This window comes from Sphaerodactylus townsendi, linkage group LG06 (assembly GCF_021028975.2).
Source record: "Sphaerodactylus townsendi isolate TG3544 linkage group LG06, MPM_Stown_v2.3, whole genome shotgun sequence".
In the NCBI taxonomy this organism is placed as follows: domain Eukaryota; kingdom Metazoa; phylum Chordata; class Lepidosauria; order Squamata; family Sphaerodactylidae; genus Sphaerodactylus; species Sphaerodactylus townsendi.
In genome coordinates this window covers 96,546,338-96,775,871 of record NC_059430.1, presented here as the reverse complement: position 1 = coordinate 96,775,871, position 229,534 = coordinate 96,546,338, and the positions used below count along the sequence as shown (strand labels likewise).

The window sequence follows — 229,534 nt, the reverse complement described above, 5'->3', positions numbered from 1 at the left end:
TAGATAGATAGATAGATAGATAGATAGATAGATAGATAGATAGATAGATAGATAGATAGATAGATAGATAGATAGATAGATAGATAGGATGCAATAAGAGCAAGAGCCTATTTACACACACCTGTGAAACAGACTGCAATCCACTTCCCTTTATAAAAACACTTCTCTTTCCCTATATATTTGCTATACCTGAATACAAGGGCATTATCTCTTAGGAGTCTTCTAGAGCACATCCTGCTCCAGTGAGCTGGAGGAAAACCATGGTGTGCTAAGGTAAAATAACATCTGGATGCCACTGAGGAGAGTAAGGCTGCATCCATATGTTGTGTTCTCTTTGCATTGTAGCACTCATTCGCAGGGGGACTGACACATCCATATAGGACAACCGTATTACCAATCCATCCAATATTCAGGCATGGACGGATGCGCTGGGGAGCGTCAGTCGGCTGTGGTCCAGCTGGTCACCTGCTACTGTGGAGGACCCAGGGAAACCTTGGGTTCATTCATTGTCTTCTCATTTGTCCTTTGTGCGAGTGTGCCTGTGCCTGTGGCTTGGGTTCCAGTAAGGCCTTTCATTTGACGCAAGAGCCAGGAAACAGTGCAAAGTTTTGAAAGGGGTGGGTGGGTGGGATGGGGACAATTCCGCCTCCACCCCTCCAACAGAAGCCGGGTCGCTTTCCCTTAGTCCTAAACAACGCACCCTAAAAGACCCGGGAGGGGGGGGGGGGGCTTTTATTATTATTGTAATTTTTGGAAACCTTCAATAACACGCTCCCTCCTGCGTCTCTGTGCAAAGGAAAAACAATTCAGGAGCTGGAAGGCGCTCAAGAGAAAAGGAGGGGGGGAGCAAGAAAAGAGGGGAAAAAAATCTCAAGCAGCCAACCCTGGCCTCCTGAGCTCCGTTCGCCCGTCCAAGAGAGAGAGAGAGAGAGAGAGAAGGAATCGCTTGTGAAAATCTGCTGGCTCCTTGCTTGGCGCGCTCATTCGCAGCCTCGCCTGGCTCTGCCCTGTCCTCGCTCGTTTTCCCCTCTTCCTTCCCTCCCTCTCGCTCTTCCTCGCTCTCTTTTTTGCTGCAAAGGTGCCTCTCGCAGCCGCGAGGCGCTGCCATTCCCAGGGACTAGGGAGGCTATTCTAAGGCGCGACAAGTGCCCCGCCGGCTCGCCTGCAAACCCCGGCAGGGAGAGGGACAGAGACCCTCTCCGAGCCCTCCTCAAAGGTAAAGTGCTTCTCTTCCGCCAGGTGCCAAAGGCGAGGCTTGAAATGTGGGACTTCTTCTTCTTCTTTTTTTTTTGGAGGGGGGAGAGGGAGACCTTGTTGTCCAGGTACCCATCTTTGCCTTTTGTGACCCCCCCCCCTCCCAATCTTCTGTGGATATCCCATGCCTCCTTGCTTCTTTGGAAATATGATCTGGTGAAATCAATAATAATAGGACATCCCCCCCCCCCCAAAAAAAAAAGTATTTTTCAAAACTCTTGCCTTGTTGCGGTCTCTTGTTTGCTATGTTGGTTGCCGCAGTTTTGGCCCTCTGAGCTGAATCCCAATGTTTGGGGCACGTTTATCTCTCAGCTAAAGGAGGAAAAGGGGGACAGCTTAGAGTGGGGGGGGGGAGTGGAAAAATGAAAGGTCCGGGGGGAGTCTCAAGCTTCAGCATATGAATATTGAGTTCTGAGGGAAAAGAGCTGCCCTGTTTCAAGAGGAGAGCGTTTCACCTGCATCCCTACAACCGTTTTTAGGTTGATGTTTTGTTGGAAAGGAACAGAGCAAAGGGGAGGTTGGCTGTCCCACTCCAATGGGGTTCTGTCCAGCCGAACTCTCTCATCCTCAGGCTGAATAAACACTTCAGTGCTAATAATTAATAAGCAGATTGGAGAGCTTTTGCTTGGGACAAGCAGCTTTGCTATAAGCAACTTTCAAAACAAAGCCGGCAGATTCCTGAGATTTTGCTTTTAATTGCTTCACTTTTCAAAGAAACCAGGGCTTTTTGAAGAAATCTACCAAGTGGTACTGAGAGGAAACAGTTCAGTGGGAAACTCCCTCGCGCAGACCCTGTGAATGATGCATGTGCAATGCGTGGATCATCGGCGCGAGAACTCGAGACTGAATTGTGCCCCAAAGTCTTCTCTGTGCCTGCTGCATCTTGTACCCATTTGGATGCTGGCTTGCAAATGATGCCTGTTTCTGGGAGGGGGATAGAATTGGATACTTAGCTGTTGTTTAGCCAGAAGGAGAACAAGTGTCGTTTTGTCTGTCTGGGGTTGTATGACAACAGGCGTGTGAGTTTCTAAAACTGTGAGGGGGTGTTTGCTGTGTAGGGTGGGGCCCGATTGGGTTTGCACACAGGAGAGCCGTTCCACTTGTATTAACCCATTCTCTGTTTTATGTGGCTCCAGAGTTCTCAGGTGTGTGTGTGTGAGTGTGTGAAGGGGGATTATAGATTTAGGGGCCTGTCAGATTGCTAAAAATTGGTGGTTTTGTGCAGTAAATATCCTTTCAAATAAATCCACAATCTGGACTCCTGCCATCTGTGTTGTTACAGCACAACAGGGAAAGATGTTTTTTAAGGAACAGATTGCATGTCTGTAATGCCACACCTTTTCATCTTGATGGAGTGAATCTATCACCCTACCTGTGCCATTTGCATAGGAGTCACCACTGGAAATGGGCGTTGAGTTTGGAAAATGTACAGTGTGTGCCTCTTTTCTAAAAGGAGTTCAGCTCTTCTTGGAAGTTGCATCCTCTGCTCTGGTGGATCTTACTTTCAAAACTCCACATACAGGAGTGGATTATTATTGAGGAGGGAAAGGCATTCTGCTCATGGCCAGAGGCTTTCTCTTCATGTTGAAAATTTCATGTATTGCAGACTTGAATCGCGGCACTGAAAAACATGCATAGTGATAAAGCTGTGCTTTAATGCCATCCTGATTTGAAAAGGAGAATCATACTACCATTGTAACCATCAGCTATAACTAAGTGCACAGTTAACCTTCAACTGGGGGGGATGTGGCAACTAGCCTTCGACTGGGGGGATGTGGCACCCATCTTGTGCTGCTAGATCTTTGAATGCCAATATCCTCAGCCTATTCTATCTGGTCTGCGTGGCTCAGTTACAGAGTTCTGGTATCAAGCAAGTCTGCTTTAGCACAGCCCTTGGGAGAAAGGCAAAGAATCTTTGTGAATTTCTCTGTTTTTTTAACTATGATTGCCAGTTTTTTTTTGCCACAGGGAAGCTCACGTGATATTAACTTCTTAACAATGGTTCTCACAAAAACCCCCCTTCACCTTCTGGTCATGAGTAGTGACGTCTTGATCCAAACTCGATTGCTAAGGTTATTACAGAGCGAGGCTTTTCCGGTCATTTTTTTACTGTCCTGTTGCAGCACAGTTGTGAAGATGCTGTAGGTTTTTCGAGGCAAGAGATATTCAGAGGTGGTTTGCCATTGCCTGCCACTGCATAGTGACTTTGGACTTCTTTGGTGGTCTTTCATTCAAATACTTATGAAGGCTGACCCTGCTTAGCTTCTGAAATCTGAGGAGACCCTTCTAGCGTAGGCAGTCCTGGTCAGGGCAAAATCATAAATACCTGTGATAAAATAATACTTGGCATTTATATAGTCCTTCCAGTATTCAGAGAGCGTCTCATAAGTTTATTTTAGTAAACTTATGTAAACTTCTCCACATAGCTGAGGGGAAAGGGGAATGGGTGCAGCCAGAGTAGATTAACCGAAGGCCTTGAGTTTGAGGTAAGGTTTAGAACTTCCTGAATCATAGGTCATTTCCTTAGATACTCTTTTTTCTTTAATTTATTTGGTACTTTAAAAAAATCCCTGCCTTCCTCCTTGAAGCTCAGGTTGGTATACATCACTCTCCTCTCCTCTTGTACCTCCTATCTTGAGAAGTAGGCTAGTCAAGAGAGTGTGGTGGGCCCAAGATCGCCAAGGAAGATGGAAGTGTAAAGGGATTTCAGCCTGATCCTAAGATCTCTCAGATCCCTTTTACTCCCAGGTGACTGTCAGAATCCATCTTGCCAGTAAGTGGATGTCCATCTTACAGCAAAAGGCACTGGGTGGCCACTAGAAGATGGGCTTGTGCTGCATGAACTAGGTTCTCTGTCATTTGGCTGCCCCCCCTTTTGTCTTTGAATGGCAGCCAGGAGGTTCATGAATGGACCTTTTCTCCAAAGTTGCATTTGCTCTTGAAAATAGCGTAAAAGAATATAAGCATGTATTAATGAATGAATATTCTCCTGACTTTAGAACACGAATTTGAGTTAGTGTTAGGGATGCCAGCTTTGCAAAGGGGCATTCCAAGAGATATGGGGATCAAGCCAGGGGAGGGTGGGGCTTGGAGAAGGTAGGGACTTCAGTGGGACACATTGACCTAGAGGCAATTCTCCAAAGCAACCATTTTCTCCAGGGGAACAAATCTCTATTGTCAGGGGATCAATTGTAATTACAGGTATCTTTAGGTCCCATCTGGCAATTGGCAACTCGAGACTTTGTATCCAGAAGCAACATTCAGTTGTTTATAGTGCCTCCTATTCATCAACAAGACTTTTATTAAAAGCATGTTTCAAAACAGTTTCCAAATAAAAATCTTGGGTTTGGTTTTTTTAAAAAAGTGGTCACTTTTTAAAAAAATAATTCTGTTTTGATCCCTATCATCATCGTCGTCGTCGTCTGTCTGTCTGTCTGTCTGTCTGTCTGTCTGTCTGTCTGTCTGTCTGTCTGTCATCTACTTTATTTGTATCCCGCCATTTCCTCACAGAGCTCAGTTAAGTCAACATTGTCTTTGGCAGGAAGCCTGCCCTCTGACCAAAGATGCATGGTGTTTCTGTGAAAAGGGTGATATAACTTTGCACATGCCCAGATGCACTCCCTGCAGTTTATTTTTTGCTACTTGTTGCTGAACATTTTGTGTTGTTGAAGAAGAGGTTCTAGAGAGGAGCACTAGAAGTCAAATAGACATGATTAAAAGGTTTGTATGGGGAGTGGTGGATTTGGTAACCCTTAAAAGAATATTTCCCCAAATTATCACTCCATGACTTTTTTATATTACTCGGTGTATTTTTACCTTTTACTTTTCAACTTGCAGAGTCAACACTGGGAAAGTTTGGAATCTACTAAATATTTCTGGTATGACCTTTTCTTTAGTACATGGCAGATAGCCCCTTGTTTCTGGCTTTGCTGCCGCTTCAATGGCAAAACTATGTCAAGAACAGTGCCACATAGAATGTTACTGCAAGTAATTCCCATTAGTTTGTGGGATAGGAATGGATATTAACAGCCTGCTGTTATTGGTGAGCAGGAAAGAAAGAATACATAATCTTTACTTGAAAATACCTTTTACAAATGAACCTCCCCCAAATGAAAACCTCCAAAACTTTAGTTTTTTAAATATCCCCTTCTCATCCTTTTAAATATCCCCTTCTCATAACTTCTCAAACTAATTTTGAGAGAAATTATAAAAGGCTATTACCATCCACAAAGAGAATACGTTTAAGAACCAGCATGATTTAGTGGTTAAAATACTGAACTAAGGCCTAGGAGATCCAGGTTCAAATGTGGACTTCGCTGTGGAAGTTCACTGGGTGACTTTGTATTGGTCACTGTTTCTCAGCCTAACCCTCATATTCTGTAGTCAAACCATAAGAGTTTAGGGTTAATGCTACAGTCGAACCCCTGTGCAATGATGTCATTTCTGGATTGCACCAGATGTGATGTCACCACATTGCCAGGTCACCAGTGAGGATCCCCCAAGAAAAATCTCCTATTAGTTTCCAGCCCTGCACAGGCAGAGATGCCTGCTTTGTTGCATCTATTTGGATCCTTGACCCGGTGAGTTATCCACAGCAGTGCATACTTCAGGTTTTGTAGTTTAGGCACAGGAGGAAGTTGGGATATACAACTTTGACCTCTGTCATTGGCTAGTGGTCCCATGACTCTCAATAGGTTGGTCTTGGTATAAATGCCCTACTTTTTTTGGAAGGGGGAAAGTACAAAAAAAATGCCTCCCAGTTATTATATTTTAATCACTATAACAAGACAATAAAAAAAACAGTTTAAAAAGCCATTATACATATATAATCAACAATCCTTTTGAATGATAAATTATCTTGATCTCTATGAACTATCAATGAATACATTTTTGCATTATTTTATCTATGATAATGTTTCAATATTCCCTCAACTCCTCTGCACACATAAAAACCCAACTCAAAGAGAATATTTTTCAGCCTAGCCTTTTCCTGGACATTTTTTAAAAATACAGCATACATAATTTTGACATAGGAAACACCAACTACACTTCACACTTCTTTGCAGCCTGATAAAATACAGCCCAAATAATCATGCTCCTAGAAGCTGGTAATGATGCTGCTGGACGCTAAAATGAATAAACTGAAGCTACTGTACTTTAGTATTTGGAAAATACTCACTGGAAAAGACAATAATGCTAAGAAACATTGAAGACTGTAGGAAAAGAGGAAGGCCCACCACGAGATAGTGGGACTCCATAAAGGAAGCCAGGGCCCTCAGCTTGTATGACCTGAGCAAGACTGTTAACAAGAGGACATTTTGGAGATCATTGATTTTTAAATCAGAAGTGACTAGATGGCACGTAACACATGCGAACAGGGCTACTGTTCTTGTCTTCCCACCCCTTTCCCCTAGGTGTAAAGTCAGGCTGTTTGGGGAAGGCCAAGCCTATCAGATGAGAGGGCAGATTGACTTGTAGCCTTTGGTAAAACTAAGCATTACACAGCTGCCAGTTTTAAAGTTGGGAGTGGAGAAGAGCTCGTCTTCTTCCCCTCTGCCCCATTCAACTCCAGGTTGAAGTTCAGGGTGGGGTAATCCCCGCTGGTCAGTGTTCAACTGCATCCCTGCTCTGAACTCTACAGAAGGTTTTAGGGCAGGGGGCAGTTGTGAGAGGGTGGGGTGCAGCTGTAGGGAGGGCGGAGAACAGGGTGAGTTTGGGCACTGTTTTACACAGCTACACCCCTGCTTGCAGTTCTTCAGCAGAGCACAAGGCAGGCGGTGAAAAAAAAGAGGGGTGCATCAAGCATTCTACTGCTAATAGTCACAAGCTTCAAAACTCTTCTCCCCCTGTGAGTGTTTAGATTGCATCCTATGTGCCGCCCCCCCCCCCCAGGAGTCTCATGTACCCACAGCCCACCATGGCCACTGCCAATGTGTGGTCCTTAAAAGGAAGATAAGAGGAAAAATGTGGATTTGTAGCCCACTTTTCTCAACCATAAGGAGTCTCAAACGGCTTACAAACTCCTTCTCTTCCTCTTCCCCAAACAGACTCCTTGTGAGGTAGGTGGGGCTGACAGAGTTCCAAAGAACTATGAGTAGCTTGAGATCACCCAGCAGGCATGTAGGAGTGGAGAAACAAATCTGGTTCACCAGAGTCTACTGCTCATGTGGAGGAGTGGGGAATCCAACCCTGTTCACCAGATTAGAGTTTACTGCTCTTAACCACTACACTACGTTGAAAGATCCTGCAGGTGGAAAGGCAGAGGTTGTTCCAGTGGGGGGAAAGGGAGGGAAATTAGCAAGGCCCAGGAAGATTATTGGAGTGGGGGGGTGTTCCTGTGTCTCTCACTGCATAGAACTTGACACCTTTGAACACCTGCTCAGGAACTTTTAGCTCCCCCTCTTCTTTGCTCACCATAGTCTTGCTTGAGTAACAGCTGCAGCTTCTGCCTTACCAAGGGCTGTGACTAGGTTTGGAGATTCGGATGCAACAAATACCAGATTCGGCCGAAAATTGTCTGAATATGTCCTGCCCGAATATGAACAAATCCGAATGCAAGGCATTTGGGCTTTGGGGAGGTATTTTTGGTGGGTTTTTTGTGTTTCTGCCTGCAGGGGATTCTGTGCTCTGAAGTGCCTTGACTCCATTGTAGTCAATGGGGAATTTCTTGGGGAAGGGCTGTGCAGTGCACATTTTTCAAGGTAGAGGCACAAAACTTTCAGAGCATCTTTAGAAGACTCTCTTGATGACATCACCCAGGTCTGGTGAACTTTGCTTTAGGGGGGTGGAAGGAGATGGGCCCTACCATTTTGGGGGCCCATAACACTGAACCCCCCTGAAGCAAAGATCACCAAACCTGGATGGTGTCATCAAGATACTCTCTTGAAGATACCCTGAAAGTTTTGTGGCTTTATCTTGAAAAATGTGCACCCCACAGCCATTCCCCAAGAAATTCCCCATTAACTACAATGGAGTCAAAGCACTTCAGAGCACAGAATCTGGGGAAATTTCTTTGGGTGACTGTCAAGGGCGCATTTTTAAATCTACTAGCACCAAAATGTGGGGGTCTTACCTGAAGACTGTCCACATGATACCCCCCAAGTTTGGTGAATTTTGGTTCAGGGGGACCAAAGTTATGGACCCTCCAAGGTGTAGCCCCCATCTTCTGTTAGCTCCCATTGGAAACAATGGGGGACGGGGCACCCACTTTGGATGTCCATAACTTTGGATGCCCCCCCCGAACCAAACTTTACCAAACTCGGGGGGCATCATCAGGACAGTCCCTGGATCATACTCTGAAATTGTGGTGCCACTAGCTTTTAAAATGCACCCCTGCAGGCCAAAACGTAAAAAAATCCCCAAAATAAAAAAAATTCAAATGGACCCAAATTTTTTGGATATACCTGAATATTCGGGTATATCTGAATATGTTATTTGTCTTATTTGGGCATGCAGATAATTTTATGCCCAAATAAATCCGAATCCAAATTTTACCGAATTTTTAGGATATTTACTAAGCCTAGCTGTGACTCCCCTCTAAGGCTCAGGGTCTCCCTCTACCTTCCCCCACCTCCTAGCAGCAGCCTATTCTGAGGAAGGGGGCACATTCAGTGCAGAACAAACCATTTCTTCTGTGCAATCGAGCATCCCCCACCTACGAGCAGCAGCCTAATCACGGAAACGGGCACACTGCAGAACGAGCCATGTCCTCTGGGCAATTCAGCCTTCCCCATCTCTTGCCGCTGTCCCCTGTCTGCCTGCCACTTGGGGTATCTGCCGCTCTAGACATGGCCCTGTTCCCTACCAAAGTGGAACTGTCACACTATTCCTCCATTTGGTTAGACAGGTGGCAGCAGCATCAGATAGGTTTTTTTACTGCCTGCCTGTCTTGACACAAGACACTGTCTTGAAATAACAGTGATTTTGAGGGATTTCTATAATTATTCACAGAGCGTAGAGACTAATTGATCACACATTTCAAAAACAAACCAGGGCAAATCCCTATTCCTATAAAAATTGCTTTCCTCTCTACCTCCTTTCCAAACTATCTTTGTCCATCAATTAGAGAAGAGGTACTTGAGAAAGCCTTCATATGATCCTTGTTAAGGGAAACATCTTCCTAGATGTGTGTTTACATACAGCATAGAAGTAAGACACTTGCTGCTGAGTTACCTTTATACACATAGGTAACTCCATTTGCCTTTGTTCATCTGAGTACAGTCATGCCTTAGTTTTCGTCACCTTTGGAAATTGTTGGTTTCGGTTTTCGCTTATGGGATCCAGTCGTTTGTTGCCTTCAGTTTTCGTCAGTCGCCTCGGATTTCATCAGCACACTGACGAAATCCGAGGTGACTTTTGCATAAGTTGCTACACCATTTGCATTGTGCCTGCGCAAACAGCATAGCCTCGGGTTTCGTCAGTTTCGGTTTTCACCAAGATAATCCAGATGGATTACTGACAAAAACCAAGGTATGACTGTATGGCAAAGAAACATTTTGTTTCTCTAAAGCTGGGGTCTACAACCTGCGGCTCTCCAGATGTTCATGGACTACAAATCACATCAGCCAATTAGCCATGCTGGCAGGGACTGATGGGGATTGTAGTCCATGAACATCTGGAGAGCCACAGGCTGCAGACCCCTGTTCTAAAGGATGTAAGGCCAGTCTGACTCTTTCCCTGTCAGAATGGCTCTTTCCCTGTTCTCCTTTTAGGCCAAGGGCAGGCAGATAAAAGGATACAGCTTGGAGAGAATAAGAGGGGGGAAACCTATTTGAAATATAAGAAGTTGTCACATTGATCTTCTCCCCCAGTAGAATAGAATAGAATAGAATAGAATAGAATCTTTATTGGCCAAGTGTGATTGGACACACAAGGAATTTGTCTCCGGTGCATATGCTCTCAGTGTATATAAAAGAAAAATACATTTGTCAAGAATCATAAGGTACAGCACTTAATGATTGTCATATAGGTCTAGTAAGCAATCAGGAAACAATCAGTAGTAATGAAAACATAAAATGTAAAATCATAAAATAAAATAAAATGTCAGCACAGGCTATAGTCATACAGTCATAAGTGGGAGGAGATGGGTAATAGGAATGATGAAAAAAAGTAGTGCAGTAATTATACAATAAGTATATAATAAATAGTTTAACATTATCGAGGGAATTATTTGTTTAACAGAGTGATGGCATTAGGGAAAAAACTGTTCTTATGTCTAGTTGTCTTGGTGTTACGCAGTGCTCTGTAGCTTATCGTTTAGAGGGTAAGAGTTAAGGAAACAGTTTATGCGTCCAGGATCGCGAGGGGTCAGTAAATATTTTCACAGCCCTTTTTTTGACCCGTGCAGTATACAGGTCCTCAATGGAAGGCAGGTTAGCAGCAATTGTTTTTCTGCAGTTCTGATTATTCTCATCTGAAGTCTGTGTCGATCTTGTTGGGTTGCAGAACCAAACCACACAGTTATAGAGGTGCAGATGACAGTGACTCAATGATTCCTTCTGTAGAGACTGTATCAGCAGCTCCTTGGGCAGTTTGAGCTTCCTGAGTTGGCCATGCAGAAAGAACATTCTTTGTTGTGCTTTTTTGATGACATTTTTGATATTAGGTGACCATTTTAGGTCATGTGAGATATGATGGAGCCTAGAAATTTAAAGGTCTCTACTATTGATACTGTGTTGTCTAAGTATTGTGAGAGGAGGTAGGATGGGAGGTTTCTGCTCCTGAAATCTACCACCATTTCTCACGGGTTTTAAAAGTGTGTTCAGTTCTAGATTGTTCCAGTGGCACCACGAGGCTGAAGTTGTTCAACCTCCCGTCTGTATGCGGTTTCATCGTTGTCTCGAATGAGACCAATCACTGTTGTATCATCTGCAAATTTCTTAGTATTTTAACAGATGGATCGTTTGAGATGCAGTCATTGGTATTACAGAGAGAAGAGAAGTGGTGAAGAGTTACACACAGCCTTGGGGCCCCTGTGCTCATTTTACAGGTTCTGATGTAATTTTTCCTAGCTTCACCTGCTGTTTCCTATCTGTTAGGAAGCTTGTGATCCACTTACAAATATGCTCAGGTACTGCTAGCTGATTTAGTTTGGTTAGAAGAATGTCCGGTCTGATAGTATTGAATGCTGAACTAAAAGTCAACAAAGAGGACCCTTGCATAGGTCTTTGGCGTATTCAAGATGCTGTAGGATATAGTGCAAAGCCATATTAACAGCATGTCGTCTCGTGCGACTCTGTTTGCTCGGTATGCAAATTGCAAGGGTCCAACAGTGGATCCGTGATGAGTTTTCAAATGGTACATCACTAGCCTTCTTCAAAAGTTTTCACTAACTACAGATGTTAGAGCAACTGGTCATGGCGGTAGTCGCTCTTCAGTTCCTTTGATGGAAGGCTTCTTCCGGCACTGGGACGCATAGTGGAGCAAGGTGTTTGAAGCAGGAAGGAACATAGCACATTGCCTCTAGTGATTTGTTGAAGATTTGGGTGAAAATTGGGGGCCAATTGGACAGCACAGACTTTTAAGCAAGAAGGTGTTATCTTGTCTGGGCCTGGTGCTTTTCCAGGCTTCTGTCTGTGAAATAGATCTTGCACTTCCTTTTCTGAGATCACCAGGGGTTGTAAAACCCAATGAAATGGAGTTCTAGTTGTAGGAAGTTTGGCTATTGTTGGTGCTAGTCAGAGATAGAGGTTGTGGAGAAAGGTGACTGTAGATTGTTTTCAAACCTACAGTAGAACACATTCAGGTTGTCATGCCACATTTCTGGATTTCCTTCGAAGCTTTAAGGAAGGTGGTTTGCTGTCCTTAACCCGGTGATATTTTTTGAGAGAGTTTTCCACATGTTTGCTGTTTCGTTTGGTGAAAACTGATTTTTTAGCTTTTCAGAGTAGTTTCTTTTTGCTGCTCTGATCTCCTTTGTTAATACATTTCTGGCCTGATTATACAGCATTCTATCACCCTTTCTGTAGGCCTCTTCTTTGGAACGACGTAACTGCTTAAGTTTAGCTGTGAACCAAGGTTTGTTGTTACTATATATACGCAAGTACCATCCATTTGCATGTTCCAGGGGAGGGGGCACACAGCTGCTCAAGTGGTACAGGAAGGATTGGCTTTGGATCCAGATAGTACCCATAAAATCTGAGGCGCAAAGGACCAGGATGTGCTTTCCATCACCAACATGGCCAGCAACTAATTTTGCTTGAAGCGCCATGTTGAGGAGGAGTGTGGCCTAGGGGATAGGCAAGGGGGAGCAGCTGGCATGACTCAAAGGGACTGATTTAATTAATGGTCCACTAATTGATGACCCCTTGGCATTAGGATTGCCAATTGCTGAGTGAGACCAGGAAAACTCCTGGATTTACAACTGATCCTCGCACTACAGAGACTAGTTTCCCTGAAGCAAATGGTTGCTTTAGAGGGTGGACTCTGCGGCATTATACCTTGCCGAGGTCCCTCTTCTTCCCCAAATCCCACCTTCCCTAGTCTTCATCCCCAAAACTCCAGAAATTTCCCAGCTCAGAGCTGGCAACCCCAGTAGCACTAACCACCTGGACTTCCAAAGAGAAGACAGATTGTTGACAAATGCAGCCTTTTGGCTTTTGCCTCGCCTATTCCTCTTTTATATTTTCTGTCCCCAGGAAAAACAAGTTTGTGGAATAAACTGCATTGCTTTTTTTAAAGTACCCTCCAGCCTGCATTCCGAGAGCTATGAGGAGTTTTGTCCAGTTTTTCGGAAAAGAAGCGTGATGCTTTGAGTATGGAATTTGTCACATTATTTAAGTAGACTGAAGGAGAAACCCCGTTTCCGTGTCGCATAGGTTCCTGGCTGAGCATAATGTCCCAGTCTGTTTTTTCTTTCAGTGAAATATATAGCTACTGTTATTCTCTCTTGCTCCCTGTCTCTCTCCCTGCCCCTTTCTCCTCCTCATCCTAATCCCTGTAAAACAAAGCAAAACTTAAAATATTCTGACTTGTTTCCTGCCCTGCCTTTGTTATAAGCAGGGTTATGCACAGCTAGATTTCAGTTTTTCTCTTTGTACTCAAGTGCCTGCAATTCTTTACAATGATTCATATCTTCCATTCATGCACCGTTCAGTGTGGTCGGATACTGATGGAGTGGTAGGTAGGGGCGGTGTATATGTGCTTAAAAGCATTAAAATCCTAAATGGGTTGGAAATTTATTCACACCTTGGTGAACTTGAAGTGTTTTCTATCCCTCTTTTTGGCATTCCTTCAGCCTGGCAAGTTTCATCATGAAGTTTCCTTACTTACCCCCCACCCTCGTGATAAACACACATGCAGACACAAAGACACAGCCTTTTGGTAGATTTCCAAATGGTTGTGGGAAGAGGACCTCAGCCATTGTTTGATTTCTTAGCACAGTCTTTTTGTCAATCCTTTGGCCTCCTCTCCTGACAGATGCCTTGTGTGTCACTGTGTTCAGAGACCTCCACAGCTAGGCAACATGTACCCTTTGCGCACCCCATGTTTTGGATCATAGCACCAGCCTTTAAAAGACAAAAAAAATTGAGGTACATCTGTCTACTCCCTTTTTTGTGTTAAGTTCTTGGTTGGTTGTCTTGTTGCCATTTGCAAGCCATTGGCTTTTGAGTTTAAGAGTATATCCAGATTGAGGTAGATACAATTTTTTCTTCCATTGACAAGGAAAAAAAGGACAGATGTCAGCCTTAATTTAGGCTTGACATGATCATTTTTGGCAATGGTGAAACTCCACAGACATATCAGGTGTTTGGCTTTTTCAGGTACCCAACTGAACTGACCCACAGATAGAAGTACCCTTCCTATTTAATCCCCATGAGTGAATGAGTCCAAATTGTTATATTTATAGTTTCATGAATTGTCAGGGCGTTTTGGTAGGAGGAAACCACTAGATATTGGATGTCAATTCTGCAAAGGGTGTTGACTTTCCCAGTACTAAGTTTTAATAATAAACAAACTGAGTTGTTTGAGGGGGACAGAAAACCTGAAGCATGAGAATGGGTTTGGGCATTTCTAATGCTTTTATGAAAACCGAACTTTTTGGTATATAAAGCAGCTGCATCAAGTAGTAATATATTGTTGTATATAAATATTTTATTACAGGGAAGACATTTTGGTCCTACAGAAGTTGGCCAGATTGTACTGTGAGAATGGCATGAACCCGTCTGTTTCCTGTCTTAACTGGGGACTGTTTGTCTTGTGTCCTAACACTCTGCTGAGCAAAATGTGAAACCCTTTCCTGTAGCCTAAGGGGCTTTCCTGCAACGTATGTGATGCTTTCCCTAGTGGAAGAGCCTATTAGAGTTTTGGAGGAAGTTTCTGGCCAGAGGAAAGCTTCAAACTTAGCTCTGCAGAGTGATAGGAGAAAGGCCATTTATTGATCGCAAGAACCCTCTACCCAGGGCTGATAAGAGCCACCAGCTGCATTTGCCCAATGACCCTGATCCAAATCAAATATTATAACAAAACAAATCATTTGGCTGGCTGTTACCACACATCTGTAATAATAATCCACATGTCCACTGCCTGTTGTCCATTTGTTCCAGGCGTAACTCATCAAAAAATAAAACTAGGAATCTCAAAATTGGCCGCCAGCTTCAGGATGATTGTGGGAGTTCAGGGCCAAAAATGAAAGGAATGGGAATATCCTGGCCCAGGTTATCTGTACCTCCCTGCCCCATGCTATTTGCAATGGAAGCTAAGTTCAAACTTCTGTTCTCCATTTACAACCTCTTGAGCAGATTTATATTCCATTGTGACACATGTAAAGGGTGAAGAGGGAGAGTATCTTTTTATTATTTTGATAAATCACAGAGAAATATTAATTCCCTCTTTCTGTTCATAATATTAACAAAGGTTTGCTACTATACTACCATAAGAACCATTCTAAGTTGCTAGCCAGGATGGATGAGAAGGAGTTGAGATGGGCAGCTGCATCCACGAGTGGGGCGCTTGGCCGCAGCACCATGGCTACATCTGGCCACCATCCCCAAACAGGCTTCTCAGTGGTGTGGGAAAGTCAGAAGTCATCCCCACCTCTGAGAAGACCCAATGTACCTTACCACCAAAAGGCTGGCGTAAGTGTGGGCTGCAGCCCTCTGGTGTAAAACCCGGCAAAGGCCAGGAGGGACCCCATCCCTCCAGCCCATCCACACTACACGGGCAGGGGCAGTGTGGGACGCTGTCGCAGCATCCTGAGCTGTATTCCTAATGGGGGGAGGGTAGTTGTGGCAGCTGCGGCTGCATGTCATCAAAACCACCCCTCTACCAGGGAGGGCAAATCCACCAGTGCAGCCAGTGTGCCACTTTCTGAGGCAAATTCCCCCTCCCCCCCATGGGGCTCCAAGACTAACAGTTAAAAGGGGGATGGATTAGAAGTGGGGGCAGAGGAATGAAGGCAGATCATGAAAGGAAGAGAGCAAAATGAGGGAGCAGAAAAGTGTGAAAGAGGAAAATAAACAGATTTTTGTTTTCTTTTGTGGCTGTAACACAGGGCTGCCTTTTTGCAAGATCTGGCTGCACAGACAAAACTATGGAGCTGGGTGGAACTAAGGGAAGAGGGAAACCATAGATGGCTGGAGATAATGACCTTGTTAGGAGGCTGCATCCTGGCAGTGACTGTGGTTCGTCCTGGCTGGTCTTGCCTTGCTCCAGGTCTGGCTCAGTTGATGAGTTTAGCAGGATCTGATAAGCGAGGCTTTCCCTCAGCCTCATAGAAAATGTTGCAGAAAGGCCAGCCAGCAGCGTCTGAATGACTCCTGTTTACTATTCTCTGCCTTCCTTGTGCTCCTATAGGGGTTGCGGTTCAGAACTGCATTAGAAGAAGAAAACATATTTTTCTGTGAATACAGCATGGCACTGGCTTCAAGGCCTGTCCAGCTGGCTTCGGCCCTGGGAATTTTGTCTCCTCAGCCCATTTCTCCTGCCCCTATCTGAAAGATCCAGGGCAAAACTTAGGATGGACCAGGAAATAACAAATGGCCTTGTAGCCTTGCCATCTCTGGGATAAGATTTGGGGATGGTGTCTGGGAAGGGAGCTCAGCAGGGAAGTGATGCCATAGAGCCCATTTTTTTAAAGCAGTTATTTTCCCCAGGGGAACTGATCTCCGTAGATTGGAGTTCGGTGGTTATTTCATTTTTAAAAAACCAGGCCTCTCCTGGAGATTGCCAACCATCAGAAATTGCTGAGTCCTTCATTAGTTACAGTCTGAAAGTTGTGCGTATTATATTCAATAACAATACTTCAAACTAGTTGTAAGGCTGGTGGAACTCAATTAGAGCTAGGCCATTTATACAAAGGTGGTCTCCTTTGCTTTCATTGTATATTCTTTGGGGGCTTGATTTCATTTTACTCACATTTTTCTTCAGCACTGACCCCCGCTGTCAAACCTGAGAATCCCTGCATTTTCTAAATTCTCTGTAAACATGATTTCCCCCCTCCTTCATAGGGAAAGCAAAGGAGAGCGCATAAACATTTCCTTGGGGGTTCTCACTCTACCCTCCATCCTTCCACCTTCCCACACCCACACCACACCAGTTCTTTCCGCTCCACCACCCACCTCCCCCATCTCCTCCATTTTGGATGATTGGAAGCTTTTAAAGGCTCCTTCAGTAGATTCCTTTTTTTAAAAAAAATTGATGCTATCTATCAATGGTGTGAACCATATGAAATTGACAAGAAAGGGTGAGGATGTTTTACATAGAATCGCTCCTGCTGCCAGCTGCCCCCCCAACCCCCCCCCCCCCCCAGCAGCTTCTGAGACCTGACAATCTGGGCCTCTCTCTAGCCTCCCGGCAGACTTGATTTTTTAAATTCCTAATCAGCAAACTATCGATAGGCCAGATGCTCTCCCCCCTGCCCCCGCCAAAAAAAAAAAGAGCTGGCAGGCAACCTTCCAAAAGGTTATCGGGCAAAATAGCACATTGGCCCAGATAGGAGAAAAGTTAAAAAATGTACATGTACATGTACATGGTATACCACATTTTATGGCGTATGCCACCAGATGGCACCATTATCTTCCAGATTCTTGTGCCTGCTCTGTGTGAATCAGGTTCTAATCTTGCTTGCTTTGATTTAGGGCTGCAGTCTCTCATGTGCGGGGAATTAGAGGTTACAGAGGCCAACCCTGCTGTGAATTTGCCTAAGATAACAGAAAGAAAGAGGGATTAGTTTTCAGACTCTGTCCAAGGACTATGTGTTATAATCTTTGAAGAATACATTCACTTTTGTTTTTTACAATCTTGTTTTCTGTTTTCCCATTTGCACATTTCACAATTGTGTGGCAAGGCCCAATATGCAAACCATTGTATAACAATGTGTATATGAAAGGAAGACATCCCTAAGGCACTCCTAAAAAAATTATACAAAAGTTTTAAAAATTGCTATACATTTATGTGCATTTTATAGGTAGGTCCCTCTTTTTCTTGATGGCACATGGAAGAAACTCTAGCTTTCCTTTCAGGCAAATAGGGGACTTGTTGGATAGTGAAATCATTTGTTTGATATACAGTTGCCAACCCTGCAATGGGGGTGGATCCTGGGGAGGGCAAGGTTTGCTGAAGGGAGGAACCTCAGCAGGTATAATGCTTAGAGTTCCCCCTCCAAAGCAGCTTTTCTTCCAGGGGAATGGATCTGTGCTGTCTGGAGATCAACTGTATTTCCAGAAGTTTTCCAGGCCCCGCTGCAGGTTGGCCACCTTAGTTTAATAGCTGGCAGGTTGTAAGCCCCTTTGAGTTTCCTTACAGGAGAGAAAGGACGGGGTATAAATCCAAACTCCTCCTCCTCCTCCTGGGCTTTTTCAGTAGCCTTTCTGCTGTTGTGGAATAGTGTCTCAGAGAATATTGGAAGATCTTCATCTTACACCTTGGGCCTGAGTTTTCTGGGGAAACGATTTGTTAAAGGAATGAATTGACAACTCCTCCTTGCCAAATTAGCTGCAAGAAGATGACAGTCCCTCTGAGATATGCTTGGAACATGGAGGTTCTATTTGGTCATCATGGCTATGGAGGATGTGCATCCAGGCAATCTACCTTTAAGTCCATCTAAGATGGGAGCCATTCTTACATCCCAATAGCAGTGAGTTTAACAAGTTAACTATGCATTATACTGTTGATGTTGTGCATATTCTACAAGGAAGGGTGCAACGATGTGATTCCAGAATGACTGGACCTGGATCATGCAAAAGTGCTATGAAGCCTGGTTGCCACCCTTCAGGCGGGGCTTGAAGATCTCCCAGAATTGCATCTGATCTCCAAACAGCGATCAATTTCCCTGGAGGGAATGGGGCCTTCAGAGAATGGGCTTTCTGGCACTATACCCAACTGAGGTCTCTTCCTTCCTCAGACCTCACCCTCCATAGGCTTTATCTCCCATATCTCCAGGAATTTCCCAAGCCAAAGATGGTAAACTTACTATTCCCTGATGTGAGTTTTTAAAAAACAGTGTGTGAGAGAATGGAGAGTTCCACGCTTCCTCTACCTGGACTTTCCCCATTCTTGAAATGGCTTTTGCAATATTAATTGTTCTGACGTGGGAGGGCTCAATGGCCAAAAGTAACCCCCATAGTGCTTTTGAGGGGAAATGTGGGTGGGAGAATGGCTCAGCTCCACTCTTTCCCTACTTTGTAGGGATTTGACAGTGACCCAGTCCAGACATAGTGTGCTGGTATTATCACACCCAATTGGATTCTTAACCAGAAAGCCTTGGTGGGCAATGCTCCAGGACCCTCCCACCGTAGAGGGCCAAGCTGGGATTGCTGAGGCTTCACTGTTCTTATCAACCATTATTTACAACATAGTTAAAATCACTAACAGGGGCCATCTGCTGACAGGGTAACACTCTGGTACAGCACATTTCTTTACTTTATTCAGGCTTATATCCACTCTCCCCTAAGCCAAGGCTTGTGCACTGTTTGGAATTTAGAGACTTCCGGCGATGTGCTGCAAAAGAAATAAATAGCAGCTTCAACAGGCCTTGATGGCTGAGCAAACCCAGTGCTGCTGAGCAAACCCAGTGCTGCAGAGAAATTATCAATGTGTTTTCTTTAGCTTGAACAAGCTTGTCAACTCCAGGCTGGGAAACTCCTGGAAATTTTGGGGGTGGAGCCTGGGGAGGGAAAAGTTCGGGGAGGAGGGACTTCACTGGGAATGTGATGCCGAGTAGAGTGCACGCTACAAAGCACCTGTTTTCTCTAGGGATCTCTGCTGCCTGGAGATCAGTTGTAATTCTGGAAGATGTCCAGGTTCCACCAGGAGGTTGGCAACCTAGGGCTTGAATGGGAATTTTCCTTAGATGCAGAGATGAGAAAGGGTTTAGGGATTTGTCTATAAGGCTAGGGGGATGATTAGCGTTGTCTCTGCCTTTCAGGGGTGTTTTGTAAAGAGGAGGGGATAAACAGAGAGGGCAGAACAAGAGAAAGAGAAGTAGTAAAGCAATAGCGATTGGGCAGAAGAAGCAGGAAGTTGGGAGAAGGAGGGACATCTTTGCCAGCTGAATCATATATTTGCTGAGGAGTGGGGTTTCCCCCCCTGTTTCAAGTACCGTGTTTCCCCGAATATAAGACAATGTCTTATATTAATTTTTGCTCCCAAAGATGTGCCATGTCTTATTTTCAGGGGATGTCTTATTTTTCCTGTGTTCTGTTCGTCAGGCATGCTTCCAAACAAAAACTTTGCTATGTCTTACTTTCGGGGAATGTCTTATATTTCGCACTTCAGCAAAACCTCTACTATGTCTTATTTTTCGGGGATGTCTTATATTAGGGGAAAGAGGGTATCTGTTAAAGCTTGGGTGTGGTTGAAGCTGCAAGGCGAAGGACTGGGGTTGTCAACCCTGTTTTCAAAATTCCTGAAGATAAAGGGTGGTGCCTAAGGAAGAGCCGGTTTGGGAAGCAAGGGACCTCATTGGGGTATAATAGCATACAGTCCACCCTCAAAGGCAGCCATTTTCTCCAGGAGAATTGATCTCTAGCCTGGAGATCAGTCGTAATTTGGGAGATCTCCAGGCCCCATCTGAAGGTTGGCAGCCTCATAAAGAACAAGATTTTGTCTTGGTCCTTTGGCTCTTTCCCCATAGCTTGTAGTCTGTGTCTTTGAACCAGCCAGCCAATGGGTTGAGGGCTGGCTCAGTGAAGGGTTTTTTTTCTGGGGGGAAGGAGTTGTTTCCTTGCTGTTTTCTGGTTCATTTACATACACCCCCCCCCCAATTGTTTTAAGTTGCTTCTGATCCTTTTAAAAAGAAAAGCAGGATACAAATACTTAAAGAAGCAGATCATGATGCATTAGTGGACCACTGGCCAACTTCTGATGGCCCTCCTGCTGGGATGGGAAAGTTGCAAAGAATATGTGAGCTTCAGTCTGGGCCATCAAGACGCTTCTTATGTTCTTATGCAAAAGTACACTGCCTTCTTCACACAGATTAGTTATGCTTTAATGTCTAACAGGTCCTGGGTATGCATTCTTGCTCTGTAAATTTAAAACACACCATAGATCAGGGGTACGCAAGTTTTTTTTCATTTGTTTTTAAGTAGACCAGGCAAGATTGAATTCAGCCTGCTCTGGCGGCAAGAAAACAAAACAGCGTCCATAATGCTGCTTGGATAAAGCCATGTCCCAGCTCTGTACTATCTGAAGACTATTTGGCCTGTTAGGAAAGCTGTGACCCCTCTGGAGTTCTCTCTGATCTTCATCTGGCCTGTTCCATCATTTTAGATCAGAGGTCTGCAACATATGGCTTTGGGCAAAGGTAGCTCAGTATAGATGCAAATGTGACTCTAAAACAAAATCTTTATGTTAAGGTTTGTTGGGGGTGTTGGGAGAAACAGCACCTGGTGTGTGTGTTTTCCCTTTGCACATAGAGCAGGGTGCACGGAGGCTGAAACACAGCGAAGCTTACCCAGTAGAGGCTGCACACAGCGGAGCTTACCTGGACAACATGTGGATGAGCTTGGGAGAGAGAGAGAGCTTAGGCACAAAAGAAAGTCAGAGTCGTTTGTAGTTTCTAATCTATTAAAAAGAGTATTTATTAGTGAACTCCATTCTGGATAGAAAGGTAGAGAGACAGGTTCACTAACTATCCTATTCTAGCTGGATGGAGACGGATGCGCAGGAGACACATCCTCTCCCTAGGCATGGTGAAAGTAAGATGGAGAGTTCTGAGAAGGAGGCGGAAGCAAGGGAGGAAGTCCCTAAGAGTATCAGTCTACATCAAAGGATAGGACCAGCATGATAGAGTAAAGGTGTCAATTCCTAGGTCCCTATCTAGCCTCGAACTCGCTAGTAAAACCCCCTCTGTAGGATGAGGCAGGAAACAGCGTTAACGTCCCTTTCTTCCAACGGGGGTGGGGGGCGGGGGGGCGATAGGTGGCTGGCAGGAATAAACAGGTTGAGAAGGAAACAGCAAGAAAAGACTTTTATTGGACTAACACTAAAACAATAGCTTGGGACAAATATTTGAGCAGGACCTGCAAAAAAAATATGCACCTTCTCATTCATATGGTGTACAAAGGTGCTTTGGCTTTCCCAAAAGATTGTACCAAACCAACTTTGGGAAAGATGGCAGCAAAGTGGAGGAAATACATGGAAGATAGACAATTAGGAGACAATGTTGTATGGATGCTCCCAAAAATTTGCTCCAGTTCAGATGCAAAATCAGAACAAAACTTCCATATGGAAGCAACCTTTGAGAAACAAGACATTATTCATAGTTAACTGTGAAATAGAGGTTTAAGTGACTCTTTAAAGCTTGGATTTACACCCCACCTTTCTCTCCTGTAAGAAAAGTTTGGATTTATACCCCACCTTTCTCTCCTGTAAGGAGTCTCAAAGCAGCTTACAAACTCTTTCCCTTCCTCTCCCAACCACAGACACCCTGTGAGATAGTAGGGGCTGAGAGAGTTCTGAGAGAACTGCGACTACCCCAAAGTCACCCAGCAGAGTTCATGTGTAGGACCGGGAAAACAAATCCAGTTCACCAGATAAGAGCCCACTTCTCATGTGGAGGAGTGAAAATTCAAACCCGGTTCTCCAAAGTTGTGTTCTTAAAGTACATCATTTTCACATTCATGGACAATGCTTACATTCCATGAAGCATCTCACAATTGAGATGAGATGTGGCCCTGAGAAATTGTGATTGTTTAGGGTTTTCCATGTCAAAACAGGGGCTGGGGGTGCCTTCTATTTCCCCCTCCTTCTGATCTTAAAAGGTCCTGAACACATATTTGGCTCTCCTAGCAGCTGTCTTCCTAGCACCACCAATACTGTTGTTCCTGGGGGGGCATCGAGCCCCAGGTGCCACTTCCTGGGGATGCACTTTGCTTCCCCACCTTGCCGGCTCAGCCACCCACCTGCCACAGCCCTTCCTGCTTTGCTGAACTCCTCTCCTCTCTGGAAATGACATTAGTCAACTCCCTTCCAGCTTTTGCTGGCATTACACCAGTGGGCCACAGTTTGGACTTAAGCCAGCCTTTTGGCTGGTGTACGTCCATTGCGGCCATAGAGGCTTCTTAGCAACATGGAGGCTTTGTCGTATTTTGAACCTTCCCAAGCTGCCAGGAAGCCTCTTTGGGAGCAGTGGGGTGGTGCTGCATCAACACTACAACCCGCCGCCTCATGTTTAGATGTGGCTGATAGTCTTTTTTGTTCGCTGGGGAGCAACACAAGGACTTTCTCATCTCACATGCGATGGGAGTTTGGGAGGTGGCATTCAGACCCATGACCAGTCTTTTCTATTTGCGACCACAGCACGCTGGGAAAAAGCAGTTGTGGTCCCCCCCCAGCTGTCTTCACATCTGCACACTACCCCATGGAGGCACTATTGGTTTTGTTGTAAAAATCAAACTTCTTATGGAGCTACATATAAATTTCACAATGGAGCCCGGAGCAACTTTATAGGGCAGTTTGGTGGTGAGGGAAAGCACCATCAAGTTGCGCCTCTGATCAGTTTGATAGCAGATTCTTTGAATGGAATGAATGTGCTCATTGTGCACGTGTATTTCTAATGTTTATTGTTCTTTAAGAAATGAAATTGCAAGAGCCAACATCTTTGTAGAATGGTGATTCCTCTCTCTGGCTTTATGTTACACTTTAATTTTGTCTTGAACTGAGGCAGTGGTGAAAAGGTCCCTGAAAGTGGAATTTGTTGGATGGATGGCAGCAGCAGCAGCAGCAGCAGCAGCAGCAGCAGCAGCAGCAGCTCCAATAATCTTTGCCTGCTCCTGTAATCTTCCTTGTTATTTTCCTTCCTGAGACCCCCAAGGTCAGCATTGCATGTCATTGCAGCTCAGCTGCAGAATGAAACTGCTAAATTGCCAGGCAGGATTATCATAAACTAGACAGAAAATTACCGCAGTCTTCCTGGAGGAAAAAGAATGAATAGACTCCATATTCCTTAGCCATAATTCCACTGTGTTTTGTCTTGTTTTTGCCATTTTGCCTCTCAGTAATTTCATAGAAATGTTTAACTCGCACAACATTTTTTTAAAAATGTAATGTATTTGTGGCATTGCCATGGAAATGTATTTGAAATGAAACTTGGAGGTAAAATTGGAGCAGAGGCATCGCAAGGGGGGAAAGCGCCCGGTGCACTGGTGCGTCCTCCGCCCCTGCCCCAGAATGCCCCTCGGAACACCCTCACCACACCCCTGCAGGGCACGGGGGCCCCACCCCCTTGGAGCTACACCTCTGAATTGGAGGGTCCTTTTACACATACTATGCAAGGACTCCACTTAGGGAGGGAAGGGAACTTAGTGGGGATGTGATCCTATAGAGTCCATTTTCTGAAACTGCAGTTTTGTTCAGGAGAACTGCGTTCTGAAGTCTGGAGATCAGTTGGAATTCCATAGACCAGTGGTGGCAAACCTATGGCACTCCAGATGTTCATGGACTACAATTCCCACCAGCCCCTGCCAGCATGGCCAATTGGCCATGCTGGCAGGGGCTGATGGGAATTGTAGTCCATGAACATCTGGAGTGCCATAGGTTCGCCACCACAGCCATAGACCTTCAGAGCCCATTGAAGTTGAACACCGTAGATGGAGTTGGTGAAGAAACTTTGCATGCAGTCACCTGTGTTACTAGGACCCAGAACTATAGTCAACATTGGTCATTTCCCCACTTACAATCGACCACCCTTGCTGCGCGCTACTCTCAGCGCACGTCATTTCTGGCGCCCTCCTGGGCTTCCCCACGACAGCAGAGCGCGGGGTCATCAAAAGGCGCCGTTTTGAGGAGCGCCAGGAATGATGCGCGCTGAGGAGGCGCGAGAGCGGCAGCATCGGGGTGGCTGCATTGTCGCCACCCCTGTAGTGGGGAGTGCCGTGGGACCCCGCACTACTTGGCGAGAGTAGTGCTCAGCAGATGGTAAGTGGGGAATTGACCATTGAATTTCACTAGGACTGACATTTGGCCATTCTTATTTGATCAAAGCAGGCAAAGAAGTTCAAGAAAAGCCAAAAGTTTGAGAACACCTCTTAGACAGGAGTGGATCCATACATCTAAGCAGTGGTGGAATTTAAATAGTTTAACAACTGGTTCCAGTGGTGAGATTCAAATAATTTAACAACTGGTTGTTTACAAGCACCATTTTAACAATCGGTTCTGCCGAAGTGGTGTGAACCTGCTGAATCCCATCACTGCATCTGAGCATGAGAACAAAGCTCTGAATGGTGAAATCTGGTTCTCAGAAGTGCTGAATCTTTTATTGCAAGCCAGTCATGGATAAAGAGACTCTCACAGTGAACAAAATTATAGAGATCTGACCAAAGATATACCACTGAATTTCACCCAGAGTAAAACTTCAAGGTGTATTTGGAGGTTCTTAATTAGCAGAAGCATTCCAAAAGATTTGAAAAGAGACAGAGAAAAAGTTGATGAGGATTTTTAGCTTAAAGACAACTTGCAAACTGGAGCTGGGGGAGAAAATCCATGCAGTTCATTGCAAAACATTGGATAAAATAACTACTTGTCAGTTTGCACATCTGTGCTGTCATATACATATTCACTCTGTGCAGAAAACAAAACAAAATAGGTGGAATAAAAGTGGAGACACCCTCCCCCAAGTGACCCATCTTAGTGACCGAAATTCTGTCATTCCTCAGAAGACATTCTCCCTATTTAGACTTTAAATCATACGGTCTGTCTGTCTGTTTACACCAAGTTGTCCTCCTCCACACTTCCAGTTTTCTGTGGCAGAACAGAAAAATCTTCCCCTGGTTGATCTTGATGAAAACTTGGGCTCCTAAGAATTTCATTTAAAACATTCTTTTCATTTTTTCATAAAGTGCAGCAAATCCACAGTGCTTACAACAGGAATGTACTAAGAATGTGGCTGGGTAGACAGTGTATTAACTTCGATATATGGAATATTGGCTGGGGAGGGTAGGAAGGGGTGGGGGTAGGAAGCGGTTTTGTTAATCTGGCAGTAGGATATAGTTAACTGATATAAGGTCTAACCACCTCATCAGATTGCCCAGACTGAGTCAAAAAATGTATACCATCTAATAGCTGGAGTTATCTTCTCGATTTTATTTACACTGTGAGCAGAACTGTTCCATAGTGGGAGGCAGGGTTCCTTCTTTTCTGTCCCCTGCTAATGTATAGTAAAACAGAACAAATGAGGTGACAGTATTGTGTGTTAAGTATCCCATTAGTGGTATTTGTACCCAGTTTTTCTCTCTGAAAGGGCTAAAAGCAGCTTAAACGGGAGGGGGGGGGGGCTCACTGTATAAACAAACCAGTAAATGTCAAATGAACAAACATCATCTCCCAATCCTGGTCTCTTTGGCTGGTATGTAGAGAAACACAGTTTTCACTGCCTGGATTCCAGAAAACATGGCTTTCTGGATCTTACAGAATGCCATTCAGAAAGTTTCCAGAACATTGAAAGAGGAAATGTTATTAAATTAATGTAGTGCAACTGCACCGAAGAGAAAGCCTCCATGAGAAAACATCACTCTCAGCTGCATATGGCATGCTCATCTTGTGTTTATCTGATCTGGATCCTTTAGCAAGCTTACCCCTTTCTTTATTAATGCCACTCCTCATCCTGCAGAACTAAAAATGGTTCAGAAATTTTGACAAGCCTAGCCTCTGACCCACTATATCCCTTTTGGAGCGTAGTCTGTTTAGGACAGAGGAAACCAGCTGATGACCTGTGGAGTGGGTATGGTCTGTGAAGCAGTTTTATTTGTTATACCGCCAGTTATTTTTATCCCGTGCTTGCCTGTTGATGTCAGAATCAGTATATTTTGGAATATCAAATGCATGAGGAAGAACTTCCGCCCCAAGAATTTATTATATTTGGAAAAAATATATACGCTGCCTCTCCAGTGACCCATTTGAGGCAAGTCATAAAGCAAATGCATGAAAAAGAACAACAATAATAAAAGCAGACTATGAAAGCAAATTGCAGGCATTTAAAAAGTCCATAAAGCAATATTCAACAGTCTAAAACGATGTTCATTAAACAGTCTTCAGGCTACGAACTGGCCATAAAAGGATCTTTAAAAGATGTAACCCCTCATTTAAAAGTCTGGATAAAAATTGTTTTAACCTGGCACGTAAAGGACAGTTACATAGGGGGTCTGGTAAGTTTCTGAAGGTCACCACTGGAAAAGGCCCACCTCTGGTCACCAGACCTCCTATTTGCAGATGTGGTCAGAACACTACTTGAGAAGAGAATCTTAACTAGTGGACTGGACAGTATGGGAAGAGATGGGAAGAGACTGGGCAGTATGGGAATTTCTGCACAGCACTAATAAAAGGTCTTTCCGATATTTTAAAAAGATCTGTTCTGGCTTTTTTTTGTCCACATAGTGCAGACAAATATAGTTCAGGGAAAGCATTTTATTCCATCCTCACCCCCTGTTCTCATGCCCGCCATTTTCTTCCCTCTTCAGGAGGCGCCATGCTGCTGGTAATTGTTGAATGTTCCCATGGAGTTTCATCTAATTTCAGCTCATTTGCATATCGTTTCAATGTACAAAGTGCATTAATAAAGTTAGTTTTTGCAGGCGATCCCTTGCACGGGTCATTTTTTTCTTGGTTTGTTGTTTTAAATGATATATCCTCAAAGCTTCAGCATCACAATGGCCGATTCCCCACAGTCAATTAAGCGCGTGATACTCATGCGAAATATCAAGGATTCAGGAAGAACTCCCCACTGCCTGATAGACGAACAAGGATTCATCCTGGTTCTGGCGCTTATTCTCCCCCTTATCCCATGTCTTTGCCGAACCTACTTATAAGTATTACTTTTTTAAAAAACATGTTTTTGATCCAGTTTGGAGGAGAGGATCAGGGGTCTAATCCTGGTTCAAGTTTCCCGCTGTGGAGTGTGACGCAAATGCCTTACAATCAATCAGTGCATGTGGTGCTGTTCTCACGAGAGCATGAGAGAACGATAATTAACCAGAAACTTGAGTGGGGGAGACGTGCTGACGTGATGACATGCTGATGTCATTACGTGAGCATGTTTTTGTGGGAGAAAAAAAAAGTTCCCGTCCCAACATGGCACGACCGCCAATCAGGAGAGACCCGCCAAGTCGACCGCGTGGTAGGGGGGATTGTTACATTTCTTGAATCCGAGATAGGCCTAGATGTCTTCACTGGAAACATGCTGCAGTGGGGAGTTTGAAACCTCGATGAAAAGGTACAGTTTATTTTCAAACTTGGTTTGATCTAGATTGAATTTCCCAGAAGTTGGCCAATATGAGAATCAGCTGCAACCCTCATACCGGAGTTATGATATCAAAGCTTCAAAGATATCTAATTTAAAATAAAAGAAGAAGAAAAGACAACACCTGCGTGGAATCGCCAGACAAACTAACTATTAGTGCATTTTGTACATTGAAAGGACACACAGATGAGCTGCAAGCAGAGAAGACTCCATGGAAACATTCAGCAAATGGCGACAACACGGAGCCTCCTGAAGAGGGAAGAAAATGGTGGGTGCAGTCTGTGGAGAAACTGAAAATGAGAGCTATTTAAACTCTGGCAGGAAAAGTAAAATGTTTCTTGTTCTGCTAAGAGAAAACAACTTGACCCCATCTTGGGGAAAAAGAATTGCTAGTCTAGCGTTTTCTGAAAAACTGAGGTTGAGCAGAAATAAAACAACCTGAATCTGTCTTGAGGAAAAAGCTGTGTAGTTCCTCCCCCAAACACTTTTTTTCTGTCCTCAAGATGTTTTATTTGTGCTGTGCAGAAAGGGCTCCTGTGTTTCCTGAGGAAACAGAATATTGGACTTGGTAGGGTCTTGGTTTAGTCCAGCAAGGCAGCTCTTTATTCTTAACCTGAAATTAGGGATTGAGGCTTAGTGGTGGAACATCCACTTGGTACACAGAAGGTCCTAGGTTCAATCCCCAGTGTCTCTAGTTAAAGAGTTCAGGTAGCAGGTAATGTGAAAGACTTATGTCTGAGAATTGCTGCAAGTCTGAGTAGACAGTACAGATCTTAATGGACCAAAAGCCAATTGGCCATGCTGGCAGGGGCTGATGGGAATTGCAGTCCATGAACATCTGGAGAGCCACAGGTTGCAGACCCCTGTTCTAGGTTTTGCTCCTACTTCCATGCTGTGAACCTATCTGGCAACATTGCCCGTATAGTTTCCTTATCTCGGTTGTACCCATCGACTTGCTCCGTTAGGTCATCACAGATGCTGTGTGACTTGCAGATGTCCCATTACCATTTGAACAGCACCTGACCCTCTTTCCCAGCCACCCTACCAGTCTAATTTGAGAATAGAAAGCAAATCTGGTTGCTTAAATGCTTTGGAAAAATCTTCATATGAACTGTCATATGTACCACAATTCAACAAAGCTCTTTAAAGCTGGAGATTTCTTGTTTCTGTCGAGTTCAGTTAGTTTATAAGCATGTGCTTAAAGTTAATCGCGTACTCAAAAGCTCTCCTGATCAGGGGTCTTAATGTCTTCACTTCTGGAGGCCTCTCTTGAAATCTTAGCTTAAACCCAGAGCCAAAATTAGTTTGGTGGTCTCGCCCCTTAGTGTTTCCAAATTCTTGTGGCTTTCTTGCAAATCGTGCAAATATCTGAGCCTTTCCCCCCACTTCTCTCTTTAAACTCCCAGCTGCTGAAGTCAAGTGACTTTTTATTCTTTAAAAAATCAAGAATCCTTGCATTTATTCTCAACAAAGGATTTTAGTTCCCTAACCGTTGATCCTTTTCACAGTCTCAGTCTTCTAGAACCACAGGCACCGCCAAAATCTTTCCTTGAGAGTTAATAACTGCGAGGGTCTTGAAGTGACGTCCAATGAGGGGAAATGGTTGTTCTGTAAACAGTGCAAAGATGTGAAAGGTTGGGAAGGATTATAGCAGCCTGTTAGTATTGGGGCCTTTCTGGGTAATGTGGCTTCATGCTAGTGCTTACACATCTGATGATACCAACAACCCCATCTTGAGGAAAGTAATGGGGGAGGTTAGCACAGCTATAGAGGGGGAGAGAATGGCTATACTGTGATCCCCTTACCATAAATGACTGCGATGGAGAAGGATGCCTAAATGTCACATATTCATTGAAAGTAACTAGCTTGTCCTTTGGCTGCAAAGTCCTATTTCCAAAGCCTGCTTGTTACAGAGTTTTACAGGAACACAAATCAAGTGCAGGTGCCAGCCATTAGAAAGCAGCGTCCAGCCAAACCTCTAAGTGTAGCAAACGTAAGAACTTCCAGCTATGCTGCTCTTGAGCTCGTATGTACACACCACACACTCACACCCTAAATCTGGTTTATAGTAGGGTTGTCAACTGTGGGTTGGGAAATTCCTGAAGACTTTGGAGAGCAGCCTGGGGAGGGCAGAGTTTGAGGAGGGGCGGAGCTCAGCAGGGATGCGATGCCCTTGACACTGCCTTCTGAAGCGGCCACTTTCTCCATGGGAACTTATTACCGGAGTCTGGAAATCTGCTGTAATACTGGAAGATCTCCAGGTGGCACCCTAATTTGTAGTCTGACTCTTCTCACACTCCGAAAAGCAGGACAATGTGGGAGTGACTGTAAGACTGGCATTCTAGAGCTGTCTGATTAACTTGGAGAAGTTCATCTTGACCCATCAGGAAGGAGACCCATAGTAGCTATTAAGCTTGTTTCCTTCTTGGTTTAGAATGATCATGTGTTTTTAGAGAGTTCAGACAACAGATTGTCAACCTGCTGCATTCCAGTTTTTATCTTACACCCGTTCCATGCCAATAATTTACCCTCCTTGTTTGACTCAAAACCATTTCCTTTCAATTTTGTTTCTTCCTTGTATGAGACACATCTGTCGAGTCTTGGGTCGATTCCCCACTTCAAAAATGAAACCAGATACAAACCGGGTAGGTTTGAGCACATGTCTTTTGAGCACGGTTTCAAGGTCCCCACTGCAGCTTCTGCCCCATAAGCGGCAGCAACGCAGCAGCCAGGCAGGAGTACCCACTGTCAGCGGATCAAACGCGCATTCCGCTCAGGGGCTATCCTGATTGGCTGCTGCGTTGTTCTGGGGCGGGAATTTTTTTTCCAAACTTGACGGATCCATGTCTCTGCAACCATGCACAGAACAACCCTATGCAGTTGTGGATAAGTGGGTACAATGTTTAGCGCTACTTTGTACTTCCTTTTACTCAGTGAAGCATTCAAACTGCCCCCACGTTGTTTCGTTTAGACATGGATCTTTGCTCCATGAAATTTTTTTAAAAAAATTCTGATTGGATGAAAGGCTCCACGTCACTACCAGTGGCGGAGAAAACGAAACAGATTCATCCCCGAAATTCCCCACTGCTCCACATTTCAAAAGGTCTACTTTCTTCCAGGTTCTGAAATAACGCGCGCTGGAGGGTGGGGGGGGGGGGGAGAGCAGCAGACAGGGTCAATCCGTTTTCAGCGCTGGTGTACTGGGGAGTTCTGCTGGAAACCTGGATATTTTCTGTGATGAGCACACATCTAATCGTGAGTGGGGGATCGACCTTGGTTGTACATATTCTGCATCTTTACATTGACATGATGTAAGACAGGGAAAGCATGCAGAAAGCAGGAAAAATAATATTGGTTTTGCTTCCTGGTGTTCCCACGGAAGCGGATTCAATGCAGGATTTTGGAAAAAGATCACGATGTTAGCGGTTTTTGAAAAACCCGGGATGAGAGAAATATCACTCGACAAACATGCTTTAGGACTGGAACCGTGCGAACTTCTTGGCCAAACCAGGATATTTCCCTTGCTCAATCTGGGATATTTGGAATGACCTTGGTAAGCAAGATAGTATTTTCAGCTCCATGTCTGCATTCTGAAAAATAAGAGACAACATTTACTACTTTATATATATATACAATTTATTGCCTAGGGAGGAGTTGTTGTTCAGTGGTAGAGCCTCTCCTTTGGCCCCTTCCGGACACACGAGTCGACTCAGGTTTGACTCGTGTCGGCGGAGTCTTACCTTGACTCGAGTCCTCCCGTTCCTCCGCACAGCAGCCGACTCGTGTCTCCGGAGCCGAGCTCAGAGGGCGGGACCACCTCCCTGCGTTGCTTTCCGATTGGTTGCTGAGCTCGACTCAGCTTACGAGCTGAGCCGAGCTCAGAGGGCGGGACCACCTCCGCACGTTTTCCGCTCCTCATTCCGATTGGCTGCCGTGAGTACGCTTTTTTTTTCCGTTTGCCAAGTAGGAGCTACGTTGCTACGGGCGACGGCGCAGGCACGCCGTAGGAGCTTCTGCGCATGCGCGAACATACTAATAAGTTGATTGGCTGGATGGCCGCGTCGAGTCGGCGGAGATTCCGCATTCCGCCGGCCTCGGCTCGAGCACAACCCAAGTCCGCCGGTCGACTCGACCTCCCAGCAGGGTCGAGAAAATCAACGACGAGAGGGAGGTGAGTCGAGTCAGACACGAGTCCGACGCTACGTCTGTGTGGAGGACTCGGGTCGGACTCTAGTCGATCTCAGGTCGAGCACGACAATGCGGAAGCACCCATTGGCTGCAAAAGGTCCTGAATTCAGCATCTCCAGTAAAAACCAAATCAGGAGATGATTTAAAAGGCCTAAATTTGAGACCTTGGTGTCAGTAGCTCTTGTGAACCTGTTTTCAATTAAAAAAAAACTTTTAAAAGTATGTATTTTAACATTACTTCTGTGTTATTTTGGTTTTAAATTTGGTGCAAACGAATCAAAGCTGGAACATCAGCAATGAAAAATGGTCACTACAACAAAGTATGAAAGGAAACTTGAAAGGGGCATCTTCATATATCCCCATTTAAAATCCCTGCTTAATGTAAATAATCTCTAAAACCCAACTCCTGTGCCAGCGATCCACATGTGGACTGATAGAACTACTATTGAAACAAAACCTCCTCTTCATTTCAAAGTACCAGTTTCTGGTACTTTCTTTCACTTAGATGTCATGCCACTCAGTTTCTTAATCAGGTCTTACTCTGGAGCCAGGTTTGAATTACTACTTTGACTATTGTGCAATTATAAAATTATTGTCTGGGAGAAAAACATTTAATGAGCAGTGAGTTGGGCCGAAAAGCCAAAAGCAGTATTTAAAACCTCCCCCTGCCTCCAAGGAAAAGGAATTGAACTGGGAAGTTTGCAAACTCAATTCTGTGTAGTTTTGGTCCTGAGGAAAGCTACTACGCTGATTGAGTTTGTGGTTTTGGGTTTTGCTCTTGGACCAATAAGGCTGTAAACAGCCTTTTGCCATTCAGAAAATGCAGGAGTGAGACAAGAAGTAATTAATTAAGCACCAAGTGGCTGTGCCAGGGATAACTGCAGGGAGAAGCCAAGCTTTTGATAAATGGGACTTTAAGTAACCATAGTTGTACCTGTGGAAAAAAGCATCGCTAGATTATGAGGAGAAATGTGGAACTGGTGCTGTGCGAACCACCATTTTGATTTTGCTGCAGCTGAATGAGGAAGAGGGATCTTCGGTATCACAAAAAAACATAGTGGAAAGCCAACAAACAGTTATGGAAGTGGTTTGAAAGGGATGTTGCTCCTCCTAAAGTGCTTTCCGGTTTCCTCTGCCACACTGTTGTCTTTGATGAAACAGGATGTGCAGGTTTTGAAAACTACTTAAAAACCTGAAAACTTTATTCATCAGAGTAGAAATACATGTTTCACATCAACTCTTTGAAAAGAGGTTTATCTGTTGTTGATAATTAGTCTGTCCCAGAAGAGGTGGGAAGAGAGAAAGAATGAACAAATTATTCTGCCGATTGAGAGCAGACTTTTGCAGCTTCTCCTGGCAAGCTTCTGTTTTGCTGCAGAGATGTTGCAAAAGGGTTATATTTGGTAGGGAGTCCATTATAGGAAGATCTTAATAACAGACCCTTTAACTTATCACAACAACTTGAAAAGAGAGTTTTGAAACTGTACTCTCAATGCCTTAACAAAGACAAGTTCTATTGTGTAAGGTCTGTGGATAAGAAATCTTTACTGTTCTCTAGCCTGGCCTTTTGCATTAAGCCATTTCTTATTGTAGCTCATCGGAATTCTGCCCTGTTCTTATGGACAACTGGAAATGTTGCAGTTGTGTCTTCTTTCCAGACTTTTTACATGCATGCAAATTTTAATAGCAAAAGAACTGGGTCAGGGTGAGGAGGAACTTCTGCCTTTCCTGACCCATCCAGATGCTAGTGATTAAGTTGTTCGGTGAATGATCTGTTAAAGAAATCTGTTGATTTGGCTAAATGTTGTCAAGAATATGAAAGGAAAGTATTTTCTGAGTTTTAAAAATTGGCTTTTATTTATGAATACGTTCCCTTTAGGATGCCCTCTTGTGGAGTAATTATGTGATTACCTGTTCTCATATTGCTTGTGTTGAATTGGCAACATGGCTACTTTCTGGGAGTTTGAAAGGAGATGGATTTTCCCTTCATTAGTAGAACTGGGGTTTGGGTGGGCAGCCAAATTCAAGGCCTGGACATCAGGTTGCCGCAAGTGCAGTCAATGCTTAAATTTAAAAGAGCTGCTGTGGAGATTTATTCTGTTGCAGTTTATCTTGCCTTGTCTTTACAAAGTTTAGAGTGACATATTATATAGACCCTTCTTCCTTTTATCCTCGCAAAAGCTTTATGTAGCCAGTTAGGCTAAACATCAGAGACTCAGTGAACTTCCTATTTGTAGCCAGAAGTGACATTGTAATGTTCCAGGAATTTGCAGATTTCTATAGCTTTTTTCCTATAGAGATGTGTGATCCCTGGAGCATTGGGAGGGCATTTCCAGGTGCAAACTGATGGTCATGGCACTGCATGATGCGGCTCCCTTTCCCTTGCTCCTGTCAGGGTGAAGAGGATTAGACCACAGGGCCGGAAGCTTGCCCACAACCACTGGGAGGACAGCAACCCTATCCCCAAGTATCTGAGCATAACACTGCACTTGTTTAAATACACTCCTTGTTACTTACCCAGAGCTCCTCCAGAGAGCTGGCTTGAATTAAGCCCTGTCTTGAAATACAGATTAATAATTTCGGAGGGTTGGGAGAGTGGGAGGGGGGACAAGAATCTTTTAGCAGTTCATTTTCGTTAGCTGTTGGGCTTGGTTCCCATTCTGGAACATTTTTATGGCCCTTGTAGTCTGTTTGTAGCTGTTCTGGCATCTGCACGCTAAAAACAGATCGAGCTAAGCTGACCTTGATCAGCTTCCCATGTAGGCATTAGAAATGCTGTGGAGAACTGCTTCTCCTTCAGTCTGGTTGATGAATGGAATGGAGACATGCAGGCTTGTTTTGTTAGGCTGCTGTTTAAGTTGGATTTTGGAATTCATTGCCTAGCTGTTTTCTTTCAAGTTATATAACTAATGGGGGAAATAAAGGTGATTTTACTGAACTGGATAAGCCAGTATAATGCTAGAAAAGGTTTTTGGGCCTGCAAGGCAGGATTTTCTAATGGTGATTTGTTCACTCTTACTTTTTTAAGGATGTACCATATACACTGCACAGTGAAATTGCTTTAATAACCATTCTTCCTTCCTTTGGATCCCCGGGAACCAAGGCCGGAGCGAGGAGGAACTGCGCCCGGGGCACACGTGTGCCCTGCGCCCCCGCCACACCCTGCCTGCCCTGGAATGTCCCCAGAATGCCTCTGCACCGGAGCACGCCCGGTGCATCACACACACACCCAGTCCCCTTGGCGCTACGCCACTGCCAGGAACTGTATTTCTGTGAAGGGGCTGACAGATCTCTCAAGAATCTCAACATCCCTATCAGACTATAATTCCCAGAGGGTTTTTTTTTAGGCACTTGAAATATTGATATTGGTATGTGATACAAAATCTAAGTGAGTTCATGTGCTGTTCACACAGCTACAGCATCTAGGGAGTTAGATGTACACAACACAGAGAAAGAACAAGAACACATAGAACAAGACAAAGAACAAGAACACACAGTGACCAGAACTGACATTTATGCACTTGTGGTTTGCCCTGGGTCAGTTTCTCAGATGCGCACACATTTTCCCCCCTCCCAAATTCACCTTGTCTCAGATTGGATAATTTCTCATATTTTTGAAACCTCTGAAACTGAGACTTTTCTTCTCTCCTCTCCCTGAAGGGAATCGGCTTGCATTTTGCTTTCTTCGGGTTTTCTTGCTCCTTCCTGCCTTTTCTACCCACACAGAAATAGATTCTTCCTCCCACACAGCAATAGTTTCTCACATTCTTCCAGGATCCTAAAGCCTGGTGGGTTTTTAAAAAATTAATGCTGAGGGTCTATTGCTCCAACGTATTAAAACTGAGATAAAACTTGAATGGCCTAGAGAATTAATGCTAGACTACTGGCGCCCCCCCCCCCGCCCCTCCAATAAAGTGGCAGGCAGTTCAAGATATTTTGAAGATATTTTGAAGTAGGGTAATCTGGTGAGGAGAGAAAACCACAGGGGAATCCCACTGCAAAGAAGAGAGCTGTGGTGTAAACACCGTATGTATAATAAGCCAGTGTCTAAAGCCAGCATGGTATAGTGATTAAAGTATTGGACTAGGACTTGGGAAATCCAGGTTCAAATCCCCATGGAAGCTCATTGGGCGAACTTAGGCCAATCACACACACTTCTGATGTTATTATATCCCAAGCTGGTTATCTAAAAATTTGGATGACTCTTCTAATGTAGGTTGAAGGTATAGAAAGGAACTTTTCTATATATTTGGTGCAATGTCCATGTGCAAGAAATATATAAGATAACAGAATATGATTTAGCTTTTAGACATATAGGGGACTCACTGGGTTACGGTGTATATAATGTGCACATATCTTGTTTTGAAAAAACCTTTAATAATTGCAACAACATTATTGGCTCAGTGGTAGATTCAGTGTACTTCCAGACATAGAAGCCTGCTTCAGGTGTGATTTGTTATGTTAGTAGATAAAATCTCGGCAGTTGACCAAATTTTAGGAGAAATGTCAACTCTACCAACAACAATGGGTGCTACTTATTATATTGTGGAATAAAATTAGCCCTTTAGAATTTTTAATCTCAGTTTTAGTTTAGATTTTGGAATTATGTTGTTATTGATAGTAAATTACTTATAAGTAAGTAATGTTATAGCTGTTAATAATGATTTTTCTTTTTTATATCTCCTTTAAATTGTTTTTTATAAGGTTTCTAATATATTTTTTAAAAAACGGATGCCTGATCGATGGCCAAGTGTAGAACACATAGAATTCTGCCCCTGAATGTGCATGCCAAATTTCATTTTCAGACATTCTTCTTGCTGGCATGGTTAAAATTGCTGGAACTATGGGAACAGTCACTGATAGAGGCTCCTGGCTTAAGTAAGGACTTTCAGGTCTTGAGGGACTGAGAAGGATTGTTTGCGAGAGGAGGGATAGAGGCAAACTATGTCTCAAAACATGACCTTGGAAATTATTATAGAAGGCATGGCTTCTTCAGCCTTTGCAGTGTTTGTTGGTGTAGCTCCAGACTTTTCTGTCACTCTTTCTGGCCAGCACTCAATGGTGGGTGTACAGTTCGAAGTTCTCGGCTCAAGGCCTGTTTTAGGCTCATATATTGAGAATGTGACAGTAAAAATAAAAAATTGGTTTCTCAGAGTGTATATTTCCTCAAACATGAGGATTGTGGTATGTTCTTAAGTTAGGTTGCCAATTCTAGGTTGGGAAATTCCTGGAGATTTGGGAGCGGAGCTTGGGGAGTGTGCCGCTTGGGGAAGGCAGGGAGCTCAGTAGAAGTTCACCCTCCAAAGCAGCCGGTTTCTTCAAGGGATCTGATCTTTGTAGTGTGAAGATCAGTTGTAATTCCTGGAAATCTCCAAGCCTCACCTGGTGATTAGCAGTTCTACTGTTAACATAGCCAACTTCAAGGTGGGCCCTAGAGTTTTTCCAGAATTACAAGTGATCTCCAGACTACCAACTTCAGGGTTGTTTTCATTTTTTAAAAAAAATGGCTGCTTCAGAAGTTAGCATCATAACTGATAGGTGTCAGAGCATCCCTAATCCTCCCTCAGCTGAACTTCTTTCCTCCCAGACTAAACACCCTGTCCCTAAATCTCTAGGAATTTTCCAAGCTGGAGTTAGCAATCATGTATGCTCTATTCTGTCCGGACCTGGGTTTTGCAGTTCCATAATCAATTGTGATTTGATGCTAACCCTTTCCTTTCTTCATCTACTCCTATATTGGATCCCTACCCTTGAGTAATGTTTCCAAAGACAAAAATACAGTTGAGATCTCTTGATGCAAGTCCTACTAATGAATATTTTTATTAGAAGTAATTTTTATGGTGTTGTTCATTTTTATGGAAGATATGAAATGATTGTTGCGATAGTGATTTTTATACTAGAGCTGGCAATGTTTGTTTCTGCTTGTGCTGTGATTTTATGATTCTGAGTTTGTTGTTCATTATGAATCTTTGACCCACACTGCTGCTCTGCCCTGCAATGAGGGTAGGTTTGCTGAGGGGCAGAGATTTCTGTACAGACATTCTCTGTGATAGCAAAGTAGGGAAACCCTGATGTTTTCCCTCACTTCAGGGTTTCTGCTTCTTCCTTCCTTCCTTCCTTCCTTTCACTCCTCACAGACATTTCTGGTGGACCAAAGGCTGGCTTCTGCTGAAAAGACAAAAATATCACTATAACACAGAAATATCACTACAACATTGTAATATCAATATAAAAAATTAAATGGGTTCAAAAACAAAGCCAGCAATTTTGCAAGGACCAGGAACGACGTGGAAGTGTGGGCAGACAAGCTGCGGATAAGGTAGTGGAGCACTTCCTCACATGTAAACATAGAAACACTAGGAGACCCCCACTATGACCCCACTGTGTGGCAAAGAGCCCCAAGAAAAGTGCTCCATGCATGATGGACCTTTGAATCAATGCAATCAAAGTATGTTATTAGTTCCCAATGCACTAAGTTTTCTTCGGTTGCTGGTAATGGGGCTTGCTTCTGAGTAAACCCTTCTAGAGTCATGATTCACCAGTAGGAAGAGTTGCATGGTTGCTTCAAAGCAAAGCCACTGACTACCACCAAGCTTACTCCCAAGTACACCTCGGGACCAACCGCTTTTTCTAAACTAAAACCTCAGTATTTAGGTTAAATTGCCGTGTTGGCACTTTGCGATAAATAAGTGGGTTTTGGGTTGCAATTTGGGCACTCGGTCTCGAAAAGGTTCGCCATCACTGACCTAGGTTTACCACGCTAGGTGACCACACTAGGTCAGACCTGTACTACCCATCAAGTCCAGTATCTATTTATTATAGTTAAGGCTGCTAACCTTGAGATGGGCCTGGAGATCCTCCAGAATTATAGCTGATCTCCAGACAGCAGAGATTGGCTATACTCTGTCCCAGTGGTGGGATCCAAAAATTTTAATAACAGGTTCCGATGGTGGTGGGATTCAAACAGTGGTGCCGCCACACATACTCACCTCCAGTTCCTATTGGGCAGGGAGGTTGCTTTAGTAACCCCTTCTCGGCACTCAGAAAAAATTAGTAACCACTTCTAGAGAAGTGGTGAGAACTGGTTGGATCCCACCTCTGCTCTTTCCCAACAAAAGATAAAAATGCTGTTCTGTGTTGTTTGGCGGAAGTGAAAGCAGTGTGCTTCTGCTGTAGAAAAAAAGTCCTGACATTAAAATGGCTGCTGTGGATAAAACTGCCTGTTCTGCTCAGTGGCCCTGAGGGTTCTCCCCCACTAATAATTTTTTTGAAATCAGAACCCCTAATTTTTCCAAAATGGCCATCGCGGGTAAAAATGCCTGTATCTCTGGAAAGCTTTGGTCTAGCACAGCCGTTTTAGCTACATTCTGCTTAGGGTCACCTAGGGATTCTTCTCCACCCGTCAGTTTTTCAAAAACCAATCCCTCCAATTTTGTCATTTTTTTCCAAGGTCTTTAAGAAATGCTATCACCTCTTTTCAGTACAAAGAAGGTCCAGGAAGTGGCTGCAGATTAATTCAGCATTGAGGTACTATCTTTCTGTGAGACAAGGTATAGCCTGGATAAAACAGCTGCTTTGGAGCATTGACTGTATGGCATTGTGCCCTGCTGAGGACACTCTCCTCCCCAGTGGAGCAGAGGGAGGGGTGTTGCTTGATACACCAGCATAATCTCCAAGCAATGACTGCTTCAGAAGGTGGCATTGGTGAAAACCCAGAAATGACACTGCTGTCTCCTCCAACATTTTCCCCCCATGACTCTCTCCTCCCTAGTCTCCAGTGGTTCAATTCATATATGTACCTGGCAAGTTAAGAACCACTTGCTTTTGTTGGCTGAACTGGGGATTTTCTGAGCACCTGGGAGGACACAGTATATGGCTGATGGGTGCTTTCAAGCAATATAGGTCAATGTTTTGGATGCTTGTTCTTAGCAGAGACTCATCTGACCCCCTTGTTAGCCACCTACCCACTCCACCTCCAAATTAATCTCTTCTTGCTTTTATTCTCTGTTCTTTGTTCTGCATTCACTAACCAGAGGGGCAGGGCCCCAGAATCCAGTCCTCATAAAATATTTCCTTGATGGTTCATGGGTTACGTTGTGGGTGGTAGCAGTTGGCATCTGGGCAACTAAAACGTGCCTCTGTGTGGGTGGGTGTTCCTGAAAATAAAATGTTTAAATTAAACCAGTTGATCTAATGAGCAAACAAGAGTGAAGTAATGATGTCCTTTTTGGTTGTATTCAGGGGGTGACTGTTCACTTGGAAAGAGGAAAAGTAGTTTGATTGACTCCAGACGTGAATCAAATTATAGATTATAAAGCTTTATTTTTGTAGTGGGTGTTTGGAGTGTTTTCCTTTTCCCCTCCTCTTTCGTGTTACTGCTTGATACAGAGCCTGCTTTTGGGCTCCTGAATGGGAGAATTTGCGTCCCCTTAAAAAGCAGAAAAAGAACTTATTTAATGTGTTGATTTTTAAAGGGTAACTAATGCTGCTCTTGGCTGCTACCCAGACAGATCCTTTATGAGTTTCATAAAAAACAATTTTCCCCCTTGGATTTTGCTTTGGCTGCCAAAAGTAGGAGGGCTGATGAAGTGTTGATTGACATCTTGTAAGGCCCCTGAATGAGGGACACAATTTCAAATTTGGCTGGTAGTCTCTCTACAGTAGTATCAGTCCAGAAGAACTAGAATGGTGCTTTTGTTAAAGATCCTTCTTCCTTCTCTTTGCTCACGTGGCCATATAAAGGGAGAAAAAAATTGCATGGATGTTAATATGCAGAGTTCGCAATGGAAATATTTTACTGAATGTTATCACTTTTTCCAAAACATTATTCCCAGAACCCGAACATTTTTGCACATCATAATGTTTAGGATATATTGGACACCATGGTGGTTTATTAGAAAAGGACTGAATAGTGTCTAATTGTTAGCGTTGTAACTTACAGAACATTCCTCTTAAACTTATGCTTCCAGCATTTCCAGTCATTTGGTCTTTTGAGGAGGAAGTCGTTACTCATATCAATTTTGCATCAGAATATCATTGACTTTTAAGGATGCTTATATACTTTTAAACTGTTTCCAAGTCTCCTGGAGAATAACTGATGGTCCATGGAAATGACCCTCCACATCCTTACTGTAGCTAAGAGACTCCTATTACAATATTGGAGTGATAAATCCCACTTTCTGTAATTCAATGGATTGAGGACCTTAGAACAATATTTGAACGTATGACATAGAGATGACAATTACATATGGACTTATTTTTAAATATTTGGACATTGTTATAGAAGCTTATGTGTAAACCTGCCATCATTGTTGTCCCATTTCTGTTTCTATGTTTGTGTGTTGAATAATTTTTTTAAAATTAAAATGTTTGCACATCATTTTGATAGAACAACATATTTTCAAATTTTCATTATTCATTGTACATTTTGCAAAATTTGGCAGAATTCGGGGTCATAAAAGTTGATTATTTAAAATACTTTTTGCCTTTCCATCTTTACAACCCACAGGGCAATGTAAACAAAACAATAAATAAAATTAACAACATAGTGAAAGCTGTGGAAAGCACAATAAAAGAAATAATCATGACAGCAATATTTGGAAAGAAACACAATACAATCAAAGAGTACTGTATTAAGTGACAGGTGCATTCTGAAATGATCATATCTTAATTTGCCATTTGAGCTCCACTAATAATGTTTCTAGACTGTTCTTTCCTGGGAGAGACTTCTGCACACTTAGCATGACCATCATGGAAAATGCTCTGTCTTGTCAAAATGGGAGCACCAGGTTCAGTTTTTCCTCTCTGTGAAATTTACTAAGTGCAGCCTGATTTCATCTTGTGTGTTTTCTTACCATCCCCCTCCTCATCAGAGGTGAGAAAATGCACAATACAATTATATAAGGATGTAAGTTTCCAACATGTGTTAACAAAATGTTGCTTAGGAGCTCCTGTTTTTGGCAGCAACCGCAAATTTTATATAACCTCTTGCTTTATCCAGATTGCAGACTTTCTGATTGATCATTGATGGAATAAAACTGATTGCTGTCTGAAAGAGAAGAAGAGACTGGACACAGCTGGAGTCTTACTACTCCTTCCAACTCCTTGTTTTTCATCTGTCAACCCTGAATTATGGAATGAACAAACTCTCTGCCTCTGCTGCCTACACTGTAGCAGGGATGAATGGATTTCCCCATTTCGTTATTTTATCATCCCAGAATTTTGCTCTGTCCTCCTGCATTCCACTCCAACTTAATTCCATTTTAGCTTGGAGAATTTCTAAAATTAATTCTAGAATTGGGGTATGTGCTGTTTACCACAGGCAACAAGTTACTTATATCTGTTTTTTCCCTACATAGTGGTTAAGAGCAGGTGCATTCTAATCTGGAGGAACCAGGTTTGATTCCCCGCTCTGCTGCTTGAGCTGTGGAGGCTTATCTGGGGAATTCACACGCCAGCTGGGTGATCTTGGGCTAGTCACAGTTCTTCTGAGCTATCTGAGCCCCACCTACCTCACAGGGTGTTTGTTGTGAGGGGGGAAGGGCAAGGAGATCGTAAGCCCCTTTGAGTCACCTACAGGAGAGAAAGGGGGGATATAAATCCAAACTCTTCTTCTACTCTGCATTGCCAGTGCACAAGTGGACTGATAAAACAGTGCAAAATGACCATTTTGAAGTAATGATTCTTTACAGTATTTTAGTGATGCACACATCTACTTTTACGGTTGGTGGATCACCAGAGAAAAAGAACTTTCATGGAGAATCATATCAAGACTGCTTTTTTGGATGACTGTTTTCTCAATAGTGCTCAGTGGCATGGCAAAGAAGGGGGAGGGACATACCAGTGAGTCAAAGGAACTGAATATTGTTGTTGTACAGCACACTATAAAATGTCAGAATATTACACAGAACAGTGGAGATTCTTAATATATCAGCTCCACTTCAGAAACAAGAGCATTCTGGGAAATGTTTTCATTTGGGCTTTAGCACATGGGAATAAGGCTTTAGAATCTGGCCCTCAATGGAAACGTTTCTCAGTTGCGCTCCCTGTTTTATTCATTTATTTAGAACTCTTATAGACTGCTTCTACGGGCAGCTGCTTGAGATGACTTTGCAGAACAAGTATTACCATAAAATTGTAACAACAATAAAATTCATTATCAATATTAAAAACAAAACAGAGCATTAAAAAAGCATAAAATATTTATTTATCAAAATATTTGTATCCCAACTTTTCTCATGGTTCAAGCTGGTTCAAGGAGGTTTACAATAATAGCAAAAAACATCCCTTGCTAAAACCAAAAATAAAATAGCAAATACCAAAACTGAACAGTCCAAAATGATATCCATGAGAGAGTTCTCTGCTAGACTCAGGCCATAAAACAACTTCAAAAAATAAAGTCTTTACTAAAAATAAATGTTTTGGCCTAGCACTTAAAATTAAGTAAAAGTCAGCCATGTGAGCCTAGAACTTGAACCCAGTGCCACAGTTCCAGATCCATCTATCTGAACTCCTAGCTCCAATCTTCTCTGTGAGTTTGACTGAGCTTAGTTTCTGACTCCTGCTTTCATGGACAGCCTCGGTGATACCAACTCCTTTGATCATGCTTCTGAATATCTCTAAGCTGCCTTTCATGGATCCTGAGTTCTGGCCTGACTGACACTTGTCATCTGTTTCTGACCCCTTGGTTCCCCTGACCTCTGACCCTATTTGGACTCCTGTGCTCTGTCTGATCTGCCTTTCCTCTTCAAAACTGGCAGGCAGGGTACTTAAGCAATTGGGATGTTAACTGATGTAATATAAGCATCCAGCCCCTTTGCGTATGCATGCATGTTCATCCTCATTGATAAAAGGGGAAGTTGAATACAATGGACATAGAAAGAATCTGGACGCTTGCATAGATTACCAGTTACTTGCAACCTCCCACTATTTTGTTGGAGCAGCAGGGAAAAATAATGAGGGGAACAATGATGCAGAGATGAACTCCTGGATATGATGGCATCCACAAATCTCTAGGAAATCCCCCAAATCAATGTAGTATTTACCATAGAGATTGGGGGAATTCTTAAAGTGTTGTGTGTGACATGATGTTACTTCCCAGTGCTCACTCGGAAATAGGTTTCCCAGCCTCCAATTGGTGGCTGGAGATCTCATGTTATTACATCTGACTCCAGGCAACAGATATCAGTTCACTTGTAGAAAATGACTGCTATGGAAGGTAGACTCTATGGCATTATGCCCCATTGAAGACTCCCTTCTCCCAATCCCTGCCCTCCTCAGGTTACATCCCCCAAATTTCCAGGTATTTCCCAACCCAGATCTGGCAATCCTACCCAGAAGTGACAGCACAGCATCAGTGACATTCTTCTCTAGGCTCCATCCCCCTCCAAACAAGCAGGATTGGCAACCCTATAGATAATCTTGAAGTTACTGGGTTATGTAGTTCATATCACCTTTTTATAAGTCTTTCTTTTATCATACTTTCTGAAGTGTTTGCTGATTCTGTGAAAGAATCAGCACAACTGGAAAGTCATTCAGCAAAACAAACTGAGGCCCCTTCCGCACAAGCAAAATAATGCGTTTTCAAACCACTTTCACAACTGTTTGCAAGTGGATTTTGCCATTCCGCACAGCTTCAAAGAGCACTGAAAGCAGTTTGAAAATGCATTATTCTGCATGTGCGGAATGAGCCTGACTTTTTATAATGTGAAATATCCCTGTGTCATGTTTGTTTAATGGTCCTTAGCACAATGTCTGTATACTAGTGGGAAGGACCATGGTCATAATATTTACTTTTTAAAATTATGCTGCCTTCCCAGAGAACCTGCTTGAGCCACTTTACAAAATAAAATATAATAAAAATATAAATAATAAAAGGTATAAACTGTTCTGTGCCAGAAAGCATCATACCAGAATTGCCACAGGAATGCAGTTTTCCAGCCAAGGGCTTGCTCCAGGTTGTGGCAGTCCCTGCACAAGATTCCCTACAGTGCCTCCCTTCTCACTAAGCATTCTGCCTCTTTGTGTGTTTATGTGTTCTGGATGAGGGAATAAAACAAAACTACTGTTGGAAGAGAAGGACCTTATGCTGTTACGTTGTTTCCTGCCTCATCCTACAGAGTGGGTTTTACTAGAGAGCCAGTGGCTAGATAGGGACCTAGGAATTGACACCTTTACTCTATCATGCTGGTTCTATCCCTTTGATGTTAGACTGATACTCTCAGGGACTTCCTTCCCCCTCTCCATCTTATTCCTACCGTGCTTAGAGGAAGGATGGACACTCCGTGCATCCATCCCCATCCAGCTAGATTAGGATAGCATAGTGAACCTATCTACCTACCTTTCTATCCAGAATGGAGTTCACTAATAAATACTCTTTTTATTAGATTAGAAACTATAAATGACTCCGACTTTCTTTTGTGTAAGCTTGCCACACATTGGGATCACTGGTGTAATGCCCATTGGGCAAGGTGGGCAGCTGCCCAGGGCATCACCTTGTGGGGGGCATCAAAATGCTGGGTTCGTTTTTAGGTATTTTTAGTGGGTTTCATTTTTGGCCTGCAGGGGGTGCAGTTTTTAGACTAGCAGCACCACAATTTCAGCATATCATCAGGAGACTGTCCTTATGCTACTCCCCAAGTTTGGTGAGGTTTGGTTCAGGGAGTCCAAAGTTATGGATTCCCAAAGGGGGTGCCCCTATCCCCCATTGTTTCCAATGGGATCTAATAGGAGATGGGGGCTACAGTTTTGAGGGTCCATAACTTTGCCCCCCCTGAACCAAACTGCACCAAACTTGGGGGGTATCATTAGGGCAGTCTCCTGATGAGACCATGAAAGTTTTGAGACTGTGCCTTCAGAAATGTGCCCCCCACAGCCTGCAACCCTCATTGACAGCAATGCAGAAAACTCAATGCAGAACAAAGATTCTTGGGCAAATTTCTAGGATGTTCCTGCAGGGGGCGCATTTTTTGATGTATCGGCGCCAAAATTTCAGGGTATCATCTGGAGATGATGGCACCCCCCCAAGTTTGGTGCAGTTTGGTTCAGGGGGTCCAAAGTTATGGACCCTCGAAGGGTAGCCCCCATCTCCTTAGCAAAGAATGGGGGATGGGGCACCCCCTTTGAGGGTCCATAACTTTGGACCCCCTAAACCAAACTGCACCAAAATTTGGGGGTACCATAAGGACAGTTTCCAGATGATACCCTGAAATTTTGAATGCCATACCCATCAAACTCGCCTGCAGCATCTATTTGCCCAAGAATCTTGTTCTATATTTTCTGATATTGCCATCGGGGATTGCTGGCTGAGGGCATTTCTGAAGGCACAGTCTCAAAACTTTCAGGGTCTCATCACGAGACTGCCCTGATGATACCCCCCATGATTGGTGCAGTTTGGTTCAGGGGGGCCAAAGTTATGGACCCTCAAAACTGTAGCCCCCATCTCCTATTAGCTCCCATTGGAAACAATGGGGGATGGGGCACCCCCTTTGGGAGTCCATAACTTTGGACTCCTTGAACCAAACCTCACCAAACTTGGGGAGTAGCATAAGGACAGTCTCATGATGATATGCTGAAATTATTGTGCTGATATGTCTAAAAAGGCACCCCCTGCAGGCATCAATGTCCTGGTGCAAAAAAAATTGGTCATGGTGGAGTGGCCGCCCATGGGGGTGGGAATCCAACTCAGGTTTTGCCCAGGGCTACAGTTTGCCCAGGGCTGCCTCTTTACGCCCCTGATTGGGATCCATCGTGCGCATGCACACGAGGAAAGGCTTCTGCTGTGTTTAAGCCACCCGTGCACTCTGCTAACTAATAAAGGAATAATCTCCAACTACCAGGAGCTCTTATTCCCAATAACTACTTCATACTCCTTAAGCCCTTTGAAAACCAGCATGAGTAAAAGTGTGAAAGAGAGACTCTTTGCTCCCTCCAGTGTTTGTGCCATCAGAACATGGGATACAACCATGCACAAATCTCCCATTGTCTGAATAAGGGGTCTCTCTCTCTCTCTCTCTCTCTTGCACCCTTGTTGGTACTCTTAGGGCTGTAGCGTGAGACATTTCACAGTCTTTTAGGATGATCTCCCATTCCTGGTGGCAGTAGATCTCCAGTTGACTTTGGGCTCTCTACCAGGCTCTGGGCCTTGACAAATGCCTGGCTGTGCCAGCCCTGAACACCAGTTCTGCTTCAGTCTATCATCTCTGTGGTACAAGATGATCACTTTAGTTGAGAAAGTTATTTGAGGCCATGCTGGAAGCTTTCTCAGCCATGTCTCGGTGTGCAGATTGATAGTCATCATGCTCTGAAGTGGCTGTGTTGTGTGAATCAGCCCTTAATTATGGATTGTACCATGTATACACTCAGGCGGAATTCTTCCATGTTAGCTGGGGATGTGGAATTGTGGTTTGGCTTCTGTTGTTTTCCTAGATCCTCTGTCTCCCATTTACTGTTAACTGCTGTATTTTGGAAGGCTAACCATACAGCATTTGAAATCTTAGTGATGACTTTTGGAGACCTGATTTCAAGTATGGGAGAATCAAGAATTCCATATTAAAGCAATGTTATATTGTGAATTATGTAGTATGGTTCTTTTGTAATTTCATCCTCATCTTTTCTCGAATAGTGGTTCCCAAACTTTTTAGTATGGTGAACCATAAATTTAAATTGGCCCTTTCCGCACGGGCCAATAAACCCAGGTGAAAGACAGGTTACATAAACCAATCCTCGCCCCGGGCTATATGCATGGCTGGCTGTCCCATGGCAGCCAGTATGCAAATGGGGCGTGCGCCTTCACATGGAGGTGCGTGCCGTTTTGGGTCCCTGCCTCCCTGCGAAGCTGAAAACGCGATTCTCAAAAAATCCATTCTGTGACCAATAGTTCAGATGAGGGGTGGATTAGACCCGTGTTAGGGGCGGGAAGTTCCCATCCAACATGGGTTTTATCCTGCCCTTCACCCATGTTTATTGGCCCTTGTGGAAAAGGCCTGCCATTGAAAAAGAGAGAGCATGCACAAATCAATAAAACTGCAAAAGCTCAGGACACACTTTCTCAGGCTTAGTGACCCGCTTTTTGGGTCAAAACCCCCAGGTTGGTCTGCAGCAGAAGAGCTAGATTTTAGTCCAGTCGCACCTTGAAGACTATTTGTAATAGACAACTGCCTAAAAAGCTGTAACCTTAGTAGGGTAACAATCTTTGGCATAAGCAGCACTTCCCGATACAACCCTTGCTTTGTAGCCAGTCTCCCAAGGAAGTAACTGCACAAATCCACAGATTCACTGTGAAATTTGGAATGCAAAGACTAAACAGCTGGTTGTTGTGGGTTTTCCGGGCTATGTGGCCGTGGTCTGGTAGATTGTGTTCCTAACGTTTCGCTTGCATCTATGTTTAGCATCTTCTGAAGATGCCAGCCACAGATGCAGGCGAAACATTAGGAATACAATCTACCAGACCATGGCCACACAGCCCAGAAAACCCATAACAACCAGTTGAATCCATCTGCAATGCCTGGGGTTCTAAAGAAGGGCTTTCCATCTGGAAGCATTTTGCACTTGCATAAATAATTATATTAATTGCTCTCTTTTCTGGGGTTTGTGTGAAGAAAATCAACTGACAAGGCATATAATTCTTCCACATGAAATGCACTGGGCAATTTGCATGTGTTCCACTTGGTGCCAGTGCTGGGTTGGCAACCCTTTCCCAATCTGGCACTACCTTCTATACCAGTTGGTTCTCCATGGCTTGATTTTTGTATGAAGGATTTAGCCCTTTCATACGATGATACTTGGGCAAGTGACCTAATGTGGTTGTGGTGGTGTGGAAGGAAGGAAGGAAGGAAGGAAGGAAGGAAGGAAGGAAGGAAGGAAGGAAGGAAGGAAGGAAGGAAGGAAGGAAGGAAGGAAGGAAGGAAGGAAGGAAGGAAGGAAGGAAGGAAGGAAGGAAGGAAGGAAGGAAGGAAGGAAGGAAGGAAGGGAGGGAGGGAGGGAGGGAGGGAGGGAGGGAGGGAGGGAGGGTTGCCAGCACTGCCTCAGAAAATGCTGGGAGATTTTGAGTGTAGTTCCTTCAGGGTGGTTCCTGGTACTGAGGAGTTTGGGAAGGATGTGATACTGCTTCCAGGTGACAGTCCCACAAATTTCCCTTAATCTCCATGGTAAAGGCCACAGATACACGGAGAGATTCCTGGAGGATTGCTCACCATTTTTTTTTCAATCTCTCAATTTCATAGAGGGTGTACTTCTTGCAGATGGAGAAATGGAAATCCTATTTACCGGCCCTTGGATTGGCAGTAGCTACCACTGTTTTTGGTGGAGAGGCCTCCATCCACTGCTGCTGCTCAGAGGAAGGGGACAAATAAAAAGGGGCAAATAAAAGCCAGGCAGATCCCTTGTGTTTTGGGGCAGATGAGAAAGAGCCATGCAAGGGTCCAATGTTTTCCATGTTCCCAATCCAGTGTGTTTATTAATTATTAATTAAAATATTTATATCCTGCCTTTTCTTGTGGCTCAGGGCAGTTTACAGTCTTCTTCTAGCCAGAGAACGTCCTTGTGAGATTCATTTTTTATTCTGTGGCTGCTTTTTTTTAATAATAGATCTTCATATGCTGAGTTTTTAACATATTAATTGTTAACAGCTTTAATGCCCTTTTGTGGTTTTTCATGTTTTACTTTGTAAGCTCAGCTGCCTTGCAGAAGTGTTGTAAGCCAGTTTGAAGACTGTCGAAAGATGGAGTATAGGTTAACTAATCATTGATGCCACCCAGGGAGGGAGGGAGGGAGGAAAGGAAGCAGAAATGCTTCATGATGGTTGGACTGGAGTACTGTGGCTCGGGCAATTGCCCAGGGATGCCAACTCTTGATGCCTGTTCTGCACCCTGGTTAGGATGGAGGCTGCTGATGAGATACCTAAGCAAACATAAGCAGACATTCACTCACCCATGACCTCACTGTGTGAAAAGGGCTTTGATGATTGTGAGCTTGACTCTATATACCTCCAAAGCTTTTTCTCTAGGGCAGCGAACCTTTTCGAGACCGGGTGCCCAAATTGCAACCCGAAACCCACTTATTTATCGCAAAGTGCCAACACGGTAATTTCACCTGAATACTGAGGTTTTTGTTTAGAAAAAACGGTTGGCTCCGAGGCGTGTGTTACTCAGGAGTAAGCTTGGTGGTAGTCGATGGTTTTGCAACTGTGCAACTCTTCCAATGGGCGAATCACAACCCTAGGAGGGTTTGCTCAGAAGCAAGCCCCATTGCCAGCAACCGAGCTTACTCCCAGGTAAAGGATCGCACTTTAGTTCTTCGCATGAAAATCAGTGGGGTTTAACAGCACTTAACAGGGTTACTTACACAACTTCCCCAAAACTAGGTCTTGGGTTTAATGCTAATAATTGAGCCCAGCGGCCCTGGCCAGCCTAGATGTGTGTGGGGGTGGGGCACTATGTTTGCGCGTGCCCACAGAGAGGACTCTGAGTGCCACCTCTGGTACCCGTGCCAAAGGTTCGCCATCACTGCTCTAGGGGAACAGATCGCTGTCGTCTGGAGATTGGTTGTAATTCTGGAGATTGCCAGACCCCACCTGCAAGGCTACATGTAAAACAGGAAAACAGTTGCATCTCTTATTCTTTTCTTCTAGACCCAGGGGCAACTTCTTCCACTCACAGCAAGTTTGCAGGATTTCTGTGTTGAATGCTTTTCTATGATGTTGCATAGTAATATATCTAGTCTGCTTAATTTCCCTTCCTCAGTGGGCTTGGCTCCCTCTCTGACACTAGCCAGGGTTTCACCAAGAGGCTTACTTCCTCATAAATCTTTCCACAGCACCCGGTGTTATGTGCCTTCTGGGACTGCTTTACAGCACTGTGCCGATGATGGATAAGAAGTGGATTACAGGGTTTAAGAGGTGTCAAGGGAACATCTTTCATTCTGACAAGGGTGAGGCCTACATGTGGCTTCTGTCCAGCCACCTGCACTGCCATTATCTGGGGAACAGCTGAGTCCAGGGAAGCCCAGCTCTTCTGTACTCACTGAAAAACTCTGGCAAATGTATAGACAGAATAGCATGGCTCTGTGAATGTAAGAATAGGGGGTTATTATCTCTCTTAGTTTTTAGAACTGGCAGCCTAATTTCATATGCTCACCCTACCATCTTTTAGGGAGCTACAGTCACCACACCATCTTTGGAAATCCTGTATAGGAAGAAGAAATTATTTGTTGCTGTCTTAAACTAATGCCAGCTCTTCCTTCCCTTGTATTTCATAAGATGAGTAGTCCATTTGATGAGCCAGAGCTGACCAGGATACTTGCATTTGTTTTTAGCACCAATTTCTTCCTACCATCAACTATGGGTTGGATTCTATGGATTTGTTCCCCTAATGGTAGCATTTACCTCTATGCCTTCCCCCGATGCTGTCCCAACCACCCTCTTGGGGCCCTGCTGCCCTTTCCCAAGGTTTGACAACAGCTTTGGAGGTCTGGACGCTTAAAACCCTTTTCCTTCCCATCCATCTCACTTGCTTGGAGTTGTTACTCCTGTAGTATCTGCCTCTAAAAAGAGAATTCCCCTTCCTCACCCTTTATGTTCCAAACCAGAAATTTAGAGATTCGTGTGTTTTCATGGGGGTGAGCTGCAGATTTTGGGACTTGTTCCATCCCCTCTTCATTCTCCTTCCTGCTTTATCAGCTATACTATTCAGTACAGATAGTGCTGGTCAGTTTAACTCATCGATTTTAACTGTCATGAGTAGGATCTTCTAAGCAGTCAATTCACATCCCAGAATTATGAAAAAAATTCTTACTATGCATAAATCCTAGAAAGCAGACATTTTTTTCACATTTTTTCAGTATTCTGATAAAAGATAATCCTATGCCAACAAATAGATACAAGATTTCCCTCATGGAAATGGGTTCAAGTCCAAGCATCCCGGCACTGCCTGACAGGGTCTGTCTGTGATATTAGAGTCTTGATATGTCTGGACTCCAGTGTTGATGAGCAACTCTAATCCAAACCAACAGTTTTGTAGATTTTGCTATTCCTTTTTTTAAAAAAAACACACACAACAACAACTCAGTAGCTTAGGGCTACAGGCTCAAAATTCGCCTCCAATCATATCAAACCTCTGGATAATGGAGATTAAGGGGTCAAGGGTTGGGAAATTAGGACTGATCCAGCATGGTGCTTGACAACTTGGTCAAATGGCACACTGAAGCTGAGATTTAGTTCCAGTTTGAAAGCCATGCGTGGCTCTTTGACATGCCACCTGTAGCTTCTCTGAACACTTGTTCTCCAATGTGGCACCTGCCCCATGTTCCTCACAGGGATTTTCTGGCTCCCCACCAGCATTTCCCTAGCCCCCCCCCCCCAAAAAAAAAACAGTAATAGCAGCCTGCACAATATTGATATAAGGAAAATCCAGCAATCTTTATTCTTGTGCTGGGTGGGGGAGTGACCCAGAAGTGAAACACCGATGTGCGGGGGAAATATTACTGTTTCCCTGTTCTTGTGAACTGCCGGGCTTCTGAGATCTTTGGTGCCACATGGCATCAGTACAGAAATCTCTGCCCCAGAGAAAACTTACCCTCGTTGTAGGGCACAGCACCAGTGAATAATCAGCCTTTGTTGCTTTAAATCACCATATATCTATCTCTAGCTGAAAAGCAGATCCTAATAACGCCAATATTTTTCCAGTCACTTTGGCTCTGCCACCCTTTAAAAAAACCTTTCTTCCTCCCCCTCACTCAGCTTGGCTTTGTCTCTGAGGAGGCAGTTGTCACTTGATCAAAGAAAGAAAAGAGTCTGGCAGGACGTGTTGGGGGCAAATTCCCTGGATCATCAAACTGTCCTTGGTGCACTGTATTGATATATTGCTATACCACTAGAGAAGGGCTATTCCCCACAGAAAACATAAAAGTGATAGCATGTTTAGTTTTGTGAAGTAACCCATGGTTTAAGTAAACATTTGCCTCTGTATGTCAGACGTTAGTGGAAACTTAGTTTTTTCCCCCCTGTCCCTCTCGATTCAAATCATTTCCCGTTCCCTCCGCCCTCCCAATTCAATTAAATGGTACCAGTTCTCCTAATAATTGATGTACTCTAATTAAAAATCCAAGAGGGATGAGAAAATTCTTTCGAAGGCTAACACATGATGCGGGGGAGATCCTATAAATTCTCCCTCTCCCAGCAAGATTGTGACGTTGTCTGCTGGCGACTCCCTGCTTCTTATCAGCAAGGCAAGCAAAGGGGGGTCTCAGAGACACTGAAGGAGTGAAGAGAGGCAGCATGACAGGAGAAAAGTCAGTCTGGCTGAGCAGGGTCTGCACTCAAAGATGGGGTGGAAGGAGCGAAAGAACCTTGGCAGCTCTCTCAAAAACTGTAAGATTGAGGTCTGCCTTGTTGACAGCGACTCAGATGTTGTGTTTAATTGTGGTGGAGAAGGAGGACGAGGAGGAAACAGCTTAAAAAGTTGTGCAACCCAGAAGTAACCAGAGAGGAGGAATGTTTGCTGGTTGGTTGGTGCACACACAAGTAATAGTAGCCACCAGTGGACCACAGGGAGTTGGCTTTTCTCAGTTCACTTCCCACACAGCGAGGAGGGTACAGTTTCCTCTGTAAAGCCAGGGCATTAAGAACTCGGGGGGGGGGGGGCTGTCTGTGTTTCAGTGAAACAGCACTGTTCTGAATCCAACAGTGTATTTGCCCTTCACTGCTCACGAAACACCACCATCCTTTTAGTTCAGATCCTGATGGTATTTCTTGAAAACCATGAGAGTTATGCAGGACAGTTATTTTCAGACAGTTATCTGGGCGACACTGGGTTTCCTTGGACTTATCAAAGGATCTTTTTTAACTAAAATGACCAGTTTCCTTGAAAGACAGGTGACTCGTCGCTACCAAGTATCTTCCATGCAGCATGTTGATGGTACAGCAGACCGTTTGAGTGGGTGTTCCCAGGTCTTGTAGGATGTTGGTAAAATGCAGGAACTCTATCCTGGGCTTTGTGTGCAATTTCACTTTAAAATGTGCTCAAGAATACCTGGCCCTGTAGATGTGTTTCATGAACTAGGACCAGCATATGTGAAGGAGATTTCAGGTAGGAGGAGCGGAAGTGGTATGCCGGTGATGACAGTCCAGTCATTGAAAAGTGGGCCGAAGGTGAATGAGAATGAACTCTTGAAATGGAAACTAACGACTCAAGTGAAAAAAAGTAGGGAAATGAAAAAGAAGGAATTGAATTGGGATTCCTCTGATTACACTAAGGTGTAAGGATTTTAGGCTCCTTCTTGCATTCAGGCATTAGTGACAGGATTAAGAAAACCATATTTCAATTTTGGCAAATTATATCAGACTTACCTGCACCTCAGCAATTGCCTCTGTTGAGACTTAGAAAGTCCAGGTCTTTGGGCTATAGCTTTTTGTTTGTTAGAACTGATACTAGGAAACCTATTAGGAAAATGCCACCATATCTGGACACTACAGATGATGATGATGATGATGATGATGATGATGATGATGATGATGATGATGATGATGATGATGAAGAGTTTGGATTTATACCCTCCTTTCTCTCTTCAAAGGAGCTTCCCCCCCCCCCACAACAAACACCCTGTGAGGTGGGTGGGGCTGAGAGAGCTCCGTAGAGCTGTGACCTAGCTGGCGTGTGTTGGAGTGCACGTGCTAATCTAGTGCCCCAGATAAGCCTCCACAGCTCAAGTGGCAGAGTGGGGAATCAAACCCGGTTCTACAGATTAGAGTACACCTGCTCTTAACCACTACGCCACTACTGCAGTATGTAGATGTGCTCAATATGTAGACTAACAACTGAATGTAAAGAAGTGAAAACGGATTCTTTGAACTTTACTCACTGACTTGATTTTTCAGTTGTAATTCTACTCACCTTGTATATCTAATAACCTGTGAATGTGGGAAAAATCACATTGGCGAAACATCTCACAGACTCAAGGTCAGAGTTTTGGAACACAACTCAAGGTTCAGGAATGCTCTGATGGAAGTGCCTATGGTAGAACATTTTGTTAATCATTTTGCTAATCAGGCTATAGCCCAAAGACCTGATGCTTTCAACGTGACTGCTCTTGCAGGTCTTGATCCGGATGACACCACTGCCAATTTAAATAGGAAGCCTCTCCAACTCCAGGCCCTGTTCATCTACAGGCTGTGTTCCAGTTCCTCTTCCTGCGGACTCAACCAGAGTTTGGACCACTCTGGCTTTTTGTAAATTGGACATTCTTCTCCTGAACTGGGTATTCTCTTTTTTGTTTGACATGGCACTGTAACTAGTGAGAGGGTTTGCTAATTAGCGATTATGCTCATTCAATTAACTGGATAGCCTTAGGCAACAGGTGCTTTCAATAGAAGGTATTGAGACCAGAGTGGAGCATCAGGCCAGAGTCTCTACCCTGGTAATTCTTCTTTTCTTTATCTTTTAGGAGTGTTTCCACAACAGCAAACTTCTATAGTGATACAATCTTTATGTATTTTTGGTTTATAGGAGAGCCAGTTCTTATACAGCAGTGCATAAAAGAACCTTAAGGATTTTTTGTAGCATTTTTGGGAAAGGTTTTTTTGGGGGGGGGAATTATAAGTAGGTTTCATTCCATTCACTTTGTAATGTTATCATACTGTTTCTGAAATGTGTTTGGACAGTAATTATTTCTTAATATTACGCAGGATAACAGGCCACTGTGAAGGTTTCAGGAAGTCATTCAACAACCAGGGAATGACAGCCTATGTGCATATTGTTTATGTTAATTTGTTGCTATGACCCCTTTGCAGAGGGACTACTTGGTTTAGCAATCTTTGTGTAAATTATCACACAATAAATAAGCCTGTATACATTTTGTTTAGGTTTATTTATTTATTTATTTATTTATTTAGAGGCTTTTATACCGCCCCATCCCCGAAGGGTTGTTAAGTATAAAAGCTTATTTCTAATTGTTTAAGTGTTTATTGAATATTAGAGATACTGGTATGATATTACCATTAGTTTATACATGTGCCTGCTTAGACTGATAACTTTTGAGCAACTCACCCCACTTTCATTATGGTTGACTTACCTGGAGGCTGGCAACCTTAGCGTGGGCCTTGCATTATTCTGCTTCACAGGAAGGAATGGTTGTGGTGGCGGCTGAGGAACTGAAGGCAAAACTGCACTTCAATGGCAGCTTCAGGAAGGGAAAGGAGGGTGAAGGAGAGAGGCCGAGACTTCTAGACAAGAGGCTCTTTGTAAGTGGGTCTTATGAAGCGATGCTGTTCCGCGGTTTCCTTCTCTTGGATGATACAATTTGTTATTCCACGAAAACGGACTTTGTTAAAATGCTCCCCAAAGGTGGCCATGCCTGACGCTTATGGGGCCCTTTGTCTGAGCTTCATATTAGTCATCCAGCTTGGAATTTTGCTACCCACTCCCATCTCCGGACAAACATGTTAATTATGCTCTTGGGTGGTGGTGGGGAGGAAAGTAGCTAGCTCTCTCCTTCCTTTTCTCTGGTGGTGGGGGGAGCAGATGATGCCAGCACTAGGAAGACAACTTAAGTGCCTCTTTTTGTGAAAAGGTGAGGTTTACAAGAGCAACAGCACAATGTTTACTTTACTGTCCGATTTCTGTTTTCAAGGTAGAGTCAGCCTAAGAACATACTGCATTGTCAGGAGTATTTCTAATTAGAACCTATTTTTCAGTTGTTATGTTTTTGGATGCTTGTAAGGAGAAAGTGCCTGGGATGTGGAATGGTGCAGTATAGGGTCCCAGACTTATCAGATCTGGGAAGCTAAGCAGGGTTGGCAATTGGAAGAGAATCCACCAAGGGAGACTCTGCAGAGGAAGGCAATGGCAAACCACCTCTGCTTCTCCCTTGCCTCAAAACACCCCTGCTGGGGTCACCATAAGTCAGTTCTGACTTTTTGGCACATACATTAGGACACAGTGTGCTTCGTATGATCCTTTCAATATGTGACACACATTTTGTGTGTATAGGGCAACACTTGTTTGTTTGTTTTGGCTTTTGTGCATGATTGGAAATGCCAGATTGTTAAGGTCATGTAGTTATGTATAGCAAATGTATCAAAAAATTAAATACATTTGTTTATTTAAAACAATTTGATGCTGCCTGTCAACCCAAGTAGGGTCCCCAAGGTGGCAAGTATGAAAATATTAAAATACCTAAACAGTTAAAAACAACAATGATTGAATAAAACACATAAACACACAGCATCAGTACCAGGAAGGAGGCCAGAAACCATTATTGAGGTATGCCAAATGAAACTAAAAAGTCTTCACCTGATGGCGAAAAACACCAAGAGAGTGGGGAGGAAGTTCCCAAATTTTGGTGCCACAATTGAGAAAACCCTTTTTTGGGTCACCACCCAACCAGCATTGTATGATGGAGACAACCAAAGCAGGGTGTCTGAAAATCACTGGAATAAACAGATAGGTTCATATGGGAGAAACTGGTCCTTAAGGCATGCTGGTCCGAGGCTGTATGGGGCTTTAAAGGTGAATATCATCATCTTGAGTTGAGCCCAGAAGCAAACTGAAAGCCAGTGGATCAAGATTGGAGTGATATGGTTCCTAGGACCCTTTCCAGTCAGCACATTTGCCACAGCATTCTGTACCAACTGTAGTTTCCACAGAGTATTCAAGAACAGCCCATGTAGAGTGCATCTAAATATTATCAGGGCATGCACCTAAGCACCTATGGTCACTGTTGCCACCTGTTTATTCAACAGGAGTCCTTGGTGCAGGAGGACCCCCATGATACAAGCCAGCACCTTTGGATGGAGGCCCCACACATCCAAACGTTCTCTCCTACCAGTAGAACCTCCATTTCAGCTTTCTTGTTGTCTCAAAATGGAGACTGCGTATACCAGGAGGACCCACAGTTAGCGCATTCTCCTGTTATGTAAGGTTGAAGCACCAAAATATATAATGATGGAAAATAACTTCTGTGTCTCTGACTTTTCATCAAATGAAGAAATATCATCAAAATCTTGATTATTACCATAATAACTTCACTTACGCAGAGTTTTAGAGTGGTCAGAGTGCTTTATATACATTATCTGAGCAATTCCCGTAATACAGAGATAAGTCTAAGGTTTAGGGAGCAGTTGTTTTATATATATGTACATTCATGTTGTCCACATATTTGATGTGCTTGAGCAACCACAGGCTCAGCTCGTGGCATTTATTGTGTGATGCAATCACATGAGCTGAATTTTCACCAGTTGTTCAACTCGTATACAAACAACTTCAACTTCTCCGTATTCAACTTCAACTATATTAAGGAGGAAATTGTGGATTGAAGCAACAGAGATAAAGTGCATAGAAATGACGAATTAGTCTATATGTTTCTCAGGTTACACAGTTAGAATTTACTTTGTAACTCTCTTTCTGTATTAAACAACAACAAGTATGTACATCAAATAGATAGATCAAAGCTATATTAAATGTAATAGATTATATGTATCCTAGCTGGAAGTATATAATTTTAAATTGTGAACTGTATAGACTGAAATAGGTTATTTTTAAATGTATAGATCTTATTTCTATTTTTCATGTACCAACTAATTATAAATTGTTAAGCTTTTTCTTTATTTCAATAAAATAAAAAAAACCTTCAGCTTCTCCAGTGGCATTTCATGTTCTACTACTTCAGTCATAGTATTACTATAGACCCTCTTTGTCTCATCAGTTGAAGTACAAGGCATTACATTTATGAAGTCCCTAGTAGGCCAGTATCAGGTCTGTAGCTATAGGGGGTATGTGGGGGCACTGTCTCCCAGAAATGTGGCATGACCCTCCAATTCCTGGGCATTGTTTTTTTTTTAAAGTAAGGTGCTAGCACTTTTTCATGTGGGGATAAGTGAAAATCTGCAGGTGGTTTGGGTTGGATGGAGGAAGAGGAGCTGCAAATTGGCCAGCAAATCGGCTCCTCTTTCTAATCAAATTGATCTGCTGTGTCCCATTATCTCCGCCCCACCCCCACCCCCAGGGACCGTTTACTTCTTTCTTTTTAATTATTTTAATTAGTTAAAAGAAAAAGTTAGAAAATATAAAATAAAAACATTGGTCCTTTCCATAAAAGAAGAAAAAGAGTATTTTAAATAAAGTACATTGCATAATAATAAATAAACACAACCATCATGTTAAACAATATTACAGCGTAAATTTTGATAATATAAAATAAAAATCTTGCAGAGGTGATTACTGTTACAAATCTAAACCTAAATCCCTAAAAGAATGTCCCAAACATTGAAAATTAATTTCATATATTATTATCATATATTCAAAATATATTTAGATATTCCACCCTTTTAACACCCTTTTCAATACAATATAACAAAAATGTTAATAACCCACATATATCATTTCAACAACCTCCTTCTCTGCTCTCCATTTTTTAAGAATAATATGAATAGTATGGTTTCAATTTGTCTTGGAATTCTTTGGTTATGTGTCTTATTCACATAGTTTGTTAATTTTTGCCATTACTGCATATTCAGGTAGTTTGCTTTCCCAGTCCTCTCAAGGTGGACGCTCGTCTGCTTTCCATTTATTGCAAATGTAACTCCAGCTGCTGTTATCATAAAGCTAAACAATTCTTCTCTCCCCTCCCCAAACCCTTTCCCGGTTGAACCCTGAAATCTACAGGATTTTGCCAGCCTGGAGCTGCCTTGCCTGTTTGCAGTAGGGAACTGGTCTCTAGAATAACTTAGGGCAGTGGTGGTGAACTATGGCACTCCAGATGATCATGAACTACATGGGCTGATGGGAATTGTAGTCCATGAACATCTGGAGTGCCATAGGTTCAGCACCACAGACTTAGGGCATCAGCCAAACTTTCCCACCACTCACTGTGCTTATACAATTTCTGACGATGGACTTGCCCAGCATGCTTTCTGAGCTAAGGCAGAGCCAACACCTTACATGAAATTTACAACATTTGATAAGACACATGGCAGTGAGTAATGCTGACTGTGCAGAGAACATTTAAATTACTTTTAAATGATGGCATTCTCTTTGTGGCATACACAAGGATGCCATTATGTCTTGTTTGGCTAGGGTTGTTGGCCAAGCTTGACAATTGGTGGGAGGGCTGGGGATAGTGTCATGGGGGTGTTTGTGATGTTGCTGATGTTGCCACATTACTTGTCGGTAAAGTGATAAAGGGTAGCTCTAGGAATTGCTGGAAGTCTATGGTAAAACCATAGAGGTTTCTGGCAGTTTCTAGAACTACCCTATATTACTTCTGGGTTTTACCTAGAAGTGACATTGTGACATCATAAAGTTGGCATTTTTTATTTTATTTTTCTTGCTGGAGGGAGGCCTGGCATGCCTAAATTTGGCCCACAGACCCTGAGAATTTTATCCCAATCATTTGGAAAACCAAGGCAAAAGCCAGAAACATGTTGCCTATAGAAATGTTACCTTTTCTTTTCTTTGTCAGAGAAGGTTCCCTGGATAAAGATAAAGTCCCAGCAAATAGCATCCCAATCAGATGGAAATCTAACCTAGATACTGTTTATATGTGCTTTACATTGAAACAATGAAAAAGCAAAAATGAATACCAGCTCCATCCAAACCTGGAGGTAGTGGAATGTGGTGCTGGTGTGGCACCACCCCACCGCCTCTAATAGGACTTTCTGGGGGTTCAGGGAGCTTCGTAAAGCTCCAAAACTCGCCAGCCGTCAGAAAGCCCCATAGGATTTAAAAGACATATGCCTCCAAAAGGGCGGTGTACATCCAAGGGATGGTGCGCTGCACAACTGACCCTAAACCCCGAGCAGGAACCGACTAATGTTGGCTTCACCCCAGGGACGCACCAGCCCACCCTCCTCCCACGCTGGCATCTGGGCAAGACGCCAGCACAGCCTCACAGTGGCCTGAACTTCTGGGTTCAGGGCAGGAAATGCGGCTGCTGGTACATCTGCCCCTGACGTCATATAAGTGCCCTGAGGACAGCGAATGTGCCAGTGCGAGCCTTTTCAGCCCCCCTCCCCCCTTTGGATGTCTTAAAATGAAAATAAAATGAAACGAATGTTTTTCTTACATCTCTCTACTGTGATGTGTTGATTCATTTTTGAAGCAAGTGGTTGCAGAAATCTCTAGCTAGGGCTCATTCCGCACATGCAGAATAATGCACTTTCAAACTGCTTTCAGTGCTCTTTGAAGCTGTGTGGAATAGCAAAATCCACTTGCAAACAGTTGTGAAAGTGGTTTGAAAACGCATTATTTTGCGTGTGCAGAAGGGGTCTAGGATTCACAATGTTTTGTGACACCAAGATTTGTCCTGTAGGACCAATGGTGGTTTTACAGAGACTTGGAAGTGTTTTCAGAGAGAGGTCTCGCTTTCTGTGAGGCATGACACACACAGGGACGAAACCCCTCTTTTCAATCTGGGATGCTGTTTGCTGCCTAAAAATTATTCCTTCACCCCACTCTGCTTCTTTATTCACAGTAACAAGCCAGCATGTGTTTGAAAAACACAGGCTTCCTGGTATAACATGTCATTCTGTCCTCAACTTGAATTGGAAACCTTGGGGGGAAGGGTCAGAGGTGGTGGCTGCCATGACTGTTTGTTACCTTCTCACCTTGCAGGCATGTTTTCCTGGCAGCTGCGTTTGCCTTGGCCCAAAGAGCAATTCCCTCTTGGAAATCAGTTACAGCTGAATAACAACCAGCAGGTTAAAAATAAGAACTGTATCCCCGTGTTGGGTGGCAGAGGGGAGAAGTCAGGGACCTCTCATGGTTGTGCTGAGTATTCCATAAATAGCTTCACCTCTGATCTGCAGTTAATCAGGTTATCATGTTTAAACAAGAATATTCAAGACTGCTGTGGAAAAGGAGGGAGTGAAGAACATATGTGAGACTAAGAACTGAGTAGGGTGAAGTCTACATGGTGTTTGGCATACCTTTTGGGGTTTCTTGGCTGTAGAGTTCTTCCCCTCCCCCCCCCCCCTCAACTGTTATTGAAAAGAGACTGTTTTTCACCTCATAAAAAGTTTCTTGACTTTACTTCTGTTTTATGCCTGGAGCTACTTCTCCTTTTTTGGTTTCATGGTCATTTCACACTGAAAACAGACAAACAAGGGCTTTTCTGCAACCTCAACTTACTTTTGATTTTCTTGGCTTTCAATCCACAAGCAATGGAATCAGTTTGCGCTTGGTTCTTGTATGCATCTGCTGTCCCTCTGCATTTCATAGTTGTGGAGTCAGTTTATTTTCTTCCACGTGTGCCTTAAATAATGAAGATTTTCAAGGGAGGGTGCAGGTTGTCAGGGGTGGTATCACAGCAATCCCTCTCTTTGCACGTGCTTACATTAATATATCGAGATGGCCTTTTTTTAGCACTAAAATAATGATATAGTGTAATGATAGTTTATGCAGGTTCTCTAAATTCCTAGCTTCTGTTTAAAAAGAGAGATATGCCTTTTCCCTTATATCTCTGCAAAGGAAGAAGCTAGAGACTTACTTTTCTTTTTTAATGAAAGGAAGCCAATAACCATTGTTGGAGTATGCCAAAAGAAATGATGGTGGTGGTTGGTGGTTGCTCCATCTTGAGATCAACTGTTAGAGAACCTCAAAATGATTCTCAGTGTTAGTCACCGGTTGAGGTTGGTTATTAATTGGGAAACATCTAAACTGGAATCGACTCAGGCAGATATACTGAGTAGGGTACACTAACAAATCTTGAATGGTCCTTGAAAGATCAATATTTACACATGGATTTCCACATTTGGGGTTCCCTGGAAGTAGATTTATTTGTGACATAAGGGAATGCCAAAGTGGGCAGGACCTTTTATTGCCAGGGGATGCCTTTCAGAAGAGGTAGAATTTATTTTCTGCCTTCCCCCACCAATCGTCCTAGATAGAGCATTGGTGAAGGCCATGAAGGAGAACACCGACTTCATTTTTGGTCACATCAAACTTAGTTCCCTACCCTATTGAATAAACCAGAGGGGATTTGCATTTGCCTAACACAGGTTCCTGACCTTTTAATGATAGGACCTGTTCTCCATCACAACGTAGCACACTTACATCTTACCACCTGGAAACTGCTTCCCAAGATATAGCTTTCCCATCTCAGGTTAATGAAGTGTTAATTCTTGCTAGGAAGCCATCAACATGCTGTACATGTAAGTGGGGACATTTCTTGGCTTGGATGAAATCTAGAGGGGTTCATACTAGATTTTCATTTTTTAATTCATGTTTATCTGCTTGATTTGCAACACAATGGCCTAGTTCATTTCTTGATTTGAGTGCATTAGTAGCTATTTCAGCATATCACTATCCTATGCAAGATCAATCAATATTTTCTCATGAAGTGACCATGAGATTTTTCAACTGTTTGCTTAATTCTTATCTCCCTAGGTCATCAGTTAGTGGTCCCTCTGGGTGGTCTTTACCCAGCTAATGTCATGACCTTTCAAATCATACTTCATTGGCCCTTCTTTCTGTGAAAGTGTGTTTCTTGGTAGCTATTACCTCTGCCAAAAGGGTAAGCAAACTGATAGTCCTCAGGAAGGATCCTCTCCCTTTCTTAAAGATATTTGATTAGAGAGTTGTGTTGACGCCAAGTCTATAATTTTTGCCGAAAGTGTTATCCAAATTCCCTTCTCAGGAAATCATTCCACTAGTTTTCTTTCCTACCCTCAGCACAGATGTAGGGCAAACACTCCATAGTTCAATTTGAGGAGAGCTTTATTGTTTTACTTGAATAGGACACAGTCCTTCAGGAAAGATACTGCACCATTTATTTGTTACTCTAGTACCTCCAAAGGGAAAAGCAATGGCGTATCTAAGGGGACAAGAGGGGACAGATGACCTAGCAGGGAGTCACTGTTTTGTGGCTGTACTTCACTGGCCCAGAAAAGAGCTTCCTCACAGATTGTCTTGTGGTAGGTTATATCCACAATAAAAAAAAAACTGTTACAATCTGCCTTGTCCTTTGATAGTACGTGCACACTGCACAGGAGGACATGCTTCCTCTACTGCTCTTCTCAAAGATGTACTGATGCAAGGGATTTGCAGAGCTACGAAATGATTTTTGGCTGACATGATTATGAAGCATTATGCTGTAGACATGCAGGTTAAAAGAGAAGGTCAATTCTTCAACCATTGTTCCAGTGAGGCAGTTTTGAGAGCTCTTCCAACCTCCTTGGTGAGCAACTTGCTAATATCCCAATGTGGCACTGCACAGAAGACCAAAGATGAAAACTGAGCTGCCCTTGTTGATTGAGTGTCTTCTGTGCAGGCACACATTCCCTCCCACCTGCCCTGCTGTGAGTCCTCATGTTGACATAAATAGGACTTGTGGTGACTCGGACGGAACTGAGGGAAAGGAAGTGCTACTCCCTTGAATCATGTGACTGTTTAGGTGGGAAATGGTGTCAACGGCTCCAAGAGTGGGTCAGTGCCCCTGCTGGAGTTTTAAAGCTAGAAAAATATCTCTCTGCAGGAAGTCTTCACACGCACAGTCCCTATATGTGCCTGCATAGGAGATTCTCAGTGAACATCAAGTTACACAAGTAAATGCAACCCCATTTTTTGGAATTGTGAGCCATGCCCAAAGAAGCTGCTGTCATAATGATTTTTAGCCACCGAGATGTCAATTCTTCTGCTGGATTATTATTTTACGTGATAGGTTGTGTGTCTGTGTCAATTATATAACTGCAATCCTGCTCCCTCAAGGGTGGCGTAGAGTCAAATTCCCACCATCCCTGCTCCCTTAGTTAACCCAGGAGGCAAAGCAGTGTTGTCAGCTCTGAGGGAAGATGTAGTTTGCAGCTTTGGCTTGCCAGGCTTCCCTCTTATGCTGGACCCCTGATTATGCTAGTTGTTTGTAGCTAGAATATTGACTAATGAGTAGTAAATCCAGAACAGTCCACTTAGAAGGCAGTGAAGGTCAAGATGTTCTGCTTCTCATTGAAGTGGTAAACACGCTTCTCAAGACTGAGGGCTGAGGCTCCCATCTCTTATTTCTCCATGCCCCCAGTTGACCTTTGGGTATAAATGAAGTTAATAAATAAAAACTAAATATTCCTCCATAACTGACCCCCAGAATCCCTGCACATAGAAAACTACAATTTCATAGAGAAGGCTAGGCTATGGAGCTTCACTTTATACCAGGGTTGAGTTCAGAAATCTCTTTTTAATTTCACACTGGAGTGTGACACCATGGGAGAGAGGGAACTTTAAGTTTTCTTCCAGTCCTTTTTCTGCCAGTAGAAACAATTGGGGTGCTTTTTGCTTCTTTTCTCTGGATTCACATGCTCTTCCTAGGGCATGTGGAGCCAGAGAAAAGTAAAAATACTTTAGCAGAGTAAATAATCACAGATCCTGCTGGTTAGCTTATAATAAGGTTTATTAAGAAAATAGCTAGGAAAGGGTACATGGATAGAAAACAATAAAACATCCTTTCTAAGCTGAGCCATGTGTTGCTTCTACATTGTGAAAAATGTGACTGAGAGAACAAAGAAAAGGACGTTACTTTTGCAGCTTCTTCTGAACATGCCTATATGACCTGTTACACATCCTATATAGCGGGGGTGTCCAACTCTGGTGCTTCGGATGTTCATGGATTACAATTCCCATCAGCCCGTGCTGGCATGGCCAATTGGAGCTGATGGGAATTGTAGTCCTTGAACATCTGAAGCGCCAGAGTTGGACACCTCTGCTATTTAGCAATAGATTACTTAACCAATGACAATCAGGAGATCTCATTAATGCAGGTTACTACAAACTTCCAGAAGGAACTACACTATTTGTGGCCCCCATAACCACATGCTAATCTAGCTATCTGTTTACTCACAAACAGCATCTTGAACTCTTTCGTGACTGAAGAGCTGACACTCGCATCTACCAACAAAAAGGAACAAAATCTCTCCACCCTTCTGGCTCTGCCATCTCTGTTGGCAAAAGTGCGGAGGGAGACCAGAAGCCCCTTTCCCCGTTTTGCAGTGCCCCCTCACAGCTCCAAGCTGTGATCTCCTGATGTATGTCTGACTATGAGTCAATAAATACAATTCACAAAACTAAAACTGGAAGAGCCAAAGCTAACAAAAAGAAAACTATACCAAGGCTACAGCAAGATAATCACAATAATGTTCACAAGTATATGAAGTGCAAAAGTGCTATATGTTTTTAATATATCTGTGCGTGTGTGTCTACTGAAGCGCAGAAACCACAAAATAGTTATTCTGCATGGAAGAAACTACACACAATTAGTTTTAGCCTGGCTAAAATGGGACTCGTGACAAACACAATAATCTGCCATTAATGATCTGGATAAGAATAGTGTCACCTGAGCAACGCGGGCAAGATGGAATATACATGCTGACTATGTGGTTTTGTTCCATGAAACAGGCATAAAACTTGGAAGCTCATCTTGAATTATGGACTGCTGTTGAATCATGAACATTGTAATGCTCTCCTAGAGGACTTTATGTGAGAATTGCGCAGTATAATCGAATGTTTATGGTGTGCCTTTGGAGATTCTTGAGTCTGATGTTGATGAGTTGATGCATGTTGGGCATATCGTGTATTTGAGCCCTTGATCTTTGAAATTCTGGCAACCATTTTGGTGAATCCGCTGCAGGAACTGAAATTACTTTCACTGTTCAGAAGTGGTAGCTTTCTACACCTCACTTGTCTTTTGCACTCACCTATCTGTAAAATGGGAATAGTAGTTCTGTAAAACATTCTTTCTCTAACCCAGTTCAGTCAATTAAGCTGAGTTCTTGTCCTCGTCACCCAATACTTCCAAAGGATGCAACATGATCAGGAATGCTTTATGCCTAATAAAGGTTTACTGTACTGTACGGATCAGGAATGCAAGACTCTAAAGCTGTGGTGCTGGGGGGGGGGGGGTCACTTACTTCGTTTACTGGGCAACAAATGAAGTAGTCAAGGTTTACAAATGGGCACAAATAAATTAGAGGTGGGGGAAGAACCCCTTTTTGAAGATGCATCTGGGTTTACTATTTCAGTTCCTAACGCCAGCCTAAGCAGTGCAACAGTCAGCGGGATAGAAACAAAAAGGCAGTTCCGACATTGCTGTAACTAGTTGAATATTACATTTCAACCCAGATGAGGAGGGTAAAAAAATCTAATCTTCAACATGTTTTAGTGAAACCCAATTATGCTCTTGGCATCCTCTCAGACGTGGCATTTTTTTTTTTTGCAAAAGAAGGCATTGAGCCAATGACACTGGTAACCAAAGAGAAGCTGAGAAGAAAAAGAACCCCAGTTTATATCTTTTATAAAATGTCTCCACATGCTTTCAGAAAGGGCTGCTTGGCAGGACATTTTATTTTTACCACAGTCCTGGCCCAGTCTAGAGAGAGATCATTAAAGGGGCAACGAGATATTAACATTTCTCAATGTTTAGCTTCTTTTGGCCGGCCTTCTGCCAGAAGCCAATACATTAGTTTGCTGGTGGAGCTGTTCATTTTCTTCATGGCCTTGTGATCTCCTGTGCTTTGGGCCAAATGGCCAAAAAACAGCGTTGGGTTTATTTTTTCAGAACCTTGTTGCTAAAAAGAGGAATTGTTACGAACAGAGGGAAATGGAAGAAGAATGCTGAATGAACCCAGAAGGGAGCAGGAGCACAGTGTTAGAAGAAAGCATAGAAACTTCTTGGGAAAACTAGAGGTCCAAGTGAAGTTTCTTATTTTGTGCCCAGAGCATCTGATAGAAAATTAAAATTTTCTGGTTTTCATTGCAATCTGTTGTTTTATAACCTCTTCCCCAAGCATTGTATAAGAACAAATATTGCAGTATTGCGCATGGGAGATAAGTGTATGTTTCTAAGAGCCAGTTCACACAGTTGTTGGGAAATGCTGTGATGCAAAATGGATTCATACAATTTGCCTTGCCCTTATTCTGGTCACTAGCTGAATCAACTATGTAGTTGTTGCAACATATATGGAAAGATTGGTACAGTGGAGTTTATAAAAGCTGGTAGGCTAGTGATGTGGTAAAATGTGTCCTTATGGTGAAAAATGAGGATTAGGCCCAGAAAATTACGATTAGGCTCAGAAAAGGCTGTCATGTATGGGCAACTTTCTGCTCAAGGCAGATGTCTGTCTGTCTCTTTCTGTCTGTCTCTTTCATACACACATACAAAAAGGTGTCACTGTTTAACATCTTAGCAGAGGTTAGGGTGTTTTACCTGGCTTCACCCAGAAGGGCTTAATGAAAAATGGACTGGCTGATTGCGACCCCAGAGTACTAGTTTGTCAGAGGAGATGAAAGCATCTTCAAATTCATTGTACTTTGTTATTCTATGTAAGCTGCCTTGGGGTCCCTCCAGATCAAAAGGAGAAGCAGCAATAAACAGGCCATTCAGATCCAGAAGACCGGCCAAAAGAAAGCATTTGCTTTTAGACTTGAAATTTAACTTGAAGGGAAGATCTGCTATGACAAGAAAATTTGCATTTGTTTCAGAAATTATACTTACCTGGCAGGGGAGACACCTTGATCACTTATGTCTTTCAGAAATTCGACTTGCTTCTGCTTTGACTCTTGTGAATGATATTAGATTTTGGAATTTAAAAAGCACTGGGCCAAACATTAAATACAGTAGCACTACATTTATTGATTTCATGAAGTCTTATGGACAATTTTTAAATATCTCTCAAAACTGAGGCAATTCAGGAAGCTATCTTATAGTTTTTCTGAATAGCACTAATTTTATTCAATTTCACTTATTCCCAACCAAGTAGTATTAGGATTACAGCCTCATTATTTTATTTATTTTGTTTGTTTCAAGTCTGCCTTTCTTGTGAAGATTTGAGGCAAACTACAACTAAAAGCACTAATCCAGACAATGAAGGCATGCATTAATCAGAGATGCACCAATTAGAGATCGCTTAGAGAACATAATTTCATTCATTCATTCATTTGCTTCATTTTTCTCCAGTGGGGCCAAAGCAACATACATTACTCTCTACTTCTGTTCTTCTGGTGTACCGGTCGCCTAGCGCACCGAGGGACAGCCTGTCGCGGTTGCTGGAGGTGGTGTCGGACTGGGCGTTGCGGTTCCCCAGACTTATTGTATTGGGTGACTTCAACGCCCATGTCGACGCCGCCTCATGTATAGTGGCCGCGGACCTAGTGTCATCCATGGCGACGCTAGGCCTCTCCTTAATAAACTCCGGTCCCACCCATGAGGCCGGGCACACGCTGGATTTGGTCTTCGGGTCGGGGATAAACCTGGTCGTATCCTCTACTGACAGAGTGCCATGGTCCGACCATTATGCCTTGAAGGTCCGGGTGGACTTGCCACAACGCCCCCGTCTAGGCGACGGGCTGATTTATGCCCGCCCGCGGAGACTCATGGATCCACTTGGTTTCCTGAATGCTCTGCGGGACCCTGAACCCGCCGGCACACTCGATGAGCAGGTGGAGGACTGGAACGCCCGGCTCTCCGATGCCATCAATGCTGTTGCCCCCCGGCGTCCTCTTCCCCGCTCTCGGCGCTCTCCGTGGTATATGGAGGAGTTGCGTCAGATGAAAGCAGCGGGGTCTTAGGCGACTAGGCGAGCATGGAAATCTCAGCGACGAAGCTGCGCGAACACCTTATAGGGCGTTTATGAGAGCCTATGAGATGGGGACGAAAGAAGCGAAGAGGGTCTTCTTCTCCTCCTCACTGGCATCAGCTAGCTCCCGCCCGGCTCAATTGTTCCGTATAATTGGTCGTTGACCTCCCTGTCAGAGAGGTCCTCAAACTCTCAGTTGGATATTAGCTGTGAGGCCTTTATGAGCTTTTTTGCGGATAAGGTTGCGTCACTCCGCCATGACCTTCCACCTACATTGGCTACAATTAGTGAACTGGAGACTCCCTTGCCGTCTTCAGGCCCTTGTTTGGCCCAGTTTTCCCTGCTCCGTGAAGCCGCTGTCGACAGGACCTTAGCTGCTGTTAGACCTACTACCTGTCCTCTGGATCCGTGCCCGTCTTGGCTTGTGAAAGCCTGCCGAGCGGAGCTACGGCCCCATCTGTTGAGCATTGTCAACAACTCCCTTGCGCAACGAGTTTTCCCGGATGGGCTGAAGGAGGCAGTGGTCCACCCACTCTTAAAAAGACCATCATTAGATCCTGGAGATCTGGCCAATTACCGCCCCGTCTCGAATCTTTCATTTCTGGGGAAGGTAATTGAGAGAGTGGTGTTGGAGCAGCTTCAAGGTTTCCTGGATGACGCATCGGCTTTTGACCCCTTCCAGTCCGGCTTCCGTGCTGGGCATGGGACGGAGACTGTTCTCGTCGCCGTCACAGATACGCTCCATATGCAGCTTGACCAAGGCGGATCAGCGCTGCTGGTATTGTTAGACCTTACCGCAGCGTTTGATGTGGTCGACCACGACCTTTTGGCCCACCGCCTGGCTGCCTCTGGAGTGCGGGGCATTGTCCTTCAATGGATTGCCTCGTTTCTCCGGGGGCAGACTCAGCAAGTGAGGTGCGGGGCTGAGGCCTCCAGGAAGTGCCCGCTTCATTGCGGTGTACCCCAGGGGGCATTGCTATCCCCGCTGTTATTTAACATCTACATGCGACCCCTTGCTCAGCTGGTACGGAGTTTTGGGCTGTCCTGTCATCAGTATGCAGATGACACTCAGCTCATTCTGTTGATGGAGAACAGCCACCGCCCCTGCTTGGCTCTACAGCATTGTTTGGAAGCGGTTGCTGGTTGGTTGCGACAGAGCAGGTTAAAACTGAATCCATCGAAGGCGGAGATCCTCTGGCTGGGCGGCGAGGGGAGAGGGGGATGTTTCAGCGCCCGGTGTGGGAGGGGTCACATTGACACCGACCCTCCGTACGCAACCTGGGGGTCCACCTGGATTCGTCTCTATCAATGGAGACCCAGGTGGCCCATATAACCAGGGTTGCTTTTTTCCACCTCCGTCAGGCCCAGCGGTTGGCCCCTTTCTCTCCCAGACCGACCTGGCCACAGTGATCCATGCAACGGTCATCTCCAGATTAGACTATTGTAACTTCGCTCTGGCGGGCCTTCCCTTGCGTTTGATTCGGAGGTTAAAACTGGTCCAAAATGCAGCTGCGCTGTTTGCTCGCAGGTATTGCCATCTGGGATCACATCCAGCCTGTGCTCGCCAGCTGCATTGGCTTCCAGTAGAGTTCGAATCATCTTCAAGGTGTTGGTACTGACCTTTAAGGCCTTACAGCGGCCTGGGACCTTCGTATCTTCGGGACCGCATCACCCCACACGTCCCAACACGGCCTCTTCGCTCAGCAGAGGCCAATCTACTGGTGGTCCCTGGCCCCTTGATGATACGGCTGGCCTCCACGCGGGCCAGGGCCTTTACAGCCCTGGCCCCAGCCTGGTGGAACGCTCTTCCACCAGCTGTCCGGGCCCTGCAGGACCTTATGGAATTTCACAGGGCCTGTAAGACGGAGCTGTTCCGCCGGGCTTTTGGAGGTACCAGCCGTTGATGGTGCCCCCCCCCCATGGCCATACATCTGGGCCTTATCATCTTGGGATTGCTGTCCTTCCCTCCGGCAAGAGGGTTTGAAATTGAGACTGCGGACGCCATTCTATGAATTAATTTAACTATTATAGTTAGTTTCCTATTTTACTGCTGCTTTTAAAGGTTTTAGCTGTTTTTAGCTGTACACGGTGGTTACTGTGTTGTACACCGCCCAGAGCCCCTAGGGGATGGGGCGGTCTAAAAATCTGAAAAATAAATAAATAAATAAATAAATAAATAAATAAATAAATAAATACTTTATCCTTGCAACAACTTTGTGGAGTGGGTTTGGCTGAGAGTGTAACTGGTCCAAGACACCGACCAAGCTTTCATGACAGAGAAGGAATTTGGACTTCCTCTCACCCCCCCCCACTCCCATTCGAGAGCAAACATTGGAGGAGAAATTAACTTTCAGGGTATCTTTAGGAGACTCTCCTAATGATACCACCCAGGTTTGGTGAAGTTTGGTTCAGGGGGTCCAAAGTTATGGACCCTCAAAGGTGTAGCCCCCATCTCCTATTAGCTCCCATTGGAAACAATGGGGGATGGGGCACCCCCTTTGTGAGTCCATAGCTTTAGACCCCCTGGACCAAACTTCACAAAAACTGGGTGGTATTAATAAGAGACTCAGGAGGGGCGGAGCTTCAGACATGAATGGGGGAGTTGAACCCGAGAAAAAAAACCCCTTACCTACGTCCTTAGCACTGGGAGGAGGGTGACTACCTGAGCTTGGGAGGGTTTATGAGGCCCACAAATCAGTTGGAGCAACCCCCCAGGCTTGCCAGGCCAGATAGTGGGGAGGGGATGTACAGGGGGCTTGAAGGCCTGATAAGCCCTGTAAAGGGACCGAATGTTGTCACCTCTGTTCTACCCAATAGCAGTCACTATGCATCGTTGCACAGTAGGGAACCTGTAACAATTTGTGAAAGGCATCTTGTTTTCCCCTGTATCACTATCCTCACTGGATGTCCTCTTTCCCTCCTACTAGCAATCCGTGTATCTTCATACTTCTTTGGTTACTTATCTCCTTCCCACTCACTAATCAACTTCATAATTTTTGCCCCCTTTCCCAGGCATTAATTTTAGTTACTTCATTTAATTACTTTCCCTACAATGGAGATACCAAGCAGTTTATATTGTGGAGATGGAGTAGAATGTCTATAAATTGTATTTGATCAAGAAATATGGATGTTGAATGAACCAAAGATTTGAAGAATCAAAATGGGGTTTCTGTATAACAGACCAGCAGGACTGCATTTTAGCAGCAGGTCAAAAGGCATGTTAGAAGCTTGTCAGTGATTATGCAGGCAAGCAAAGATAAACATCTTTAAGATCTTGTCACTAAAGGGCCAACGTGACAGCAGACATATACTTTATAACTTTGTTTTTGGGTTAGAACTAGCTATTTGAATAACAAAATCATAAAACAAATCAGAGGTTAGAAATGAATGTGATTAGTTAATAGGAAAAAGTGTTTTTCTATATATGTTAAATGAACACAGAAATGATAATGAGAGATTCATATTTACTGGTATTTCACTATAATTCTACTGCATTGAAATCGAAGGGAATAATTGTGTTAAAATCAATGTTTGTATAAAGTTAAAGTTAAAATCATTTCAAACTGGGAGAAGGGAAGTTTTATGATCTTTAAGAATGTCAAACCTGCATAGCCTGAGGAAATATCTCTCTGAAGGAGCAAACTTAGAAAACAGGTTATTCTTGGAAACTAGAAAAGCAAGACAACAGGTTAGTTTTATTGCAGCCGTTTGCATATGGGCAGAGGGACGTGAGAAACAGCATGCAGCGTTTGAATAACAGAAGGAATGTGACACGTAGAATAGAGGCTGTCTTAATGTGACAAGGAGACAGAACTATCCAATGGGATTTTAAGGTTCATGCTTATAGCACATGAAAGTTATGGATCATGTACGTGGATCTAAAGGGGATGATTGTATGACGTATGTATTCATTGTATCTATAAAGACTAAGGTCTTTCCTATGGTGGGCGAGTTTCTCAGTTGAGAGCACCCAGAAGGAGGGGGGTGTCTCTTTCGAGAGCACCCAGGGAGAGTTTACCTTCTGTCAGAGATCTTATGTTCTTTGCTATATTCTGTTAAGTAAAAACTGTCTGTTTCTGATGTCAGATGTCTTTTGCTTTTTTGGGAAGTTTGTTTCTAACATATCTTTTCTCAAACCAGCTGCGTAGGCCGGACTTGAGTTCTGGCCTCACAATATCATTTTATCCTCACTACAACACTGTGAGCAGAAACACAATGAGAGGCTGTTTCTGCACGGGCATTTAAAGGCGGCCTGGAGACGGCAAAAATGCCATCTCCAGGCCGCCATTTCCACAGGGGGCGCACCTGCATCGCAGCCGCGCCGCCTGATCGCCGCCTGATCGTCGCGAAGCCGGCGTTTCCCCAGTGCGCTCAGAAGTGCACTTGTTGGGGAAACGCCACCTTGAAGCCGCTGCCGAGCGAACGGCAGCGGCTTCAAGACACCTCCCCCCCACTCCCTCCTGGCACTTACCTTGTCCCCGGGCCTCCGGCGTGTCGCCGAGGCCTGGGGACACGCCCCCCGCCCTGCGCCGCTGGAGCAGGTGCGCAGGGCCGGGGAGGGCGTGTCCCCAGGCCTCGGCGACGTGCCGGAGGCCCGGGGACACGCCGGGTCGGCCGGGCGCCAGTGCTCCGCAGCACCGGCGTCCCGGCTCTTTCCAGGACCGTCCATGCGGACGGTCCCAGCGTCGCGAAATGCGCCGACCTAGCTGCTTCCGCCTCCGTGTGGAAACGGCCAGAGTGAAAAATCCTAGAAAGTGTATGTTTCTTAATGCTACAGGCACTCATTGGTCATTTTAGAATTTTTGCCCCCCCCCTTTTTTTTTTAAGATTTCAGATTTTGCTGCAAACCAAGGGTGTTTTGTCTATCCATGGCTCCAGTTTCCAAATTTAAGCATTGTCAGATCTGACCAGGTTAAGAATTAGATATATAGATTATAAGTCTTTTAAAAAACAGAGACAGCTGTTTTGAACACATGGCTATGACTGTGTACAATTTCACTCAAACACTGTTCTTATGGTAGCAGCAGCCAGCAGTTCAAAATATTTGCTGTTTCCTAGAACACAAAAATGTGAGTATGTGTGTCTGTGCAAAATCCTGATCTCTGCTACTAATTAGAGTAAGTGGCTGGTGCCTGCAGCTGATACAAAAACAGCAGGGGAAAGGGAGGACTGCTGATCAGTCCGCTTTCTCTCATCAATCTTACCAAGAGCCAAAGACATATGGAAAATAGTTTTTTTCCTCTATCAATGCAAAGCAATTTTCATACTTTTCTATGAATGATCACTTCCTAACACCTTAGCGGTTTTCATTGCCTGTTGAATAATATCTTGGTTTTGGCTTCTTTAACTCCCATCAGCTTTTCGTAACAGATTTGCTTTTGGACTGATAGCAAGATTGTTGGAAGTTTATGCCCCTTCTGCTTCCTGGTCTGTTTTCCACAACATTGCTTAATATTGAGGACAGCTGGCACAAATGTGATTTCCTGGCTTATCTTCTCCTAGAAGCCCCGCGTTGCCCTGCAAAATGCCAGCCTCGTTTCTTCTGTGTAGTTTTGTGATGCAGACATTTCCAGTCCACCTCAAGGAGAGCCAGATTTGATGCAAACATATTCAACACTTTGCGTAGAAAAATGTATTATTGTGCACATTTTTTCAACATTAGAATGTTTCTAAGAAAGCTTTTTGAGGAACCAGCTTTTTTGCAAAGAGAGCATTAGTAATTTTACTACCCTCTGTTCACAGGTGTTTGTTTACAGATTGATCTGGAGTAGTAGGGCCAGTGAGTAGAATTGCCAATGCCTAGGTGGGGCCTGAAGATCTCCTGGAATTACAGGTGACCTTCAGGCAATATAGGTCAGTTACCCTGGGGGTGGGGGAAATGGCTGCTTTGGAGGATGGACTCTATAATATTAGATCCCTGCTGAATTTCCACCCTTCCTCAAACTCTGCGCTTCACAGACTCCACTCTCAAACCTCCAGGAATTTCCCAAGCTGGATCTGGCAGCCCTATCAGCAAGCTCCCTACCAAACAGTGCTACTAGTCATTAATTATTCCAAAGTGCAGACAGTTCCTTCCTGCCAGCCACTTGCAAAATTCAGACTTTCAGAATTTTACCTTTGCTGGTTATTTTTACAACTGCCAAAGTATGTTCCATTCAGCCCTTATATGTGTACGACTAAGAAGCTAGCAGACTGTTAATCATTTTTAGCTGTTAAACAGCTTAGAGTAGACACATGCAGCCTCAGAGGTTAACCTGCCGTCTCATAATGCAGCAATATAATTTTGTATGTTCAAGGCAGATTAGTAATTTATGGCCAGATCTTGTACCCATTTTAGTATGTAAAGTGCCATCAATCACCTTCATTTGAGACAGAAGCACTTACCTGATGGCCATGAGGACAACTTGCCCTCTGTCCCTATGAAGGACTCCTGGACCTTCTGGAGTATACTTGCCAACCCTCCAAGGAAACCCTCAGTTTGAGAAATGCTCCTATAGTCCTTTAAAGTTTATCTCACAAAAAGTTTGTAAAGCCAAATATTATTTAGCATTGTAAAACACAGGAAAGTTGGGGCACAAATATAAACTAGCCTTCCAGCATGACCATCAATAGATTTAAAAACCAGGTTGACACCAGAGCCTTTCAGTTGGCATAATTCTTTTCATTTGCTACCTGTGTGTGCCAACTGTGGGAGAAGGGCAGAAATGTGCTCTTAAGTAGCATGCAAGAATTCTGTTGTGGAATTTAATATCATTCAGTTTTGATTAGGGCTTAATTCCAGGCAAGTCTACATAGAACTGCAGCATTAACAGTGCAGTCCTAAACTCAGTTACACCCTTCTAAACAAATTGACTTCAATGGATTTAGGAAAGTATGACTATATTTAGGACTGTCCTGTCAGCCTTTTAAGATGCCACAAGGCTTTTTGTTGTTGGTAGAGTAGGAGGTATTGTCTGAATGTTTTAAACTTTTCATAAGCTTTGGTCTTTTCATGTCATTTTATGGCAATTCACTATTTTAACTTTACTTTCTATTATTTTTAACAAAGCTTAAGATGTAAGCACTGACTCACTTAACTATGTACAGGAAAACCCCAGGTTAATTGATTATTGCTAAATAAAGTCCAAAGGGTGACAGATTTTGGCCAAAAATAAGGATGTCAAACCTTCCCCTTGAAGTTCTTGGTCCAAACTTCTTCATGTGGTGAAGAGTATAATAATGTTGTTTTCTTGAAATCTGTGTGTGGCAATCTTGACAGCAAAGAATTGTAATTATCCATGCCTGTGGCTTAGTTTTCTATTTGATCCTACATCGACAGCGGAAAAGAATAAAGGCAAAGGAGATAACACAGTTTTTTGTTCCACAGTATTAGAGGTTGTGATTTTGACATGAGAAAAACATAGCTTCTGAGAATCTGGAACTCTTTAAGAGAGATTAAGACGAGATGTTTGATTGCAGTGGAGATTGGAAGCATGGTAATGAGATATTCTGGCTTTGAATTGTGAATAGCTGGAGATTAGCACAGATGGGGCTTTCAAGCTGTGTGTTTGTTACAAATGTGGTAAGAGAGGTTGATTTGCACGTACAGTGAGCTTGGCATGAGGCATGTTGAGTTGTAGAAAACCTGTAAAGCAGACTGCAACAAGGAAATTAAGCTAGTTCTCAGAGACAGTTTGCTTTTCAGAGTACCAAATGCAGCAGAAAAGAGCGATGTCTCAGAGGCGTACTGAGGGGGGGAGGTGCCTGAGGGCAACACCTGCTCAGGATGCCGCCCCCCCCCCTCCCCGCGCCCCATTTACCTTAGCCAACGAGGCCAGGCCTGGCAGCAGGCGACTCAAGCAGGTGCTGCGGCCACAGGATGGCTCCTGCTTGAAAGCCAGCCTTCCTGTCAGCAGGGAGGCTGGGGAGGGCAGAAGTTGGCCTCAGGTGCCTGCCTGAGCCACTTGCTGTTGAGCCGTGGCTATTGAACCGTGGCTGCAGGCCGGCTCTAGCCCAAGAGCCAGCCTGCAACCACAGCTCACAACTCAGGCAGGTATCTGCCAGCTCCTGCCTCCTGTTGGCAGGGAGGCTGGGGAGTGCAGGAGCTGGTCTGTGGCTGCGGTGCCCACCTGAGAAGCACAGATGGAACTGTCGGGTGCTGGCCAGGTCCCACAAGGCCCCGGCCAGTGCTCGGTGCCTCCCCCAGTGATCAAATGGCATGTGCCTGGGGACATGGGATACCCCATGTCCCCATGAGCGGTACGCCACTGTGGTGTCTACATGGGAGCACATCCAAGCATGACATTTTAGCACCAAAGTTAGGTCAACTGAACTGAACTGAACCAAAGTTAGATCAACTTCCCTTTGTCTCTTGCATCTTTCATATTCCAGTGGAGAACAAATAATAATCTCAGAATGTGTCACATGCGCTATCTCAGTTAGCCTCACTGAAACAAAATCACTAAAGTAAGCCGAATACAGAGGACTGAGACCAGGGTCCAACTGGTCCAACTTCATTTTCCTACAAAAAAAAATCCACTTATAGCTTGTTCTTCTACAAACAAAACAATGACACTCTTGTTTCTGCAAATTTTATATCTCTTGTCTACTATCAACATGACATGGAACTCCATAAATGTGGGAAAGTGGCAAAGATACAAAAAACTGTCATATAGATCATGTTTCTGTTGATATAATCTCCCTCCTCCATCCCTTTTTTGCTTTCCCCATGGACATTTCCTCCCCCACTCCTAGCCACTGTTATCTGTACAACACGTCAGAGTCCACCACAATAAGCTTCTACTATTTCTTCCTTGATAGCCCATCTTCTTCATAACCATATCTATTAGCTCCATGTCTGTGCTCTCCACTGAAACTCCTTAGCCCTCTCCTTCATCATACAATTTTGTGATAATCCATAGGTATCCTTGATTTCCATTAGTGGCCGCCATATTTAGTATACCAATGATGATCAGATAACACATTGTGGGTGTTATTATGTAATTATGGTGCATGGTTAATCCTTCTCATTGTCCCAACTCTGAGCAAGGTAGGGGAGCAGGGAACACTATCCCATAGTGGAGTAAACTAGACCAACATTTGCTTTTTGGCTTTGGTGGTTTCAGATCAAAATGGGATGCAGTAACCTTTGTTTCTCCAAGAAGTTGCACTGTGGTCTTCTGGCAACCAGCAGTGTGACACCCCTTGTCCAGCAAGCAAGCCTTTGAATAATTCAAGGATTTATCTTTTGCCTATCTGCCACTTCTATTCAACTGGCTGATGTTGTTGAATTTTATGAAACATGTGTTTGGGATCTGTTATAAGCCCATGGAAAGAATCATGCCTTGCACTGGATATGTTAGCATAGTATTCACTTTACAACCAGAGTTCTTCCAGAGTTTCCATTATAAACCCAGAGTTTTCAATGGTTTTAAGCTAAGCTAATAACACTTTTCAAAAATAAAAATTATATCTGAAACTTGGTTAACTGAACTTTTGAAAATATGTTTAATGTTAAACCTATGAAAACTATTCTTGCCAACCATAAAACAATGGTTACTGAAAAACAAAAGGCAGAGAATTAAGGGCTTTTTTGATGTTTTCCCCTCTCCTTTAAGGCTCTGTCTTCTCTATGGTGGGCTGTTTCTTGAAAAACTGTTGTGTAACGGCAGGAGTTTTCCAAGCTCCATTCTACATCCAAAAAGCGGGTTATATGGTTTCCAATGAATCATCCTAGCCTGGCGAAGCTCCCGTAGACTGTACCGTAGGAGATGCTTGTTATTCAGTTCCCTGTTAAAGTGGCACCAAACTATACGGCAAACCCTACAGAGCTTCATGAAGGGGCTTCCAAAACTGCCTGGGGCTGGGTTCTGAGTCAGTGCCAGTCACCACAGAGCCCTTATGCTTTCCAAGAAACATTACTGTGTACATGTTCTAATTCCACACAGATGGCAGCTACCAGGTCCATATAGGCCAAAGCCTCAAGTAACACAGGTCCCAAAGCAATTTGAATCTTACCTTTACCATACGTAAAAGGTCATGTGATTCAGCCTCAAGTTGGTTTTGCATGTGTTATGGTGCACTGCAGTGGTGGGTACCAACCTTGTGACCACTGCAGCAGAGGTTTAGGTAGTAGCTCACCATCACCAATATCCCATTTCAACTCTTCGTGGCCAGATTGTCCAGGGCCTGGGGAATAATGAACTAAGACACATCAGTGAAATAGTCAAAATGCAAATTGGTACATTGGGATAACTGGGGGCGGGGGGAGGTGAGAGAGAGAATCAACTTGTGTTATCTGTGACCAGTTAGATTACAAATGAACATTTGCTCAAAGCAAGACATAGCAAAGTCTACCTAAGATTATGACAAATCTTCATCGATAATGTAATGAAACCCAGAGTGGTCGATATTTATGAAACAGATCTGGTGAATTTGTGATTTTCTTATTTCCTTAATAACAACCAGGATTAGAGGAAGGTCATTCTGATTAGGAAATTGAGGATGGTGGGCCGGATTACTGGCCCCAACACTTGGTTATCTTGCTCCAGCTCTGATTTTTTTTCCTAGTCTCCCCTCCAAACTATCATTCTTAAAAAGGGAGATCACCAGATGTTGATAAAGGGGGGGGGGGATCTGTACTGAAGCTTTCTGTTGCTCCTAGTGTAGTAAAGTGAGTGCGAAAACCATGAATTAAATCCAGGAGTAAGGAAAATAATCTGGTTTTCTTCATTAGTCAACCTCAGGCAGCTCTTCTCCACCTCTAGCCATTAGCATTTATGTAACACTAATGGATTGGTGTTCTTTATGTGAGAGTGCTGGTGCTGGTGCTGGTGCTAGAAGATTATTGATCCCATTGCCCAGTGGAGAAATAGTATTCGGAAGCCCTGTTGTTTCCTGCAGTTACTAGAATCCCATTTGGAAAAAGAATAGTCAAAGTTGGGGGGTGGGGGGAAACGCCACAGAGGAGCAGTTGGGATATATATTGCAAAAAGGGGTTAATGGACAAAACAGGCAGAAAAACTGGTCACATGCTTTAAACCCACAAAATCCCTTGTTAAACCTTGGCTTGTCAGTCATTCTTATAGGGCAAAGCAAGGGCAGGAAGAGGGGAGAGGCCGAGCTTATTGAAAAGGGAGTGGATTGGGAAGGCCTGCTTTCAGTTGGGTTCCTTGTTCTTACATTGACTTTCCATGTTCTTTCTTGGTCTCTACAGAAGTCACTCATCACCTGGCTCAATAGACAGAAGGACAGCCGACGGCCACTGTGCTCCTTTGAAGGTACATACGTTCTAATCATCTTCTTGGTTTTTTGGCTTTCTCTTTTTGGAATCTTCTTCTGTTTGGTCAGTCCAGTCAATTAAACTTCCCAGTTTTTGCTGGCAATGAATTGGAATGGCCTATGGTGTCAGCATGGGGGAAATGAGGACGAGAACTTTAATCATATGTTACTTGGCAGTGTCTTATACTTTGAGGCTCTCAAAATGAAGATGAAGCATACCCGATTTGGCAAGTTCAGAGTTGCAGGAAATGTTCGAGGTGGAAAACAGGACATGAGAAGAACATAGGGCTGAAGAGGGAAGGCTATAGGATCCTTCCCCTCCCTTTATGGAGAAACAGAGATGGACTGTCCTTTTAACTTACCATGAAAGTCTTTAGTGTGATGCCACCCTGGGGCATACAGGCAACTAAGAGCAGTGCTGGGCAATCAGTGCAGGGTTGGCCAACTGGTGAGACTCTGTTGCCATTGTTGCCAGGGGCTATATGTGAGCTGTGTGGACCATGCGGTGCTGCCTGCACCACGGGGACTTTTTGGCTACCCTTACTGAAGGGTGCTTTTAACATCCTAGTCTGCTTCTCAATCTGTGTGTGTGGGAGGGCTCTTCGGAAAACAGTCAGGAACATGGGAAGTTGATAGCATAACAAATTTTGTGGATTTGGCCCCTACTTGACAATGCTATTGTGCTTAAGATTTTTTTTAATGGAATGAGGAACAGAACATGATCCATGCCATTATGCCATGGTGGCATAATGGCTTTGTTCCAGTAATCTAAAAGGCACGGTGCATGAAATTAAAGATAAAGAGAGGTGTGCATTATGAAAAGAGGCTTGTTGCGCTGTACATGTTCTTTCAGATTTCTTTGTAAACATGCATGTGACTGTAGTATACCAGTGAACTGAACACCTCACTGGCTTGTAGCTCTGTGGCTGTTGTTGCCTTTCCCGCCACTCATTGCTGTAAAATGAAATGGCTCATGGCTGCTTTTCTCATTTGGCCTTGTGTAGGGTTACCTGTTACTCACCCTATTACTCACCAGTACTCTGCCAGCTAGCAGGAAGGGGGGAATTACAGTTGGTGTCACAACAATACGTCACTTCTGGGGGAGCCTGGCAACTCTACCATGGTCTAAGAATCACTAAGACTGCCCTTGGTCAAAGCTGACTTCATCAGATACACATGAGAATGAAAATAATAAATCAGCATGGACATCCAGTGTAGTTATTTATACATAAAGTTACAAGCTGCAAAATTGCAGGAGTGGTGAAATGGTACAAAGGAATGCCAGTTTATGGTGTTCATAGACAGGGAACAATTCTGTACAGTTTCAGGACCTTACTATTTCCATGAAATCCCTTGGTTAGAAATCTTCATATGGGCTACAGAGTTGCCAACCTTCAGAAAATGGCTGCTGAGGCAGGTGGACTGCATGGCATTATACCTTGCCAAGATCCCTCCCCAAAACTTCATTTTCCTCAGGCCTCACCCCTCAAAATCTCTGGGTATTTCCCAATGTTAAGCCCTGGATCTGTTAGAAAGATTGGACACAGTGATTTCAATCAAAGCCTTTATTGACAGACAATAGCATAGCCACAGAAGAAGCCAGTTCTAACTAATGGCTTCTCAAGCACCCTTTTATGCCCACCAGAGGCGTTCCTCCCATTGGGCAAAGTGGGCAGTTGCCCTGGGCACAGCCCTGTGGGGGGGCGCAGGTTTGTTTGTGGGATTTTTGTATTTTCAGTGTTTTTCCATTTTTGGCCTGCAGAGGGCGCAGTTTTTAGGCTAGCAGCACCAAAATTTCAGGGATGTTCTGGGAGACTCTCCTGATGCTATCACCCAGGTTTGGTGAGGTTTGGTTCAGGGAGTCCAAAGTTATGGCCTCCCAAAGGGGGTGCCCCATCCCCCATTGTTTCCAATGGGAGCTAATGGGAGATGAGGCTACACCTTTGAGGGTCGATAACTTTGGACCTCCTGAACCAAACTTCACCAAACCTGGGAGATATCATCAGGAGAACTTTTACTGATACCACCCAGGTTTTGTGAAGTTTGGTCCAGGGGGTCCAAAGCTATGGACTCCCAAAGGGGGTGCCTCATCATCCATTGTTTCCAATGGGAGCTAACAGAAGATGGGGGCTACACCTTTTAGGGTCCAAAGTTATGGACCCTAAAAGGTGTAGCCCCCATCTTCTGTTAGCTCCCATTGGTGTAGCCCCCATCTTCTGTTAGCTCCCTAAACCAAACTTCACCAAACCTGGGTGGTATCATTAGGGGAGTCTCCTAAAGATACCCTGAAAGTTTGGTGCTGCTAACAATTGCACCCCTGCCAGCAGGCACCTTCCAAATTTCCCCAGATTTTCCTTTTAAATCCCCCCGCCTTTGACATGGATTTAAAGGGAGAATCTGAGGTCCCCAGTTTAAACATTGCAAGTGATGCTGTTTCAGGGTGGGGGAGAATCAACCCCAAAATAGTATCACTTCCAATGTTGTTTAAACTGGGACCCCCAGATTCTCCCTTTAAGGTGGATTTAAAAGGAGAATCTGGGCTCCCTAGTTTAAACACCATTGAAAATGATGCTGTTTGGGGGTGGATTCCAGCATCACTGGTTTAGGGAGCCCAGATTCTCCTTTGAAACATTGAAAGTGATGCTGTTTCCCCCAATTGGGGGTACTGGATACAACACCATAAAATGTTTTCATAGCAGTAATAAAACATTTTGAAAGCATTTTGAAAATGTTTTCAAAAAATTATTTCTGCTGTGTGGCATGGCTTATTGCTGTGCTCAGACTTGTGAGTTGGGGCATGTTCTATAATGTGATGGTGACTTTGAACAACCTGGTGTAAAAAATCATTGCTTGGTCACAGTGGGGGAGGGTGGCTGCCCATGGGGGGCGCCAAACTCCAGTTTGCCTAGATACGCCACTGGGCGTAGCTACAAGGGGGAGTGCGCGTTGCATTGGGCATGCGCCTGGGGGGGCATCAAACTCAGGTTTTGCCCAGGGCTCCAGTTTGCCTAGTTACGCCACTGATGCCCACCAAGGTGCCCCCTTCCCCTCACTTCCTGGAAATATCAAAGCAGAACAGTACAGAGCAGGAATGTGAGAGCCAGCAGTTCTCAAGCCCAAACAGGAACTACCAGTCCAACTGCTGGTTGGGCACAATCTACATTGCTACAGGTTACAAAGCACAAAGATAGCTGGAAACTGAAAGTAGAGAAAAACCATTAACGTGATAGAAACCAGGATCCCAGAGTTGGCAACCTCAGCTATGATTCCATGAAGGCCAGGTTCTCCTACTTTTCTGTCTTACCTAGGAATACAAATAGTGAACACTTTCAGCAATCACAGGGTTCATTTGTGTAGATAAGGAACACTGTTTACCAGGAAACAAAGGTTTCTAGGTGGATAACTATCCTCTCATGCTTCCGCTCTTTAGAGGAATTACTCAGGGGCTCAGTCATATTGCCAGCCATTTTCTTCTTTTCTCCAGCTATATTTAACTGCTTCTGTATGGCTACCTCCCTCCCTCCCTCCCTCCCTTTCATCTACTATGTTCTCGTTTGCTATAAATCAGAGGTGATTTTTTTTTTTTGGCAAAAAGGCATGCGGTGCATTTTGGATACAGCAAAATATATACTCCTGAGATAGAATTGCTATGTGGTGATGTCATGACTGAAATGTGAATTAAAATTATAGCCGAAAATACTATGACATTTTCATAATGACGTGACATCATCAAGTGAATGATGAAACTGTAGTGGTAATAGCCAGATCTCGCTACACTACAAAAGTCCATAAAATTTTATAATTCTAAAATGTACACCATTTTGAAGCTACATGTGCAGGCAAGCAGAAAAGGGATAACTGTCTTTTTTGGTGTTATGCTCAACTGGCAGTTGTAGTTGTCAAACCAACTGAAGAACTTAAATTTGATTAACTGTCTTTCTTTTGACTGATGATCAGTTAATTAATCAATTAAGTTCAAATAATTTTGCTTGTTTCCATATTCCCAATTTCGGATTATTTTTGTTGAAGATGGTGTCAGAAGTTACAATTTAATGAACAAAAAGCACTTCAATATTAATGTAATGCCTACTTGATAGTTAGAAAGCCAGCCAAAGATATACTTTTATATTCTGATTTGCAGTCATTCCATAGCCACGGCTAGGTATTTTGAACCATTTATTTATTTACTGAGGATATTTCCTGTACTGCCTCTTCAGAATTCTGCTCGAAATGGCTTACCATTGAAACCATGTCAAAATGTTAAAAAGAAGCTACTAAAACTAGTCACTGGACATTAGCAGCATAAAAGCTATCAATAAAGCAGAAGCATAAAGCTGATAAAGTAGAACCCCATAATTAAAAGCCTGGCTAAAGAGATGGCATCTAAAAGTAATTAAAGTAGGTGCCTGGTAAGCCTCAAGGGGAGGGTGTTGCAAAGGTAAGATAGCACCACAGAAAATGCCCTGTCTCTAGTTGCCTCCTGCCTCATTTCTGAAGGAGCAGAGCTTGAGATGCAGATCTTAACTGATGGGCTGAATAGAGTGAAAGGTGATGGTCCTTCAGGTACTCTGGCCCACAAGCTGTTTAGGTAAGAATTTGAATTGTGCCCAGAAACAGATGGGTAATGTGCAGATCTTCCAACAGAGAGATGATACATTCATTGTAATCAGTCTATGATAATAGCTTGGTCTTGGCATTTAGGGCCAATAGAAGTTTCTGGGTCATTTTCAAAGGCATTTCCACATAGGCCCATTACGCATGACACGCACTGGGCTTGCATTTCTCTATTTACACGCAAGGACGCCTCCCTCCTTTCTGCAGAGAGCTCTCCAAACCCAGTTCTCTTAACTCCACCCATCAAGTGATTCTTAAAGGCACAGATCTCATTACATCTGGTAGTCAAGACTGCTGGCTTAGCCCTTTAAGCTACACTTATGTTGATATTACTGTTCCAAAAGTAATCCTTCCCACCCCCTCCAAATGAAAGAGGCAAAGCAACTCCCTGGACCACAGGCTGCTAAAGAAGAGGACCGTCCTAGAGCAGATATTCTCTTCTTTTCCCCTCCCCTCCGCACAACACTATGTGCTGGTGGTGGTGGTGCCACTGTAGGACAGAGGCTTGTTATTTCCAAGTTTGCATTATATTGATATCTCAGAATATAAAGAGAATTAGAGGTTGGTGTTGTGTGAGGAGAGCTTCTTTTCTGTTACTTGAAGCAGCCGGCAACATGGAAGTGGAGTGGGGGGAAGGCAAGGGGGAAGGCATGCAAAGCAGTTGGGGGAGAGGAAAGGTTGGCTGTGAGCAGAGGGAAGATCTCCAGGGAAAAACTGTATTCACTGGCAAATTTCCCCACTCTGGCAGCAAAGCAAATTAAAAGTCATACTAAAGGTGGTCTAACTTGCCTTGGAGAGAAGTGAAAGTGAAAGCGGAACTTGAGGAAACAACTCTATACAAGAAATCTTGCTGTGATGGACATTCACCACCATCACACAGCAAGTACATTGTGCGTATTCAGCCATAGAGCTCATTGTAGTAATATAGCCACAGCTTAGCATTATCCCTACCACAGACTACATCAGCTGGAATCTGATCATTTATACCCTCATCTATATATCTTCTTATTCCCAGTTTTATATTCAGCTTGGTGATCTCTCCTCCTAACTTTGCATGTTTTATTTCATGGAACATTTTTACCCTTCATGTGCAATTATACTGGGCCTATGAGGTATATTCAGATTTTGCAGCAACATAATGTGTGTGTGGGGGGGGGGGGTTGGGGGGTTAAAGGAAAGGAAAAGAAAAGTTCCAGGAATGTGCAGAACTCCAGGAAAGCCAAAAGCATCCTGTGAGAGATCTGCCCGATTTACGATGGCTAATATCTGACTTGTGAGACCTATGAGGATGAACACACCTACTGAACAAACCAGAGGTTCATAAGCTCTTTGAATAGTTAAATCTGTCACACCACATCTGTGAAAGGAAAAGCCCCTGGTCATATACAGTAGGAATGAAAAGGGCTTCTGTCTACAGTGTGGCAAGGATTAAGGAACGTGTGATCCCTGAAATATCTGCGTGGAGGCAGGAGGCGAGGGAGAATAAAAAAAGGATTATTGAGTGAGGGGCAGAAATAGATCATGTGACCTGCCTCCATCCGCAAGAAATGACGCACATGTGTGTAAAGTAGGAATGTTTGGATTTTTTTTTCCTGTTCTGCTGTAGTATTGCTGTAGAAGTTCACGCTTCGGTTAGTTCCACAAATTAAATGAACTTGCTGTTTTGCTTTCAAAAATCCCAGATTCTGACATAGCTTCTCCCACCTCTTGGGGCAAAAACTACAGGCATCTTTCTGTCTGCTGATGTTACTGATGAATTTTGATGGTTATTACCATTAGCAGGGGATAGTTTCCCAATCAACGGCATATAAATGGCATGTAATGTATAAATGGCATTAAATATGATGTAAAAGAATGAACCTTAAAAAGGTGAACAAAATGCCAACATGCAAAAACAGTATGAAGTGTAAAGGGGCATGTTTAGACAACCCCAGCAATCACTGCAAACCCCCCAAAAGCACGTGGTGATTTGCTTCACAGTTAATTTTGTATAGCAATACATGCATTCATATGTTCTTGCATGCTGAAACAGAATCTTGGTTCCTGCAGGCATATCTCTCAGCCCCAACCTCTTGCCTTTAGTCCCAACTCCCCACTTTTGAGGTAACTGAGAACTCTAAGACCTTTTCCTCACAAGTCACATAGAACGTTTCCAGAATATTTTTGATTCCCCATTTTATCATGATGTTGGTCCACACTGACCTCTTCTAAACATTTCATGACTGCTATAATTTTTTTGCTTATTCATTGAAACAAATGCTTTGTTAATCCATTAATTCAATTCTTTGTTGATGTGTTTAATTGATGTGTTTAGTTGATCTACCCAAAACAGCAAAATAATCTGGGGAATTCAGATTAGCCTGTACACTCCCACATATGCCAGCTGGGTGACCTTGGGCTAGTCACAGCTTCTTGGAGCTCTCTCAGCCCCACCTACCTCACAGGGTGTTTGTTGTGAGGGGGGAAGGGCAAGGAGATTGTAAGCCCCTTTGAGTCTCCTACAGGAGAGAAAGGGGGGATATAAATCCAAACTCTTTTTTAAAAAAAACATGAAACTATGAACATGAACAGGGGAAGGGGAAAGGAATGGGATGGGATGAGGGTCACGAAAAAATGGCAGACCAGGCACCAAGGGAGAAGTTGGGCAACGGCACAGGGCCTGTGAAAATGGCCAGGCATTTTGGTGGGAAAGATAAAACGTTTCAAGTGTGACCCAACTGCAAGGGAAGCCAACTTGGAAACACTTTAAGAAATACACTGTTATAAAATTATTTTCAGAAACAGTGGAGAAAAAGTTGTTCGGAAATGTTCCCAAAACCAGGGGGCAGAGGGTCCATTCGGAACTCCACGGAGGAAATATTGTATTTCCAGGCTGAAAATATTGCCAGTGGTGTGTGCAGAAAAGGCCAAAAATCTTGTAGAATCAGAGAAACATTGCTAGTGGGAAGGCTTGTCAAACCCCTGCCATTGGCCCCAACCCTTCACTGTTGAGGAACACGAGAAAAAATGCCGGAAGAGGGCCTCTGTAAAGATCAAGGGAAATTCCTAGAGCATCACCTAGAAGTGATATTACCTCCCCAAACTCTACCCTTCCCAGGCACCCCCCTCAAAATGCTTTACAGGGAATATACGTGAGTTTTGAAGAGGTACTTACCATTGATTGGCCACTTGGAGGTTAGAAGGCCTAGCTAGACAAGCTGGTGGTAAAAAGTGCCGTCAAGTTCCAGGGGACTTATGGTGACCCTGCAGGGTTTTCAAGGCAAGAAACTAACAGGTGGTTTGGTATTTCCTCCCTCCGCATATTAAGCCTGGATCCTTGTTGGTCTCCCATCCAACTACTAGCCAGCACTGACCATGCTTAACTTCCAAGCTCTGATGAGATCAGGCTATTATTGTGCCTAGTAAATTGTGCTGGTGATCCCTGGCCCCTCCATGATGCGGCTAGCCTCTACCCGGGCCAGAGCCTTTACAGCTCTTGCCCCCGCCTGGTGGAACGCTCTCCCTCCAGCTGTGCGGGCCCTGCAGGATCTCAACGAGTTCCGCAGGGCCTGCAAGACTAAGCTGTTCCGCCAGGCCTTTGGGGAGGCTGGCCGCTGATGCCCCCCCCCCCCGTTAACATCTGTGGATCCTGCCATCCCCCCCCCCTCTTTTAGGGGATTGGTTAGTAGGTCGCCTCTTATTGTATTATTTATTGTATTTGATATTGATATGCTGCTTTTCATGGGGTTTTAATGATTCAAAGACTATAGAGCCATTTACTATGATTTATTTGATGATTTGAGATTTGTTGATTTTATTTTGTGCTCTATTTGTATGTTCATGTTCACCGCCCTGAGCCCTTTGGGGGAGATGATAGATAGATAGATAGATAGATAGATAGATAGATAGATAGATAGATAGATAGATAGATAGATAGATAGATAGATAGATAGATAGATAGATAGATAGATAGATAGATAGATAGATAGATAGATAGATAGATAGATAGATAGATAGATAGATAGATACATAGATAGATAGATAGATAGATAGTGTGTTTACCAGCACCTGCTTCATGCTTGCAGATGTCCTAAATGCAAAGTTTGAAGCTTCCATTCTAAGGAGATTTTCTCCAGCTTCAGGGTACAGGTCATAATGTCCTGTAGTTTAGAGAAGAGATGCAGTGTCTAAAGAGGCCCTGAAGGGAGCTGCTCAAGTCATAACTGTATTGGAAATGCATGCATCTCAGATGATGGCTTCTGATTTTTGAGGCCAACTTTCTGAAGTCTAGTCTGCTAGTGATTTCTTTTTTCAGAGCTAATGTCTCCTGATTGTGCTGCTACTGATTTTTTTTTTGTAAAACAACATTGTTGGCAATGAAAGTACATTTGCAAGATCTGAGCTTACTAGTTCAGCATCTTTAAGCATATTGCAAGAAGTCTCCTTGTAACCTTTTGGCAGTTGTCTTCTCTTAGCCAGCCATTAGCCCTCAGCAGCTGTTGATAAGATCATCAGGGATCTCTGCTTTCCAGTATTAGATAGTTGCTGAGCTCCAGCACCACCCTGCAATTGGAACCTCCTGACGCTTGTTGACTATGCCAAAGTTTTGCCAAAGCAGTTATTGGTGTGGATCTTACCCCTGTTCTACCATTGTACTGAATACATTTTGTAGCCTTCCTTCACTCTAAGGAGCTTTCCTCCTTCCATTGGAGGAAGAGCCACTTAAGTTGGATGAAGACTCCTTATACTAGAGGAAGGATTACTGGAGGACATTTGGATCCACCCTGTGACGGAACTGGTTCTCCAGCCCCTAATCCTGCAGGTCCACAAGAGACTGTCCTATGGTCCCTCTCAAAAACACTAACATTTTCCCTTATTCCTGGGGGAAATACCCCAAAAAAATTTTGATATCACTCACAGCCATCAGCAACTCTGAGAGGATTTCCTGCTAGCCTGAGTTGCACATCTAACACTCTGGACATGTGTTGTTCTTTAGAGGCCCCACCTGGTTTCCTTGCCTTCCGCTTTGTTCCTACAAGCACAGGGACAATCTATCCCAATTTAGTAATTTTAAGTTGCCGCCTGAGGAGGGGAGGAAGTGGTCCGAGGGTGCAGAAGAAGACACAGAAAACCCCATTGTGTGGGTAAAATTTGGCCACAGCCACTTTATTGGTGTGCTGGCAAAAGGAAGCAGAGGCACAGCAAAGGGGATGTGTCCAGTACTAGACAATACGTCTGCTGTCCCCAATGACCCCTGGGCAGCACGTCTGCTGTCCCCCAGTAATAACTTCCCCCCATCCCAATGCATGGAGGAAAACACCAGTGCCCAGAGCAGCAAGATAGTGGGAACCATCTGGGTGCTGGCCTCTGGATTAACTCCCCTTGCTGCCAGGGGGTGTGAGCCACCAGTAGTCCTCATCTGGGCATGTGGTTCACAGGTTTGCTCCTCCCTCCAGACCTCTTATGGAGGCCCCCATCAAATGGGGAGGGCTGGCACGCAGGCTCCATGAATCAGTCTCCATGCGCAACCCGCCAAAGAGCGAGGCCACCTCGCTCCCACCAAACTTCCTAAGCCAACAACCAATCACACAAGGCAGATCTGATGCTGTGCAGCCAAAGGTTCGTACCCCATTCCAACAGATGGATGCCGTCATTCCAATACAGTGCCCAAAGGTGAAATGAAATGTCTAGGTGGGCGACACACCTGCCCCCCCCCCCCCCGAAATTGCTTAAGGCATATCACTGTCTTATTAGTCCTTTGTCTGGCCAGGTCCACTTTCTCTGGGGCCAATGCCCCATGCCATACTTAATGCACCAATACGTGTGACCAGAAAATAACCATCGCGTCATGAATTCCAAGTTCAACACCATTCCACGAGCCAGCAACACACTATTTTCTGTGGGCAGATCATTCTCTTCCAGCTGGATGACCAAGGTGTGAAGTGGTCCGTCCCTTGCAACTGCTCCATCCAGTATTGGCAGAAAGGCCTCCCAACACATCCCTCTCTGTCCCATCCAAAGCATGGTCGCATGGCTGGCAAGGCCAACGTCTCTCCCCCAACGAGGCATACTTGGCAGGCCATCCCCTGGCCCTCTTTCCTACAAGCATGAGGATGCCATCAGAATTTCAGGGCAGAGAACATTTCTCTACCTACCCAGTATCCAGTACTGTTTTACTCTGTGGCACATTGAAAAGAGCTAGCAGTTAAGGTTTCTAAATCAGCTATGGACTGAAATATTGTTTTGTGCTTCTCTAAAAGGCTGGCCCAACTAAAACATTTTTTCTTTCTGGATGTTGTGTTCATTTTATGCTCCTGTTTATATGTACTAGGCTCTAGTGCCCCCACCCCTACACACACACACACACACACACACACACACTTTTTGCCTAAGACTTTTTGGACACCTCACTGGCAGGTAACATTAGCCTTTTCCACCCAGGTTCCCTTTCTTCCGTGGCTGAGAAAAATTCTTCTGAGGTTCCCCTCCCTCTTGTTACAGAAATGTAGTTTAATGTAAACCTAGCTCTGAGGCAGCTTTTTCTCATTTTTAAACTATTTCATATCAATTGCTGGCCTGACATTTGTTTTCTTTGAATTTTGGTTGGGAAACCGGTCTACATTTCTCAGGATATCTCTTTAGGAATCTTGGCAAAGCCTGCGCCGTATCTTTTGAAAGGCTGTAAATGTAAAACAGAAGGGAGATATTAAAAGAAGCATAAACAAGTTTCTTTTTTTTTCTCCCTCAATGCCTCCTGCTACTACTACCCCAGTTCCAGAAACAGGAGAGATGCCATTTTTTCTCTTCCCAAAGGCGATGGAAAAATTAATTCAGTTTGGGGGCAACCAAGCCTTTCAGGCTAAGAGATCTCTTAGAGATGAGAGGTTCAGTGGGCAAATTAATTTTATATCATCCATCTTTATTGTATTTATTCATGTATTTATACCTCACTTTTCTTTGGCTTGCTTCATCCTTCCTATCTCCATTCTGTCTTTACAATGAACCTGTGAGGTAATTAGGTTCCAAAGGAGTGACTGGCCCAAGGCCACACGGTGTGTGCTTCATGACAGAGTGAGGGATTCAAACCTGGCTTTCCTGGATTCTAGTTCAGTACATTAACCAATACACCATGATTGCTCAATTTTGCAGCACATATTAAGTGAGAGTGTGGTGTTCAGTAAGAGACTCAGCCTCAGATTTCACTGTACTGTGAAGCGCACTGGGAAACCGTGAGCCAGTCACTGTCACTCAACCCAATTTACGTCAAAGGAGTTTTGAGGACAAAGGGGAGGGGGATAGAACTATGTATAACATCATGAGCTCTTGGGAAGAAGGGCAAGTTAAAACACAAGAAATTCTTGATGTTTCCTCTGAAGGAACAGTTTAATTTTTGTCATCTGGGCACGGGCATATTCTTGAGGTTAAAGGGAAGGGGGAGGAAAAGAAAATGTGATGGAGGTGTAGGAAAGAAATGCTTTGTTATGGGTTCAGATGACCATCTCACATGTCCTCTACCACAACAGATTTCATATAGAATTTATTTTGTGAACCTCAGTGCCTTTTTTAGATCGTGAGAGCTCATGAAAATAACACATGTTTGTTCTTAGAGATGTCAAACATGGGAAAGAGTTGGTGAGAAGGCATGGATAGGCTTGAAGATGGGAACCTTGAAGTGTGGGGCTACTTCCTTACACATTTAAAATAGCCCCTTTACTGAACTTGATAACAGGACTACACACAAACAATGATCAAATGAGATTGTTTCCACACCCACATTTCTCCAGCATTTCATTTACTGGTATATCCTGGTAATGGTAAATCTGATGTGTAAACTTGCCACCTTAGTTGGATTAAAATTAAATTTTGAGGCATATTCAGAGGTTTCTACTCATGTCAAGCATCTGAGGAATTTCAAGAAAAGTGTTTTAACAATACCTGTGGACTTTTCCCGGGGGGGGGGGGGGGGGCCATCTATCACTATCTGGGACACTAAAGAAAAATCCTATGCATTTGTTTGTTTGCTGTTTAGTTTTGTATACCGCCCTCCCACAGATATCTGATTAATCAAAATATACTGCAAATGTTGGATGCCATTCCATATTTATTTTATTTATTTAATAGATCAACTCTGAAAGTGTTGGGGCCAAGTACTCCTCCTTGAGGAGACTGTTCCATAATTGTGGTTGTGTTTCCCACCCAACCCCACATAGCAAGATTCTGGTCCTCCAGATGTACAGCAGGTGAGAAAACTGAGTTGGTTTTGACACTGAACCAGAGTTTTGTAAATGTCACAGACCTGAAGGACTCTAATACAATTTAGTTTCATGTGATCCTTACTTTTTGCTTATTATTTTTCTTTCTAGCCCTTGCAAAGATACATTTGAAAGCACGTTGGCAGTATCTTCTGAAAGCTCAGATACCAGATAATTGGCTAATTTCTGCTGAGCCTTAGGAATCTTTTCTTCTGACTCCAGTAACAAAGTGGCTTATATTATTTTCCTCTCCTCCATTTTATCCTCACAACCCTGTGGGGAAGGTTAGGCTGAGGATGTGTGACTTGACCAAGGTCACCCAACAAGCTTCCATAGCAGAGTACATATTCAAACGTGGGTCTCCCAGGTCCACTCTAACCACAGCATCATACTGGTGGTTATGAAAATTTGCTCAATTGAAATAATGTGTGGAGTTTGCAGAGCAGCCTTTCCTGGGATATAATCCTGATATTTCTGATTTATTTTATTTTAGCACTGAGGAAATATGCATCCCTGCCTTGAGCTTTTCAAGAGAATGTGTTGAGGTCTAGGGACAGAATAGCTGACCTGGTTGACTGATCTATGCAGTACTTTGCTTATTTAAAAGCACAAGGGTTAAAATATTTCTGAAGTTAATAAGCGGCAGGGTGCTGTTCTGACACTCAACACTCGTGTCTGTGTGAAGAGTGACTCGAAAAGAGCTTTGGTGTTGTCTGAGGCAATTAGTGTTTTCTTTCCATCTCTTTTGAAAAGATCACTGTACAGTGGCTTTAGTAAGACAGATGGCTCACAGATGCCATTACTGATGCTTTGTATGTGTGTGTTATTAACCAGAAACATTGTGGAAAGTGTTGCAAACTGTGAAGGGAGGGGATGCCATTACGACTTCTACTCAGATAATGAAATTGTTTGATAGTGATGAATACATTTCTCTTGTTGTGGGAAGTGGGGAAGGAAGATGCCGGAGCAATCTTTACTTAGCAACTACTGAGTACATAAAAATCAGTCAATAAGGAAATGGAAACCATGCTTGCCTTTTCTTCAGTCACCCTCATCCAACCATTACAATGGAAACCATTTCCTCTTAATCTGTGACCTGATATGCACCACAAACACATGGCGTCAGATAATGCAAGCATCAAAGCGCCCGTCTGATTTTTGGAAAGTAAAGTTAGTTTCACTGACATATAAGGTTGCCAACCCTATTTTGGGACATTCCTGGAGATTTGGGGGCACAACTAAGAAAGAATAGAGTTTGGGGACAGGAAGGAGCTCAGCGGCGATTTGATACCCTCCAAAACTGCCATTGCCTCCAAGGGAACTGATTTCCATAGTCTGGAGATCAGTTGTTATTCCAGGAAAACTCCAAGCCCTACCTGGACGTTGGCAGCCCTAAATTCACGAGTCAGCATCATTGAACCATAGTCAGGGATGCCCCTGAAGAGCAACAGGCTTCAGGCATTGCTGCCTGCCCTCCATCCTTTTCCCTGGGCAATGGCAGGGTCAGCAGGATTCAGCCATGAAGAGTACAGGGCCTGTACTCTTCAATAATGATGGTGCATGTTTGTGCAATCAAGAGGCATGTTTAGTAGAGGGCAACTAACGCTTACTTTCACAGCCACTCCCCAACCTGGACCCAGACATGTCTGGGGGAGAGAGCAAGTTTTGAAGGCTGGGGAAGGGCAGAGGAGCAGGTTACCAGGAAGAAACACACTTTACTCTTTGAGTGCTTACATTTTTACTTCTGCAAATAAATCTACCTACTTTTGTAAGACAGCTCCCCCCTCCCCAGTGTTTTTGCGTGAGTCACTCATTCTGGGTGTGCCCCCTCAGAGGGAAAGCCATTCTGATACGAACATAACCAGTGCAGAACATCAAGAGACTGTCATCATAGGAGAGGCTGATTGGAAAAGACTGGAAAGAAATTGAATCGTGAAGATGCCAGCAATGCCATCCCAAACAGAATTACACCCTTCCAAGTCCATTGAAGTCATTAGAAGGGTGGAACTCTGCTCTGTGTGAGTGAGCAAGTTCTCTGTGTCTGCATACCTGAAGCTTACAGAAGTCCTTCACTGCTTAATTTCTTCTTAGGCTCTGTCTGTCTTCTCACTTAACATAAGAGGGTCTGCCAACTGTTACCCAGTGTGGGAACTGAACTTTCACGGAATAGATGGGAGCTTTCAGTTGGTGATACAGTTTTCTGCTTAAAGATTTTAATATTTTTTCTTCTTTGTATATTTTGTTTAAAGAAGTTAAATGCCGCATGACGTTTCTGTTATTGTAGCCATTAACTCTGGAATGGATGTCATTAGTACGCTCTCTTTCAAAAAAACAACAAAATTCTGACAGTATCACTGCCAACCTGTTTCATTCCATCATTTTCCCCATTGCCCTCCTGTCTTTGCTCAAACCTGATTTGTAATGATTTGTTTTTACTTAAAATGCAATTGTAGCTCCAGCCTGTCATTCTGGACCAGCACAGTGCTGTTGAAATTTCTCAGGGCTGCTTTCTTCTGCTCTCTCTCTCTCTTGCTCTCTCTCTCTTTTTACAGCTCAGTTTTTGGCCCTGGATGGGACAAGGACTTGAATTATTACTTTTCCCTTTGCAGCCAAAACAATTGCTCACAATTTTTAAAAAATTATCATACTTTAGCAATTATGAAATGGTGATCATGAAAAATAAAAAAGAATGAGTTATCATTTTAGCCACATAAAGAATAATAGTAATTAAAGCCCCACCCTCCCAAAGAAGAACATATAACTATTACTTCAGATTTGTTGTGGTGGTGTTGAATGAAGTAACAAAAGGTCAAAACTGTAAGGAAAAGTGGTAATTTTAGAAAACAAGACTTACTTCCAGGTAGATCTATGCAATCCAGAGGTCAGATACTTGCAGGTGATCTTCAGGCTCCACCTGGAGGTTGGCAACGCTATTCAGAAATCTCATCTATGCAGTTTGGCCCAATTATTAGTTTGAGCATATCCTCACCCATTCAACACAAAAATATTTTCCTGCTTGTAGAAACAAGAAACTTTTGATAGATGCTTTTGTGTAATTGTGGGATATTGGTTGTTTGTTAATGAGAGGCTGATTTTCTAGAACTGCAGCCATGAATATAGTTTTGTTTAAGGTTGTAATGATTTCCTTAGCAATCAACTCTAAACTAAACTCTTTATCCTGTGCTCTTCACATCTTTTTCTGGGATTAACCACTTATTAATTCCCTCCCAATTGCATCTAATTTATTCACTTATTTCCTTTCTTTTTCCACCTCTCCTATGTCAGCTGCCTATACAGAGATTTGCCTTGCTTTTTGACAACAGTGGGTCTGAAAGGCAAACACAAGCACAAACCAATTATTTTTGTGTTTCAAAAAGTTATCCTAAGAGTGTTTTACACACACAAAAGGCTTTACACTTGTTCTTCCTTAAATCAGTTCATAGCCATATTTCAGTGAGATTGCCGTTTGCTCTTCCTTGTTCTGTCCTTGTTCTGTCCAGTTTCAGCATCATTCACATGGTGCACAAATAGTGCTAAAGTGCTTTTTAGCATCTGGTGAGTTGCCAGCCAGCTTGTGCAAGGAACCCAAATACCTGTGGTTCTGATGTAACACATAAGGCTCTTTCGGCAGACATTGGTCATGAGTTACACCTGCAGCTGGGAATTGCTGGTCAGCAATCATGCAGTTACCTGAAGGTCTAAAGAAGGTCATTAAATTCTCCATCTAAAGTAAATTATAAGTTTTAAGGACAAATAATGAATCATTTCTTGGTAGAACGCCTAATATAATATTAGCATCATGAAAAATGGATGGTATGCTGCAGAGTTAGTGCAGTAGAGTATTAAGGGCTTAACAAGACTCTGGTATCAGTATCAGGTCATTGCTGAATCCTTGTAATCCTGGCAGCATGAAATACCTCTCCAAATGTTCCTGAGGTCAGCAGACCCCCCCGCCCCCAGGAAACAGGATGGAGAAGTTGTACTCAATGAGCAGAAAGCCTTCTTCCTATAGAAAACCACTTGTGGGGGGAGGGGTCTAAGCCAGTGATGGCGAACCTTTTCAAGACCGAGTGCCCAAATTGCAACCCAAAACCCACTTATTTATGGCAAAGTGCCAACACGGCAATTTAACCTGAATACTGAGGTTTTAGTTTAGAAAAAATGGTTGACTCCGAGGTGTGCATTACTCAGGAGTAAGCTTGGTGGTAGTCGGTGGTTTTGCTTTGAAGCAACCGTCAACTCTTCCAACGGGTGAATCACGATCCTAGGAGGGTTTACTTAGAAGCAAGCCCCATTGCCAGCAACCGAGCTTACTCCCAGGTAAAGGATCACACTTTAGTTCTTCACATGAAAATCAGTGGGGCTTAACAGGGTTACCTACACTGCTTCCCCAAAACTAGGTCTTTGGTTTAATGCTAATAATTGAGCCCAGTGGCTCAGGCCAACCTAGATGTGTGTGGCGGGAATGACTCTGTTTGCGCATGCTCACAGAGAGGGCTCTGAGTGCCACCTCTGGCACCCGTGCCATAGGTTCGCCACCACTGGTCTAAGCTGTGGTAATTAGTGGGAGATTTAAATGTGCAAAATAAATTGGTGTAGAGATGTAAACGTTCCAGACAAAAAGGGTTTTTTGGGTGGGAGAAACAAGAATTTACCGGGAAACTGAAATACTTGCAATACTTTCCCATTTAGCCTAAACCTATTTTACTGCTTCACAAAATGTCTTATTTATAACACAGCTGGTAATGTATATTTGGACATTACATTAATCTTTATAATAGTGAAAACATCTTCATGTGCACGGAATATTACTTGTGGCAAAATTAGTCACATTTAAACAATGAGTACATCTTTGAAAGTATTTTGTATATGTCTACAGTACATTCAGGAATGATCTATATATCTGATTGCTATATGCCCTTTACCTAAATCTGTGGATTCCTAAATATGCAGATAAGGGGGCACACTAACCCTGAACCGTTTTTTCTGCAGACTCAGGATACTCCCACCCCAGGTCTGCAGAACCACCCCCCCCCCAATTTTTTTAATTAACTGGGCGGGGGGTTAAATCCTACCTTTGATAGATGCTTCTGACTTCTGTCAGCCCAGAGGCAGCTGCTCCAGACTGCCGAGATTGGGACTGCGGAAGGGAATCATGACTGGAGGGGGGGGGGATGAGACTATGGGGGATGGCACCCTCAGCTGGCAAGCCCAGAGAAACTACAGGCTCACCAGCCAAGATTGGTATTGGGGGGAGGGACAGGACTGGGAGGGGCAGCCTCAGCTTGTCCTCCAAGATCAAGCTGCGGGGTGGAGGAGGGGATGGCAGCCTCAATGAGCTCAGAAATGTGGGGGAGATGGGATTCCCCCCGCAAGTTTCAGGAGCATCCACTAGCATTCTACATTCTGAGTGAGTAAAAACCGTGGTTTAAAAAGCATTCCTCTCAATCTAAAAGAGCATTTTTTCATATGATAGTTTTCTTTCAATGTGCCCTAAAATTTCCAAGATTTTCATTGAAGGCACTGGGCATGTCATTAGAAGAAATGTTTAAAGAACTTTTGAAGGGTCTTTATACCATTTCCATTTCCACCCCCAGATGTTCACATCTCCACATGGACTAGTGGAAGAATTGAACCCTGTCCCATCTTGTGCTTTCTTTCTCCAAACTTCTTTTTAAAGTCATTTTTCTTCTGATAGAATAGGACTTTATGACAGAAGAAACTCATAGCAGGGGAAATTAGGGGATGAGTTAATATCCTTTATTCTTCTGGAATTTTGCTACTTGTTACATTCCACCCCCCCTTAATTCTGACATAACTAGGAAGACTTCTAAAATTAATTCCAGAACTGAAACATACTTTTTTTGTTTTTTTCAACTTTCATTTCTTTAGTTTATTTGCGAATCTCTCCCACTAATCTATGCTTTTACTAAGCACTTGAACACAAACATTATTTTGCGTGTACGGAAGGGGCCTCTCAGATGGAGGTCTTTAATATTATCTGCTGCTTGAGCCTTTTAAGTAGAGATGCCAGGGATTGAATTTGGGACTCTCGGTGTTAACCCAAAAGTTAACCCAATCTAGCTGTACTTTTGTCTTCCCATGGGAGTGAATGTCTGACTGCACGTTTGTTCTCTCCCCTGGAATTCAAAGGACAAAGATGATTCCTGTCTTTATAGACAAATCCTTTCATCTGCATAGTTACAAAATGTATCTTGTAGTAGGCTGCAGACATACCAATTTGGAATGCAGCCACATACACTGATGGTTATATTTTCGATATACACCAGAAACTGCTTTATATTGAATAGTCCATCAGGGTCAATGTTGCGTATTCAGACTGATAGTGACTGTCCAGGGTCTTAGGCAGAGATCTTTCGTCTCACCTGTTACCTGATCTTTTAACTGGAAATGCCAGGGATTGAACCTGAGACCTTCTGAACGCAAAGCATATGCTCTGTTACTGAGCCATGAATGACATAGATAACTCCAACTCCACCAACCCTGTAGGTATTTTTTTCTAAATGCCTTACTACCAAGTAAAACCTCCTCTGGAGATATTTCCAACTGTTGTTAAACCGAACTCCTTTGGCTGAAGTCCAGCCCAGGCTGGCATTTGTTCTCATCCTTTCTTGCTATCGTAGCTCCTTCAGTTTCAAGTTTTGGAAACAGCCAACATTCAAGCTGCACACCACAGACATAATGTTTGAAAGAATGTCTTCTTAACACCCTCTCCAAAAACATTGTCGCTGGCACAGAAATGGAGCCAGCACATCTGAACGAGACCTGTGGATCAACACAATTATATTTATTTATAAAATATACTGTATCAAAGGGCCCTGGAACATGCACCTGGAGAAGGAAAGAGGCCAAACCACAAGTGCCCAGCCATTTCTTGACTGAAACCATTGGGCTGCTCTTGTGGCTTCAAGCCGTGGTTTGGAACAGACAGGGGGAAACAGCATCCTTGTGTGCAAAGTTTTGAGTTGTCATCGGCAGCCGCTAACAAAAACTTGTCTTTTGTTAATTGCTCTCACTGCTGACTTCTGGATCTTTCCTGCCACTCAGTTCCATTGAATTGAAGAATGTTTTCCAGATTTCTTTCTACACCAGATTCAGTGAGCAAAAAAACAAAACTGAAGTCTTGGAAGAAGAAAAAAACACTCTTGGCTTTTTTTTCCCTTTCCTTTCCTTTCTTTTCCTTTCCTGTACCAACAATAAGCTTCTTTGATCGGAGGTCTTGACCCATATAATAAAATCACAGTACAAATATCAATGATGATTGCAGAGTGATTATGCCACTGGTAAAATTGCAAGATGGTCACATTAATATTTACCAAGAGAGTGTCTCAAAGGTATTATAATAAACAAGAATCTAGCCCCAGTTTGCATAATGGCAAGACTAATAGCCACAGAAAGGAAACTGCCTGAAGTTCAATGGCAAGTTGGTAATTGCTCAAAAAGGGGAAAATGCACATTCTCACAACTAAGATCATTGGTCACAGAATAACAAAATGGGTTCAATGTTGATCATGCCAGAGGCACAGAAACAGAGGTGTCCATAGAATAGAATAACTATTCAATCTTCAATTTGGGTAAAAGCCAATGTTTAACACCCTTAGAAAGAGAAGTAGTACCAGCAGTTGGCCATCTAGACTGCATACAATTTGAGCAATAGGATCTTCATTTAACTTAGAAATTAGTCAAAGAAATCTTTTGTCTATTGTGGTTTTAGCCAACTTGGCCCAAAGTCAGTGCCTTGGGACTGAATCAAATGCAGCTCAAAGATCCATAAATGCTACCTTGAAGGGGGTGCCAGCTCATACCCTGCAACCTCTGAGTGGCCACCATTCAACTGTGCTCCACCCTGAACTCCAAGTGGAGTGGGGGGGACACACAGTTGAATGCTGAACTCAGCCATACTGAGATCAGCAATCAGTTGGGCTCATCCCACCCCAAAACTCCACAAGAAGTTCAGGATGGGCATACCGGTTCATTGCTGAGCTTAGCCTGACTGGGTCCAGTTTTAAATTGCAGGCTTTCAACCTGCAGTTTAAAGCTCAATTTAGTCAGGCTGAACTCAGCGTCAGATTGAGGCAGTCACATAAAGCTGGAGGGAGGCAGAGCGACTGCTGAATCCCACACTAAGCTCAGCCTAACTAGGGCCGTTTCCCCACTTTAAAAAAAAACACTGAGGCAAACCGCTCTCCTTTAAATTGCTGCTTTTGAGCGGGAAGTCTTACTCCCCACCGCAGCTTGCCCTGGCTACTGCAGCTTCAGACATGCAGCACTCCCCCACAACAGCTCCTTCAGTGGTGATTGGCAGGGCAGGTCCCTGTTCCAATTGGCTGGAGCGCCGTTTTGGGGGCAGAACTTTCATTTAAAAAACCACAAATTGTCGATGAAACATCCAGTCGGCTTATTCTATTTGAGTAAAGTCCACCGATCTCCAAGCCAGTCCCATTCTTTTAAATGGGCCTCAATCGACTCTCCGCCAAGCGCTTCTAAGTAGAAGTGTTTGGTGGCGACTAGCAAGCTGCAATTGCCATAAAGCAAAGGCTTCAATGAAACACCTAACCCTAAATCCCCCCTCCCTCCCGGACAAAGTCCCCTGTGTGTGTTTTCGTGGCTGGAGACCGAGGGGGGGGGGCTGCTCAGGGAAACCAAATGGCATATGGTGTCATTCTTCTCCGCTGGATCTCCTGGAGTTTAAAGACACAGAGATATTTCAGGCTGGCGGAGGGGGGGCTGGGCTATCAAGCTGCTCCTGCGGACGATTGATTGAATAATAAACCTCCCCCGTTCCCAGCACCGGAGCTGGCTGGCCCAGATTAACTTGCCCCAGCAGGAAATTTGAACCCCCAGGCTTCCCCACTCCCCCGCGCTCGGCGTGGGTTTTATGTTAAAGGTGCTGGACCATCCAGCAGCAGAAAAGATGCGCGCTGAGGAGGAAGGAGAGCAGCAGATTTGGGGGCGCTGTGTTGTCACTGCTGAGGAAGTGGGGAATGCAGCAGGCCCCCGGATTATTTGACAAGAGTGGCGCGCGTCAAAAGGCGAGTGGGGAAACAGCCTAGGTTGACCTTTATGCTGCAGCAGAGGCATACCAGTGGAAAATAGTGCCCGGGGAAAGCCCTTCTTTTGCGCCGCCCCCCCCCCCACCTCTATTGGAGGCTGCGCATGCCTCACTCAAGCAGGGGCGGTCTCCAATGGAGGTGGAGGGTCAGCAGCAGCCAACACCAGGACAGGAGCCTGCTGCGGGCCCGCCACCACCACCTCCATCGGAGGCCGCGCCTGCTTGAGCAAGGCAGGCGCAGCCTCCAGTAGAGGTGAGAGGGCTGGCAGCCTGATCACGAGAGGGCACAATTTTATGCTCCCCACATGATCAAATGGGTGGTGCCCAGGGATATGTCTCTCTGGCAGACCTGCCCCTGCACTGCAGGCTCAAAGCCTACAGTTTAAAACTTCATAGCCTTTGATGTAGCAAGAGCTGTGAATTCAGTTTCTCTGAGATTTCTTGTTTTTGGGGATACTGTTCACACCACTTGTAATGGACCCCAAATCGAGCCAAAATATAGTATTTTTAGGGTCACTTTGGTAAAAATAGATGGCTCATATTCCCTCCTTGGAACAGCTGGTACATGGTAGGGTTTTTTCCCCCGTAGCACCTCATCTTGCCCTTTCAATCTTGCAACACCGAAGTTATACATATTTTCCTGTCTCCTTGCATAAGAAGGTCCCCCTTCCCCCTGCTATGTCCTAAAGTGTAGCTGTCGCCTTCCTTCATTTATCCCAAAGTATGCTTCTAGTTAAAATAAGATTTTACCATATACAAAATTTGACTAGCCTAGACCATCTGTCGGTTAAGACCAGAATCCAAGCAATGGCGTCAATTTGTGCTCTTGCAATGTGCCTTTCAGACGCAAACACCGTGGTCTGAGACGCAGAGCCGGCCAAAGGAGATGTGCTGAATTGTTGTGGTTAGTAAATAGGCCGGCTGTCGGCAGACTGCACTGTGCAGTGCCATAAATAGCTGAGTTTGCAATGCCATCTACAGCTAGCTGGGACTAAGCCAGGGCTTAGATCCCACTGGGGAAGGTTCAGGCATCAGAGAGCTGGAGAGACAGTTGGAAATAGCTGCACTTCAGTACTGCAGAGTGCCACAGTTAACCAATGGGTTGGGCATACGTTGACATGGTTTTTAATTTTTTTTTGCATGGCAGGCAGGCTACAGCCCTAAGCATGCCTGTTAGAAAGAAAGCTTTGCTGAACACAGTAGGATTTGGGTTACTTCCAGATGGTGGGAGTTCTCTGTTTTGTATTCACTGCTACTGCCAAGGTAGAGACTTTGGCTGTGGAGCTTCCACAGGGAAGTTCTCTATATACTTTCCTCCACCAGCCATCATTTCTCTGCCTGTGCTACCAGGGTTGTTGTTGGTTTGTTGAGTCTTTTAAAAAAATCCACAATTGCTATAGTGTTATAGAACTATAACAGCTGACTTGGGCTGTACTGTTCCCAAAAAAGACCAAGCAAAACTGGTTTGGGAAAGAGGATACTGAGGATATGCAAAGGGTGACTGGAAGACAATGCCATGTGGGCTGATGGAAGTGTCAAAAAACCCTCGAACCCATTCTCCAGTTTCGGCACTGAGATGGAGAGAGACTTCCTTTTGAAAGCAACCTTACTTTCAGAGATGGGTGTAACTGTATGACCCAACCTATAAATGTAATTACATGCAAATGTAAATGGATGTTTCTGTTATTTGTTGGCCTGACAGATAAAAACGCGGGATACTGTAAATAAATGAAAGTGACTGTATTTTCACCAAGTCTGGAGTGTTGTTCTAAAAGTGTGAGTGTTGCTATTTTAATAATAATATGTGTACAATTTTATGGAGTTCACGTCTGACAAGGCACAGGGATGTTTCAAAACTTGGTATGTTTTCATTGAGGTTTTTCCCAGGCTGCTGGGCCACCATGAAAGGGACATTAAATATTTGACTTGCTAGCTTCTTTGCAGCAGTAAATGAATATAATGCAAATATATTTCAGGTTGTCCAGTTTTAGTGTGTTTATTACCCAGGTGCCAAACTCAAGATTTTTATTTATTCTTTTTTGCTTTGTTTATGCACCTATATTCCAAAAATGGCTTACATTTTCCTCAGGGGTGCTTCTACAGAAAATGGCACCCATGGGAAGAACTGATATGCCCCCGCTAAAAATTGCACCCTCAAACATTGTCCCTCCTTGCGTGACCTGTCTCTCATGGGTAAGGTAATATCCTGCAGGGCCCTGATCTCTCTCAGGAACATATTTCACCAGGTAGGGGCCAGGACAGAGTATGCCCTGGCCCTTGTAAAGACCAGCCAGCTATTCTTCGGGCCAGGGATTACCAGCAGGTTTTTCTCCAAGGTGGAGGGATCTGATTGGGCAATATGGGGAAAGGCGGTCCTTAAAGATCCTGCCTTAAAGGTCAAAGGCATTCACTGCCTTAACAGTCAAAACCAACACATTGAAAATAGGCTGGAAATCGATAGGTAGCCAATGGAGATGGTACAGGACAGGTGTTACAAGGTCCTAACTAGAAACTCTGGTTAGGACTCTAGCGGCAGCATGTTGAACAAATTTCAATTTCCGGATTAGATTCAAAGGCACATAGAATGAGTTACAATAGTCCAATCTGGAGGTGATTTACAGATGAGACTGGTAGCAGTCTCCCCTCCAAAACCAGCATCTGCCCTTGAAAAAAAACTTCTGGTTGCAGGCAGCGAAACACTAACCAAAGCTTTCCCGCAGAAACAGAGCCCCATATTAGCAGACCAGGTGCTCAGGAGCAACAGCAGCAGAAGGCCATTTCTTTCACATCCTGCATGTGAGCTCCCAAAGGCACCTGGTGGGTCACTGCGAGTAGCAGAATGCTGGACTAGATGGACTCTGATCTGATCCAGCTGGCTTGTTCTTATGTTCTTATTCATCCAGGCAATCCTGTTATGGGACATAGTAACATCAGCCATGCCATCTGTGGTTCATCCACTTACATTTTGTCCTGTCTAATAAAAACCATCACGTGATGATGGTGATGCACTTCTGATTTCAACATTGGACAAATGTGTCTGTCTGTGGGGGCATAAGAAACCACAACATCCAGAAATCAGTGAGGGGGCATTTTAATCTCCCTGTACATCGTATTACAAACCTGAAAGACACTGTTTGACAGAAAGACATCAAGGATAATATATATATTATAAAAGGTGAAAACACTCAATTACAATTAATTAATTAAGAAATTAAACACTACACAACATTCTAGATTAATCAAACTTGGATTTCTATATTCACAACAGTCTCTTACAGCTCTGCTAGGCCCACTTAATAGAAATTTTGACTGGCTGCTGCTAACATCCTATCAGATTGTATCCTTGTGCCGGTAGCTGTTAATTTGTCCACTTAGGCCTTTTTTTACATGGTCTACTACATGTCCCGTAGTAGATCCCGGATCTTACGTGCCACAGTGCTGTTTCCCCTGTTTCTGATTCTGCACGGCTCCCGGTTCTTTCTGAGAGTCAAGGCAGGGCCGGTGCATCATGCCCCAGTTGTTTCCATGCGAGTCCAGGGCTTCCCCATTTGCACCACGAGCTGTTCCGCAATCTCTTCCATGCATGCGCAGACAACCTCCATTTCCCGCATTCTGATTGGCTGATTCTCCCCCCATTTCCCCACTCACTCTCACTAGTTTCATTTTGAATTACTCTGAACCCAAAATTTCTTCCCTGTTGATAAGAGAGGTGGCTTTCATTGTACTGGGGGAAAAAACCACAGAGGGATAAGTGGTGGATCTCAGACAGAAAAGTGGGATGTGGGGGTGCCACAAATGTCAGGGTGCCGATTCTCTCTCACACACAAGGATTTCAGTCGGAAAAGTGGCATGTGCCTGTTGATTGGTGGGGCGGGCCAGAGCAGCAAGGCGGGAAAAATGGCCCCGGCTCTGCTGCCATGTACTGTCACACTGGGGCATTTCAAAAGCTGTGGGGGAAAGGGAAAATGGTGGTGCAACGCAGGGGTAGACCCAGTGCAGCTTCGAAGACTGTGAAGAATTCCAGGCTGCACTGGGATATTCCCCGTGCTAACAACAGTACAATTCGGCCGTGAAAAAACAGCCTTAGATTGGCAGCTGCTCTCAAGGGTATCAGGCTGACACATTACCTAATTCCTGGTTCTTTTAACTGGAGATGTTGCTGGGGATTGAACCCAGGGCTTTCTGCCACTGAGCCATGGCCCCTCTTGTGCCTGAAATATGAACTGCCCCTGAGCATGTACTGAGTGTCCTCACACAGCGGTCCACAGACACCTGCACCTAGTGACTAGGGCTAGCAGGCTGAAGTCCCAAAGGTACACTACCCACCTCCCCAGCTACCATAGACAAAGAAAAATTCAGTAAACCAACCAATCAACTGATTAGCTAAAATAAACGCAGTTATTCACAACTTGCCTGGGTACTGGTGAAGGGGAACAGCTAAGACCCTCCATGTCTAATACCTCCATAGGTTTGGGACAGGCAGGGCTTTGGGAGGAACAGATAGTGACATGTTGGGACTGGAGTAAGGTGACCAGATGTTTAGAATGAAAAAGTGGGGCGCGTGCGCCGCAGTGCCTTCTGGGGCGCTTCCCTGTTTCCTGACGGAGAGCGCCGCCGCAAAAGGCAGTGTGCTCCTGCGGCCGCGTGCGCGCGGCCGCAGGAACACATTCCTTAACCAGGACAATGTTAAAGCCCGGCGGGACGCGGGACACATCGCGCAAAAGCGTGAGTGTCCCGTGAAAATCGGGACGGATGGTCACCCTAGACTGGAGTCCTCATGGAAACATCCCTTATATTCCAACTGGTGGGCAAACTGTGTGTAATCTGATGCTGCTGTGCCACCATGTCTTCCCTTGTGATACAAACTGGATTGCCATCTTGCCGTCTATTTTTGTACTGTTACTTGTTAATTTATTAATTTTAATTGGTTTTATATTCGTAATTGGTTTTTTTATTATTGAATTGAATTTATTATTGAATTGAATTGTACACCGCCCAGAGCCCTTTTGGGGGTGGGCGGTATAAGAAATCCAATAAATAAATAAATAAACATCCAGGTCATGGGAAGAGGCCGGGGCCCAGAATTGTATCGGTGATGGCAACCGGGCAGACTAGAGGACGTCTTTGGGCCGTCCCAAGAGTCACTGAAGAAATCAACAAGTTCATCTTCCACCATTGAATGATATAAAGTTAACATGTGAACACATACAAGGACTTCATACAGATGCATTTTTATGCTGCACAGCAAAACATGTTCCAATGTGAAATGGTAAATAAGTTTCGTACTTCTCCTTGGGAAACACTTCAATAAAATCATTGCTAAAAATATTAGGTGCACCAGGCAAATTTCTAGATGCCATGGCAACCTGGTGCCTGGGATTTCTCAAGCACTGCTTTAGGCTGAAGGAAGATTTCCAGCTTTGTTGAATTGAGTGACAGGATACAGGCTGGCTACTCTAAGATACAACAGGCCCAGTCTCTTTTAGGAGTTTGTAGGTCAAAGCCAGCCCCTAATACAATTGCATTGCACAACCTTCTCCACATTTAGCCTTCATTTTCCTCCTCCCCAAGCGTGAGCTCCTTTGGCTGGTTAGAATAACTTTAGCCAAGCTCAGTTATCTTCTCTGACATGGAAAGTGAGTTTGACATTTGGAGAAGCTTAACGTCAGTCCAGTCTTTGATTTTTTTTCTTCCTCTCATGGTCAATTAACCTTTTGGAGCAATACCAGTCCTGTTTGCTGCTTTGCATTCCGACCTTTTGCTAGAGATCTGGCAAGCTATTAAAACAGCCCAGCAGCAGCCATGGAGATGCATCAGGAAATCTCCCCTCCAAACGTTTGCATCAGGTTTTACATTATTCATTGTAGAGAAGGGAATCCCTCATTTTCACACACACTCCCTTTTCTTTTCCAGAGTATTCACATGATCCAGCTAGATATCAGAGCCTGCCACCTAGCGGCAAGGTGCTTGAGGGAAAAACAACCAGATAAACCTTTCAGCTAGTTTTAGCGTTTGTTTGCAAAACTGAGCTTTGGCGTACTTATGGCTGCTGTTCTAACCAGACTGTTTGTAAACTTCTTTATTCTTTTAACTTTTTTAAATGATATTTTTCTAAGAAAGTTTGAGATGCCCTGCTGTTTGAGTTTTCAGTTGAGTACAACATGTTTCTCACATTCTTTAATTTTCATGAAACCTATTTTGTTTTTACGGACATCTTATTTTCCAGAAAAATTGCAGTTCAGCAAAGCCACCCATACACACGTAATACAGTTTGGAACTGCCACCGGAGGTGGTGATGGCCACTAACCTGGATAACTTTAAAAGGGGCTTGGACAGATTTATGGAGGAGAAGTCGATCTATGGTTGACCCTCCTTGATCAGAGATTGCAAATGCCTTAGCAGACCAGGTGCTTGGCAGCAGCGGCAGCAGCAGCAGCAGCAGCAGAAGGCCATTACTTTCACATCCTGCCCGTGAGCTCCCAAAGGCATCTGGTGGGCCACTGCAAGTAGCTGGACTAGATGGACTCTGATCTGATCCATCAGGCTCTTTCTTTTGTTCTTAACCCTACCCACTCCTCCCATTTAATATTACCCTTCCCTGAAAGCCCTATAGTCGTTCCCCCTTCCCTGGCTTTAGCTTTCTCTCCTACGCTCCCCCTATCAGCCTTTATTGGGGAAAAGTCTGGCCAGGTTGTGTACTGGCCCAGTCAGAGACGTAGCAAGGAAGGAAAGCGCCCGGTGCACCAGTGTGTCCTCCGCCCCTGCCCCGCCCCAGAATGCCCCCATCCCGCCACGTTCCCAGAACGCCCCTGCCATGCCCCTGGAATGCCCTCACCACACCCCCCACAGGGGCGCACGCCCGGTTCGTCGCGCACCCCTCCCCTCCGCCGCCCCCTTGGAGCTACGCCTCTGGGCCCAGTTGCAAGGTGGGGAATCTGTAAGGACATGTGGGGCACCTCACTTTCCCCTGCATCCACTCCCTACTCTATTTCTTCTCTTGATCCTCCTGGCAATCCCCATAACCTTACCTTTCCTGCTTTCTTCTCTTCTTTCTGCTCACTCATCAACCTACCTTTTATCTCCCCACCACCAGCAGCTATATTTACTTCATTTTTGCCCCTTCTTTCTCCACAAAGGGGATCCAAAGCAACTTAACATCATTTTCCTCTCCCCCATTTTATTCTCATAGCACCACTGTGAGGCAGGATAGACTGAGAATGTGTGGCTGGCTGGCCCAGTCACCCACTGAATTTACATGGGAGCATGACTGTTCAGACCACACCAGCTTTCATAAGGTGGCTGCTGTTGAGCAGTAGCAAGCAACTGGACCATGCAAGTTGTATGGTGGCAAGTTGCTTGTGATTTGCTGCTGGGCCCGACCCCTATGAGTACTCCCACAAAGGCCAAAACAGCCCTGGAAAGAACCTTGCCTTTTGCTGACAGAAATAAAGATTTGGTGATTGTGATTGTCTAGCAATAACGACTGAGGGCATTCATTTCTTAAAGTGACAGGTGCTGCTTCTATGGTTTTAGGGGGTTAACCTCCCCTTTTTGTATTTCAGATTTTTTTCTGCAAATCGGTTTTTTTTTCCCCCTCAGTTTTGTAGGAAGATATGTTTTGTGTGTCTGTGGTCCCAATCTCTGGATGTTAGTCATGCACACATTTGGCCACATGCAAAATAGATATATTGATGCACACGCAGAGAATGCTCTTTCATTTGGGTCTCAGTAGCCCACATACGGAAAGTGTGCTATGGAAAAGGTAGTATTTTTCTTGGGGCACTACCACATTTACTGCAGAAAGCCAGTTCCACAAACTCTTAAAATCAACTGTGTTCCCTCCTGCCCTTTTTCAAGTCTGGCTTGCATTGGCTGAAAATGCTGAAACAGCATCCCTCATGTTAGCAACTTAAAAGTCACAGATAGATTTTTTAAATTAATGTACTTGCAGCTTTCCTTATAAGTAACTTTCCTTATGTATAGCAGAATAATTTCATGACGTTTATTTATTTTAGTAATTTTATATCCTCCTTTTCCGTTGTTTTACATTCCTTTGGTGTTTTAGTCTGTTTCAGCAAAACCTAAACGAAGCCTTGTAATACCATAAAGACTGATTGCAGCATAAGCATAAGTTTTTATGAAGAAAGATTCTTCTTAAACGTAAATACATAAAATATCATCCAAAACAAACTTTTAGATATTTGCATACTCACATGTGGTAAAAGTGCAGATTCTGCTGTTCTGAGTTGTTGAGCTCATAAGAACAAAAGTTTAGCTCATTCTACAAAAGGCAGGTATCATTTGAACTGATGCAATTTGGAAAATGTCATTAGCCCTTCTGAATTCTCTTTCTCTCTCTCACTCTCTGCTTCTACACCTCTACATGTGCAGAACTAGATTCCAGGGTAGAATCATTTGAGTCTAGTATGTACATTGTTCCCTGTCTGGCTTACCGGTAATTAATCTGCCAGGGAAGGAAAGATGCAAGGGAGACCTATACTAAACCAGCAAGTGACTTTATTGCTGTTTTGAAAATATATAGTAGAAAAGAGGGGAGTAAACTAATAACAGTACATGACAGCAAGACTGAACTGTTGATTGACCACATTGCAGAAGCAATTTGCCTTAGCAAGTCATTAAAAACCAGTCACTTTTGTACAATCCTAGTGTTCCCTTATGTTACCTGAAGCTAATGTACAATGAAAATTTATTTTAAATAAAATTGTTTCCTCTTACAAGGCTAGTGCAGAAAAAAACTAACCCAGAGAGAAGAAATGGCTACAGGGTTGCCTCCAAATCAGGGGTGTATCTAGCTAATATGGTGCCTGGGGCTCGCCCTGGGTGCCATGTCCCTCAAGCCCAGGGCTCCCGCCCAATTCTGCTGCTCCCCCAGCTGTGCCCCACTCCCCGAGTCCCCACCCCCAAGGACAGAGCGCTACTGGGCATCACATGGGAACTCTAAAAGTTTCCTGCCAACTCTTCTGAGCTTGAATAGAAAAATAGAATTTATTATTACGGCCTTTTGGCCAGCTATTAAAACCAGAATCAGAATATGTAAAAGATACATAATATTCCAATTGTGCAGAAATCCAAGGTGTGAGGTCCATACATTAGATATCACTAACTTAAGCCATTATTACAAGTTTCGTCATACAATCCGGTTCTCTAGCTTAATAATAATCTTCACTTATTGTATGCCAGCGTACAAAATTTGGCCACTTTCTGTGATATAGAGGGAACGCAATCTTCTAATAAAATTCTTATAACATTTGAATCTGAGTTGGATATAAATGATTGTACACGGAGAATTCGCGATGGTTGAATTAAAAGATCCCCTTCGCTATTATGAAGCTCACAGTGCAATAGAATGTGTGACACTGAGTCCTCTTCCCCTGAACCACAAACACAAGTTCTCCTGTGCCAAGGAATTTTTTGAAATCGTCCCAACAGATTAACTGATGGGGAGGTATCAATGCGAGCTCTTGAGAAGGCCCAATGGCTTTTTACCAATGTTATATTAGCTAGATAGGGAGCAGCTAAGATGCCTACCCATGATTTCAATGGTCTATATGTCGCAGGTAGTAAGGGGAAATCCGTTTGCATCTCAATATCACTGAGCCTTTGATAGTCCATGGCCATTGCTCCTCAGTTATCTAATTCCAAAAGTTGCATTGGATCCATACCACACTGTTTGAGTTTTAAGATGATTTTTTTCTAGCCAGCCAGGGTAGGATGTCGCCCTCAGCAATGAAGGCATTGATCCCAGTCGGCGGGTAAGAGCTTTAAGCCAGTATTTAATGGTTATTTTCCAAAAGATTGTCTCATCTTTAACCAACCCTGTTTCTTGCCTCAGTATCACACTGCCTGTACATTTAGGCATGTTAAACAGAGATCTGAGAAAAGTCGATAGGACTCTCTCCAATGGCACAAAATCCAAGATCGTTGCCAACGGTGCACCATAGGTCAGTTGAGCCAGGGCTTTGGCTTCAAATAATCTAATTGTGCTTGGGATAAATCCACCCCCCTTGCGAATGAAAATGCCTTAGTTTTGCCTGAGAACTTCTTTGTGCCATCTGAATGATTGATTGTATGTGGGCTGTGGGTTTCCCATTATATTGGTATACCACACCTAGATATTTGAAGCACTTTATTTGATCTATCTGATGTCCTGTCAGTTGCCACTTTAATTTCTTAAATTTGGCATTAAAGTGCATTATCTTGGTCTTGGTATAATTGATGATTAATGATTCCTCTGTGCACTTTTGATCAAATATCCTCAGTGCTCTCTTTAATCCCACCCTTGTTAGTGATAGTACCACAGCATCATCTGCGGACATGAGTATAGCTATGCTTCTGAGCTTGCATTTTGAATGTTTTAGTAGTTGTTTTAAACTATTGTAGTGGTTTTATGTCCAACTGTAATTGCAAATTAACGGGTGAATAGTGGGATATAACTATTCATTTAAAAAATTACTACTACCACCTGTTGTGCAGCTGTTGAAAGAGACCATGGCATGGCTGCCTTACCTGGAATGGAGGGAAAGAGTGTCTCTGAGCTTGTGCTAGGTTCCTTTTGTTACCTCTCACCCCTAAAATGCTCCGAAGCAGGCCACAGCTGTCAGTTCAGAAACTCAGCATTGACACTTGCTGCTTAAGCCTTCCAGAGGGTGCTTCCTTACATGCTGCCATGTGCTACCACCCCTTGCTGCCCTCCCACCATGGTGGGTGAATGTGATGAGTTTCCCATGAACCTATGGTGAGAGAGCTGATTCCAGGGCATAGGTAGAAAGAAGATAATAAAAAGAGAGCCGGTGGCTGGATTGGGAGAGTGTGTTGAGTGTGACTCTGGGGGCTGGACACACAGGCAGTAGTAGCTGGGCCAAGTGGTAGGGTGCTTTGCTGCTGCTGCTGCTGCCCCATCCCCACGGGCCCCTGCTTGTTCCTGGGGGGGACCGGCCGAATGTGCCCCCCATGTGAGACTTGAAAGTGGCGCCTAGGTTGTATGTCTCCTCTGTCCCTCCTAGATACACCATTGCCCCGAACGGATCAGAAAGTGTGAAGGGTAAACTGGGAAAGATTTCAGGATAGGACGGAAGGAGCTGCTAGAAATGTGGAGGCATTATTGTCGGGAAGCTGGTTGGCTGTAAGGTGGACTGACTGGGAACAGAGAAAGGAGAAGCTGAAAGATGGGAGCAGACAGAAAGATGGGAAGGGAAATAGAATGGAAGCAAGATAAGCATACTTTGTCTTGAAGAAAAAGTCAAGTGATTCATCTTCATGACGGTAGAAGAAATTTTGGAACTCAACTATAAAAATGCCCTTTTATGCACCTGGGTTCACCTGGGAGCAAATGGGGCATTCTTCCTTTTTGGAAGCAACTAAATATTTTGTAGTTGTTGTTGCCATTTTTAGCTGGAGAATTTTGTTGCTTTATTTAAGTAGTTTTAAATGATTGTTTTATAATATTTTGATTGGATTGTTTTATAATTGCACTTAATTTGAGGGTGGAGGTACAGTGCCCAGTGCACATTTTTGTTGGGAGGTGACCTAAAATCCAGTAAATAAATAAAATAACAACACTCTTGTAGGCATTGTGAATGGAGGTCACAAAACGTTCTTCAGTACAGAGAGCATAACATCATGTCCTGTGATTGATGGACAGCATAAAACTACCAAACTGTCCAGAATTCATATGGTATAGTTTCAATAAAAGCAACTTATTAGTCTACAGATTTGTCCAGGAAATCCTGGAAGATTTGGGAGTGGATCTTGGGGAAGGCAGAGCTTGGAGAGGGAAGAAACTTTAATGGGGTATAATGCCATAGAATTCACTGTCCGAGAACCAATATCTCCAGGTGTTCTGATCTCTATCATCTGGGGATCATCTGCAATTTCAGGAGATTTCTTGGCTCCACCAGGAGGTTGGCAACCTGTTCTAGGTCCACTTATTTACATTGGTCACATGAGTCTTGTACCACAAAAAGCCAGTTCCCATCTAACTAACCTTAGATGGGAACTGGCTTTTTGTGGCACAAGACTCATGGTACAAGGTCAGTTAGATGGGAAATGGAGGGATAGAGGTGGGAGAAGGGAAGAAAGAGAGGAAGGGTTAGTGGGGGAATTGTGAATTTTAACATGAGTAGTGAAAATAAGATAGAATAAAGGCAGAAGGTGAGAAGGTGAGAAGGCTTTTTAGTAAAAAGCATAGGTTAGTTAATACAACACAAAAAGGGGAGGAAACCGTCTCACAAATTGTGGTGGGAACGGTGTTAGGGTTAGATAGGTGGTAATGATTGTTTATGTTGTCAATTTTTATAAAATGAATAAAGATTATTTTTTTAAAAAAAACCAGTTCCCTTCTTGGCAATATTATGGTAGGGTTTGAATTTTGCTTCTCAGAACTGAATAGTATCTGCTTGCCCCCATGTTTGCAATTAAAGGCACTCTGTAATCTTTTAGAAGGCCTCCCTTGACTTGTGTTAAAGCAAATACAAATGTTTTTAGCCTGATTCATCTCTGTGAGACACAAGTTCCTGTTGGGAGCAGAGTGGAGGTAGTGAGCAGAAAAGAAGCAGAGGAGAAGCTAAGGGAGTGGAGGGGGGGGATTGGTAACAAAGAATCTGCACAGAAAAAAATGTCTTCATAACAGGAAACGTCTCATAAAATACCTGTGGTTTGGCATGTATTGTTCGGCTGGCCAAAATATCCACCTGGCAGCCTGACCCTCCTATTAATGCTGCACTCTGTCTGGTATTTCAATGGATCTTGAAATTATGGGAAGCCGGGGGGAATGAACAGGAACAGGTCTTGTAGAGGTCTCAGTAAGCAGAAGGGGGAGATCGGCATTAACAGCAATAATAGCAATAAAGTTCACAAAATGAACTTTCAGGTGTTTTGATCTAGGAAAAAGCCTTTTAAAAGATGCACCCAGGGTGAGATTGGCAGCTTGGTATGGGCCTGCAAAGTAGCTACAAAACATGCCAAGATTTCCCATTCTACATGCAAGGCTACCAACTTAATGCTGAGTTCCCTTTCCAAATGCATTGAAATTTCCACTGATGTGCCTTTTGTTCTGCCCTTGTTTCACCCTGAAATCGTTTTTCTCTGCATTTTGGTTTTGAAAACAATGTTGCTTGCAAATTATACAAAAGAACACTTTGTAAAAATTCAGCCTACTAGCTCAAAGCAGTTCGCAATGGCCTCAGCTCCCCTGTTAGCTAAAACTTTTCAAAAGCATATTTATGAAATTTGTTCATTACTTGACTGTTTTAAAAAACAAACAAACCCTGAAGCAAGGCACAATTCCTATGACATAAAAAGAAAAAGAAAACAGTTAAAAGTCAGATCCAGCATAATACTATCAAAATTCAAACTAGTAGCAGGAATATAAAGTTCTGGAAAAAAACTGGTCCATAACCTGTTCCCCTTCCCCTCCACTAAAGCACTTTGATCTACTGATGGAAGAAACAAGGCAAGAAGTCTAATGAACTTCTCAGGGTAATAAATTCCATAGCATTAAGGAGGCTACAACCCTAAAGGCCCTGCTCGTGCATTCTCATGAGAGATAGGAGGATGCACTTGTAAGGCAGAGTGAAGACAGTTCTAACATCCTATTTACCTTTCCTTTCCCTAATGCTCGTAGTAGTTCTCACAAGAATTTTTCCGGTTCCAGTGAAGCAAACTGTGATCTGATAAGGTGCTCTGGAGTATCTTGCAGTATCTCATGGTTATTTCAGGCACATCACACAGAGAAGGAACAGGACTTGCCATAGCTGAACTCCTGAAGAGCTGCACTGAAGCACCCAGGTGCAGAGCAAGGGGAAAGTGCGCCCGGGGCACGCACGTGCACTGTGCTCCTGCCGCAGCGCCGCTCAGCCTGCCCTGGAATGTCACGGCCCTGCCACAGCTCCGCCTGGGGCATCACACACACCCCACCCCGACGGTGCTATGCCACTGGAAGCACCCTAGTACTGAGCTGCCCCACCTTGTCTTGCTAGGAGAAAAGGGGACATGCATTTTGGGCAACTACCAAGCTGGAAGACATATCTGGCTTCTTTCCAGGAAGACTTTCTGGCAAGAAGGATTTTTGAGGATTCTACTCCGGACTTGGTCTCAGGGAGAACACACAGCGCTGGCTGCAAGGGACTGTGAAGGGAACTCTGGTATCAGATAGGGTTAATGAACCAGTGTTGATATCTTTGGGAATGTTTTCACAAATGCTTTTTGTTGCAATTTAATAAATTGGATTTATATTTTGAGTTTATTAGAATTAGTTTAGACTTTGAACCTGGACCTTGGGGACTCAAGGGGTTACACCAGTTCAAATCCCCACTCAGCTGTGGAAGCTCACTGACCTTGGGTCAGTCACACCTTCTCAGCCTAACTTACTTCACAGAGTTGTTGAGAGGATAAAATAGAGAAGAGAAGAACAATATAAGTTGCTTTGGGCTCCCATTAGGGAGAAAGGTGGGAGGTATAAATGAAGTAAATATATGAGCATAATTGTGTGTGTCCAGCTGTCAGAATTAGAGAACCAGGCCAATGGAAGGTTTCCAACGTGCCACTGAGGACAGCCTTCAAAAGGCAAAGTGTTGGCTATTAGAAGAGATGTTAATAGTCATAACCATAATTCATATTTAGCAGAGTAAGGCAACCAAAGTAAACAGTGAGCACACTGAAAGTGATTTTTTCTAAAAAAGATTCTTCATTAATAAGTGCTAAATAGGGAGCGTTTACATAGTTATAAAATAATAAACAATTTTTCTAAGTTGCATCTTATCTACATTGTGACTAAAGACTGACTGAGGTAAAAGAGAAAAACATGTGACTGAGGAGAACAAAGAGCAATTAAGCTTTTATCCAAAGTTCCCCCCACCCCCCCGTTCTGTGCATGTGACTAAAATCACATATTGTTTGATACCCCGTGGTCAAACAAGCATTTTACTAATTATGCAAAAGACACCTACATTCTAGAATGAACTTACAAACTCATTTGTTACCAGGTACATGCAAACAAACAAACAACAAGTTAACTCTTCATGACTGAGGGGGTGTCACTCACAATATCCAACACAGAGCACAACACCCCTTGGTCAAAGCATCCCAGTCTTAAATTTGTCTAGTCTGGTCCTGAAAGTGTCCAAGGAATGAGAACCCTTAGTTCCCCTAGGCCAAGCTTGCAAATCAATCCACAAATGTTACTAGCCCTAAAAAATATTTATGTAGCATTCTTCTGATAACACTTGAAACAAATGCCTTGCCAAGTAAGCTAACAGTATCTGATGGTGGTGGTGTTATTTCCATATAACAGCTCAGTCACAGTCCATTGCTCAGTCTCTTAGCTACTGCAATATACCTGTCAATCTTATGTTCTTCTTGCTTGCCACAAGTGTTTACGCAATTGGCTATATACAAGCTTGCCGGGGGCTGCATTTATTTAAAATATTTATACATTATAGATCCTTGCTTCCATGCTGTACCCTTCTGTTAGATAAGAATCCTTTTCTAACATGTTATTTCAGTCCCAAACGCATGTAATTTCAAACTTAGTTATTTCTTGTTCTCATTCTTCAAATGCTTTTCTTCTTCTTTCCAGATTCCTTTTGCAAGTCTTATTTTGTTTGCTGCACTCCTTCCTCTTTCAAGTTGCTGAATTGGACATGAAGTATGTTTACATGCGTTTCAGTTCTAACCCAAGAACTCGGTTGAGGGTTGTAAGACAACCAATCCTGTAATATGAATGGATTGAAATTGTTGTAAAGGAAAGTGTTTGTGGCTTAGATCCAAAGATCTTCCATGAAGTAAAATGGCTTTCACTCATGGAACGTAGAGTCCCCATCTGGAAGGTGCATGTGTAACCTCAGCTTATGGGTTCTGTGGAGCAGAACTTGGAAGGAGTTTGCAACAACTAAATTTTAAACAAAATAGTTTACTTTTTCTTGACACATAACATTCATCAAGTATTAACATTTAACATAAAAATTCAAGGTCCTGTTTAAGTTTCATTTCATGTTCCTCTAATTACAGTCCAAAATACCAAGTCCATTTCTTCCTGCAAATGGGTGGCTCATGAAGACTCCAGATGCTTGGCGTACTGGATTTGAGATGATGAAGGTCCCCAAAAGAACACTCACCAGTTACACACAAAAAGCCCTTAAACAAGGTGTTAAGAGCTTGTAATAATTTATCAAGGTCCCAGCCTGGTAGCCTTGCTTCCTCCAACTTCATGAGTTCTGCAGCCTTCTGCTTCTTTCAGTCTCCACCCCTTTCTGGGTCATCCCATTCTTAACACAGGGGTTATGCATGCCTCTGTGTGTGTGTGTGTGTGTGTGTGTGTGTGTGTGTGTGTGTGTGTGTGAGTGAGTGAGTGAGTGAGAGAGAGAGAGAGAGAGAGAGAGAGAGAGAGAGGCTTTTCAGGGGATGATGGAAGACCTATAGTGAAAAGGGAGAGGTCAAAAAACTCCATTGCATGAGCAGAGTTCTCAGGCTGTTGTGAACAATTAATCCAACCCCATCAGATATTGTAAATTAAGCAGAGTCAGCTAGGGTTGCCAACTCCTGCATAGGAAATATCTGGAGATTTGGGGGTGGAGCCTGGAAAGGGTGGAGTTTGGAGAGAGAAGGGACCTCAGCAGAGTATAATGCCATAGATTCCATCCTCCAAGCATGGTGTAGTGGTTAAGAGCAGGTAAAGAACTAGGTTTGATTCCATATTCCTCCGAATAAGTGGTGAACTCTTATCTGATGAACTGGATTTGTTTCCCCACTCCTACATATGAAGCCTGCTGAGTGACCTTCAGCTAGTCATAGTTCTTTCAGAACTCTCTCAGCCCACCTGCCTCACAAGATGCTTGCTGTGGGGAGAGGAAGGGAAAGGAGTTTGTAAGCTACCTTGAGACTCCTTGCAGGAGAAAAAGGCAGGGTATAAATGCAAACGCTTCTTTTTCAAGGCAACTGTTTTCTCTAGGGAAACTGATCGCTTTCATATGGAGATCAGATATAATCCAGGGAGATCTGCAGCCCCTAGGGATGGCAACCCTAGGGTCTATTCTGGTTAGCACTTGGATGGAAGGCCACCAAAGAAATCCAGGATTGCTATGCAAAGGGAGGCACCAATAAACCATCTCAGTTTGTTGTTTTGAAAACCCTACGTGGTCTCCATAAGTTGGCTATGACTTGATATAAATTTCCACCAGCATAAATTTTGGTTCACCTTTGTGCCTACTGAAAGCCAGCTCAAATGTGTTGACTCTACCTCAGAAAATGTCCAGAATTTTCAAACTTTGGCATGTTTCCCGGTAGACAGTCGGTCTACACCACAAACATATGTTGGTTTTATACCACTAACTGCCATGGGTTTTCTTTAAAGAATTCCAAGCAAGTTGTCGACAGTGTTACTGTCTAGACTCTAGAGATTACTAGACGCTTTTCCACTGAAAGATTAAAGTACCGTTGTATATTCATCTACCACAGGCTGGACCTTCTTTGTCGTAGAATGCTTCGTTTGGGTCCTAGTGCCTACCTAGTTCTACTCTGTTCACCTTTTGCTGTCCCTCCTTCCGCTTTTAGAGGCTGGGCATGGGGGGGGGGGGGCATCCAGCTCTGCCACAACTTGGGGCTGTCTGTAGGCAAATCTGGCCGTTTGCAGCCACCTGTGCACACTCTCTCTCTCATCCTCCTGCTCCCCCTGCCACCCAAGCCTCGCTGTTGCTGCCACTTCATGCCTTGTTGGTGAGGCAGCCTGAAGATTCCTCCCCGCAGAGGGTTCCTGCTCCCCCTGCCTGCCAAACGTTGTTTAACTATGCCCAGAATAATGGTTTTGACAAAGGCAGTGCTTAAAAATGAATGATAATTCTCATATTCATTCGGGACTATTTTCTAAAGCGGAAGCATACGATTTGCTCTTCTACCACACCACAACTGACCTCTCTTTAATCTTTCTGCGGAAAAGAGTATAGATCTCTTTACAGAACTACAGTTCCCAGAATTTCCTGTGCAAAGGGAATGTCCACTAAACCAGTTTGCCTGTAATATAGGTAAGCTTCCTTCTAGGTCTATTACAAACAGAATAGGAGGCATCATGGGCCCTGCATTTTACTATATTGAGAAGTGCCATAGAAGATATTGGTTGTTTCACACCTGTCTGCAAATTTGCAACTCTGTTACACTGATCTCAGGGCTTAATTAATCATAAAGTCATTGGAGTATTACAGGAGAGGAGTTGATTTGCCTTTTATAACTCACCCTCTAGAAACGGGAGCTTGCATGTTTTAAACTTATGATAATTATTGCTCACTGTCATCCATATAAGACAAACCTCCCTAATGTCAACAGACAACAGGAGCATCAAACATCCAGCAGGGCAGTGGGAAAAGGATGACTGAAATGAACATCTCCCCTGTCAGAAGCAGAAAAGGCTGACATCTGCGTATATTGCTCCCTGTGTGGAAATGCAGCCTTTTCCTTATTAACAGTCTGCTTTGATCTGAGTGTTTCACAAAACATCTTCTTTCAAAGCCAGGAATGTCTGTCATGAAGTTGCTGGGGACCCAAAAGGCTGACCTGCTCCAAAATTGAATTTAGGCCATGAGCACTGGTGAAAGGCAAGTGACTTTGGCCTTTCCTGTAACTGCAACCGCACCTGGAATGAATGTTTGAGCAGAGAATGCTAGCATACCAGGAACTTGGTATTGGCAGTCATGTAGCTGCCCTTTACTGAATCGGACCATCAGACCATCAATCGCCCATTTCTTCTTCTCCGCGTAGAGTCATTCTGCGCATGCTTGCGCAGGTGTGTATCCATCAGTTTGAAAATGTAAAAAAATCCGCCCCAGCACAACGCAGCAGCCAATCAGGATAGCCCCTGAGCGGATCACGCATTTGATGTGCCAACAGTGGGGACTCCTGCGTGGCTGCGGCGTTTCTGGGAACAAGGGGGCAGAAGCTGCAGTGGGGACCATGAAACCATGCTCAAAAGGTCCCGAATCTAACAAAACCGGTTTGAACCTACTTTCATTTTTGAAGTGGGGAATTGATCAAAGTCAGTATTTACTCAGATTGGCAGTTACTCCAGATTGGCATTTACTCCAGGACCACAACAAGAGGTCTTTTACATTCCTTCTAACTGGAGCTGCCAGAGGTTGCAACAGGGACCTTCTGCATGCCAAGCAGGTGAGCCAATATCATGGCACTTGGTCTAAGGAAAAGACTGAAGCTCAGTGGCAGAGGACATATGGAAGGTCTCTGATTTAGTCCATGTCATCACAGGAAGCTGAATGAACTTGGTTCTGTTTTAACTTTTGCTGAGCCTTCAGAGAGTCACTGTCAGTCTGAGCAGACAGTCCTGGGCTAGTCCTCAGCCATTGTGGGAAGAGCCACTGAAGCTGGAGGAAGGTTACTTGGTGAATGGATGGAGCCGCCCACTTTCAGATGCTCTGTGATCACATGAAGAAAGAGAGCTCTGCTTGAAGTTGCATGAGTGATGTTTGAGTGTAAGCCACACTTGCAATTACAGAAGCAACCCTCATTTCTTTCCAGATCTGTCCTTTCTCTTCTCTTTTTGTGTGTGGATGGATTCAGAAGGTCTAACTTCCAGACGCAGCATAATGGAGCAATAAGATTCTCATTCCTCAGAGAACACTGATCTACTCCTGATGAAACGTTTGGTGTTCAAGAGCTTTCTGTCTTTCTTTCTCTCTCTCTCTCTTTAAAATACTACCATATGTGCATACAGGAATGTCATGTCAGAATTGGTTACCTGTGTAACTTTTCCCAGAATCGAATCCGTCTTCTGGAGCTAATTAGAATCTACATACTTGCTCAGGAAACATGGCACAGATAAACAGTTCCAGTGTTTTCATATGCATCTGGCAATGGAATTGCTTTAAAAGTAATTCCATTAGTTTCTGGGCAGGCCCACTGCAGTTTCTTTCTACTGGGGTAGCCGCTCTTAGGAATGTAAGAATTACCCTGCTGGGTCTAGCTTTCTGCCCAGACTGCTCTCATATACCCTCCCAAAAATTTGTATTTAAGAACAGGATGCCAATTCTATAAGTTAATCAGGACTTGATTCTACCAGCTGTTTCAGTGGCAAACAGAGGAGGAGGGGTCCCTTCTGACCACCCAAAAACTATGCTAGGGATCTTAGTCCCCACATTTGGGACTGGGGTTGCAGTTTTTATGGGATATGGGGCAAAATCAAGTGGAGGAGCTGGTAGGATCCAGCCCTTTCTTTCCAGTTTCTGGGAAGGAACCTTCTTTGAATATGACACATTCCTCCATTCCCAGAAGCAGTACGCGATGCATTGTGGCTGTAGATGCTGATGCCAAGAAGTCACTGTGAATATCACTTTCAGGAAACTGATTAGCACATTCCCACCCCTCAGGATGTTCTGTTCTCGATTTCTATTTCTGTTGCGTCTATGCTACATCTAAGGCTGGCCAAAGTCACCAAAAAACTTAACATACTGGTTCATTTCCAGGTACATTTTGATATAAACATACTGCTAGTTTTCCTTCTGAAAATAGTACAAGGAATGGACCTATGTCAAAAAAAAAAAGGAGTTTCCAAAAGCATAATGGTCTCCAGAGCACCCCATGGCTACAGGTTTTACCTAGAAGGGAGAGGGATAGGTCAAGACTTTCTGATACAGTATCCAGAGTGGGGATTGGAGTATCTTCCCTGCTTCAGGGGTGGATGTAGTTCTATATCCTCCACCCAGCATTGAAGGCACTTCATGTGGAACAGTAGTCCTTTCTCCAGTGTTCCATGAGGACAGCGTTGTGGTTGAGGGCAAACCAGCAAAACCTGCCCTCCACTTAGGATTCTCAATTCTGAGCTGGGAAATACCTGGTGATTGGGGGGGGGGGGGGTTGAAGTCTAGGGAGGGTGGGTTTGGGGCATGTGATGTAGAGTGCACCCTCCAAAGTAGCCATTTTATCCAGGAGAACTGATTTGGTCATCTGGAGATCAATTGTAATAGTGGGAGATCTCCAGATGCCACCTGGTGATTAGCAAACCAATGTCCATTGACTCTGGCAAAAATCCTGTAAGGGTTGGCCCAAATTAGCAGAGATGATAGGAGATCCATGAATTGATCTCTGGAGCATTTTTATCAGTAAACACAGAAGCTCTGATTTGAGTTGGGGCCACAGTACTTCAGAAGAGTTCGCTTCTTCCTGCAGCAGCTTCCTACTCCATCAGTTACTTGACCTCAAACATCGGTGGATTCCACACAGCACAAATATAACGTCTTGAGGATGTTATATATAGCATTTTGGGGGAGAACTTCGCACAGCTCTCTTCCCCAAAATGACTTAGGCCAATTATATTTCTCTCAACCCGGGTTTTTCAAAAATTGCTAAACTAGCAATCTTTTCCCCCGCAACCCAGTTGAGGACAATTCCTGCCTGCTGAGTGAATGCCAGCAGGCAGAAAATTATTTATTTCTCCCACCCAACCCTGTTTCATTCCCACTGCTCGCACCCACCATTTTGTGTGCTGCAGTAGATTCTCTGTGAAGATTCCCGCCTGGAGGTTTTATGTGCTTGCAGCTCATCCATTTCACTGTACAAAGCAGATGAATAAAGTTTGTTTAGCCGAGCAATCCTGTGCATGTGTCGTTTTTCCTTTTTTGTTGTTGTTTTGAGGAGGCTGTCTGTGAAGCTACAGCGACACAATTAGAGAAACTGCAATAGGCGCATATTTGTGTTGCTGTAGCTTCACAGACAGCCCCCTTGAAGCAAAAGAAAAACTACATGTACATGGGATCACTGAGCTAAACAAACTTAATACATCTACTTTGTACGACGAAATAGCAAATGGATTAGCTGCAAGCAGAGGAAACCTCTATGGGGAATCTCCATGGAGAATCTCCTGTAGCCCACACAATGGTGGGCAAACTGTGAAATTGACATGAGCTCTGGGCAGCAGGTGGGAAAAAGAAATTTGTTTTGGCTGACAACACTTGTGTTCTCCCATGCAGTGGGAACATAACATCTCAAAATGGATTTTTTATAATGTCCTAAAGATGTTGTATTAATGCTGTGCAGAATCCACCATTGCTCACCTCCAGAGTTTCTATTGGTCCCAATTCAGGAAATAAACAAGCAATTTGATGTTGGGCAAGTAAATCAGGGAGAAATGGTAAAATACCCCTCTCCCTTCTTTAATCCCGATCAGTGCGGAGGGGATGTGGCTCAGTGATAGAGCTTCCGCTTGGCAGGCAAAAGGTCCCGGGTTCTGTCCTCAGCACCTCCAGTTAAAAGGACTGGGTAGCATTTATTTCTTTCGAATACTTCTGTGCTGTCTCTGCAGAGTCTGGCTTGAGGCAGTTTACAATTAAAAACCACCTTATAAAACACAATCCGTTAAAACACAAAGCGATTAAAAACATATGCCATTAGATAAAAGCAGTATAAAAATTCATAAAATAGGTCAGACCATTAAACAGCTGATAAAATACACCTCAGTTGAAATAGTAGGAGATGAGAAAGTCCTCTGCTTGATACTCTGGAGCACTGCTGCCAGTTGAGCAGACCATACTGACCTTGACTGACAAAAGTTCTGATCTAGTATACGTCAGCTTCATGTGAATCCAGGGCCCCTTCCGCACATGCAGAATAATGCTCTTTCAATCCACATTCACAATTGTTGGCAAGTGGATTTTGCTATTATTGTGTTATGTGTGTGTGTACATATATTATTATTATTATTATTATTATTATTATTATTATTATTATTATTATTATTATTACAAAACAGTTATACACAGCAAACAAGATCAATATGCTGGATTTTGTATTACATCACACATCCGATACTTCCCAAGCATCTCGGACTGTGTGCTGTATCGAAGAATAATGCGTGCAGAGCCGAGTAGGGTGGCCTTTTGCAGCTGACATATGGTGATTTTGTCAGCGCCAATTGTTTTTAAGTGCCGTTCAAGATCTTTAGGCACTGCACCCAGTGTGCCGATCACCACTGGGACCACCTGTACATTATTATTATTATTATTATTATTATTATTATTATTATTATTATTATTATTATTATTATTATAATAATAATAATAATAATAATAATAATAATAATAATAATAATAATAATAATAATAATAATAATAATAATAATAATAATAATAATAATAATTGATAAACCGCCCACTCCCGAAGGGCTCTGGGCGGTGTATAACAAAATCACAACTAAAACAATGTGCACAATAAATAAGTGATAAATAGTTAAAATACATAACTCAGAATAAGCAGCATTCTGAAACCCAGTAAAACAATATTCTGCACAGTACGGTACAGCTGCAAAGTGGATTGAAAGTGGATTGAAAGTACATTATTCTGCTTGTGCAGAAGGGATCCATGTGACTCCCAGAGCTGTTATTTCGCAGTAAGATACAATCCAGAAATCAGTTCTTATATCTCCCAGTGTCTTCCCTAGGTGGACAAGTGTGAGCATAGATAGACAGTGCAAACCAGGTTCCCAAAGTTCTTACAACATCTTCATCCTCATGGCAAGTATTCTTCACTTTGCATTCATCACTACTGAGAATACAGAGTTATGAGCATAGGCCAGTGGTGGTGAACCTTTGGCACTCCAGATGTTATGGACTACAATTCCCATCAGCCCCTGCCAGCATGGCCAATTGGCCATGCTGCCCGGGGCTGATGGGAACTGTAGTCCATAACATCTGGAGTGCCAAAGGTTCGCCACCACGGGCATAGGCAGTGAGGCTTCTACATGGGAGTTTTCTGCAAACTTTCCCCTGTTATTTGCCATTTAAAATTTAAAAGCCCCCAAAAGCCCTCCAGTGGTGTGGCAGGGCAAGGAGCAGCTGCAAGGACCTGACTTAAAGAAAATGGTGTCTGTGTGGGATCTTTCAAAATGTGTTCCGTCCACATGTCGCGATAGTGACAATGCTATTCCTCAGAAAATCATAGCAAAGGAGGTGCTGGAGCATGATCGGAGCACGATATGATGCGGGTGCTCCAAAAAATATATATTTCCACTTAGATCACCAATGGGGAAAAGTCTGCTAGCAGTATTTAGCAGTATTCAGTACTTCATATTGATGAATATTTTGCTTGTACATATAAAATAGTAGAAGCAGTACTGACCTTGAAAACAATTCCACAAATGCTTGTGGTCCACAAAAATTTACTAGTTCACCTGTCCACTCCTGTTTATATTCCTCACATGAGGCATTCCAATGGCCTGAAAAGCAGGAGTAGGGAATATTTTCCAGTTTGCAAAACACTCTCTTGTCTTGAGAGGTTTCTTATTCACTATAGTTGACTGAAGGTGCAGTTCTTTAGCAGCCTGAATAAATCCTCCAAATACTGTTTGATGATGTTAGACAATCCAAGGAATCCACCAAGGAATCTGACCTGGAAAGTTGTAGGGCTATATAAAAGCTCCCTACTGTTCCCCTACTGAAATTAAACCTGGAATGTGTACCTGGAATGTTGACATATATTCTTCCTCATCTATTTCTTTCCTCTCCCTTTGTTTGGTGTTCCATATGGGAACCATTCCCTGTGATTTTGCTGTTACTATTGCAACTAACAATTCTGTGCAGCACATTCAGGGCTTCCTGATGGTGGCTCTCCCTGCAGGTTCCCTGCCCTGATCCTCAGTAGTGATCATTTCCTTTTGCACCACTGGAGATCTTTCTTGGAAACACTGGGTGGAAGAATGGTTTTTAAAAATACAGGGAAGGCACAAAAAGACAATGGATGGACAACAATGCTGCATGGAAACTGAGAAATAATCCTCTTCAGTTGGGAGCACAAAACACAGCAAAAATCATCATTGTCTCTCCTGTGTCAAATGTAGATTGTTAGCTCCTCAAAGCAAGGACCTTTGTCACTGTAAAGCTCCATGTGTGTTGAGGGGGTATCATATAATTAACTAATAATGAATGCTATATATTGTATACGACACTCATGGAAATTAGTCCTCCAAGTAACATCAACATCAACTAGCTTTATTGGCATAACAATACAATATCATAAACAGAAAATTCATTCAAATGGAAGGAAGAAGAGAAGGAAAACAAAAGAGAAAGAGGAGGGAGGGGAAGAAGATAGTAATCAAAATTTTCCTTGGAACAATGAGTTATATATCAATCAAGAAATCTGACTACTGAATCGGTTACATCACTGCTAGTATTGTCTTATAAAAAGACAATCTTTTGCGAGTTAGAGGCATGTTCTCTTTTGGCTAACAACAGTGATAGCAATTTTGTTCTAGGCACTATATAAAAGGTGCAGTAGAGTAAGATGTGTACCGTAGAGTCTACACAATCCCCACTGCACACGCACATCCTTTGGTGGTAAGAAATTTTAGCAAATCTCACTGTAATGGGAGAGCATTACAGCGGGCCAGCATCATTGCTCTGTGTAGCCTAGGCAAAGTTATTTGAGAGAGGTATTTGGCCCCCCCTACTTCCCATGCAGGGGATACCCAGGGTAAGAGGTGAGCAGGACCTAGTGGCCTTTTCAATTAGGAATTGATGCTCCTGATCTAGCAACCTCCTTTTCAGGGATTGGAATATCTCTTTAGGTGAAAGCATGGCCAAGGAGTCCTCCAAGTAATTTCTGGTTGCTAAACTCAAGTCTCCCTGTCTTTGTTTTGCAACCCAAAACATAATAATATGTTTTTACCAGTCCTGTTCCTTTCTCAGTTTCTGTTTGGTTGCCTCTGAGTGGGTGAAATTCCCTCTCTCCTACCTAAGCAAACACGCAGACATGCTCACACTGTTAATTGATACGATTCCACGCACCCCGCCCCCACCCCCCTCTGCCCTATTTAAACAAGCTCTTCATCTTCCACAAACCCTCTGAATTAATTGCTGAACTTCCCCGGAACAAATATATCAACTTCTCTAAGTAATTAGCATGGCAGTGCACAGAGGTCATGCTTGCTGGCCCACCCTGTGATTAATATTTAAATAGAAGGTCTCTTGAAGTGTGCCTTTGAATGAGTTGTACTAAGCTGCCTGAGAACAAAAGGAATGGAAGTTGAGATTGTATTGCCGGGAAGAAGTCAAGACTTCCTTCCATAAATTGTTTTCTTCCATGTAAACCCTTCCTAATAGAACGTAAACTCATTTATATAAAACCAGCAACTGTCTGATGGTCCCTTCTTCTGCTACTCTGCTAAATATTAAGTTAAGACACCCAACAGTATTGCTGAGAAGAAGTCAAGACTTCCTTCCATAAATTAGAATCCATTCCATTCAAAAGTGCTGCAAAATGAGCTGTTTAATTTTAATTTTGCTTTTGTCACAGAGATTTGAAGTACCCTGCTGGGCAGGTTCAAATTGAACTGAAGAGACATGTGAAGTGTTTATATGCCACTGTGTCTGCATTGCAAACTGGACAGTTTGTGTAGTTTGTGGGATATTAGCGTATGGTACCTACTCTTTCCGAAACTCCTGAGAAGCTTCCTGTCTGAGCACAGTTTTGTTTATACCATCTGCCTCTTCTATTTGTATCTCCCTATCCACCACCACCTCCCGCTCACCTTTTTATGAAAAAGAAAGAAAAAAGAAATAATCCCTATCTGGCAAGAACTACATAACTGTCACTGACAAGGATAAATGTCTGTGAGGGGGTTCCAACTTTGGCAGGATGGGGGATGTCTCTGTATTTGCCTGTATTAAAGAGGAAGCATCTCCACAGTGGAGTGATCTTGTCACACTGTCCTGCAGAAGATGTAGTTCCTTTGTTCTCTGTACAGCGGGTCTTTCCAAAAAGAAGCAAAAAAACCTGGCAGCAATCCACAGTCAAGGGGATCATAAATAGACAAACAGATGGGTGGGTGGGTGAAATAAATAAGCAAGACCATGAGATAAAGGCAAAAGGAAATATACAACAGGCTTTGGCATCATGTTTTCCACAGGATTCTCACAGTCTCGTTTTCAGATTTCTATCCTGTTAACACATGTTTATAAGTCTGTTGCTCAATACAGTATAATTATTTTCAGTGCATCTGATTCCTCCAGTCTGTGTGCTTCTGCTAATGCTTTTCATTTCTTGATGGTGCTTATGGTTAACAGGGATTAAGTTCATGATCCATATGACTGTGGAAAGGAGTGCCCACCTTTTCTCCTGGGGGGGGGCACAACCCTGTTCCCCTTTTGTGTGCACTAAAAAGCAAGTGTGGGCAATTGACTTTCTTCAGGGTGATTCTCTCCTCTCTTCTTCCACCGGTGTAAAAGGTCATGAATGTCATCTGGACTCCTTCCTGATGTCCTCCTTGGATTTTTATTCCTCTGCTTCTCCACTTGCCCCACTTTTCTCAGTAATCAAAAAATTAAAATCAAGGACCAAACAAAGAAAATGCAAAGACATGGATCACTATCTAAAGTAATAAAAATCTTCAGAACATCTGTACAATCAGTTTCATGCAACACAATACATTATCTGCAAGGGGGGCAAAAGAGTCGTGGAAGTGGTGCGAGGGTGCATCGACGTGAGTCCCTTGTATGCCAGTGCAAGGACCAAATGCAGCAGGCGCTGATGGTGAGGCGCCACACAGCTCTGTGGCACCTGAATACAGAAACTGCCGCTGCGCTGGTGCTCCACTGCCACAGGAGCCCACACTGGCATTGGTGGGGGAGTTCCAGGGGAGTTCCAGGAGATGGAGCCAACTTTAGTTGACTTCCTGTGGTCTTCCTTTGGCTTTGGCTTTTTATGCCAGCTAAAAGTGTGGCACAACCCATTGGGTGGCATAGAGCAGCCAGGGATTTCTGCTATTTTTCAGGCTTCCTGCGCCACCTGAAAGCTCTTTGGCTGCCGCAAAACTAACTTCCCCAGTGGGATGTATAAGCTGACACTGGTTATTAATTGTCCCTTAAAAATAAAACTGTACTTTATCATTCACTAGTTAATGCCTGCTGTTCATTAGTTAACTTACATTGAAAAGTTTCCAAATTGTACACTTGCTTCAAAAACCTACCCTCCTTAGGTTCCACTACCAAAATCTCTAGGTATTTTCTAACCCAGATGGGTATTTGGATGTAAATCTGTTGGGTGAATTAAGTTCTTGCTGAAGTATCATTGGACCTTAGCTGGATCATTTTCAGGGATGTGATCTCTGCCCCCTAATTAATGCAAAAATCACAGTCATGTTGTTCCAATGGGCCTATTCATATTGACTTGGATCCACGGTGGCATTTCCATAGTCAGAAAGATTTCTGCCCATGGAGTGTGTGGTTCTCTTTTCTCTCCCACCCACCCACCCACCCACCCCCATCCCTACCCCTCAGTTGGAGCTCCTGATGTCCCCTGAAATGCTGTTTCTGCTCCTTTTTGCTTCTCATACACAATAAATAAATAAATGTATGCATTTTTTAGATTAGTGAAATGGCCTATATAACGTCAACATCTATTTTTACAGTAATGATGATTTTGCTCCTGTGTTCAGATATCTGAAGGGAAGAGTAGTTTGTCTCAAATCTAACAACTAAGGACTTTTTAATGATGCATCTGCTGTATGCTGTATACGGAATTGCAGTGCATAAACTACTTCAGGGTGTAATTTTAGAATCAGTTGGTTCACTACGAAATATTGTCCTGTAACTGGGCAGTCAGTTTTCAACTGATGCCTTTAGGGTGCAAAGAAGGATAGAGTAGAATCTTTTTTTGCTAGAAGGATCCTTCCAAGCTTGTTTCTGTAACAAGGGGGCAGGCATGGCTTGCAACTGTAGTCTCCTTTGTTTATAAAGAGAAGTTGTACACCCTGATGTCTGTTTTGGTCCTTTCCAGGACTATGACTTTATGGCCTCAGCCTCCTGGCCTTTAGCAAAGCATCAAAGGAAGCCTAGCTATGCAGTGAAACTGGACTTTGAATCTCTGCCAAATATTTGGGTATGGTCTTGCCATACCAAGATTCCAGGTAAGATCACTTCCCCAAGTTATTCTTTATTGGGGAGGTCCCAGTTTGCATGCATAAGGTCCCAGTTTCAGTCTTCTGTATCCTGAGTTACAGGATCTCGGTGCCAGTTAGAATAGACCCTGCTTGGACAATGGCATAACAGTTTCATATTGCCATGCATATTTACAATTCATGCTCAACAGTTTATATACAGCCAGTTTTCCGTGTCATCTGTTTATCATGATTGTCAGCCTACCAAATGAAATCACCAATACTGAAATAACTTGAGGAAAACAAGGGTTGGTGTTTAGTGGAAATTTCAAATGTTATCTCATTTTTTCATTGCAGCGATTGTATCATTCTATCCCAGTGATTGGTTTGCTGGCTGTTTTGTAGTTTGTTGGCTTCAAGTCATACCCCACTCCCTTAATTCATATCAGTCAGGCTTCTTTATCCAGGCCTGTTCCTTTAATGCTTAGTACTGTTACAAACTGGAGATCACATAACGTTATATTAAAGTGGATTGATGGGGCATACCCAGAGGTGGGATCCAGCAGGTTCTCACAGGTTCCCCAGAGTAGGTTACTAATTATTTGTGTGTGCTGAGAGGGGGTTACTAATTGGTGATTTTGCCACGTGATTTTTGCCTTAGTTACGCCCCTCCTCTCAGCAGTAGCGCGCAGAACTTGAAGCAGTCTAACAGGAGGTGCATCGGCGTGCATGGCAGCCTACGCCTGCGTGCATTCATTTCCTGCCCAAGGACCGGCGCAGCGGCTGCATCCTTGCCACAGTCCCGCCCAGGAATGCCCCGCTCCCGGAATGCCCGGCCACATCGCCATCGTGCCCCACCCAGCCCCATTGGCGCTATGCCACAGTTTGAATCCCACCACCATGGGAACCTGTTACTAAAATTTTTGGATCCCGCCACTGGGCATACCCCCTTTGTCCATTGGCTTTAAAGATCCATGGAAGAAAGGTGTTGCTGGGGAACCTTGGGGCAATCACACTCTCAGCCTAACTCACCTCACAGGGTTGTTGTGAAAATAAAATGAAAAAAAGGGAGAACACTGTAAACTACTTTGGGCACTAATAGCAGAAAAAGGCAGGATGTAAAGAAAATAACATTAATATTTGTTTTAAAACACATAGGTCATTTCTGCCCGGCAAAATTATACCTGTGTACCACCTTTTCTTTTTAACATGGGTCTATTTTATCCTGGGGTGTCTATTCGCATGGCTGCCAATTTCTTGAAGGAATTTAGTGAAGACTGAGAGGAAAAGCTCCAACTTGTTTCACGTGAGCCCAGGACTTCTGTATTTACATTGCAAGCTTATCTGAGCATGCCCGATGTCCCATGAGGGAATAATAAACTGGGTCTGCTCTCAATTGGGGTTCGCACGGTGGCAGGCTCTAGCAGGCTCACCCTGGGATTTTTAAAAAATAACCACCAAACTGGTGGTTTTTGAATAACTTGGGATGAGGGAAATATCACAGGGCAAACCCACTTTAGGACCGGGAACCATGTGAACAACTCAGCTGCACAGGGAAATTTTTCTTGCTCCACCCAAGATATTTTGACCGTGCAGAAATGACCATAAACTCCTTTTGGTGCAATCCTATGCAGAGTTACTCCAGTCTAAACCCATTAAAATCAATGGGCTTAAACTGGATTAACTCTTTTTAGGATTGTGCTGATTGTCATGGTCCCCCCGAATTGCACCCCTTTGTTTCTTCCCACATAAATAAAATCACCTACTTCTCATTTCCAAGTGGGAAATTAACCACAGCAGCAGAGGAAAACGACATTGCAAAAGGGTGAAATGTGTGTTGATACTATGTGCGGTGGCTTACCCATTGATTGAGACATTTTGGAATGCTCACCTTTTACAGCCCCCCTCCTTTGCTGTATCTATTTGATCAGAGATTGTGGGGACAGAAGCAATGTTTCAACAACATATGTCCCACGTCGGTCTCTGCGCTCGGCAGAGGCCAATTTACTGGAGATCCCCGCCCCCTCTATGATGCGGCTGGCCTCCACTAGGGCCAGGGCTTTTACGGCCCTGGCCCCTGCCTGGTGGAATGCTCTCCCACCAGCTGTCCGGGCCCTGCGGGACCTAAACGAGTTCCGCAGGGCCTGCAAGACCGAGTTATTCCGCCGGGCTTTTGGGGAGGCCGGCTGCTGATAGGTGCCCATTAACAACTGAGATCCGCTGTTCCCCTCTTAGAGGAGTTGAGGAGTTAATGGTCGAACGCCATCTGTTTTTAATTGATTATGAATTTGGAACGCTGCATTTTAACTGATATGAATTTTAATATTTTATTCTGTTCATCCGCTTGTTTATATTATGATGTAAACCACCCTGAGCCCCTTGGGGGAGGGCGGTATAAAAGTGGAACGAATAAATAAATAAATAAATAAACATAGGGCCCCGACTCTTCCCTACAGTGGAAAATCTCATTAGAAATAAAGCCTCTCATGACCACTTGACTTTCTCAAAAATACTCTTATGTCTTCCTAGCCTGAAATGAGATTTGGATAATGAAATGTCTTGTCGTGGGATGAAGAAATTAGGGAGCCCACTTGGGAGAAGAGGGGGCTGTTTTTCCTAGACTGTTTGTCTCTTGGGCCTTTTAAAATAATCTTTTTTGACAGAACTTTTCTGAGGTGGTACATGTCATCTTCCCCCAGACATGCTTGGCCCTTGAGGAAAAACAAAGTACTGACATCATGTTTGCTACACCCAGAGGATTCTGTTCCAAGTCATTAACTTGCTACGCCTGGCAGAACTCCATCAAAGACAAAATTGCTCAGTGAGATGAATTTTTGCCTGGTGACCAGAGCCATCAGGGACAGAAGGGTCTCTACTCATACAGTATCCAGCAGTTTATTTCAAGCAAGCATTTATTGCTTTATAATTTTCATTTATTAATATCTGACCTGTAAGCAGCAAGACTTTGGGGAAAGGGGAAGGATTGTAAGGGGCTGTCTGATCTAGTGAAACCAATCAATAGCCTATTTAAGGCAATCCAGAAATACAGATTTTCTTGACAACCTGGTATTAATTTGTGACTGTTAGTTTTTGTAAGCAATAATTTCTTTTAACTACTTGGATAGAAAGAGCCAAGAGCTGTAGTGGATAGAGTGTCGAGGTAGGATCCTGTGAGACTCGGGTTTGAATCCCCATTCTAGCATGGAAGCTTGTAGGGTGACCTTCAGCCAGTGGTGGGATGCAGCAGGATCGCACCACTTCAGCAGTTGTTAAAATGGTGCTTGTAAACAACCAGTTGTTAAATTATTTGAATCCCACCACTGCCTTCAGCCCATCACAAACTCTTAGCCTCACCTTCCTCACAGGGTTGTTGTGAGATAATGGAGGAAGGGGAAATGATGGTTTAAGTTGCTTTGAGTCTGTCTGGGAGGAAAAGCAGGATATTAACAAACAAATGCAAATAAAAAATAACATTGTACTTGGGTAGGCCAGTGAGTGCAGTATAACCTACTGCGGGAAAGCAAGTTTTATGATTTATTTATTTACTTCATTCATGGCCCACATTTCTCACTGAGATTCAAGATGGATTGTTTGTGTATGTAAAGTGTGGTCAAGTCACAATCAACTTATGGTGATCTCAGCAAGGGGTTTTCCAGGCAAGTGTGAAGCAGATGATTTACCATTTCCTCCCTGTGCAGAATCTTCCTTGGTGGTCTCCCTTTTTAGTACCAGCATGACTTAGCTTCCAAGATCTGACAAGATCAGGCTATACCATGCCACATTCTCTCCCAAGGTGGACTACAGAATGTAAAAATAATTCAATCACATCAAATAAACAATGCAGTTGGACTTGGACTAAGATTACAGAAGTAGAAAACCTATCAGCCAAAGTGAATGCCAACGGAAAACTGTCCAAAGGCCTCATTGCACATTCCATGTGTTTTCTTTTTTGGCCTTGTAAGATAGGTAGAAGAAGAGTCACATAATACTCACCCACCTGGGCCCATTAGGCATGGCAAGCTTCCTGCAACCCCAAAGAGAATTCGCCGCGGAGTATTTGTTTCAGTGCATGTTCAGAATTCCAAAGATGTCTATTGGCTGAAACAGTTTGGGGACCCCTGTTGGGTAGTATTTCAAAGTTATCAAGGCTTTTTCTAATTGTATGATAACAACACCTTTCCTAAAAAATTTCTGGCAAAGGCATTACATTTTTCTAGCATTCAAATAGCAATACATTGTGGGTAGGATACTCTGACTCTTCCACAAGCAGGGCTTGTACAAGGCAGGACACTGCATTGTATAGATATACCAATTGTATCCCTATGTCTATGACTATGTCTAATCCAGCATTTTGTTCCAGTCAAACACCTTGAGAAAATCACTGGTAGGACATGACAGCAATCTTTCCCTCTTTGTCCTCAGGTTCTGCTATTTAAACATAGAACTTTCATGGACAGAGGAAGTATATGTAGCCTTCATGGCGAATTGCCTCTGACAGACTTATCCTCTGGGTGGCTGGGGGTGGAAGATAAATTGGGTCTGGGAAATCTGGAACAACTTGCTAGAAAATTGCAGCACTCACACGACCCAGTCAGATGTTGAGAGCCAGAAATATAAGTCACAGGTTGTGCAGAGGTTGAAAAAAGCTTGCGTATCTAGAGACTGAAAATCTCTTTCTTGAGATTCTGAGTGGCGATGCCCCTTTTTATACTCAGATGTACACCTTGTACTGGTTTTATGCAACATGGAGATACTTCCTCTCCGAGTTCAATGAGACACCATTGAGCTGTCACTCAGATTATAAAGTGAAACTGAAGTATGTGGTTAATGCCACACTCACTTGCACACAGAGAGAGATTCCCCCCTCACCTATTAATGTAATAAATTGACCACTTCGTCTTGAGATAGAGCTTGTTGATGTTTAGAAGGAATATGCAAGTGGGTGTGTACGTCACAGCTTGGCAAAAGACAATCAGAGTATTCAGAGGGAGCATGCAGGAGCCTTGGAAGGGGAACTGGCCGGCAGCCTTAGACTTGGAGAAAGAGCCGTTTTGGAGACAGACAGGTGAGTTAAAGACATGCTGGGATGGGATGGGGGAGTGTTGCTCCTTTGTATCCCAGAAGAGGGAAAGACAGGAAAAAAATGCTTTTGAAGGGATGGAGGAACGAAATATCAGACAGATTTTCCTTTGCTTTTCTTGCTTACCAGCTATGCATAAAACTTGCCTTTCTCACAAGAGGGAACTGTCTGTAAGCTCAGTGAGCAACCAAATGCATGTCTGTGTTTTAACCTTTCTTTCCATTCCCCCAATTACAGTCCTGTACTGGGTTATCCCAGTCTAATCCACTGAAATCAATGGATTTAATCTGGAGTCACTGCATGGGATTGTACCACCCAACTAGAAATCTCTCTCTTCCTTGCAAGTTGTCTTTCCAGAGCTACAAAGTGACTTGAACTTGTCCTTGGTTTAGAGTGAGCAGAGGGGGCAAACTATTGAATAAAATTTGAGCAAGGCCATCCTATGACAAACTATGCTGGCTGTTAACACAGGAGAAATGGGAATGAAGATGCTTTTGATCCAAAGTGTGCTAATATCCCCTTATTTGCCAGCAGCCAAATTAAATGCAACGGAACCTCTATTTTTATTTAATCTAGTTCCCTTCCCTTTTTTTATAAATGGAAGCGGGCTTATCAACCCCAAACATGTCAATGCATAAGGAAAACTAAAGACATGAAGCTGCTTTCTGCTGAATCAAAATATTGGTCTACCAGGTTCAGACTTGTCTGACTGGCAGTGACAATCCAGGGTCTTAGGAGGCACCTTCTACCACAGGGGTGGGCAATTATTTTTTCCATGGGGCCGCATAAGAAACAGAAAATATTGTGGAGGGCCGGGCCAAAAGGCTGAACTCAATTCTGCATAATATTTATTGTATTTCTTTATATAAAAAAGCAGTGAATAGCATTGACAAGCGGGGAAGACTAGTATATGTTAAAGTTATGCAGTGAAAAAGTTAGGTTGCCTTCCAAAAAATGTAATTTATTCACACAAATTTCTCAAAACAATGGTATACAAAATGTTAACATTTTTTACTATTTGTGACTCATACGGGCCAGTCAGGGTCATCCAGTGGGCCGGATGTGGCCCGCAGGCCATATAATGCCCAGGTCTGTTCTACCAGATCCTGTTTTAAACTGTAGATGCTGGGCACTGAGCCTGAGATCTTTTGCATGCAAATGGACTACAATCCTTTAACTTAAAGTTATCTCATACAGATTGCGGGTCCAGCTTGTCAGTTCTGACTGACAACACTTCTCCAGGGTATCAGATCAAGATCTTTCACATCTCATCCTTTGTTCCCTGGAGATGCCTTCCACTGCTTTACATCCTTGCAGTCTGTCTCCCCTTTTCCTCCAGTCCATTTTTGGTGCTGGAAATGTATTGGGGAAAATATGCCAGGGTGACCAACTGCAGGGATCTCAGGGAGAGGACTATATCCTACTGACCTTTAAGTTATAATTAGACACACCTCTTGCCCTCAGAGATTTATACATAAATTGGATAACTGTGCAATTGTACAAATGTGTTTATCTCTCACTGAGCTGGAGAAAACAACCCAGGAAGCTCACCTAAGTTACTTTCTGCTTCAGATGCATCAGGTTTTCTGCAGGCAGGATGGAATCTGCAAGTGGGACAGCTAATCAGTCTGAATTGGCTGTGGGCTGCCTCGATCCAGATTGGGAATTTTTTCCTGGTCACAGGTGTCTGACTATTGAATTAGGGTTCAGGTTACTGCTTTGTTGTTAGTAATCCCTGAGCAGCAAAAGGGGAGAAAAGGAGCTCTCTTTCTGCTGGTGGTGATGTAATTTGCTTGGCTGTATTCCATGGCGTGCTCACACGACAGGCTTTGGACATAAGCAAGAATGCATCAGTTATCCCTGGTGGTATTTTTTCCACTGGCTATGCCACTGCCACAAGTAGGAAAGCCATAACCAGAAGCATGTGTTCCCTGATATTTTCAAAACTTTGCTACTCTGAATTGGTTGATTGGATTGGAGGACTGGCTGAGGCTGTATTTTGCTTTCCTTAAAAAATGCATGAATTCAGGAACTTAAGCCATTTGATCTCTCTTAATTTTTGAATAAATGGTCCTAGGTTTCCACTTAGTCTGAAAGCGATGTTCATGTGCACTCCCATGAAAACCATTATTCATAAGGATGTAGCTGATGTTTCTCATTCCACATGTTTCTTTGATGAATACAGAACAAGTCCTAAAATGGGTAAGAGAGGGATCTACACAGTACTCAAGAGCAGTCATACCTATGGGACAGCCTAGGCAATTGTCCATGGCTGCAGGCTGCTGGGGGAGGGGGGAAAGCAACGGCTGAGGAGAGTGATATTCTAGATGACTTACTGAAGAATCCATCAATTACATCACCCAGTATACAGAATAAAAAATCTGATAGTGTTTTCATCTATTTCAATTTGCTCTGGCAGTAAAAAAAAATCCAACAACTAATTCCAGATGTCTACCTACATTTCCCTCATGCTCATAAGGTTTTTTTTAAAAAAAAATTGTCCATATACGATCTATTCAGGTAGTGCTAGTTGTCGGTCATAATTATTTGCTTTAAAATGATGGACACGCATCATCAGTCCAGTGAACGCTTCCTTGGCAAAGCCAGAAGTAATGAAATTAAATTATCCAAGTGGGGGGAGGGCGAGGCAGAGAAGTTACACAACGGCGGCACAGGCAACTGGAATGGGTTACAATGAACCTGTGTTGCCGCTGCAGAATCAGCCTCAGTCAATGTCAACAGGGTTTAAGACATAGATGTCAAACTCATGCCTCTCCAGATGTTATGGACTATAGTTCCCACCATCCCCTGCCAGCAATGTGCTGGCAGGGGATGATGGGAACTGTAGTCCATAACATCTGGAGGGCCGTGAGTTTGACACCTATGGTTTAAAAGATCACAAGATAACCATATTCTGCCTAGGGATGCCACAATCCAGGTGGAAACTGTGAAGCCCTCAGAATTATAGCTCATCTCCAGACTTCAGAGACCAGCTCCCCTGAAGAAAATAAATGCTTTGAAGAGTGGGCTGTATGACATTGTGCCCCACTGAGGTCCCTGTTCTCCCCAGCCTCCCTCACCAACTCTCTAAGAGTTTCCCATCCTGGACCTGTCAACGCTACTTCCTCCCCAGTGGCTGGGGGGTGGTAGCAACCCTAATTCTACCACCTCCCCAAGTACCCTCTGCTCTCGAACTGAAAAATTGCTTTGAGGTCCCTACAGCCTTCTCTTGTGCTGCTGCCTGTTGGGGAAACAGTGGCTGAGCTGATGTGTGTAATTACAGCCATTGGCAATGTCTGAGCTGAGTCGCCCTGGTAGTGCTGGCTTGTAGCACTGTGGGGTTTGCTCCCAGGCCATTTTAATTTCCCACGGTGAAAACTCAAAGAAAAAGCAGGAAAAGTAATGGCCAACAAATAATGCTACATATAAGGGAAGGGAGAAAACTGATGTAATTCTGAAGCCAAAGTCGTGCAAATGTGCCTGTGCAGAAAAGGCCAAAAGAGAACTAAAAGAGTTGTGCCAAAGGCTTCATCTGAAGGGTAGATTTTTGAAGGGGGATTTGAGGGAAGGGCACAGACACTGTTCGGGATCCAAGCCATTGTTTCAGATTAACTGTGAACTTTTTTTTCCAGTCATAAAAAATAAAATCAAGGCCAATGATGCAAAATAAGCTATGGATATATGTTATTTGCTCTGTTAAAATTTCCAAAATTTCCTATGGGTTCTGACAGGATAATCTGTTAGTTTTGCAGTGATTTTCCACAAATCAGTAGTAATTGTTATTCTGACCGGCATCAGTAACAAACCTACTTTGGTTCTGCTGATCAAATTAACACTGTGAGATGCTTGAGCAAGCCCTAACTGGCCAACTGGCCAGATCCTAGAAACAAGCCACACTGATTGTATTGCATGGTTCATGTGAGTTAGGCCTTTATTTCAACCATTCAGATGGAACAGCTGGGTAGCCAACCCGGGGGTTGAATATGATTGCTGCTTCATGGAACATGTCTCTGTGCTAAGTCTCTTAAGTAAGAGCTATGAAGACATATCCAGTTTTTCCTCCTCTGTTTTCTTTGTCGTTCATAGTTTCCCACACAGAATCTGCAAAAGAGATTCCCAAAAGAACTACCGCCATTGAAAGCAAACTAAGACCTTCCCTTCTTTTGCAGAGCCTGTGCCTTGCTGAGCCTTCAGAGTCTGTCTTTGTCAATGTGTGTGGCTGAAATACAATTTATATCATTGCATCAGAAAACACTTATTTAGTCCCATGGTCTCAAACTGGGCTACCTCCCTGGAACTTATTTTGTGTCTCCCCATTACGTATTCCATCTTGGGGAGGGGGGAGTCTGCTTTGTATTTCTCAAGGAGGCCCAATTTCGTGCTTTTTTTACAACTCTAAAGGACAAGGGGGGGTCTGTGTTAGAAGCTAGTAAATTCACGTTGGCTGGAAATCTTCTACACTCCTAAATCTCCAGTTACAGAATCATTGTCCTGGAGACTCTAACCTCCCCAGGAAGCCAGGCACTTTGCCCTTAGTTATTTTGCTTCCTCAGTTTTCTGCAATTTCCCTGACTCCTGGTGCTTCACATTTCAGCAAATTATTTTTCCATTATAATATTGGGGGTGGGGTGGGGTGGGGTGGGGTGGGGCTATTGTATTTCTTACTTACATTTTACATTGTCTCCAGGATTGGGAGGGGGGCTAGGAATTGGGGAGTGGTACTTGCATTTTCAATGAGATTTAAATCAGCAAGGACAAACCAGCTTTTAAAGCCAGCAAAGAAACAGCGGCTTTCCTGATGCAGTGAGAATCCCAAAGTCATTTAAATTCCTGCTCCATCTGGCAAAATGTGAATTTGTTCCTTTGTTTGCTTTGCATTTCTGTCTTGTATGAATTGTCAGATATTTTAGCTTTGCAAACTGGACTGGATTGGGTGACCTCTTGTGATGTTGAGATAACTAAGAACTGCGGAATGATACTTGAACATTCTAATCAAGAAGAAGTGCTGGTGGGTGGGCTCAGTTCTGCTTCACTGTTAGCTGCATGTCCCTTGAGTCAAATGTTTATTTGACATGTCGCTGATTTCCTCTGGTTGGAGTAAAACTTGCATTTCTACTGATGAGTTAACAAGGATTTAATGGATATTCTCACCATAAGGTGATGTTTTTTCCTCTAATTCATGCCTGATATTCTGAGTAGTTGCATCTGAACAACTGTTGAGCCATTCACATGTGGAAGTTCTACCTTGAGGCAATGGAAGGATATCACCCAGGAGGCTGGAAATTGAAAGCCAAGTTTCTAACCATCATGATGGCAGCAGGAAGCTGCAGATGTGTTTGTTAGCCTTATATTTAATCTAGGACCGGACATATTGTGTGTGCACTAGGGATTCTGTAAATTCTGCTGCGAACAGCAGCAGATATTGAACTTCCTGTACTCGAACGTGCCAGTCAGATGTGATCCAATCAATCACCCTGTTTAGTTCATACCAAATAGCTGTGTACATATATAACAGAAATGCTGCCGAATCAAACCAGTAATCAGCAATTAGTCCTACTAGTGGGCTACTTTGGAGAACACTGAAGAATAGCATTTTATTTTTTATTTATATGATTTGTTGCTGATTTAATTGTCACCTGAAATGAGCCTACTGAGTGGAGGAGTTGTGCAGCGAGGATGGGGAGGGTATTAGAACTCAGGCCCCTTCTGTACATGCAGAATAATGCACTTTCACAATTTCATGCATTTTCACAATTGTTTGCTGGTGCATTTTGCTATTCCGCACAGCATTATTCTGCATGTGTGGAACGGGCCTCAGTTGGGCTGTATGAGAACATGCTTGTGTGAAAAGCCAGCTAAGCTGCACTGCATGGTTATAAAACAGCACAGTAAAGTAACATTTCAAACAGCCACAAACAGCTTGATGAAATATCAGACAGATCATCAAATATCTGGTCCTTGTTCGTGACCTGCGAACAGCACATAAGCCAAACCAGCAAGTACGCAAGCTTCGCTAGTGAACACTTGTATTTGTGTATGAATGTGTGCATATGAGCTATGGGACAAGTCACTGATATTTTTAATACTTTGCATTCCAGAAATTTGCCATTGATTGGTTCAGGCCAAAAATAGAATAGTGTGCATTGCTTCAGTGGAGTTATTACAGACGTTATATAGTAAAGATGGAGAGCGTAATTTGAGCCAGGCTTATATCATTGATTTTTTTTTCTTTAATTCCTGGTCAAAGTGAAAGCTTAGGCCCTTGGCAGCAGAGGACGCTTTGGCCTCTGCGAGCGATGGCTTGCTCTTCACACCCAATTTGAGCTGATTTATTGTAGTCAGGAACATGATGGGAGGATGCCAGAGTTCAAGGCCAGCCCCGAAAGAGCTTCTCTTCTCCATCCCATCTTTTTCATACTGTTTTATAAACTTCAGCAGGGCTGTATGTGGATGTCCCGCCGGAAACAGAGCGCTGTGCCAGATTCCCATCTGAAGAGCAGCCAGGATACATTTGCTTTGAAGTACTTATTTTGCTGGCAAGGGTTTTCGTGATGACCTCCTCCTCCTCCTCCTATTTAGATGGAAAGGCAGAGTCCAGAGTCCAGAATGGAAACAGCTTTGTCAGTTTCGCCTAACACTCAGGATCTTAACATTCAGGCACAGATATACAAAAGCAGGGGCAATTAGATCAGCTTAGTCGATTTCACAGTTAAGCGTGAGTGAAATTGACAAGGGACTGCCACTGTAATAATTGTGTTACTGCCATTCTAATTTGGCCAAAAAAATGTGTTTTGGGAGTGGGCTGTGTGTTTCTGTTCCTTCAAGTAATGGTGCCTGTTTCAGTAGGTTTCTTGGCTTCCATTTTGTGTGGGTAGTTCTCAGTGGTAGAAATGGAGGCTAAAACATTTTTTTCAGTGTAACTGTGCAGCCACTCTAGAGTGCCTGCGCAAAAGCAAAAAAGAGGAAAGGTTATTCTGCATTACAGATGACATCCCAGTGGATGATCCCACTGCCATTAGGAATAATACATTTTCAGCAGTAGCGTGTGGAAAAAATGCATAGGGAAAAGCGACCATGGCCGATTCCCCACGGTCAATTAAATCATGTGATACTCACGCAAAATATCAAGGATTCAGGAAGAACTCCATACTGCCTGATCGACGAGCAAGGATTCATCCCGGTTCTGCCACTCATTCTCCTCCTTATCCCGCGTCTTTGCCGAATCTGCTTGAAAGTACTACTTTTTCAAAAAAAACACATCTTCGATCCAGTTTGGAGGGGAGGATCAGGGGTCTAATCCTGGTTCAAGTTTCCCGCTGTGGAGTGTGACGCAAATGCCTTACAACCAATCAGTGCGCGTGGTGTTGTTCTCGCAAGAGCACGATAGAATGATAACTAACCAGAAACCTGGGCGGGAGAGATGTCCTGACGTGATGATGTGCTGACATCATAATGTGAGCATGTTTTTGCGGGAGGAAAAAAAGGTCCCACTCCAACACGGCACAACAGCCAATCAGGAGAGACCCACCAAGCCGATTGTGTGGTAGTGGGGATTGTTACATTTCTTGAATCTGACATAGGCTTAGATGTCTTCACTGGAAACATGCTGTGGTGGGGAGGTTGGAACTTCGATGAAAAGGTGCAGTTTATTTTCAAACTTGGTTTGATCTAGATTGAATTTCCTGGTGGGGATTCGGCCGCAGTGTGTTTCCAATATGCAAGGTTTGATCACAGGGTAAATATGTGGTAAACTGTGCATGCAGAAAAGGACATAGTCACATTGCACAAACTTGGAATTTGGTATCTGGCACAGAATTTGGCTTCCCGAGAATCCAAATGTACAAACTAATGATAGTTTCTTTTGTAAAACTGCAGCTTCTTGGTTGGATGGATTTTGCACATTTTTGAAACAGTACCATCACAGGCAAAAACTGGGATAAGTATAACAACCAGAAGATGAGATCCATCTTTCAAACTACCTTCAACTCTGCAAAACTTGTTCGCCTGCATCCTAACTGTTGGGTTTATGTTTTTTAAAAAGTGTATTAATTGCTAAAACAAACTTTAAAACATATGGAGTGCTAGGTGAAATCTCAAAGATGTTTTATTTTGCTCTCTACCAGTCAGGTGACAATTGAGTAGGGAAGACCCCACAATCAGTCCTACTTACCTGCTTCCAGTACAAATATATCCCACAACGACCACACCCTGAAGCAGAGGCATAGCTCCAAGGTGATGGGGGGGCGCAATGCACCGAGCGCATGCCCCTGTGGGGGTGTGGCGAGGGCATTCCGGGGGCATGGCGGGGGCACTCCGGGGTGGAATGGGGGCAGAGGATGCACTGGTGCACCGGGCGCTTTCCCCCCTTGCTAAACCTCTGCCCTGGAGCAATAGCTTCTCATTCCTCTAGAAATATGTGTGAATTGAGTCAATTGGGCACAGTCCCTGCAAATGTAATCAGGGGTGTTACAAGTTGCACTTTGTGTGGGTTCACATATGATGCCACTTCCTGTATAGATCCACTGCAAGTGCAGATCATAAGAACATAAAAGGAGCCCTGCTGGATCAGGCCTGTGGTTCATCTAGTCCAGTATTCTGTTTCATACTAGAAGACCAACCAAAAGGATAAAGAAGTCAAGACCCTGTTATTCCCTCTTCCGTTGCCTCCTAGCATTGGCTTGGACATTCCCTTTAGTTGCCAGTTAATGAACCTCTTCTCAATGTATGTGCTTAATTCCCTGTTAAAAGCTTTTAGACTAGATCCAAGGCCGGATGGAGTCCATGGGCTCATAGAATCAAGGCCCATGGACAAAGACTGCTGGGATAAATAATGGCTACTTCCAGATCTGTGTTCATCTTATCTCGAGGCTGCAAGTTCATAGTTCATAGACTTATGATGTTCATAGTTCATAGACTTATGATGTTCTCTCCAGGCAGACATTACCACAAGGGTCACATGTTTGTTTCACCACTTGCCGAACATGCTTGGCTTTTGATCTGGCCAGCCTTGTCTGTCAGACTGCTAGACTGGATTGTTCTATTACCCACCAACCTTCTAGATGCTCCTGAGGTTCTGCTAGTTCTCCTGGCTGCCTACGGCACAATATTCTGACATCTGAGCAATGGTTGGGGGGGGGAAGGGGAAGCAGGCAGCCCACCATTGAATTAGAAGTGAGTGGTTTAGATATTCTATTTATGATACTTGTATGCTGCCTTAATACTGTACTCGTCCTGCTTTTTGTGAGCAACACAAGCAAGTGCATCTGTTTTGCAGATGGCCAGCCACAAACGTCAGCACAGGTCACACCCACATCTGCACACCCGTTCTGGCCTACTAGGCTCAATGACTTACTCTGCTGTATTTCATAGCATATTGTGTTTTGTGGAAGCGGATCACAGCATAGGCGTGTGGGCTCCATCCCTGTGTTGGTTCAAGCCAGCCTTGCTCCTATGAGGGGCCCTGACAGAGTTATTGTTTTTTCTGTCTTGTGGGGATTAAGACAGGATTGCTTGTTTTTATGAAACTTTATTTGACAGAGATTTGTCTAAGGGGAGGAAAAGGCCATATTAAAAGATCTCAGCTGTAAAAATATGCTTTCTGTTAAATAAGAAGTAAGCTGGGAGGAAGGTGGAGAAGAAAGGTCTGAATCAGCAATTTAGTTCCCTCACCTGATATGACCTAAGATTCTGGCTTTCTTCCTGCACTTCCTTTTGTATTTTCTTCTCAGTTGAATTAAATTGGCTCACTTAAAACTGTGGGGTTTGCTTGGTTTTGAATATTTGTTTGTCTGAAAGCATGCTGCAAGCCAAAAAGACAGACCTTACCTGTCAATATTTCACAATTGAAAATAGGCACATCCTTAAACCAGAAAGTATGGTCTCATTTCCACTCTGGTGATAGATTTTCACTGTCTGTTGAATGCTGTATTTCCCCTTCTGATTTCAGAAGCAAGTGTGTTAGTAAACTGACCATAACAAGCTGGGAAGGATCTGATTAATTGCTGGCTTGTTTGGTTTTCTACCCTAGTAACCTCTGGTGCATTTTTAGTCTGAGTTCACATCTTCTTTGAATTATTTAAAGAATCCTATAAATTGTAGACACTGGGCTTTCCCAGCATGCCCTGAAATATTCCTTCGTTCTCTTTCCTTTTGTTTTTGAATGAACATTCAGCCTGATGAACTTAAGGCACACAAAAGTTAGATCACTGTTTGTGCCAGCAGGGGTCAGCTTTGACTGCATGTGCTTATGTTGGGTTCCAGGGTCATAAGAACATAAAAACATAAGAACATAAAACAAGCCAGCTGGATCAGACCAGAGTCCATCTAGTCCAGCTCTCTGCTACTTGCAGTGGCCCACCAGGTGCCATTGGGAGCTCACATGCAGGATGTGAAAGCAATGGCCTTCTGCGGCTGTTAGAATTTCTAGTGGTAAACTGACTGTCCGACTAGGCAGTGGGAGTCTTGGCTTAGTTGACAGAGGTAATGTTGTACATGGTTCTGAAGACCCCAAAGCTGATCGTGGCTTGGGCATTTTGGCATTCATGACAATGTAACTTTGTCAGGTTCAGCTCAGCATTTCATGGCTGCCTTGACAACCATAGGGCATGTCCAGGTTGGGATGGGACCAGGACATAGAAAAAAGAACACACACAGTGGATTTTTGCCACTGAGATAGCCAGTGCCACTGAGATAGCCAGTGATCTCAGAAGAGGATGAAAATCTGGGCCTTGTCATGGTCTGATCACTATTTGTTTAAGGCTTGTTGCCTTCTCACAATTAAGATAGTTTGCCCTCAAGGCTAATGGATCTGAATGATTTCCAAAATGCTCTTGGTGCTTCTGAGTTTCTGACAGTGATTCTGTTGTCCCTAGTGTCTGTCCAATATTAGGGTCACTTCATGGTGTCCTCTCCAGCCCTCTAATAGGTGACTTTGTGGTTTACTAGGACTGAGGAATCTATGGCGACATGGGAAATAGGACATGGGTGAAAGGGATGGAATGAAAGGTGTAGGATGAATCAGACAGAGCACACCACAGAGTCTATTTGCAGGTCTGTGCAGTGGCATTGATGATGGGGAAGGATTTTTTCTCCACCTCCATTCTGTCAGTGAAATCTTATCCAGCTAAATTTTTTAAGGTTGAATCCCCACTGAGAGATTAAGCCGGATCCATCACAGTTCCAAAAGAAACAGCACCTTTTTCATCACAGTTTCTCCCTCCCCACTGCAGCATGTGTCTAATGAGTCCTCGATGTTTATCGCGGTTTCAAGCAATGTAAACACTCCCCACAAACACATGATCTTCTCAATGGGTCTGTTCTTCCTTTTCCTGATTGGCTATTGTGTTGTGTTGGGGCGGAAACTTTTTTAAAAACTTTTTTTTTTGCGCATCTACATCATTATGTAGATGAATAGGCAGAATTTCCCCACCTCTGATTGGCTATTGTTCTGGAGCAGGAACACTACTCCGTCCCTGATTGAAAATTCATGTTATTCTTATTCTCGTTTTTATGTTCGAACATAGCCACGCATAAACAATTTATCAAAATCATTGTTTCATAGTTTCATATTTACGTTCCTTTGTAGCCACGCCCAGCACACACACACAAAAAAAGGCTGCGCTCTGATTGGCTGGAAGGTTCAAAGGGCGGGAACAATAAGCTGTGTCTGTCCCCTGTTTCTCCCAACTGAACCAGCTTCAGTGCATGATTAGGAAAAAAGGTGCACACCAATGCAGGTTCCGAAAAAACACGGGATAAGGGAGGGAGCGCATGCCAGAACCAGGATGAATCTGTGTTCGGCACTTAAGCAGTGGGGAGTTCTTGCTTAAACCGTGTTTTTTCACGTGAGTATCATGCGATAAATTGACCGAGGAGAATCGCCCTAAGATAGTCTAGAATTAGGTCATGTCCTTCTTGGCTTGTAAAATCATGCCAAGGAAAGGTAGTAGATCTCTTTTTTAAAATGTTGACTCTGTTGAGGTGTTGTATTTCTTAAAACCTTCAAAGGAGATGTGGACAATCAGAATGTATCAGTTTACCTTTTCTGGGAACATAATAGAACACACAGTAGAACAGGGGTCCCCAAACTACGGCCCGGGGGCCAGATGTGGCCCCCTGAAGGCATTTATCTGGCCCGCCAGGCATGGCAGCGATGGCTCCATTCATGTGCAGTGGGGGCTCGAGGGACAGGAGGAACTGGCCCCAACGGCCGTTGATTGCAGTTACATGATGGCACCCCCAAATCTCCATGAATTTTCTGACCCAGAGTTGGAAATCTTACATGTGGCAACGCCTGCTCCGCCCTTCCCTCTCGGCTACTCCATGTGTTGCTCTCAGGCTTTCTGTTCCGCCTCACTCCCATTGGCATCAGCCAGGCTGGCGAATCGCTCGCTGGCTGCTAGGGAGGAAAGAACCCAGGAAGATACCTGATCCTGGGTTAGATGGAATGCTTCATTGGGAAAGTTCTGCTTTTTTTTTACAGGGGAAGGTATTCCACAGCCTCCCCAACAATATTTGGAGCCCACCCTGTACTTGACATACTTTGGTCACTGTTCTAAAAATAGATCATGACGGAAAGGCTGAAAGGTGAAATCAAACATTTTACAATCATTTGTGCATAGGAATTTGTTCATAGTTTTTTTTAGTCCGGCCCTCCAACAGTCTGAGGGACAGTGAACTGGCCCCCTGTTTAAAAAGTTTGGGGACCCCTGCAGTAGAAGAACCATTTTGGGTATTGCTGGATGATTCATCTGTCCTTCACCTATTTCAGTCTAGTTTCAGACCTAGTTTTGGTGTTGAGACAGCTTCTGTTGGCCCTTGTAGACATATCTTCAAGTTGCTTCAGTTGCTCTGGTAGACTTATCTCCAATTACAACTGTACAACTGCACAAGGATATTTCATCCTTTCAGATTTGGTTGGATTTGTCTCTGGATCCTCAAAAGGGTAGCCCCATCTACTATTAGCTTCCATTGGAAACAATGGGGGATGGGGCACCCCCTTTGGGGGTCCATAACTTTAGACCCCCCTGAACCAAACTTCACCAATTCTGGCTGGTATCATCAGGAGAGTCACCTGATGATACCCTGAATTTTTGGTGCCACTAGCCTAAAAACTGCGCCCCCTGGCGGCCAACAAAGTAAAAACCCTAAAATAGTTTTTAAAATACACCTCACTCGCGTATAAGTCAAGGGGGGCTTTTTCAGCACAAAAAATTCGACTTATATGTGAGTATATACGATAGGTTAGTAACAGCCCTGAGCCTCAGTGATCTTGGCTTTAGGTGATTTGCCACTCTGCATGCCCTGTGCCTGGGCAAGACTAGTAGTAAAAGGAGGGGGAAAAAATTGCACAGACCAAACCAACTGTTTGCAAAGCTACAAGTTCTTTATTGCTGTGGTGGTTCTGTACGTTTTCATAGCTTCAGTGCGCATGCGGCAGCTTCCAAGTCAGTCAGGCCTCAAGGACTGAAAAAAAGCCTCATTCTTGGTAGAGATGTGGGCAAGGAACTTCATAATCTATCCCTGGACAGGTTTTAAGTCTTGCACAATGGCTATGCTGCCCCTTCCTGTCCTATCCTCACTTGTTCAAGTAGCTAAGCATTCAGAGTCTACCAAAGCTGACAGGTTTAATCCGCACATGTTTCCATTAAACACATTCCACTTTTTTTTTTAATGTGTTGCATTTTTGACAGTGGAATACTCAACCAGAGATTTCTGTGATACTGAAAAGAGCCAGGAAAATGGGGCGGCGGGGAGGATGCTTCAAACCTCAGAATGTGGTTAGGTGAACGGGTGGAGCTTAGCTTCCCTCACCCATACGCTCCATTTATGGTTTTTAAAAAGACCCATTTTACACTTGAACATACATGTGTCCACCCCCCACCTCACCCCAATTTCAATTTAGCTTCACACTAAACAAGTCAATCTTCAAAAGAGGGGAAACAGACATGGTGTCTTAACTCGCTTCTAGGGTTCCGTGGAACTTGTGCTCCCCCCCAACTTCCTCTCTTTAGCAAGGAGCCGTTTCCTCTGCAAGTGCAGGAGCGTAGTTTAAGCAGAAACCTTTTGGAAGCCCGAAAGGAAGCCGCCAAAGTAAACCCTTTACCTCAAACAATCGGAACGTCGGCTCTGGCCCCAGCCACCAATTTCACGGGTAACGGCAGGAGCCCAGTTCTCAACTCGAACTAATAAAAGGAGACTTAATATACATCATTTTGCGATAGAAGAGAAATGGTATTGTTACTAAAGAGCTTTCAGAATCCCGCCAAGCTCACATAGCGTTTAAATCACTTCCATGTGGGGGCTGCTCACCACCACTATCACCACTCTTCTTTTAAACTCAGCATCCTGTTTGTTCATGGTATACTTTCTCCCCCCACCCACCCACCTTTTTTCCTGCTGTTTCAGTGAAACCAGCTCAGGAAATTCCAATCCAATCCAGTTGAGGAGTAGCTCCCTTCCATTCTTTCCCGAGCAGGAAAAGGCTTTAATTTTTATTAATGGCGATTGCGGTTCAATTAGTCTGTTGCGTTTTTGGTGTTCTGTATCATTAAACCTGTCAGAAAATAAACTGTTCTTTGCTTCATACAGGCCACATTTGAAGCTTGTGCTTTGGAAAATGTTGCAAGCAGGAGAAAGTTATGTTTATAGAAGGCTCTTTAATTTTACACAAGTGGGCACTTGAGCCAAAGTCTGGCGTTACTGAGCATCATAAGCAGTCAAGGTTCCTCATAAGTACTTGACCAAACAAACTCGGGTTGACATTATAAGAAGAACCACAGTAGAGAATTACTAGCGCTTGGCAGTGCTCCGAGTGAGGGAATTGTGTCTCTGACATATTAATTTTTCAAGCTGCCAAACGCTACAGGGGTTTTTCACGCCCCCTCTTCAAGCCAGAGGATTTCAAAGACGGCTCAGTGAGGCCCTGGCTTCGGAAGTGAGAGCCAAATCCCAAGCACACATGCTTTTTTGTTTTTTGGTTACAGGAAATCCTGATCAATTGAGAGAAGTGACAACAAACTTCACTCAGCTATTTCCCCCGCCTGTTTTAATCCGATCATGAAAGGGTAGGTGTTGAAGGAATCCCCTAGGAAAGGTTTGAGAGTAGGATCTTTTTCTTCATAAACCTTTGTGCCTGGACAACTTTGTCATGGCTGGCCTGATCTCTTCATCTCTGAATAGACCTTTTTCACTACCAGGTGCCAGATAAGCATTTGAGATGCACAGGAGGGCTTCTAACTCCCTTTAATAGTTACTTGGAAAGGGAATTTGATGGGTGTAAGAGAAGATAAATGTTTGCAGATATTGCACCAGTGATAGACAGATGGCAAAAGTGTCCTCTCCTCCCATTTATACTGGAGTGAGGAGCATGACTATATTCTTCAAGTGCCAGAAGGGCTACCGTTATGGAAGAGGACGAAGTCTTGTTCTCTGTTGTCCCTGAGGGTATGGCAAGATCTAATGGGCTTAAGGTACCAGAGGGTAGACTTGGGGTGAATATGAGGGTGAACTTCTTAAGCGTAAGAGTCGTTGGGACAATGGAGCACATTAGTAGGATGTGGGCCTCCTGTCACACTGGGAGGCCAAGCAGTGTCTGGTCAGCCATCTCTTAATACCATATATACTCGCATTTAAGTCGAATTTTTCAGCACTTTTTTTGTGCTGAAAAAGCCCCCCTTGACTTATACACGAGTTAGGTGTATTTTAAAAAATATTTTAGAGTTTTCACTTTATCGGCCACCAGGGTGCGCAGTTTTTAGGCTAGTGGCACCAAAGTGTCAGGGATTTTTCAAGAGACTCTCCTGATGATACCACTCAAGTTTGGTAAAGTTTGGTTCAGGGGGTCCAAAGTTATTGACCCCCAAAGGTGGTGCCCCATCCCCCATTGTTTCCGATGGGAACTAATAGTGGATGGGCTACATTTTGAGGGTCCATAACTTTGGACCACTTGAACCAAACTTCACCAAACCTGGGTTTGGTGAAGGATAATCTCTTGCTGATACCAGCCAGGTTTGGTGATATTTGGTTTAGGAGGTCCAAAGTTATGGATCCCCAAAGTGGGTGCTCCCATCCCCCATTGTTTCCAATGGGAGCTAATAGTAGATGGGGGTCCATAACTTTGGATCCCCTGAACCAAACTTTACCAAATTTGGGTGGTATCATCAGGAGGGTCTCCTAAAGATACTCTGAAATGTTGGTACTGCTAACATAAACATTCCTCCCCTGACCAAAAATCCAGTTTTGAAGGATTTTAACTCTTGTGTTTTAGCTTGGTTGCTGATTGAGCTAAGATTTTTGTACTTTTAAAGTTATTGTTGAGACCATATTGTTTTTGTTGACCCTCTTTTTCACTTACAGAGCTAGTTTACTGTTTTTCTTTGAAATAAGTATTCAAAAACATTTAACCTACTTATGCCTCAATTAATGTAATTTTATTGGTATCTATTTTTATTTTTGAAATTTACCAGTAGCTGCTGCATTTCCCACCCTCAACATATACGCGAGTCAGTAAGTTTTCCCAGTTTTTTGTGGTGAAATTAGGTGCCTCGACTTATGTGCGGGTCGACTTATACATGAGTATATACGGTAATGCTTTAGCTTTGGATTTCCTTCTCTGAGGATTGGACCAGGTGGCTTGTAAATCATCTTCCAACTTTAGGACTCAGACTTGGGCTAGAGAAGGAGCAATTAGATTTTTTTAAAACATGCATTGGTAAAATCTCCCCACCTTCTTTCCCCTTTGGTGGCTTAGTGGTAGAACATCTTTTTGGCATTCAGGAGTTCCCAGGTTCACTCATCACTATCTACAATTAAGGACCAGGTGGCAGGTGATGCAAAAGTCCTCTTCCCTAAGACCATGGAGAGCTGGGGCCGGCCTGTATAGAGAATTCTGACTTTGATGGATCAATGGTCTAATTCAATATAATGCAACTTCTTGTGTTCATTTGCTGACAGCTTTGTGATTCTCACAGGTAATCACACTGTCCTTTCTTTATCTGCAGAGAGACGTACAGCAAAACCGCAATGCTCCCTGAAATGACCCTGTTGCTGCTGCTGTTGATTGGCATCTCCACAGTAGCTGGAGGGGGAGCAGGAGGAGGTTATGCACAAATCAAATACATGCCGCCTGTGGTGAAAGGACCTCTTGGCCCTCCATTCCGGGAAGGCAAAGGACAGTACATAGGTAAGTAGCATTCACATGTAAGAGTGGGTGGGCAAAGAGGTTGGTTAGTTAGTTCTGACTTGTGAAAAATACAACCTCCTATCATAAAAATCTGAAAATGGTAATCTTTGTGTCTCCTAGTGTTTTCCAACTCTGCCTCAGCAAATGCCCAATTTGTGGGGTGGTGTCTGGGGGAGGGCAGAGATTGTGGAGGATGTGATTCACTTCTGTGTGGTGCTTTAGCCTGCCTAGAAATTTCCAGAACATCACTAGGTGGAGGCCATTTCCTTCCCTACTCTCAGTTGCCTGGGGGAGGGAAACTGGGGCAAGGGAGGTAAGTAATTCCTTGTTCTGGTTCGTTAAACTGGAGAGTCTCTCCCCTAGACAATGCTGTAATTGTTTTTAAGGTCTTATTTTAAACTCAGTCACCCAAATCCAAGAATAACTTCAGCAACCCTGTGCCAGCCTTTTCTTCTAACATCAGCTATAGTTTTCTGAGAGGATGTTTTAGCTCCAGTGATGGAGAAGCTGACAAGTTGTTTCTCCCAGTACTGGTTGCCAGATGCCAAAGAGCCTGGGCTTTTCCATCTTGTAGTGGTGATGAGGTGTATGTATGTATGTATCGGTAGGAAATTGTTGCCAGTGGACCATGAAGGCTGTGTCTTCATTAGGCCACAGAAAGGCTGTCCTTCATTTGCTAATTGCTAAGCAACAAGGAGGCTGTGGTATTCTCTGCCACCACCCAGAAGGGGTCATTCAGTTCTATAGCAAGGAGGGGGAGACTTACACCACTCATTTCAAGTGGAACCAGCTGCTTACCATTCAGAACCTTCAGAATTGTTTGTGGTGGGTTTTCCGGGCTGTATGGCCGTGGTCTGGTAGATCTTGTCCCTAACGTTTCACCTGCATCTGTGGTTGGCATCTTCAGAGATGTATCACAGAGAGAAGTCAGCCACAGATGCCAGCCACAGATGCAGGCGAAACGTTAGGAACAAGATCTAACAGACCACAGCCATACAGCCCGGAAAACCCACCCCAACCAGTTGAATCCGGCCGTGAAAGCCTTTGACAATACTTCAGAATTGTGATCGTGTTCAATGATTAGTGATCATCTATATTCCTGAACCCCCACCAAACTATAATCCCATGGTGTTTTTTTGTTAGGAAACCATCACATATTACATCAAACCAATCAAGTCTTTAATATATATATGCAAAACCATCATGTTTCCCTGTATCCTACTCTGCTGACACAGTTACACCATTCAACCAATGTGGTCCAGGATATCCAACTGTTTGGCAGGTGCAAGGTCGTCTCTCTTGTATAGCAATGGCTGAAGGTCCCAAGAGCAGCAACTGGCACGTTAAATATGGCTTCACCAACAGACGAAGGTGAAGCGGTGCTGTGCTGTTGATGGAGTGTGTGCTTGGGAAGACATGGATACAAATTCCAAGTTTCTTTTAAGCAAGTAATGACTTCTCAGCCTAACCTACCTCACATCCTATTATGAGGATGAAATGAGATCATTCTACTGGATGACTCCACCAAAGAGAGATTAAAATAATGATTTTCTACATGGAATCAAAAGCTGGCAGGTGCATCTCACTTCCCCTAGTGTAGCCAGAGATCGTTTATATCTTGGTGTCCGGTTTTGAGGGCCTCCTCCTTCTCTGTGGGTGCTGCGAAAGGAACACCTATGCCATGTGCTTTGAAGTGCAGAACAATTACCACAGGACAGTATAGGAAGCTGATCTGAAGTGAGGGCCTGGGCAGCAAAGGGGTGTATGCTATATGATTGTATACATTTATATATATACATACACATACATATATACACACACATACAATAAGCAGAACAGTTCACCTATTGTTTTCCTGAGTGGTGAAACAGATGACTCTGAAGGGTTTGCATTGGCAGGGATGTTGAGGAATACCTCTCTGTTTGAATGCTTGCTTTGATTGGCTTACTATCAGGTTCATGCAGGTGTTGGTTTGGAGAGTGAGAGCTATTGGACAGGAAGCAGGGTGTGCTTTTCAACCAAGGAAAGCCGTGCAGTCAGGCAGGCCACCCAGAGAGGAAAGGAAATAGGGGCCCAGACTGGCAAAGTTTTGTTTTTTGATGCAGCCATCGTTCTTGTGGTTTTTTCTTTCCTCTGGGATACCTACTGGCAACGGTTGGCCTTCAAGAATGGTTATTTAAGTGCACGTATCTGCCATATTTAGTGATGGGAAGGAATTTACCCAGTTCAGTTTGGCAGATGACCCCAGTTTTGGAGTGTCCCCCTCCCCAGGTATCTTGATTCATGTTTTCTGACTCATTTACACAATGCACTTGCCACTGTGTTATAGAGTAACAAAGGTGTTCTGCAGACAAACACCTCCTAAGTAGCTTGTGCCATCTTGCAGACTTGGTGAACTTTTAGTGTCTGTGAAACAAAGGAACAGAAAGAAAACTTGCAGGGAGAAGTGGAACCTTTGCTGAAATTCCTTTTGCCCATCTGGAATTTTCCTTTTCACCTAGTGAAGAGGGACAAGGGGGAGGTAGCACTTTCCCACACAATGCATATGTAACTCTTACACATACTGTTCATCTGTCCAATAATCAGAGAGCGCAGAGAGGATGCGTGGGTGCCTATACAGATATTCAAGTTAAAAGGTTGGCATGAATGAAATTTGCCAAGCGGATATATTCTGCTCCCCTTACTGATTAACAGAATAAATATCACCAATGAATAATAAGAGGGGAATGCATATCCCCTGTCTGCATGACAATATGATGAATTCAATTGGACCACTGGAAAACCAATGCCCCTGTGTTTCTACCGCATCTTTGCACCGGTTGCCAGCTTCCAGATCCTGAAGCATTCACAAAAGTTACCCCCAGACTCAGCTCGTAAGCAGGATCCAAACTGTACTGGTTGCAGCAGCTAACAGAATTCAACTGGCCAACTAGTATAAAAATGTAACAGGCAAGCTGTTGTCAGGGGGTTTAGACACAGAGACATTTTCCCCCTGTGTTGAAAAGAGCTACCCTGGAAGCTCACTCATTGATGGCCACAATTCAGAATTTTGGTTCATACCTTCAAGGTCTTAAATGGGCCATCTAACTAGACTATCAGGAGCCCCTTCCGCACATGCAGAATAATGCACTTTCAATCCACTTTCACAATTGTTTGCAAGTGGATTTTGCTGTTCCGCACAGCTGCAAAGTGCATTGAAAGTGGATCGAAAGTGCATTATTCTGCATGTGCAGAAGGGGCCAGGGAGAAGGTTGGGTAGAGCTCTAATTTTGTAGAAGCAGGGTAGAATGTTTATATGGAAGAGTATTCAAACCACATGCCAGTGCAGAACAGACATGGGGGAGGGCAGTAGTGAAGGCTGTGAGTCTAGCAGCATCCTTGAAAGCCACCTAAGTCTAGAGTAGAATTGTTGTGTGTGATTCTGCAAAGCAGAATGCGTTACAGTGCAGAAAGCCAGCCAGCTAGCCAAACCAGTGGCATAGAAGCTTCAGCCGCCATTGACGGGGAAGCAGTGGTTCCGGGAAACCATCTAGCATCATTGCAGACAGAAAAAATGTTCCTGGGCATCTTCTGCAGTGCATATGTTGCAAACTTCAAGTTTACAACCCTTGAAAAGCACAAATCAGGATGCTTTTTTTCTCCCCAAGGTGCTCAGAGTCCAGTAGGGAAGACAGGTCTTTTGCCTGATTTACTAATAAATCTAATGGCTTATCAGGTGTTTAAATCTGCACAGATGGTCGGGAAGAAAGGTTTTTTTAAAAAGCACTGTGTAGCATGAAACAGAGTTAAAGTCTTTCTTCCTGCTTTTCCAGCTGTTGCAAAGTTCTTATCTGAACTCCAGCCAAAGAGAACAAAACAAGGCACGAACTCCAGCACAGTCTTACTGAAAAGGGAACAGTTTGGCTGCTGATGGGCTGAGATTCAAGTATCTCTCCGTGCTGGTGTTTATTTCTTCCAATGTGTTCTTGTCGCCACCACGCAGGCTGAATTTGCGAAAACAGGAGAACGGCAGCCACTCGCCTCAGCTGATGGGGCAGGAAAGCTGATCAGGCAAAACTTCCAACATGATGCTTTGCCACTTCCTTCCTTCTGCCTTTTCACAGGCAAAGAGGAAACCATTACCTAGATTCCTCCTCTGTCTAAGCCAGTGTTTCCCAACATTTTCGAAGTCACAGTACCCTTGACCTCACTCTTCATATCTCACGGTGGTACCCCTGTCATCTCCCCCACCTTCCCCTCCCAGTGCCACTGCTTTCCACCCCTACCCCCCCCACCACCACCTTCCCCTCCCAGGGTGAAGGGAAGCACTGTGGGGCGGGAAGCGGCTGCTGACCTTGCGGCAGGTCCTGCCCCCTGGGCCAGCTTCATGTCCTTGCTGGCACCGGCGGAAGACACCGCAAAAGTGAGGGAGGCTGGTAGCGTTGCCGCGGTACCCCTGGGACATGCTCACGGCACCCCAGGGTACCACGGAACCCTGATTGGGAATCACTGGTCTAAGCATTTACTCCAGTTGAGCCCTTCCAACAGCCTCGGAGATAGAAATTCTATAGGATTCTCACTGGCAGACTAAGATCTGAGAGGCCCAGGTTCAAAGGCCCATTCTCCCATGGAAGTCTGCAGGGTGATCTTGGGCTAATCACACACACAATAAAACAGAGAAGGGGGGAAAGTTGCCAGCTACTTTGGGCCTCCAGAGGGGAAGAAAAGTGGAGCATAAATGAAGTTAATAAAGAAAACAGCAGTAGCCACACCACTGGCTTTCTCCCAGTATTTTTAAATAAAATTAGATAAAATATATCTATTTTTAAAATAACTTCTTTCCCAAATAGAGTTGCTGACTTTGGGATTAAAATTCTTGGCGATTTGGGGGGTGGAGTCTCTAGGGTTATAATGCCCTAGAGTCCATCCCCTAAAGCAGCCATTTCTCCAGGAGAACGGATCTCTTGAGATCAGTTGTAATTTTAGGGAAACTGCAGACCTCATCCTCTCAATTGGCAACCCAACTCCCAAAGGTGAAAGAGAGAAAGGCCGTTTATGCCGCGGCCCAAATCTGACGGCACTGGAAGGCGGTAGCGCCCCCAGGCCGCCCGTTACCTACAAGCGCCCGCTGCTGCAGCGCCCAGCAGCTTGGCGACAATCGCTTCCCTCCCGCAGAGGCTGACCTGAGGGTTGTTGTTGGGGAGGGCGTCTTCCCTGCGGCGCGATGCGGAGCAGCGCCGCCGAGAACGCTATTCCCCTCCTCCCTCCCACTTACGTGTCCTTCGCTGCGTGCGTCTGCGGAGTGCCTTCCATACACTGTCCTCCGACCTCCAGAGTCCGGAGGGCAGCGAAATGGCCGCAACTCTGCAGCGGCAGGCTGTGAAGCATTAAAGGAAGGAAGAGAACAGCGGCTCCGTCTTGAGCCGCCTGCCTTCTACCGACCTCCCCTGCGCCTGCTCGCGACGCTTCCGTGCGAGCGGGCTCCACTACGCCGGTGAAACTCTGCGCCCGGCGTGAAGACGACTGGAGGCCGTGCATAAACGGCCAAAGAGACAGAGAGGTGTTTTTTTTAAAAAAAACTAACAAAACATGGTACTTGATGACAACTAGAGAAGTAGTGTGGATACAACCAAGGATTGAAGTGAAAGTTGCACTGGGAGCAATTGGGAGAAACACATCACTAGGAGTAGATGGGATATCCATAGAGTTATTCCAAGCCACATGAAACAGTCTTATCAAAATCATAACAAGAATATGCCAGCAAAAATGGAAAACAAAACATTGGCCCACAGACTGGAAACACTTAATCTACATTCCAATTCCAGAAAAAGGTGACAACAAAAACTGCAGCAACTATTAGACCATCACATTGATTTCTCATGCAAGTAAAATGATGCTCAAAGCCTTGCAACAAAGACAGTTACTGTACATGGAACGAGGAATGCCAGATGTTCAAGCTTGATACAGAAATGGAACAGGCTCTGGAGGTCATATTGCAAATTTACATTTGTTACTGGAGCATGAAAGAGAATTTCAAAAGAAAATCTGCTTGTGTTTGATAGATTACAGCAAAGCTTTTGACTATAAACATCAGGAAAAGTTATGGTTAGTTTTAAAAGAAATTGATATGCCACAATATCTGTTTGTTTTGATGCGCAACCTAGACTCTGGACAAGAGGCTAATGTTAGGAAAGAATATGTAGAAGCAGAATGGTTTCCAATTGGCAAAGGGGTCAGACAAGGATGCATTTTATCTCCCTAACTTTCTAGTCTATATGCAGAACATATAAGGAAAGATGGATTGGATTTAGAGGTGGAGTGAAAATTGGAGCATTAAAAGTTTGAGATATACAGATGATACCACATAACTGGCAGAAACAGTTGAAGATTTGACAACTGATAAAGATTAAAGCAGAAGGTGCCAAAACAGGATTGCAGTTAAAAATCAAGAAGATAAAATTAATGACTGCTGAGACAGTCATTAACTTGACAATGAAGAAATTCAAATTCTTCAAGATTTTCTATTCCTTGGCTCCATAATCAATCAAGAGGAAGGCTGCAACCAAGAAATCAAAAAAGAATTTGGATGGGCAGCCATAAAGGAGCTCAAAAAGATTTTTAAGTATAAAGGTGCATTGCTGGTGACCAAGATCACAATAATTTATTCTGTACTATTCCCCATCAATATGTATGGGGGTGGAAGTTGGACAATAAAGTAAGCTGACAGGAAAGGAAGAAAGTTGGTGGTGTTGGAGGAAAGTTTTATGGATACCACTGTCTGCCAAAAAGACAAATAAGAGTGTTCTAAATCAACTCAGCCCTGATATGGAGCGATTTCCCACTGGTGATTAATCCTGGGATAGTCACCCGAAGTATCCAGGCTTCCTTGCGATCTCCCCACTGCTGAAACACAGAACACAGATCAGTCCTGTTTCTGGTGCTCCCTCCCCCCTTATCACGGGATTTTCCTGGACCTGCTTGTATATGCACCTTTTTGAAAAAAACACTCCAATGGGAGCTAATAGGAGATGGAGGCTACACATTTGAGGGTCCATAACTTTGGCCTCCATGAACCAAACTTCAAAAAACCTGGGTGGTATCATCAGCAGTCTCCTACTGATACCACCCAGGTTTTGAAAGATTGGTCCGGTCAGGGGGGTCAGATATGGAGACTCCCAAAGGAATTGCCCCTGATCCCCCCATTGTGTTCCAAATGGGAGCTAATAGGAGATGGGGGCTACATTTGAGGGTCCATAACTTTTGCCCCCATGAACCAAACTTCACCAAGCCTGGTTGGTATCATCAGGAGAGTCTGCTACTAATACCAACCAGGTTTTGTGACGTTTGGTCTAGGGCAGTGGTGGTGAACCTTTGGCACTCCAGATGTTATGGACTACAATTCCCATTAGCCCCTGGCGGGGGCTAATGGGAATTGTAGTCCATAACATCTGGAGTGCCAAAGGTTCACCACCACGGGTCTAGGGGGTATCATCAGGAGGGTCTCCTAAATATACTGTGAAATTTTGGTGCTGCTAGCTTAACAACTGCACCCCTCAGAGTAGGCACCCACCACCACTACCACCTTCACTAGAAACATGCTGCAGTGAGGATGTTGGAACCTGGATGAAAAGGTGTCGATTCTTTTGAAACTTGGTTGTATCTAGATTAAATTTTCAGTGGGAATTCGGCCCATGGATAACCCCGAGGTAGCCTGATCTCATCAAATCTCAGAAGTAAAACACAGTCACCCCTGGTAAGAGTTTGGATGGAAGACGTGATGTGGAGACAGGCAATGACAAACCACCTCTGAATATCTCTTTGCCTTGAAAACCCTACAGGATCACCATTAGTCAGCTGTGACTTGACAGCACACACACAAACACGCACACAAATCAACTCAAGCTTGAGCTCTCCCAGAAGTTAAATTGACTAAACTGACACTGTCATAGGTTGACTCAATAAAGGAAACCACGCCCACAGTTTGCAAGACCTGAACAAGGCTGTTAACAATGGTATGTTTGGGAGGTCATTAATTCTTAGAGTTGCCATATGTCGGAAGTGACTTGATGGCACTTAACACAGACATACACAATCACAGACATACTGACTTTTTTGCTGGAGTGAATGTCCTGTTGTAGGAAGAGCTCCTTAAATTGGAAGAAAGCTACTTAGGGGGTGTTTGGATCCACCCCATTTTCACTGTGGTTGTGATGAGTGGGCGAGTCGGAGAATTTCTGGCTGTATCTGGAAATTATCAGTGATACTCACAAAACCTCAATTCTCAACTCAACTGCAAACTAAACTATGAATATTTAGACACCATGCATTTTTTTTCAAAAACAAAATATCTGTGACAAAAGAACTACTTTTGACCAAAACACACTATGAATAAGAAAAATACGCAAATTGGCTTTTCTCTTCAGACACTCCTCCCCATCCCCTTACTCCAAAAAAAAAATCCAAGGTTAGAATGGGAACTGTTTTTCAAGTGGTAGCAGCACTAACGTTTTCAAGAAAGGGAAAGTATGTGGCAGGAATAGAGAGGTGAGAATCATGAGGGAAGATGAAAATCATGGCCAATACTCAGTACAACAGCACAACCTAGTGGATATTCTGGAAGCTAGCAGTCATTTGTTTTTCAAACGTCTCAGAATCCAGCATAATTTTTTTTGATGCACAGGAGCCAATATTAAGGGAGGAAGAAATTAGATTGCAATTCCTCCCGGGGGACAGTTCAGTTAGTTCTGAGCAGGATTTGACATCCCCCAAGGCTGTTGAATGGCCTGATGGAGTGTGAACTGGTCCAAGCCAGCCCTTTGACTTTTATTGTTTATATAATATCATAATTGCCACAATGCTTTACTGTTTTAACCTAGATAAACATAATTAGACAAGAATTGTACTACATGACCTTGAGTCTACAGCTCCAAAGACTGATGATATCAGGCTGTGAGCGTCTTGAATAAAAACTGAAAATATAGCTTTTTATCACAATAGATATATTAGGCAAAACAATACAGGCTAAATACATTAACCACACAGTGAACATGCAACCCAAGCTAGCCCATCGGTCGGATTCAAGACAGAACCTCGATACTCTTCAAGGCTTGTGATACAAATGAGTCTTTTTTAAGCAGGCACAATTTCATCTGCTAAATAAACCAAAGCATTTCTGCCGGGACCCAATGCTAAAGCACATCCATTATACAAAGGCCAGCAGAGTGTATTACGTCTGCGGATTATCAGCACAGGGCATGAGACAGGGACACTTCCCGCCCCTGCCCCCTCCATTTTTGTAACCTTTTCAAGATCCTTGAAGAGGGACATCAATGGTATAGTTTTGTGCATCCCTCTTATGCCTCACTTTCCCCTCGGCAACAGAAGAATTTAGCATAAAGGAACTTTATGTTCATTAGATGCTTTCCCACCTTATGTAGTTCAACACATAATTCAGCATATGGTAAGGAGTGAGTGGAAGTGGAGAGATCCCACTTTACCTCCGTTTCTTCCAGAAGGGATAAAAACTATTTAAAAAATAACTTTCTTAATGTTTAGAGGCTTTCAGCTATAATATTTCTCATTTTAATCTGGTTTAAAATGAAATCTGAATTTAATGCAAACCTATTATCTACATAAAACAAAGTTTATTATACTGAGGAAAAAATGTGGGGAAAATATATTTCGAATCCATTCTATAACTCATTGGTTCATCTTTATGGCTTCTGTCCCACATGTGCAGGCCAGCCATAGAGAATAAACTTTGAAAGCTTTTAAAAAGGTCAATTTTGTATGAGTGCTCCCCACTATTCTCCATCTCACACTGGATTCAACAACCCTTCATACCCAAATGGACATGAGAAAGAGGGGTGGGGGAGCACTCTTCCCTCCATTCCCTTTCTGCCACAGCGGACAGAGGACATGGGTAGCTTCAGCACATAGCTTCAGATCTTCGATTTCTGATGTTCAAGTGTTTCACAAATTTCTCTGTCAGAGGTTTTTGTTGTTGTTGTCTGAGTAGAGGAATTATTCAAGAATTGCCAAAAATATGGGGCAAAAATGACATAGAATGATGAACATTCTCATTACCTCATGAGCCTGGGAGAAGGCCAGAATACATCGACTTGCAGTGCCTGTAGCCTGTAGCCTTTTCGCACTGAAGGCTGAGCAGGAAAGGGCATCAAGACTCAAATCTTCCCTATTTTTAAAAGAATTTTAAGAATTCTGGAGCAATCTGATGGAACAGCCCAGAAGGCCCCATTCCCTGCTGGCATCGTTAGTCCCACTTCCTTCATTGAAGTCAGTGTAGGGCCCCGCAACCTTGGACCAGAGGCCTGCATCAGAGCCACTCGCTATAAAGGCAGAAAATTTCAAAGCATTCTGCAGCACAAAGGACTAAAGACCCTGTCAAAGTACAAACTGGCAATCTGTTGACTCCATCACCTCATTGTCAACAGGCTAAACACTCTTTCTGAGGAGAACTTTGCTTCTTTTCACTGGTCTCGACTCTGTAGACCCAATGTTGGCAGTCACCCTCTCCTTGACAGTGAATACCTCTGTCTCTAATGAGGTCAACTCACCATTTGCAATTGCCAATCGATCTCTCCCTGATGATAGTTGGACCTATATAACATCAGGGAGCAGGGATCTGAATTGCTGTACCACAGTCCTGTGGCCAACTCCCTGGACATGGAAGTCTTGCTATTCAGGCATAGGACAAGGACACATTCTGCACTCTTGGATAAAGAGGGGTGGAAATTAGACATTTTGGGCAGGAAGTTTTATTCCTCAAGAGCATTGGGATTCTGTATTGCCAACTCTGCTGAGCACCTGAACTTCATTCTCTACCTGTCAAAATAAAGCAATAAGATCATGTAAGAAAGAGGCTGACAAATATCACTGATAAGGGGGGGAGGTGCATGCTCAGGTGTACTAGAGTTGCAAGCCATCTAAACATTCTGGTGTTTTTAGAAACCTTTTATTTTTCTGTCCATGTGGTCACCATTGGCATTCAGAACTAGTGGAAATGCTCCTTGTGCCTCAGTGGTGAGTACAAAATCCCCACACCATTTCTGTTTAACAGAGACTCCATTTCTGTGGTGAGACATGGTCTTTTGAAACAAGATCACATCCGGGCTACACCGTCCACTTTCCCTGCGCCAGCGTCCCCGGTTTGGTTTTCCTGTCTGCTCTCTTGGCCGGCCAGAAGTTGGCACGTTGTATCTGTTCCTTGCTCCCCCTCCCACCCTTTTCTTTTCACAAGACTGGGTGTTGGTTTTTTCCCTCTTTCACTTGCGTTCCCTCCTCTTGCGGGCTTGACAGCTTCCTTGTTCCGATGACCTGGAAAATAAATTCTTTTTAAACTATCAACTCCATAAGAACATATTGAAATAATTTTCCTTGGGAAGGCATTTTTCCGGATGCCAAAAGAAGAAATCTTGCTTAAACATACAAGCTTAAGTTCTGTTTCTGGCTATGGTATTCAAGTGGCAAAGCTACTTGGCAAGAGTTTCTTTCAACGTGATGCCCATGTGACCTTTTTTAGGGCAGTGGATGTGGGCCAGCCTTTGGCCCCTTCCACACAGCACAGGTAGAGTGGGTTGCAGTTGGGATAAAGTAGCCCGCTCTCTTGTTTTTGCATCCACATGCCTCTGTGCAGGCAGCGACCGGAACCTGCAGAAATAATGTGGGTTGCTGTTGAGCCTTCGCATGAAGGCGCATCTCTCTTTTTTTTAACTTACCTTCCTCCGCTGCATAGCTATGCAGGTAGACAGGCATGGACCTCCACAGCCATGCTGACGTCTTGTGATAGAACGAGATGTCCCTGTGACCCAGCATGACTACACAGCTGCAAGGTGGGGACTTTTTAAAAAAGGGAAGCAGGGCCGATTAAAGTGCCTCCTGGCTAGCCATTCACTCACAAGCTGCTGCAACCCGGGTTTTAACAAAAGAATCATGGATAGTGCGATTCTTTTAAAAACTGGTTTGGGGGACTCAACACGGGGCAGCCTTGCTTTAGGGGTGGGAATCACTATCCATGATTCTGTGCAAAGTTTTCCCACGAAACAGGTTTTTTACCATCTGTATCTCGGGTTTGTTGGCCCATGCAGAAGGGGCCTTTGATATGCAGACTGCCTCTGCATACAAAAGAATATCAGGAATATTCAGGATTGATTCTTCTGATATAAAAATAAGATAAGCTTGCTATCATACTGCTCTGGGCTGTTCATTCAGCAACATTTGTGTTCTTCAGTTTGCTGCAATCGTTTTATTGAGTAAAGGAAATTATTTACATTATAATGGGGGAGGGGGAGTTTTATCTCAAATTGATGGGCACAGACTTTCTTTTGAGTTTCTTCAAAGAGGTTATTAACGTAACCACTAGAGCAGGATAGTGCATACAGTAATCAGCGGATATGTCTGGAGAAGACACCAAAACAGAACATTCATTGCAAATGTTAAGGTCTCCACAAAGGTTCCAATAAAGGCACATAAAACTTTGAATCTTATGAGGATGGAGGGGACGGTTAGCTACTGCAGGCCAACACAGTTTCATGGATCTAGAAGCCAGGCTTATTTTACAGCCATCAGATCTCTGTATTTTAACAATGATGTTCTCTGATTGCTTCCACAAAATCTAATCCTAATTTCAGTCAAGAAAAGTGTGTAAAATAAACACTGGGGTTTGGATCCCCTGACCCAGTTGCAAATAAACACAGAAGTTTGGACACCTGACCCAGTCTTTGCTAAACTTAGGGACTTGTGTCACCTTCTATGTTGAAATTTGATGTCTCTTATCTTTAAAAACCACCATGCTGGCCCACAAGTTAAGGGGTTTGGGGGACTACTATTTGTGACAACTGCTGATCTGTCATTAGCTCCATTAGTGCTCCTCGCTCTTTACCAGATCCTGGAACAAAACTGAAGCCCAAGTTAGATGAGCCACAGAGAGATATGTAATAAGATTAATATATTGTGTTAAAGGAGCCATGGGGCACTACAAAAATTATTTGTGAGATGAGAGGGGGCAATTTACCTCACTGTTCCATTTTCCCAAAGCAAATCATCTCTCTCTAGCCTTACCTATTTATTTTTAAGGCTCATTTGTGGGCTGCACTGTTTAATCAAGTATCACCATGTAAAACTCTGTTAAGTGCCAGCCTTATTCCAGAGGGGGCCCCAAGTCTAAGGCCCAAAGTACTTTGAAACAGTACTTATTTTGGCATCAATACCACAGACTCTCAGCAGCAAAGGAACCTGGTTCACATGTTGGATATGTTGTGAAGGACCCAAGTTTTAAAGCCATCTGGACTACAGCAGGTTATTTGCTAAATGCTAGAAGAAGAACTCTTCTCTGTAATTCCTGTCACTGTGCCTCTTTTCTCTTTGCAGATATGCCGCCACCGCTGCTACCAATGGACCTCAAAGGGGAACCTGGACCTCCTGGGAAGCCGGGCCCAAGAGGTCCTCCTGGCCCACCTGGCTACCCTGGGAAACCAGGCACTGGAAAACCAGGGCTTCATGGCCAACCAGGCCCTGCTGGTCCACCTGGGTTTTCTGGCATAGGCAAGCCAGGTATCCCTGGCCTTCCCGGCAAGGCAGGAATAAAAGGAATGCCTGGTACGACAGGTGAGCCTGGCGTGAGAGGAGACCAAGGGCCAAGAGGCTTGCCGGGTCCACCAGGGTTGCCTGGACCTGCTGGGATTTCTGTTAATGGTAAACCAGGCTCCTCAGGTAGTCCAGGCCTACCAGGATTCCGAGGGGAGCCTGGAGCAAAAGGAGAGCCTGGCCCCCGTGGTGAGCGTGGCATGAAGGGTGAAAACGGAGTTGGAAAACCAGGGTTGTCTGGGCCACGGGGGAATGCAGGAGCCCCTGGCCCCGCAGGGCCTCCAGGAGCTATGGGCATTGGGAAACCTGGATTTGATGGATTGCCTGGTGCCCCAGGTGAAAAAGGTGACTTGGGTCTTCCAGGTGAGCCAGGTATCAATGGGCAGCCTGGGCCTATGGGTCCACGTGGCCCACCTGGAGTTGATGGAATTGGTGTACCAGGTGCTGCTGGCATACCAGGCATGCAAGGCCATCTGGGTCCTAAGGGGGAACCTGGCCTCCGTGGTCTTCCTGGTATGCCTGGGCCTACAGGATATGGGAAGCCAGGTCTGCCTGGCTTAAAAGGAGACCGTGGTCAACCAGGCATATCTGGAGCCCTTGGTGACAAAGGAGAGCCTGGAATAGATGGTGAGCCAGGAGAGATGGGCCCCCCTGGTGTTACTGGGTCACCAGGCCCTCCTGGTTCTATGGGCATGCCAGGCAAGCATGGAATTCCAGGCCCTAAAGGTGAGCCTGGACCAGCTGGGCCTGGAGGACAACCAGGCATGCGTGGGGACCAAGGGCCCAGTGGTTTTGTGGGGAAGCCGGGGATTCCTGGAGAGAGAGGGTTACCTGGAGCACAAGGGATGGCTGGCCCAATGGGTCCCAAAGGGGAAAGTGGTTTCATAGGGCTTCCTGGGGTGCCAGGACAAACAGGAATCATGGGCCCTAAGGGGGATGGAGGTATCCCAGGGCAACCAGGTCTTCGAGGTCCATCAGGCATACCAGGTTTACAGGGGCCTTCTGGTCCAATGGGCCCACAAGGTTTACCAGGCTTAAAGGGGGAGCCTGGCTTCCCAGGGCCGCCAGGAAATGGCAAAGTAGGTGAGCGAGGAATCGTGGGTCCCATGGGGCCACCAGGGGTTCCTGGAAATCCAGGATTAAATGGGCCACCAGGACTTCCAGGGCCACCGGGACCACCTGGTCCACCAGGGATGTTTGATGAGACAGGCATCGCTGGCCTTCATTTGCCAGATGGAGGTGTAGAGGGAGCAGTGCTGGGGAACGGCAAGCATGGAAAGCCACAGTATGGCAGAGGAGAACTATCTGCCCAGATGGTACCAGCTTTCACCGCCATCTTGACCTTACCATTCCCAGCTTCAGGTATGCCAGTAAAATTCGATAGGACTTTGTACAACGGGCATAATGGCTATAATCCAGTGACTGGGATCTTCACATGTCCCATCTCTGGCATCTACTACTTTGCCTATCATGTCCATGTTAAAGGAACTAATATCTGGGTAGCACTTTACAAGAACAATGTACCTGCCACCTATACTTACGATGAATATAAAAAGGGCTACTTGGACCAGGCTTCCGGTAGTGCTGTGCTTGAACTCAAAGAGAATGACCAAGTCTGGATCCAGATGCCATCGGATCAAGCCAATGGTTTGTACTCCACAGAATACATTCATTCTTCTTTTTCCGGATTCCTTCTCTGCCCTACATAACAGCTGTTGGAAAGATCTCCTTTTATCTACTTTAGCCATAAACTGTCTTTCAAAAGAATACAAAACATCACTGGGAAGATGGTACAAACTGGTGCTGAGAAACTATTTTGGCCAAGAAGATCAGTAGAAGAGAGACTGTATTGGCAGATGTTTTCAGTACCCGTCTTTGTATTCAGAATTTAGTTTTCCCTAGTGACTGTACATCAGACACAGATGCTAACTTGGGGATTAGTTGCCATTCAGTTCTCTTAGACGCACAGAAGGCATTTGATCGATGGCAGCATGTGGAGAACTGCAGCCTGCAATGTATAAAGGTGTAGAATTCCTTATTCGATTGAGGCATCTTCTTCCAAAGTTAGCATTTGTTCACGCTTTAGTTTTCTGTTGTAAAATGTGATCCAAGTCAGCCTTGGGGTAATAAAGACTCAATATGGCGAACTGTGTCAAAGTGCAGAACACTTTGCATCAACAGAATGCACAGTACATCTCTATTGTATCCTGTCCAGGGTATACAGAGAGCAGGATGGCAAGCAAAACATATTCCAAACCATTCAGAGACTGTTGTGATCTTATGCCCCCCAAGACTCTCAAAGTCACATTAATCTATTGGCAAGTAGAAAAACTCAACATCCACACCTTGTGAAAAGCAGTGGCTGCAAAACAACAACCCTGCGAAGAGGTGTCTGACACTTCCAATACAAAGGCACTACAAGGCACAGCTTTCAACACTTGCTTACTTAGCTGGGAAAGGACGTGTTACACTATCTTCAAAGTGCCAGTTAACAGACATTTTTTTCAGGATGTGTAAACAATTTTTGTTATTGTTGATGAAAGTGGCAGAAGCACCCGGCCTCCATGAATTTCTTGATTTACAAAAAGTAGAGTCCATTTCTAACTTTCCACTTGGTTGTGGGTTTTTTTACAACGGTGCTATTAGCTACTTAATGTTATTCACAAGTATAGTGCAATATCTATCACAAAAAGGTGCAAAATGTTATGTACAAAGATTTCTGTGATTAAGAAAAAAGGAATAATGTCATTGTCTTTTTTTAACCACTGTCTCACTAATGCTTGAAATGTCACCCATCTGACTCTGGGTTACAAGGCTACTTGGCTCTTGGGAGGAGGAGGTATGGATTGTTGGTCATGTGGATATCATCATTGACTAGGAGCATTCAAAACCTTCCGTTCTACAGAATGCCTTAAAAAATAGCAATGCCTTATATTGATTTTAAAAAGAGAGACCTCATCCTGGAGAAATGAGATGCTGTTTAAATGACACCACGTAAAACTATACTAAGAATCCCTTTCTGTGTAGAACTGGACTGAAGAAGAAAAAGAAGAATGAATCCAGTTTGTGTTTAAAGACTATTCTGTGCATGTGTCCAGGATGCCCACAATACGGCCAGTGATTTGGTATAACTCTCCAGGTTTATTGTAGATATAAATATTTAAACCATGTTAGAAAAACAACACAATCAATGCTGAGTTTGTCACAAGAGTTCGACAATAAAAGATGGGGTGGGGGAGACCCCAATCTGGATTACGGAAGGCAGGATTAACACAGAGAGAGCACTGAGAGACTTGGCTGGCTGGCTGGCTTGCATTCATGCTCCCGCCTTCCTCCAACAAATGGTGTGATTTGGACACCACACAATATAGGCCCAAGATTTCCTTCCATCTGATGTTTTCAAAAATTCCTAAAGACAGGGAGAATGCCAAAAGCACAGTGCACTTGCAATAAAGATTTTTGGTATCACACTGGGTCATAACAGACTCAATTTAAAGAATCCCCAGAGCACAGATTTCCTATGTGACTAATATTGGAAGAAGAGTGCTTGGAGTATTGCGCTTTCAATTTAGAAGTATTTTCCTGTGGAGAACTTCCATTTAAACACCATTAGATCAAAGAAAATGTGTTACTTTTTAACAGTCACACTGTCAGAGGTGGAAAGACTGGTAGATAATATTCGAACAGCAGTTTAAGAGCTCATTAAATCCAAGATCTGCTCCCAGGTGCCTTGAACACAATTTATTTATACTGTGTTCTAACACAGACAGAATACTTTTTTTTCCTTTACAGATTCCTTACTTGTGTTTGGCTGGCAAGAAAACACAAGTGGCAAACTGCACAAACTCAGCAACGTTAACTGATTCAGTTCTATTAAGTACCATTTTGCAGCCTCACTATTCCGATACAAAGCATTAAAAACTTCTGCATTCATGTAACTTAAAACTTTTAAACACAGCATATCAAAAGGTATCATTATTACACAAATGAACAGGCTGTTTGGCAAGTCATGGATTAGCTTATTTTTACTGAAGTGAAAATAAACCTGCTATTTGTCTGAGAACTGTTGGGTTTTCATGTACAAAACCAGGGGGGAAATTTGGTTTCAGTCAGTAGAAAGATCAGGTTTGAAGACTTATTTCAAGTATGCATTACAATATGCATTTTTATATATCAATTCTTACTTTTTAAAACAAAGTTTGCCTCTAGTATTTTCATTTCTAACCTAGTATATAGAGAGGTTTTTGGTTTTTTAGTTTTGTAAATACTTATGTTACATGCACTGTTTCATAGTAAATTTGGTTTAAAATGCACTCTTGTTTTGTGATCAAAAACTGGCCCTCACTTCTGAACTGAAACTACAGTACTTGATTGTATTGACCCAACATCAATAAATCTTATTTTACAAAAAAAAAATGTATTTCAGTCACGCCCTATAAGAAAATCAAGTCGATGTACAAGCATTTTCATTACTTCCTTCAATCATAATTTTCACCATGAAAGAAAATATGCAGAAGGGTCGTACGCTAGGACAGGGGTAGGGAACCTGCGGCTCTCCAGATGTTCAGGAACTGCAATTCCCATCAGCCTCTGTCAGCATGGCCAATTGGCCATGCTGGTAGGGGCTGATGGGAATTGTAGTTCCTGAACATCTGGAGAGCCGCAGGTTCCCTACCCCTGCGCTAGGAGAATACAAATGGCCCCACTTTCCTGCCATACCCTGCCATTGAAGGACTGATCCACTCAGTGATCACCTGATGCGTGTGGAGGCTCCCCCACTTCCATGGGTTAGGGCACCACTAGTATCAAAATAAACAAGGAAAACCCTTCTCGTGGGGAACTACCCTTTGTGCATTGAGCAACTGCAAAGCTTTCGGTTTGGGGCTTTATTTTTCAATAAGTACCAGCTCAATCTTTGTTACTTTGTTCCCGGGAAACAAAATGCATATAGTTTCCTTTGATTTATAGGTAACAGCTTTAAAAAAAAAAACCTTATAGCTCTTGATACGAAAGCTATGCAGAAAAATCATTCTTCCAGAGTCCTAATCACTCACAAGAAGAAATGTCCTGCAACAGAGGGGAAAGGCAACTTACATTTAGGATCCGGAAGGCTCAACTGATGAATTTCCACCAGAATGTGAGCTGCAGAGCCAGGCCTTCAGGCCCAGCCCTGAATTCCTACAACATACCTTCTCATTCTTCCCCCAGCACAGCCAAATCACTACACAAGGCAAGAAGCCTCTTTACCAATTCTTTGTGAAGCTCCCCTTGGTCCAAGAGCCCTCACAAGAATGTGGCACTGAGAATTAAGAATCTATTTGACACCAAGTGACATTTGAAGGTAAAACAACTCGGAATCAGGGGCAATTTTTTTTTTATTATATGCAGCAAAAAGCAAATGGAGCTTCCAAGCATTTGGATATAAGCAGTGGTGGGATTCAGCAGGTTCCAGGGATGTAGGTATAGATTTTTCATGGGGTGGGTTCAGGGGGGGCATGCTCTCCGAGGTCTGGGACAACAGACTCCTCTGCACCACCCGCACGGCCCCCCCTCCCACCCCCGGCTGGGCTCCCAGCTGGCAGTTCCTTCTGCCCTCCGCTGCGGACAGAGGCGTAGCTAGGGGAAATGGAGCCCGGTGCAAAATCTGAGTTTTGTGTGCGCCCCTTTCTTCCCCCAGCCCTCCCCCCCAGGCGGCCGCTGTGATGCTGGAATCCACCCACAAATAGCATCATTTTCAATGGTGTTTAAACTAGGGAGCCCAGATTCTCCTGTTAAATCCACCTTAAAGGGAGAATCTCGGGTCCCCAGTTAAAACAACATTGAAAGTGATGCTGTTTTGTGGTGAATTCTCCCCCACGCTGAAACAGCAGCACTTTCAATGTTTAAACTGGGGACCTCAGATTCTCCCTTTAAATCCATGCCGAAGGGCGTGGATTTAAAAGGAGAATCTGGGGAAATTTGGGGGGTGCCTGCTGTCAGGGGTGCAATTGTTAAGCTAGCAGCACCAAACTTTCAGTGTGTCTTTAGGAGATTGTCCTGATGATACCTGCCAGGTTTGGTGAAGTTTGGTTCAGGGGGTCCAAAGTTATGGACCCTCAAAGGTGTAGCCCCCATCTCCTATTAGCTCCCATTGGAAACAATGGGGGATGGGGCTCCCCTTTTGGGAGTCCATAACTTTGGACCCCCTGAACCAAACCTCACCAAATCTGGGTAGTATCATCAGGAGAGTCCCCTGAAAAATCCCTGAAATTTTGGTGCTGCTAGGGTAAAAGTTGCGCCCCCTGCAGGCCAAAAACTGAAAAAACACTTTAAAAATACAAAAAACCCACTAACGGGGGGCAGAGCTTCGGACATGTAATGGGGAGGTTTAAACCCAGAAACCCCCCCCCCCTTACCTACATCCTTGGCAGGTTCACACCACTTCAGCAGAACCGGTTGTTAAAATGCTGCTTGTAAACAACCAGTTGTTAAATTATTTGAATCCCACCACTGGAACCAGTTGTTAAACTATTTGAATCCCACCACCGGAACTGGTTGTTAAACTATTTGAATCCCACCACCGGAACCAGTTGTTAAACTATCTGAATCCCACCACCGGAACCAGTTGTTAAACTATTTGAATCCCACCCCCGGAACCGGTTGTTAAACTATTTGAATCCCACCCCCGGAACCAGTTGTTAAATTATTTGAATCCCACCACTGGTAAGGAATGCCAGGAATATTTCCCTTAATGGAAGGATCTCCTTTATTTCAGATGATGGCCACATCCTCTGAAGGAATAAAAGAGAACAGAGATCAAAGGGCACAACAGCGCATTATTTCGTACCAGAGTCCCTCTGCCGCTGACAGTAGAGTTCATACAAACTGTCAGCCATTTCCTTGGTCTCCTCAGAAGACTCACAGCTACGCGTCCAGCTTTGGGGCACTTGCTCTTCCCCATAATAAGCCCCTGCAATGGCTCCAGCCATGGTTGCAATGGTATCTGTGTCCCCACCCAGGGATATGCAATAGATGATGGTCCGCTGAAGGCAGTTGTAATCCTCAGGAATATCTGGATGAGATTTCATGCAGCGCAGGAAAGAATATATGGCAGTAGGGACTGAATGCAGCGCTGCAATACCGTTGCCTGGGGAAAAAAGAATCAACTCCTTTTAGCAAAGCACTTCAGATGCACGTCACTGTCCAATGCACAACCCTCATTAAGTTCCAAGATAATGCAAGGTGCTTTAATAATGCTGACTTAAGACAAGGTGTGAAGGATTTAAAGGCCTTCCTCGCCTATACTGTAGCACTGCAACACATTGACGTAGGAAGCCATTACCACAGCCATGTCAAAGCACAGATGATACTGGAACACATACAAATCTCAGATAAGTTTTGATACCTGATGGCTGGACTTCAAGTCCCTCCCACCCAGTCATCAACCCCAAGACACTCAATTATTTCCTCTAAGCCTTAGTTCTCCATATGCATAACAACTCTAATCCCAATGCATCACAGAGGGAGTGCACGGTTCTATGAGGTAATGATCGTGCAGTCATTTCTGTCATATAATCTTTTCTATCTGGTTCTTAATCATGTGATTATGCAACCACAAAGGTGGGCAGTAGCAGCAAATTCTACTGGTCTGGCTAAGCAAGGGAAGCAAGCGAGGGGCCAGCCCTGGGTTTCAGCCTCCCCATATTGTTCCCCCTCCACTCACCAGAAGCAACAACAGCAGGTGCTGCTGCTATTGGGGGTGGGGCATAAGACTTCTGCTGCGAAAGGGAAGGCAAAGCCCTCTCACAACAATGGCAAAAGGAAAGGATAACCCATAAAGCTAGGAACCATAAACAACTGCACACCTATCTCAGCTGGGAAGGGAGAAGAAAGACGAGTGCCATCCTAAAGCAGGACATCTCCATGGTGGTTCTGCCACTGCTGTTGCTCTTACAGGAAGCAGAGGCAACATGCTGCCAAGGCAAACAAGCTCCAACTCAAGTCATGTAATAGAAAGAGGAAGTCATCTTAGATGCTCTAGGGCAGTTGTTCTCAACCTTCCTAATGCTGCGACCCTTTAATACGGTTCCTCATGTTGTGGTGACCCCCAACCCTAACATTTATCCATTTTACAGATGGAGAACACTAATGCAGAGTCTTAGGCAACCCCTCTGAAAGGGTCGTTCGACCCCCAAAGGGGTCTCAACCCCCAGGTTGAGAACCACTGTTCTAGGAAACAATTTGTGCAGTCATTCTATGGCAGTGAGTGTCAATGTCCAAGTAGGCACTGTGTTAAAAAATGATGTGTTTGTGTTAAACACCTGCCTATTGGTTTCACAGGATGACTACCTGCAACCACCGCCATGACTGAGAGAGCAACCAGTGCTTCTGATCATAAAACCATGCATAATTATTTTATGGTTATATGGGTTGCAAAATAAACAGCTTTATGGGGAAAAGAAAAACTGGGACCACTTCTGGCACTGAAAAACATGCTTACCTAATTCAGCCAGCACATCTGAATTTGGCACAGTGCTCTGCTCCAGAAGTTCTTTGATCTTCTTTAGCCGTTTTGAAAAGGGTAATTCTTCGTAACCAAGCCTAGAGATGAGAGACAGGGTGAAACAAATGCTTCAATTTGCTGCCCTCTTGTATTACCTCTGGGTATATGCATTCCCTGCCTTCTCCTCCCCCAGTTCCCATAGTATCAGGCAAGTACGTTTAGCAATATTGTGACTAGTCAAATCCTGCATTTACTGAACTGATTTCTGTATTAATGCATGTTTTTTTTAGTTACACAGAACATTTTTAGCTAGTCTGGGTAAATGCTGACTAGCACATAATCCTTGGGGAGAAATATACATGCCAGGAGTTGTAAATGTTTTCTTTTTCTGTCATCCTATTACTCAGATCAACAGGCAAGCCGGTTTTAACTGGAAAAATGCAAATGACTAGCTGGTTCTTCAGCCATAATCAAACATTTATCACCTTCAAAAGTAATTAACTGGATATTCTTATTCTAGAAAAGGGAGCCTGTTATTTCGGATCAGAATTCCCTAAAATATGTAATTACTTTTCAGCATAATAGGCAGTGTTAGAGATTGTACAGTGTACAGAGAGAAGTGCAAAGGAAATAAGATTTGATAAAACCTGTAACAATAATTTTAAGATACCATAGTTACAACTTCAGCACAGCTCTACCTGATTATAGACATAAAGTCTCTTGAACATTACAGACTGTTCCACAACTAAAGGGAGGATGCTGAATAGGGAAGGGTTATAGCACTGGTCCCAATGAAAATGTATTTGGGAATCCATCAGTGAATGGGTGCTGCTCTAGGTCCAGAGCTGCTTCCACACCAAGGATTTCAAACATTTCAGCCACCCAACTGGTGTGTTTTTTGTCCCCGTGTTTCCACATGACATCACCCTCTCTTAGTGAAAAAAGATTAATAGCCTGCTCCTTCCACAGATAAATAAATAAATATCCATATTTTAAACCTATAAGAAAAACATGTTTTCTGGATGAGGCCCTATCAGTACTACCAGCAGTTTCTTAAGTTAAACAACAACAACAAACACAGCCTTGAAGTGCTTATCAGTTACTTTATTCATTTGTTGATGCAAGGAGCCAGTCCCCATCAGAAATTAACCTAACAGAAGAGAATCTCCTTCCTTTTAGACATTGTTGGAGGGCTTGAGGTGGGGGAGCTTTGTATTGTCCAGAATTATGCTTGTGCTTTAAAACAAATAAGAGAATCACCAGCAGGGAAGCGAGAGTGGGTGGTGCCTGCAAAAGTTTTTGTTTGTTTTTAAAGGGAACTGCATTATTTCTATGGAGTATTACCCATGTTCCTCAAAATATAAAAAAGATCAAAACAGGGCGGGGGGAGAAACCTGAGGTTTATATGAGAACACAGCTTCAATACACTTCAGGTGTGAAAGGAAAACTGTATTGACAGCGGAAAGAAAACATTGCCCTGAATTGTTTGGAATCGACATTGCAACACGATTTCACACAAAATCGCAGCAGCAACCAGACTAACCACAGACAATCACGCTAATGTGGAAGCAGCCAAGTCTATTTGACCTTTTCCCTTGGCCAAATTAAAGTTGGTTAAACAATCCCCAAGGCTCATTACAGAATGGAACTAATTTTTTCCACCTAAAACCACAGACAGACACCCTCTTATGCATACTGGCCAATCCCTTTCTAATAAAAATACCTGCCTTCACATCCCCCTCCCTAACCCCAGCCTCCTCTATAAATGGCGAGCAGTGGAAAAGTGAGCTAATAGGTCAAGCTGTAACACAAAATAAGTATGAAATATCCATAATAGAATGGTAGTTATGCACAAACACACTAGAAACAGCAAGCTGTTAGTCAGCCGCAAAAGAGATGACTCAGCACATTCTTCCATCCAGTGCAGCCATGACAGAGAACTTTCCAAATAATGCTAGCAGCCGGCACAATACCCCAGGGCAAAATCCTTAAAGTTAAGAGCTCAGTCCTATCAACCATACATGCGAAAGGAATCCTGACAGTAAGACCAACAGTGGAATGCACTACTTCAGCATGTGGTGTAGTCTCCTTCTTTGGAGTTTTTCAAAGAGAGGCTGGATGGCCACCTGTCAGGAGTGCATTGATTGTGTGTTCCTGCATGGCAGGAGATTGGACTTGGTGGCCCTTGGGGTCTCTTCCAATTCCATGGTTCTATTATTCTAACCCTAATATACATCCCTCCTAACACCAGAAAAAAATGTAAATCCACCTCTTGAGCAATTCACGTAAAATGGAAAGTTTTCCTTTGGTCACATCTCAAGGTGACAAAACATCTCTTGGGAAATCAACAGAGCAGCAGCAAGTCAGTTCCTCCTGGAAGACTTTACTTACATTCGTGCATCAGCTACAGACTTGTCATCCATTTCGACGTCTTCCATGTGGCCTATCAGGTGCTCCAGGAATCGGTCTCGATTCAGCTCCCCCTGGAGGGCGTAGTGAATTGCCAAGGCCTGCAGTATGGCTCCGTTATAGCCCAAGGAGTTGGCGTGGGTCAGCTCAGCACTCAGTTTAGCAAACTGCAGAGGACAGTGTTTGAAAAGCTAAGCCTGATGAAGTGAAAAGCAAACAAGCAGGTTTGTGTGTCCACATTAACAACTTGCTGACAATGCAGGAAGGAGTGCCAAGATCACAAACGAAGTTTCTTTGCTACCGAGTAACCTTGGCATGAATCAACAGCTTGGGGGTAATCAAGGCTTAATAAACTCCTAACATATTATCTTGCTAATCGTTTAATATCTGCTAATCACTTGTCATAGCTGATGATAAAGGTAGGATAAAAATATACCGGTATCTACAAAAATAAATCCAGATACATTTTCACTTCTAGAGTTCACTGCCTGTCACCTTAGACCACCATGTTGCAGCTAGAGGAAACTAGATAGAAGATATTAATCAAGGACTGATTTATTTAGAGTACTACTGTATTTCTGATAGCTTCAGCCAAAGCTAGAACCACAATACCATGGGCATGCGAGCACAAACCCATTGCAAGCCTGGTGGAAAGGCTATATCCTTCTGACTAGCTCTGTGAACTACAACCCTAGGAACTCTCCTCAATTAATATATCTCATTTCTTTTCTTGTTGCAACTAGTTAGCATTTCCTTGGCTTGCAGTGAACCAAATTTTGTCTTTGCGTTTGAAACAGCAGTGGTTTGCACCTGCCTGGCAAACCAGGACCAAAAAACAAGGAACAATCTATAGTTTGCAATCCTGGTTCGCACTGCAAGTGCAAACCAGAGTTGGCAAGTCTACCATAAGCCCATCTATTACTAATTAATTTGCAATACATCAGAGGAAAAAACAGGAGGTAGGGGCTGAAGGATTATGTAGTTAAACTTCAGACTCCTTCCAGTCTAATTCTTGAAGGGCCAAATCATTTAGGAAAAAGCATTACATAAATACAAAGTATCATTGTGGCAGGAAACTCAAAAGATAAATGATACCTTCTTCACTTCTTGAACATTAGAGTATGCCAGTGGGATGCCTGCTACTCTCATAGCACCACCATTACCGTAGGAGCCTTTCCCATTAAATTGTTGTCTTGCTGGTTCAAAAACATCTCTGCATTTGGGGCTGAGGAGTTTCTTGAACACAGTAATAACACCCCCTCCATAGCTCCGGTCTGGGTCTTTCTTGTATTCTTCAGCAAACCTGTCAAAGAGACACTACATTAACACTCACTGTGATTACACAAATTACAGGGAATACACCTGTGTACAACTTTTTTTTGCACGTGTGTGTTGTGCAATTCTCATGTTACGTTCAATACATGTACTGCTGAACATATGATTTAAATGCTATTTTATCCAGGCACTACAGGATGTTCACATATTCACTGTAACATGTAGAACAGGACTACTGTGGGCTTTGTAAATACAGCTGCTAATGTCAGGAAAGGCTGACTATGGTCATCCCCATAGACTTGTGGTCTGCCCTGCAGTGAGTGTACATTCCCTTTGGGTCAGATTCTTGGTTGCACACATGTTTTCCCCCCTCCTGAACTCACCCTGCCACTGATCAGAGAAGCCCTGCAGTTTTTGAAACCTGGCAAAATGTGAAACCCACCCACCCCCGCCCCCCGGCAGGGAAAGCTGCTATCTTCCAGTTTCTTCATTCCTCCCTGCTTTCATCATCCACACAACAGCAGTTCCTCCCTGTGCGGACAGAACAAAGAAGTGGAAGGTGGGCAAAAGTGTTCACGTCACTATACTCCTATTGATACAGCCCAAAAGGTGTTCACGTCACAGCAGGAGAAACCCACTGAAACACTAAACTGTAGGAAAAACCCACTGCAAAGCACACAGCCAGAAGGTAAACACTGCTTGCATAAATGGCTTATATTTGGATCAGAAATCAATCACTGTGGAAAAACTTGGAGGAACTGCATAAGAAACATACATGCCAGCCTGCCTAGCAGTAATAAATACTTTATCCAGGTGGGTGGATTGTGTTCATATTAATCAAGCCAGCGCTGACAATTCTACTATCCCTCAAAAAATTATAGCTCATGCTACAGGTTCTCTGCAAGGATACACACATCTTGGGGCTGCTCTTTGGATGCATTTAGAAAATGTACACAAACATGTGGTGAGACTGACCAGACGGTTACATCTCTGTAGGGATAACAGATCAGAATCTGAGATGTGTGTCCAGAAACGCAGGGTGGTGGGGAGAACCAGAAACTGCTTAAAATCTGAGAGGAGAAATGCTCACAGAAACTCATCTCTTTTGCAGTATCATTAACAGTGTTTATAGCCTTGTTTATAGCTTCGTCTTCCTCCTTACCTCTTTGCCATATCCACTTCATCAAAGTCTTGCTTGGCCAACAGAGACCTCACCATGGAGTGTGTCATGGCTGTGTCATCACTGTAGTAGAGGGTTTCTGAGGCACAAGAGAATATTATATTAAAATATTATAGGCAAATTCAGATGGTGCATCAGATTTTCCTGACCTGAGGGAATCATAGAAGCATAGAGTTAGAAGAGACCCCAGGGCCATCGAGTCCAACCCCCCTGCCATGCAGGAATACACAATCAAAGCACTCCTGACAGATGACCATCCAGCTTCTCTTTAAAAACCTCCAAAGGAGGAGACTCCACCACACTCCGAGGTAGTGCATTCCACTGTCGAACAGCCCTTACTGTCAGGAAGTTTTTCCTGATGTTTAGGTAGAATCTCTTTTCCTTCACCTTGAACCCATTACTCCTTGTCCTAGTCTCTGGAGCAGCAGAAAACAAGCTTGCTCCCTGACCAACATGACATCCCTTCAAAAATCTAAACATGGCTATCATGTCACCACTTAACCTTCTATTCACCAAACTAAACATCCCCAGCTCCCTAAGTCTTTCCTCGTAGGGCATGGATTCCAGACCTTTTACCATTTCGGTTGCCCTCCTCTGGACCCAATCCAGCTTGTCAATATCCTTCTTGAATTGTGGTGCCCAGAACTGTACACAATATTCCAGATGAGGTCTAACCAATGCAGAATAGGGAGATACTATTAAGTCCCTGGATCTGGACACTATACTCCTATTGATACAGCCCAAAATCGCATTGGCTTTCTTGACCACTGCATGACGCTGCTGACTCATGTTCAGTTTGTGGTCTACTAAGACTCTCAGATCACTTTCAAATGTACTGTTGTCAAGCCAGGTCTCAGCCATCTTATATCTGTGCAATTCATTTTTTCTGCCTAAGTGTAGTATTTTACATTTATCTCTGCTGAAATTCATTTTGTTTGTTTTGGCCCAGCTCTCTAATCTGTCCAGGACATTTTGAATTCTAACTCTGTCCACTGGGGTATTAGTTACCCCTCCTAATTTGGAGTCATCTTCAAATATTATCAGCATGCCCTCAATTCCATCATCCAAGACATTGATAAAAAAAATATTGAATAGCACTGGGCCCAGGACAGAACCCTGTGGCATCCCACCAGTCACTTCTCTCCAGGATGAAGATGAGCCATTGCTGAGCACCCTGGCTCCTGCAGCTGCAATGCAAATGGTTTCATGCATGTGCAGAAGGGGCCTCAGTTTATTTTTTCCTTCGTTTTCATTATATTTGGAATTGTAATTGGTATTTTTAAAGTTCAATTAGCTATTAATGTGGATCCATTTATTTTTATTATTATTTCTCCTCTTCTCTTTTTTATTTTTCTGTACTAAGTTCTAATTCAGTAAAGATAATAACATATATTTTTTTAAAAAAACGAATCCTACAGACTGAGACCCCACTGCTCAAGATAGAGGTAGAGACTGACAGAAAACAGGCGCTTCTCTTTCCACTCAAAGCAAGTTTCAAGCCATTCAAAAGAGAATTTCAGGCCACCTCTACTGGAATGGGAGAAAAGCAGTTACTCCAAAAGAGAACAAAAAGACTCCGGGCACAAACTCAAAGAAGGCCAACCCTTCTTAGTTAGAAGTTCACTCTTTCCTGGAAGGTTGAACAACCTCTGGCATTCAGGACCGGTTCCAGGAATAAAAATTAAACAGGGATGCAAGGGTGGGAAGAGATCCTCAGTTTCAAAGGAGTTACACCCAATCATCATCCTGTCTGCAGCACCACACATTTAAATTATAAATTGTGTCTCATAAGAAAACACCATCATAACATTATTACACACAGCGCACCATCATCACAATATTCCGCTTAGCAGACAGTAACTATTTTATTAAGTCTAATCACGTTACAAAAACATTCTTGCACATCTTAAAAGGATAACAGCTTTGCAGATTGCAACACAACACAAACTACTACCATTGAAACAAAAACAGTTGGAAGAAGTACATCATTTAAACATTGGATAAAACAATATAACATGACACTAAAGGGAGTAACAGACACGCAAGTCATTTTCTTCAGCAAAGAAATATATTAAAAAAAAAACCTGAACAGCTCACAATATCGTTCTCCCTTTTAATCTTTTAACTAGCAGTAAAGCCCATTGTACAAAGAAATACAACAGGCTCTAGAAAACTGTTGGTGGGTTAACAGCGCCCACTTAGGGGACCAACTCTTCCTGACTTTCCTCCCACTTGGCCCCACAATTTACCACAGATCAAAATCTAGCCTAATTATTCAATGAAAAAAGAGCTCACTTATAGATGCCCCCCATTCACACATGGCTCCCCTAACTTTGCAAATGGGCTCTTCTTTCTCAGGTTTCCGTCACACATATATACACAGACAGACAGGCTTCTCTAATTTTGCAAACAGGCTCTCATTTCTCATATTCCACCCACACACACAGGCTCCCTGTCTTTGCAAATGGGCTCTTCCAGTTCAGCTGCAGTTTGACAGAGTTTGTCCTGTGTTCCCAGGCAGGACGTTCTTCAACGTTCACCACATGAACTGAGTCATGTGTGAACATTGAAGAACGTCCTGTTTCCAATGCCAAGAAAAGAAAGGCTGCAGCTCACTGCTGGAGCATCTGTTTTGCATACAGAGGGTCAAAAACCCAACCATTTCCAGTTAAAAGGATTAATAGTAGGTTGTGTGAAAGGCTAGAGGACTGAACAGCCAATGCTAGTCACAGTAGATAATACTCACCTTAACACACAAATGTCTTAACCACTAGCCATGTTACAGTGAATGCATGCTCATCCTGCATATATGAGCATACATCTCTTTGTAAGGAAGAGCCGTACAAATGGATCCTGAAACTAGTACCTAGATAAATATGGGGTTTAAGTCACATGTTCAACTGTACATTCCTTGAATGAAACATGAGAATTAACACACATACAGAGAACAATCAAGTGCACACTACACATAGATTGCATGTGCATTCTCTGTAACTTGCGAACAAGGGAAGTATGAGGCAGCTGAATGTGTTCTGGGCAAAGATCACAGGCAAACCTTGACATACCAAGCGTCTAATTCAACAGAACACTGCCAGGAAGGGGCTGAGACTCAGTGATATGATGTGTGTTCTGTGCAAAGATCATCAGATTATACCTTGTGGGAGGCACCCTTCAGTCCAGGGAATGACATATCAAGAAAAATCCCCCAAACTAGGGGAGGAAAAACACATATGAACCCATGTGAGGTCAAGCAGAAACTGAGGCTGAAATAAAACACAACTGCTCTTTTAAGATGCCAAAAGTCTCTTCTTTCTTTTAACCTTGTGCATTATTACAACATTTAATATGGCAATCTCAGTGGGGGGTGCATTCCATCCATGGTGGAAAGAAAACTACAGGGGAAAAACATATCCATATTTAGCTATTTAATGATGCATTATTATTTTTAAATAGTATTATTTTTTAAAGTATTTATTGCCATTATTTACCTTGGTTTCTAAAAACTGGGGCATGTAAATACCCCCAGCAAATGAATACATAAATAAGAGCAAGTGTAATGCTTACAGCATCAAACTATGGTCTAGGACACTTGGATTCAAATCCTGACTTGCTATGAAGCTTTCAGGAAGACCTTGGGCTGATCACATTCCGAGTACCTAGCCTACCAAAAAGGGTTGTGGCTCAGTGGCAGAGGAGCTGCTTCTCATGCAGAAGGTCCCAGGTTCAATCCCCTGCATCTTCAATTTAAAGAATCAGGTAGCAGTGGGTGAGAAGGATCTCTGCCTAAGACTAGAGCCACTGCCTGTCTGAGTAGACAATAAAGTCTTTGAAAAATCAATAGTTTGATTCAATATGAGGCAATTTTGTATGTGAGGACTATATCAGGACTGGCACTGGGCCTGTAACTCTCAGCCCTTTACCTACCTTGCTGAGCTGTTGTGAGGACCGTAATGACACTAAGCTTGGGTCAGTCACAGCCTAACCTACCTCACAGAATAGTTGTGAGAACAACAGGAAAGGCTCACCATGACTTGGCTTGAAGAAAGATGGGATTAAAATGCATTTAAAATAAATAGAGATTAAGAATAAGCTGTCATATTAAGAAATCTGTACTCCTGCCATAGAAGCTTTGCTGAATGATCCTGGCCCAGTCACACACACTCAGCCCTGACCCTGGTTAGGATTTGGATAGGAGACCTCCAAGGAATACCAGGATCATGACCTGAAGGCAGGCAATGGCAACCATCTCTGAATGTATCTTTCCTTGAAAGCCCTATAGGGTCCTCATAAATCAGCTACGATTTGGCATGGCAAATAGGCACTGCTGTCCAAACATTTAGCGTTTGGGTAGCCTAAAATATCCCCCCCCCCCCCGCACCTTTCCCCTCCCAGGAAGATACTTCACACTACCTGAGGAAACTTGAACCAGATAGAGGGGGGGGGGCTCCAAAATCAGACTCAGCTCCAACCCCAGTTTACAACGTCTGAGGAAGGGACCTTTGCCTCTGGAAAACTCACATCCCGAAAAATCTTGTTGGTCTCTAGATACCTAGTCTATCCCAAACCCTAGTAATACAGTGAAGCCATTTCCTTATAAGCCCCTTCTGCACATGAAGAATAATACACTTCCAATACACTTTCAATGCACTTTGCAGCTGAATTTTACTGTACGGAATAGCAAAATCAACTTGTAAACAATTGTGAAAGTGCCTGGAAAGTGGGCCATAGTGACTCTATATAAAGGACTATAGAATCCATTTTCATTTGAACTAATTTTACTTTCAGGTTTGTGGGCTAGCACAGTGTATCCTGTATTTAGGACACACATTTTTAATAATGTCCCATTCAGTTGGAATCCTGCATCTGGCTTGCTGCACTGTACACACACACACACACACACACACACACACTTGGAAAAGATATTATTAATCTGTGGAGGAGGCAAGATAATTTTCTGCCGCAAACTAACAGAGCGACCCTCTGAAAATATAATTTAAGGATGCGAGAGGGGGTCTTCCTTGGCAAGGCTGCGCAGGTCATCCCTCCTTCCCCGCTCGATGCTATGAGTGGAGGGGGCGGCCATTCCTCCTCGGCTTAGGTAAAAAGTCACTCACTCCTGTCGCCCTCCTCGTCTTTATCCTGCAAGGAGCGCACGAAACGCAGCAACATTGCCCATTCCACGGACTCCGAGCCCTCAAAGCCTCCGCCCAGGCAATCGCCCATCAGGGCCCCGAGAAGGCAGCCCCGGAACCGGCTCCGGCTGAGTAGGGAGCCCGACGTTGCTGCGGCCGCCAAACCGCTCCCCGCCATCTTGGCTGCCCTTCACTGAGGGAAGGGAAGGGAGCGACGCCTTGTGGCCCCTGCCGCCATCGCCGCCGGGGGCGACGGGCGAGTCTCTTCGTTGCACCGCCTCAGTTTGACCCTTATTGCCAAAAGGCGACGTAATAGTGTGGGCAGCAGCTGAAAGCATCATGACCCCGGCATAGGGGTTCTTCTGTGGTAGCAAAATAAAGCAAATGTCTAGGAGTTTGGTCGTAATGTAGCATTCAGGTGGCTCCTTTGAAAGGGATGCGCTAAAAGGAATGACAGGATTGCCCATTGGAAACTATCAGGATTGGAGGCCCATTGGAGATAATGGGATCGAGGAATGCCAATTGACCTGCATGGGCTCCGTTGAAATAACATTATAGCAGGGGGGGGGGAAGTTGCAATGAAAATGCGGAACGAAGTTTCAATAAATGTCTCCGGCTAGAAGGCTCTGAGGCTGTAATTCCAGTCCCCTCACACTTCTGCTACTCCCAGGTGCTGTCATTCTGCTCTACAATCTGCCATTGAAGTACCAGAGCCCTGATTCGATTCCATTCTGCAGGATATGAGTCCAGCTCATGCTAGTCAATTGGCATCCCTGCCTCCCATTATCTGTAATAGGCCTTCAATCCTCTCCCATTGTTTCCAGTGGGCGATCTTGTCATCTCTTTGCGTACTGGCAAACAAGACAAAAACCTAGTGACAATTTAAAGATTTGAGAGCATTTCCTAAAATATGGGCTTTTGTGCATTACTGCTCACTTGGGCAGATGTCTTACGAAGTGGGCTGAAACCTTATGCTGAAATATATGGCCGTTTCCGCACGGGCAATTAATGGCAGCCTGGAGACGGTAAAAACGCCGTCTCCAGGCCACCATTCGCACAGGGGGCGCAGCTGCATCGCAGCTGCACCGCCCTCGCGCCACGAAGCCGGCGTTTCCCCAGAGCTCTTGGAAACGCTCTTGTTGGGGAAACGCCGCCGTGAAGCCGCTGCCGAGCGAACGGCAGCGGCTTCATGCCGCCTCTCCCACCCGGCACTTACCTTGTCCCCAGGCCTCCGGCGCGTCGCTGAGGCCTGGGGACACGCCCCCCTGCCCTGTGCCGCTGGAGCAGGCGCGCAGGGCCAGGGGGCGTGTCCCCAGGCCTCGGCGACGCGCCGGAGGCCCGGGGACATGCCGGGCGCCAGCGCTCCGCAGCGCCGGCTGCCCGGCTGTTTCCAGGACCATCCGTGCGGAAACGGCCTATGTTAGTCTTTAAAGGTGTCACTAGATTTTTGTTTTGTTTTGCAAGGGTATGAACAGGAACTGGGGGAGAGGGGTCTTTCAAATGTTGGTCTTTCAAAGGTACATCACAAGCAAGTTACAGGCAAGTTACACCAAGTTACTGGCAAAACAACACACCAAAAAGTTTTGAAATGTTTACAAGGTGCTAAGCAAGTGAATAAATGTATAATAATCTTAGATAACAGAAACAAAGTACAGAACAATCATTATAGAAATAGCATATGACATACAACTAGATGAAGACTAGTATACACAAAAGGCAGAAATATTACAACCTCTGCACAGCAGTACAGTTCTAAATTGGGACCATGCAAATGCAAATGGCCTCTACGTTGTTGTGCAGTCAGAGAACAGTATGTGAAAATGATCCGCTACACCTTTTGGGGAGTGTTTATACTTGGTCTTTCAAAGCTGCCACCTGTATGCTAAAACAAGACTGAAATCTAAGTAATATTATTTATTAGGAATAACCATAAAACTGAACACCACCACGACCACCAAAAAAACAAACAAACCATAGTGCAAGCTTTCAGGCTCACCAGAACCCTTTGTCAGGCTGAATGTTACCAAAACATTTTAAAATGATACAAAAGTGGGGAAAAGCAAAAATTTCAGGTCATGATGTTAAGGCCTTCAGCCAGGGACAACACAATAATGGCACAGATGAGCTGCCTCCTATGCAGCTTGCTTTGCTGCAGCCAGCTCCAGGACAGCAGAGCAAAAGGCCAATCCATGGACCTGGAAGTGCCAGCATGGGTAGGACAGATGCCATTCATCAGGGGGCAGAGGAATGAGAGAGGGGAGAGCTGATCAAGCTAACCCAGGGATGAGGTTGGCGACAGTCCAAAGGAGGAGGATATCCTAGACCAGGGGTAGGGAACCTGCGGCTCTCCAGATGTTCAGGAACTACAATTCCCATCAGCCTCTGTCAGCATGGCCATGCTGGTAGGGGCTGATGGGAATTGTAGTTCCTGAACATCTGGAGAGCCGCAGGTTCCCTACCCCTGTCCTAGACAGAGGCATCCAGATCCCCATGATAGGAAACCCCAGGGAGAGACCTGCCCCATTGCATGGTGATCAGCTGGCCCAGAATTGAGCTGCATTGACACCAGGGAAGCATAGAAAGAGTCTGTGATGTGTTAATAGGCAGGGCTCCCCTCACTCACACCTATGACAGGCTCCCTTCCCAAAATATGTGGGTGTGCACATGCCAGGGCAATGCAGTGTTCTGTCATTCACATGTGAAAGGGTTCCCCATTGAGGAAAAGGAACAGCAGTGTCAAACTCCTGTTTCCTGCGAAAGCACCCTGGGTCATTATTATATCTGAATAAGTCACCAGTTGTCAGCCCAATCTCATGGTCTGCTGTGGCTGCCTTGGGAGCTAGGACAGTGGAACTGGCACATGGCACCATAGGCCAAGCCCTCAAGTCGCAGGCTCTGGCTCATCCTGGCTTCTGGCCATCCTGCAGCTGTCCTCTTTCCATCTGCCATGACTTCTCCTTTCCTACTTGTTCATCAGGCAGGGCACCCTCCCCTGCAACAAGATGACACAGCGAAGACAGGGACAAGAGTTGGCCAGAGGGGTCACGGTCAGAATCCCCCCCTCTCAACACAGAGGTTGCCAGTTGTGTTCCAGGCCTCCGCCTCCCCACGCAACCCAGTCCCATCAGCCTCCCCCACGCAACTCAGTTAGCCTCATTGATGCTTGGGGAGGGCAACTACTCACCCCTCCTGCCATGCCCTTGCAACCAACTATCAGGCAATCTTGGGGTGGACCCAGGGGAGGCCAGAAAGGGAGCTTGTCCATGGGGGAAAGCTAACCTGTCTGTTAGCTTTCTAGCTGCTGGTTCCTACAACCTACAAAATAAATTTGGAAGGACTGTCTTGGCCACCCAAGGGGTAGGGACTTTGCTCTTCTGGGAGGGTTGTTGTGCACTAGATCGACAGCATAGTGCAAGGTGCCAGCCCACTGTGCTAAGAGCAAACTCAATGTGCAAAGTGTCAGAGTGACCATGCAAAGTCATTTCAAGAGCACACCCCTCCACCTCTGAGTGCATGCCCCACCCCCACTATGCTCATGCTAAATCCGCATGTCTGGTAACTGTAATACAGTATCCCAGACCATGCACCTTTCCTGTCAGGAGGCGTTTATGTTAAAAAAGGAGTTTATAAAGGAGAAGGGGGCCCACTATTGGCCGCTGCCCAGGGAACTGGTTTGACTTCTGCCACCTCTCCACTGACCAGCTGCTTGGTTGGTTTCCAGAGCCAACTGTACACATGGAGGAGGGGCTGCACCAATGGGGGGCTTTTCATAATCCAATAATACAGCTCAATGGGCTGCACCATGATTTTTGTTGGTCTAACTTTACTGCCAGGAAAAAAGGGGCATTCTGTAGTCTTGACCCACGAGGCCCCAAGAAAGAGACGAGATGTGGAGATTTCATCTGGTGGAGAGCGCCAGCAGCAGGAAGCGCGGGATCCCGTGATCCTGGCAAGCTCCCCAGCTGTGTGCTGCGCCTCAACCTTCCACCAACGCCCTTTTATTAGAGGGTTTCATTGGGGGCTGGTGAAAGGGGGGGGCAGAACTGGCGGGAGGTCGGAGAGCGGGAGAAAGCGGGGAGATCATCATGGTGATGCATGATCTCATTGGAGTGGCTACGCATGCGGGAGTGAAGAGCATCCGATTCTGGGTCTAATCCTCACCTGAGGGCAGGAGCCCTTTGTGTCCCTTTGTGTGGGACACCTGGTGACCGCGAGTCAGGCAGTTCATGACCCATGACTCATGGGGGAGCGGGGGTTGGGGAAGCGTGTGCGCCAGGGGCGTAACAAGGCAGCCCTGGGCAAACTGTAGCCCTGGGCAAAACCTGAGTTGGATGCCCCCCCCATGGGCGGCCACTCCACCATGACCAAATTTTTTTTTGCACCAGGACATTGGTGCCTGCAGGGGGTGCATTTTTAAACATATCAGCACCAGAATTTCAGCATATCATCAGGAGACTGTCCTTATGCTACTCCCCAAGCTTGGTGCAGTTTGGTTCTAGGAGTCCAAAGTTATGGACTCCCAAAGGGGGTGCCCCATCCCCCATTGTTTCCAATAAGAGCTAATGGGGGCTGCAGTTTTGAGGGTCCATAACTTTGGCCCCCCTGAACCAAACTGCACCAAGCTTGAGGGGTGCCATCATCTCCAGATGATACCCTGAAATTTTGGTGCCGATACATCCAAAAATGCACCCCCTGCAGGAACATCCTAGAAATTTGCCCAAGAATCTTTGTTCTGCATTGAGTTTTCTGCATTGCTGTCAATGGGGGTTGCAGGCTGTGGGGAGCGCACATTTCTTGAAGGCAGAGTCTCAAAACTTTCAGGGTCTCATCAGAAGACTGCCCTAATGATACCCCTCAAGTTTGGTGCAGTTTGGTTCAGGGGGGCCAAAGTTATGGACCCTCAAAACTGTAGCCCCATCTCCTATTAGCTCCCATTGGAAACAATGGGGGATAGGGGCACCCCCTTTGGGAGTCCATAACTTTGGACTCCCTGAACCAAACTGCACCAAGCTTGGGGAGTAGCATAAGGACAGTCTCCTGATGATACGCTGAAATTTTGGTGCCGCTAGCCTAAAAACTGCACCCCCTGCAGGCCAAAAATGGAAAACCACTAAATTACCCAAAAACGAACCCAGCATTTTGATGCCCCCCACAAGGTGATGCCCTGGGCAGCTGCCCACCTTGCCCAGTGGGCATTACGCCAGTGGTGTGCGCCCAGAAGGCCGTAGCCGGCACCGGCATGCCAGGCGCTCCTTCTACAGTTCTGCTGGGTTCGCGGGCTCACCCCTACACATTCCTTTGGCTCTTGTGCTGGAGGTGAGCAACTGCAATAGCTGCGTCAGTGCCCCTGTGTCATGCTCCCATGTGTACGGGCCCTGGAGTAAATGTCTCTTACATCAATTCAATTGGCATTTACGCCAGTGCTGGGGTCGCACTGCCTCTGCAGCACTTTCAACCCCTCTTTAGATTGCGCTGTTTGAAATTAAGGTGTTGCAGATGGTAAGAGTCAATTAAAGCCAAATTATCTGGTATTGCCTTGTTGATAGTTGTCTATTTTCTTGGCTGAAATTGGGTTTCTTGAAAGAAGAAAAAGTTTTGCAATCATAGACAAAATCTGTTTAATGCTTTTTATTAGGACTAACCAAGTTGTCATGAAATGTTGCATGAACTTTGATGTTCACAAGAACTTTTTACCTGTCTGGATGTTACACAATTCTGAGAAGCAAAGTTTTCAGGCCAAGCTGTTATGACCTGTTCTTGTACAAATGCACCTAGACAACTGACTTGTCTTTATTGCTGATGTTGTTACAACATATTATACGGGAAGCTGGTTGAATTTCCCACATCGTATCTTACAAAATTTAAAGGGAAACAACCATTAAAACTGGGAACAAATCTGAAATGCCAGAAACATTTTGCAGAGGACCAAAGGCACAACAAAACCAGACACTGAGGTCAAATTTGTTTATTGGTTACCACTTTAAACAGTAAAAAAAATTGGAAAGCACGCATACAACTCTGGGGTGGAAAGAAAAAGAAACGAACACTGAAACTTATCACAGGTGGCAGGTTGTCTTGGCATGCAGCCATTGGGGAGCAGTTCTCCCTTCAGCATTCTTCCAGGGATCACATCCTGAGCCCAGTATATTATGCCAGCTCCAGCTGCCGGCTCTTGAGGGGTGAGAGGGTACGATTAGTGGTCCGGTTGAACGTGTCCACCTCCGGGACAAACTTCTCAGCAGGGACTGTCAGCTTCCGTCTGGAGTCCATGCATTTGTTATCAAGCATCAGAGAGTTAGCTTTGTAGCTAATATCTGTCTGGATGCGGTGCAAGTGTTTGTAGAGAGCATCCAAAGCATCCCTATAGAAAGCCAAGATGAGGTGATTAGGGGTGACCTTTGAATCAAAGCTTCTGGCTCTTTGTTTTTATAATTAATATGCTGCTGGTCCAAACTGTTTTTGAAGAAGACTTAGTAAGAAAAAAAATAGGATTAGATTGTACAGATCCATTCCACCAGTGGAGACACTTGGCTTCTGTGGAAATACCTACTTACAATGTAAGATGCTCTTCTGAGAGCCTTGCACAAGGGGAAGGCCACTTCTGCAAAAGAAAGTGTCTCTGCTGGCAGAATGGATGTGTGAGAAAATCAACAAGATGACAGTAATTTTTTTTTTACAAAAAGATTTAAACTGCACCTGTCTCTCGAAGGAGAAAACCGAAAGAACCTATTCAGCATGCATCTAGATATGCACTCATCTGTTTGGCATGGGTGCTGAACCATGAGAGAAAAAAACTCTTCAATTTTCAATGGAGGGACATTTGTGAGACTGTATTTTCTATTTTGATAGCTGTAGGTCAATAAGGACTGATGACCTCGGAGGAACCAGGATTTTGCGTTCCGTGACAGGAAACTTTTACATGGCTAATTCCCTTCAAGGATTTACACTGTTGTAGAAGAGGAAATGCATTTGTTGTGTGTATACATCATGCATAATTTCTCCCCCGGCATTAAATAGAAAACTACTGCTACTTGCAGCCCCTGAAAATCAGATTGTAGGACACAGAGATGCTCCCTTCCTCAAAAACTACTATTAATGTGAAGAGCATTTTCAGAACCATTTTGTAGTTCTCATAGCAAAGTCATTCACATAGGGCTATCTTTTGAATTATAAAAGGCTATGCCTTTGGCAAGCTTAACTTGAGCTCAATCCAGTCAGACGCTCAGGTTCTGCATGGAGGAACCCCACAAGATCCAACTAAACCTTGTTTTAAACCTGCTAATGCAGGCAAACACACAAGGGCACAAGCATGAACAAGCACAGCAGGGAAGAGGACATCTGTGTGAACATCACCCATTCCCATCTGTACAATCTAATTGTACTGTTGAATCTTCATGCGGTTATAATAGTGTGGGAAGTCAATCAGGTTTAAAACAAGGCTCTGTCAACTCTGTGGGGCTCTTCTTTACATGTATGCTATACTTGTACTTGCGTGGGTAGAGGTTCTAATACATGATTCCATTTAGCTCCATTGTACATAGGACAGGTTTGTTGGCTGGATATCTACGAGCTCCTGAAGAATAATCCCATGAGTCTACTTGCAGCAACAGCTTTGTTGCTGAATCAAGATGACATCCTGCCGAGCTGCCAAAATCAAAGCGGTTGAGGTTTAAGGGATCCTCTTTTCTTTTTGTGTCCTTAAAAGATAACTGAGATACGTACTGTGACTGGGCCAGCTTCTGCTTCAAAGCTGCAATTGTTCCTTCCAGTTGATGAACTTCATCAGTCAATCCATGCTGAGCCTGAAAAACAGTTGAGGACCACCAGGGTTAATCAGCACTGAATGCCAACATTAGGTGATGCAGTTGTTCCAGCTGCCAGCTTAGCTCAGCTACCTCAACCATGGCTAGGCTGACACAATCTGAGGGAAAAGAATAACCTGAATCTGCAATCTCCAACTTGGTTCCACCAGTGAGTACCAGGTGCTCACCAAAATGTATCCTGCTTCCTACTTCCTTTCTCAAAGCAAAGAGTGAATCCTGGCTTTCCTCCATTTTACGGCAGCAGAATCTGCCCAGATTTTGAGACCCATGCATGGTATCTTTCTGTAGCCTTAGCTGAGTGAGGGTAGCTGGCCTGGGATCTATGGAACCTGGGTCTCCCAGTTCCCAGCCTACTACTTTTAACTACTACATCACACTGGTTATGTTCACCGTCACACTGGATTGGGAGATATACTTCAAGATTACAAAGATAAAAGTGATCTTGAGAAATCTATCTTGAACAAGGGAGAAAGTATTGCAGGGAAGGAAGGAAGTGAGGTTGGAGCACATAATGCACCCATGATTTTTGGATAATATTAGGTGCCAGAAATCTTTTCTTTAGAACTATAAACCTTCCCATTTCTGAAAACAAGCTTGCGTGTATATTTAAATGAAATACTCTTATCCTAAATTTAAAAGGCTTTATAGAGCAATTGTTAGAAGAGTTACTCCATTCTGGGCCCATTGATTTCAATGGGCTTAGACTGGTATAACTCTGCAATGGCTTTAATTAAAACCAAAAATTAAAATTTTGGTTTTAATTTAAAAAAAATTAAAACCAAAAGCTGCAGGAGGGCAAGCAAATGCTCTGAGAATGACAGTGCACCCACTCTGGATACAGCTCCAAGTTGAATCAAAGATTCTTGAAAGATGAAATGTGTAGTTTTGGCCCGCAATCAAGACCAGCAGATGTTTCAATGCCTTGTTTTATGCTGGGCCAATGACTAGAGGCCACTTTCAGTGCAGTGGGGCTGAAAAATGTCTTCTGATGGAACATTTTCCTACCTCACATATATAAATATAGTCTATCAATAGTTTCCTGGGCTGTTGTGCTTGCAAATCCATCATGTTAGGTGGGCTAAATGTGGGCTCTAAAGCAGGGACAAACCCCAGTGCGAGTCCATATTAAGTTTGCCTTCTTTTGCAAGCATTATTTAAATATTTAATTTGTTTACATCTGAATTGGAAAAATATTTCTGTTCCCCATTTTTGTTCCCTGGCCGTTTCACTCCAGATGTTTCTCTCTTTAAGGGAAAGCAGACCAATTGTTTTTGTTGATCATAGTACCTGGTCACGGCACAGCTCCATATTGGGCCGGTAAGTTCGAGTCTCCAAGCGGGTATGAGCTAGCTTTAGGTTCCAGACCTTCTTTTGGAGATCTTCCTGCAGACGCCTGATGTCTGCCTCCATCTCAGCAATTTCTTCGAGGGTCTGAGGAAATCAAGGTCATGATGGTAAGAGAGGCTGACCACAGGTCGTCATGGCACCAGGCAGGATGCTCAGCAAGCTCCAGAAGCGCCTGTTTACTTAGATATTTATACCCTCTTTTCTCTTCAGTGGGGATCTGTTCTTCTCTCCTCTTTTTTTCCCTCACAACCATCTCTGGGGCAGGGGCAGCTGCCAGACAGGGTTACTCAGCAAGCTTCCATGGCGGAGAAAGGATGGGAACCTGGACCTGCTCCCAGATCTCAGTCCAACACTAGACCATGCTGGCTTGCCCCTCATCAGTTCCCTCTTAATGAGGACCCAAACGACAGTCAAAATAGGCCACTCTCATCAAGTGGGGTCACAAGAGGAGGCTGTGAGCATTTCAGGATTGGCTGAATCCAGTCATAGCCAATTTACAGCAACCCCATAGGTTTTTCAAGACAAGGGACAAACAGAGATGGATAGTCACTGTTTGCCTCTGCAAAGTAACCCTGGATTTACTTGGTGGTCTCCCATCTAATTACTAACCAGGGTCAAGCCTGCTTAGCTTCCCAGTCTGACAAAGCCTGGCCATCTAGGGTAGGTCAAGAATTGTTAGAAGCAGGAGTATATCTGAGGGTTTTGGGTCAAAGCTGAGGTTACCAGCCCTAACAGCACAAGCAACTTCTTTAAAGATAAAAGACACAAATAATTGTTGGTAGCCAGGGAAGAAGCATCCCCCCTCCCAAAAAAATGATCAAGACAGCGTTGCTTAAAGCTTTATGATGTCTATGAGAATTGTCCTTAACTCTAGTGCTCACTTTAATGGACACACTGTGTGTTTCTTGGGCAGGAATGACCCAACAGCACAACAACTCAGGTAGTGGCATGCAGCAGAAAAAATTTAGAAGCATTTCAGCTGCGTGCACAGAGAGTTGTGCCTCCTCTGTGACACTACTAATGCCTGGGCTTGCTCTTCTCAGACCAGAAGAATGTGCAATGTCTCCAGAACTGGCACTGTTTTTCCAAAGGGTCAGGAGAAATGAGACAGATTCTTGGGTGTACAGCCAGGTATCAGATGCCTGGTCCCCAGAAGAGGATTGGAAGGAATAGTTTGCCCTTGTACCTTGTTTATTTACGGCTTCTACATCCTCCCAAAAGTACACTCCCAAAACGGCAGAGAAAGAGTTAGTGGGGTGGGGAGCAAGTTGGATGACTGGTGCTTATAAAGTACATAGAGTTAGGGCCCAACAAACAGTGGCATTGGCAGGGTGCCAAAATCTCTTTCCAGTGAGTCCCCCTTCTCAACAGTCTACATCCATACTGCCTCACATTCATACTGCCACATACAGGACCCTATACAGGAACTTGTATACACTCATCACTTAGTGGCACACTGGTTGAATTTAAGACCCAATTAAGAATTCAGGTATAGATATCTCCGGTGTATCAACTTGGAACATTAATTGCCAGAGAGAGTATAATTTTTGATCCTTCGGAACTGAGAGATTACCCAGAAATTGTGGGAGAATGAGCACCCTGAGATACAGCAGGCAACATGACTCAACACAAACTTGTGGGATCAGTGCAAGTTCCTAGATATAAATGTTCACCTCTCCCTTCCTCTAAGGACAGAAAGGCAGCTCATGCAATTCTCTCCCATCCCTCTACTTTGCAACAACTCTGAAAGGTAGTTTCGGTTGAGAGAGATTATGTGGTAAGCCTTGTGGCTGAGTGAGGATTTGAACCTGAGCTTCTCTGGCCCTGAAGTTTCATATTATACCTTGGTACATTTGCTGGTCTGATACTATCCAGAGACTCACATTTTTCTCCTGCCACCTCAGTTCATCAAGGGCTCTTTCCAGTTCGTGGATTCTCTTCCGGAAGGCAAATTCTGAGGCCACACGCTGAGCTTCCAGTTCATTGTCTGTCTAGGGAGAAGAATGCACATAACACATTGGGATGGAAAGATGCTGTTGCTCTACAACAGCAAGCTTCAGTTTATCCCTTGAAGATCAGAAGCCTGCCTTTCAATCAACCACCTAAAATCACAAAATACACAATGGAAATGGAGAAAAAGGGTTAAATCAACCCACTACCTCTGATGGCATCTGAACTTAATTGGAGTCATGAGAAACTAAGCATATGACGTCTGCAAAGTCCTGACCCTCTGCCTATGCATTCCCTCATGCATTCTGTTGCTAGATGTTATTTGTTGGGTGTGGCCAGAATGCAAGATGCTAGTTTTTAAAAATAAACATTAAGTGGTCATTTAAATTACAGCAATGGCTTGTTATCCATTGGAAATCGCAGTTGCTTACCTGGGCAATAGTGAGAGCTATTGCTTCTCTCAGCTCTGCGGCTGCTTTCATTTCTGCCTCAGCTCGGTCCTTGTTGTAGTGGCTATATTGGTCCCACTGCTCTGGAGTGATAGATCTACAACAGCCCAAAGGATTAGCTGGTTCAGTCATTTGGAAAGAGTTTGGGTTTTCAAGATTCTTCTCTGCAGATTGTTATCTCTCCAGAGATATTTGTTAGGGATTTTGATTTGCTGAACCTTTTGGGGGACACAGCACATACTACAGTTTTCATGGGTGACAGGAATTGCCCATGCAAGGTGCCCAACCCCACACCACATGGGAACTGTGCCCCAAACACAGAAAAACAACAACGCTTCTAGTGGACTATCTTCAGTGCTCCAGTCTTGCTCTCTCTCTTGCATAACTCTGTGCTTAATGCAGGTCTGTTTGCAGGGGGTAGCAGAATTATCCAGCCAATGCATAAGCAGGAAACTTAATATCTGCTGTGCAAGTTAACTATTTCTGTAAAAAGCAGGACAAGGGGGGATTCTCTGAATGGCTCTCACATGACGCCATAATTGGCAGACCCTTACCCAACTGGCACTCGAGTAGGGTTGACTTTGTATGAGATGTTGGGTGAGTTGACATTGAGTGACACACAAGTCCGGTCAATCTCCAGGGCTTCCATTTTTCCACGATGGTCAAAATTAAGCTGATGGCGGGCTTCCTGCAAGAGGCTGTGAAAGGAAAACAAGGAACAGCCTCAAACTAGGGGCCATGATTGAAAAGGAAGGGCAGAAGGTAGATACTATGAAAAGGAAGCCAAACATCATTGTCCTCCTTCTAAATTAAACTACATATTATATTCTAATAACAGAATTGAGCAGATCTGAGGATACTTAAATATTGTGTGTGGAGCTCTGAACAGGCAAGACAAAAAAGGAGGGGTGTCAAAAACCCAAAAAAAGATAAAAGGAGTTCCCATAGCTTTAAACAACAGATTCCCTCAGTGGCCATTGCTAGGCAACCACAGATTCCATGCATGGTTCAGTGGCACTACACAACTGGGTTACAGTTTTCCTAGTTAGAGGCTGTGACAGAGGACGTGTGAGAGGAAAATCTTTAGCAGAGGGGCAGATAAAGGTTGGCTGTTGGCTGTTGTGTGGGATGGAAATAGGGCTGCCAATTTTGGGTTAGGAAACTCCTAAAGACTTTATTTCATTTCATTTACACCCCGCTCTTCCTGGCCGCAGCCGGGCTCAGGACATCTGACATAAAAGTTAAAAATCAAAATTCAATATTATGAAAATTATTCCAAAAAATCTAAAACGCATAAAGATGGCAACCTAATAGGAGTCCTAGGACTCAAGCCTAATAGTCTATTTCATCCTGCATCCTGGCTTCATCTGATTCTTGGGGGTGGAGCCTGGGATTGGAGTTTGAGGACAGGTAGGGCATAAAATCATAGACTCCCAACTCCAAGATAGTCATTTCCTCCAGGGAAACTAATATTGCTAACTTCCAGGTGGGGATGGGAGGTCACCCTGCATTACAACTGCTGTCCAGATGACAGAGATCAGTTACCCTGGAGAAAATGACTGCTTTGGAGGGTGGGGTCTGTAGTATTAGAGCCTGATGAAGTAATTTCTCTCTCCAAACCTTCCCTCTCCCAAAGCTTTACTTCCAAAGCTCCAGGAATTTTCCAACCTGGAGCTGGCAACCCTAAAGGGAATTGATCTCTTTAGTTGGGAGATCAGTTGTGATTTCAGGAGATCTCCAGGCAGAGATTGACCACATTAAAAGGACAGAATTAAGCAGGAAAAGGGGGGGTGGCTTTCAGGGCTTTCAAGAAAGGGAAAGAGAAAAAAAGTGGATGGGAGAAACACCTCCCACAAATCCTTGTGTGCTGCTACTTGTCTGTATACTTATCAGTGATATGCGATACACCCTAAATAGGCAGATCAAACCTTACCAACCCTAACCAGACTTTTCGACAGATCAGAACCACACCAATGCTAAACAGACTTTTCTGCAAAACGGAGGGACTCCTCAGGTTTGCAGAACAATCTGAGATACTTAAATTCTCTCCCCCATTAAAACAAAAAAAATTAAAGATTTCAAAGATGTTTTCTGCGCATGTGCAGACAGTGCAAGTGCTGTGATGGAACCTAGCAGCAGCTGCAACAAATCCCTGGATGCCAGCAACAGCAGTGGGTGCCAAACTCCATGGTGACTCACTCTGGCTCAGCAGTGAGGGAGGGCGGGATAGTATCCCCCCAACGAGTTTTGTGGTGGCCCCTTGTTAATAAACAAACACTCTCAGTGAAGGGACTAATTAGCGTTGTGCAATTGTAAAGATTGAAAAGGTTGTGCAATTTTAAACCTTCTGGATAAAACACACACTTCTTCCCTTTTACTTTCTAGTGTGCAGTTTTGAACCCAGCAATCAGCCCTGCACTGAGCAATGTAAGGCCTTCTGCTTGACCCACCAAGTCCCTTGGCTCACCAGAGCTGCTCAAAGGCCTCGCTCACTTTCTGTTGGAGGTCCCTCTTGGCTGCATCAATCACCTCCACCTCCTTGTGCAGCTCATCCTCAACGGGGTCCTGCACGACTTCATGGCCTCGACGGCTCTCCCGAAGGGTGAGGCATTCAATGGCCACATCCAATGGCAAGTTCTTTGCCTGCAGGGCATGCTCTGCCGCCTCCTTCATCTGAAGAGGAGAAACTAAAATGGAGTAAGGGTTTGACATTGCCTGTTTCTTTTCACCTCTCTAGAAATATGACGGGAGATCCAGAACTATAGACAGAATACTGAGTGAGTCTTGCAGACTAACCAAGTTTCCTCTGGAAATATTTCAGAGGTGGGCCCAAGTAGATTCTATTAGAGTTTGGCAGGTGGAGAAACATGCCAAGGTCTTCCCCTGATAGTGACTCCTAGGAGAAATTTGCTGCCTTTATATTCCCTTTACTCACAGTGGCTAGTAGCCATTGATGGACCTCCCTTCCATGAATCTGTCTAACCCCCTTTTGAATCCATCCATGCTCACTAGATGGCCTGTATGACTCCTCCCAACTCTATGATTCTACTTCCATTGGCAATGATTACCACAGTTTAACTACATGTTGAGTAAAAAAGTATTTCCTTTGGTCTGTCCTGGACATATTTCCTAACAATTTCATTGGCTGCCCCGAAGTTCTAGCACTATGGGAGAGAGAGGGAAAAGCTTCCTTTATCCACTTTCTGTATCCTGAGCATAATTGTATAAACATTTTTCATGTTCCCCTCAGTCAACTTTTTTCTCATTGGAAAGCTGACTCTTTAGCTTTTCCTCATAGACAAATTCTCCAACCAGTTAATCGTTTTGGGTCTGCCAAACATAGGGAGAGGGAAGAGAACTCCCATCCAGTGAAAAACCTTTTGGAGATTCCCTTTTGGTAGCTGAACATTCAACAGGCGTCATCCCTCTCTTCGCAGTCTTAAGGGCTAGATAGAATCTTGGGATTCAGGAGGGGGATTAAGATTCTCAGGAGGGTGCATTTTGTATCCCAGTTCAATGGCTTTTTTGCAGAATGCCCAGCACTGCACAAGAAGGTGTTTAAACATGAGACTATTCCACCTGCTCAGAGTAAGCCAACCTACTTGGGTCAAGGTATTGATTTCAACATCAGTGTCTGTAAGGCATTTGTCCAGGGCCTCCTTCCACTGATTGACAGTATCAATCCGTTCATTAAGACGTGTGCGGTTGTCACGTTCGTCCCACTTTGTCTGCAGAGGAAAGAGGGAAGGCAAAGGGTTCAAATTACTCTTTCATATAGTCTGTGATTGTTCAGGTCTTACAGAGAGGAGGAGGGACAACCTGACTTCAAGACTGTCCTTCTTGGTCCTGGCAGAGAAAAGCGAAGCAGCAAAGAACTAAAATAATCCCTCACCCTTGATAACTCAAACAATGAACACTAAACCAAGAGGAGAGACAAAAGCTCATAGGAGTATCCAAAAAGTAAAAATCTATTCTGATGCATGATATGTCCAAACATGTTTCAAAGGCCCTTTCCCCACTTACCTTAAGCCCCGCGCTACTCTCCACAAGTAACGCGGGGTCCCACTGCACTCCCCACGTCAGGGTGTAAGGCTGTAACACGCGAGTCGAGCCAGCAACCCGACACACTGCCGCTTCTTGCGCCCATCTTTAGCGCCGCTCGGCATCCCTGGCGCTGTCAAAAACGGCGCCTTTGGATGACCCCGCACAGAGCGCGGGGTCGTGGGGACGCCCGGACACGCCAGGGATGCAGTGCGCTCAGAGCAGCACGCAGCGACGGCGGCAGCAGGAGAAGTGGGGAAAGGCCCAAGGCCTATTTTTAAAGGGGAAAAGGGTTGGAAGTACTGTCTCAACCTCAGACTTTGAAGAGGGACTTGACTAGAACGTCACAGAGATAAAGTGGTCAAGGGACTGGACTTCCTTTCTCTACTACTCTGGCACTACTTCTTTGATGTGCAGATTGCTGTTCTCAGGAAACTTCCTTTCTTTCTCATTTTCACTTCTCCACTCGCAGACATTTTTCTCCATCTTGCAACAATGAGGGAAGGATGCAGGGCCTGCACCTCCCTGCATCCTAATTAGTTAGACTAGATTAGGAAACTACATTTACTCAGTCCTATCCCGAAATGGAGTTCCTATAATAAATCAAGCAGATTAGTTTGAATAGAAAAAAGATAAGATGCAATGGGCCTGTGTGAGGGGAAACTATTACTATACTAGCGTGGCCCGGCCACGCATTGCTGTGGCTTATTGTGGTGAAATGGGAAAGGAACAGTAGGAGCATCAATTGCAGAGGCCAGCAGTACGTGCTCATGCAAACACGCAGCCTGATACTGTGCGATGACAGTGATGTGTGTGCCCGCATTCCTTGGGGTGGGGAATGGAAAGGCACCCCTCCCACACATCTAGGCTGGCTGGTCATGACCCTTTACCTGGGAGTAAGTTTGGTTGGTGGCAACTGGTGTCGCTTCTGAGGAAACCCTCTGAGGGGCGCGACGCAGCCATTCAAAGTATGTCACGGTTGCTGTACCAAGCTTACTCCTGAGTAATGTGTGCCTGGTTTTCTTAACTGTAACCGCAGTATTCAGGGAATCTAGGATGCCTGGCCCCTCCCTCCCATCCCTTGCATGTTGCCCCTCACTCTATTCCCTCCCTCCCTCACTTCTCTTCCCTTGCATGCCACCCCTCCCCCTCCCTCCCTTCTGTTTCCCTCTGCTAGGGTGGGTGGGTCATATCATGATGTTGGGCCCCCTGCCTCCCCTCCCTTGCCATGTCGCCCCTCACTCTCTTCCCTCCCTCACTTCTCTTCCCTTGCATGCCACCCCTCCCCCTCCTTCCCTTCCCTTTTCCTCCGCTAGGGTGGGTGGGTCATATCAAGATGCTGGGCCCCCTGTCTCCCCTCCCTTGCATGCCCCTCACTGTCTCCCCTCTCTCACTTCTCTTCCCTTGCATGCCTCCCCCTCCATCCCTTTCCTCTCCCTCCCTCTCTTCCCTTGCATGCCACCCAGTGGTGGGATCCAAAAATTTTAGTAACAGGTTCCCATGGTGGTGGGATTCAAACTGTGGCGTAGCACCAATGGGGCTGGGCAGGGCATGACGGGGGCGTGGCCGGGCATTCCAGGGACGGGGCATTCCTGGGCGGGGCTGTGGCAAGGACGCAGCCACTGCGCCGGTCCTTGGGTGAGAAATGAATGCACGCAGGCGCAGGCTGCCACGCACGCCGGAGCACCTCCTGCTAGACAGCTTCAAGTTCTGCGCGCTACTGCTGAGAGGAGTGGCGTAACTAAGGCAAAAATCACGTGGCAGAATCACCAATTAGTAACCCCCTCTCGGCACACACAAATAATTAGTAACCTACTCTCGGGAACCTGTGAGAACCTGCTGGATCCCACCTCTGATGTGCAGCTTAGGTATGTGAATTTGGAGAGAAGGGATGGCAGAGTTGGGGTAGAGTTGAAATCCTCATAGCACAAATGTCAGTGAGCAGGTAGAATCACCAAATTGGTCTGTTGGGAAAAATAAGCGGGGTTTGTCTTGCAATTTGGGCAGTTGGTGTAGAGAAGGCTGGCCAACAGTGTTTGAGAGCCACGAAGAGGACTATGAACATGTGAGGTAGACGCAGTGGGAGAGAGCAGGTGGTGGAGTAGTTGCAGAGTTAGTTGTTTGCAGTGGGAGAGAAGAGATGGTTGAGTTGGTGGAGAGTTGTGTGTGAGGGACAGGGCGTTTGTTGTTGTAGTTATAAGTGAGTAAGTGAAGGCAGACAGCTGTGGAGAATATGGGTGAGGAATTGTGTATGTGATGGTTGACTGTGAGAGGGGGCAGTGTGAAGTGGGTGAGGAGGAGATGGGTGAGACAGCAATTGAAGGTTAAGTGCAGGAAATGATTTAGTAAAGTCAGAGAGATATGGAGAATATGTGTGAGGAAGTAATGGTTGAATATGAGGGAGGGCAGACTGAAGTGTGAGAGGAAGAGGTGGATGTGTGTGGGACAGGGCAGAGTGAAATGTGTGAGGATTGGGGGGAATGTGTGTGAGAGTATTTGTTGTGTGTGGGAGTAATAGATGAGATTGAGATTGAAGGTAACGTGCAAGAAAGAAGTGAAGACAGACAGCTGTGCTGTGGGAGCTGAAGGCGTGCAAGGTGGCTGAGAGAGGGAAAGTTGGTTGCTGGGGGCAGGAGACTGAGGTACCCTGTCATCAACAAATACACGGATAGCTTTATATATATATAGAAGATGGGTGGAAAAATCCAAACTTTCTCACCTACACATAGCAGCCACCGGGGCTTTCCCCAAAGCTTGAAAGTGAAAACAACTTTGAGAAACATCAGAGAAAAGCCAGGAAAATGCTACAAGGTGCATACATGCACCACAATGTTTTGGGAAAGCACCACCGGGGGGGGGGGGGGGCAGACACCATTTCCAAGCAGTATTGAACCTGGGGCAGATAACCTGCATGAAAATATCCTGAATGAACTTTCTGAAGCTTTAGTGTAGAACGTACCCTAACAGGTTCTTATATGAGGAGTCGTTTAATAGTGAAATCTTCTATCTTTTTCCCATCTGATAGACAAGCAACAGAGGATTTGTGTAAACCACACACAAAAAGCTAAAATGCCTGCTCACCTGGTTGTTGGTTTCATTGCGAAGAATACGAGCCTCCTGTCTGATCTGGTGGGACGCGGAGCGCTGCCGCTCGGCATTAGTTGAGATGAGGTCAAAGTTGGTGTACCAGTCTGGGAGTGTGAACCTCTGGCCTGGCTTCATGCTCAGAGTGGCCATGGCAGCTTCTTACTATAGGGGATGGGGGGGGTGGGAGTCTTGGTTAGTTGCATCTATAAAGCATTGGGAAATTGTTAACAACGAGACTGTAAAGCATTTATACACTGCATTATGCATTTAGGTTAGTTGTTGAGTTCATTCCAGGTGTTGTAGTGGAATTCTCTCTTTTTTACATGGGAGGGGCCGGGGCAAATGGAGTTTTTGTGATGAGGTGTGACCCAACCCAGGGTTTTTTTAGCTCCACAAACTTTGATGTTTGTTATTTTAACAGGAGAGGTTTATAAGATACTACCTCTCTAAAAAAAAGTTTAGAGGTTTATAAGTTCTTACTTCTGCAAAAAGGTTTGCTGTTGATTTTGTAAATGAATGGCTGAATAATACACAAGGACTGTTATCTGACAAAATATTTATTAATTAAGAATAATACATTATAACTGAGTTTTGCGCCGTTGGTGCAGTTATTATTACATATCTCTACAGGTGCACGTACCCACACTATATACCACGACTGATCTGTTAGAAGGGACATTGGCTTCTATTAAAATGCTGGCTTTTTCTGAAACCAACAGGGACAGGATTTTGGGAAGTGTGGGCTAGAGAAGCCCATTAGTGCAAGTTTGCTGTTGATTTTGCAAATGAATGGTTAAATGACACGCAGAGACTGTTATCTTGCAACATACTTATCAATTAGTATTAATTAATTATTGTTTATTTATTCATTCTTATTATTAATTTTTCAATTAAGAATAATACATGATAATTGAGTTTTGAGCCATTGGTGCAGTTATTATTACAAACCTCCAGGTATTCAACTTCTAGAGGATAAGTTCTCAGTAGATTTTGGAAACTGAAAGACAGTGTTCCTAATTTTCTGGAAGAGAAGAATAAGCTGCATGAGGAAAAAGCTCTGTTATGTGATGAGAAATGGCTATTTGATTTAGCATTTTTAGTTGAGTTACCAGCCACCTCAATGATCTACATTTGAAACTGCAGGGCAAGAACTAATTGTTTCCTAGCATAGTAAATTCAAAATGAAATTCAATCAAAATGAAATTAAAACTGTTCATCTCCCAGTTAGAAAATGGGATGTAAGTCAATTTCCATATTTAAAGAACATAGTGAATCTGTTGAAGATAATGGCAACTTTGCAGAATATACTGAGAAACTCAGATTATTACAAGAAGCCTTTAACAGTCATTTTAGTGATTTTGCTGCATAAATACATTTATAAATCCCTTTTCACTTACTGAACAAAAAATCTTGATGATGCCTAGGAACATACAAATGGAACTTATTGATCTCAAAACCAGTTTTTTTTTAATTGAAAATGAAATTTAATGAACTTCCATCACTCCAGATGCTTCTAATATAATTAATTTCTGGTGATCGTTGCCCTGTGAACATTTTCCAGAACTGAGAAAATTTGCTCAGGGTTACCGGTATATCTGTCATTTTGGAACAACATACAGATGCGAACAAGCATTTTCATCCATGAAAATGATTAAGAACAAATTGAGGTCACGACTGACTGATTCAAATTTGAAAACCTGTTTGATGCTTTCTGTAACTGATTTAATTCCAAACATTACAAACTTAGCAAAAGCAAAGCAATTTCAAAGTCTCATTAAAGTAATTAATGTTTATCTTGTCTTTATATGATACCTTTTATTTAAAATTGCCTAAAGTGTCTATATTACCATATATATAATAAATAACTTTATGCATAACTGTTAAATATATCCATATTACCACATACCTTGTATTATAATTTTTTACACACGTTTTAGTAAGCCATATTAATTATAGCCTGTGGTATTCTTTGGGTTTTGTGCTTCAATCTAAAACCCCGTACATTGGCTGCAGCTGCCAAAGCTACTGTATTTGGCAAGTGTCAATCTGCGAGTGTCCTACCTAGCGAGCTTGTTTTCTGCTGCTTCAGAGACTAGGACTAGGAGTAATGGGTTCAAGGTGAAGATTTCACCTAAACTTCAGGAAAAAAACTTCCTGATAGTAAGGGCTGTTCGACAGTGGAATGCACTACCTTGGAGTGTGGTGGAGTCTCCTTCTGTGGAGGTTTTTTAAGAGAGGCTGGATGACCATCTGTCAGGAGTGCTTTGATTGTGTGTTCCTGCATTGCAGGGGGTTGGACTTGATGGCCCTTGGGGTCTCTTCCAACTCTATGATTCTATACTTTGTGATGTTGATTCCTTGATTAACACCCAGTAGAGCTAGAGACTTGATTCCTCATTCTCTTGACTGAAGGGTTAGCTAGAGAAACTGTTATCTTGGACAGGGAGGATTCACGTAGGGCTGTGCATCTGGATAAGGCTGAACTGGAAATAAAGCTGAAAAATGCTGTTTTAGCTTTTTTCAGCCAAAAATATTCCAGCTATCCAGATGAAGCTAAAAAGCCGAAAAACATTTTGGCTTTTTTCAACTTTTCAGCACAGTTTCCACAACCCGTTTTAGCAGTGGCGTAACTAGGCAAACTGGAGCCCTGGGCAAAACCTGAGTTTGATGCCCCCCCCCCCCAGACGCGTGCCCAATGCAACACGCACCCCCCCTTGTACCTACGCCCAGTGGCGTATCTAGGCAAACTGGAGTTTGGCGCCCCCATGGGCAGCCACCCTCCCCCACTGTGACCAAGCAATGATTTTTTACACCAGGTTGTTTCAAAGTCACGATCACATTATAGAACATGCCCCAACTCACAAATCTGAGCACAGCAATAAGCCATGCCACACAGCAGAAATATTTTTTGAAAACATTTTAAAAATGCTTTCAAAATGTTTTATTACTGCTATGAAAACATTTTATGGTGTTGTATCCAGTACCCCCAATTGGGGGAAACAGCATCACTTTCAATGTTTCAATCTGGGCTCCCTAGTTTAAACAAGTGATGCTGTAATCCACCCCCAAACAGCACTATTTTCAATGGTGTTTAAATTAGGGAGCCCAGATTCTCCTTTTAAATCTACCTTAAAGGGAGAATCTGGGGTTCCCAGTTTAAACAACATTGGAAGTGATGCTATTTTGGGGTTGATTCTCCCCCACCCTAATACAGCATCACTTGCAATGTTTAAACTGGGAACCTCAGATTCTCCCTTTCAATCCATGTCAAAGGGGGGGGGGTATTTAAAAGGAAAATCTGGGGAAATTTGGGAGGTGCCTGCTGGCAGGAGTGCAATTGTTAAGCTAGCAGCACCAAACTTTCAGTGTATCTTTAGGAGACTCTCCTAATGATGCTACCCAGGTTTAGTGAAGTTTGGTTCAAAGGGTTCAAAGTTATGGACCCTCAAAGGTGTTGCCCCCATCTTCTGTTAGCTCCCATTGGAAACAATGGATGATGAGGCACCCTCTTTGGGAGTCCATAGCTTTGGACCCCCTGGACCAAACTTCACAAAACCTGGGTGGTATCAGTAAAAGATTCTCCTGATGATACCTGCCAGGTTTGGTGAAGTTTGGTTCAGGGGGTCCAAAGTTATCGACCCTCAAAGGTGGAGCCTCATCTCCTATTAGCTCCCATTGGAAACAATGGGGGATGGGGCACCCCCTTTGGGAGTCCATATCTTTGGACTCCCTGAACCAAACCTCACCAAACCTGGGTGATAGCATCAGGAGAGTCTCGCAAAACATCCCTGAAATTGTGGTGCTGCTAGCCTAAAGACTGCACCCTCTGCCGGCCAACAATGGAAAAACACTGAAAATACAAAAAATCCCACAAACAAACCTGCCCCCAGGGCAACTGCCCACTTTGCCCAATGGGAGGAACGCCTCTGCGTTTTAGGATTTTTAAAAAATACCAGGAAAAAACCATTTGAAATCCAGTCGCAGAGCTGGCAACTGGGCTTCAAATTTTAATTCCCCCCAACCACCTTGCTTCTAGGCAGGTTCTGCTGAGCTCCCCTTTGCTGGATTACTCTCCCATGTTGCCCGTTTCACCTGGTCCAAAAGCCCTTTAAGGACTTTACTCAGTTGCTCTTGTCTGACTCAGCTACATGGGTTCTGGTCATTCCCATGATCCAATTGGCTCATGAGAACTTGGCCATGATTCTAGAGCCAGCTGGAGAACGTGCAGACTTGCTTCCAACAGTTTGCACACTGGTCCAAAGGCTGCAAGATGGTGTGGAATCCTGCCTTGATCCTCAGGAGATCTACATGTTGGCAATTGTGTGTGACTTGTACATCAAGGGCAGGATCATTGTGAACTGGAGACATGAGCTCTCCCATCATGCCAGCAAATACAAAGGGGCCTGTTGCTGCAAGAGGAGGAGGTGGGAGTGGAAGCAGCTCTGCTGCTGTTTCTTCACCCACCTCTCCCACTAAATGGAGGTCCCCCAGGGCAACCACTAGGATGACCCTGGAGATGGAGGACTTTGAGCAGGCACTTGGACAAAGCACTTGAGAGCAGATATGGCAGCTGCAATGGGGAGGGAGTACACCTTGCAGAACCCTTCGAGTTGCGATCCATGAATCTACTGAATTACTGGATGATGAAGGAGTTGATCTGACCAGACCTCTCCCACGTGGCCCAGAGGTTCTCTTCTTCTCTCTGCTGAGTGAGCATGTCTTTCCCCATCTGGGTGACATTCTCACAGAGGCATGGCAAGGGGGGGAAGCGCCCGGTGCAGTGGTGTGTCCTCCGCCCCTGCCCCGAAACACCCCCACCCCGCCCTGGAACGCCCCTGGAACGCCCCCGCCACACCCCCAGAGGGGCATGTGCCCAGTGCGTCGTGCACCACCACCACCCATCCCCTTGGAGCTACGCCTCTGCATTCTCAGCCCACATCGATCATCCCTGCTTCGCTTGAATGCTGAACAGTTGGTCTTCATCAAGGTCAACATGGTTCTATTCAACTACCCTGCTCTGGGACTTGGGGTTGACTGAAGTGAGCCCGTGCTTGTAACTGTATCCTCTCAGAGTCTGTCTTGGGCAGCTGACGTAAAGAACTCTTCCCCAAATAAACAAATCAGTAGGAACAAGTGGCAGGGCAGTTTCCCAAACAGATTGGTGGTCCCCTCCCTAATCCCTGGTGCCATTCTGAATCCACCCACACCCAAAAGCCTCCACTGAACTCTAGTAGCTGTGTGGCATAGTGGGATAGTGGAGGTGATGCTCAGCTCACGTAGTCCTTGACCAGCCACCCCAAACCGAAATTGCATGCTGAGAATAATGCAGCCACATCACAACAGTTCGTCATCTTGTCAGAAACGAAAAGGGCACAGTAGAAACCAGAAGAACCCGCAGGAGTGTCACAAACTTCTCAAAATGTGTTTCTGCTTATCATTCCTCTTTGCAGGGGTGGGAGGTGGGAAAAGGAGAACCAGAGATGAAGGCAGTCACAGCACCAAAGGTTCAGCCACTGAGGCTGCGATGTTGTGTGAGACTGCAGAGAGAGGAGGATCAGGGTGCTCCCAGAACCCCCTCCCTTTCACTTTCCGAGACCTTCTTTCCTTGGGAAAATGAAGATACCTTTGTTGCCAGTGTGCCTGGTTTTTGCTGGGCGCCTGTGCATTAGACGGGGCTGTGGCTTCATCTGGGTTGGGAGAAGTGCCACATTTTGATTTTCTTGCATTGTGTTTCTTTGTTGTGTTGACATTGGTTCTGTTAGGCTTTGACTTGTGGTTTCACTGGGTTGGGTTCTGATATGGTTCTGATGGGCTTATGCTGGTTCCTGGGGTGGAGAGCATTGTCCTGTGGTTGCTCACAGACATGCTTCTTGTCTTTTCCCCAGGAGGAAAAAAAGGCTATTCTTTCCTCCATTGTAAACAATGGGAGGATAGGGTGCCTGGTCCAATTACATACAATTGGAGATCTTTGTAAGGCTCAGGGGGTGGGGGAGCTGTTTTTCAAGATAGATGCATCCCATTTACAGCACTGCAGCTGGTGGCTCTCCTTCAAAGAACCCCCAAGCTTGGTGAAATTTGGGTGGGGGGGTGGGTTCCAATTCTGTGTACCCAAATGGAGGAAAACTGCTGCCCATAGCTGCCAGCTACCTCTTCTGAAACTGCCAAAGGGCCCAGTTGGAGATGCCTGGTTTAGGCAGAAGAAGAAAAGAAGCTGTTTGCTGAGGGAAGTCTAAGCAACCTGGGTCAGGCATAGCAAAACAGGACCCCCACCTCGCACTCCACAGTGCCGTCCACTTACCCTCTCTCTTCCCCTCCAGCCACTGTCTTCTTCTCGGTCCCTGCTTCCTACCGCTATTTTGTTATCAGTTTGGTTTCTAAGCACGCTTCCGGCTGTTGCTAAGCACCCACAGTCCCCAGACACCAATCGGAATCCGTCTACAATTGTTTACAAGGGAGGGAGGAAATATCTATGGCAACCTGGAGAGAAAAGGCTTCACAGCTGGGAATCGCTTGGCTTGGAGAAGTATATAAAAAGGAGACTGGGCACTTCCAGCTGGGATTTGTGCAGCCTGCTAAGCAGCTTTGACTGCACCTGCTGCCTTGCTGGTTGTCTGTTGAGATGGCTTTAATTGATTGTGGGTAGACTACTGGACTAGGATCCGGAGACCTAAGTTTGAATGCTAACTCGGCCATGGAAGCTTGTTAGGTCAGTCACATACAATCAGAAGATCTGAAACAACATGTGTGACTTTCTCTCTTTTGGGCTGGTTCAAGATAGTTGGTCACGCCAAGCAAGGGCCAACCATCCTCAACTGGACTGAAGCCAAGCCTAACTTGACTTGTACCAGGAGGGACAACCAGTTGTCTCCAGGGCTGCTGAGTCGGTTATCATTCTCCTAATTGGGCCACCTCAAGATGTGGCTCGGGTATCTTGGCTAAGCCCATGTATAGTGCTATCTTGCTTCCCGTTGTTCAGGGAAGTTCAAAATATGTATTGCTAGAAAGATACAGAAAGCGTTCCTTGCATTCACAACAGTAGCTATGCGAAACCAATTTCCATACTAGCAGCCATACTTGGCAGTTGCTTATGAAGATATTTCAGATGTAGCCTTCTATATTTGAGATGTAGCCTTCCTGAATTTGATAGGTTTGTAGCTTTCAATTAAGCTTTTTTAAAAAGTCCATTTTGACCAAATGGTCTGTGTTGTGTGTTGTTAGGCATCTACTTAACACACTAAAAAGATTTAAAAATTAAGAAATAAAGCTGTTGTAACTATTCAAACTGGTTACCTTTTACCAGCATAATTCAGCTAATAAATATCCAGAGGTCCAGAAGTCAAATCCCTTCAAAATTCTTAACTGGAAGGGTTTTTTGGTGCTGTTGAGTCACAGCTGACTTATGGCAACCTCATAGGATTTTCAAGGAAAGAGATGTTCAGAGGTGGTTTGCCATTTCCTGCCTCTGCATCACGCCCCTGGTATTTCTTGGATGTCTCCCATCCAAATACCTGTGTTTCCCCGAAAATAAGACAGTGTCTTATATTAATTTTTGCTCCCAAAGATGCGCTATGTCTTATTTTCAGGGGATGTCTTATTTTTCTGCTCCCCAAATGCATGCTCTGGTGTTCTGTTCAACGGGCATTCTTCCAAACAAAAACTTTGCTACATCTTACTTTCGGGGGATGGTTTATATTTAGCACTTCAGCAAAACCTCTACTACGTCTTATTCTCAGGGGATGTCTTATTTTCGGGGAAACAGGGTACTAGCCAGGGTTGAAGCTGAAAGTGTGTGACTGGCCCAAGGTGACCCAGCAAATTTCCATGGCAAAGTAGGGATTTGAACCTCGATTTCTCAGATCCTTAACCACGACATCATGCTGGCTCCTTGACTGGAATTACAGAAGCCAGCAATCCTTACCTGGGGCTAAAGCTGTCAGCTGTTTCTGCACACAAATAATGGCATAGTTTGCAAAACAAAAACAACATTTCTTGGAATCCAAAGCATGTATCATTACCCACACAGTTCCACTGTATAAATTTAATGGAGCCCTGTGTAATATCTGGTACATGCTACATTTTTCTTCCTGCTGTTCCTCCAAGGAACTCTAGATGGTGTACGTGGATTATCCATTCCCCATTTTGCCCTAACAATTCTATAAGATAGGTAAGGCTGTGTGAATGAACCAAGGTCACCCAGCAAAACTTCATTTAATGTGCCATGTTCTAATGCTTATGCATTGTTTCAGATCTCTGCTTGTTTTCAGATTCATTATTTATTGATGTTCCATGTTGTTGATTGTATTAGACTTGCACTACCTAATCTACCTTGAGTCTCAGTGAGAAAGGTGGACCATAAAGAAATTTCAGGATGACTGCATCATAACGTGGCAGGCACAATTTCATTTGGCAGAGGGAGATACTCCCACAGGTAATGGATGTCCTACTGGTTAGATACCAGTAGAAATGTCTCCATGCAAACTGTTCCCTGATATAACCACGAGATTTCAGTTGAATGAATGTTTATTTTGGGTCATTGACCAGTAAAATACGAAAAGTTTAAAATTACCTTAAACTTGATTACTTTAAGCATGATGCTGGCAGGGGATGATGGGAACTGTAGTCCATAACATCTGGAGGACTGCGAGTTTGACACCTATGATCTAAAAGTAAAAGGAAATTAGCTGCCACACCCGATAGAGTTCAGTCCTCCTTCCTGATTTTACTAGAAAGCCCAGCAAACTTAGCAACAGAGATGTTTATTTGTGTGTGATTAATGCTCTGCTTTGGTGATATGAAAGTTAGGCACATTCTTGTCTGCCAGCTCTGAGTGCTTTGACACGTGAACATCTTTCTTGGCTACCATCTCTCCCTCCTTAAAAAGGAGCTTCTAAATGGCAGGGACGTAGGTAAGGGGGGGGGGGTTCTCGGGTTTGGGGGAAAAAAACAACCCCTTGTATGTTCGGCGGCGGCGGGGCCCCAGGGGCGGCCAGCCGCTCCTGCTCACCCACCACACAGGGGCACAGCCAGCAGGGACGTAGCAGGTAAGGGGAGGGTACTCAGGTTTGAAAAAAGAAAACCCATTGTATGTTTGGCGGCAGCGGGGCCCGGGGGAGGTCGGCTGCTCCTGCGCACCCACCACACACGGGCACAGCCAGCCTGCATCGCCAGCTTGCAAGCGGCAAGAACAGTAGCCAGCCAGGGACAGCCAGCCTCGCCTCTTGCCGCTTGCAAGTGGGCGATGCAGGCTGGCTGTCCCCGTGTCTGGTGGGTGCGCAGGAGCGGTTGGCTGCCCCCGGGCCCCGCCGCCGCCGCTGAGCATGCAGGGACGTGGGTGGTGTGTGTGTATTTTTTCTCAGGTTTGAGAAAAACCCCATTGCATGTCCAGCGGCGGCGGCGGGGCCCCGGGGGCGGCCAGTCGCTCCTGCGCACCCCCATCGCTCGCTTGCAAGCGGCAAGAGCCGTAGCCAGCCAGGGACGCCTTGGCTCTCGCAAAGCTGATTGTGAGCTCTGGAGCTCTCGCGAGAGGCGAGACTCACTTTCCCAGGTTGGTTGTGGCTTGCAGCTCGCCTTGGCTCTCACCTCTGCTCTCCCAAAGCGGCTTTTGAGCTCTGGAGGCTCCTGTGACTCGAGAGACAACCTATCCCTGGGATCCAGCAATTTTCTCCACCTTCAGGTTTCTGCCTTTTTCAGTTTGTCTACCTCTGCTGAGAAATCATGGAAAGAGGGAGGGGAGGGGACACACATGCAACTCTGACCCAATGCAATTTGGGAAATGTAGTTCGCTGCTCCAGCTACCGTCTCTGCAGAATGCCTGTGCAGACGACGCTGCCACAGATGCATTGTGGAAAGTCCTGTTTCAAGTGTGGGGCAGTTTAGCTGGCTGGACAGAAAAAGTGGCGGTGTGTTGTTTTCAGTGACTTTGCCGTCCCCGTTTGTCTGCACCTCTGACACAGAGGTGGGATCCAACCAGTTCTCACCACTTCTCTAGAAGTGGTTACTAATTTTTTCTGAGTGTCGAGAAGGGGTTACTAAAGCAACCTCCCTGCCCAATAGGGACTGGAGGTGCGTGTGTGTGACTGCACCACTGTTTGAATCCCACCACCATCGGAACCTGTTATTAAAATTTTTGGATCCCACCACTGCTCTGACACTTGTGGATTTGATGGGAGGGGGTGGGGAATGCCTGTATTATTTGTTGCAAAGCCAGCTGGAGCCCAGGAAAGAAAGTCTTGCCTCTCATGAAGCAGTCTTGATAGAGGCGAGACTTTCTTTCCTGGGCTCCGGCTGGCTTGCAGGCTGGAGGCGAGGCTTGGGGAGGCAGGGCCACGCCCCAGGGGTGGGTGGGGCAGGGCCCCCTCCCCCTTGGCCCCACCCCCAACAAAAATTCTATACCTACGTTCCTTATGTGGCTACTGATTGGTTCCCCACCCTGGGACATGGACAATATATACCCCAAACATTTCCTTCTCTCTGGACACACTGTGTAACAGACTTCCCTCTGTGATATACCTCTGAAGATGCCAGCCATAGATGCAGGCAAAACGTTAGGAACAAGATCCACCAGACCACGGCCACACAGCCCGGAAAACCCACCAGAACCACTTGAATCCGGCCGTGAAAGCCTTCGACTGTTTCACATGTTTTTTCATTGTAGATTCTATGTACAAGCAAGCTTCGATTTAATGGAACCTTTTTTGATTGGTAAACTAATCTCTCAGAAGATTCTCAAAATCTTATAAGTGGAAGCTGACTAAAAAACTACTATATCTGTAGCTAAATTTCTGTTCTATGCAGTGAAAATACAGGCAGAGATTATGTCCTGTTGCACATTCTACTGAGATTCTAACCTTCAAACTGCAAGACACCCTAGAATTGAATAATGTATGATGAGATTTTTCTAGGTAATTCACTCAATATAGTGTTTTTTTCTGCCTCTTAATGATCTGTGGGCCGTAATAAAGAGTGCTGACACAAGCTTAAGTTCTGGAGCAAAGCTTATTTATTGCAGTTTAGTGAAAGTTACACTTCAAACTGAAGCAAAGCAACACTAGAACCAATAAAATTTGTTTTATGTTTTTAAAAAAACACAACATAGAGTTCTTCCAGTATAGAGAAAATGAACAAAAAAAGGAGTGGAATCTGTTACAGGAAAAAAACAACAACTTTGGGGACAGATTTGGCTCAGGAGTTTCCATGACTGAATTTGGTAAAGTTACATACTTGTGACAGAAAATTAGACAAGAAGCGAAGGGTAACTTTGATCAATGGACATACTTTTTAACACACAATGGGTTTATTTCCCCCCCCTCCCGCCCCCCAAGATGTTAACTACTGACAAATCTGAAGTTGCCCACTTGCCCTGATGCTTTACCTGCATCTTCAGGTATCTGAAACTGATTTTGTAACCTAACGGTGTGACATGGCAACAGAATGTCAGAGGCACTGCATGTTAGGTTATACCGTGAAACGTCGTGTTATTCCATAAAACCAGTGGTGGACTAACTCTTTGGCGAGTGTGCCATAAGTCAAAGCAGGACTGTGCCACTCTCGTGAGCACTACAGTACGGATGCAGGCCCCCCCCCCCCCCCCCAGTGTGGCATTGCCTCTACCCTTTTAAGATGAGGAAAGTGGCCAACAGCCCAGCCAGAAACGCAGTCTGGGCAGTGCCTTAGCCAAGCCCAGTGGCTTCCTGCTTCTGCCTGGGTGTGCCATGCCACAAGCTGGCCTCCTACGCCATAGGGAAAGTCCATTTTTTAATGGCAAACATTTTTGTGATTCATAGTGCAAGCCCATATAAAGTTCAATTTGTTTTTCTAAATAAGGTATAACATTTCCCCTTACTATACCAGTATTCTCTTTTCAGGGATTTTTTTTTAAAAAAGTTTTCCGACAAATGTTTGGCAGGCTGGATTGGTAATTTCCTCAATATCTAGCCTTCTGGCATTAGACATAAGTAGAACCAATTAGACAGACCCTATACACACATACTGACCAACCTCCACTTTGAGGGAAGGGGTTTTTATTTGGGGGGGGGACACATAAAAAGTATTATGCCACGAAAAAGTCAAGAATACCTGAATCCTCAGACAGTTAGGCTGACAACTCAGAATGAAGTGTGCTGTGAGAGCTAGATGCCCACAGATGCGCCCAAAGTTGAAACAGAGAAGATGGCAGGCAGACATTTGACCAAATTGGAAGAAAACTCAGACATAGCTAAAACATTTTGGCAAGGGCAGTTTAACTGGCAGGGGAAGAGGTCTGGGGGGGAAGAAACATTGTTTGTGGGTCAAGGACTATTAAAAACATACTGAAATACAGATCTGTAATATATATTTATATATTTTATATATAAACCAACCCTCCCACCCTTGTCCCCAAATAGTTGCAGCTCACATTTGCAATACAAAGAGGCACACACGGTCAAGGTGATTGAAAAAAAGAAAAGTAAAAATCTGTAAAGGCTTTTAACCAATGCACTTGCCCTCTGTCTACCCTGCCGGAAAGGCCCTCCACATGCAAGAAGCTGGGTAGATTTGAGAATACTTTTGTTTAAAGTGGGGGGTAGTAAAAACACCCAGAGATCTTAAATGCATTCCATGCTTTCCAGGAAGCAAATGGCGGCATCTTCAACATACAAGAAGTAGTCATGGAGAGTTTTGCCACCAAGGCTGTTAGTCTAAGCATAGCACTGAAGGCTTCACAGGAGAACAGGAAATACACCCAAGTCTACAGCTAGATGACAAAGAGAGATGTCCTCACAAGAGTACACAGAATGACCCTGGGATCACAGATGCAATGCTCCCAGGAAGTGACTATGGAACACCTCCGAGGCGCTATTCTGCATCTTTCAGTGGCCCAACTTTTCCATGCAGGCCTAAGCACCTGAGGGAAACACAGTGGATGGAATGTCTCAGACAGTGGTTAGATTTATCCCATATGCAAGTTGGAGCTTCTTGCTGTGCCACATAGTAAAGAACTGTCTAATAAAGGAAACCGAATCCCACCTTTGTCTCTGGGGGGGACCCAAGGCAGCTGTTAAAGGCTACAGCGCACATCCAAAATGGTTGTCCTATGCGGTAGTGTTATCATTCAAGAAAACATGTGCACACCGTGTGACAAAACATGGATGGGGCCAGGTTGGGATGTACATGGACCTTGAAGGAAGTGGTGATTGGTTCTTATGATGCGTGGCTGTAGCCCAAACACACAAAACATTTTTCACACTTTTAATCCATGAAATTCTCCTGCACAGGAGTCAGAGCTCCAGCGCATGGTCACCAGCGGGTCAACTGCATCCTGAACTTGACAGTACATATATCATTTAGTTACCTTCTTCTACTGCTCTCAATGAACAATCCATGCCCACGTGCAGAAAACAGCAGGTGTTTCTATGCTATTTTGGAAAACCTGGTTGCTGGCAATACAGAAAGAGCAGTGAAGACAATTGAACACTCCTGGGAACTTGCCCAACAGCTGTAAGTGCTATGAAACAAGACTTCAGAATCCACCTCTACCCCCAGTGAAGAAAAACCAGGTAAGCTTAAATGGTGACCTATACATTTTGAGCCTGATGAAATAACCGACATCCCCCTAGAGCAATTTCTGTTAAAAGATTTTCCTACCAACATGAAGCTGGCCTCCACGGAGTTGAAAATCTGTACCCACAGCACCCCTTATACTAGGAAGCTTCTGGAGTGGATGTTACCACCACAAAAGACCTCTCAAACCTTGAAGGCTACATTCCACATAGGCCTTTGAGTGGGGGAGGAAACCTAACAGGCTTGTGGACAAGCAAAGAACCCAGGATTCTGAACACACCACGTAATCCCTGCCTAACCAGATGTGATGAGTAGCTTAGTGGCACTTTTAATAAGTGTATTTTGCTGTGGCTTGAAGCCTCCATGCATACTTCCGCATACCCAGTAATGGAGACATCTTAGCCAGGACTGGTTCAGACTAACACCCAACCATTGCTTGATGTGGTGCAAACGACACAAACCTTGAGTTTGTATGCTCCTACACCCTTGCAACACAGCGACTCACGGTGTAGCAAAAACAACAGGGTGAAAAATCATGGTTTGCTATCTTGATTTTGGGTGGCACACACAACCTGAAGTGACTGAAAATCAGATGAGAAGGCAAACCAGAATTTATGCTCAGTCAGAAGTCACAGCACACGAGGCAACTTCATTCACATACTGCCAAACCATAGTATAGTTTGGCTGAACCAGCAGACCGAAATCCTGCTTCCCAGAGGTATCTGGCTTGTCTCTATTGGAAACTGAATGCTAGTTTGATGGACTTTTAGTACCAGCCAATACGACAAGTCCCCCGTACAATTTGAATGATTCTATAATTTCTGCAAATTCTTCCTCAAGCCCATCATTGAGCCTTTCTGCTAATTCCCAGAGTACTACTGGCACAAGCGGTGTACGCAAACCATGCTCTCTTCTCCATCCGATTCCTCGACAAAAGCATTCCTTTATTACAATACTACTTCCACTGAACAACATTCTTAAAATCCACCCCAACCAACCCAAAATTACAGATGTACCACTGCAACAAAGAAACCAGTAAAGCAGGTGACATGAAAGAAGAGAATCAACAAGTACTTAACAGGATTCAATTACCATGTTATAATTTAAGAGGCAACTACACCTAAAAGTTTCGGGAGGGGCCTGTGGGTCAGTGGTAGAGCATTTGCTCAGCAAGTGGATGATTCCCAGTTTCAATCCAGCATCTCCAGTTAAATGGATCAGGTAATAAGTGATCTAGAAGACCCTGGAGCCAGGGCAACTTCATGCGTCCGCTAAAAGAGTGCTATAAAATATGAATACATATGCAGCTGGAAACATCAAAAAGGGTAAGTCTGAGCATGATGGTGTTTTCAGAAATTGGGCAATTAAGACTGCAATATTGATTTATAGATTGCTTTCCCCCAAACTGCCACCATTCCCCAAACTTCCACCATGCCACTATGCTGTTGAGGATATTCCACAAGGGAACAGGCAGAAATGGGGGTGGTCTGCAATGCAGAATGACGACTCTAATCTTTCAGAAAGATTTTGAAAAGGTTTTGTACAACTGAATGACCGGGAGAAAAATACCTTTAATATTTCTTAGTGAGTTTAATCAGTTTTGAGAAATGCTTGGTTCAGCAAGAATACCAGATTGCTGCTTTTCATTAAAAAAAAAAAGATTTCGATACAGGTTAAGTTGGAGAAAATTATTTAACGTTTTGCACCAGTTTTGCACAGATAACTGCAGTTAGTCTACTACAGCAAAAGAAAACAGAAGTCCAACTGCACCTGAAAGTCTCACAACATTTATTCCAATATGAGTTTTTGCAAGAGCTCATATCTTCACAAGCAAGCTCCAACTCACAAAAGTTCATCCAGGAATATGTGTTGTCAGTCTTCAAGGTGTCTCTAGGCTTGTTTTACCTTGCTACAGTAGACTAACATTGATACTAAACTGTCTGGGATTAAGCCCTTGCAAAAATGGGAAGAACTATTTAAGGTGTCACTAAAAATGACGAGACCACCTCTGAGCAGAATACCTTCCCTTCCACACAACCTGCTGCCACACATCGAGTCACGAGTCAGGACCTCTAGGTCAGTGGCTCAACCTTCTCCATCAGATTTGTGCACAAGTGGCTGTCGAGAGAAGCTAATGTTGCTCCTGTTAGAAGTGACCAGCCTGGTAGGAGTGGGCAGCACAAGTGAGATAGTGGCTACACCCAGGCCTGCTGTGCTTCTGACCGATTCATCAGACCTCTTGCTCTTCCCTTGAGATTGCATTTCCTCATCAGCATTCCTGGATAGAAGGAGCAACAGGCAGGAGGCACAAGCAACAGGAGAGCCCTTGGATCTGACTGGACTATGCAACCTCCACCCCAATGTTCCCTATCGGTCTACAGTGCTGCCAAAGGAGAGGCTGCAGCCTGTGCTTTTCCACTCCACATTCCAGTGTAAACAGAATAGGGAGACACACTCAAATGGCTGCTGGCTATGAGACAGCCAGCACAACTGGAAAGTGAAACAAACCATTATTTCAAAATATAAAAAGCAAACTCATGCATTTGTATACACTCTGGTTTCTCAACCTTTAGATCCTCTGATTTTTCTTCTCAGTCATGAGAAATATCATGAGAAGTTATATTGGTTCATGTTGTGTGGTTTCCGGGCTGTATGGCTGTATTCTACTAGCATTCTCTCCTGATGTTTCACCTGCATCTGTGGCTCTCTGAAGATGCCAGCCACAGGATCCTCTGAAGATGCCAGCCACAGATGCAGGCGAAATGTCAAGAGAAAATGCTACTAGAACATGGCCATACAGCCCGGAAACTATACAACATCCCAGTGATTCCGGCCATGAAAACCTTTGACAGTACGTTATATTGGTTCGTTTAACTTTTTAGGTTGGTCTCTTCTATTTCTTGCAGGAGACCCCTGAACCTACAGAATTGTGATATGGAAAGCAAACTGCAACACAGAGGCTAAGTTCATCCCTAGAGAAAGGGTTTGGTACTAAATCAATTCCTCTAAATTTAAGAATGTGTTGGGGGGATATCTACCTCAACTGCCAGGTGGTGCCTCTTTGAGCTGTGGGGCACAATGCCCTTCACGCTCAGCAATTTTTCCCAAGTCGTCAATGGCTTTTTCCTCTGGAAAGAGGTGGTAACACCAGTCTCATCTTCTGATGCTTTGGACCAAATACTTTTATTTAGAACTTTACATCTATTATGCATTCTTGCAATTGCATTGTAAGATACAAGCCCTATAAATGTACTCACAGTGTACCAGCTCAGTAGATGCAGGTTAGTTCAGACCTATTTTAGTCCATGGTACTGGCAGCTCTGTTAGATTCCACAACATGCACATGGAGAGGTGATCTCAATGAGCCTCAATCATAGTTTACAGATGCTAATCACAGTTATGGAACACGGGAAGTTAAAACGGCCCTGGAGCAAGCCAGGTTGAATGACTTGTGCAGTGCTAAGTAAAGCTATAGACTCTGCCTATCCCTGGCTGCCAGCACCGCTGCAAGGCAGACAGCCCCCATTAACTTGCCCTGTAAGTTAAATAGCCAGTCCACCCCGGGCTAAACAGCGAGTTACTTTTCAATGCTTTGGTAAATTGAGATCCAGGGTGTGTGTGAAGGATGCACCCCAATGTGCACAATGTGGACTGACAGCAATGGATTGAAAAAGACGTTCCTCAAAAAGGGTAAAGCAGTTTCATCCCACTGAATATCAGTGCATTACAGAGGCACAAGATTGAGACAACCCAAAACCTTAAGGATCCCAAGGTCAGTTTTCAAAGGATCGAGAGAGAAAAGTGTAATAAAAAATATACATGTTCATACACTTCTATATGAGAAGCGGATTTAAACTTTCCCCAAAATCATAATTATAGTGTCTAGCGGAACAGCATGCAAGAGTTCAATATGTAACACTAATTTACTTTGAAATGTAAACTAAGCCTCAGCAGACAGAAGAGACTGCAAAGATATGCAATGCTTGACCTGCCAAAAAAACTTCAAGAAAGTCTGCAAGTAGGAGACCATGTTGACCTCTCAGCTGCAAAAAAACAAAGCTGTCCAGGACAGCGGCAGAAGCCTAGTTGAGCCTCTGGTGCATAGGTGTTAAACTTGCGGCCCTCCAGATGTTATGGACTACTGTTCCCATCATCCCCTGCCAGCATCATGCTGGCAGGGGATGGTGGGAACTGTAGTCCATAACATCTGGAGGGCCGCAAGTTTGACACCTATGCTTTGGTGGGTTTGTCCCAGCTTCAGGCTTTCTCTGGAGAGCCGTCCAGAGGCCTAGCTGGGCCAAACTGCGCCCAGTGCACAGAGTGTTTTTTCCACCCCCCTGCCCCTGCCGCGGCGCCCCCCCCCCCCATCGGCACACACACACACACACCCCTTCCCACACTTACCTACGTTCCTTTTCTTTTTGTAGTACTGTTTGAGGCTGAAAAATGCAGCCTATTTACAGTTCAAGGAGAAAGCTGCCTGACGAACTATACTTCCCAGGAGACCTTGTGAGCCCCAAGGTCTCCTGGGAACTGTAGTTCCTCAGGCAGTTTTCCCCCTGAACTATAACTAGGCCGCTTTTTTCAGCCTCAAAAGCTACAAAAGAAAAGAAATCAAACGTGAGGTAAGTGAAGTTGCGTGTGAGGTGTAAGTGCCCGAGGGCTGTGTGAGGAAGGGGGAGGGGCCAGGGGGCGATTTTGCACCCCCCCCAGGCGTGCTCCCGGTACACGACGCACCCCCCCCCCCCGTCCCCTTGGCCCTCCGCCACTGGAGCCGTCTGTCACATTTTTAGATCAGGGCTGGAATGCAGAGGTGGACTGACGGTTCTCATGTCTTAAACCTCAATGTCCACGTTTGAAAGGGGTGTCTGGTTTGGAAATGAAGACTATAACTAAATATCGAAGGCAATCATTGAGGATCATGCTAGAAGGAACATTAAAACAAACCCATCAGAATGTATTTATCACGGTATTTAGACTCCACTTTTCTCCCTAATGAGGACCCTACATGGCTTGCACCACAGTTCTCCTTCCTCCATTTATCTTCACCACCCTGTGAGAGAGGTTAGGCTGGGAGTGAGGGTGACAGGCCCGAGGTCTGCCAAAACCCAGCCCAGCGCTCTAACCAATATGCTACACTAGCAGCCATTTGGAGGATAGAAGAAAATATTTGTATACCATGCTTTTCTCTTTCTTAAGGAATTTCAAAGCAGCTTGCAATTGCATTCTATTTCCCTCCCCACGACAGACACCTTGTGAGGTGGGTGGGGCTGAGAGAGTTTTGAGAGAATAATGTCTGGTCCGAAGTCACCCAGCAGGCTTCAGGTGAAGGAGTGGAGAATCATATCTGGCTTGCCGGATTAGAATCTGCCACTCCTAACCACTACATCATGTCGGCCTTTTTGCAGATGAACAATCGGTTACCTTCATATGAGACAAGCTATCTTACGACTATTAAAATAACAGGAGTTTTGCTGCTTAAGTATAGTCTTTTAGAGCTCTTCAGGCATCTAGCCCTAGACTTCAACCAACTTTATAAATTCAAATATATTAATTCTAAAATATTATACAGGAATGCTAATATTTCATCAGCTTCAGAATAGCCCATTTTAGTAATGAAACATTTGTGAAAAAAGACAAAACAAACTTCCAGCTCAAAATTGCAACATATTCAGTGTTTTACACAACTCCTTCCAATACAGCTACTATTTAAGAGCTCTTCTGTACTTTTAATCTACAGTCATATTCTGTATGCTGTTAACAATCCAGCTAGGATTCGTTGGCAAAAACCCCTACCAAACTGCTATTTGACAGTTTGTAAACTTTGCGGAAACACTTATTTACAATTTTTAAAAGAACCCCAATTGCCTGTATTCTGCTTAACATTTTTCCCTTACAAGAATTAGTTGGATTTTTGTGCAGTGAGATGCAGTGGTACATAACCAAACAGTTGTTAATACATTAGATAAGGTTATTCGAGATGCGGGGGGGGGGGGGAATCCAGCTGTAGGCAGAAATTAGCAAATAACTGACTGGTGGATGAAGGCAGCAGGCGGAGCTGCTTACTCGCAGCCCAAAAACTGCCAAATCCCTGGAAAGAGCAGCTGAGCAGAGATACTTTGTTCCTAATTGTTAAGAAGGCAGCATTATAGCCGCATGCACGGAGAAGTTCAGGTATACGTCATTTTATTGCACTTTGCTTTATTGCGCTTTGCGGATATTGCATCCTTTACAAACTGTAAGTTGATGCCATCCATCAAGCAAATCTGTTGGCGTCATTCTTCCAACAGCTAACACAACATCCATTCTGTAATTTTGACTCCCAAGTCTTATCATTTTTTAAAAAATATATTTCATAAGGCCCTAGCTGCCATAGATGGTGATTGCCTCTGACGGATCTGGGCAAAGTAAATTGAAAACCTACTGGAAAGGATTCATCATTCTAGATGCCATTAAGAACATTTGTGATTCACAGGAGGAGGTCAAAATATATATTAATAGCAGTTTGAAGACGCAGATTGCAAACCCTCATGGATGACTTTAAGGCAGGGGTGTCAAACTCACAGCCATCCAGATGTTCATGAATGACAATTCCCATCAGTCCCTACCAACATCATTGGCTATACTGGCAAGGGCTGATGGGAATTGTAGTTCATGAACATCTGGAGGTCCGTGAGTTTGACACCTGTGCTTTAAGGGGTTCAGGACTTCACTGAAGGAAGTAATTTGCAGATGTGGTGGAAAGAGCAAGAGAACTAGAATTAGAAGTGGATCCTGAAGATGTGACTGAATTGCTGCAACCTAATGATAAAACTTTTAATGGATGGGAGCTGCTTCTTATGGATGAGCAAAGAAAGTAGTTTATTGAGATCTTCTGGTGAAAATGCTGTGACAACTGTTGAAATCACAACAAAGGATTTAGAATACTACATAGTTGATAAAGCAGCAGCAGCAGTGTTTGAGAGGGCTGACTCAAATTTTGAAAGAAATTCAGCTGTGGGTAAAATACCAAGCAACACTGCACACTACAGAATCAATCAATGCAGCAACTTCATTAAGAATTTGCCACAACCACCCCAGCCTCCAGCAACCACCCCTCTGATCAGTCAGCAGCCATCAACATTGAGGCAAGACCCTTTGTCACCAAAAAAAGGTTAAAGCTCGCTAAAGGCTCAGATGATGGTTAGCATTTTTTAGCAATAAAATATTTTCTAATTAAGGTATATACTTTTTTTAGACATACAGCTGTCGCACACTTAACAGACTACAATATAGTATAAACATAAGTAGGAAACAAAAAATATATATACGTGACTCTCTTTATTGCGACATTTGCTTTATTATGGTGGTCTTGAACCAGCCCTGTAATACCTCCAAGGTACACCTGTATGTTGTAGGCTAGGGGTGGCCAACCTATGGTGCTCCAGATGTTCATGGACTACAATTCCCACCAGCCCCTGCCAGCATGGGCAATTGGGCAGGGGCTGATGGAAATTATAGTCCATGAACATCTGGAGCACCATAGATTGGCCACCCCTGTGCATTAACTGGTTCTATGCGCTTGCAGGCAACAATTTTGGTCAAGAGATGGTGCCACAATAAAAGACAGAAAGCTGCTGTCCAACAGTTTTTTTTAAAAAAGATTCTTGTTATGCTGAAGCCAACTGGCATGAATGTCCTCTATAATCTGTTCTCTATAATCCTGCATAGCATGAATGCATATAATCTGAATACAGGAAGTGAACCCAAAGGCAATTCAGGACCTTGAGAACAGTGAAGTAGGATACTCCAGACCACATTTTGCTCAGCCAGGGACAACCCTGAAACCCTGTTTTGTAGAACTGAAGGTTTAAGAAGAACCATTTAATACAAAGCGATTTACCTCGAAACACTTCTCTAAAAGAAGGCGATGCTCAGGAGGGGGGAAAGGAACATAAAAGCCATCAATAGCATAACTAGAAAGAAACACGGGTTTCCTCGAGAATATATTCTCATGGTGCTATTTTCAAGACCATGAATGAATTCTTGTTTTTGCAGGCATGTGCAAGTTATACAGTGTTATCAACTTTGTATTGTTACGACTTTTGCAGCATCATGCTTCTACTGAAGCACGCAGCTTATTGATCGTCTCTTCACTGGAAGGAAGCTCAAAAGTCAACAGTGGCTAAAAAGCATTTTTAAAAGCTTTAATTTTGCAGGTGGCAGACTTGTTAAGCGCCATAAGGTCTTGCTGGACATTTTTGCCAATGCGTTTGCAGTCACAAGGACTAGAAGCATGAGGATTTTAGTTTCATGAATTGAAAGTGAAAGCAGAGGTTTTCTGCTCGTGAGGTACAGAGGCTACATGCTGCCTACCCCAATTCCATGGTTCATGACCTCTGAATAAAATACTCAGTGCTTAAAGAGCATTGATCCTGATGTACCTTAGGTCCACATAGTGGATTTTAGACTCCATGTTTCATTACTATTCCTTCTCTGACATATATAATAATATGCCTATGGTCCTCTAACCTTGGTCCTGACTCAAAAGGGAAAAAAATGCACCTCTACTTGGTACCCTATGCCACAAACAAAAACTACAAAATACTTTACATGTTGACAGCAGAAGTCTGTAATCCCCACTCCCCCCACCCCCTAGTAAAACTTCGGAAACAAAAATCTACAGCACCATCTTCTAAAAAGGCACTTTGAAGACTGTTTCACTTAAAATAAATATATCACCCCTCAAGTTTTATAGACTGCAGACTTTGTGTTTTTAACAGGCTGAAGTCCTATACCTGTCAAATGCAATTCAGACACTATTTCAGTATAGATCCAGGGCTGAGAAAGAGACTGGACATGAATTCTCTTATGCCAACATTTCACCTTCTCCAGAAATAACTGTGAGGACTAACTTTTCAAAGTGGACTCCTGCTCTCAGCTCAGATCTTTTTTGCCTCCAACAGGTATTCAAATCGAAGCAACTTAAGATATTGGAGAAGGATAGTTATCATGCATTTATCTGCACGGACAGTTTACAAATTAAAATGGCCACACATGCTTCTGGAGTTATGGGTCCCACTTAAAAAAAAACCCACTACATATACAAATATATGGCCCACTGCACTTAACTCATGGCTGAATGTGTGAGCATATAGTTAGCATGTTGCAGGGGTGGCCAACCTATGGTGCTCCAGATGTTCATGGACTAACATTCCCATCAGCCCCTTCCAGAATAGCCAGTTGGCCATGCTGACAGGGGCTGATGGGAATTGTAGTCCATGAACATCTGGAGCACTATAGGTTGGCCACATCTGATAGAGAATAACTTTGCTCAAGGCAATAATGAAAACTGTGCCTGTGAGCAAAAGCTGCTTTGCACACACCAGCTATTATGTGTGTCCTGCACACACACACACACCCATATGCACAAAGGATACCTCCTGTCCCCAATGCCAGTTTCATTTCCCATTTGGCAGGGGGAGTAAGCTAAGGGTCTAAAGATAGTACCTTGGTACGTTTGGTGTTGGATGCTATTTACTGGTTTGTGGCCTGCCATCATGACTCTTCAGCACCACTACACATTCAGGGAGGTATTTGTCTTACATGGAGAATCCCATCACCCAAAGAACCATTCAAATCTGTAATTCTGTACACATTTCACCTTACATTAAGCCACACTGAACTCAGCAGAACTTTCTGTAATTCTGTACACATTTCACCTTACATTAAGCCACACTGAACTCAGCAGAACTTTGAAATAAGCCTGCATTCCACTGAGATTTCTTTTTAAAAATTCTTCCAATCTCCATTTTCCAGTCCTGAAAGTGCTTGGAAAGTTACTTTTTCCATCAATTAAAAATGAAGTGAAATTCTTCATGTAACAAGTGGCAAAAACATCTGACAGTTTGGAAATATTGCTATTGTTAAAAAAAATGGCAAAGCAACACAACAAGGGCACTGTTTATTCAGTGTTGCATTCTGAAAAGCAAGAATTTGTAATGGGAACTAAGAAACAAGGTCAACGTGAATCTTAAAGCAGTTTGACTTTCAACCCTTAGAAAGGCAACCTTGCAGGAAACCGCTTTGAGACGCATTTCAAAAGGAGAGACACTTTGAGAAACTACCTTGCTGTCTTCTTAAAACATTTTTCAACTAATACTCCTGAGTTGTTTTACATTTCAACACAGACCAATTGACCAACAGAAACAAAGGCACTCACACAATAGCTGGAAAAGCCCACAGAACAAACCTGCAGAGCTGATGTTTTCAACATTATGCCCCCTGGCAGCTGTAGCTTGGTCAACAGGATTCACGCAAATGTTCTTCTCTACTACTGACCAGTGAATTGTAAGAGGTTGGGAAGGATTGTTCCTCACACTAGCGTAATGGAAACAAATGGGGATTGTGCCCAATAGATTGCAAGCGATTGCTTGCGGCAGACCGTTGGCAGGAAGCATTTTGATGCTTCACTTTTGTTTTCCTGGAGGACAGGGCTCCAAACTATTCCAAGTGCCATCTGAAGTAAGGGGCAGGTGGGGGGAAAACAGTGGCATTTGCAAATACATATGGTCCAAGCAAAGTTGGGTAGAAAAGGGCAAGTGCCACCATTCTAGGCAGAAATACACAGACCAAAAAGGCCAATCTGTTGCAGTAAAAAGAACTGCCAACCTATGCCTCCATACTTATTTAGGGTGAAGAGGCTGAGCATGAGGGTTTCCACTAAAGCATTAATTCAAGAAGCTTTCTTTAAAGAAGAACATGTACAAAAATAAAAGTTCATTATAATCCTCTGAAAAATATACTGGAAATTGTTGCCACAGATGAGGTACCATTTATTTTCCCTCCCCCCACCCCCACCCCTCTCTCCCCTCCATTGCAGCATCAAAATATATCTTAAGTATTTTAAAACAAAGGAAAAATATCTGGCTATTTCATAATCTTGGTTATAACAGCACCCTTTGTTATATCGTATGTTTAAATTTATTCTGCAGAACAAAACACGCACACACGTACAAAAGAACCCCCAGAAAGCCACATCTTGACGCAAAGCCTGCATTCCTGCCCATCTGTTCTCAAATCTCTAGTGCAGTAATTGTCCACCTCCATTTAAATAAATATAGCAGCTACAGTATTGTTTAGTGTGGCCCTCAATGCCAGTTAAGTTGATATTGTATTAGGAATATTTATCGGCACTTCACGAAGACATTTGCGAAACCAAAATATATCGAGATTCTTTTAAAAAATAATAAGTTACTGACTTGGCTCCACATGAAAACC

At 44.1% G+C, this 229,534-nt stretch overlaps 3 protein-coding genes across 6 annotated transcripts; 1 reads left to right on the top strand and 2 right to left on the bottom strand.

The window, feature by feature from the left end:
- Positions 1 to 939: 939 nt before the first annotated feature.
- COL8A2 (collagen type VIII alpha 2 chain) lies at positions 940 to 172,009 on the top strand. Its single transcript, XM_048500796.1, has 4 exons — positions 940 to 1,216; positions 80,851 to 80,914; positions 153,796 to 153,977; positions 167,346 to 172,009. The coding sequence occupies exons 3-4, from the start codon at positions 153,818 to 153,820 to the stop codon at positions 169,268 to 169,270; spliced, it is 2,085 nt and encodes a 694-aa protein (XP_048356753.1). The 5' UTR covers positions 940 to 1,216; positions 80,851 to 80,914; positions 153,796 to 153,817; the 3' UTR covers positions 169,271 to 172,009.
- A 2,279-nt stretch (positions 172,010 to 174,288) lies between these two features.
- ADPRS (ADP-ribosylserine hydrolase) lies at positions 174,289 to 186,276 on the bottom strand. Its single transcript, XM_048502350.1, has 6 exons — positions 186,022 to 186,276; positions 180,890 to 180,986; positions 179,548 to 179,755; positions 178,435 to 178,619; positions 176,041 to 176,141; positions 174,289 to 174,687 (listed from the first exon to the last, which is right to left on the bottom strand). Exons 1-6 carry the CDS (start codon positions 186,215 to 186,217, stop codon positions 174,377 to 174,379), a joined length of 1,098 nt encoding a protein of 365 aa, XP_048358307.1. The 5' UTR covers positions 186,218 to 186,276; the 3' UTR covers positions 174,289 to 174,376.
- Positions 186,277 to 191,989: 5,713 nt separating this feature from the next.
- On the bottom strand, positions 191,990 to 214,455 carry TEKT2 (tektin 2). Of its 4 annotated transcripts, XM_048499371.1 has the most exons (12): positions 214,316 to 214,455; positions 213,303 to 213,396; positions 205,685 to 205,757; positions 204,731 to 204,898; positions 201,211 to 201,336; positions 200,076 to 200,281; positions 198,163 to 198,306; positions 197,591 to 197,705; positions 197,093 to 197,200; positions 195,150 to 195,293; positions 193,762 to 193,841; positions 191,990 to 192,400 (listed from the first exon to the last, which is right to left on the bottom strand). In XM_048499371.1, exons 4-12 carry the CDS (start codon positions 204,884 to 204,886, stop codon positions 192,187 to 192,189), a joined length of 1,293 nt encoding a protein of 430 aa, XP_048355328.1. In that variant the 5' UTR covers positions 204,887 to 204,898; positions 205,685 to 205,757; positions 213,303 to 213,396; positions 214,316 to 214,455; the 3' UTR covers positions 191,990 to 192,186. The 4 variants fall into 4 exon arrangements, with proteins under 4 accessions (XP_048355328.1, XP_048355325.1, XP_048355326.1 ...); XM_048499368.1 differs by lacking the exon at positions 205,685 to 205,757; XM_048499369.1 differs by lacking the exons at positions 213,303 to 213,396; positions 214,316 to 214,455 and adding an exon at positions 211,035 to 211,100.
- Between the last annotated feature and the right edge of the window lie 15,079 nt (positions 214,456 to 229,534).

What these genes read in the sequence shown, in the direction of transcription:
- ADPRS (XM_048502350.1), bottom strand. Translation starts at nt 186,217, where the DNA reads ATGGCGGGGAGCGGTTTGGCGGCCGCAGCAACGTCGGGCTCCCTACTC. An exon ending in ATGTTCAAGAAGTGAAGAAG is followed by an intron (nt 178,620 to 179,547) that starts GTATCATTTATC and finishes TGTCCTCTGCAG; the next exon opens with TTTGCTAAACTGAGTGCTGA. An exon ending in AGATGTGCTGGCTGAATTAG is followed by an intron (nt 174,688 to 176,040) that starts GTAAGCATGTTT and finishes TTTTTTCCCCAG; the next exon opens with GCAACGGTATTGCAGCGCTG.
- COL8A2 (XM_048500796.1), top strand. Translation starts at nt 153,818, where the DNA reads ATGCTCCCTGAAATGACCCTGTTGCTGCTGCTGTTGATTGGCATCTCC. An exon ending in AGGCAAAGGACAGTACATAG is followed by an intron (nt 153,978 to 167,345) that starts GTAAGTAGCATT and finishes TTCTCTTTGCAG; the next exon opens with ATATGCCGCCACCGCTGCTA.
- TEKT2 (XM_048499371.1), bottom strand. Translation starts at nt 204,886, where the DNA reads ATGGCCACTCTGAGCATGAAGCCAGGCCAGAGGTTCACACTCCCAGAC. An exon ending in GCAATGAAACCAACAACCAG is followed by an intron (nt 201,337 to 204,730) that starts GTGAGCAGGCAT and finishes TTTCCTCTGCAG; the next exon opens with ACAAAGTGGGACGAACGTGA. An exon ending in CAGAAGCTGGCCCAGTCACA is followed by an intron (nt 192,401 to 193,761) that starts GTACGTATCTCA and finishes GGCTTTCTATAG; the next exon opens with GGATGCTTTGGATGCTCTCT.